This window comes from Larus michahellis, chromosome 2 (genome assembly GCF_964199755.1).
Source record: "Larus michahellis chromosome 2, bLarMic1.1, whole genome shotgun sequence".
NCBI lineage: Eukaryota > Metazoa > Chordata > Aves > Charadriiformes > Laridae > Larus > Larus michahellis.
In genome coordinates, this window is record NC_133897.1 from 70911171 (window position 1) to 71199528 (window position 288358).

The following is a 288358-nucleotide window of genomic DNA, read 5'->3' on the forward strand; positions in this document are numbered from 1 at the left end:
AATATTGCGGGGGCTTAATTGCATCCTCGGTTTTTAAGCAGAGCTCCCCATTTATTGCAATAGGGACTTTTATGGGTGGCACCATGCAGCCCATGGAAATTAATCTTGTATTCTTTTAAGTTTCCTGGACTACAAGGGGAGGACAGAGTGTCACCTCTCCTGGCTGTTCGTGACACATGATTGTGTCCCTCACACAGGCAGCTGGCAGGTTGCACAGTACCGAAGGCAGGGAAACCTAGCAGCATCTGCATAGCTCACTGCTTATCAGGAATATACACTGGCAGCCATACTGTAGGGCAGCAGCAGAAAAACAAAGCAACAATCAAGGGAGCCCTTTGTGATGGATTAAAAGGGTTTAGAAATGTCTGAGCCATGCAGTTTTCAAGCACTGACACTGCCAATGACTTCTTGACTGAAAACTAGAAAATGTGCTTACTGAGTGCACAGCCCGAGTTTTGCTTGTTTTCCCAAAGCCTGCCTTTTGTTAACGGCCTTTTATCTGCACAAAGTTTAGACACAGTCGCTTCATAAAGTGACCCTTTCCTTGAAATAAATCAGGTTAATAATATTAGAGCACTGCAGCCTGTGAACCGAGCGAAAGGCCTGCGTGTTTCTCTATTATTGGGGCATAATTTTCTTTTACAATCCACACTGCAGCTCTCTTATCCTCTGTGCGGATCTCCTTTGCATGCCCTGCACCGACTCTGCAGGCTTCGCTCCCTGGCATGGGAGCGTGATGGGGCAGACATGGGTCCCGGAGCGGGGACAGTCACCCAGGGGGACACCCCTTCCCCACCACTTCCCTTGATTGGCTGAAAAATTCATGCATGTGGCCACTTTTGAAGGCTTAAGACCATCCTCATCATCATCCTAAAATTTTATTCATCCTGAGCTAACATCGCTGAGGTATCTTTAGCATCTTATGAGGGAAAGATAATCTGAGCAGGGTGACTCACTGCCGATACCATACGGTTCTCCCCTCTCCTTCCCTGAGGGGGACGTCAATCAAGATGTTCTTCCCACCGTCTCTCATAAATGGTGACTGACACAGCAGGGAAAAGCAGGGCCAAGGGCAAGTGTTTAGGGCTTGGACCTCAAAGAAACAACTCTTGGTGGCTGTCACATGGGGGAATCCTCACATGAGCCACCTCATTGTCAAAGGGATTGATGATCGGAGGGCTGGAGCACCTCTGCTATGAGGACAGGCTGAGAGAGTTGGGGCTGTTCAGCCTGGAGAAGAGAAGGCTCCGGGGAGACCTTAGAGCGGCCTTCCAGTACCTAAAGGGGGCCTACAGGAGAGATGGGGAGGGACTCTTTATCAGGGAGCATTGCGATAGGATGAGGGGTAAAGGTTTTGAACTGAAAGAGGGTAGATTTAGATTGGATATGAGGAAGAAATTCTTTACCGTGAGGGTGGTGAGACACTGGAACAGGTTGCCCAGGGAAGCTGTGGATGCCCCATCCCTGGAAGTGTTCAAGGCCAGGCTGGATGGGGCTTTGAGCAGCCTGGTCTAGTGGGAGGTGTCCCTGCCCATGGCAGGGGGGCTAGAACTAGGTGATCTTTAAGGTCCCTTCCAACCTGAACCATTCTGTGATTCTGTGATTCTGTGAATCCAGCTAGTGATGGCATCCCTGCAAAGAGAGAGGTCCCGAGTCCCAGGCCACCAAAGACACTTAACAAGATAAAGGACCATATTCAGAAGCCCTCTACGGTGTCTCTATGCATTCAGATTTTGCAGCCACTGTGGTATTTAGTTTCAAGAGAGCTATGGGTGACCCAGGGTATCTGTTGCCCGGGGTTTCCTGCAAAATCAAGGGACAGAAATGGTTGCGGCACTCGTGATGAATGGTCTGAATATGGTCTGTGCCCTTAAACTTGACTCAGCATTTAGTCAGGAGCTAGAGGAATGAATAGAGAAACAGGCGGTTTGTGCTTGCAGTGACCCGTGCTGCTGAGCTGGTCAGCTGCTGCGCTACAGACGTATTTTTGGCTTTTCCAGGGAAGCTCTTTTGTTATCACATCAAACTCTTCACTCAGCTGGCAGAAGGCATTCGAGCAGCTGTGAGTCTGGAAGAATCCAGCATGCGAGACATGACTACGAAGTTTGTTGCTTTTCCGTATTTTCTTCCCATTCCTGAAAGATTTGTACATAGATTTGTTTTGGTTATTTTTTAAAGCGTATGTTTAATATGTGTTTCTAAAATAAGTCAATTAGATAGCATTAATAATAATACCGGCTATAAACTGACAACATGATTAATTCTCCCAGCAGAGATTATAATTCACATAGCAGAAATTCTTCAAAGAGAGAGACATTTCATTGGGGCAAGGAAAAAAAAAGAAAAATAATATCTGGGACTCCAGGTGACATACTGGAAAGCAAAAATAGGTAAAGCAAATCTTCTCCTTTTACTGCAAGCTGTGTAAAATGGAGCTTGCATTCAGAACAAGCTCGTTAGGCAGGTTGTATTCCAGTTGGTTAGGCAGGCAAAGTGCAGTCCATATAAACAGATTGCCTAGATTATTTTCAATTTCTATTTCTATCAGAATTGCTATGGTTTTCTTGGATAATGTGGACAAAATAACGGCCCATTTTCTTTGGGGCCTAAAGCACCAAGAATGAAGAAGACATGACTTCAATTACCTCTGAGATGGGCAGAGCCGGCTTTTTTAACTTACTACCTTGGGAGCAATAGTGAGCTGGAATAGAAAGAAATGGGTCTGTCACTGGAAATTAATGGAGGGGTGATAAGTTCATATTAATCCCTATATGTTTTCTTCCAGGGTTTGACCCAGAACAGTTTCAAAATAAAAAAGAATCCTTCAATTATACTTGTGTAAATCTTCCATAACACCACCTAAATCAGTGGGGATTGGGCTGCAGCAATGCTCGTGCACCTCAAACCAGATGCCAGACGTCAGTGAAAGCCACCTTGCATATCTTGAGGGCACACGGTAATAAGTTAGACTTACGTAACCCTTTATCCCCTCTTTCCAAAATCCTTAAGCCTTCTGACCTGGAGTTTGAAACGCTGGCAGAGAAAACAAATGGCTGTGCCCCTGCTTTAAATGAATCAGTTCTTCCAAGGACAAGCTATAAACTGAGAGTTCAATGCGGGAATTAATGATTCTCAATACCTTGCATCCGAGTCCCACCGAATGGCTAGGGAACATCGGTGTCTAAACAGAGGCATGGTCTGGAAGATGCAGAGATATGCACAATGAGGCCTTTAGTCTATACACTTGCCCCACGCACCTTTGTCCACCATGTGAGCACAGGTTCCTAGACAGTTTTATACCATGTGTATTATCCAAAATTATCTGATGGGAGGATATATACAGCAGAGCAAACGGAGATAAGAATGTAAGGTAACGCTGTATTTTAATACAAATGTTTCTTGACATATTTGGGATTGTAAGAGGACCATCTATTGGCATTTTCACATTATTATTCCAACATCCATGCTCTAGGGTCTAGAACAAGGTTGTTCCCCTGTGTCTGGAAAAGGAACATTATTCCACAAACCTGTACCTCTCCCCAGCACAAGTTGCCTTGCTTAACTCTAAAACACGAAGGTGCAACGGGTCCAACGTTGGTTACTGGACTTAAAAGCTTTTCCAGATTCCTAAGGGGAATAAAAGGAATTTCCTGTTCTCCATCTTACAGTCAATAGGCAATGAGGTAGAGTGGATTCTGGATGTGGAGATACTGTCTGTGAATTTGGCAGGTCTCAGGGTATTCCTGAAGTCTGGACTTGAGGTCTGGCCCTCTGGTGTGTTGCAACTGAGAAGCTGCCTGTACAGATCCCATTCAAGGCAGCTGGGATAGCAGCAGATGCCTTCAACTTGTCCTGCTGAAGGGAGTGAAAGATGATGCTTCAGCAGGGTAAAGCTGATGGAGGCCTTAGGAGCAACCACAGATCACTACCTGGGGGACGTGGCTTGTGGTCTCTTACATAGGGGTGGCACCAAGGCGGTGGAGGCCATCTGTGCTGGAGGGGCAGGTGGGCAGAGCATTGGGTGCCAGGGCTGCAAGCCAGGCTGGGGAGCTGATGACAGTGATGGGGACCCTGTGCTCCTGCTGCCCTGAGGCTTCCTTTCCGCTGGAAGCAGGCATCACCAGCAGGAGACAATGTCTTGTTCCCAGACAGGGGATCTGGGAAATGCTCCCGGATCCCAGACCGCTATGGGATTTAGCTGGCTCCTGGCTGTGAGGAACCAAATTCAATGACCCAGGTGATGCCTTCTGCTCCTGTGCCCGTTCGTGTACCTCAGCTGCTTTGATCTTTTGTCAAAGGGATTCCTGCTGTTTTATCTGGATTGAGGCTTACCCAGGTTTCTTGCAGCCAAATCTTTCCCCCAGCTGGGTATATCTAGGTGAAAAATTGTTTTGTAAGACTTAAAATGTAGACTTTTGTGGCAAAAGGTATAGTGAATTGCAACTCACCCACACAGCAGCAAAAGCGTGGTCTCACTACTAGTGAGACTGAGACCCAACAGTAGCGTGCCCTCATTGTCACACTCAGTTAACACAACTTCTTGTGATCTTTTTAGTTTAAAAAATGGTCCTACCCCACCCGTGGAAAAAAAAAAAAAAAGACTGCTATGGAAAAAGAAGATGATTTTGATTCCACGTGTAGATGAAGGAAAGGTGCATTCATGCGCATCTGTTTATGGAAACATATTATCTTCTTACTGCCATGCATGTGAATCTGCAGCAGCTTGCCCAGAGATGGTTTTGAAACCAAACTAGTCTCACGGTTAAGGACAGCAATCAGCAACAAATCAGTGTGTAATGTGAGATTCAAGCAAGTCAAATCCCCTCATGTAGGTTCCTTGGCTTTACTATTAAGTACCTGTTTCTGATACCACTGAACCCAACATCTTCTAGGATCCCAGGGTATTACCATACATGTTCTTGCATGAATGAACAAATCACTGCACATTTACACAAAAGCTTTCTATATGCCTATCTCTTCTATGCGTTGTTGAATAATGAGGGAGAAGGCATCCACTGCTCTTGGGCTTTAAAAATTGGGTTTAGGAGTTTAAACACATGACGAGCACCTGAAAGTTTGCTTTTAGTGGTTAGATGATTCCAATGTTTCCAATCTCTGTTCCAACCCTTGCCCCGGACCTAAACTCTTGCCCCTGTCCAAGGAGATCTGGAGAATATCAGCCCAAAAGACGAACGCAGGAACAATGTAGAAGCAGCTGAAAGTACCCCGCTTATTGCAATAAGTGCATGTACAAGAACCTGGGAAGAAAAAAAAGTACGTATGATTGTTCTTTAAGCCAGATCAGATCTTAGGTGTGCAAGAGTAACGTCTGTAACTGCTGTCGACTTTTGGGAAATCTCCCTAGGAATCAGTTGCTGGGGGAAAATTCCTGAAAGGTTTTCCTGCGGTATTTATTCCTGTTCATTTCCACAGTTTCAAAACTCTCAGTATACTTATGTGGATGACATTAAGCGAGACATTTAAGGAAGTTTCCCTTCTTAGTGTCTGTGGGACTCACAAAAAAGTGTATAGACTCAGGGACCTGCAACATTTCCAAGTGGTGGGGATATATTTCAGATGCTGACACCATCTTTGTGCACGTGTCTTTTTTTTTTAATAGCCCCACAAAGCGCAATTCCTTTGGCAATATTCCCCACAGGGCCTTCAAAACAAGGTTCCCACCTGCTCTTCATGCTGTGACTGGTTTGTACGTGTTTCCAGATAATGCAGCTTCTGCATTTTTGTTATATGATCCAGAAAAAAAATCTGCATTACTGAATGCCAAGATAAGGACTCATACTGTAGGTTCCTTTTTCTGTCCCATACCTGAGCACGCACCCTGGAGCACTTGAGTGACCCCTACACAACCTAAGGGGAGGGAACAGCGGGGTCCAAGGAATTCAGCTCCTGTGTGATGAGTCAAGTGGCTTTACAGAGACTGTAAAAATGAGTTCACCTTCTTTCTATTTCTATCTTCTCTTTATCACGCATCCACACAAATAAAGAAAGGACATAGATGCACACAAATACCCAAGCACACTGTTGGCAGAGAGATCACTTTAACGAATGCTTCTCACAACACACACCTTTGCAGATCAGTCCTGCTTCCACTGACATCTCCTATAATGCCTTTATCAACCTAAATGTACAGAAATGCATGAAATTACCTGCAGCAACTAGCTAAAATAGAAAATTTTGAAATCTCCGCATTCATTCAGGGGCTCTTGGATGTAAAGTCTGGCAAGGGAGTAGAGTAGAAGCCCACAGCCATTTTTCCTCCCTGACGTGCGCTCGCTGGCTTCAGCGTAAGTGAGAGCTTTTTAAATGTATTGATTCAGGTAGCAAGTCATCCCTGGGCCCCCAGAAGATGTATGCTCCCCTCGGGTCCTACAGAAGCTTCTGCGAGGGCTATGACTTTTGCTGGACATCACCACACGAGTGAACGTTACTTTTCCAGAGGAAGAAAGCAAACCAGCCCCTTTTGAAGAGCAGACCCACGTTGCCCTGGGGAAGGAACGCTTCTGCTAACACAACCTACTCTGAATGCAGCGGTCCCCATTTAACGTGCTCGCATTAACCCCCCCACCTCCCCCCGCGCACGCACGCAGCTACTGTCGATGCCTCCGAAAGCACCTGTGCTGCTTTCCTTTACTTCACACAGGGGCCGAGGGTAATCTAAGCCCAGATTACGGATGTGACGAGCTAATTTTGCCGCCTCTCTCTGGTTTATGTCACCACGGGGCAGCTGCAGGAGTCAGGGCGGGTGTCTGAAGCGCGGCGGTGCTCAGTGTCAGTTCTCACTCCAATCTGGATTCGCAATCAGCGCCGAGAGCCCTGCTCAGTAATCTGCTTGTAAAGGCTGCCTCTCCACCTTCCCATCCCCAATCTAGGAGCCTATTAAATTAATGAGACAGAAGTCAGCGCAACAGCAGTCAACATGTTATTGGTGTACAGCACTGGTGCTGTTACAATGTGCCTGTTTTTTCTCATGGGACGTTTAATTTCCGCTTCTCAAATGAGCTGCAAAGCTGTGAAGCCTGGCAGTGTTCTTTCTAGACACTCTGTGATGCAGATAATGAGGGTACTGATAGGTGCCTAGGAGACTGTGATGGCTCTAAGCACAGCTATGGTCTGATAATGCTTTATGCCAGTAGTGTCACAGCGGAACCACTATCATCCCTCAAGGAATGGTTCATCTTTATGTGTAATACAGCAGCTGTCACCTAAATGGCTAATGGGGAAGAAAAGTAGAACCTTAGTGCTAGTAATCTTTGTCACTTAATAATTTTAAAGGTATCAGACTTCAGTAGCTCCTGCAAGTTCGAATAAAAAGTGCGTCTGCCATTTATTTTTTTTTATTTTGTTTGCCGTGGATTAAATGTAAATTGAGAAATCCGTGATGCAGCTCCGTGCAGATCTAATTTAGTATAATTTGAATAGCCAAGTAATTAAAATGTATTATAGGTATAAGATGCTGGGATGGTGGAGTGTCTGCATTTAAGAGGAAGATTTATTGGGCTCACTGCATCCACAGTGAACCTTCTACAACCGCATTAGCCAACATCTGTCGGAAAACGTCGAGACACAGGGCATAAGACATATCCTCGCGGAGTGTATGCTCGCATGTATTTGAACAACAGGCAAAGAATATAGAGCAACATTTGCAAAATAATCTGCTCAGGAAAAAAGGTGCGTACCTCTTGTGTGCCACGTTTGGCTAAATCAGTAGGTTGCACAGAGTGTATACGTGTGCATACAAAATACACGCGTGCGTACATACAGGTGTGCAAGGTAGCGTAGGTGAACAGACACATGTGCATGCAGGGAGAGAGGGGAAACGTACACATACGCAAATGCGTTTCTGTAGGCTTTTTCCCAATTATTGCTGGTTTCCCCCAGTGCTAGAACCGCAGTTGCATTCAATGTATGAAGGCAGGTAATGATAATAATTAATAGGGCAGTTGACACACATGATGTGGGTATTGACATTGCGCTATTAGTGTTTCCTGGAAGATTATTTTGTTTGGTTTTGCTTAAGTGCTCAAGATTAGAGCCGGTGATTTAGTAGGCTAGGGCACTGGCTTCTCGAGAGGAGCCAAGCTCATTTCAATCACACCTTCAGACAGCCTGATAATCTTTGGGGAGTTAACACACTTAGGCTGGTGAAGGTTAAGAGGAGAGTGGTGCTGGGATGTGTGTGTCCAGTAATTGTCCAGGGGATGAGTTACAGATCCAGACAGCCCACAATTCATTCTGTCCCCGGCACTACAAAAGCTGAAAGGATAAATCAAAGGGCATTTCTCTGGATTCAAGGAAGGGAAGAGAGGCTACAGATCCATTTTCTAAGCGCCGGTGAAGTAGCAGGATTGCTACAGCAACGTCAGGAAAAGCGAGCGATAGGAGAGGGATCATTACAACACAGATTACCATGACCTACGCTGAATATTTAAGGGAATGTACCGAGTGGAAAATATCAGCAATTTGGAGTGCCATGGCAAGCGGTGAGCTGAATTTCCTGCCTGCTAGGCTGCTCGCCTGCATTTGTTATTATCCTTTTGTCTGCTGTGGAGGGCCCGCGGGTCAGGTGTGGGGAGCCACGAGCCTGCTCCGAGCTGGCCCACGTGGGCCAGCGCTGCTGGCAAAGGAAGTGCCCAGTCCTTCCATGTGGCCTGGGCGCAAGGGGACACTGGCCACGTAGATATGGCCGAGGAATACAAGTGTGCAGGGCAGGGGTTGTCTTCTTGCTGTGTATTCATACAGCGTTGACAGCGAGGAGGACCTTGGGCCACAGCTGGTCTCTTAGGCACGATCTAGAATCCGCAGCCAGACAGCACAGGGGTGATGGAGAAAGTAGCAAGTGAGAAATTACTGGCTGCCATCTAGGCTAGGGAGATAGCGGGAAATTTCAGAGGAGTCAAGGCGAACAGATAGGCCAGTGGCACACAAAATCCAGTTTTAAAAAATACAAAGCAATACACTTTAAAAGAAATACTTGAACTACTCGAGTGAGTTGCTGGGTTCTAAATTAGCCTTGATAAGCAAGGAAAAAGGTCTGACTGCTGTTTTGGAGAGAGTCTGAGGAATGGGGGCAGGGCAAATCTGTGCTCAAGCTATAGAGTACAAAGGACAGAAAGAAACAATAATGCAGACCTTACAATATAACTGCAATTTTTTGGACTCCCCTGGATGCTGTCACACTTCCTCCAGACTAGGAGATGGGTAAAAATGCAATTTTATATTTTAAAATTATTGAAAATATGTAATTAAAATGTGTAACAAAATATTTAATTAAAATATTTAATTAAAAATAAAAAGTGCACCTAGAGTTATCCAGAGGAAGATGATCGCCATGGTTATGATGGTTACCTTATAGAGAAAATGAGCACAAGAGGAGGGCACGTTCAAAGAACAACAAAGCAGCTGAAAAACAAGTGCTGCTGTTAACAATTCTCCCCAAATTACAAACGTGAGTATGCTTGGGTTTGTAAAAATACCCTATGATTACAAAGGACAGAGATAAGGCCTTTTCTTTTCCCACGACGTAACAAGTTGTTGGAGTTCCCCTCCCCAGGACCTCTCTGAAGGAAGGATGTACGAGACCTGACTGAGGTCTGGTCCCGTGGGCGGAAATCAAGAACATCCACGGGGGTCCCGCCTTAGGTGGAAGGATATTCCTGAAGGACATCTACGCTTGTGCATTGAGGGACAGTGCTTCATCAGTGCCCAGAAGGAGCAGTAGATCCTGCAGCTGTCCATTACAGTGCTTCACACAGCTTCCAGTAGAACTGCAGGTCCTATTGGAAAGGAAACCTGGCCTGGAGATGCCCACAGCCTTATTCAGTATAATGATGATTTTTCTTCTCTTTTGTCACAGCCATGAAGGACCTCACCAAGCCTCCTCACCTCTCAGTCAGTGAGCTTCAAAGCCCTCCTTGCAGCTCAGGAGATGTGCCTTTTGACAGTGGTGTTGGGATGCCTCTTCACACCTCTCTAGACAGAGTTAGACATGTTGGCAAACAAAGAAACTTGGAGGACAACAGTGTGCCAGGGAGAGGTGACCTCTAGGCAGGGCTTGCTAAAAATAGGGGGGACACCTTGACACCAGTATCATTAACAGGTCACATCCTGCTCAGATGAGAAAATCTCCCATCTAGTTTCTAAATCTAGCTGCAGACCACCTTATGGTATCCCCCACAGCTGGACCACATGATCCATATGCTGCAAAGGGCCACTGGCCACGCACCACATCTCCATATGCTGGGGCTGGGCGGTTTGGGGATTTTTGTGCCATATCCATTCTCCCAGGACTGCTATTCCCCTCCGTTATTCCTTCTTTCTCAAAAAGAGTGAGTTTGCAGCCTCTGGGGAGTCAACAGCTCTATTTCCCGCACTTGGCAGATAGGAGGAGGCTTAAATCGGATACCACAGTGTGCGCTTGTATTTCCTATTACATTGGAGGTATGAATTTATATTTCCAAAACCACAGGGTAACTATGTGCCTGGGGCACATCTTCAGAAACGTGAATCATTGCGGTCTCCTCTCTTGGATGTTTTTGTCTTCACGTAGCAGGCAGCAGAGCAGGCAGAGGAAGGAAGCTGGGCTTCTCTCACCCGGGCAGCCAGCACGCCTGGGTTTCAGCCCAGCCCAACCCTGTTTCTCTTTTTCAGGATCTTTGAAGCAGAGATGATAACACTTTCTGCCCATCTAAAATATGTGTATAAAGAGAGATTTGAAAGGGAAGAGAGTGTTTTTCATTAGATTGACTGATTTAACCGGGAAAAAAAGTTTCAGGCACAGATCCTTTCTTCGGGCCTGACATGGAAAGCCATTTGCAGCCTTTGCTTCAAGCCTGAGAAAAAGATATTGTGCCCAAAAGCTTGTCTATTTTTTCCAGCTGCATCTGCAGCTCTAATGAGAGATACAGCCCCTCCCAACGAACCTTGCCTCACTTAAATCCTTCATCTATCGTAGCTACACCAGCACTTCTGCAACTGGAATTAGTGGAGGTCTATCGGAGTTAAGTGCTATGGACGAGACGGTGGAGAATTGCACATGTAAAGCTCACAATTAAGACCAAGGGAAAAACATTTCTAAGGAATGCGTTTACCCTTCCCCCTGTTTTTCCACGTGAAAATCCCGGCTGCTCACGGGAACATCATTAATCACGCTGAATTGTTGGGTATGCATACATATGTAAAGCATAAACTCCTGACGAGTTCTCCTGCAATTTAGCATTAATTAATGTCCACTTAGTATAAAATGTGACATCATATTTTAGGTCAGCACTTCATTGTTAATGTAAACTGCAAATATAGTGCACAGGAAAAAAATGGAGGATATGATTTTCCTGCAGTATCTCTTTGACATGTTTACATAAAATATAAAGCTAATATATCACTGGGCATCAGATTTTTTTTCAGCTGTGTCTTCCGTGCAACACACACAGCTCTGTCATCCTTGCAGGGCATCTCTTTCCACAGCAGAGTAAACTTTGTGAGAAATTGCTACCTGCAATTCAATAAAGTATATTTAAAATGTTTTCATTGCACCAAATATCAGCTGCTACACCTCTTATTAGTATAAATGGCATAGATTAGTGTCAGGCATTTTCAACAGTGAAGAAATTACAGAAGCCTGCATGGCTCATTAGGCTCTTGTTGCATGTTAAAGAGGGCCAGACCTTATTAATAAGAGGAAAAGAGGGGAAAAAAGAGAGTATAATGGGAAAAGTATAAAACAGATTTTTAGAAAAAGAAAGCGCTCTGGTTTGGAGAAAAATAAAAGCATCAATTAACCTCTTCCAGGCTCTGAACACTTTCTAAAGTCATCTTAGCTTTGTTTCTACAGGATATATAGATTACACGTGAAGATTTCAAGCAGAGAAAAACCACTCACCATAACACTGCACCACCAGGAAGGATTTTTGATGATTAAATGTGTTACGTTGTTTATGTGGGTCACAGTTTACATCCTGCTTCAGGAAAGCATCACTCTTTAAGTTAGGACATACACCCGCATTTGAGTTGAAGCTCTTGCTTATATCCCACTGAGGAGAATATAATTTAAGCATTTATTCCCAATTAAGTACATAGTGTAAGCACATTCTGAGGGGAAGAAGGACAGATTTAAAATACATTTGAGAGCTTATCATAATTTGGGACTCAATCCTACGGGTCCCGAACTTGCCGAGACTGACACCTTGGCACTTTGCATGCAGTCGGTTTTATCAGCTTCTTGTGGGCTGCGTGCGAGGAGCATCCAGGTGTGTGCAGAAACGCAACTTTGTGAGACGGAGGCCGCAGTGCTTGCTGCTTCCCCTGCCGGCAGTGGGCAAGGGGCAGCTCTCATTCACGCCTATGCTTTCTTTGCCTGCGATTTGCTCGGGTGCCAAAGATGGTCTTGCTGCTGGGTGTTGTTGCTTAGGAAGGGGTGAAGGGGCTGTGGAAGAGCTCCTCACAGAAACGGTAGTCAAAAGCCTGCTCTCCTTGGGGCAGCGAAGGAGACCTTGCCTCCTCTTTGAAGCAACAAAACTCAGTCTTGCTCTTGATGCTGAGAGACCTTGAGCCTGTCGTACTGCTTCTTAAGCGCTCAGCAGTTGGCGTTGCAGAAGCAACGTGGCAGTGTCCAGTCACCTGCTGGTGTTGCACGAGTTGCAGAGAGTGATTTTCTGCTTCTTTAGTTGTTTTTATTTATTTATTTATTTCTGGGTTTGATTTGTTTCTCCGAGCCAGCTTGCTATTTATTGTCACGGCTGCCAGAACACACACATGTGTATGTCAGGCTTGTCCTAAGGAGGGAGTATGTGGCAGCCACCATTTTGGCAGAAAAGAGATAAATATAAATGAATCCAAAACCCATACTTATAGGCAAATTAAGTTAAATATGCAATTTTTCTAGTCTTTCTTCTCTGGGACTCACGTGGCCCATGATGTGAGCACAAATGGGAACGTGTTGTACACCTTGGCCACAGAGGTCCAGGTTTTCAGCCACCGCATTAGTGGGGTGGAGCCGCTTCCAATTTGAAGCTTAAATCAGAGCTAAGTTAGTGAGTGACTTCCAATGCCAAGCACCACAGATCAGCATATTGAGTTTTTTACAATTTTTTCCCTGTGTGATTAGCATTTTACTTGAGTCTGAGACATTAATCAATAAAAGCAATACCCTGTAAACAGAGTAAAATGAAAAAGCAAGTGCTGCATTTTAATAATATAAATAGAAGACTGTGTGGCATGAGGGGCCAAGGCAGAGCCTGCAATCTGAATACCATCAAAGGTAAAAGAATTGAAGGCAAAGGAAATTTTCAAGGCTGATTGCACACAGATGAAAAAAAGAAAGTAAAGGAAGATAAAATATTGAACACTGGTTAGTGTGGGGGATGTGTCTGAAATATTTTATTTCACTGTTTTTTAAAAATTTTGTCCTTGCTGCCGTCAATTTTAAGGGCAGAGAAGAAAAGAGAGGGGAGGGGGAACCCAGCCCTCAGACTCAATAAATTAAGTAGAACAACATAGAAAAATATTTCAAACATCGCCGCTAAAGCAGAGCCAAGTTCTTAATAGCAACTCCTTCACGGTTTTTGTTCTTTAAAGAACACTGTCGCAGTGGTTACTTAAAAAAAATAATTTAAAATTTATCTCATTGTATGTGGTACAAAATATGCTGGAAGCCTGAAAATAATAGCCAGCTGCTGTTCAGTGCTCTTCATCTACAGAGCTCAAGCGCTCTGGGAAGATGGCGAGTATTGGCTTTCGGGCAGAAAGCGCCAAGGCCGTACCCTGGTGCTGGTAAGGCTGGGGAGGAGGCCACCGTCTCCTTTCATGCTGCATTCAACAGGTCACACTGCCACCAAGCAAAACCATTTGATCTGTTTCCCAAAAGAGACCCCAAAAACCAGTGGCAGACTGTCAGTGCAGCATGGCCAGGCAGTTTAGCCACCAGGCCCAGAGCTGGAGGGCCATGGAGGAGGCTGGGCTGTCCCTCCGGCCAGCTCATGGCTCCACAGCTGACCGAGCTTCTAGTGAGCTGTCATCTGCCCCAGGGTAGCCTAGCCCATTGGGGTGGCACCCGAAACGTTTAAAACCATGATACCATGTAGTAGCATGATTGCATTGCCCATAGCTAAGCCATATGGCTTCACCAAGAACTTTTTTAAAAATTTTTTTTCTCAGTGGCTGCTTACTTTACGCACTGCATTTCTTAGTGAGCCGAAGTTAACACTAACCTCATGTTTACTTCCTTATTTTTGCCCTCTTGCCTTCCCTTCCTCCCTCTCCCCATCCCTTGTATTCTCAGTGGTGTTACCACAACTTGGGGAACAGCTTTTATTCATGAACTGCTTTATTAATTAGCTTCTTCGAGAGCTGCAGCAATTAGCAGGGTGAGCTCTCAACATTTGTCTTCTGTAGGCCCCACACAAAGACTTGCTAGTTGGTTATGCTTTTTCTTTGCAGCGAAGGACTGGTTTTCGATTTAAGAAGAGATTTAGAATAAAAAAGGCAAGGAGAGAAAATCCTGAGCTGCATAAAGCCCCTAGGAGTCCCCTCTTAAAAGCAAAGGGTCAGCATGTCTGAATCACCTTCTGCTGCAGCCTCCAGAAGATGCTGCCCCAACGGTCGGTTGCTATCTGCCTTGCTCCTCCTCTCCTCACATGGAGTCTGGGACCATAATGCTTTCCTTCACAGCTGTAGCGGTGGCTTTTTTCCATAGGAGATAACCTAAATGGTTTTTAACTGTTTCTAATTTGTAGACTCCTAAAAATTTTCCAGTGGAGAAAGAGCGTCTTCTACAGCAACCCGAAGTTCCCAGACAGCAAGCTTTGTCTCCTTTAGTGAACTTTTTAGGAGCAACAAGTGGTCCCCAAGAAGTCTGCAGAAGACGATGTTAAAAGCCACCAAGCTAGAGAGGTAGCTTTGAAAAAGGCTCTTAGCCTGGGTAGCTCTACCGTTTACTAAATGGAAAAGTGTATTGATTCCTCTCTTGGAAACAGAAGGAAGCAACCATGGGTCTTAGGGTGACTTGCTGATGGACTTCCTTCCCCCTCCTCTGCTTGCTCCAAGTTTTCCCTGTTCTTTAGAAAATGTTCGTGCTGCTCATTACTTACGCGTGATCAAAATGTTTGCCACTACACAAAAATACTAATAAAAGGACACTGTAGACAATGCCTTGCCTACAAAAAGTGACACGCTATTAGTTTGATCCTACAACACGGGTGCGAGGATGCAGCTGCAATGTTCAGACTGTAGGACTGAGGTAAAAAATAATAGCGGAGCAGATGTGTTTCCCTGCACAGCATGGAATAAAAAGAAACATCTGGCCCTTGGCCCCTAAAGGATATTTCTCGCAGAGAAGAGCAAATTAAGGGTGCATTGAAGATGCAGGGACGCAGCTAAAGGGAAGTGCTGCCTTAGTAACCACCTCTAACCCAGCTTCCAGCTTCTGATACATAATGCCATTTAAAATATAGGGCAAAAAACCCTGTCGTAAGAGACGTGCAACCGAGCACAGACACCAAAGTATCCACATAATATATGCTGCTATTTTGTCCAAACAAATCAGTAAACAAACAAAGGAAATATTTTTAAACACTAGACATACACCAGTTATATTGCTGCAGGATAAAACATGGGCTTTTTTTAAAATCTATTGAGTCATAAATCTCTGTATTTTCCTTTGTGTTTGATCTCATATATTACTTGGAGTTTCTACAATGATAACAAGGCATGCATTAAAAATATTTCTCTTATTGTTACATTTCAAGCACGTTTTCTGTTAGCTGCTTAGCTTCATCATGTATCATAGTCTGAATCTACAAATCAAGTATAATTAGACTTAGAGAACTGATTGGATTTCTAATTAAGCTACATTGGAAACAACAATGCACAATCAGTAAATATTCTGACTAGGTACATTTTAAAGAGCAACTCTTGGGCTTTTTGCTGATGACTAGACACCAGTGTCATTAAATTTGTTGGTGGCAAGCAAATTTTAAAGCTAAAATAGAGGCAATTAGTAAAGATCTTGAAATATTTAATCACGTTTGTCCAATTAGTGTGCAATTAGGCAATGGTGTGGCGTGGGACAAACATTCTGCTTCAGTGTTTGGTAGAGAAGGATCCCTTTGAAATTTTGCTATTTAGTTTATTGATATATAAAAAGGAAGTTATGGTTGTAATTTCCAATTTAAAAAAATACTGTGCAGATGGTCTGACTATATATTTAACAATGTTAAACAAAACTAAACAAGGGAAGCATGTTACCTGAAATTACACAGCTGTGATCAGTGAATAAGCTCCAGATCACATTAGATTACAGCTGTGGGCATCTTGATCACAGAAAGTGCCAGGTAGTTACGCTGGTAAAATCAAAGCTATGTAAGTTGGCCTGTCACGTCTCAAGATGACATGATTATTTTGTCCTTGACCGAAAATACACTTTTTTTCTCTGAGCTTCGCCTGGTTGTTTTGCATTCCTTCCATGAAGCCTTACGTTGGCAAGTTCATTGTGGAAAGTCAAGTGGTAGCTTTTCATGAATAAGCCACTTAAGTATTATCTTGACTTCGCTTCGACTTGGGGATCTGACTCCCTTTTTGGCAGATTTTAGGCTCTCTTTTCAAAATGATCGCAACCCTTACAAGTTGATTTGCAAAACTTCAGTATAACACTTTGGCCGGCACGTTGAAAGTGTTTGCTGTCGTGCATTTCAATGTGCAGCGCTGCACTGAAAGGGCATTCATGTTGGTATTTTATCGAATCGGTTCGCTCTGTGTGGCCACGTGCAGACAGTCAAGGAAACAGCGCCAGGGAACGTCCCCAGGTGCTGGAGCTCAATTTTCCAGATTGTTAAATTGTTAGAGCGGTCCCTGCCATGGTTTTGGCTTGGGTCAAGTACATCCCTGGACACAGCTCAGGTGTTAACGTAGCCAGGGACCATTCCCAACAGGCATTTTGGGAGGAAAAGAGGATTAGGAGAATGGATGTGGGCCATCTTGTGCCAGCTGGCCTCGACGTCAAAGCACATTTAACCTTCTACCGTCAATAGTCCCTGTGGGTTCACAAGGAGTGAATCCGAGGGAAGGTGTCTGACAGGACTCACTAGGGATGATGTGGACACCAGCCTGGACCCCTGACTTCTCCACTGCAGAGGCCATCTCATTTCCACCTCATATTCAATATGGACTAAGAAACAAGAAAAGACTTCCCCCAATAATCATAAAAGAAATTTGGCTTAGCTGTTGTTTGGATTTGATTGCCAGATATTTTATTATTTTTTTTCAGAGAAAAGAAGACTAGGTGATCAAATCTCAAAATGTCTTTCTATGCATTTCTGATAAATGCTATCATTTCTGCAATGCTGCTCAGCCATTGCAGGTTTAAACATTGTCAACTTTACTTTAATGTCCGAGAAATTTTTGTTCGATTTCAGTATTGAAAAAAATGCTGAAATAAAGCAAATAATGCCTCCTAGCAATGCTATGCTTTTCTTTTTCTGTGATAGATACAGACCTAGAAATTCAAAGTAGACAGTTTTGTCTTGCAATGAGGTTGGTGCGTGCAAGAATTTTATGAACGCGGTTGTGTTCATTTCTTGAGCAACATTAAATCAAACCAAAATATTTTTGAACTGAAAAGAGAAATGATGCTAAGAGAACTATTGTATGGGAGAGACATGAAATGGGTAAAAAAGCAGATAATTAAACAAACATTCATTTATTCCTTGCCCGTAGGCAAAAATTCACCTGGATTGAAGACTAGATTTTGACCCTTTGATATTCAAAGGTTAAAAGCAGCGTTTTTTGGGTTCACTACTTCCCACGTATTCAGAAGAGTTCGCATCAGGTTTTCCTGGGTGCTTTCTCTCGAGCAGAAGAAAGGCCAGCTCTCTCCTGCGGGGCCAGGACTCCATCAGCCCTGCCATGCAACACGGGCGTTGCTTTGAACCCCCTGCAAACCTGGCTGCGGGGGAGAGATCTGGAGTCCTGTTGTGAAGGGAACCTTGCCGTACATGAACCACTCAAGCTTTTAATTATGACTAAGTTGCAAATAAGAATAACTGATAATAATAATAACATTTGTTGCTGTTGTATTTACAGACACATACATGATGTCCTTAATCATACTTTTTGGTTACGCTTATGTTTACAGGTATGCCCCGATTCACAGAAGAGTCAAGTTTCTATGGCTGTGACAAATAAGAGCTGCAGGTCTTCAATACAGTGTCAAACTGGCTGCCAAATCCTATACAGAAACAAGATGTGAAAGTAGTATTTCGTGGCCTCTGCCTCACCACATCTTTGTTCAAGTTAGAGATCGGGAAACCAAATCAATAGGCTGAATGCCAGAAGACTGAATAGCCCGCTGCAGAGACAGCGTGAGACAAGGTGTACCTCTTACAGTTAATGCCTTGTGAAAATCACACAGGCCCCCCCGTAGGGGTTAATCAAACATTTACTGCTCTGACTTCCGATGTTCTTTAGTCCCCAGAAGAAAACAGTACCTTCCACAGCTTTTCACATCTAGGAAAAAAGAATGAAACTGAATCTCTAGTTGTAGAAAGTTAGTAAGTTTAGCTTTAATCTGCACTTCAGTGTGAGTACTCATGTGTTTGTATGCAGGATTGTGTGCTGAACCGTCACAAACTGGGAGCTCAACCCTCAGGCATATGTGGTCATATATATATTTGTACACACGCACATGACTATCCATATATGTGTATACATACACTGTACATGTATAGGAATTGTGAGCTTCAAAAAGGAAAAGCATGTTTGGAAAATTCAGAAAAGGAAACCCCTGTTTACTTGATAATGGAAACAAAACCCGCACTTGAATAGCGATTCATACGCTGCTGTCAAAGCAAGCTCTGGGTGGATGCGCAGACCCGCAGGTTCTCTGTAGTCGCTGAATTCCTCCCAGTGTTGTCTTTATCAAAGAGGTAAACGTAGATTTGAAAAAATTGCTTTGATGTGCGAGACATCACAGAACAGCAGCTCCATTCATTGCAGACAGAGTCCATTATTTAAGTCTCTCAGGCAACTGTACAGATTCCCCACAAAGGGAAAAATAATGGGACTGTGGAAATACAACCTCCAACAATGTGTATTCTGATGTCTTCTGGAGTCTTTCCCTCCAGTTTTTATGTCTTGATTCTGTGAAATGCTATTCGGCTTGGGCTCATGCACCGACAGCCTCGGATGGGCAGTCACTCCTGACCGAAGCACTACGCGTGTTCCTGCCGGAATCCTCTGTCCCCAGCCACGAGGGTAAAGGGAGAGGCACAGAAGGCTCGTCACCTGCCTTTTGTCCTTGAGACTTCCGCTTGGTTCACCTTAGCTTTTGCTCCAGTGCTTGCCACACATCTGGGGGCCGGTGGACTGGGACACACGCCCGCTGCATCCTGCAGGGATGGGGCAGCTCTGGCATGATGCTACCGGGGTGCTGCGGGCTGAGCTGGGCTCATCCCCGGGTCATCATCCCCCATGGAGGTGTTCATGTACGGGAATGGGAAAGGCAGGCGACAGCTGGGGGCAGAAGGGAAGGGGAAATGGAGCCACATCACCCCTAGAGCGGCAGGACTGCCTGCAGACCAGCTAGGTGACACGCCATCCAAGCACTTTCCTATGACAGTAGGGGGGACATAGTTTCCCCACCTCCCCTCTGTACTGTCGTAAACCATGCGGATGTGTAGAAAGGGTCTATGAAATTAATTATACTGTGAGTGCTTGGTAACCAAATGAATTGTAAATTGTACATTATTAAAACAGCATCAGAGCACTGACTGATCTATTATTCTTTAGGGAAATGTAGGAAGATAAGAGCTTTATATGCTTTAGGGGTCTTTCCAGCCACCACAGCCAGCTTTGTAAGAAAAAATGTGGCAATATTTTGTTACTGTCTGAGTTGCAACTGACACAATACTGTATTGTTTATTTTTATTACATTGTCTCATATTTAATATATATGAGACAGTATACACTACCGGTGACATATACATGCCCAGTCCCCTTCTGCTTAGCCTGTTTCAGATGATATTTGGGATTAATCACCCTCTTCTCTGTGTCAAAAAAATCTGTAGGTGCAGAAAATGAGATAAATTTTAAGAAGCGTGCCTTTTTGCACAAATCATGTAACTAGCAAGATGCACAGCTTTTGTTCGCCTGATCATTTTGCCTGCACATTGCTCCTTGCTGCCTACCTGTCTTTTAGCTTCTGAGAACTGTAAGAGGGCTTGCTGGGGAGCTGTATGTTCAGAAAAATCCTGTTAAATAATAACAGAGAAGAAAAAGACCATGGGTTTGCGTGTGCATGCATGTTTTTCTCCCTTTCTTCTACAATGCAGGCCCCCTTTCACATTCCTCCCATGCAGTATATCTGATATCCAGGAGACCTGGTTTTCGTGTGTCGCACTGGAATACTACAGACCAAAAACCACGTGCCCTTCCTCTTAGGGATGCTAGTTTTCTGTATGACTCCTTATACGCAGTTCTCCCCCCGCTACATGATGTAATGGTCCTTTTCACCCCTTGCCTCCGGCAGAAAGATGTGTTAAGCAGGGGTGTGTATGGAGAAAGGGAGAGCGGGTTTGTTTTTTTTCAATGCCCCTATTGAAGAAATGGAGGCGGTAGCTACTTCAGCATAGCTTTTCCCACAAGGTCTCCTTTATATTCCCTCCTTGAAGAAAGACGCATAAGAGCATGCCCTATCTGTGCAGCTGCTTGCCAGTGAAGACGAGAAACAGCTGGAGAAACATCCTCCTCCCTCCGGCTGGAGACACATCTCCCAACAAAGCTGCTCAAGGCAGAGACGCGTTGGTTTCTACAGCCACCACATCAGTGGTCCCATACCAATGGGCAAGCTTTGGGAGTTATTATACACTAGAGTAACCCTGAGTGTTTGTTTTCTGGTGCAGAGGACAAGCGGCAGCCAGTCGCATCCTCTTTCCTTCAGAGGCAGTTTATCAGAAAAAAAAAGTTTTCCTCCGACTGCAAGTCCTAGATGGGCATTCAGCACAACTCACAATTCAAATAGTCAAAGAAATTATTGCAATTTGAGTGAAGATTCACTTGAAGTAGTCCAGAGAATTTCAGGACTCGGTCTCCCCTCTATTCAGGCACTAGAGACAATGACATTTCCCTGTCTATGATATTTCCACAATGAAGCAGAGCATCTTGTCTTGTTTTCAAATTTTTCAAGATAAAGAGGAGAATTTCTATTTTAGAGAATTTGCCTTCTTCGGAACAACTGTCCTGACTCTATTTAACGGCACAAAACGTGGGGCTGCCTTTCTCGTCATCCATCGGCCCCGCAGGAGTCACCGGCGTCTTTTGTGCTGCGGTGCCTCCCGCTCCCCGGGCAGCCCTCTGCCAGGAGGTGCACTGCCTCCTGAAATTCAAAAGAGGGCAGCATTTTACTTAGGCTGCCGGAAAGGAAGGGGAAGACTCCCAAGCGTGTGGAAGAGAGCGTCAGCAAGTGAAAATTCACCAGTTAAAAAATACACACCTCATATTCTGAGAGGTTACGTTTGATGGAAGAAATGCGATGTTCCTTGGACTTTATATTTAAAAAAAAAAACAAACAAAACCAGCTCTTAATTGATTGGCGTATTAATGAATGCACCCCATCTATGTTCAAGGAATTCTTTGCATAGTCTGTCGTGCCACTGTAACGGTCTCCTCAGAACGCCACGATGACTTTGCCACCAACTTTTGACTGCAATAGCCAACTAATAATAGGCTGATGCCTCATGGATAAATACCCTATGTGAATGAAGTGTTAAACAGTGTCTGAGGTAATTAAAGAATCCGCTTCTCTCTCGTTAAAGTCCTCATCCAATGAAATTCTTCAAACTAAGCCTAAAATGCTACTAGGCTGGTTTTTTTGATTACTTAAGTGTCTGCCTTAAAAACTGGCAAAGCCCATCCAAAGCAAAGAGTGAGAGCTTTGTGGAGTAACCCTAAAATATTTGTCATCTAGTGTGAAATAATCAAGCATGCCAAGAAAGATCAAAATGCTCATTTTAATCCAGAAGCTTGTGCTCAAGAGTATGCTCCTTTCAGCTGACCGTGACTTACCTTCTGTTTGTGAAGAGTCCATCCAACGTTTGCTTTTCTCGAACAGCAGCATAGCATTGACTTTTACAAGGCAATTCTAAGGAACAAGAAGTATGTAAAGAACACGCTGGATAGTAAAAAAAAATTAGAGGGCACCCAAGCATAATACAACACTTTTTAGTTTACCCCCGACTCAACATTTGGTGCAATGTTACCCTCCTGAAATAACCGTACTGTCAGCACCGTCTCTGCCGCCTTCAGCCAGGTTGCCTGAATCACTGACGAGCCCAGGACAGGGCAAATACCCATTTTCCTTCTCTGTTTGCATCTAACAAATAACAGATGTTGCAGTATTGAAGACGCACACCTGATGTGACTAACACAGGATTTCTAAAATATTTGCCCTAAGATGACAGCCACCCCGCTATTAAGCATTTACTTAATGAAACCTGTACATGGGGAAATGTTGAGGTTGCGGCAATTCTGCTCGGGAAGGAGCAAGCTGCTTGAAATAAAGGTTTCTTCTGCGATCTCGAGCTAAAACTGCTTTACCAGAAGGATGCAGCCCCAAGCTTGAGGACACTTGCTTCCTACCCACCTTAAATACCCGCTAAAGGTTCCCTGAAGCAGCCTGTTGAACCCGGGACTCGGCGCCACTCTCCCCACAGTCGCTCGCCCTGTTTTTCCCTTGGGTAGCAGCCCCTGCCGTGTGGCTGTCCACGCGGTCCCCGAGATGTGCCAGCCGAACCCTTTCGCGTCGGCCGGAGGGAGTCTGGCACGGCATCTCCAAGTGAACCTGCCAGGAAGCAGGGTCAGCCCTTTGCAAATAAACCCTGCCTGATCTGAGTAACACAAATGGACGCCCGGAAGATTAATTCATGCCCTGTAATAATACAACTACTGTTTGCACAAACCAGTGGCATGCAGTAGTTTCTTATTAAAATGCTCAGGATACGCATTAAGATCTCACTGAACAGAGTAGGGCTTAAGGACGGGAGAGAATGCAAAATTTCCTTGCTTACAATTTGCTACTCTTTCATCAGATTTGATATAAAGCCACGAGCAGTGTTGTAAATGGACCAATGAGTTGTCTAATTGTCTAGAACACCCTCACGTAATTTATACCGTCTCTTAATTTCTGTTTTGTAACCTCCATAGCTGTCTTCAGTGAATCATAGCATATATCTCTACTCTGAGAGCATACCAGGGTATGATTTTTCCCTTTGTTTCCCACTTTCTCATAATGGAAACGTGCAAATTTCAGCAAGGTATGTACCTACTGCATTAATCCTTTCTAATGTGATTCCAGTCGGCCCTTCAAAAGTAGAAACCAAAAGATTATTTTTACTGTTTCCATTCTCTATAGTGGCAGACAGTTTTCCTGCTGGAAGGATATCCACCTAACGCTGTACACACATAGATGAATATACGTTCGAACCATAGATACATATCAATACAACACACATCACAGACTGGAAATACGTTGCTGAAATTAACTGCGTTACAGAGAATAGACGTGTAGACAAAACTGCTGAGGTGCTCGACTCTCTCTATTCCAAGGTGCCTTAACGCTCCCCGCAAAGCTGCCATCCCTTTGTAATGCAGTCCTGAGGTACTTAATCTGCCTTCTCTGTTCCACCGATGTAAATCAGCAGCAGAGCTGGCTGTGGAGGAGTGGAGGAGCCGGGGGGATAACTGGCCTGGTGGGTCACTTCTCTGTAGCCGCGTGTGCAGTGGGTCTGCTCACCGAATCTTTAGCACCCATATTTTCTCGGGCTCTTTTCCAGCGGGGAGTTAGAAAGCGAGAAACAACAGAACTGGTTTAAAGCACCAGGTAAATCAGACCAGCTCATTGTGAAACCTATCACCGCACATGATTGTTATGATAATAAACGCGGGTGAGCTCTGGTTATTACATGCACAGCCCTGTACTAACTGCTCCCTACCGCTCACCCGTCCTCTCACTTTAGCAACACCCCACACACCTGTTCAAATAATATTACTATTACCTTGTGTTGACACCACATCCACCCTTTCCTTTCATATAATAAGAGCTCCTGGTGAACTGTAAATGGAAAGCTTGCGGTAGCAGAAGCCGATTGTTTACCTGTCTCCAGTTTGTTGCCACAGATACTTGGTCGGGAGAAGGGAACAAAGATCAGTTTGACATCCTTGTTAAGCAGGATTTGCCCCCCACCTTACCCACAAAAGGTTACGAGTTGCTATTCAAGCCTGAGCTCCGCAGGTGTGCCATCACACCTGTCTGAAAGAAAACAAAATACAGTTTGTTTCAATATGGCTATTGCCCCAGCAAAATAAAGAAGACCTTGCCCTGCACCACAGGCACAAAGCATTTGCTTTAATATTTCAATGAATCCAAGCAAACACAGACTGATATGTCTGTTTATATTTAGCGTTCAAGCTGAACATGAACATGAAGCGATTGATGGCAGTGAGCATCCGACCCTGCCGTTCCCACTAAACTCTTGGCCAAACTCGCCTCAAAACCCATCTTGAGACAGGAAAGAGGATTTTATAACTCCCAAACCCTCTGAGATGAACAGGAGACCGAGTCCAAAGCCAAGCTGGGGACAGGTTTGGCCTCACGTTTTATTTCCTTCACTGTTTAGCCCTGCCGGGGCTGCTGCTATTGAGTCGCATGTAACTCTTCACATAGAGAGTTGTCGTGGTTTGGGAATAAGGGAAAGTTAAAAGCTGCCAGCCCTGGTGCCGATCTGCTTGGTCGAAGGCTGCGCCCAACTTCTCACGCCAGTGACAAGAGTGTCGGTCCGGAGTAAATAGCTAAAAAATGGTAAAACCTAGCTCCCAACTGAGGCATTGGTAAGGCATAACGGGATTTTGTCCGGGCAGAGCAGTGCACTACAGAGCCCTAAATGTACCCATTCATTTATGTGAATTTGCCATTTGACATCTGCTGAAGGTGATGGAAAGACTTCGGTGGGCATTTGATCAAGAGCTGAGTCACTGGAGTTTCCAACTCTCTAGGTAGAAGCATTTTTCACCAAAAAGCGCCAACAAGAACGATTTGCCCATTTTCCAGCTAAAGCAGTGCTCTATTTCTATTGCTTTATATTCTTATTAAAAGCCTTATCTATGGCTGCTTCCATTATGGTTTAAACAGCATTGTCAGCTGTAAGAAGGTGTCCCTGCATTTAGAATAGGAAGCGTGGTAGATGCTTAGCACCAGCTGGTTGGGAAAGAGTTTGTATACTGGGCTGCAACTTATGTAGAGAAACGTCCTTGAGGCAGGGAGCATATTTTATTTATTGTTTTATTTATTGCATATGTCAGGTAAATGGAATCCCAAATTATGAAGATGCAAAACACAGTGTGGGTATTTATCAGCACTGAATGTTTTTATGTGCTCCAAAACAACTTGGGGTTTCCCAGCTGACTGCGAGCAGCTTGCTGGTTTTGAAGATCTAGCACCTTTGGAACTGAAGGGACATGCTGAATTTTAAGCACTTGGAAAGAGAATTAATTGCACGGACAGCAACATTTTACCTTTTTTTTTTGTATGCTCATCAATAGCAAATGATGAAGCCTCTGGGGGATATTAACACAAGTAAACTAAACACAGGAGTGGGACTGTTTAAACAAGGTGAGACAAAAGCCTTCATACTACAAGCAAATGACTTTGATAGCAATTTTTTTACGTTTCCACCTCTATTGTTGCAGATGTCTCCATTTAAATAGGAACTTTACCTTTCTCGGCCCAGGTTCTCCTCCTCCATTAGCCTGCACCGAGGTTGCGGGCCCTCTTATCTCGTGGGCTACTCCGCAAGGGCCTAGGAGCTCGCTGGGTTCCCCTTGCAGCTTCCTACTGAGGTGGGGATATAACTTCTTACCGGCTCCCCCACCTTCTAGGAATAGAAAAGGATTTTCCCTGGCTAATAGCTGCAGAGACGGAAAGTCATCTGTGTGCGTGCCCTCGCTTCCACGTGCCCCGCACCTTCCCACCTGCCCCTGGCTGCGCTCGCTACAGGGCATGGAGCGCCCATAGATGCACCCCATAAAAAGCCCAAACCACCAAAAAACCCCCTGCTGGCGCTTGAAGCCCTGGGGCAGCTCACAAGCTCCTGGTATATTAGCTCCTACTTACCTGGAGAGCCTGTCCTGCACACAGACCAAGGCACGGCTTCCTCATTAAAGCCGGAGAAGGCAATGCCTTTTCCACCACTGCTCCCCCAGCGCTGCGATGCTCCTGCCAGGATCCCCCGGCCCCTGGACAGACACAGCAGAAGGCAAAGGGAAACGCTTGGCCCATGGCACCCTGTTCTCCTGCCCCTCTGAGGCCAGGCGCTGCTGCCCTCCCAAGCCCTCCCGAGGATTTATTATGTGCACCGCAGCCCACATAACACACCCCGTTTCTGTCCCTGCGTGTTTCCAGGGCTGGTGGAGAAGGTAGAGGGGAGCAGAGGAAGCAGTCTTAAAACCTGATCCAAAATGGATGCACATTACAGTCTCGTTCATTTGAACTGTTCTTTCCCATTCCCACATTTTCATGGGGATTCTTCTAAACTGCTGAAAAGGCTAAGCAATGTTAATTTTGAAATACTCTAAATAAGATATAGATGCCAGACTGCTATAAATATTGACACCGGCATCTCTGAATTAAGAGATAGCCTGTTGAATAAATAATACATATTTAAAAATGTCTGAATAGGAACTTACAGGATAAACTGTAACAGCTTCAAAGGAGCCATTGATCTATGGAGTACATAATATGCATGTTAAAAATTGTTGGAACATTTATTTACATGACACACGGCTCACAGGAAGCCATTATGGTCCTTAAGTAAATTATACATGTTGTGAAAATTGTCAAAGTGCTTCTTTTACCAGAAACGAGTGTACGCTGTCAGTTGATAAACACATTATCTTTGGGAAAAAAAAATAAATAAAAGGCAAGCAAACCCAAGGCTAAAAGAAGGTTAAAACAGAAAAAAAAAAAAAAGAGTAATAAAAAGGAATAAAATAAAAACCAACCCTCAAAGTACCATGTCAAAGCGTGTTCCATGCCCATCAAAGGAAGAAAAGCCCAAGCTGCCCTGCCCCGTATCCCACTCAGTGCTGCTGTCGCACTTCGCACAGGGAGGGCTGCGTGCCCAGGGCTCTTGCGGAGGGGCTGCTCCTGCCTCTGCCTGACAAAGTCCTGGGCGCCAGCGCTTACTCCCTACGGGCCAAGAAGTGACAAACGGGGACTAATTCGTTCCAGCCACCACTCAGTCCTCTACTTTGAAACCAGCTGCCAGAGGAGCGCTCTGCCTCCCCGGCCCGTGGCCCTCTGAGCGTGGTGGGGGACAGCGTGGGTACCGTGTCCCACCGGCACTGTCTTCAGCTGGGGGCACGGGGAGGTGCTTTTTATGGCTGTTCTCACGGGTCCTCAACTGCGTCAGCACAGCTGAGCGCGGGCTGCAAACGGTCTTGCCTCCCCTCGCGTATACCTTCAAGGGGGGCAAAACAGGAGGGCGAACATTACCTTGCAGTACTCAGCGCACCCGGCAGCCGGGCCCACCGCTCACCAGCATCTTTCTGATGACTTCAGCTTTGTGTTTGTGCCCGAGCGCAGCACTCGGCAGGGCTCACACCGCTCCTTCCCCAGTGCTCAATGGGCGACACGGCTCTTTCCCGGCAGATGTTTTGCCAAGGAGGAAGGATGCCAACTTAGAAAATCCCCACTCCTGTCCATGCTGCCGTGATCACAGCCACAAGCAGTCTGTGCCATAGCTTGGCCCCTGAGAATTTTTTTTCTTTTTCCAGGCCGTGAAGAGGGAAAAGGGTTTTTCTCCAGGAGGCATGGCCAGGACGTGGTGCGGGAGAGACGGGCTCTGGCCCGTGCGGTGCTGGGGCTCAGCTGGCAGCTGCCCACAGCCCAGCTCCCCCCAGTGCTGCGCAGCCCTGGGGCGCCTGGTCCCCAGCTCGGCTCAGATGCTCTTCGAGGGCCGGTCTGGGTGTTTGGGAAAGCAGGCTCTCCCAGTCGGCACCGCACACACGTTTTCTCCTACATGGGAATTAAGAGGAAAGGACAGATTTTCTAATGCAAGAGAGCAAGCAGTTGTACGGGGGGGAATATATTTAGCCTGTGTTTTCAGATCACATGTTCTGGGACTGGAGAGCAAAGCGTTTTCAATGCTGTTTTGGAAGCACGCTATTTAGCGTTGCAAGCCCTACTATTGGAGAAGCCAGTAAATTGCGTCGCATCTATAACAATTACTTGAATTGCTTGCACCGTGGTTTCTTCTTTCCAACTGCAAAGGTTTTACAAAAACGTGACTTTGACAGCTACAAAAGCATTGAAAATACAAATAGTAGTAAAGTGCTGTTCTGCATTTGCATAAACCTGTTTATCCTATACATGGTTTATTCATTAACTCTCAGAACAACCTGCAGGACAGCTATGGCATTCCTTATGACCGCTTCGCTCGTGGCTGAAAACACAACTGCTTAAAAGCAACGCTATATGGTTTAGAAAGTGAAAATAAATGCCATTCCTGTGTGAAACAGCGGGGCAAAAGGTAGCTATCAGCGCAAGAGCTAGAATTTGGCTTTTAGGGGGAATGAACATCTCCCGTCATTTGGAAATTCCAGAAGGGAGTCTCAGCATCTGCGAAGACTGGGACCTCCACACCGCAGCTCACCAAAGCACGCACACAGCGTTAGCAGGGTCTACCGCTGTGCTCTGCAGACAGCATACTGGTTGGGGACAGAAAAGACCTAGATCCCTCATCTGCTCCTCCTCGAGACCATTTTCTAGTCCTTTACAACCTCAGCGTCCCAAGCAAGAGTCCTCGCAGGCTCTACTAGCAATGTGCTCCCCCATCGGCTCCTCCTTAGGAAGGCTTTCCTGCTAATCACCCCATCTTTCCCTACGCTTCCTTTCTTACCCAAAACATAATCCCCGTAACAAAGATGAAGTAAAAAACGTGAATGCATTTCGCCTGCTTCATCTCCCTGCTTCTACAGGGATGAGTACATGCTCCCACTGGTAGATTACAAATGGAAAACTGGAAGTTTGTTTGACAGCCGGTGACTTGCTCAAGGTCACAAAAGAGCCTCAGTAGCAGAGCTGGGAACAGAATTTAGTATCCTAATTCCTAATCTGGCAGCCTCACCACAACTCTCATCACGCAATCAAAAAGTTCCTTTTAAGGAATGCTTTTGTGACTAAGAGAAAATCCAAGGCAGTAGAAGAAAGAGTCCTTTTAATTTGCCTTTGTTCAAACATTTACGCCTTTTGCTATACGGAAAACATGATTTAAACAAGATATAGGATTAAAATATGATGAAAGACTCTAAAATCTTTGAAAAACAAAAATAAGTACAGCTGTATTTAGGACTGTACTGATTCCAGCCATTAGGAAGCGAGCGATTAGATATTCCTTGCTTACAGTTTTGTACATAGTGTCAGCAATAAATCAAGACCAGCATCTACTATGCCCTGATATGAGCTTTTTGAGTGTTAAATGCAGGCTTTCACATTTGTCAAGAACACTGTATAACAGGAAAAATTTTCACAGCTCTTTAGTAAGACTTAGTTTTCTAAAGGTTCTGACTTTCTTTTAAAAAGCAAAACCAAATCCTGAAGCCGTTAAACTCGATGAGAGATCGCCCTGACCTGAAACAATCCAGGGTTTGGTGCGCTCTCCCTTGAAAAGTAGTTCAGTGATTTACCAGCTCTCCCAGGATATTCCAGCTTTGATACGTAGAAACTCTACAAGGGAGTTTCATATTTTAAGACAGCACCTTTTGCTTGCTTCCTCTTCTGTAACAGAATACCGTAATTTGGCAACAGCGGGTAGAAACAAAACGAGGGTATTGAGAACTAATGTTACTGAAAAGCTGTATACAAAATAATCTGAGCTATACAAGCTAAAGTAAGTGGAGGACTACAAATATTAATAGGATAAACAGAGAAAAAGAACATAAATTTAAACCATTCCTCTGGAAAAAACGTTGCTTTTTTTTTCAAGCACAGTAAGAATTCCCAAACTGCAGTAAAAAAAAAACCCTATTGATAGCATTCTTACTGTCATTGAATTAGCTGGAGACGCAGGATGAGAGGTTCATGACTTGATTTTATGAGAACATGTATTTTGCTCCTTAAACTACTATTATTATAACATCCAAGCTGGGGGAAAAGCAGCCAGGGACCCGCTCCCCATCCCTTGAGTCAGGGCTCAGCCTGTGAAATGCCCCTGCCTTTAACGCATTTGCAGTGACAGGAGGCCTTATGTTTGCAGATGTGTTAGCCACTTTTTGATTTGATCTTTATGCAATTATTTTGATTAAGAGAATGTTCATCTTGTTGACATTATCACTGTAGTCAATAGCTAATGACCCCAGTAGTTAATTTCCTTATAAATATTTAACTTAATAGAAGTCATCCCTTGGGTTATAGTACTTTTGACACTTGTATAATCTGAAACAAATCCTCTCTTTTTTCGTCAAACAGAGCATGTTACACACACAGTTGGCTAGCTATTTACAAAGCACCCAATTAAATCCTACTTAATTCTCCCACTCTGAAAATCCCGTTTCACTAGTGTGCAGGCTACTGATCACACAAAATGAGCATCTTTCACTCAGCCTGGACATGAGTTTACAGTCTGTAAGACTTGATTGTACAAAAGCCTGCTGTAAAATGAATTCACCCATCAAATGGTACATACAAAAAAAAAGTGAAGACAATGTGCAAATTCAGAGGATTGAAGAAATAAGCTGAAGAATCACAGTTAAAGACAGGTAAATCTAGTTTAATGTTCACATGTAGTAGTTACACATCACAGAGATTAAACAGGATTTTTAACTGTAACATAGCTGCAGTGAAATGAAAGTCATTTTGTACTAGAAAAATAATCTTGACGCAGTTATCTGATTTTTGGTCTACTTAAATTCATTTTAAGATGAATTTACATCACCGATCATGACGACTTTACCCATGTGCCCTTCTGCAGTTCAGTATTAATACTCTTTGGACGAAGGAAACAGCAACTGTTTTTGTTAATGATTTGCCCTTTGGTTGCAAGCAGAGAACTGTTTTCACTTTTTAAGCAATTAATAGGCTGTAGGAACGCAAGTTTGCAATAAAGCCTTTTGCTGCTAAATGAAGTTCCAGAACAAATTTCTTGATCTGATGCAACAGCAGATTTTAAGAAAAAAAGCTGATTATAAAGATCTAAAGCATCGCCCCCATAATGCAAAAACTAGATAGAATTTTGCTTTTCTATTCTTGGTAAAAAACCACTACATCTTACTGCTACTTTAATAGAATGCACTAAAAACCCCTGTGCCTACATGACAAAAGTGTAGTCTCAAAATGTATAATACACTTACAAACATTTTAAGTCTAGATTGAGGAAAACACATTTGTATGGACTCCAAACAAGTTTATTTGCAATTAGACATCTCATGCAATCATGCAGGACCACTAGCTATAGCTTTAACTTCCGCATCTAAAGGACATTTGGGGACAAAAAAAGAGCCCTAAACATTCAAGATATTTCCATATTAGCAGCTCCGTACTTGAGCTGTGGTATTCTAGAGATATTCCCACAGATTTAAAAAACACATACACACCTTTATAATATTTACAAAAAAATATTTAATTAAAAATATTTTATAATTACAGTAGTCTATTAAAGCATATACTTTTCTCACACTTATAGAACATCTCTATATATACACAGTATGAAATGTCACTCATTTATCTATACAATATGTAACATTCCTGCAGGGAGAAGAAAGTTCCCTGGGCCCCAATAAAATCCATCTATTTTAAACAATAGATGTCAAATATATCTACAAATGCTCTGGTAGATTAGTAAAGCTTCAAGGTTCAGCTGCTCGGTCCCCTTTATAAGAGTTATAACGCTTCTAAAAAGTCTGGTTTAGGCTCGGGGTCCTCTATCCCGGGGGAAGGGGCGGGGGGGGGGGGGGGGGGAGAGAGAGAGTCGCAACTTTTCCTGCTCCGAGTCCGACAACCTCCTGCCACCGCGGGACACACCGCTCACATCTGGTCGGAAGAGAAGAGAAGAGCCGGGGAGGAGGACGGAGGGGGGGAAAACAGGGAAAGGGAAAAGGCGGGGGGGACCGCTACGGACGTGCAAAACGGTGAAAAGGCTGGCTCTGCCGGGATGAAGCATGGGAACCGCTCGGGGGCGGGAGGTGGAGGTGGTGGGGGGGTGGTGGTGTTGGATGGCTCCTTCCTCCGGTGCGGCGGGGCCGGGCTGGGTGTCCCCGTCCCCCCCCCTCCCCGCCGCCTTCCCCGCCCCGCCGCCCCCCGCGGTGCCTCTGCGCGGCGCGGCGCCGCCGCACACCTGTGGGAAGAGGAATGAATAGAGGGGGTGTGTGAACCGCTCCGCTCCAGACCGACTGGCGCCACCAACAAAACACAAGACATGCTTGATCAACAACCCAAAACAAACCAGGTCAAACAACAACCGCAGCTCCCAGGGCTGGGGCAAGGCGGAGGGATGCGCAGCTGCACGCCGCAGCCAGAAGCGCTTCGGGGAGGGAGAAGAGGTGGGGGGGGGGGGGGGAAGTGTTCAACAAAAAGGGAAAAAAACACCACCCACCCGGTAATTAAAGAAAATAAAATAACCACACGGTAATTAAAAATAAAACCCCAAAGCCGCCTGCAAATATTTCTCGCCGGGCTCAGGTCGTCCCCCGTCTCCACCCCCCCCCGACTTCGGCAGGTTTTCCCGGCGGGAGGCGGTGCGGCGCCGCCGAGCCCGGGGCTACGCTTCCCCGCCCTCCCCCCCGCCCCGAACCTCCAGCCCCCGGCCCCGGACGCCCGGCACTCACCTGGGGAGCGGCGGTCAGCGGCAGAGGATGCTGTCCCCCGGCTTGTTAACAGAGCCAGCCTGCGCAGCAACCAAGACACGGCAAGTTAGAGATGGAAGGAGAAAAAAGGGCATGGGAGATGTCCCCCCCCCCCAGTTTCCCACATCTCCCCCACCCTCCGCGCACCGGGCACTGCCACAGCCCTGCCGGGGAGCGCTGACGGGAGCCCCCGGCTGCCGGGGGTGATCGGAGGAGAGGGGGCCGCAGCAGCGGTCCCGGCAGGCTGGCGCCCGGACCGGCACCCCCGGGTGCGAGCAGGGGGGCGCCCCGGGGGCACGACGCTCCCCGCGCCTCGGCTGCAAGCGCCGCCGGGCTGCCACCGGAGGTCCCACGGTGGGGAGACGCTCCCCGTTCAACACGCCCCCCCCCAAAAAAAAATCAGGCTGCGTTGAAGGCGTTAGACATGGAGAGCCGCCAAACCCGCTCATACTCGCTCCGCAGAGGGCTGGGAAGCGGAGGAGCGGCGCGTCTGCTCCCGTGTGTGCAAACACGCTGATTACAGCTACTCCCTCGAGAGGCTGTAATTACACGGTAAACACCGCGCGGGTGCCCGCCCGCACCGAGGGGATGCCGGCACCCACCGCGCACCGCCAGGGGCCTTTCTCCGCCCGCCCGCCCCGTCCCCCTCCGGTGGGCTGCGGCCCCTCGGCAGAGCCACGGGGCCGGCGGCGGCGAGGCATCACCGGGATGATGACCGCCGGTCCCCGCCTCCCCGTTCCGGTGCCCAAAGCGCGGGCTGGCGAGGCACGCACCTCTTACCGGGTCAGTGTTGAGGGCTGTCAGCGGGGTCCTGGGGGTGCCCGCCGGACAGCTGCCTGGGTGCAGGGCGGGCGGCGGCGGCTGCTGCTGCCGGAGCAGCGCCGGGTGCGTCTCCAGAGCCAGCTGCAGGTCGAGAATGTAGTCGATGACATGCTGCAGGATCTCCACTTTGCTGACCCTCTTGTTGGGCGGGATGGTGGGCACCAGCTTCCTCAGCCGGCTGTAACAGTCATTCATATCGCACTGCAGGCACAGCGCCGCCGGCTCCTCGCCCGACGGCGGGCCCCCCTTGCAGCCGCTGTGCTCGGCCAGGCACCGCAGGGCTGGGTGTCCCCCCCCGCCGCCGCCGCCCGCCACGCCGGGCTGTGCCTTGCGGCTGGGGTGCCGGACGGGACTCACGGCTTTCATGCTGCTGCCGCAAGGAGGGAGCAGACCTCCCTTCTCTACCAGCGCTGCTGCTGCTGCCGCCTCCCGCGACCTCGGGCAGCCGCGCACGCACCGCCCGCAACGGGAGCGGGGCACGGCCGCAGCCTCGCTGGCGTTTACCGGCGGCCCCCGCGACAACAGTAGCGCGGCGGCACCGCCAACCCAACCTCTCCCTCCCCAACTGCTCGGCAACGACCGCGCTCGCCTCTACAGCCGCCGCTGTCCGCGCCGCCCCCTTTATACGGCGGGGCGCGGGCGGGGCGCGGCGGGCGGCGCCGGAGGGGGCGGGGGCGCCGCGGCGGCGGCAGCGGCGGCGGGGCAAGGCGAGCGCGGTGCGAGGCGGGGAGCGGGTGGGGGCGCCGCCGCGCCGCGCCGCAGCCAATCAGGGAGCCGCGTCCCCCCTCTCGGAACGCGGCGCCGGCCAATGACGGCGGGGCTGTGAAGGGGGGGTGGGGGGTGGCGCTGGTGGAGGGGGCGGGCGGCTGGCGCTGACCCCCGCGGGGGAGAAGGAGGAGGAGGAGGAAGGCGGTCCCGGGGAGGAAGGACTGCGGGAATGCGGGCGGGATCGGCCGCCCAGCGGCTCCTGAGGCCGCCCCCCCGGTCCGGCGTGCTGCTCCGCGGGGGCGAGCGCAGCCCTGCGCGACCGGCGCCGCTCCCCGCCGCCCGCCCGGGAGGAAGGCGGCCTACCCTCTCGGTCCCCCCACCCACCCGGAGGAGGGTTGGCGTCTACCCGGGTCGTGAAACGCGTTTTTATCCTCTCGGTGTCGGAGCCCCAGCCCGGCTTTACACATTTTTCGAGGGACTTCGGGACGCCTGTTTAAAGGCAGGGAAAATCCCAAGCAAAACTGGAGTGGGGGCGGGGGGAGAGGGGGAAGGAGGAGGGTTTAGGGACTTCACGCAAAGCAATGCCTGGGAACATTAAATTAGAGCACATAACTATTAAAAATGCATGGAGATGGAGTATTTAAAATTCCTCCATGACATATAATATTAATCCGTTTTATGTAAAATTCATACCTGTAACTTAATTTGGTCCATTAATGCACCAGATCACGTATTAGTAGATGTACCATGTTTTAAATATGATGCTGGAAATGTCCAGAGTTCTGTACTTTGAGACAGAGCATTAAAATTAACAGACACATACTCCCGAGTCCTGCTTAAGTCATCTTGTGGCAGATTGTAACCTTTTAATTTAATAATGCGCTGTTCAAACTTTCCTTTAATTCCCTCTAAGGATTAAGAGCCATTGCATATTTGAACGGGACACGGGTGTAAGAAATTCGGCGCCTGATCCCGCGGGTGCTGCAGCGCTTGGGGCTCTGTCTGTGTGAGTGAAGTAGGGCTGATTGCTTGGGACTGCAGGAAGGAGTAAAGGCGGCAGGATCTGCCCCTGAGCTTGTAAGTCAAACCCAACAGAAGGGAAGAAATCCATAATGGTGATTAATGGTTGCATGTCCCCTCGATGCTTAGTCACAACGGGTGATATATAAAGGATACAGTGGGAAGCTGTCAAACCCAGAACGTGAATGAGCGGTGAGACTGGGTCACCCGACGGCTTTCAGGAAGCACACTTTCATTCTCTCTCCCCCTTTAAAAACATATGTTTTGAGGCTCTGTTTACAAATACTCACACTCCTGTTTTCCTTATTTTTGTCCTACATTGCCAGTGCCATCCATGGCAGTTGGACTGCTGTCGGTACAAAATCTAAGTACACGGTATAAATCTTTGTCTGACTGAGGTCTAGATTCATGTGCCACCTCATGACGATGTGATGGGAAGGTGTATTTCCATTAGCTGTGGGCTGGATGATCCCAATTCTGCCGCAGTCATTGCTTTTACTATGTGAAACTCCACTCCTTGCAGTCTCGGAGTCTCACGAGGTGGAAATATATATGGGCCTTAAAGCGTACATTATGGTATGGTACAAAACCACTGTCTGTTTTCCAGAGTCCTGGTAATGTGGACAGAGCTGATGTGCTGTCTAAAATAAAATGATTTGTAAAGTCTGATGAGCATGCAGACTCAAATCTTGCTGGTCCCATTCAATTAAAATCTGCGTGAAACTAGATACACTGTAATATTGGGTTGCTGTGTTCGTACCAAATCCCTCCCCGGAGCTCGCCTGATCTCACTGTAAACCTCTGGGAAACCCCAGTATGTAGCTGGTTCCCCTTTAGCTCTCTCAAAGCTGATTTGGACAGATGATTTCTCTACACGCAGACAAACATGCAGAGGCACACACACACACACACACTGTAGCAGCACTATAGCAAAGCCACCGACACCACATTGGCTCCTGAAGATGACTCAGTATTTCTGGAAACCCACGAGGAACCGCTATTATGCCGCAGACCTCTTTTCCCGTTGGGCTGCTTCCACCACAGAGAGCATCAAGGGAGAGCCAAGGGTCTGTAAGCATTGTTGGAGTTGCGAGACGACTGTGTGCGTTCACGTAGCTGAGATAACCACAGTGGAGATATGTGGGAGAGGGAAAACCAGCCCTCCCCTCCGACTATCGCATAAATATTCAGGGGATTTCCTCTAGTCACTCCCTTTGATACTCATGATGTTGATGCATGCTAGTTCGACATGCTCGGCTGAACAATAGCCACCAATTCCCTGTTAACAACTGGTCCGCTTTTGCTCTCCTTGAAGTCAATGGGAGTTTTGTCATTGGCTTTAAGTGGGAGCAGGTTGGGTCGGCTGCTTTTTCAAAATTTAGATTGGATGTGCAGCAGATGCTAAGTAGATTGCTCTAGAAATGGGTCGGAAACACCAGAGTCTTAGCGTTGGAGGTAGGCAGAGTGAAAATCTTCATCCTTGAAGATGTGTGCAAGGGAGAGGGACAGTGGCTACTCTTCATGCTTTTGTCCTATTAATAGCAGTATTTTTCATGACACGAGCATATAGGGATTAACGCTCCTGTTTTTCACCAGACCAAGTCTGGATTTTTAAAATAAATTCCGTGCATCTTTAAGCATGTGGTCCCTTCCTGGCTGGCTGGAGGAGTTCATCTGTCTTGGCTGGGTTTTTCAGTGCTCTCTTCCCACATCCAGAGTCAAGATTAATTTCCATTGTAACCAATTCTTGCCATATTATCATAGAATCGTGGAATGGTTTGGGGTTGGAAGGGACCTTAAAGATCATCTTGTTCCAACCCCCCTGCCATGGGCAGGGACACCTCCCGCTATTATCACAAGATCCTTGATAATGCTTGAATGGACCAATTTGGTCCATTAAAAGAGATCGCATCATAGGTGTGCTCTCTAGAGCTTAAAAAAGTTGCTTTTGATTCAAAACCAAAGTAAAGCAAGTTTAAAATGAAAATGTAATGACTGGCCTTGTATCCCTTTTGTCGTGGGGATGATCCCATTGAACGTAATGAGAATGAGTAATGTAGGCTGCATTTGTCAGCACAGGTCTGAGTATATGAATATGCCATTGACTCCAGCTGAAAAAATAAACCTGAGACATTGAGGCTGTCTCTGGGTTGGTGGCACCAGGGAAGGGGGACAGTTCTTCCAAGCGCAGAAGACGGGACATTTCCTCTGACAGCACTCTGGGTCCACAGATGTTTGTGCATGATACACTGCCACTGAACCAACTGGTGCATTGGATAGTACTGCATTAGTTAAAATAGTCTCAGGACAGATAAAATTTGAAGGGAACACGTTTAGGTATGCAGAGGGAAGCGAGCAATCCACGTGGTTTCTTACACAAGGTTACTTGCTATACCTACCTTAAGAGGGCATGAAATGCACACAAATGCACAATGCATTTTTATCCTTAAGCAGGTTATGAAACAGTGGTGGAGTCAAGTGTCCCTGTTTTGGGGCTTGGGGCACACTGTATCAGAGCAGTGCGGTGGAATCCCAAGCTTTCCTTTGCTTGAGGCTGCTAACGGCTGTGACAAGTTTCATCCTGGTGGGCACAAAGATATGTGATACTGAGATCCCCTTGCCCCCCATTCCTGTTGACTTCAGCAGGCAGCCAGAAGACTCAGGATCTCGGAGGAGCTGCTCAACACCTAGAAGGGCTGATCATTAAAAAAGCATTATAAATCTCTGAATGGTTTATGGTTTATGAGGGAAATAGCAATTGATTCCTCAACGGGGCCATTACTCTCCACTATTGCTATCATTCAAATGGCAATAATGTTGGTTATTTACCTTCAATTAAAATATCTACTTAGTTGTGATGTCATTTAAAATAGCACTATAATGTGTTTAGTGCTCCCTTATCAAACACCATAGATAAACTACTCTTGGCAACAGGGGATAGTGATATGAAATGAAAAATTGGGTGAGGGAGTGAGACGGAGGAAAGAATATGCAAGTCTTTTACTGGATTATTATTCCTACAGGCCTACGTCCTCTTGGACGCCAGGCTGGAGGTGAGACTGTGGGCTCCTTTGCAGCGACACCCCATGGGTCCTCAGAATGGGTCAGGGAAGATCCATCGGGCACCCAGGGAGCACAGAGAAGTCACCTCACTCTGCAGACTACCAACTGACCGAAATCCATCGGTCTTCTGGTACCACTCCTCACCAGGGATGGTTCTTCATCAGACCTCTTCCAGACTCTTTTTAACCCAAACTGTTTCCCCAAATAGCAGGAGTCATCTTCAGTACTATTCTCCCTATTTTCCTCAAATCCGAAATCTGAAGATAACTCGCTTCACTTAACGTGGTGGGTTTTTTTCTCATTCTCTGGTTCTTATTCTGGTTGTGACCGCTCTCTGTGGTCATAACAGAATTTTCTGTTTTATGAACAAACCGAAGAGATTCTCAAGACCCTCACCTCCCCGTTGCCCCCTGTGCATGAAGTTAAAAAAACTTTAAAAAAACATTAAAAAAACCACCTTCTCCATGGCTTGATGCTTACGTAGGCTCTTTTTTACACAAACGTGGAAATAAACGCATAAAGAACCTCAATTAGTGGAGAGAATAATTAAAAAAAAATATAATGGGTTTAGTATCTACAAGGGCTTTCCTTGCTGTGCTGCCTCCAGCATGGCTATGTTGTAGAAATTTGTCCCTTTGGGAGGCTGCGGCAGCAGACAACGTTGGTATGTCACTGACAGACACCCTGGCATTTTGCTGGTGGTTGTACGTTGGCTGAAGGCTAATGCCATTTAAGAAGGTTGCTTTGTTAGGTGACCAGAAACACTTCGGTAATGTCAGATTTCTGCATTGACTAAAGCAAGCTTGTGGCAAGAAAGGTAACTCATGTTGACAACCTTCTGCGGCGTGGTCCAAATAGAAGCAATCAAGACGCTTATTCTGGGGAAGGGGAAAATAATTTAGGAGTATTTGGAGCAGCTTCCTGAGGAACACTACATTAAACTGAGTTACATAGTAACAGATTGAATTTGGAGTCTTAACTTTAACTTTAATTTTATTTTGTGTAGATTTAGATCAGATTTATGTGCAATGTCATGCCCTTTGTTTGCAGAGAGAAATCCTCAGCTAATCTGCCCAAAAACTGATGGTATGATACCGCCTCATATTATTTTCATGTTTGTTATGAGTTTGCATTATGAGCTCTATAATCACACAAATAATACAGCCTACAGGGACAATGAGCAAATCGACCTAAATTAAATAAGTATCTGGATGTGTACATGCTCATCTGCATATGTTATCATTACACCAATGATACTGGTATTTATTTTCAGGGGACCTGAAGAGCTTCATCAGCAAAAGCAGTCTAAGTTCACGCCACAAAAAAAAAAAACAACCCGTCAGAAACAACAGCAATACTTTGCACTAAACCAACATTTTACATTTTGAAAGCTAATATTAATGTGTTTGTTATTTTTTCTCCAGGAGTGCTTTAAGGAATTCTTCAAAGTCTTTGGGGTTTATCTTTTTTTTATTTTTTTTTTTTAATTAGAAGAAGAAATCACCTCTCTCTCCCTGCCTCTGAAGACAGCCTTTCCCACAGCAGAGGGACATCCAAGGGAGGCGGAGAGACCGTTGCTTCCTCTGCGTTACTGCAAATGCACCGATGTTTTCTGTGACTGCAGTCACTTGGTTCTCAAGGTACTTTTAGGGATCAGTGTCACTTTCAGGTATCGCTTGCTTGCCAAATATGAATTTACAATTCTGCATTTTGCTTCATGCTGGTGACAGCCCGACCAGTATTTAAAGAGCTACAGAAAATGCTGTTTGTTGATTTGGTTCCCATCACGTTGGTGTCGTCGCTGGGAACAGAAGTTAGAAAGAACTAGAAATTCAGGTCTGGTGGTTGTGTGTGTTGAAGGAGAAGCTTCTCAATGTATCTCCAAATCCCCTGACCACAGTTGTTCATGGGCCATGCCGTGCGCTTCCAGTGCGTGCTGAATTCCGTGCAACCCTATTATTATCTATTTACCTGCTATAGAGTTCCTGTTGCCATAACATGTGAGGCTCTACCAAGCGCTTAGTAACAGAAACAAAAGGCTCTTCCTCTTTCTTCCCTTCCATCCTGCAGAGGAAATAGTAGAATAGTAGGAGATTATTTAGAGGATCATAGCTCTGTTTTAATTTACTTAAGTACTCGAGCGTGTTTGAAAAAGCGGTCTGCTAAAAAGATGAGGTTTTGTATTAATTTGTGGTAAGATGCTTTCTGTGATCATTCTTTACAGCCCGCATGGCTTCTGAGAAAGCTGTCACTTAAGAAAACAACAGCACTCAGGTTTTCTTGTCAGAAAACACCTCTTGCAGGGTGTCATGTTTAGAGAGCAAGAAAAAAAGTCAAAGACAAGTAATGGAGCTTTAGGCAGAGAGGGTCACACTCACAGGTTTTAATTCCAGCAATAGTATGTACTAAAATGACCTTATATATATAGATTGGGACGACAGGATTGTCTACTGAAAACCACTGTGTAGCACAGTGAATTTCAATGAAGATATGCATTGCAGAGTGCAAATGGCTGGAGATGCAGAAAAAAGAAAGATGGATGTAAGGTGAATATTGGACAATGATCCATGAACTGCAATTCTTCACAGCCAAGTATATTCTGTGACTTACTGATTTTCCCTTATAAGAAATTGGAATGAATGTTATTTTCCATTTTAGAGTAATTGTGTAGCAATTCTTCATGGTTTTGCTTCTCGGGCAGGGGGCAAACTATGCAAAAGTATTTTAAAGACATATTCAAAATTGCTGTTAAAAATGCTTCAACGTGCAAATTTCCTTACAGTTTAGACTTTGTTTTCTTAAACTTAAATGATGTGCATATATCAGAATATTTTGGGTAATCGCGCAGCTTATGCTAAGTAACTATTTCAAGTTGTCTTCAATACCACTATGTTTCCACATACTTACCTTGAAGTGTTAATGACATTTATTCTGGTAATTTTTACTCCACTAACATGCTCTTTCGGCACTTTAAAGCACTGACACATTTTACTCAATAAAATGTCTTAATTTACCTCAATGGAGAAATTGACTTGAAAAGCAGCACAAATCCTTGCTTACATAGAAAGTTTGTCTTGAAGTTAATGAGCTTATTTGCCTACGTAAGGATGTGGGCATAAGGACTGCTCAAGTGAGCACAAGTTTCACAACTGGATGCAAAGTCATTTTAGCTTATTTCAAACCAACCTCTTGAAATAGCTCGAGCTCCTGAGAACTGATTCTCAAAACAGTATTTTTGAAAAGATGAAAACATAAACGGAAAAGAGCAAGAGAATTTGAAATTTTAAACACAAAAGTTTAATTAAAAGACATTGAGTTTACTGGTGATGGTTATTCAAAGCAAATTTTTGGTCCCCACTGGGTTGTATCCAGTGTCCATTCCAGTCTTTTTCCACTGGGAGTAAGAGACTCTTTATGGACATAAAGAGCTTTCTCTTGCCTCCAGGAACATCTCAACACACACACAATGCATCAGTCTTCCTTGCAGCATAGTATGAATTATTATTAGAAACACATCAATAGAATATTATGTATTTGTAATCTTGGCATGAGGTATGATTTATTTACAACCTTGCATCTCGGCTTCTCCTTTTTTATTCCCTTTCCTCTCTGTATCTTCTTTCTTCTGAATGATCTTACACTTGCTGCTTCAGGATTCTCCACGGCGTTTAATGTTTTAGTAAGGTGGCAGTCTCTCCTTTCCCTCTTCATGGTACCATTTCATCCTGATGTGCTGAGAGATGCATGCTTTTACCTCTGCATCTGACAAAAGGTGCTCCATGAAGCGTGTGAGCAAGCAAGTGAAGATATCTCTGTGTGTGTGTGCGTGTGTCCCCTCCTTCCTCCGATGCTGGAAGACCTGGTTGCTTCAGACAGGAACTAGAGTAGTTACAGTCCATTAAAAACTATGCCAGATGAAACTTAAACTGGCATTGCATAAACAGGACACACAATGGGCAGGCACTGGATAAAACATTTATTTTCAGTTGTTATTGATGACCTTTCAGAAGTTGCTCGTGGCTCTACTTTGGCCTGTCACTTGTGAGCTAAAGGGTCATCAATAACTTATGGAAATAAATGTCTTATTGATAGTCTGGCTACTGCAAGTCCAGTATATTTTCTCACATACAGACACACAGGCACAGAAAATACAAATCACAGAGAAACCACTTTTGATATTAGCCTCTGTCATTTTATCTTTAGAAAAATGTGGCTTTCTAGGTTTTCTGGCTTTCCGTCTTTTTTCTGTTTCCTTCTTTCTTCCTTTTCTTTCCCTTTCCTTCCTTCCTTTCTTTCTCCTGTTTCTTTTCTTTCTTTCTTTCTTTTTCTTTCTTTCTTTCTTTCTTTCTTTCTTTCTTTCTTTCTTTCTTTCTTTCTTTCTTTCTTTCTTTCTTTCTTTCTTTCTTTCTTTCTTTCTTTCTTTCTTTCTTTCTTTCTTTCTTTCTTTCTTTTCTTTCTTTCTTTCTTTCTTTTTCTTTCTTTCTTTTTCTTTCTCTCTCTTTCGTTCTCTCTCTCTTTCTTTCTCTCTTTCTCTCTCTCTTTTTCTCTTTCTTTTCCTTTCTTTCTTTTCCTTTCTCTCTCTCTCTCCCCTTCTTTCATCTTCTGTTTCTTTCTAGTATTTCGTAAAGATATTCCCCTAATTTATTTATAAGGGTAAGTCTCCAGAACAAGGTAGCATTACTGAGCTGGCTTACCAGTTCCTCTATACACGAGTACATTCATAATTGATGAAATGGTCTATAGTGTTGTGGCTAGAATAAACTTAAGGTCAAATCTCTGGGAGAGCAAATCTTGCCATTATTCCTGATGAGAAATAAATACGTGCAGGAACTAAAAAGTGCGGAGCTGAAAGGGAATAAAACTGAATGTATAAGGGCATTTTGAACAATTCATTCCAAAGTGAAAGTGCTTTTTCTTAAGTTTTTCTTCATTGCCTTGATCTTCCTAAAACTGTTGTTGGGGCAGGTTAATGACTGACCTTTGAGGGAACCACATACCAGTCTTTGTTCCCTAGCAGTCAGGATCTTGCAGAGGCTTGAAACCTTTGAGAGAGAGAATAGGATTAAACTGCTGTATGAAGTCCAGCGCAGGTGATGATCAATGGGAGCAGAGGAGGAGTTTCTCAGGACGCTCTCTCCCTTCCCCCACCAGCTGGAATTTATTTCGTTTACTGCAAATATACCTAATGGAGACGGCTGACTGTCAATGATTGTTCTCAGATTAATTTCCCTTAAGCAGCCGTCAAAAGCACGCGGTGTTAAAATCCCAATAAGATTTTAAAGGTTACAGGTCACTTAGATTTAAACATCATCTTGAGCTGTTAAAATCAGAAAGATTTAACTCGAGCCTCACACTAAAATCATATTTACATAAACTCAGCTTACTTGCCAGCCTCCAATTTCCAGAGTGTCCTGCAAACTAGAAAAAGATGAGTGTTTGATCCTGCAACATGCGTGTGTCCTGGCTGACCTCAGATAAATCAATGTTTGCACTGATCCGCGCATGCCTGTCCTAATGCATAGCTGTGCACCCATGAATGATGCCATCGCTCCTAATATGTTACACCGACTGCAAAGTCCCTTCGCAGGCAGACTTTTGCAGGGGGGTTTAGCTTTCACCTCACCCGCAGACAGAATCTGCACCGCTTGCATTGATTTAAAAATCCATCCTCGGCGTTAGGGCTGGGATGCACGGGTCCCCTCCCCATCCTCCCTCCTCCCCAGACCCCGGGTCGGTGGCTGGCCCTGGGCAACCTGCACCCTGTCCTCGAAGGGCCCTTTGCCCACCCCAGCCCTGCAGCGAGGGGCTGCTGCTCCCCAGGCACCTCCTCTCACGCCGCTGCTCCTTTGGGTGGCCGAGCCGTTGCTGCGACGAGGGTCTGCAAGAGATGGGTGACATTTCAGCAACAGCTTCTGCTGCCTTTGAAGGCTTCTGTGTGACTGCAAGCGGTTGTAATTATTCCTAAAGGTTTGGGCTCAGCCTCTTTTTCTTCCCTGAGAACTTACGCACCAAACCAATTTATTAACAGGATCATTAAAATAAGCAGAATTACAATGAAAACCATCGCGAGCGTCCCACCTGCCTGGCCACAAACAGCTACTCCGCACAATGCCAAGCGAAGTAAAACAGAAAACTGTGTAATTGATTTAAGTTGCTCTAAGATTTTACTGATCGAGGAACCGTAATGTCACGTCTCCTCCTCCTCCTCCTCAGCCTGGAAGGGCTCCCATGCATGCAGGCTCTGAGGCCCGCAGCTAGAGGTGCTGTGCGATGATGATAAAATCCAGAGGAGCTGTAGTTTCTGACTGACGGACGGGGGGCCAGTTCATTCGCTGCTAAAAACCCTGCGCCCTGCAACAATTTAATGTCTTCACTGGGAGAAATTTCTGTTTAAACCCAACCTGCGTCTCCTGATGGGTCACAAAGCAGCTACACTGGCTTTTGCGGACTGGTCTTTGTGCTGAACCCACTGAAACGAATGTAAAGAGCAGATCCATGTAAATAACAGCATGTAAATAACAACCGACATTAAGGAACAATCTCATTTTCTCATTCTGAGCCTAAGTCCCTCAGTGAGGACTGCAGCCGCCCATGAAGAACCGCAGTAAGGAAGTAACGAAGAATTTCTATTTCATTGAAAATTTCAATGTTTACTACATCGCAATGAAGCAACCCGCTCATTGCAGGCTTGAGGAGGATATTTTACGGAAACCGGCTAAATTACAACTATAACCGTGTATTCTGCAGTGTGGGAATCTCGCTGCTGAAAAGCAGTGGGAAACTTCGGGGCTGAATGGCGGGGGGGGGGGGGGGGGGGAGTTTAGGCGGGCTGGCAGGGGTTCTAAACCTTGCCTGGAGCGCAGTGAAAAAGCCCCTCGATTCCTTCAGGAAAGAACCTTTTTTTTCTTTTTTTTTTTTTTTTTGGCCTAAAAGCGGCTGTAAAAGCGCCCGGGGACGCACTTTGAGGGTGGGGGGGGTGGGGGGGCGACACCTCCATTCACACCACGGCGAGCTGGCACGGTCCGGGCAAGAACCTTTAGAGCGGGGGCCAAGGGGATGCCAGTCGCCCCCCCCGGCGTAGCTGCGGGGATGGGGGGGGGGTGGAGGGGGGGGAGGGCACGGCGGGAGGAGGGGGGGGACGAGCGGGACACCGCCCCCCCCCCCCCCCCAGCTGATGGCTCGGGCCCGGGCGGCCCAGACTGGCCGGCGCCGGGCGCGTGACATCACCCATTCACACTGCGGCCCGGCTGGCGCCGCCCGGGCGGTCGCCATGGCAACGCCGACGCCAATCTCCCGGGCAATGACTTCCAGCTGCCCGCCCGCCCGCGGGAACGCGCGCGCGCGCGGGCGCGCCCTCGCAGCCCCCACCCCCCCCCCGTCTCCCTTCTCCTCCCGCCCCGCCCCCCCCCAGCACCCCCACTCGTGGGGACCGTGGGCTTGGAACCCAAGGGGGTGGTTTTCGCTGGGGAGGGGTCCGCTGTGAGGCGGCGGGGACGACGACGACGACGACGACGATGAGGGGGGTGTGCAGGCGGGCGCTGGGTCGTGTGGGTGCGTAACCTGCGCCCCTCTTGGCTGGGGGGCTGCCCGGGGAAAGTGGGAGAGGAGCTCGGCGTGGCCCCTCCCCCTGGCCCAGCATCCGTGGGGTCAGCCCGGTAAAGGTCTCTCCGGCTCGCAAGGCGGCGGGGGCTGGGTTTAATGGAGGCCTGTGGGCCTTTCTGTGCGAGGGCTTGGGTTCTCTTTTGTGTTGTGGCGTCCGTGGCAATGAGTTCCACCGTTTTGTTGGGTGTTACGTGGGCAAAAAATTCAGTTCAGTTGCTCGAAAAATCTGTCAGCCGATAATTATAACTGGCACCTCCTAATTCTTGTGCTATTAGAGAGTAGCTTCCGTGTTCACCTTTTTGACACTTGCTGATTTTGCTGATCTCTACCACATTCTGCCTAGTTGCTCTTTTGTGTGTGTGTGCTGAAGAAAGTATCTTCCTTTAATCTCTCCCATGTGGAATCACAGAATGGTTCGGGTGGAAGGGACCTTAAAGATTATCTAGTTCCAACCCCCTGCCATGGGCAGGGACACCTCCCACTAGACCATTCTCCCAGTAGAATCCATTCTGACTCTGATCCTTCTGGTGCTCTTCTCTTCACCAGAGAAGCATCTGGTGCATCTTCTCTGTGATACACTTTTGGAGACAGTGGGAGAGGGATTGCATGGAAACGGGGTACCAGGCTTCTTTGGACTGAGTACTCTTGAAAACTGTTTTTCTCTTTAGCTGCCCAAGCGTGAACCATTTTTTCCCTAGTAGTGCAGTCGAGTACACAAATGTACACTGAATGTTAGAAAGCCTACAGCTTTTAAGCTTTCAAAAACTCATCTGAGAGACTTAAAATGTTCAATGTCTCCGTGAAAGACCTAAGGCTGATGTCAAACTTTGTGAGTATCCCTTTTTATTGATCAAATAGATGTGTTTCCATATTTAGTATCCATAATGAAAACTTTTGAAGTGTGAGTTGACCGAAACTTGAAGTAGAAGCATCAGGAGATAAATAAAATGAACCTACAGTATAACATTAAATGATCTTGTGACTTTTGAAGCCAATCCTGTGATTTTTTTTTTTTTTTTTTTGGTATGTGATTCAGAAACTTCTCATGCTTCAGTGTGGTATTGCTGCAGTTTGGCCCCGTGTGGCTTCTCAAAGCCCCAAAGGGGCACTGAGTCAAATGGGGGATTGGAAGCGAGAGAGCTTCCTGGTTTTCTCTACAGCCCTCTGGCAGGTAGCTCCCAACGCTGCCTTTGGGAATGAGTAGTTACTACCTATTGCCTTGCAGTTTGTTGATTCACAGTTCCTACATGAAACCATCTGTAAATATTAGCCTGTGTAATTTGTATTGATATTAAACAAAGTGATGAGAATCCTCCTTAAGAAAAAAATTGATAGCTTTCCATATGGTTCCAAAAAGCTTTACACTGATACTAGTTAGCACAGTGTAGAAACAGCACAGTTCTGACTCAATTTATCCGTAAAAATGAAGACTTAGTGAAACATTCATTTTCCAAAATTACAGAATGTTTTAATGTGATTGTAATTGCCCCTTTGTGCTTTTAATTTATTAACATTGTTATAGCAAATTATAACTCATTCTAACCAAATGCTTTAGATATGAAAGGACCAGGCTGGTATTATGGCATCTTGATATAAAGATGGTCTGTGTATAATGCAATCACAGCATATCAGTCCTGATATACTTGGAGTAACCGTTGCTAATTTGGGAGTTTCTTTTGCATCGGTATTGTGATGCTTTTGTGTCTCAGGCGCAGTCTTTTATGTCTTCACATCTTACCTTTCTATAATGCGTTTTCTCAGGGAGCTGCACCTAGACTCAGGAGAGCTGGGAGAGCCGGATCTTGTACGAAGGAGGCCCAGCAAAGTAGTGTAAGGGATGCTGGGGAGGGGAGCCCTGTGGAAACTCTGATGTGAGCTAAAGAGTATGTTGCAATGGTGTCTGATTAGTTCATCAGGAGCTAGTGGGAGTCCGGAACATCTAGCACCGAATATGAGCCTGGATGCATTCCAGCTGCTTTCTTACCCTATAGAACCAAAGTGAAGCGTTAAGTCCTGCTGAACCAGATCTGTGCCTGTTTGGGTGTGTGCACACTGTGTTCCTGAGGAACCCAGCGCAGCCAGTGTCCACACAGAGGCCTGACCCTGCATAGAATCATAAAATCATTTTAGATGTCTTTTACATCCCTCCAGGGATGGCAACTCAACCACTTCCCTGGGCAGCCTGTTCCAACGCTTGATAGCCCTTTCAGTGAAGAAATTTTTCCTAATATCCCATCTAAAGCTCCCCTGGCACAACTTGAGGCCATTTCCTCTTGTCCTGTCACCTGTTACTTGGGAGACGAGACCGACCCCCACCTCACTACACCCTTCTTTCGGGTAGTTGTAGAGAGCGATGAGGTCTCCCCTCAGCCTCCTTTTCTCCAGGCTAAACAACCCCACTTCCCTCAGCTGCTCCTCATAAGACTTGTGCTCTTATGAGCATCTTGAGCTCTGCTCTGAACACGCTCCAGCACCTCAGCGTGGTTGGTGCTGAGCTGGAGGTACCGATTCAGCCTGAATCCAGCGGCACCATCATCAGCCTGCGTGCTGTGCTCCACCGTCCACAGAGTTGAGCACAGCTACAGCCCTGGGTCCAGGCTGGATTTGTGCTGTGCCCAACCAAGGGCTCAGACTGAGTTCAATCTGGCGCTAATAGCACCAACCCCATCCCAGAGCCTCTCAAATCCATCTGGACTTTGCTGCCTAGCTCTCCTGGGAGCACAGCGTAGGGATAAACTGGGCAAGCTCTACGAGACGCATTCATATTCCATGCTGCATGAAAGTACTTGTATGGCTGTGAATCTGCAGTGGTCTGGGATGCAGCCGGAGCTAATGAACTCAATCAGAGCTGAATTGGCTCTGCGTGGAGCTCACGCTGGTGCCTCTGTTGCTTCAGCATTCTTGATCTGCAGCTCATCACCTGTGGTGTATCTGCAGATTGGCTTTATCTGGTGGTGTATGTGTAGATGCACAAGCTAAAATGTGATTGAGCAGAAAATGTCGGTAAAAGCACTAAGAGGAAAGTTTACGGAGAGAGACTCTGTAGCACAAGGGGATTGTGTTTAAGACTAGGTCCATACCCTGACACTTTGCCGTTAATTTTTCTTATGGGTAAGGGAGCAGATCCATGGGAACATAGGATTTACTATAGGAAAAACTGACTGTAGTACTAAACTTTAACTGTGCTTGCGTGTTCCCCCTTTCAGTGTTTGTAATACTCAGATATTTGTGTTCTCTTCCATTGCATGCTACAGTTCTGATCTAGCAGAGCGTTTAAATTATGTTCTTTAGAGCTTTACTGGATCAGGGCCATTGTCAGTACTTCCAAAAAGTAAATTCTCTGAAATCTTTGGCTAGAGATTGTGTAGCGTTATTCCTTACCCATAAGGATCTTATCTGGACCCTCCCGTAGGAACTGAAATAGCAAATGTCATGTATGCAGCCTTGGCAGTCAGTTTTGAACTTGGAGGACTTCTTTTGGTGAAGTAGTGTGGGCCAACATGCCTATGAGACATGTTCAAAGCTTTTTGTGCTTTTCTCATCCATTTGAAATACAAACAAACAATTCCCATTTTCCAAAACAGGACTAGCCGTATATTGTGATGATGGCAGCATCTCGATAAAGAAATATAGGAAGCATAGACTTCAGTTGCCTCTACAGAATATGCTTTATCCAAGGAGGAAAGAATCCCTTAGTGTAAAAATAAAACAAATCATTATATTGAAAGCTTTTCATGTGCTAGAAACCGTTTATTGATTTGTAAACAGTCTTTGATATACTTTCTTTGTCAGTAGTGCAAAATGCTTACCTGTGTGCATCCGTGACAGCTAAGTTAGACTCAGAAATTTCTTTTCACCTTTGGAGTTTGTTTGCATTACTGGGTTTCATGCTTCATGGCTCATCCTTCTGATAACCGGAATATATTCAAACATGCTGTCTTATTCTGAACCAGTTTTTCCTCTCCTTTTTTGCTTAAAGGCCAAGGGATGCTGGGTACCAGTAAGTCAAAAGTTCTTACCTGTTTTGTGGGGTTAGATTGACATGAGCCCTCTATGCCCATTCCAGAAGGTAGAGGGCTAAAGGATGTATTTTCAGGCAGCCTATGCTACAAGCTATAGTATGGAGGAAGACGCTCCAGTAGAGTGTTCACAGAGAAAACATAACTCTGTCCACGAGATGCATGAGTTGAAGACGTGGCTGTGCTTCCCAGTGGCAGGCCTACTGACAAACTGACTATTTCCGTCTCTGTCTGAGACCCGTGTCACCTATAGGGTAGCGCAGGACCTGCCTTTTTCACGGAAGACACAATAGTGCCAGTTAAGAGTCTCTTACCAGCGGTTACTCAAAATATATTTGCTTCAGATTTTTCAGGATGCAGAAGAAATTTCCTTGTCAGATATGCAGGTAGTAATTTGGGATGGTTGTACGTAGGGCACCAAGCACAGAGCTTTCGTGTTTGGCTCCACATAGTCTATGTTAACACTGTTTTGTGAAGGTGGTCTTGGAGAGAAGGTAGTGAGAGAATCTATGAAATGGGCAGGATTTTACATCTCTCTTTATTGTTGATTGTGAGTAAGGAGATTAAAGGAGGCCCAGGGCTGAGAGTTGTATTCCAGGCTTTAAACTGGGATAAGAAATGAAAAATAGCACATTTTTATTAGGTCTCATTGCATCCCTAGAGTTACCCAATGCCTGGGCTTGGTCATGAGAGGGTTCGTATTAAGTCTATGAACTGTGTTATCTGTGTGAAAAAATGGGTTTTGTGTGTTGTGTGCATGTATAGATACATAAAATATCCAGCTCCCCAAATCTGATTACTAATAATGTAACTAAAATGAATTTGTGGGAAAATCCCATTATTAAATAATGCACATTTTCCTGGAATGAACAGCAACAGGAAACTAAGCATTCTAATCTTGAAATTCCACTCTATTTATTGAACACACATAATTTTCATGTTCCTTTTAGGTAAGGTGGCCTGTCCACCTAACTAAAGCTGGTCTGTTAATGTCAGCGGGTTGAGATAACACATCATGGTTATAGAGTCCCCTTTTCATGTCCTACCTATTGTCCTTCCTACAAGGTTTGCACAGGCTTCCTTTTACCCAGGTCATGAACAACCCTGCAGATATCGTTTATATATAGTCAAAGCTAGTAATAGTCCACGTGGCTCGCAAATTATGGAAAATGGCTATCAATATTAATAGGGCTCTTTAGAGGGAGAGCCAAGCTGCTTTCTTCTGCTGAGTCTTTGGATGTTCCAGCACTCCTGACATTCTTCCTATCCAGTTACCATACCATGGGCACGTTGTATATCTGCCTGGGACATTCACCTCTGGAGCACAACCAGCTGGAGGTTCCCCCAGCAACAGAATCCCATCCAGGATGTTCACAATTGGAACACAACCAGCTGAAGGTTCCCTCTGGTGATGGATTCCTGTCCAGGACTGTCAACAACTGGAGCACTACTCTCTGGAAGTTCCTACCTTGGTGGCTGATGTAGGAGTCAATGACAATATGAAAGTACTGGCCAAAGTTGAGGAGAGAGGAGATTGTTCCCTGTAACCTGGCCAGTCAGTCAGTCCCGGAGGAAGCTTGACACTGTTCAGTTCAAGGCATTCTGAGTCCTGCAAGATCCATTTCCTCTTCCTCTGGTCTATCATGGCATATGGTACCCTCAAACATTGCATTGCAGCGCAAGTCAATAGAACCCATCAGTGTCGTACATAAAGCAGGGGCAGACAAAAGCCAGGCAAGCTGTTCTCCAGGCAGCTGCCTGACTCTGCCCAACAGTACCTGGGGGCACAGGCTCTGAGCACTGATCCGTATGACAGACTGCCAAAATTTCATTTCACCTAAGGGAAAACGAGTTGTCGGTGAAGCCAGCTGATAGGGAGCAACTCCATATAACACTGGGGCAGAGGCTTACTTGGTTACCCCAAAGGGCATCCTGTGCGACCATAAGGAAGTGTAGCCTCTGCAGCAGAGCCCAGCCAGTAACTACGGTCCTGTCTTAAGAGAGTCATGGCTGCTTCTGCCGATGGGGCCCTTCAATGCTGATATCGTTAGCAGTGCTGCTATTTGAGACAGGAAGGTGAAGAGATAAATTTTTCACACTACAGCTATATTTTATTCAGTAGGGCTTTTCTGGTTTGTTTGTTTGGGTTTTTATAAACATTTCTGTTCTCCCTTTAGGGGATAAAAGATATTTTCATTTAAGCCCTCAGGGATCTAATAACGTATGTACAGACTTTCTTTTTGTTGTTTGGCCAACCCATTTTTTCTTGTGAACCACCATTTCCAGTGCAGATTTAAAATACTAAAGTGAAAACTATGTATCAGGTTACCTTACTGTATGATAAATGGTGTGCTGGATTTCACGTCTTTTCTAATGTATTCTTTTCCCTGCACTCCCCCCCCCCATTTCTCTTTTCCTATGGGGGACACATTCATAAGGGTGGTTAGGGAAGACGGTTTGAGATTAATAGCCATTGAGAAAGTAGGCCTATGCATAGTGCTTAATTTTAAATTGATTTATCCTTAGATATGACCTTGCGCACAAGTCAACTTGTGAGATCAGAGCCTTCTTTTGGAACTTGCTCTGGATTTTCATGAAGTTTTTAACTGTTAAGTTAAACTGGTAAGTTTTATTTTTCCAGCTATTAGACTAAAAACTGTATGTAACATTTTAAAGAAGTTTGTTTGATTTGGCCACAGTTTCTATAGAAAATCAGCAGTATTACCCTTCTCTATCTTCCTTTTGCATGTGGCAGCTGTGAGTCCAGGTTGACTGACAATACAGAGGGTCATCTGATCAGAACTGTAAACTCTCAGAAAAAGATAAGATTAAGCATGGTGTGTACCAAGAGGCATCTCAACTTTTACTCTAGCTTTTGTGCAGGCTTCTCCAAGCTAGTTAGTTCTTAAGACTCGAGCAAGAACAGAGGATTATTCTCTTTCCTAGGAGTTGTGATTAATCTCGATCTGTTAAAGACTTTCTGTTGGCCAGGCTCCCCTCTTCAGATATCTTACTTGATAAGGGAGACATCGTTCTTTGCTGCAATGACTTTGTATTTCCTAAGAACTTGACAGAATTCTTCAGTTGATGGTAAAATTCTGGTTGAGGTCGTTTGGATAAGACAAGCTTAGAACTATGCTTTTGTCTAGAAACTGTTGCTCTCGTAGCCCAGTTGTCTTAGGAGCAAATTAACTGCAGTCTGAAACTGCAAAGAAGTTGGAATTAGCGTGTGTCTGCACATGCAGAAGTGTACTTCCGAAGGACACCACTTTATGCTACTTGTCTCTAGTTTCCCCCAAAATGTTTTACCTGTTTGGTTATGCAGTATTGTCTCTGTTCCACAGAACAGATTTCACAGTGCTCATCCGTGGATTTTAGATCAGTTAACCTTTCTTATAATTACGAATGTTTTGAATAGGAGTTCCTATTCAGTATCATTATGATTTATTAGATCTTAATCTATAGTTATAAATTTGTAATCTTTAATGACTCCTTTTCTCTCTAAAGCTTGTGGGGGAAAATAGCTGCACTTAAGTACTTACAGAAAGTAATTCAGAAATTAGATGTACTCTTAAGATGGTATTTACAGATTAATTGGCCATGAGCTCTTGGCGCAAGTTTAGTGGAAAACTGAGAACCTGTAAGTTGGGGTCAATTAGGGGTGATTTTAAAAATAGCTCATGTAGTTGTTGTGGTGAGCTACAGCTCATGTAGCTTATGGTTGTTATTCGACGTAGAGCTCTAAAGTCTGTCCTAATAGCAAACCATCCATTGTCTTCAACAGTGGAAGGACTGGTGAAGGTATCAGAAATCAAGCATGCATTTAGTACTCTATTTGCATTCTTTCAGGCTGCAGAAGCCACACATAAGTGGAGTGTATTTGTATGACTTACATGTATGCGTACTTACACTGCACATGTGGATATATTGTATAGTAAAAATGCAGTCAAATACTGAAAGTATTTATCAGGTATCTTTGATCCTTCTTAGCATCGGCTGGCTTTTGTCCACTTGTCCAACAAGACGAAACCACTTGATATAAATTCTTAATAACTTCAAGCAGAATTTGGATGTCTGCTAAGTAAGTGATATTTCAATAAGTACAAAGAATGAAGTCCTTTTTTCTTGGGGGTTGGGGGGGGAGGGGAGAGGTGTTGGAAACATCTGCCTGAAGTTTTTCCACTGTCCTTCAGTATCACAGCTTTTTACTGAGTGAAAAATGATGTAATGATAGGACACGGGGGTAACGGCCTCAAACTGAAAGAGGGTAGATTTAGATTGGATATCAGGAAGAAATTCTTCACTGTGAGAGCTGTGAGGCACTGGAACAGGTTGCCCAGGGAAGCTGTGGATGCCCCATCCCTGGAAGTGTTCAAGGCCAGGCTGGATGGGGCTCTGAGCAGCCTGGTCTAGTGAGAGGTGTCCCTGCCCATGGCAGGGGGTTAGAACTAGATGATCTTTAAGGTCCCTTCCAACCCGAACCATTCTGTGATTCTGTGACCATTCCTAAAGTATTCATTTCAATATCACGAAGTAAAGCACGTCCCCCTCTCCTACCTTCAGTTTTCATATATCCACGTCTTATTTCTGCTTCTTCCTCTTTTTCTGTCTTCCTTTCTCACAACTTCTGTCTGTACAAGTTTAACCTGTCAATGACCATGGCCTAAGGTCTGTGATGGACAGCCTAACGATTTGCAGTTTTAATGGTCATTTTCTTTGATCTCTAAGGAGACAAAAGGAGGATTATGAAATGCTATAAATATGGAAGGGGAGATTGTAAATCAGCCCTAATCCTGTTGCTGAACGGAAAACGACTGTACCAGTAAACGTGAAATGTGTGGCTTTATTGCGTGAGACATACTACTTCATGTCAGGATTTGCACAATTTCTGTGTGTTGGGTTTAATTTCTTTTACTCTGAGAATTGAAAACTTGAACAGATAGGAAAAATAGCATTTAGCTTCAGAAGTGGTGAGATACGAGAAGCACTCCTGATCCAAAGTAGAGAAACTCTGGAAGTTTTAGAGCTGTTTTACCCCTGTGACGATTATGTTACAAAAGCAGTACGTGATGGCACGGTGTTCTTCAGGCGCTTGCTTGGGACAAACTGCATGGCTTATCCATATTTTTTTCTTCTCTGAATAAATACCCATTTTGAACTCATTAACCTCCCTCCCCAACCATTCTAGGCCACAATATTACAGATTGAGGTGCATATATAGATGTCTACATGTAAATAAGTTTAAGCTCTATTTGTACATATGTGCTCACGTGAGAAAAAAGCGGGAGTGTTGTCAAGAATACAGGCACGATTTAGTGTCATGTGTGTATGAATAGGCAAACTCTAAGTACTGTATTGATGACCTTTAAATAAAAGGAGAATTCATTATGGTTAGCAACGGTGATTTTCAGAAAAAAGTCATAGTGTTGCTGATAAGATTATTAACTGCTTTAGAGATTTTTCAGTGTGAATAAACCAAAAAAACTCTTGTCAGTTGGCATATTAGCAAATGCCAGTGACTGTAGTTTCTTAGCACAAGCTAAAGAAGATAACCCCAAATCTTATGATACCCTTGCATACCTCTTTATTATGTTCTGTGAGGACAGAGCAGTTTTCTTTAGGTCTTTGCATGTAAGACTGTAAATTCAGAAGAAGGATTTGTATAATAAATACCAGATTTAAATACTTAGAACCAAACGTAATACTTTCAGTAATACATGGATCAAGCTCCTGACAGGCTGCATAGCTCTTGCTTGCTCTACCCGGTGCAGGTCTTAATTGTCTCAGCGCAGTAATCAGTAATAGCAATATGGGCAGCACCTACCAGCCTGAAATCGGCAATGATTTTCCATTGGAAAAATCATCTCAGCATTTTGTGGTGGTTATAAATCTACTACGTGTATATGTATATGTGATGCTATAGCTTCTGATTTGGATACAGATCTGTTACTGATGTTAGACTCTTAAGTTTTTTTTGTATCACTCACTCCAGGGAATTGTTGCTTATATATCTGTACCTGTGGAAGGGAAGCAGTCAGGTGCTCAACAGTTACGAGGATAGAGTCTAAAATGAGTCATACTGGAATTTGACTATTTCTTATACTAACTTGTCAAAACACTGGATTTTAATACAAAGCCTGCAGGAATACTTTCTACACATGTAGAATGTACTTTCCCTTTTGTTAATTTTCAAAAGAAGTGGAAGAAAAAAAGATGGACACAGTCATCCTATTTTTTTCTCTAGATCAGAAAATGTAATATTTTGTTCAAACATTTTGATAGAACAATTATTCTTTTGTTTTTAAATATAATTTTCAAGTGAATTAACTGCTTGTGACAGGTGCTTTTTCAACAGTTGTGCAGAATTAAGTACTTTTTTACCAAATCATATAACAGTGTCACTCAAAGATTCTTTAGCTGTTGTCTTTAGGCATCACAGCTTTCTTTTGGAGTGACCATTCCTAAAAGTAAAAGGGAAGGAGTAGTTCCAGAACACCTTTATTTTTTTCCTGAAGTCAGTTACTGTCTGCTAAGATGATTGATGCTTCTTCCCTTTGAACTAAGCTGAGATTGCTGGCTCATTTCTTGCCCCTGAAGAGCATGAAGGTAAGAACTTTTGACCTGGATTAGCTCTTGAGTCAGTGATCTTGAAGTGGAGGACCAATACTGAGATGCCATTCCACTGTGGGTTTTTTTACTGCAACTGGAGTCTAAAATATTAAATAAACAGTATTCTCCATTTTTTTCCCTCCCGTGCCTGTCATTAACGGTGTACAAAGGTTTAGTGCAATCTTGTTTAATAACAGGAATAGAAAAAAGAAGAAATAGCTGCACACTCATTAGAAACAAAATCAATTATTACTTTTAAAAACTACCTGCTTTCAATTAAGCAGGAAATTATCTAACCGGTTACTTAATTTGCTCTGGCTGGCAGTCTCTCAACTGCTTTATGCTGAGTGGAGCATGAAATTAAATATGTAACAACTATCCTAATGGTTATGTTTTTAGAAAGCCAGCATTTAGAAATGGTATTTTGCATAGTATCAAAAGAAATAATGACATAAAAATAAATTACTGCTGCTTCAATGCATTTGATATTTAAAAGAAAGAAATTACTTCATTTTTGATTCTCTTATTCTGATTAATGACAAAACAATCTTTGGTTTGACTGATGCAGGTCTATACTTGGGAACTGGGTTATTTGTTCAGGTGGTTGTTTCCCTCCCCCCGCTCCCTGTCATATTGTGTATAACGGATGAAAGTGTTGGTGTTAATCTCTTGCTGCTGCTTCGTGTGTTAAGCTGCACCCCATGAACGTCTATTTTGCGTACAGTATGCCTTTTGGTAAAATTATTGTAGAGATTCGATACTTCAAGATACTTCAAGAGATTTTGAAGTTTTCTGTGTGATGCTATTTGCTGGATCCACTTTCTGTACCCCAGCTGGAGCCCATGCTTTTCTTACTGCTTAAGAGAGATTTTCAGAGTCACATGTGGCAGGTCGTTGCCTGATTGTCAGAGGCATCCCACTGGAGTTCGGTACTTCCTCACACGTATGCCTTTAAACAAATTGGGAACCTGGTGCAGAATGCTTCTGATTGTGCATTAGGAGAGAGGTCAAACCAATGGTCCAAAGTTGGGTTTGTAAAAGTGCTTGAATCATCCAGTTCTTTGTGTGTATTAGTGTCAACCCACCAGCCCTCTCTCCTGCCCCAAAAGTTCACAAGCATTTACAATTGCAGAATGAGCCACAAATTTGCACTATGTAAACTTGGCTATGCAGCCATCCAGGAAAATATTTTTCAATTTGAATGTAACACCTTTGATTTTATTAACTTGGTGACACAAATCCATAGACTTCACTGTATTTATGACTGTATAGACTTCACTGTATTTATCACTTTAAGTTTTAGTTAGATTTAACAGCAGCAAAATAATTTATACTATGATGCTGAGTTAGAATGCATCTTTTTCTAAATCCACAAGTATATCAAACAGCTATATGGATAACAAATGTTTTCCTTTTTTGACAACAGTTAATAAAAAAATTTCTAGTGCCATAATTATGATTTGAGATACAGTAACTCACCACATCCCCCAACACCCAGATACAAACTATTTTGTTCCTCAGTTGGGTTTTAATGCTATCTGGCTTCCAAAGAAAATAAGTGTCATTTTGTGGATTCTTTAATCTGTTCTCTACAGACTTGTGAGTTTGAGCCGCCAAAGCAGTAAAATTGTTGGTCTTTGCTTTGAGTCTTGACTCGGACATTCATTATCTGCCACAACTTTTGAAAACGCTTTGAAATTTGGTAGAAAGAGTTGGTTCTTCCACAAAGTAATGCCACCTTTCTATTGCAGAAGTAATGGTTCTGGTAGCAGCTTTCTGCATCTTACGAAAATTACTTGGTATTGTTAGTTGGCCATTAGTCTTCTAGGCCATTCTGTTTTGCTTCTTGAATGGAGGACACTGTTAATTGTCCCAAATAACAAAAATAATAAAAATAAGCTCCAATGGATCAGAACTGAAGAAGAATGTCTGACTTTACATTTATGTCTGGATGCCTTTACCCCCCTCTGGCATGTAATTTAGAAGCTATCTCCAAATCTTCAGGAATATAAAATGACTTCTATGTTCCAGTGACATGAAGAAAGTGGCAAAAAGAAAACAAGTCGAGGAAATGAGCTCAGACGTTCAAAGTACTTAGTACAGCATCCCTATATGTCACCCTGATTTTCTCAAACTTCTCCAGTCACAGTCTTGAGGAAAAGCCACCTTTCCTTATTCCTGCCATTGGCATCAATTTTCTTTCACCGTAGCCTGCAATCAGAGTCACTGAGCTGAAAAACCGCCTGCTCTCTCTCAGTGATGCCTTCCATGGAGGCTGATGGTGTCCTGTCAGCAGCTTAGCCAGACAGAACCACCGGCGCCATCTTCATTAGGGTAAAAGCTAATATAAACAAATAACGGCGTTAGTGTAGATAGCAGAGTGAGAGTATCCCTGAAAAACGTTTTGCACAGTCAGTTGCTATGCCTTTAGTTTTAAAAATATATAAATGTTATATGAATCTCAAATCCGCCTTTATTTACATAAAATATTTATACATCAAGCAAGACAATTTCACAACTTTAAAATGTATTTTCCTGTTAGATTAATCTTTTCATATGCTAACCACATTACAAGTAAACATTTTCATAGTCTCCACTACATGAATGTGGCTAAAAGCTTCCTTGTTATTTTATAGTTACAGCATTTCGAATGTATCCCTTTTTGACGTGGTTAGGCAGCCTGCCAGTTTTACCACTGAATTATAGCAGAGAAAAACACTCAGTAGAATTTGATTAGATTCCTTCCTTCTCCCCGTGAGTACGGCGAAGCAAATTTATGTTCAAAATGCAAGCTGAGTTCTAAAGAATTGAATATAGATCCATATTTGTAGTGTGAAAAATGCAAGCGAGTTTTGTAGTTGAAAATACATCTTGTTTATAGTGCTGCTTTGTATTAGTGTTGTGTTCTCTTTTGCTTTGTCACAATCATCTGCAGAATGATAGAAAAGCGTCAGACTATACCAAAGTTAGGGTTTGTATTTCAGAGAATTAGCGATGAATATGTCTTAATCTTTGCTGTTAATAAGCAACTATATTAACAAAGTAGCTATTAAGACTGAATTCATCCCAACAAGTTGCAAGCATTTACCTACGGGATCTAATTTAGAAGTGTGTTACCTAGAGGCTGTACTTTTAAGGAGAAAGGCTGCATCTAACCCACCTCTGAGTATATGATGTGGCACGTGTCCAAGCCGTAAGATTGATTTGTCTGAATTAGGGACCTAGTTGGAGCATATTGTTGTGTCTCTCTGGCCAAGAAGGTCAGGTTCCCTTCTTGTAACCAGGGCAGAATGGGAGAAGAGATCGTGCGTGCCTGATTTCGACCCAATACAGAGTTGGAACATGGGATAAGAAAGGTCTGAAATTGGGAGTTAGAAACCATTCCCAAGCATACGGACCGTTGTCCAAAGATCTTCAGTGGGCTGAACTGCCCCTATGTATATCTTTTCCCATGAACTACAAGCAGACTTATCTTCTAGAACTTTCTCTCAGCGGCTGACTTGAATTACTAGGTTGGCTGGTTTGTGAATTATGAATGCTGGTGACCAAACCCCCCTCAAGAGAGGTTTCTGAAAGACCATACGCAGAGGTTTGTGATCACCATTATTATATATTTGATAGATGTCTGCATGAACAATTCGCTCATGAGTGCGTATGGGCATTATAGTGACATGAAAACAAACTTGTTATTCAGTAGCACTGTTTTCATAATATGTTTATATCCTTTAAGGACAGGAGAGGTCATTGTGAACCACTATTAAATAACAAAAACCAAAAAATTTTAGTCATCAGTCTCTGCAGAAGCCCATTCTGATGATCAGTTGAGTTGAAGTATGTATTTTACAAAAATAATGTAGTGCAAAAGCTAAGGTGGATATAACTGCTTATTTAATCCCCATTCTAAGAGGCAAGCACAATAGCTGGGCAGGAGTCTCTTATATTCTGTAAATCTTTTATAGGAACAGAAGGGTTCAGAATCTGACGTTATAAGTCCAGCACATTTCACAAGTGATCCTTAAAAACGTACATTTGTAGCTGCTTGCAATGTGTGCTTTTAGTGTTAAAGTGAACTGAAACATGTATTCATAGTTCCATCTCCTACTGCCAAGCAAAGGAATTAAATGAGTAACTTTAATGAATATAATGATTTAATTGTCTACTATATATAGATATGACATTAAACAAATCTTTAAAATCTTATGTGTGAGAATGTACCTAATAATTAACAAAACTTAATAAATGTGACTATGATGTATATGATTCAATTAATTAGGGAAAAAACATTCTGTAAAACATAAGCAGTTGATGTAAAGATGTTTCATCAGGATTAGCTTGGCTGTTAGGTTAAAAGAAGCTAGTGTAGGAGGAAGAGAGGTCCCACCGTATCTACTTTTTTTTTAAATAAATGCCATGAAAATCTTTGGATTTTCAAATTTAAAAACATTTTTAAATTTGTTTTAAAATGTTCACCAAGACATCAAGTGGCTGTGCAAATGGTAGAAACAGTGACTCAGTAAGCCACACTAGCCTAATTATTTGGAGTAGTGAGGTAGCATATATAGCACAGTGTGGATTACTTATTCGTTCTTTGTAAACAGCTTTCATAATAATGGACGAATTCAAAGCCCGTTGGCATCAGTCTGCACTCCTACTATTATCATCAACTGCCGTTCCAACTCAAAGCCTGATCCAAAGCCTATTGAAGTTGATGAAAATGTTGTTGCAGCTGAGGTGGTGTAAGGACCTAAACAAGCTGTTCTGAAATTAAATATACACCTCTTTTTACAACCTTTATCCTGACCCTTCTAATAATTTTGACAGCACCCAGCTCTTGCGAGAACTTTTCATTGAGTAAATGTTGATTTTCAGATCTGACTTTCTAAATGGAGGTTATTCTGCTGAATGTTCAAAATTTGTCCTGCCTGTAACTGAGAAAAATATGACATTGTCATAAGAAGGAGCACAAGAAGTGTTGTGTGTGTTTATAGATAATTACATTTAAGTAGGGCAGCAGAACATTCATTTAACTTATGATTTGTATACAAATAAAAGATGTAATTGATTTAATTTATATCACCATGGATCATTGGTAAATGTGACCTGAAAGGATCTATATTTTGGTCTGAAGCTCAATGTGATCTTATTCCCTTTAAAGAGAATAATAGTGATCAATGTCTTGTAACCGTTGTGGATTGAGGTACTGCCTGTCCCCTAAAGACTGGAATTTTTCAAGCATTTATTGACACTGATGTTCCCATTGAAATAAATGGGATCGTTCATGGGATGGAAGTTAGGATTTTTTTTACCTTTAAGAGTTTTCACAAAGACATAAGGACATAATTTATTGATCCATTTAAAAAATGTCAGTGCCCCACAAGCCTTACGACATGGGCAGTCCGAATATACTGGAAAGGGAAAGAAAGAAATGGAAAAGTAATCCCTTCTTTGCTGTTTCTGTGAGACTGATATAAAATGACACTGCAAGAGCATGTAGGGTTACTCACTGAAGATGCAGTCAAGACAGATGATCTTCAGATCGGTTGTTAGTGTATTTGTATGTCATCTTTCTCAGTGGGTGAACTCAATAGGTATGAATTAAAGTATATTACTTAGATACGTCCTGATCAATAGTCATGTTCTCAGAAATTTTGATTCCAGAATGGAGATGATACTCGTGGAAGATTTAATATTTTTTTTGACTGTAGGATGCTGTATCATACAAATGCCTCTTCCCTTCTTCAGCCAAATGAATTTCCAGTACAGTCTTTCTCTGCAACAAAATTAAAACATAAAGATTGCGTTCTTACTCTTACACTAACTCCATGCACAAAGTCTCTGCTCATCCTCTGCTAATGGTGCTAATGCTAATGCTCAAACCCATACAGGCTTGAGACTGGACCAAACCAGCTGTTTCACTGGCTGGGGAAAATCAGGGGTAGGGGTGGACCGACTCTCCTTTGAGCTCCGCTCTTTCCAAGGGGAAAACACCAGGGTTCCGGCCTTTTGATTCTGTGCTTCTACATGCCTCTTTGGTGCAGTGTCTTAGATTGACCATGGTGCTTTTAATTCTCAGGCTGTATGTTATAACACCTGCTTGGTACTTTCTTGCTTGAAAACTAGCAGTAATAAGAACACTAGCCCCATTATATGCCCTAGAACTGCAAAGGAAAGAGCCCCCAGTAGTCTAATGGCAGTGGGATTGCAAACAGATTTGTATAATTCCACAAAGTATACAAGCTATAAATATTATGTTTATTCCAAAGAAGAGATATGAAATGCAGTCACCAGACAAAATGCTTATTTTCTCTCTGTTCACATGTGGTTCTTCATCCTTTTGTGACCTCAATGTGGTAATATCCAAATAGTTTCTTCTACAGCATAAGACATGCTGTGTGAAGAGGCAGGAACAGGAGCATTCACACCATGCTAGGATCTTGACTGGTTGATCATCTCTTGCTGGTTATGATTAAGCAATAAAGAGAGAGGTACAGGGTATTTCCTGGGGATTAATAACTGATAGGGAGGAGTTAATGGCCTGAGGTGCAGATGAGGGCCATTAACCCCAGCTGGTCATCAATCCTCATTAAAAACCTCTGCAACTCAGTTCACCAAACACAGTGAAGGGCAAGCCAATGTTTTAAGCACCTTTGTGATTCCCCTCTCTGTTGTCTCCTTAAATTAGTTGTATTTTAATTTCTGTTACTTCCTGGGATAGATTATGTGGTTTTTTTTACTGCAGTAGAAGTTCTCTTTGGTTAAGGGTTTATCTGAACGGTAGTTTGTGTAAACACTGTGGAGTTTGGACAAATGTACAAAGGGGAGTTCTCAGTACTACAGCAGCAGAAAAGCAGGCATTTTAGATATTCCAGCATTTAATTACATGAAAAAGGTGGTAAGTAATAATCTTTATTAAATACTGTTTTGCAAAACCCGAATTTGTTTTTTTAGTCACGTAGCACAATCTTTTCTGTTGCAACAGAGACAACTTTTAAGGGAAGGGTCCCTGCTTCTTCCAGTTTTGAAGCTGTTAAACTTACTTTTAATTGTGTTTCTAAAAATTATTCCTTTATGTTTGGCAGTATTTGATATATAAACCACCTCTTAATTCTGTAATCCATATACATAGACTTAAAAAGCAAAGTACTGCAAATATTTGTTTCATATTAGCTGATAAGCATTGAAATATCTGTCTTTTATAACTGATTTGTGGTTTAATTAGGTTTTGAAATGTGTATGATTTTGTGTTATGCCAGGTGTTTCTAGGAAGTTGATCTTCTTGTGAGGGAGACACTATGTCAGCATGATATTTAGCATATAGTAATTTTGTAGATGCCATTACTTCTGGTTATTTCAAATTCAGATTATGGTAGTACAATGTGAAGGTGTGACAATATTTCTGAAAGTATTTTTGGAAACTGATCAAATGTTAAAGTCTCTTTTGCAGGTCCTAGCCCTGCTTCTGGTGGTAGCAATACAGTACCTCAGTAACATCAGAGAACTCAGTTGTCTGAATTTAAGGATAGCTGATTGTGTTCATTGCAAACGTCTATCTGAAAATCAGCAGAAAAGCCTCTGCAGCCCTTACAACTTTGCAGAGATGCTATCAAATGTTATTGGCAGAGTTCTGGGTACAGGAGGCAGATAATAGAATGGAAGGGCATAATCTGGCAGCAGAACAGTGAAATCAATGAAGAGTTTTTTTCTCTGGCTCTAGTGAGAGCAGAATTAGCGTTTAGGCCGTCATTTAAAAAATGTATGGTTTCGCCCTACACCCACTGATGAACTCTGGACCCTGTGCATGGGCTAATAAAATCAGAAAACCCCCCTTTTCTGGGGATACACAAATACCTGAGAGATGAGTGACCCGAATGTTTGAAGCAGGGAGAGCAGAGGGCACTCCAGCTGAAGATATGCTGTTTGTGTTAAACCCTTTCCTGATGCTGTAAGGAAAAAAAAAAAAAGAGCCTCCTTGTAGAGGAGAATGAATATCTGGTGAAGAATGCTGCTGTGATCCACCACCTTGAAAAGCTCACCCGAGTCTGCTGTGTGGAAAGGGGACAGTGCTGTTCCCGTGCATCACGAGGACATCGCTGTGCAAGGAACTTAGATATGCAAGTAGTGGGAACTGTACAGGAGAGACTTGGATCAAAGCAGCAGCCCTTTGAATGTAGTTATAAAAGGTATGTCTTTTAGTCAGAAGACTCAAGGCAAATAAATATGGTGACTGTAGCAAGTCTATTTCCCCTGCGTGGTTTAAAAAGACATACCTTAACGCGTTGTAGGACTTCACTGTAACTATTCCTGTGAGTGAAGGTACTCATTCATGGGCTTATTTGCAGAATCATCCCACCGAAATAGATAGAGACCGATCAAGACTTATGTTCCATGAAAAGGCCAAAATTATTACTTGGGCCTTTATATGGTGCATTAAAACAGCTGAAGAGAAAGTCTCCTATATTAACTCTCTGCATTTGGGACTTGAGCAGGATTCTTAACCAGTCCAAGAGTATTTTGAAAGGAATGCCAGAAGGAAAAGATATTTTGTAAAAGAAGTTTAAAGAGAAGCTCTCTTCTTGTACAGTCAAAGTAATTCACTGTCTACAGTTTTGCTTACAGGAGGCTTCTGAATGCTATTTTGCTATACTGCGTGACTTGGACTCCCTTACTAATCTTTGAGGTTGCATATTAAACACCTTTGCCAGAACGCCAGTCCCCTTCCCTATACTCTGTTCTTACGGCTGTAAGTCTTACGGTGGCTTGTATTTTCAATTCCAGGTATCAACAGTAGAATCCTATTTACAGGGTCCACCAATTACTGAAACCAGCAAACTTGTTTTAGACGTATGTTTTGAGACTAACTCATGCTGTAGTTCTTTTTGCGCAAACCTATGTGCCGTGCGAGGCAGAATACCTGCATTTCTGTGACTTCTGCATACCTTATATAATCTGCTACTCTCTGTGTTTCGGATGCCTTTAAATACCCTTATGTTTCTGTTTTAAGGGACGATTAATGACGCTTCATAAATATAGTTTTTAGGGCATGCATTGATGGTCCAGCCCTCTATACGTATTTTATATAAAGAGCATCTTTGCTTGTTCTCTAGGTGCTACAGAGAAGACACGCTCTCTGTTGAAGGGGGAGCAAAGCGTGGCCCTTTATCGCGCTGGGAGCCTGGATTGCTCTGTTGTGGCATTGCTTCCTGCAAATCTGTAGCGGGGAATCAAGCACAGTGCAGTAGAAGCTGCACATGAATGTGGTAAGTGAAGAGCTGTGCTTGTGCTTAGGAAATAGCTGAGGAACATGGAAAACAGCAGTGTCCTTTTGAGCACGACTACCGAGTGTGGATATACCAGTTAACTTAAATTTCTCTGAGAACCCAGCTGACAGATGTCAGTGTGGGTTAAGGTAAATAATACAAATTGGAGATGTGAGGTTTCAAGAAAAAAGCAAACAAGGAGACATTGGAGTTGTCCAATAATATTGGTCAGCAAACAATGGAATCCTTTTTCTTTCCTTTAAGTCCTTTGGCATCCCTGTCCAAGTCTGCAAATAACGTGAAAGATTCCCGCTCGTGCCTCCATAGCCTTTGCGTCACTTATTGATCCATATTCTAGGAAACTCATTTTCCTTGTTTTGATGTAACTAGACTATAGCGTTCAGACTTTCTCATATCCTTCAAAAAGGCCTTGACCTTGATGTCTCAGCAATTTATTTATGACCCTTCAGTGTCAAATGTTGTTGTTTGGGTTTTTTTTCCCTTTTGCTGAATGCCAGTAACTGTGCTGTAAAGCTGCCTTTTTAAGGCCAAGATATCTTAACGTTTTGTGTTACTGTTCGCTTTTTACAATGGCTAGACACCAAGTTATATTTTCTTTTTCCCCTTCCCCCTGAATTTCTGGCATGAAGGAGAAGGTGTTTTACTTGGCTTATGGCTTAACAGCTTCTGTGTTTTTCTGATCAACTGACCTTCTATGTTTATTTTAAGTATGAAGTTTCAGTGTGTTTTATATTCATCCTGTTTTAGACTGTTCATGGGTTTGCTGCAAAGCCTTCTGTAAAAGCAGAAATATTTATTCTTTCTTTGCCTTGGCCCCCGAGTATGAAATGGATGTTCCGAGTTGGCTTATGTGCTTATCAGAAGCTTATGGCTTCTTCTGTCATGTTGATCTCTTCCTTTATGGTGACTGTAAGTATGTTTTTTTTTTTTTACCTTTATGTCTTCAGGCTGAGTCATTCTTGCCCTTCATAGTCTGATTATAAAATGTTGACACCATTATGAATTTCTACTGTGCGATTAGGGTTTTTTTATTTTTCAACTTGTGAAAGTTGGAGAATGTTTGTAAGGTAGTGGTACTCTTGTGCGCTCTTGGCACTGCTAAGCAGAAACTCTGACTTCAGTGGAAATACTCTAGATTTACGATTATAGTAACAAGAAACGAAATGTAACCAATGTCTTTCTCTAGCTAAAGGTTTAAATATATTTCAGTGGCCTAGACAATATGACTACTTGTAATAGTATGAACATTTCAGGTTTCTTGGAGTAATATGGTTCTGCTATACTTCCTTTTCATGCTTGTGAAGCTATTTTTTTATCCCATGGAGTCAAAGGACTCTTCAGAGATTAGAATGCTTCCCTCCGCTTCCAGCTTCCACAATAACGCGTTGCATTGACTATCTTGGATTCGCTATCAATTAGTTTAATGCATGACATACATTGGACTTATTGTAATCCCCCAAATAACATTTGAATGTTGTTCTTCTTGTTACTTGTCTCCCAGCTGTGTGTAATAATCACTCCTATACTTCATAGCTTTGACTGGAACTGAGTTGAATAGAGCGTTACGTAGCTCAGCTAATTTGTGATTATTTGTTAGGAAACTTTTCCAAGTTTGCAAAGGTTTCCCTCTCTATTCATCAGAGGATCAATGTGCAGAAAATGACACACTGAGACAAGATGCTGCTGAGTATGGATGAATATTTAGCAATAAACAGATGAAACTGGATGTGGTCAGAAGAACGTCACCTTGTTAAGCCTGGAATGTTTTCTTTGCAACATTTTTAGGTCAGCGGGATTTCAGTTCAGCAGATCTGAGATAGGGTTGACGTGAAGTCTTGTGGTGTTAAGGTCAGAATTGTCCACCTCTTAGTTCTGCTTTTAAGCTGAGGATCTTGAAAGCCTTGCATCATCGGTCTTGTGGCACCCTGCTTGTTAGGACTCCAGATTTTGTTGCTGTGCAGCAAACCTGCCAAGCAGACTTCTTTAGGGATGGCAAACCTTTGCAAAGATATCAGATTGGATAGCTCAACTAGAATTTCCACACTTTCTGCTCCCATGCCAGGAACCAAATGAGATTGGTTCTCACATAGGCTTGGCCTCGTCTCTGTAGAAGGGAGCTTGGAGTTCTTGGGGTCTCAGAGGCAGGATTCGAAGATTGGCAAACTTGGGAAGTATTCCCAAGGTCAGTGATTCTGGGACAGTATGCCTAATGGGCCTGATTGAAAACTGTAGATATTGGGAGCCGATGTAGCTGATCATAAAAACTGAGAATGATATGTAATGTAACAGCAGATATTTAAGGAGGAGAAGGAAAATTAACAAGGCGTCGTTTCACTGTGGCTCTGCAGAGTACAGGAAGTCTTCACTCACTGGCCAATATGACTGATGTTTTTTCTTTAATTTCTGGTTTGTAGAGAGGTTAAAACTTACAGATTTTAGTCTTGCTCATGCTGAAGTCTCCCATGAATGAGAAACCCTGCTTTTCAGTTACTCTGGATGCAGCCCAATGTCTGAGTGTGTTGCACGTGAGACATTTTTTTTTTTTTCCCCCAAGTTTCTGTGGGGATGTGGACTTTGTATGAGTTCTTCCTTGTTACTTTTATGGAACTTTAGATATAGTTTTACTGTATCTTTGACATGTAAACAGAGAAGGCACCTGATGTATATGGCAGAAAACTTCTGTAGGTACCTATGGGATAAGGTTACTGTGATGCATTTTAAATAACTGGAGGCAGGGACTTCCGCTGAGAGAAATGGAGAAACTTCTTGGTAGGATTCAATAGTAGATGTAATAAAATATGTCTATTGTTTTTTTTTCAAATCAAACTTACAGAAGAGAGCCAGGATTGCTGTATGTATTGCAACATCTGACTTCAAAAAGCAAAAGAAGTAGTCTCATTCCTTTTTTGTTTCTAGGGGGCTAAGGAAGTAAATGACTTGCAGCTTTAGCTAGGCGGGAGGATTGCAATTTGTTAATGATGGTATCCAATAAAACCCAAAACAATCAAACCGCAAACTTCTCTGTTTTTGAGAATGCCTTGTAGTATGCAAATAGTCTGACACTAGTATGTACCTTAAAAACATATTTGAGCCCCATAATGCCTCACACAAAATTAGAGGCCCTATTCTAACCTACCCCAGCCAGAAGTCTGTACAAAGATGGGAGTTACTGTCATATGAAACTAGCATGAGATCAAAATTGGCTTCAAAATATTGTAAATGTTAGAAGACACTAATGTATATTGTTGATTATAATTCCAGTCACTGGTTATAAACCTCATGAAATGAATCGCCTCATTTATAATGCATACCATGGGACAATATTTAATTTGGTGACAAGCATGGAGTCTAGCAAAGATTCAATAGAAATACTTGCTTAAGTGACTATGTTGTCATCTAATTACATACATTTTCTAAAGCTTTGTTATTTAATATACCTGTTATTATTAAATTGAATTTCACGCCTTCAAAACAGACTGGTAAATAAATGCCCTTTTCTCTGTGAGATGCAAGGTTAGTTTTTACTTTTAAATTGTGACTGGTTTTCTGAGAAGGATAAAAAAATCAACATATGCTGCTACCACTCCTCACTTTTGAAACAACAAGGTGAGGGCTATCCTTGGAAAGTAATTGATATTCCTGTACAGGTTGAAACTGATATACAAACAGATAAGCAGAATGCTTTTAGTCTGTGCTCTAGCCGCAAAAAGCCACGCCAATGATTGTCTTTATATGGCCTTCAGTTTCAGACCAGATATTTCACCTTTTAGAGCATTCTGCTCCTGCACTCTGACCATTTCAGATGCCTTGGACCTATGTAATTTTTAGCCGCATAAGTAGAATATAAAACTATTAAAGTGATGCTATCTGTGTTAACATTGTCTACTAAATGATTGTTAGAATAGATGTATAAATAAGGCCTCAATTGCATGTAATTATTTTGCACTAAAAATGTCATCTATACCTTGGATAACATGCAGCCAAGAAGTGTACTAAAATTGCATTGCTCGTTTAGCTGAGCCTGATAACAGTTGTACAGTCCGATGGAGGGACTTCTAATGAAATCTGGTCTTCACGGATCACTATGGCTAGTCAGAAAGTGTAAGGAAGACTGCAATATCATTACTAGGAAATATAGGGGTGGTTATTCTTTGAAGTAAAGGCCGTAAATATATAGCTCTGTTAAAAGTTTCATTCCTAGATTTTTGGAAATTAGGTCTATAACGTGACCAGATCTGGTATAAAATTCCAACATCTGTGGTCTCGTATAAAATGGCATATTTTTAATCATTTGTTTCTGTGTAGCTTTGGTCATGGTTAATGGTGGTGGCGGCAATGTGAGGTATCCACTGCTGTTCTGGCCGTAGCTTCAGTACTTAACGTGACTGCGGTGGAGCGAGCTGTGGGGTTCAGTCCCCGTTTCTGTCAGCGGAGTGTTTGCTCTGTCACAGTCTCTCTTACCCATGGAAATTTATTACAGGCAAAATGATTATGCTGGTGTTAGCCGGCACATATTTTGAAGATAATGGGGCTTCTGAGGTGTAACAAACCAATTGTTTATGACTTGTTGCCAGATGGGGAGAATGCTTTTCCTAAATGGGTCTACAAAGCTTGGAACTCAAATGGTGATTGCTAAAACTTGTTCAGATGGGGGAATTTTCTATTCTTGCCAAATCACGCATTGGGTGAGATTTGTGCATGCTCTTGGAAGCTGCAAATGTTTTGTCTTCTAATTGAGTAAATACTTTTATCCTTTGAGCTCCTTATACACAAATATCAAGTTTGGGTTGGTTTTTTTTTAAACAAAAACTGTATTAAGGGAAAGTTCTTCATTTAGTTCATTCCTTGCTCTCCCAAAGCCCTGACATTTTGCACCTACAGCATGCTTATGCTGCAGTTACAGAACAGGATACAGTGCCCTGGAAAATAGAGGAGGAAGGTGACCTCCCTTCAGGGGAGGTGGCTGAGACAGCTGAGCTTCAAATACCTTTCTGCACAAAAGGAAAAAGAGGGTCATAGCTGTTGGAGAAATCTTTCGTGTGTGGAATGGAGGCACCCATCCTCTTAGGGGGTTTGCTGCTTGCCAGGTGCTTAGACCCGGGATGTTGTGGAAAGTCTGCTGAGGCTACTGTCACCTGCTGCTGCTCATCCACCTGAGCAGCAATGATACTCCCAGGGAGACGCTGAGAATACCAAGAATGGCCACAAGGCTCTGGGGCAAGGGTGGAGTGTGTGGGGCTCCATATGTTTGTTTTTTTTTTTTGCCTGTGAAAGACTTGAGGAGTTGATGGACCCTGTGAGTCAACATCGAGATGTGCAGCTGGGGTCTTTGAGAGGGTTTTGGCTTTTGCAGTCATGGAAACCTCTGAGAGTTGAAGACTTCTGGGAAAGGATGAGATCCACTCAGCTAAGTAGGGCAAGAGTGTCTCTGCCAACAGGCTGGAAAATCTGGTGAAGAGAGTTGTAAACGGTGAGGTGTACAGGGCTGAGAAGCAAATGATGCAGATTGACAGTTACATGAGTGATCTTGGGAATGGTTATGCAGGATGAAAAGAGGAACTAGAACTCCGTGCGTGGTCACGCGCTACAACACTCTTGGAATAACTTCACTCTGGGACAGCTTGCATGAGGAGTGCTGCAGTGAACGGATACAGGTTCTTCAGAAAAGGTGGGAAGACGAGGATGGAGGGAGTTTCCCTCTAAGCGAAGGATCAGTTTGAATATATGAAACTCTTTGCGGGACAGAGGACAGGCAAGTCAAGATCTTGTGAGCCATGATAAGGGGATAGGACAGTACAGGGCACATCATGATGGGAGATCATCATCATCTGATGAGGAAGCATACAAGGTCTTTAGACAACTTGAGGAAGTCTCTGCCGCACAGGCTGAACCTCTCTGAAATCTGCTGAAAGTGTCATGGTTTAACTCCAGCTGGCAACTAAGCACCACACATCTGCTCACTCACTTAGTAGGAAAAGGCTGAACAAGGAAATTGTGGGCTTGTTGCTGAGTGGCGTGGGTGAATTAGTGGCAAGGGGCACACGTAAGCCTGAGGTACTTGTGCCTCCTGTGTCTCAGTCTTTACTAATGAGGCCTCACAGGCCTCAGTGCTTAATGAAAGTGTTCAAGAAGGACAAGGAGTCCCGTCAGGAGATGAGACAGAGTCAGGGATTTCTTGAGAGAACTTGACCCATGCAAGTCAATGGGACAAAATGGGCTGCATCCAAGGCTGCTGAGAGAGGTGGTTTGTGTCTATACAAGGCTGCGTTCTGTCATCTTTGAATGGTCATGGAGATTGGGGAAGAGCAGTGTCTGGAGAAAGGCAAATGTTGTACCAATCTTCAGAAAAGGTTAGAAGTGCAATACAGGGAACTGCAGGTTCATCAGCCTCTCTTTGCTCTCTGGGAGAAGCATGGAGGGAGTCCTCTTGGAGCACATCTCTGCGCAGATGTATAAGGATGTGACTAGGAACCATCATCATGGACTGGCTCTGGGGAAAATCTTTTTCCCTGTGAGAACAGTCAGGAAGCGGAACAGGTTGCTTGGAAAGGATGTGGAGCCTCCATCCCTGGAGGTTTTCAAGACTCGACTGGATAAAACCCTCAGTAAGCTGGTCTGACCTTTTGAGCCGGTGGTTGGACTAGAGGCTTCCTGAGACCCCTTCCCACCTGAATGAGTCTGTGATTCAATGATTCTGTAATGCACAAGATGGTGAAGGTGGGCAGATTAATCCTGTTGTGCCGTTTGTATGTATGGTATGGCAGAGTGAATAAACAGAGCAGAGGCATTACCTTAATTACATGAAGATGTAAGCCTGATGGTCTGCATCCATACTGCTGTTGCAGTTGGGGACTCACTCAAGTGCTGTTAGGAAAAGAAAACCGCAGGTGATGAGAAGCTGAGGAACACAAGTCTTGCTGCGGGGGTCTCTTATCTAATATTTTTCCCTGTGTGATTTACTCCCCCCGCTCCCCCCCCGCTTCAGTGCTTGAATTTTGTTATTTAAAGGCCATGGCCCATAGTGTGTTAGGGATATAATTGCAAACAGAAAGACAGCGGATAAATCTATATGGGATTTTTAAATGGAGCGAATGGTATTAATGAACATATGACATGTCCATTTGTCAGAGTTGGGAAGAAGGAAGACAAATCACAGATTTGTAACTTATAAATTAATGCAGTCATGCAAAACTTCTGTTATTTGGACTCCAAGGATCTATCTACAGTTGAATTTTTATACTGTGATTGTCATTACACAGATGGGAAAAGGGGATCATATGATGAGAAAAGTGTCAGGGCATGAAAGCACAGAAAAGTGTGCTAGTGGGTTTTCTGGTTTTGTGCTTTTCACAAATGATGCTATTCATAGGTCATCTGCATGGAGGATTTACTTGACATTGCAGAAAATGTTTTCTGCATTCACTGTAGGAACATTCTCCGTAGATCTATTCTAGCTGATAGCAGATTTGGACATAACGCAGTGTTGATAACTTAATTGTTTACCTAATATGAATCCTGCATGAGAAACTCGAGTGAAGACAGCTTGAACTGAAAATAGTGTCACTCTAGTCTCTTAGATGAGAGAGATGCTTTTAAAGAAGTACAAATGTGGGGGCTACAAAGCAGCTTTCAGTTTGCACTCCTCAGTGAAGATTCTGAAAAGGCTATTCATGTTAGCCTAGTACCCTGCAAAAAAAAAAGATTCCTTTTAAATTAGGATTTATAAATAATCTGGAGTTCAGTCCGTGCACTGACTCTGTGGAATGAAGCTGTTTGCCAAGCTACTTGAGGAGAGTGCCTTTTTCTTTTTTTTTTTTTTTTTTTTTCCCCTCCTCTCCTGAAAAGATGTGTGCAGTGCAGTTAGGCTCTGCGTGTGGGAACCTAAATACGTGATGCAGCAGGGAGCCATGTGAATTTGGAATGCTTCAGAGCCATTGCGTTCCTCTGTCGTCCTCGATACTGTCAGAGCAGTCTGTTTTCAAAGAACCCGCTCTCGTGCGGAAGTCTATGACTCCAAAAGTCCTTTCAGATTGTAAAGAGCAGTTAATCACCTCTCATTGCTTAAGAGGAACAAATATGCTACCCTTGGACCATTTAATTGATCTGTTTTCTTAACGGCAATATATAGCAGGCTTATGTGGTTGTGCTATGGGATGGAAGGAAGAGGCTTATGTACTGTGGGATTTGATGGCTGCAGCTCTGAGGGAACTTGCCCATTATCTCTCCAAGTGCAAACACCTTTTGTGGAGTGGTGTCAGTGGGATAGCTGGATGAGGTCCTAGAGTTGCCTAAAAAGGGAGCTTTCTGAAAGAAGGCATGTGTTTACAGGCAGAGAGAACTTTCTGGAATAACAAATTGGTTCCAGATTTTTTCAAGGAATGGGTAAAGAAAGTTCATACAAGTCCTTATTTTGACTTTGTATCATCAGCACATTAGTGTTGAGTTTCTTGGTAGCTCTAATTATTGTTACTCCTGAGGATCGTTAAGGTCTGTAGACCAAAGAAAGTACACTAAGTTAACCTGTGTTATGCTTTTTAGAGAGGTAGAGTAGGGGTTATAGAAGTGACTAATTCATGGTAGCGTGATGTCTGTGGTCAAAAAGGAAAACAAATTCTGACTCCTAGTTGCTATCTGAACTGTCATTTTTCTCTGAGAGAAAAATCTTTAGTCTTATCCTTCTTGCTTAATACTCTGTAGGCAGAAACATTCTTTTGTAGCCATATAGATATTTTTCTGATGTTAAATTAGACTCGGTGACATTGTATGTTTGGATGCGTCAGTAGATTCCTCCATCAGGCCTGAGCTGCACTGAAACGTTTTCCATATTGGAACACGAACATGAAGTTAGTTGGGACAGAAGTGACATATTCCTGCCATGGTCCAAGGCTGCATCATCAGCACTTCAAGTGTCTTATGATAATGGTCACAAGGTCCCAAGAGTGGCCTCATTAACACAAGACCAATAGCACGTGCCTTTATGTTGTCTTTAAGTTACGATATCAAAAGCTTTTATTGTTGCATGCCATTTAATTATTACATAGGTATTAACTTAGCAGTGGGGGTGTTAAGTGCTGATAGCATCTGAATAAATAACACTTAGCTTTCTGCTTGTGGTGTTTGGAAGAATGTTCTTCTTAGCCTGGGGAATTCTTTGTTTCTCACTCCCTGGGTCTTGCATCTACTGGTTTAGAGGAAGAAAGAGGGGGCAAAAAAAAAAAAATCCCCAACAAAAAACCCCCAAAGGTAGTTATCTCCGCTAATAGTCTGTCTGCTTGTGCTTGATTGAAATGCAGCCTGGATCTCCTGTATCACTGATTTATTCCCAAAGAGAAGTTCCAGTTGCCTACAAAGCGAACACCTTTGGACAGGCACCATCTGGCCAACTGCTTATTAACTCCCATGGTCCTGCCTCATTCTACCAGTAAAGAGGCCAGTTTCAGAGAAAGCAAACTAGAGGGATGCTGCCAGGGGCCCCAGGATGTGTCTTCCCTAAAGAAAAATGAATTCTATGCAGCCTCCCTAGCGGGTGCCATGTAAAAATAATTAAAAGGGTACTGAGGAAAACCAGCTAATTAAAAAGACTAAACACAGAGTCCTCTGATTCTTTAGGCTGGCCAGGCTTTTCCTTTGGGGAGGCCAGAAGTCATTTGTGTCTTTATGCTGTCATTCCAGTTGCCCTGTTTTGAACCTGTGTGAAGGCTCCTTTGAATCCAAGTACAAGTCAGGGCAGCCCTGGTTCCCGATGCACCCTCGCGGCCATGGGATTTGCTGTCTGTCTGTGCTGGCTTGACACTCCCTGGTGGCTTTATTCTCCTTCTACAGCAGTAGAGGTGGACTCGGTCGAACAGAGTCCTTAACAGATTAACTTTTTACTGCAAAGATCCTATGAGGACAAACTAGGTTATCCACGGCGTGCAGGTTTGAAATCTGTTGTCCCATTGATGCCGTGTGTCCGAATGGAAACATAAAAACAAGCAAACAAAAACCTTTAAGGAAGATAATACACTTCAAGGTAATCTAAAATTGTTGCTGGCTGGAAGAAGTATGTTCATTGGTGGGGTATTTCATGGGAGACCTATACACAGAGAGCTTTAATTTCTATAGGAAATTCTTTTGTATGAAATAAAGGAAGAATCAGTTGTATTGTTGTATGCTATACCTGTCACTGTAGGGATCTTACTGCATTTTTAAATTGAAGGAATGTGATTGGCTTTGGGAAGGCAGTAGAGGGTACTTGTAAACTCACAAATGACAGTATAATATATCTGAAAATTTTATTTCCACAAAATCCTCTGAAAATTTGGGCTCTTAACAAAATAGAAGAAATTACAGACTGTTTTTACAGAAAGATCTTGACAATTAATATGCAAAGTAGCATAAGTAACTGTTACATGATCACTGTCTTACTTTGATTTTAAAAAAGAAGATATTTTTTCTGTTATCTGTCACTAGGTAGTTTTATTGCTAGGCACTGTGGTCCAAAAACGTTTTCTGTTTGAAATTCTGTGGCAAATTTAAAATGAATCTTCAGATCTTTCCAAAACTATAAGTCTGATAGAAAAACATGTGTTCTTTGATTTCTACTCCAACGTTCAAGTATTTTGAAGTTTGGGGGTGGGGGGAAATAAACTTAACTAGAAATGTTGTCTGTCAGCTAGTTGTAGTTATGGCATAACACGGTGTATGGCCACAGTTAAATCCTACTGTTGTTCTGCCTTCATGTTAGGACTGTACAGGACTTGTTCTTACCTGCTAGCACTTGGAAATTTGTTCTGAACAAGGACAAAAAAAAGTAACAGGCTCAGGTACCTTCTTTTCTTTCTGCTTTCCTTCCATTTTCTCTTTCCAGAGGGACTCTACTTTTTGCCAAGCAAAACACATAGCAGAATTTCTGGCACTGTTTCTCCTGCTGGGGAATGAGTGGTACAACTCCATAATCACTTACATTGTGCACAGATGCTCAGAGAGATGATAGCAATGGAAAACTGACCATAAAGCAGCTGCATTTTGGTGTGATTCCCCTAATGCAGGGTGCTCAGAAGTTTTCTATTCTCAGTAATTAAACCAGGGAATAGTACAAGGAGACGGCAATGGCTGAAATGACTATGAGTAAGTTGTCCTCAAAAAGGTGTGAGTGTGTAAAATATTTTAGTCTGCAGGTTTGATTATTCTTTCCGTCTCTTATCCGTGGAACTACTTTTATCTTTTGCAAAAAAAAAATTTACCAAATGAAGATTGACAGAATTGTCTTCGTCTTTAGCCTATGCCCTTCGCAACTTTATTTTTACCGTGTTTACAGTAGTGCTCAAGCAGAGGCATTGTCCAGAAATGTGCAATTGAGGCAAACTTCTATTTGAAGTCACTAGGAGTTTAGTCTGTGTGAGATCATATGGGATCAAAAAACATACTGGAATAATCTCAGTTGATGTTTGGTGTTAAGCAGTTCCAATATATAGTGCATACTAGGAACTTTCTTAGGAAATCTGCACTGACAGGCAAACCACAATTAGTCAGCACAGCCAGAAGATGTAATATCAAACTAATCTTCCCATTCAAGTAAACAGAAAGTACACTTGCCCACTTTGTTTTTTCTTGCAAGAGCCTATGCCAATATATTGTCATATAATCCCCAGCGTATTGCTGGAGCATCATCGTGTGTCATGGGGACCAAAACATTGAACAGGTGTGCTGTGGAGAATGTGGTGAACAGGTTTTCTTTAAAGGATGATTTCATGAAGGGAAAAATGAGAATATCAACTTGGGTAAGAACATTACATGCTTGCTTATTTTAACATTTGAGGCAATAATTAGGACCTGGAAATCTTACTCTAGAAGTCAAGGCTTATTAAAAGAGTGTGTGTGTGCATGCCTATACACAAACTTCATTTTTATATATAGACACAAATATATCCTGCTGTCTCTGTTAGCAAGGTTAACAGTATTCACCTGTGCAGTATTGTCTTGGAGGAGTCTATAACTGAATAGCTAATGAGCACTAGGGGGAAAAAAAAAGGCAACTGCTTGTTTGTTTGCTTTTAAATGACTGCACTTATGTTTTGTCCACGAAACTTTTCAGATCCACTCTTTTTTTCAACTTCAAATCTGGAATAGCATCTCAGAAAGACAGTATTTCAAGGAAGAGTAAGTGCAGCATTTTTACTTCTCCTTTCCTTTGAAGGCACTTTTCAAACCATCCTTGACAGAGTAGTTGCTCTATACACTAGTGCACGCCTAGATAAGCTACTGTTTGCTCCTACAGAAATATTAGAGCGAGCAACTGTGTAACTAGAACCAGGCCTGGCAAGGCCTATTAGATGTAATTCTGTGGAAGGTCTTTTTCATTGATTTTGGCAGATTGAGGGTGGTTGACTCTTCTATTCTTTAAATTCTTGCCTGATGCTTGCCAATATTAAGGGCTGATCTTGAAAAATCTGAGCATTCAGGCATACTGATGTCTCATAGGTGAGATTTTTAAGGTCCTCACTCTGTGTTCATTCCTCCGTTCGTACTAGAGATCGGAATATTTATTGATGGATGACCTTGAAAATTTAGCTAGGTCAGAGTCTCTCACTAATATGTAAAGCTTGAAACTTCTTAGTTAATTCACTTAATTGCTGTATTGCTAATAGACTTTGGGACCTCGGTGGCTACCTGTGTCCATTCCTTAATCCCATGTTTTCTGAGATGTTTGAACGCACCCAACATCCTGCTCTTCTTCTTTCTGACCAGTGAATCATAAGCATCGTGTGGCCAGCTCTTGAAGCCCAGTCCCCAATGTTCCCAGCAGTGTACTTGAGTCTGCATTAGTTCTGTTCGAGGGTTAAACTGCAAGATAAGACCTAAAATGCAACTTTCATCTAGTTTCGTAGACAAAGAAAACATTCTGTTAACTCCAACCAAGCCAAACACAAACGCTCTTAACTCTGGCCAGTTTTTATAATCTCAGTTTCAGTGTCAGGGACAGCTTTCCAGTGGCTGATCCAAAAAGATAAATGAAACACACATGAGATGTCTTCGGCCAACAGGTGTTGCAGCTGCTTTTATAACACAAGCTGAAGAAAACAAAATGTCTTAGACAATTGTATATGAACCAATTGTTCTGACATGAAACTCTGTTTCCAGTCTTCAAATAGGCTGCTTTGGAAGACATCACAAAGCATTGCAGAACATCTTTGAGTGACAATTATTTAGAGAAGTTACTGCCCTCATAATGTAATTTTCCAGTGTCAGTATATAATTAGGCAGGATGAAAAAAGAAGAGTCCCCATTGTGAAATACTGAGAAGCTGCTGTGCCCCTCCCAGTCCAATGCTGCTGAATAAATCAAATTTAACTTCTAGTTGTGCAACTTCTGGCTTTCTGAGCTTTGAAGCCTGTACTGAGCGTGCTGCACAACTGGTCCATCTGACTCTTGCCTTTGATCTTCAAGGATCCCTTGGAAACATTATCTACATGTTTAAAAATTGATTATTTTTTTTTGTTTCATTTCCCATATTTTGTTAAATGTGATCACTGTGCTCGTGAAACATCTCGCCTTCAGGGAGGTGAAAGACAAAGTTTTCAGCAATAGCAGCAGCACAAGCTGCTGAGAGTTTCATTTTTCACCACTGATGTGTCTCAAAACCAACATCCCCCTCCTTGAGGGATGTCAGCGTCTTTGTTGCATCAAGTCCTCTTAGATGATGGAGATTCTTGGCATTTAGATTGTTTTTAAGAGGCTGAACTGTCAAGCAGCTATCAGATGCTATTGTAAAAGACTAATTCTACAGTGTGGAATCAGCACGCTTCTGTAGGTGAAAATGAAAGCTTCAGTTTGGCAATGCCTTCCAGTTGCTATTGAGCTGTGGCCAATTTTGAACTGCGACCTGTGGTGTAAAGCTTTACATTCCCTTGCTTTTCTTCTGAGACGTCAAGTTTACCCAATGCTCATGGATTTATGTTGAAGTCCTTCAGAACACTCCTTCTGTTCGCTGTCTGTATTTGTGACAGTTTGTGTAACTGGTCCCTCAGTAGATGCAGGCATTTGCTACTTACGGATCTCAGCAGTGGTTTTAGTAATAGGGTTTCAGGATGGGAAGGTGATATTTGGAGATAATCTCTCTTTTGCTAAATGGGTAAGCATGTGTCGTGGTTTAGCCTCAGATGGCAACAAAGAACCACGTGCCGCTCGCACGTGCCTTCCTAATACAGGAAGGATCGTAAGAAAAGGCAAGACTCTTGGGTTGGGACAAAGGCAGTTTAACAGGACAGTAAAGGGAACAGGCAAACAACAACAACAACACGGATAGGGGAATATACAAACGCGATTACGGAACCGCCGCTCCCTGCCGCTCGCCGACCGGCCGGACCGGGACGCCCCAGCCCGCTTTTAAGCAGCAACTTCCTGCCCCCTCCCCCGGCAGCTCAGGGTGGGCGTGGCTCACATGGCATGGAATACCAGGAAAAGTTAACCCTATCCCCACCGGAACCAGGACAGCATGTCAAATACTACTTTGTGGGAGACAAAAATGTTCCCATAATCGCTTTCTGTGACAGGAAATAAACTTACTGTTCTTTATTATGAAATGTGTTCATTGGAGGAAAAATGGTCGGTTCAGGCTACAGGTTACTGAATGCAGAGTGGAAAAGGAACCTACCAGAAGAGCACACCCTTAAACAGGAGGTCCCTTTGCAACTGGATGGTTGGACGATGCCTGAGAGCGCTGCTCTGGCAGTTGCAGGTTCTCAATGTCTCTGAAGACCAGCCCCCAGGTGGCAGATGAGAAGTAAGTTTGTCAGTCAGCAGTGGTCCATTGTATTCACGATCTTCTGCAGAGCGAAAGCCAAATAATTGAATAACTACGGAACTCTGCTGCTTTACAAAGCTCCGTGAACAAAGTTTTGTAACCTCTGTGTTAGACATGGTAGTGACAATGGTGGCCTGGGCAAGTCATGAACTATCTTACAAAGAAGGATCAATCTAGCTATTGGTAGAGCGCTGCAGGGACTGACAGTATGAGCACTTGGGACTGGTTTTATAGTGCCCGTGTGTGGTGGACTGTTGTTGTCAGCCCCTCAGCTAGCTGGTTTTAAGCTTACTTGGATGTAAACATCTTGCGCTGTGATGTAGACCCACCTGGGGATGTGGCAATCCTGTGACTTCAGCTGTTTAAAAGTTTATGAATGCTCATCAGGAAGGCCCCTTTTCTGGTCAGGGGGGAGTGATCATACTCTCCAGGTACCTGTGCAGGTCCCCCTCCCCCTAACTGAAGTATTATATTTAGGGTGAGATGAATCACTGTCTGGAGATGCTTCTCTCTCTGTTGAGGCAGCCTAGATGTCTAGTTTAGATTAGATGCCTGACTTTTAGACAGCTAAAGATACCGAGATGAATGAAATTCTCTGGACTATTTCCTCTTTGTGTTTGGAGAGTATACTCACATGCCACAGGGGATCTTGTTCCTGCAGGATTGTGATAAATAAGAAATGAGGGACTGATCTTTCTCTTTTGGATAAAACCCAGAATCAAGGTGGAAAAAGAAAAAAATATCCTGTATATATAACCCTTTCTTCTAGAGCATGCTTCCATTTTTAGTTTGCAAATCTTTGCCTTTGTGGTCAAATCTTTGCCTTTGGGAAGGGATCACGTGCTTGCAGCTGCATAGTTAGAGATACTGCAAATAGATTGCATGGTATCCTATGTGTAGCATGCCTGGTTGAATTAGTCTTTTGAGGTAAAGTCTCCACAATCTGTCTAATACTTCGAGTTTTTTTCCTAAATGTTTCAAAAAAATTATACACCATATTAAGATTTAGAAGCCTCTTTACACTTAGAACCAGTAGGGATATACCCCAGAGAGTAACGGCCTTGTATAAGCAGAGCAACATTGTAATCTACAAATAGGCACAACGTATTTAAATTCCGATCCTACAATTAAGTTTACTGAGTTTAAGTAACTCGCATCGGAAGGATATATGCCCTAGTTGATGTGCAAGAACTCTTGTGCTCTCCATCTGTCCTGTTTGCTGGGATACTCTTGGAAAAACAAGCACTTGCTACAGTCTCAAGCATAACTTTGAGTTCTACTTGATCTTTTGTAAATGGTAGGATTTGCCTTATGGTTAATCAGACGTGATAAAAGATTAAATTTAAAGGACTGCATTGATTCCTTGGGGGAGGAGCACGATTAGAGCCGAACTTAACTCAGCTTAGTGGTTTGAAAACAAATTATCTATCTAGAATACCATAGCTAAAAAATAAATTGTACACTGATCAAACATCAACAAATTTGAGAAGCCCTGCAAATGCAGTCCACAACGTTGCTTTTGCCAAGTGCAGCATGAAGCTCTCTTTTTCTGTACAGAAACGCCCATCTACAGTCTTCCATTTGTATATATAATAGTGTGTGAGCACTACAAGACTTGAGTATGTTTTGGTATGTTTGCTATTTGTCTGTCTTCAGTCAACTGTCCTGATTCAAAGCAATGTGTTATATTTAATGTTCTAGAGTAAAAGGTGACTGTGATGTCAGGGAGACCTGTTAAACTGTGTCTTACACTTTTAATAACTCAAGTAGAATCAGACCCCCTAGAATTAATCATGTAATGCACAGACATACATATTAAAATACATGCATATATATGCTTCTATATGAAATATTTGCATACCTTAATGTTTTGTCCCACCAGCCTCAGATGAGGTAGTTTGAGAAATGAGAATGTAATATTTTGTTTCATAGGCTTCTAATTCATGAGTGGACTCCAGAATGTACTTACAGTAACAACTGCCTTAGCAAAAGTGTTGGAATTTCTCTAGGGCTTGTTTCTCCAGTTTAAAAAAAACCCAACCAAACAAAAAAAAAAAGGCACAAAAACCCCAAAACAAACAAAAAAACCCCACCAAAACCCCAAACAAACAAAAACCAACCAAAACCCCAAACAAACAAAAACCAACCAAAACCCCCTAAAACTAAACACCCAAGCCAAAAGAAGAGTACTTCTTGATGGTATTACAACTGGAGAAAGGAGGATCTGGAAAAGAAGAGGATTTCCAAGACAAGAGGAATGACCCAATGGTCTTCTGGCTGTGATACTGTTCACTGAAGTCCTGGTTTGCCATCATGGGGAGGAGGGTGGTAGAACTCTGTGGCTGGGGAAAGTGGAAGTTCCACTTTTGTGAGAAACATTGAAATCCTCAGGGTTAGGTATTTTACCTTACAGAGTCAAGAAGGGAAATACCGGGTCTGCTCCACTCTTCGTGACTTTTCAGAACACGGAGATTGGACTTGCTTTTCTTGGAGAATCTGGAAGGTGTTTGCATGTGTGAAAGAGAAAGTAGCTGTCTGGAGGACTGAGTTCTGGTGGGAAGTTTCACAATGGGGAACAACCCCCATGTTGTTTTTGCAGATCTCCTCGTGCCTCACGGGACCACCCCACATGTTTTTTAGGATGCATGATAGAGCAGCGCATATCTTCTCCCTGTCAGATTCTTTAGGGGTTGTTAAAGGTGTCTTGAGTGTCAAATTAAGAGCTGCAGGGTCTAAAGCAAACTGCAACTACAATTCTGAATATGTTTTGTGAGGAACCACTGGGTATTCCTGCTGAACTCCTTAGGATTTATGTGCAGGTGGCAATGCTAATCAATGAAAGGGTTTCGTTGGTTTTTGGGGCTTTGTTTTGGGTTTTTTTGTGTGTTTTGATGTTGGTTTTTTTGTTCGTGGTTTGTGGGTTTGTTGGTTTGTGTGTTGTTTTGTTTTTTTAATTCTCCTTTTCCTGTAGGCCTCTGTGGTTTGAATAAAACTTTCTGCTCTGCCCACAACTGAACTAGATGCTTTTGAGGAATTTACTGGTGTTTTAAGTTTGCCAGAAGGGATGATTTCTAGCAGAATTTAACGTTTAAGGCCTTTGAAACGAGACGCTGAGTACCAGCGCTTGTGATGATGATGTGCGCTAAACATGGGCTGTGAATTCTTTGGAACTTGGGAACCTGAATCTTCTTGTGCAGCAACAGTGCCTGTGGGCCACCTGCTGAAAGGAAGTGTGTGTATGACAGTGCTAAAAACTTCATTGCCATGGATTTTTGTTGTATGTCAGCCCAGGATAACGTGATGTTGCGTAAAGATCCGAGCTAACTTCGGAAAAGAGAGCTTGAGCATTGCAAGCAATGGAGCTGCATTAATACAGTGTTGTGCTCGAGCTAATTAGCCGAGCTAAGAACAGGCTGCTCATAATGTCACCATTGTGCCGGTTCCTCGGTGGTACTTCAAGCCACCTGTTGGGAGAGGGGACTGTGGCTGTCAAGGGATGTCAAGCTGGAAGGCTGCACCAGAGCAGAAGGCACAGGAGTTCTTTAAGCCTGAAACACGACTAGGTGATGGGTCTTGAGCTGTGGAGTAGCTCTGCAGCCTTTATCCTTCTTTCAAACCTGATGTGCCAAAAGCAGCTGGATCAAAGATCTCTTTGATCATCCAGCTGCGCACTTGGGAGATGAGATCAACAGCACTACAACTTGTTGCATATTTCTCAATGCTGAGCCCATGAGCTGGAAGCCCACTGGGTGAATCTTTCTCTACGGACTCAACTGTGAGAATCTGCCTTGGTGGCAAAGTGAGCAAAACAATGGCAGATACCCTGGCACCATATGCCTACAAAAACGTTGGCTTCAAGGCCAGCAGGAGGCAGTGAAAACCTGTAGAACATCTCTTCGTTGTTCTTAATTTTTATTTTTTTTAATTATTTTTTCCCTCTCCTCAGTGGTAAGATGTCTGTAAATCTTGTCCTTTTAATCAGCTTTTCACAATTGTGTATTTCAGAATCTTAGTAAAATGCAGTACAGGAAGAACTGTGAAGTTCAGTATAAAAAACCCCCTAGATTCCAAAGACACTTAAGCACCTTTTTTGACTGAAGGTCTGTGCTTTTGGAATAAAACAGCCCACACACCTGCTTTCACCATCAGATTGGGTGCCCAAGCATGGAAGGCTTATCAATGTTTATGCGGACCCCGTACATCATGTATTGAGGGAGTCTCTTGATTTAATGAAAAGTTCATCATGTTCTAAAGTGGGGAAAAAACGAACTTCAGTTCGTTTCAGTTGGCTTCAGTTGAGGTAGTGTCAGTAAGAGCAATGCTACAATTGTAGATATGCTGCGGAAGGAAGAGGATTGGCTGCCAGTAAACACGGAGGGCTAACAACTGTCCTCAAGATTATTCATGGCAGGGTTAGACCAATGGATAAAAGGCACAAATTCTTTCTTAAGAAATGTAAATAATTTGTAGGGGGTTAATAAATTTCTGATGTGCTAGTGTATTTGAAGAAGGGTAAGGCTATTCTCGCATAAATTGCATAGATTTTAAAGCCGGAAGAGATCATTAGAATCCTGTCGCTATCATGGAGACTATAGTTTCTACAGGTGTTTCTACAGTAGCCTTCAGTATCTTTGGAAGAAGCTAAGCATATGGTTTTGGAGATCTAGTCTTGATTTAGACGTCTATTAACAGAGAATCCTCTACATCCTTCCCTAAGTGATGTGTTACACTGATTAATTTAGCAGATTAGTGCTATAGTTCCTTGATCTGTTTTATCTGGCATAATTTAATGTGACTGCTGAAAAGGGCATTCCCGCTGTCATCTAGTTGCTTATTTCTGCCTCTCCCTTGTGCCAGCCCTGTTTTTTGTGCTTCCTGGGTAAAAATGAGGTAGTGTGTTGCAAGATGTACTTCCTAACCTGCAGAAACCAAAAAATTATTTGGTTTTCTGCTTGCTCAGTTCTTTGGTTTGGTTCCTCACACAAACAATAGTACTGATGCAATGGAGACAGTGCGAATGAACGGCCATAATATGGAGGAGGAAGATGGGACTGGCTCCTTTAATCAGCAGCACTGAGCAATGACAGATTAAATGGATGATGGAATTATGGGATGAAACATAACAAGCAACTAGCTAACAGCTGACACTACACAAATTCAGATGTGCAAAAGGTACTTCTGTGGCCAATGAAGATAAAGAATCCTTTGCTATCTGACATTTTCATTTGGAAAATTTTATTTCAGAGGTAGAGAATTTTGTGACCATTACAGAGCACGGGGTATGTCTTTTCCAAATTCAGTGCAAACTGTCAGAAATCAGAAGGACTACCAATATTCCTACAGATAGGTTGGGTGCTTAGAAATTCAAGGATAATATACAGAGAGGGAGAAAAGAAAAAAAAGACAGCAGGGTCTTGAATCCTCACTGATGCTGTGAAAAATCATACTCTACAGAGGACCAGACTATTGTGCCAGCAGTTCAGATTCATGTGTCTCTTAACTCAGTCAAGAACCATTTCTCCAGGCTCACACCTAACTCTCTTGCATCCTTACTTTGAACTTTATCCATGTGACAAAAGAAGACTGTCTTGTGGGATTCTTAGCAGGCTGGTTCAATGCAGGCTGGGTTGAAATTATGGGAACAGAGAGATGTTTCTCTGCAATGTTTTCTTTTGCTATAATAGGAAACAAGGTGCATGAGGTGCTGATAATTAGGAGAGGTCAGACGTAATCTCCCTTCTTTATTCTAACCATCTACTTTGGTAGAAGGTTATTCTAACCATCTACAATTCTACTTCTACTTTGCTGAAGTAGAATTGGATGAGACTGACTTCCTTCTGAAGAACAGTTGGCAGATGATCAACACTTTATCGAAGAGCTCTGATGAAGACTACTTTCATCAAACTCATTGTTTTCCATCAGGGTCAAACTCCTAGTAATATCAAAGCTATTAGATGAATCCTCATGTAATTATACAGTTTATGCCTTTTATACTGCACCTGTATCAGGCTTGAGGCATGAAAGTAGTGTGATAATGGGCAGATTCTGTTCCAAGGACTTGTTAGTTATGTATCTGTGACTTTAAATGCCCTGCATTCTTTTGGGAACTGTATGCTGTAGTTTTCCTTAAAAATCTACCCATATCTTAAGGGTGAAATTTTGGAAGTTGCTGTTAAAACATCTGTTGGTTCAAGTGAGGCTATGATTTCTCCAAGACTATCAAATGACAAAAGTTGCAACAGGCTCAGGTAATTAGAGCCTTGTTTTAAACTTTTGCTGTGATTTAACTTCTGTAAGAGCATACCTCTTATGATTACTACTTGCTTGGCATCTTTTCATGCAAGTCAGGGAAGGCGCTACCAAGCAACTCTAAACTTTTATTGTCTTTCAAGGATGACAGATAATGCCCTGATGAAACCTGGGCACTGATCTCACAGGGCACTCTGCCAGCGTAGCATAGCTATTTTTGTAGCTATCTGTGTTTCTAACATGACTCAGTATCTTCAATGGCAACTCTAGATTAGAAAGACGTGCAGATGCATGTTTTCAGTGTTGGCACTTCTTTTTTTTTTTTTTTTTTTGAGGTTCCTGAAGTCAGTTTAAACTTCAAATACATTTTGATCACTAATGCTCTCATTGGGCCTAACAGGAACCTTAATGAGTCTCTATGAGAAATGTGCTCGTATATTTTTGAATCTTAGTCAACAGGGTAGCTTTCCAATTTATTTTTTTTTAAAGAATTGGTACCTTCAAACATTAAACGCACAGAGAGGCAGCATCGAAGAGACTGGAGAATAAGAGCCCCACAACATATATGCACAGTGTCACATGATAAAAATGTAATTAACATCTTGAAGTGCCTTGAAAGCAAGTAATGAAGAAAGCATGTTCAGGTGCACTGCTTGCAGGGTGCTGCTTCTGTGAGAAAGGTAAGACAAAGTTTGCCTGCTGTTTGCCATCCTCGCAGGACAGGCTTGGAGAGAAAAAAATGTTTTGGAATTGTGACTGCTACTCTGTTGGATGGGCCCATGGCGGCAGGTTGCAGCATGCTGTGATTTGGCTTTTGGTTTCCTTTTCTCCCTGTCTACCTGTGATTTGTTATTTTTGTGTTGAAGGAGCTATTCCAGTAGCATAAGAAACCCCATCTGCTTTGCAGGGAAACTTTCTGGAAGTCGGAAATAGCCGGTTAAATTACTCGTACGTGGTTTAAAAAAAACTGCTAGGATTGAGTGGATAACTACTGAGACTCTTGGCCTAAAAACATGTTTACAGGTCAATGCACATGCTGAAGGAAGTGACCAAACTGGTTTTGCAAAATGGGTTGCTAACCAACCTGTGAATCCACACTACTGATAGAATGGTTGGAAGTTTATCAGCCAGGTAAAACAGGTCCAGTGATGGAGTCCTGAAGCCCTGTTTCCTTGGGAAAGTTATGGGACAAAGAGAATCTGAATCCAGAAAACATAACTGTCTGGAGATTGGAGTGTAGTGAGACACAGGGGAAACCTACAAATTACCTGCATTTTTGTGTGGAAGCATTTTGTGTTTAGGGAAGTCAACCAGGTCTGATATTCATGCCAATAAGAGAAGCTAATTTTAAGGGGTCGGGTTTGTCAGTATCCTCACCAAGCAAACTTTTAGAATTAAAAAAAAAACCACCAAAACAACAAACCCACCAAAACCAAACCTTCCTCTCTCCCCAGAAGACCCACCCCTTAGTCTCACTTAAATGTGCGTGGTTTGGCTTTTGCTTGTGTTTTTTTGGAGAACATCATTATTTGGAGGCTTTTGCTCTGGCACACACACCTCTGGGCCTCTTGAACAGTAAATCAATGCTTAAGTTTTCAGAGCCCTTTTAGCATTGGCAGTGCTTTTTAGTCAATATGTAAGCAGAGAGAATTTGCTAAGGTTTTCCAAAGTGAATCTTAGCTGTGTAGCTCTGATATAAAAGGCTGCCCTTCCACTTTCACCTCTGTATTTGACCGATGAGATTAAACAAAAATTCTGTCTCAAAAGTCCAACTCTGGAATGGTCATACTAAGAATACCTGTACAAATATTCTTGAACACTGGATGTCCCAGATTTTAGTTTCATCTTTCCTATAGTTTATGACCTGCGTGTTTCAGCTGATTCTGGAGAAGAAATTAAACTGCAAACACCCACATTGTGTTTAGTGCTTGAGGAATTTGATTTGTGCTTATACCTAGTATTTCTGTGCCTCCTCATCTCCTGCAGACTGCTTCCAGTCAAACAGAACTGCTGAGAACTGGCTGTCGTTAGTATCTATAGACAAGATATTTACATGCTGTTAAAAATGAACAAAGACTTAGAACGCTTGCAAGTACTTAATGTGTGTGGTATGCAGGCAATAGATCATTCTGTTGCCAAAGATTTTGGTGCTGAATGCTGTCATGACTTGATTTATATGTGACTGTTCAAGTTGAACAGCATCGCTTGGTATGGTCTGGTTAGACTAGCTATCCAATCCTGCAAGCTTTTTTTTATTATTATTTTTAAAGCAAGTAATATAAATTTGAAGCATGACTTCACTCTCCTATTTATTTTCCATTTGAAATTATTGGTGGAAGCAGTAATGCAGTATTGTCCTGGAAGGACTTATGCGTAATCTGAAGTCAGTTACTCTAACCAAACAGCAGATAGAGAATGGAGTCCTTGCAGCAAAACTCAATCTGCGTTTTGTCTATAGCGTCCAGTGCTTCTAAAAAACATTAAATTGTGAGGGGGCATATTGGTAAGTGGTTCTGTGTCAGTTTTTGGTGCTGTGGCGTAGCATTGTGCCCTACTAGAGCTTAGCTCTTGGCAATGGAGGTGGTTTGTCTCTGGAATCAAGTGCTCAGACATCCTGGAGCTTGCTGAAGTGACTCCTCATCTGCACAGCTGCAGCTGCCAGAATGTTCTCTGCTTTCAGATTCAAACTGATTTTTTCCCCCCCCCCCCCCCCCATTATTAAAAGTAATTCGTATTTCTAATTGTATGTCAGGTCTGTGCCCATGTAACAGAAAAGCGCTATTACAGACATGATAATTAAAAAAAGCCTACGTATTAATAGGGAACAGAAACTGTCTATTAAGGAAGGTAATTAAAACTCTTTGGAAATTATTAATATACATATTTATTTTTAAGAGATCCAAGATATACTTTTTTGCTTCACTAAAAATAAATAAATACATAAAAAAGACTCTTAAATCATGAAATTATTTTTAGTATGAGGAATGTGTGGGCAAGAACTTCCTACCTTAAGGGTGGCCTGGAGGTCAGCGGTGATTATATGGGGAGCTCCTACATACATGTTAATTTTGGAAAGCTGTCCATGTAGGTAAGTACTGAACTGTAAGCCACCAGCAGTTGGAAAAAAAACCTCAAACCCTAAAAATCAGATCCAAAGCCATCACTGAAGGTAGAGGCATGCAGGTTCTGTGGGCATATGCCCAGTGGGGTTCTCCTACTCAGCCTCTGCTCGAGTGTTCTGCTTGTGCTGGCAAACCAGCCCAGTGAGTGTGTAGGATTGCTAGGGATATTCTCCATTAACTAAAACTTAGAAGCCTCTGAAATATGATTTATCTAGACTAAATGCATTCAGCTGTGCCAAGACAGGCAGAGTCACTTCAGCTCGCTAGGGGAGGACTAATGATTTCAGCTGACTTGGTTGCAAAATACAATTATAACCTTTGTCAGGAGCAAAATGAGTAGATTTTATTACCTGCTTTTTTGGAGAGAGAGAGAGAGAAAGGAAGTCAGTAGATTCTCATTCTAGAATGAGTAATTGTTGTATTGCTCCCAGGTTTCTTTATCCCATAGAAAAATTGTGGAATTTGGAGTCTCCTGATGGAAAGGAGATGAGCCAAGGTGGCCTGGATCTCAGCCCCTCCTTTTAATCCCTGTCCCTGAACTATGGAAGGATGCTCTGCAGAGCAGGTGTGGGTGGAAGCACTGGAGCACCGTGACCAGGAGAACAGAGTAAAGAGTCAATCACACATTTTAAGTTCCCAGGTAGTAGATGACATGAGATTTCCCAGGTCTTATGTGGACCAGGAACAACCTATGGGGTTTGTAGATTGTTCCCAAAAGGAAGAAACTCCTTCCCATGGAGAACATAGGAATGTAGGAAACGTCCATCGGTCATATCAATGGTCTGTTGAATCCAGTGTTCTGTGTCTGACAGCAGCAGAAAGCAGTGCTGTTTAGGGAGAACATATGAACCTGGCCGCTTTCTGATGCCCATTTCTCTTGCAATCCATCAACATCTGTAACTGTCGCATTAGGCTGCGTCCCTCTCTCTCCTTTAAGTATTTGTTTACAGACTTGTTGACCAGAATATTTTTTTGTAAATTCATTTTTTATTGAAAAAAAAAAATAAAAATTTGGAAATACATGGGGGAATTGAGAATAGGCTTTGAAGGATATTTATTCCATGACTTGCCTGATTTCAAGAATATAGCAATACATTTTGCAAAATCCTTATTAGAACACATCAGTTTGGAGTGCAGTTCTTCAACTGCATTGCAAAAATAAATGTTGTTCTTGAATTTGCATAATTCATCATTTGATGATGTGCTTTCTGAATTGATCCCAATGAAAGGAGGAGGCTTTCTGATTTGCTTTCATTTTAGAAGTGGTGCATCAAGTCAAGAGATTAAGCGCTTTTTGTTAATGTGCTCTTCTCCAAACAAAAAAAAAACAAACCCAACCCAAAACCATTTATGGGAAAGGTTGTATGTTCTCCTTCAGGGCAAAAGCAAATGATCCCCTTGGAGTCATTCTAATACAACTAATAATTAAAAAAGATATGGCCAAAATTGTATCCAAAACATCAGTGTGGTGGCTACTGAGGAAGAAACTGGCATGTGTATCTCTGAGGTGGTCAGCTAGTGATACAAATTCCTTCTCCCTACTCCCAGAGCTACTGCGTGCCACTCTCGCTCTATACAAAGACAATTTGCTTTTCATGTAGTAATGAAGAACAATGTTTTAACAGACAAAGGCACTTCTAGTGTATTATTGTGCTGTCTTTTGAGTAGCGCTAGATGCTGGGAAAAATGGTAATTCACAGTGTGAATGCCTCTCGCCAGCAATGTGGGTTAGAACTGCGCACATACAATCTATGTTGCATAAGGTACAATGGTGAACATTGTGAGAGGGAGAAAAGCCCAAATTATAGCTCTTGCTGATGGCCAAGAAATGAGCCTTTTGTACTTTTTTTTTTTAAGGCAAAGACAGCCCAAACAAAATCCAAAATATTGTCCTTCAAAGTGTGTGTGCGGCTGAATTTAGTAACAATATGTTCATTTTTAGTGTTTGCAAATTCATATAAAAATACATAGCTATATTGCTGAAACACCTGTGTTCCTCTGTTTTTTTTCTTGTAAACTGATCTAAGGCACAGGTGGCTTCTCATTAACTTATTTCATACCAATATAAATACGAGTCACATTTTCTCTTGCTGTAACTATATAATCCAAGAAACATGATTGCTACTGATTTAATGTAATCAGTGTTGTGAGGGGAACATTCTGAGCCCTTTGTGAATGGCTCTATTCTGAGGGGATTTACACCCCATGTAAATCTGATTTAAATGGGAGAGTGGTGGAATGTGGCTTTCCTATTTAACCTATGCAAAAATCTATATTCTCCCACCTAGGTTTCTCACTGTGTGACGGGATACTCAGCTGGTACGTGGTGGGGGAAGGGAAGAACGCTAAGTCCAATAAGGACAGAGAAAGTAGGGAAGGGACTATCTCAAACAGGCAAGTTTATACGTTTTGATTCAATATTCTGATATTCTTATCAAGGCTTTCCAGAATGTGACACTGACTCCAACCGCAAACAATAAGGAGAAAACAGCAAACATGTATCAATGTCTTCAGCGTTCTGCAATGATTTCTATTTTTTTAAAGGACCGATGTTACCGCAGAAATAAAAATCTAGAAGAAAAACAGTGAACCATCTTAACGTGTAAAAGCAAATGTGGTTTTAAAAATTATTTTAGTAGTTTAAAGATATCTTTCTGTTTAAATTTATTGAACTATAGCCAGATTTATTCAATTAAGATAATACACTTCAAGGTTAACTACCATTTGCTGTTCACTTAGGCAAGCTATTGTACAGTTATGTAAATTTCACGAACAGAGACATGACTTGAGTGTCTTAATTACAAGCAAAAAGTGTCATTTAAATATGAATAAGTGAATAGTTGCCTGTATTTCCTGTTCACATTCTGCTGTCATCTTTAAGACCAAGAGCTAACTAGCCATCTATATTGTGCTTTCGCTTTTTCCTTCTGCCCTAAAAGAGAGGGGAAAAAAAACCACCGCAAAACCCCCAAAAAACCCCCACAAAACAAAGCCTGTCATATAAATGCATGTAAAGCAGATGATGCGGGAATGTCCTACTCTTACAGTTGTTATTAGCACAGTGAATTTTAATTTACCCAGATCACAATGAATAGCAGTAAATATGCAGTATTCTTCTGTGGTTTTCTCTGCATTTCAATATGATATCTATATTTAAATTGTACCATCTATAATTTCTGTGTAAGATCCTTTGATCGTAACTTTCTGACAAGTCTGCTAAGGGCTTATTTTGTATGCTTCTATTTTCAGTGCTAAGAGCTATTATGAATTCCTCTCATTTATTTATGTACACATAGTTGCGTTCAAAATAGTCTGTTTCCTTATTAATTTATAGTCAGTCTAAATTAAATTTTATGTAACAAAAAGTTTGGTAGCAATATTCCCTTGTCATCTTTAGGACCAAATTCCCTGTGTTCCTATCGTGTTGATGGTTTGGGATTTTTTTCCCATTGTTTTGAATTGTTTGTCTCTCCAAAAATGACCTAGAAAGAAATCTGTTGTTAATCAGATATCAACGAGGGAGGGATGATTAGTTAATAAAAACCATGCCTTGTTTCTGTGGACCAAATGGCCTAACTCTGGTTCTCAGTACGTACAGAGTCTCTTGAAAGACTGTTCCCATCCTTCAGAGATGTAGCTGCAGCTCTCCCCGAGGAATGAGAAGTTCACTATTCACTCTGTGCTTGCATCACCCTTTCCAACATGTTCCCACTGATACATTAAAGGAATTAATTGCTCATAATGATCTCACCATCTGTTAACAGAGGTTCATACCTACAGGCTGGTGGCATGTGGTGGTCCTATTCAGAAATCAATAGGCAATGCTGGGGGAACGCTTTCCCACATTGCCTTCCATTGCACTCTGAAAAGGGGAGGAGAGCTCAGTGTTGGCCATCTGCTCCTTGTCTTTCTGTGCGAGAGACCTTGATGCAGTCCAGCCCGGCTCTGATCTGACTCCAGTCTGATTGGAATGTGGCTGATCTGAGAGCCTCTCAAAGCTGTGAAAGTGAGTCAAAAGGAGATCCCCATTGTCCGGCGGGGCTGAAAGAAAATGATCACTTTAAAATTCATAACTCCCAGGTGCCCGCCATCTATTCATGGGAAAAACTCTCTGAACTTCTCTTCATTAAAAAGAGAGGGAGTCCAGCTAAAAAGAGAGAAAAGGAAGTAGTTTGTGGGAAATGTGCAAGGGATTTCAGGCTAAACAAATGAGGAATTTGGAATTTTTACTCGTATTAAAGGAACCGTGTAAGGAAAGGGAAGCATTTGTAAAAGCAGGGCCTCTGCATCAGGGGCCCTTCCCTGGGGTCCTTTAGCAAAATAAAAAGGCGCTTTTTTTTTTCTCTCTCTCAGGAGTTTTTCCTCCCTCTTCCTCTTTCTTACCTGTGTGAATGAGGGTAGGAATAGTCCATGAATTAGGCTGTCTCTGCTTTATGTGATAAATTAGAATGCATTCGATCTGCCCTCCTCCCCCTCTCCTGCGTGTATTTTATTGTTTAGGCTGCGTATAAAGCTGACCTGATAACAAATGTAAACTGAAGCTGAGTATCCTTGTGGGGAATTAGACTTTTGAGCGGGTGGAAGGGCTGTTCTCTCAGCTTGCTGCCTAAACTCTTCCCTGCCCCCATGTCTAGTAATCTGAGGGTTTGCCGTATCACAGGAAGGATTTTGGTTTTCTTCCCCTCCCCCACTTGCTCCATCTTTTGCCTCCTCCGAATCATAGAATCATTTAGGTTGGAAAAGACCCTTGGGATCATCGAGTCCAACCATCAACTCCACTCTACAAAGTTCTCCCCTACACTATATCCCCTAACACCACATCTAAACGACTCGTAAACACGTTCAGGGATGGTGACTCCACCACCTCCCTGGGCAGCCTATTCCAATGTCTGACCACTCTTTCTGCGAAGAATTTTTTCCTAATGTCCAGCCTAAACCTACCCTGCTGCAGCTTGAAGCCATTCTCTCTTGTTCTATCGCTAATTACCTGTGAGAAGAGACCAGCACCAAGCTCTCTACAATGTCCTTTCAAGCAGTTGCAGAGAGTGATGAGGTCTCCCCTCAGCCTCCTCTTCCTCAAACTAAATGGTCCCAGCTCCTTCAATCGCTCCTTATAAGATTTATTCTCCAGGCCCTTCACCAGCTTCATTGCCCTCCTCTGCACTCGCTCCAGCACCTTGATATCTCTCTCATATTGAGGTGCCCAGAACTGGACACAATACTCAAGGTGTGTCAAATCCTTCCTTATTCCTCAAGTGCATTCCATGTGCTTCCCAATTCTGTGCTTTTTTGCAGGGCCTCACAATATCTTGAGTGGGTTTGTGCTTGTTCCTGCAAGGAGAATGCTGTTTTTCCTCTGATACTGTTTACGTGGCCAGAGATGAGGAGGACCACAGGGAATCATAGGTAGTAGACTTTTAGGCAAGAATGGACTATTTTGATCACTTCGTCCAACTACTGCTGCAATAAAGGTGTTGAATCGCTCCTGGTAATTCCAGTTCAGAGCCTATAATTGTAGGCCAACTACTTAATATCTTTCAGAAACATCTGATTTCAATTCAATGGTTTCCAGGTAATTCATCCATTGGTAAACTGCATAGATACTTATCTGTGACCTATTTCCAGTCTAGGGTACCCATTTCAAGTGTTATCCTGCCCTTTGTCACTACTGGGGTTAAATGTAGTTGACGCCTGATAGCATGAAGTAAGCCGCCACACAGTGTGTCTGATTGCATGTGTGTTTGCTGTCAGGATGCAGTCACTTATCTCCCACCAAAAGCGTTCGTGTACTTTTTGAGGTGATACTGACCTGCCTTCCCTATTCCAAGAGTCTTTTACCTTATAATGCGCCAGTCTCCCTCATTTTTCCCTCTTATATCATTTGGTAAGAAGAGTAGTGGCATACAGCATCTTTTTTTTTTGTTTTGATTCAAAGTGGTTATGAGCCTTCCCGCTGGGATGTTGTTCTGTCCACCCCAACTTTTCATTCAGATATCTTTTGAGATAGAGCCAGCTGCCTCTCATCACTATTTCTTTTTTGTTTGTTCAACATTGGTAAGCATTGTTCAGGCTCTCTTCCCCAGAAATTGCTGAGGAAGTAGGCAGCCATCACCAAACAACGGAGACACAATGTCCCAGCAGACAAGAACGTTCGTCTTGTAATTTCATGGTAACATACTGCATCTCGGTTCTCTACTTCTAATCTCTGCTCCAGCTCTTCCTCAGTATCGTCATCAGTTTCAATGATATTGTTTGTCTCTGCTCTCAACATCTTCAGTGTCATTGTATGTATGTTCAGCAGGTGAAGCACTCTTGTCACCATAACCAGAGTCAGCATTTGCATAGTAACTTCTGCAGACAACTGAGGTGCACCTGACCCTGGCTTACCTTCTGGTGTGGGGAGGTCACGTTGCCATTCACACTTAACAGTCCGCTTTAAAAAGCAAATTAACAAACAAACAAAAAAACCAACCCCAACACAGACATCCAGATTTTGCTTGCTAAGTTAGCATACTTAGCCTGAATTGTACCTGCTATTTTAGATCTGGTACTACATTCTTTAACTTTGTGACCACCTCCTGTTCTTGAATGGCTGTTTTCTTTCTAGAAACTTTAGATGTATTTATTTAATATCTTGTAAAATTTAATTCTCCTTTTTTTTTTAAAGTCTTTTGTAGTTTGTGCTGCAATATGTGGTGATTTATATAGCTATCTGTCATGGTTTCGGCTGGGATGGGGTTGACTTTCTTGCTAGCAGCTACTGTAGTGCAATGCTTTGGATTTGGGATGAGAATAGCGTTGGTAGTGAACTAATGCTTTGGGTTGTTGCTAAGCAATCAAAGCCTTTTCTGCTGCTCATACCACTCTGCCAGCAAGTAGGCTGGAGGTGCACAAAAAGTTGGGAAGGGACACAGCCAGGACAGCTGACCCCAACTGACCAAAGGGATATTCCATGCGATTGATGTCATGTTCAGCATATGAAGCTGGGGGAAGAAAAAGGGAGGGTGGGATGTTCAGAGTGATGGCATTTGTCTTCCCAAGTAACCGTTACATATGATGGAGTCCTGCTTTCCTGGAGATGGCTGGACACTTACCTGCCAATGGGAAGCAGTGAATTAATTCCTTGTTTTGCTTTGGTTGTATGTGTGGCTTTTGCTTTACCTATTAAACTATCTTTATCTCAACCCATAAGTTTTTTTTCTCACTTTTACTCTTCCAATTCTCTCACGCACCCCAGCTGCGGGGAGTGAGTGAGCAGCTGTGTGGTCGTAGTTGCTGGCTGGGGTTAAACCATGACACTGTCACAATGATAACCTTATCTTTTTTTCAGAGGTACCTTTTTTTGGTCTGCATCATAGAATAATTTGGATTGGAAGGGACCCTTAAAGGTCATCTAGTCTAACCCCTCTGCAATGAGCAGGGACATCTTCAATGAGATCAGGTTGCTCAGAGCCCCGTACAACCTGACCTTGAATGTTTCCAGGGATGGGGCATCTACCACCTCCCTGGGCAACCTGTTCCAGTGTTTCACCACCCTCATCATACCAATTTTATTCCTTATATCTAGTATAAGTCTACCCTCTTTTAGTTTAAAGCCATTACCCCTTGTCCTGTTGCAACAGGCCCTGCGAAAAAGTTTGTCCCCATCTTTATTATAAGCTCCCTTTAAGTACTGGAAGACCATTATAAGGTCTCCCTGGAGCCTTCTTTTCTCCAGGCTGAACAACCCAAACTGTCTCAGCCCTTCTTCATAGGAGAGGTGCTCCAGCCCTCTGATCTGGACCTGCTTCAACAGTGTTTCATGTGCTGAGGGTTCCAGATGTGGACACAGTTTGTCTGCGTTGAACTCTTTGTCTCCAACTGGTTTCTCCAACCAGAAATTCATGAGTGGAGTGCTTAGTATCAGAGCTAGCTGAGCAGAAAAATTCTGTGATCTAAAGAAACCAGAAGATTATCATTGCAAATAGCTGGAAATGTTGTGAAATTGAGCATATTGTTGATTCTTATTATTTCTTTACCTTTGAGACAATCGAGAACAGGGAGCTTTATACCATGTATGAACACTGTGTCTAAATGGTGCCTGCCCAATAGAGTTTATAGTCCAAATCAACAAGGCAGGTGATACCTCTGGGAGAGGTATGATGACACTTAGGGAGAGAGTTCAAACTGATCTCAGGCAACATATGCCAAATCCCCCCAAAAAAGGAAGTTGTTACTTAACTTCTCTGTTGTTGGGTACTCCAACTGAGTTAGTGTAAAGCTGCATATGAATTAACGTTTGAAAAGTGATATATTAAAGAGCTATATGAGAACTAGCATGGTCAAACACCAGTTTTAAAGCCAGGAGAGGGTACCACAGCTCCTATAGGGAGGAGTGTGGCGGGAAGAGTGTGTGATGATCATAGATGGAGAGGAGAAAGCAAGGGGCTCATAATATCAAGGCTATGGTTCTGTGTTAATGGTTTTGTTTTCTTTTTTTTCAGGAGCAGATACAGTGTAGAGATTACACAATGTACTACTGCTCAGCTGTATTCACTAGATTCCAGAAGTTACTTTCTCTCTGTTGCACAATTCAAATGTTTGCACTGTGATACTTTAAGGAAGATCTGTTAAGATAATATATATTTTTTTTTAAACTTTACAAAGTTATTTGTGGTTAGTTTTGTTTGGGTTTTTTTTTACATTACTTGTTAAATTTTTGTGTGTGTGTGGTTTTTTTTTTTTTTTTAAATAATATTAACACAATCCTACCAAGGATACAGCTGGGTAAAGACTTGAGTCAGCACAATTGAAGGATAGTAGCTGCCAAGAGGAGCACAAACCTCAAAAGTAAAGGATATACAAACTTAAACCAGACCTATCATTGGTGGAATAGTAACGTGCAGTCACAGCTAAAGATCATGAGTCTGTTCTGGAAGGTAGGGACACATGCTATTAGTTCTGGTAACTTAGGTTTCAGCTTATATGTTTAATTTTTTTTTTTTTAAGCCAATGCATCAGTAACAGATTTGAGGAGGCTTTTGGTTGACGTAGATTTTCTTTAGGGCATATTATGTCATCCTTTATTTAAGAGGCAGAATAATCCTGTGATCATGAAGTAGAATTTCAGAAGTGAATGTGCTATGCCAGTATTTTAACATGAAATCTTATGTATGAAGTTTTCTAATACCGTTTAAAGGCGAAGGCATGGGGAGAACTCCCAGGAATGTCATTCCCAGAATCTGAGACACCTACCACTTTGAGAAAATGACGTGTGGTGATGCTTTATTGTCAGTAAAAGCTGTACAGGTTGCCTTGGAGAATCTGCTTGCTGTCTTCTCTACAGTGCCTGTGAGGTGCTTCTCTCTCTCTCTCTTGTTTATAGAATCTATACAAGGCACTCAGGCATGCTTCTCAAGTGTGGAAAGACACATAAGGATAAGCACTTATGGGGATTTTTCAAGGACACTGAAGTAGTTTAAGTGTTGTTGAATTCCCTTTGACTTCAGACTAGCTTGTAAAGCCAGCAAGACTGCTATCTGCAACTTTAGGTCTCCACCTCACTGCTCTGAATATGCTGACCTTTTGTATCAAATTCTTTCCACTGGGTAGGACGGAGAGGGCACAATACCATAGAAGAGTCCGTGGTCAGGATACTGGCTTAAGATGTACCACTTGTTGTTTCCCTGGGGTTATGGAAGGCACCAAACATGACCAAGCCTATGACTTTTTTCCCTTTTTGTGGTACATTGCTTGTTACTAGTACAAAGTGTAACAGCTCCAACAAGAGCACTTGAAAGGGGAGACGCTTGGTGGTTAGGTCTTCTCATGGCTGTGAAACAGCTAGGCAGGGGACTTGAATTTGGATATCTCCATCCCAGGTGAGTTTCCTAATCACTAGGCTCTCATGAGATTGGGGTGGGAGGGAAGATCCCTGACTAGGAATGGCATCTGGACATGTGATACCTTCCAAGTTTACTCTGCGTTTTGTTGAATGAAAAATGTGAGCTCAGTAAGAAAATTTCACGCAAGCTCTGTTCCAAGTCAGTTCACAGTAAAACTCTGTGTACATAGCATGCAACTTAAAGCGTGAATGGCAGTCAGGCTTGAGTTCCTTTCCATTCTTCTCTTCTTCCTTAGCTATGCACTTTGAACAGCAGAGAGGGGGAAAATTGTGAAAAGGTGCTGCTCAAGTATTTGATATTTCAAAGGCTGTTAACTTACTCAAAACAAATTTCTTTTGAAGCATACAAAGGCTATTCCGTTTCAGCTTTAAATCTCTGCCATGTTCAGTGTTGTTGGTTTTCTGGTTTTCATTTTATTTTGATTTTTATGTTGTATCTGCGACCAATTGATACGTTTCCTCTCCTTCCCCTGCTCTGAAAGTGTTATCAAAGGTGTGACAGAGCCCAAGCTTTTTGCTTTAAAATAAAAAGGAAAATTTTAAATACTAATGTTAAAGTTTTAAATATGGGAAAACTTGTAGTAATTCAAATATTTCATTAATTTAAAAACCCTGGAATTCTTTATGTTAATTTCCACGGATTTTGATGTCTGAGGGTGGTTTTTTGCATATGTTCTTCATTCTGAAATACTGCACTTCATTGGTAGGTGTCAGTTAACTTTGTGAAAAGATTGAGGTGTTTATCATGACTTGATGATCATAACAGTTTGTCAGGTTAGTTCAACATTAGAATTACTGTTTAGGAAAAGAGAGGCTGTAGCCGAATTGTTCTGTAAGAGAATTCTTATAGTAACTAAACAAGGTTGCAAAATGTTTGGGATTTTTTTTTTCTCAAACCAAATCTGTGGTAGGGAATGACTTTATACACTTGCGTATAAAATTATTGTGGAAGTGAAGTGTAAAACATGTACATACGTAAATAAAATGTGTAACTTTGCACTTATTTTATATAGATATATTTATTTCAAGAATGGTCTTAAAGAAATGTTCTTTTAAAAAAATCTGTTTTCTTCACGCTCAAAATGGCTCACCTGGTTTTACTTGCAGTTGAGGGAAAACTTTTTCTCTAGCTTACCATCTGTATTGAATCCACCTAAATTTAGCTTGAAGGGTCAAAGTTTTAGTAAGATTCTTGACAAATGGAAAAAATCACCTCCCTCATGACCTCTCCTGGAAATGAAGCTGTTGACTGTATTCATCCATTAGAACAATCACGACCATGATCTAACCTCAGAACTGTGTCTCGGATGGTGCCCTCAAAATTCCCTTGGCATTTTGGAGAACTTGCTTAATTGCTCTGTGTCTCAGCTCCCCACTTGTAAAACCAGGTTAATTGCATTTCTTTAACTTGCATGAGTATGGAAAGTTTGGATGTTGTCGTGCTGGCAGCTCTATAAGCATTCAAGAGTGGTGGCTTCTCTGTTGCAGAGTTCTGACATGAGTGGCTGAACATCCACCTTGCGCATTGCTTGGTCTCCAGCAGCGACCAGCGGAGCAGTATGGGAACAGGGCATGCACACAGTGATACCTTCCCAGACTACTCCCTTAGCCTTCAGTGATTTCATGCTCTGGATAGTCTTGGGTTAGGGCTGATATCTTTCTGTTTAATAGGCCTTGCTGAAGTTTTCTTCCAGAGGCAACGTGAAGTCATGCACTGCTGTTGATCTTCTTACTTTTGTGGAAAAGTACAATAAAGTGAGTCATTCCAGATGGCAAAAATATGGAAGATTATTAGGCCTCAATAGGTATGTGCGTGCGGAGTTTATTGGTGGGGTGGCTGTGTTTGGTTATAATTCAAGGTAATTTTTATTTGATGCCCGTGTTTATATGCAGTTGCTATTGTGATAGTTCTTGAGATCATTGAAACATATAGTTAGATTTATGGCCTGTTTATGCCACAGGATGCCCTAATCCCATTGAGTGATACCTTTCAATTTGTGTTCCTGTCTGAGTGGTAGAGCATGTGGGAGAGCAGCTTTTGCTGGGCTGCTGCTGCTCTCCTCTTGTGGACAGGCAAGAAATGCTGACTTTCGACAATTCACTGTTACTTGATGTTTGATGTAGTGCAGCGTAGAAGGTAATTCGTGCCAAGCGTGAAGGTGAAATGCATCTGTCTTCTACTTCCCTTCAAATTCTAGTGTATAGATAAAAATATATGAATCCTAGGTTTCCATTCTCGTCAGGCCATGGCCAGCTGAGGTATAAACATACAGAAAGTTGCAAGCAGAAGCTCAAAGGTTCTGGAGTCTTTGGGACACAGTCAATTCCGAACAGTTATTTGCCAGGGTCTGCCTTGTTCTCCAAAAGGAAAGGTAATAGGAGCTCTGTAAACTTACCATCAGCAGGTTTTGACCATGGTGGTGCAGGAACCAGCTCTTTCTGGGAAGGCTTAGCATTGGATAGAGAATATGTTGCCCAACTGGGGTACTTTGCCCTGCAGAGAGTAGCAGTAGGTCCCATTCCTTGTTTTCAGAAGTGGGTACTATTATGAAGAGGTAACTAGTGTAAAGCAGGCATATATAAAGATGCTTGTGAAGTGTTTAGAAAGGGATGAACTGGACTTCATGCGGCTCCCTTGGTTGAATTGGTTAAGGAAGTTGAACAGTCTTGTACGGAGAGGACTGCATTCTGAATGAAGGGGCAGTTTCGAAGGAAGCGAGAAAATAATTATGGAAGCAATGGACAAGAAGGATGTAGTTGGTGTGACACAGCTAAAATACAGGAGTAGGTATGTTTCGGGTACATTAAATACCAAACTCACACATTACAGTGAAGAATTTAGGCTAAGCGTACAAGGGAAAATTTTCAGCTGCTGTTTTGAGATGATCAGAATTGGGATTAAATGCTTGGGAGGTGTTATCTCCTGATTGCCTGCAGATCCTTCCTCCATTGGGGTCATATGGCAACCCCCCCTGGTTGGGGTTGACCAAAGGCAAGTAAAAGTACCCTTATACTATAAACTTTCAGATATGCTTCCTTGTGTGGGCCATTTTCTGATGGGTTACATTAGTATGATTGTATCCGGTGATTTGGGGGATATAAACACTGACAGAATGCGGTTATACTTCATTTTATTGGGAAACTAACAAAACCTTTTAGTAAAGGTTCTGCCTGGCAGAAAGGTAACTTCTCTCAGCTGTGTGGAATACACTTGGCAAATCAGAAAGGTAAGTATGCTATGGTCTGTGAGCAAAATGATCAGAAATTAGTCTATAATAATTCCCTTTCTAAACGAGCAGGATTTGTAATACTAAAAGAAAAACAATAATAACTTGGCTTGATGTTTCTGGGAGAAAGGTGTAAGAGAGAAAGCCCTTACTTTACCCTGTCACAATGAATGCTTTACTTATGATTGTTATGCTAAAATATCATACTAGAAATAAAAATGAGGACTGTAATATTCTTTCTTGAATGCACACTCTGTTTTCTTAGAAATGCAAGATTAATTTTGTATTTTAGTGGTATGCCCCTTCTTGCATATGGACTTCCTAAAGATGCTAAATACGCCATATTCCACTTGTTTATACTATATGTTTGTGCAATATGGTGTAGAAATAAAAAAAAAAAATAAAATAAAAACAACCGAAAAACCAAACCAACTGAAAAACCCCAGTTATTTTCATTGTTGGAGGCTTTTCAGTATTGCTTTTCAGAGATAAAAGTGAGGAACCAAAGTGCAATGCAGCAAAGTATTTTCACTCCAATAATAGGTGTATTGAAGCTTCAATGTTATGTTTAAGACACTGGGGATTCTATTTAGGCAGTTCTTCAGAATCTCATTCTGTCTCTGATTATGAAGCCTTAATGATCATGGCAACAGCCAGCTAGATCCGCAGCAAAGAGTACAGTAGTGTCCTACTTTTAGACTTGTACCTTCACCAGAAAGAAGAGCTGATTTTTATGGCATATTCTGGGGTTCAGTAAGTTTAGGTTATTTTGATCCGGTAGGAGGAACAAATTCCTATGTCAGGGAATATCCTCTTACAAGTTTCCTTTCTAATGATCTCTATTACTCAGTGTGTGTGCCTTTGTGCTAATTAGCTGGCGAGACTAAAATGCATTGGAATACCTGAGTTTGCTCTATAAAACATAGTTTATAAGTGGGCCACTTTGGAGGGAGATTTGAGAGGGTACTAGGAGGAAAACAAGATTTCTGCTGGTTGCTAAATGTATTTCAGTTTTGAGTTTAACTTGTGGATATGTTGTTCTTTAGTGATTTAGAATTTCCTTAAATCATATGTATTGCTGCTGCAAATGAAAAAACAACGCACCCCTCCCCACAGATAGTCAGAGGTAAACTTGACCTTCCAGACTTATTGCTCTCTTTGCTTGAGAAACCATATTTTAAAAGTGTTTCTCCAAGAAATGTTATTTGCCTTTGTAAGAATTTATATATATTTGCTAGTTGTGTCCTTACTGGCATGTGCTTAGTGCTGTGTTTCTCTACTGAGCAGTGACTGTATTTTAATATCAAAAACTTTTAGCTTGTTTTCAAGGCTTGTTTTCAATAGGCTTTTTTTGAGTCATTGTTCTTCCTTTATATCATACGTAGAAGGTAAGGAATTAGTAAGGAACCTGTTTCAAATGTGTATTTTTAATTTAAAGGCAGTCTGGAATTGTTTGTATTTTCAAAGAAGGCAAGGAAATAATCATCAATGCCTTAGCTGGGATGTGAGTTAACATTTGCACCGGCCGTAGATTTTTTTATTTTTTTTTTCAATTAGCACTCCCTTAGAAAACCCGTTCCCCCAGCTTTTGTCAATGTGCTGTAGGAGAAGAGGAGCAAATAGATTGGAAATGCTCTGCAGCTCAGGCTCCTGGGAAAATGTAACAGGTGTTACAGCTCAGCTGGGTATGAGCTTTATGAAAAAGAGCCTCTCAGACTTTACCCATAGAATTCCCTTTCCTAGCCAGAGCTTCAAGTAGGAAGAAACTAATGACTTCATTACCATCTCAATTCTGGGAAATGCTTGGTCCAGACCTGAATCATTAAAGGAAAGGTATAGCACTCTGCGTGACCTTACAAGATCAAAATGTTATTTAGAGCAATTCCATTAGTCAAGGCTATAAACCTGAAAGAACACACCCTTTTGCGTTGGCTTTTAGGCCATAAAATGTGTGTGCGTGTCACGAGGAGGGGGGCAGGAGGTGGAGGCTTGGAGGGGGGAGAAAAAACATATTCTGCACTCATTGTGCAGCACAATTTCCTATGCTTTCTTTGAAAAGCCTCCACTTCCAGCACTTCTTCCCGTCACCCCGTGTTGTGACACATTTAATGGCTCTTGTCATTCTTACTCTTCTAGGGGTTTCTAATTGGGGATGATACTGAAGCCAAGAATGATGTCAAAATTTCAAACCATACAAAATTAAATATATTTCTTTAATGCTGTAGTAATTAAAAGCAACTTTTTATTTATTTATTGCATCTTTTGTTAGCTTAAGAAAAGAAGAGTGAGAGAACGGCATGACATACAGAAGACTGGCTTTGGGGTTATTTAGCTTTTTTCCACTACTGCTTTTGCAGTTGTAAAGAAAAGAAACCTCACTTGGTGAAACTATGTCCTTGCTAGCTGTCTGGAATTTCTTTACATAATGATAATGCTGAATTCGAAACCCTGGCCCCAGAATCTTTCAGTAGTAGAACAAAATGTTCACCTTTTGGAAAATTTTAATGGACCTGGTCAATAAGGAAAAACCTAAATGTGTGTTCCCACACAAGCTGCCGTGAAGTCTCTTCCTGCACAAACAAACCTCCACAGATAAAGGTGGGCATAAGCTAACGTGAAGAAATGTGTTATGCCTGCTCTAGGAAGAGATTTGCCAAGAGGGAATAGAGGCATGGTGCAGCGTGCTGTAGAAGGTTGGAAGCCTCTGTGATACGTAGGTATTGCAATGCCTGAATCTCGTGCCCAGAGGGAAACTGTGTGCACCTTGTACACTGAGCCAGTAAGTCTGGTACTGACAGGCTTGTTTTAGGGGACATGCGTCTGTGTTGGTATTTCTTGAAAGTGAAGTCTTTAAAAGGCAAGACTTGTCCATGCAGTGCAGGACAGTTCACTGGTGGTCTCATAGCTGAACTTCATCCAGATGCATCTCTTTGAGGTTGTTGCGGTGGTTACCGATGCATTCTGGCCTCTCGCCCAAAGCAGTCTCGCCTTGTAGCGATCCATTTCTGCAGTGAAATTTTTAGAACCCATTATCGCAGTTGTTTTTATTTTAGCTCTCCTTTCTCGAACAGGTAAATTTGGAGATTGGAAGCTGAAGGTTGAGATTAGCATTTGAGATGAGGTCTCACTGATTTTTTTTATTTTATTTTTTTTCATTAATACACCCTAGGATTTCCTTTCCTTCTTGCTGCCCTGTGGTACGGGTTGCTCACTTTCATCCACTGATCGGCTGGCTTTCCCAGTTTCTCTTCCTTGTCCTTTTCTAGTGATAAACCCGTAGGCTCAAGAATGGCATTAGCCATTAAATGTATGACCTTGCATTTCATACTGTCGAGTTTCACTTCTATTTGATCATTTTAATCCTCAGTGGATCCCATTTAGTCCACCCCAATGATCACATGAGCAAATGCAATGGACACCTCTTATTTCCCATGAGGGCACTATGTGTGGCACTTTTGTTGCCTCAGATTTATGCGTTCTTTAGGCCACGGTTCCTAGGCAGTTAAGTTGGCAAACGCTGTGCACTTACTAATGACAGTTTCAATATACAGAAAGGGGTCTTTGAGCCTGGGCCACCTACAGCAGGTCTGAGCAGTACTGTGTTACGTAGGCTGGGTTAACCCGGGTATAGGAAATGTATAGCTGTGCTAGCAGGACGTTATTTTCTGAGCTATCACCTGCTATGACGCTGCATTTTGATGCCCAGCTATATCCTTAGCGTGTATGTCTTATTAATTTGGCTTTACTTACAAGCCCCTCTCATTCTGTAAGTATGATTCTGTGTTTTATCTCTCGGGTTACTGTGGTGGGTGGGAGGCTCTTGTATTGAGTTCTGAGAGAAGGATGAGAAGGCGTATGAACTACCATCTATCATCTCCCTGAAATATGTTGATGTGACAGCTTCTTGGACTGAAAATGCACGCTTCTGGTAGAAGTCTTCTGACAGGAAAAGCAAGCAGTTTGGTTACCTAAAACTAGCACAAAACAAAACCCCTGCTGAATATTGATCTGTGATATTAACTTGTCTTATGAAGAAAGTAGGTGGCTTATTGTGCATAAATGCTAAATGGACTGTGTGCTGTCACCTGCAACCCAGAACAAAAATTCTCTTGCTTAGTTTAGCCTCTAAAACCCAGAAGTACCCTTAGAAAACCCACACTGCAAAGATTTGCTGTTTAGAGTACTGCTGAAACAGGATATTCAAGGTGGAAGAGAATGAGAAAATTGCCAAGTACCCATTAAGAAGAAAATACTGGTAGAGCCTTAATTATGGAACATCTATTGGCACTTCTGTGCTAGTTTGTGCTTCACAGTGCCCTTTATCCTGGCACCTGGGAGGACTCCTCTAACGGGAATTACTTAACCCTCTCGGTTGCCTCTCTGTGGCAGAAGAGTTCTCCAGATAGTTAAAGCTCAGATGTTCTCATCCAGGCGTTTTCCAGTCAATCGGTTTTGTGCACCTAAATAAAATTACCTTGCTCCTGTGGAGCTTTGTCATAGTTGTACGTTTTTAATGTATCCATTTTGTGCAGCTTTGTCGTGTTGAGTCCATTTTGCAGATGATGTGCCTTCCAGGTGAAGGTGAAAATTTTAATTTTTGTGGTGTTTGTGTGAATTTTGCCATGATGACAGTAGGCCTAATATGAGCAGAAAAGAAGACTGGCATCAATAGTTTTACTGGATGGGTGATAGCTGAGGGTGATTTTAAAAAAAAAAAAAAAAAAAAAAAAAAAAAAGAAACAAACACAAAACAAACAAGCAAAACCAACAAAAAAAAACCCAACAAACTTCAGTAACTCTGACCTGTATCCTAGAAGGTGGTTTCCTTTGTGAGAACCTTATCAAAATTGCATCCTCTAATTAAACAGCATGATATAATATCTCAGACATGATTGGGACGTTCAACACCCTGTCTTTATAAACTATTTCTGAAACTATTTTGTGACTCCCATATGGAGTCCACTCCCTGACCCATGTATAGTACTTAGAGGCTGCATGCTTACCTGTCCTTGCAAGGCATGGCAAACTGGAGCTATTTAGTAACTCAGTGACAAGTGTGCTTTGCACAGAAATAATTAACAAGATAGGCTGTTCGTTAATTGCCATCCTGGATTTGATTATGCCTATTGAAAGAATTTTTTTTTTTCTGATATGGATAAACGTGTTGCTAATTCTCTTGCTCTGCTTGTTTGCAGCTCGCACGTTCTTCATGTGGTTTCTCACAAATTAGGTGAAAGCACCGTTCTCTTGTTCTAGGTGTTGCTTCTTAAAAATATTGGTACAGCATGTCTCAGACCATATCACTGCTTGGAAGGTCTAGAATGTCCGCATAAAAGGCTTGTGTTAGAGTGCTTTAAAGATTTGTCTTGCATTCTGGTATTGGTCTGAAGTCAGGACTTGCCTAATAGCTGCTTTTTTCACTTATGAAAAGATGACAACGGCCTTTTCTTTAGCAGTATGTTGTGATGTGTATCTAAAATAAAAAAAAAAAGTTAAAAACTAACAACCCCAGTTAGGAGAATCTACGTATTGACAGGCTTTTTTTTTTTTTTAATAATCAGGTGAAATTTATGTATCTGAGTGTAGGATCGTTAAAGTAGCCATTTTCCCTTCACCTGATGGTGCTTGCAGTTTGTATTTCCTGACACCAGAAGTTCATTGTATTTAATAAGCAACTTCCTATTGCATTAGCAAATTTCCATCTGGTTGGAAAGGTACCTGATTCTATTACTATATTTGTCTTCACGGCTATGATGCAAAACATAATTTGCTTATAGCTTCATAAATATGGCTAATGCAATGATATGTACATCATATTACCCACAAAAAGGTTTTGCTTTGTGCAGGGTGCTTCTGAATTTGTGAATGAACAGAGAACATGAACAGAGAGGGGAGATAGCTGCTGCTTTTATAAGCCTGATGATGTCCTGAAAATTTACAGAGGCATTAGAAGGAAAATTAGAGGAAAAGATAAAAAGAAGAAATAAAACTACTGTCTGAAAATGTCAATGCTCTTTGTTTTTGTGTGTGAGAGGGAGAGGGGTGGTACCTACATTTTTACATGTGAATAGGATTTTGGAGAGGTATCTGCCCTTTGGAAAATCAGAGAATACATGGGATGATACCTTACTAAAATCTTACTCTGTTACAGCTTGGCAACACAGTCTAAAAAGTAGAAACCTATAAGTTAGTGACATCATAAAAAAAATCTGATTTGAAGCTTTAGAAAGGGATGGGGAGGAACTATTGAGTGAAATGTTAATAAGAATGGGATTTTATCACCTGAGTTTTATCAGTCTCCGAGAAGCTTCAGCAAACAAGTAATCTTTGTCAATTCTGTTACCGAGACAGAGTGCATAGTGTCACTCTGTGTCCATTTTAGAAGTGTTCAGAGGAGGTGTGGGTGGCTTTACTGATTTGCCTACTGTCACATAAGGAGTCTGCAGCGGACAGGGAAATTAAGCCAGGAGTTCAGAGCTGGATCCCTGAGACACTTACAGCATAATCCCTTGTGGGAAGTGTCATATAGAAACATTCCTGCTCCAAAGAACATACAGACTAGATGTGAGGAGAAGGGGGTGAAATGCCTTCCCTAAAGCAAAAGGAAAGCCAGTGTCGTGGTTTTGGCCAAATCGGCCAATGGCCGGTGACAGATGCTCCCCCCCAGCCTCTCGTGCATGGAGAGGAGGAGGAGGAGAGATAAAGAAACTTAGAAGAGATAAAGAAATTTTAGAAGTTTAGAAGAAACTAAACTACTTTAATGAAATATTCATAATCAGATAAAAAGGAAATAATGAAATAGATACAGTATACACAAAACTGTATTAAGCTCCCAGGATGATGTCACAGGCATCTGGGGATGTCTGGGGAAGTCCCAGAGTGGACTCAGCGATGGGTGGGAACCGGGTTCCAGAGTTGGAGTCAGGAACACACCGATGGGGATCAAAGGCAAATGAACAGCCAGGGTCCTCCTTGGACGTTGGCGATTGAAGGAAGAGAGCTGACCCTTTGATCCCTCAGCTTTTATACTGAGCAGGGGGCAGATGGGATGAATACCCCTGTTGGTCAGTTTTGGGTCACCTGTCCTGTCCACTCCTCCCTGCAGGTGGGACCCCTCTATGCCCCTCCACTTTCAACCATCCAACGGGGCAAATAACAAAATTAGCTGACCTTGGTTGTTATAGCAATAAGTATAAGCAAGAGCCTCTCTGCATACCACTCCTGGGCACAAACTGTCTTATCACTCTGAACAAACCATTTTAGACACAACATGCTGTTAATTTCAGAGAGTTAGAAGAGGCCTAGCTAAGAAATAAAATTACTGAACAGAAAGTTGATTCTGTTTTACCTTAAACCAGGACAACCAGTAGCAGAGTTTGGGGATCTATTCCTTAAAGAAACAAATAAAAAACCCAAACAACCAAAAAAGAAAAAGAGTACTTGCATATACATCAGTACCTAGTCTTGTGGTGGTAAATACATGATAGCACAGGGTTTTGCAATAGGGTAGTCTTAGCAGTAGGATGGTGGGGAGGGTAAGAGACCTTCCTTGGGAAAGCCATCCCACTGCATTCTGCTTCTTTCAGCTCTTCCTGTAGCTGACCTTGCTGTCACTGCAGAGCTGAGGGTTACCCAATACTGACAGCAACCGGACCACTCCGTGGGACTCAAGCATATTGATTTCCAAATGGCACCTCCCAGTTTCACATAGCCGGGAGATGTGTGTATCTCTTGCCACCTTACCTACAGTTTTGAATGTCACTCAGGTAGCACCGCATTACAAGGTAGTTGTCATATCACTTATGCTGATATATCTTTCTATTTCAAGGGGGTATATGGATGTTTTAAAATGTGATATGCAGGAAACAAAGCAGACCAAGCTATATGAAATCACGTTGGCCCTTGCTATTAACAGATAACGCAGGGACAGCTTGTGGCTTCCCCAGTGCATGGAAAGACCACAGAAATGCTGATAAATGATTTGCTATGTGTTTTGCCACCACAAATTAGTGCATTGATGAGGCATTCAGCAAAAGCAGTATTTGTCTTTCTGAAGATGTGCAAGTATATTTACCAGTGAGTACTAATGAAGTGTGCTTGTGAAGGAAATGAAGCCTTCATGTGTGTGTAATTATGTCCCCTTCCTTCTATGATAGCTGCCAAGAGCTTGATAACGAGAGTCCATCACCTATAATAGCAGCAGGGATTTTGTCTGTTATCTGCCATTTGCTCTGTATGTTAAGAACCCTGTAGGAACCCTCTCTGTAAAATATGATGGATGTTGGGCTTAAATTCAGAAGTGCATCCATGTTGTTTTCAGAAATGTGTGAGTTTAAAGATATTAAGTCCTATTGCATGTGTCATACCACACTGAGCATCTGGCATCAAGCATGTCTAATAATTTCAGCTGAAAGCTCTAAATACATTCCAAAGTCTGTTGTTAACTTCATTCTTATTTAGTATTTATAAAAGACTATCATACTCTGGTTGCTTAAAACTGGGACTGCTACAGAAGTGTATGATAGAGTCACTTATCCTCTTCTGAAATTGAATGTCTGGTTTAGGTGTCAAGATAAAGAGCTTTGAGCCTAACTTGAGGCAGTAATGTTTGAAAGATTTGACTGGAGTTTCCTTGTTTCATCAAATGTTTCACAGAATGGCCTAACTCTAAACACTAATGAAATCCTCTAACATGTCAGGTTGCAACTGTACAACATACTGAGAAAGAAAATAAAGAGCTACATGGGAAAGCATGGGATGCTAGATTTCAGAATTTGTCTAACTAGCTACATGTGTTGGCTGCATAATGGATGCTCTGAAAAGAAATCAGTCCCAGAAATGGACTGATTCCAATGGACTGGAGACTGTTCTTTGATTCTTTGTTAGCAAATAGATGTTACATCAAGGGTATAGCCAAGCAGTAAGAATCAATGATCTCTATGAAAGAACTATGCAGATAATCTTTCTTTCCTGATGAGGACAGGTTTCTTCCCGCCCCCCCCCTCCCGAGGGAGATGACCCTTCTCTTGCTATTGGGAGAAAGAGGGTGGGACGGTTTTGAAAATCAGTCAACGTTAAGCCTGTTACAGATTCAGGTTTCAACCATACATATCCCTGTGTGCTCAGCATCAGTGTTTATCTAAGTGTGATTGCGTTCAACTATCTTGTAAAAAAAAAAAAAAAAAAATTAATGCTTTGGTGTTTATATGTTAACTGCCACTAATTATATCTTTTGTGTTAAAACCAGTCAAACTGAGCATCTGTTATGTTTGCGAGCAGCTGGCTAGAGCATCAGGGAAAAACTGTCCCTGGGTGTGGAGATAGGTGGAGGATGAAATAGTTAACTGCCTGAGGAGAAGACCTCACGGCCATGGGGGAGACTGGTCTCTGTCCAAAGCTGTACGGTAGAGGGTCTGGTAAGAAGCCTGGTGGGCACAAAGAGGACAGTACGAAGTGACTACCATGCTGACTGCCAGAGCTACTGCAGAAGCATCTGTTTTTGAAGCCAATGGCCTTGCTTTTTGGCCAGTGACCATAGTTTCTGTATACATGTAGCTGTGGGTTCATTATGGTACATCCAGTGAAATAGTACTCTGCTGTATTTGGTGCAGGAACTAAAGAATTTCCATTTTGCCTAGAATTGGACACCAACAAATGCAACAAAGGCTTTAATAATGACCAGGTGGTCAGTGAACTGCCAGCACCTCGATCTGGAACTGGCAAGAACCGTCAGAAACAGAATCGGGAAGAAATGGGAATTGAGAACAAATGATAAGTGAGTTATTAGCTTCCTCCTTCTTGGGCTTCTGATGGTCTAACTGTTTCGGAACCAAAAACTCAATCATTCAGCTGATAAATATTGAATTAATTATGACTGGTTGCTAGGGTATTGTAAAAAATTGATAATACTTGTTTACTGTTTTGGAGGCATTGCTAGGATTTGTGTCAGTCTGAGAGAAAGGGACCTTTCACGTAGAAAAGAAAGCTCATGACATCCCTATAAACTCGGGTGTTTCAGAATTAGGTATTGGTGTATGGTAGATCCCAACTGTTACGATATGCATTTCTTGCCTCCCTCCTTCCCCTGGCAGTGCGTTGGTGAAGCATGAATGAGACAGAGCTGACTTTACACCCCTGCCCTATCCGGGAAAATGGAGAGTCTGCAGCTGATAGGGAGTAGAATAGGAAAAACGGTAGCGTGACTGCATTTATACTGCTTAGTACAAGCAACACTTAATCTATATAAATACAAACTATGTTTCCATATTCTGATATTACTCTCAGAATAAAATAGGTACTGAAAATCAGGTTTTGAGCATAATTTATTATGAATTGTAAATTTTGCTGATACAGTCTAATGCACGCAGTAAAAATTGTTAAAAGTATTCTACTCTACCCCACAGCAAAAAGAGTTTGGAGCTTGTTATGCACCCTCTTCAACATGTTGGTAGGGAAAACATATATGGCAATTAAATCAGTGTCACTTTTTCCATTTTTCTATTGGGAGGGAGGCAAGGAAATAGTTTACTTTTTTGTGAAGAAAGAGGATAACTTGTCCCAGGGCCCAGTGAATATGTCTACACTTCTGTTTAGGTTATACGATTCTTGGTTTTCCTCACATCTGTCCACCCTCCTGCTGAGTGAAGTTTTGTGGGAGACTTCAAGTACACAAACTGTACTTGTGCAGATGAAGGCAAGGCTTGGACTTACCCACTTTATGTGTCTTGTTTGATCTCTCTAATTAGAAGTGAAGTGAGTTTGGCCTTAATGGGATGAATTTCACTTTGTGTACTTGAGCACAAAGATGATGATTATGAATGCAGGGCTACCGTTTTAGCGATTCTTGATTTCCTCTTGGGCTTAACTCATATTTATAAGGATTCCTGGTAGTTTCAGGAAATTTCTGTGGAGTCCTCCTGGTAGTTAGATCTCTTGCTTGGCACTGTGCAGCCCAGGAATGAAACATGGCAATTACTTTACCCCAGAGTAAAATGGGCAAACAGTATTTCATAATTGTCCTCCCTCTAGAAACTGGAATCTTTACTCAAATGCAATCCAGAATGTTTATATGAAATGGAAAATATCAAGGGAATTCAGTCTATTTCTCATGTTACATATGACCAAGATGCAGCGAATCTCGCTTGCTGGTTCAACCATCAGTTTGCTCCTGATACTACCAGAAAATGCAATGAGAATGTTGATCCATTGCTCTGCAAGGCAATGGATGGAAAATAGATAGAAACCAGTAACGCAGCTAACACAAACTCTGTTCTGGCTGGTGATAATCTGGTAATCCTTGCTCGGTTTCCTTTCAGTATAATTAATTATTTTTGTTTGTTTTTGTTATGAGAAAGTGTGTTGTGATAACTTCTTTAGCAGCTTAAAATGTAACACCAAACTCCCTGCTGGCATGACTTCAAGAACAGAGTAGTGCCAGCAGATAATTTGGCTTAGATTATTTTTAAGAAGGTTGTCAGTCTTGTTTTCTCTATTACGTGCTTACTGTGGTAATAACAAATATTTATTCTACTGATTACAGCTTTAACTCTAAACAGACTCAGTGGAGTTATCTCTCGACCTGTGCAGTGACAGAGACAGCCCCCCTCATATAGCTGTTTGAAATTGAGAGTGATTGCTCTTGTGAAAACCTTTATTTAAACCATATTACTGGAAATCTCAAAACTGTGGGTTTTTCGTGCAAATATTGTCCTTTTTGCCCTTGCTGAAATACTGGATGAAACTCCCTCATCACAAACCTGGGGCTGAAATACATGACTCTTCTCTTTTTTTCCTTTTTTTTCCCCCACTTTTTTTTTTTCTTTTGCTTGCTCACCTGTATGTATATGCACATCTGAGTATGCATGGGCACACACATGCAGTCAAATACTCCTCTTAGCTTCAGAAGAGTGAAAGATGAAACATTACCATCCCATTAGCTGCAGGGTTCACATGTGGGGTCTGTAAAGAAATCTGGCTTTGGGTTCCAGAACATGTTGAGAGAAAAACATAATAAAACATAGGTGCTTCTTACATCACTCACTAGCTCGCTGATGTATTTGTGTCCCTGTTCCCTCCCCCCTGCCTACAACCTCTTACATCTCCTTGGAACACAGACTCCCCTCCCCTATAGGAAGTCTCATTCATTCATGTTTTGAAGGAATTTCTTAATTCTCTTTCAGCAAGATTACCGCCATCCGTGCCCCTTTTCCTTCTCTCTGCCTTTGCCAGAGAGAGAGAGAGGAGCAGGGCCTGCCCAGATGGTTGAGGACCAAAAAGAAGGAACATTTTCTCATGCTTTTAAAAAGACCACTTTCTTTCCTGCCTAATATTTAGCTCCTTCAAATGCAAATGGAGAGGTTTCACTCCAAGGTTAGCATAACAATTATGGGAAAGCTTTAAATCTGAAGCATTTGTTTACACGATGAAAGGAGTCCACAGTCCAAAAGCTCTGAGGCCAGGGCTTTTCAGTAGCTATTTTCTGACTAAGTAGTGAACTGCAAGTCAATTTTAGACCACAAAGAAAACCAATTTATATCAGTGTGTAAGCTAATTTTGGAGGGAGTTCTACATTATAAACGATGGTGGTTTTTTTTTTTTTTTTTTTTAAAAGTGACTGTTACAGAAATAAACTCCCGATTTCTCCCTCCCCCAACCCTTTGCATCTTGCTCTTTAAGGAGCCCCCAGATGTCTTGGATGCTAATGACTCTTCCCCAATGCCCTCAGAAGATGGGACATACAGGATCTGGGGAATCAGTTTCATTAATACCTATGTGGGTGGTTGTCCAAAAACTTTTACTGATGCTCAGGAGTGAATTCCAGTTGGGCAGAACTCTTGTCAAATATGTATTTTCCCATCTTGGTTTCTGTTTAACTTGCTTCCCTGGTTGCTCATTCTCTAAGTGCAAACTCAGCTTAGTGAACTCTTCATTGGTGAAATGCTCTGGAGTGACAACGCATGGGATACAGTCATTCCATGGAAGCTGTAAGACACTTCTGTTGTGGGCAGATTCATTGCTATTCTTCTAGTTTCCCACAATCCTGAAACAATATTAATGCTGTATAAAACTACTTGACAACTAGATGTTTCCATTTCTTTTGTTGTTTAGAACCTTCCCCCAAAAGTCTCTCTTGTCACTGTTCACATTGACTTTTAGTAGCATCAAAGTACCTGTAAATCCCTCGGGCTCTCTGATGAAGTTCTCCTTTATAAGGTTGGTATAGCAGCAACGTAACCCTGTTGCTTCTCATCCCAGACAAGATTGCAGTCAGATTGTGCGCATCAGAGGTAACTTTGGCCAGTGATAGTAAGGGAGGAGTATATTCTTGCTAAGGTACCAAGGCAATATAATTGGCTAAAACCAAACAAGACCTCATTTTTTAGAGATACATTGCCTGCTGCAAACTCCATCCTGGGTTCATTCATATGAATGGGCAAGGGGCTTCCACTGGTCCCAAGTATTTGGAGGCTTTAGCCTCTTCACTTTGGGAGAAGTTTTCTTTGTGGAAAGCCTCAGAAAAGGTTTTCAGAATGCAGTTGTTTCCCGAGCAAGGTGTCTGCTTTCTCTCACAAGAAGCTCCGTACAAACGCCACAAAATCCTGCAGTGCTGTTCTTAGTGACATAAAATATATTATGAGAAGTGAACACTTGTTGGTTTATTCTCCCTAAGCTTTCAAGAGGATAGAAAACAGAAAACCCTAGAAAGAGTAGCCCAAGGGGCCCTCAAAAAGCTATCCAGTCCATCTCCCTATCCTCCAGCAAGATCACCTGTAGCAATGTGTTTCCTGACAAATGCTTGTCGAACCTGTCACCTGAACCCATAAAATAAAATACCTTACAACTGTAGAATCTGGCTCCTAAATGATCACCTGACTTGTCCGCTCCTGTGGAAACAGAGCACATAAAATAAGTGGTTCTCTTGATTGTTAACTAGAATTAATCCAACTGTACGTGTCTTGAATTTGTTGAGCTCATGAATTGCTTTGAAAGCATGTTTTGAAACTGCAGCAAATACAGCAAGACTGATCAGTCGGAACAAAGTGAAAGAAACCAGCGCAAAGCAGCAAAAGGGCTTGAGTGAACCTCAGCGGAACCTCCCATTGAGAAAAACCTGCAAAGTATGGAAATAGTACTAGGGTGTGAGAACCCTTGTTTCTTGTGAGGCCATTTCTGCATGGTTTGGTCTCTGTACTTAGTCTAATGAATCTGTTGATTCACTAAGCAGGTTTGTTGCTTAGCCAAGGGAGTGTGTATTTGGCTTCCAATACCGCTTATTGGTTGACTGAAAAACAGTGATGATGTATTTTAGTGTTGGTGATGGCTGAAACTTGGTATTAGAATAACTGTTACTGGATTAACCAGATTGTTGTCCAGAAAATTGTCTAATACTATTTCTTAGATAGCTGTAACTGGTATCATCTGCTGTTCGTCCTTTGGAGTTGGTTTACTTCTGGGTGAAAGGGCTTTCTATTCTGATTTTGATTATCATAAGATCATATTAGTATGTGTCAAGGAATGCCTTGACTCTACAACAGTGAAGACTCAGCTCTATAGGTAAAGCAACGTAATCCAACTATATCTCTGTTTGGTTGTTTTAGCAGCAGAACTGATGCATAATACCTAAGCATATCTAGCGTTTGCTCACAGCAAGGCGTGATTGATGTAGTATCGCATATGACACTGTTCGATCTGTTCTCTTTTTTTGAGTGAATTGTTTTAGTTGGTCCTGTAGAGCAAAGAATGGGACAAGCTCAGCTGCTGACCCCAAAGTTTATATCTCTGACAAGCATTCCTTGTTTCTTGCACCTAGAAGGCCCCTGAAGTTCACTCTGCCCGCTGTGTGAGCTGGCCATATGTGAGTGAACTAGAATTTGGAAAAAATAAATTTTCATTAATGCAGTACCACACTGAAGCTTTTTTAAAGGATTTTTTTTTTAATGTGATTTAAGTCCAATTGAAAAAAAAAAAGTAAACTTTGAAAAAAAATATTCAACCTTATGATATTATGAGACTCAAAGAACTTATTTTATATCATCATTGTATAATGCACTGCATTTAACTTGCACTCTCAAGGAATGATTGGATTAACCAAACAATCTCTCATGCAGCTAAAAACATCTAATAACTGCCTCATTTGTAGAATAGTCACTGTCTTTTCCCTTGCTTTTCATCCCTTGATGCATTTATTGGACATCTAAGCTCCTGATAACAGATGAGTTAATGCATAACTTCACCATGGAGATGTTCGCTACTTTGGTTTGTGATCGAGGTGCTTGGGGTACATTTATGATGTAAATGGCAAAAGAAGTTCTGCAAGAAGTGTACTAAGATGTTGAACTCTTAAACTCTCTTAAGACTGCTTATCCCACTTGTTGCTGTAGGTATGATCCTCTTTCCTTTTAATGTATTCAGTAGTTCTTTCCTGGATCTTCTCCAAGGTTCACAGATTGTAATGACCCTATAGGAGTCATTGAAACTTGTGTTTCTGGCAATTTCTACGGTGAAGAGTTAGTATACCTGTGCTAGCCTGTTGTAGACGTGGAGGTTATAGAAAATTTTTGTAAGTTTTATTTTGGTCTGCCCAATGACGGCTTCAAAAAAACTCCCAACGAAAAAACAACAACCAAACAAAGCCAAAACCCCCCACCCTCAAAGCCAGGGGTTGCTGGCCCACTGAGTGTATTTTAAAGAAATGGTTACAAAAGCAAAGATAGCCTTCGTGTCATTGTAATTCTCAAAGCTTGGTCTTTTAGACCTTTCTCTGTAGCAATGGATAGGTTATGCAGCTATTTTTTAACCTCTTAACCTTTTAACCTTCTGAGTTGGAAAGTAAGACTGCTGTGAAAGCTTTAGCTATGAAAGTGGCTTTAAGTAAGCCCATTTGTACTGCTTTAATGCCGGTTCTGTATGTTAATTCTCTAGTAATGTAATCAAGAAAGTGCTGGCGTTCAGAACCAGCAAGTACCTAGTACTCACTTCACCCTCTGACCATAATGATTGTAAAATGCTGGTAGTAATAGGCTGAAATGAAAAACTCCTTCATCTTGGCATGCAAGAGACTTGCAATCACATTTTGATTCTCAGAGTGCTGCTTGATTGGGGATTAACGCGTGGGCAGATTGACCTCTCTTGCAGGAGCGGTTGTTTTTGTACTAACTGTGTGAAAAACAAATTTCAAATAGATGGCTTGTTGCACTTTTCTTGCGATTCGTATTATCACCCCTTTGGTTTCTCAACAGTAATATCTGCTCTGAACTCTTCAGGGTTTTTCCTTCTTTTCACGTCTTGCAGGGAGGAGACTGAATTTTATTATCAATAGAAAGATCAGCTTCCTTTTGTTACCTTTATTGTCATCAAATGTGACACTCCCTGATTGACTTGGTTAATTACAAAATTGATAATTTGTGCTTTTCAAAGCAAAATGAAGCTGTATTTGGTGTATTTTCTAACTAAGCTATTTCTACTTGAGAAATGTGCTGTATGTATTGTATGCAAAAAATGGCAAACCCACTTTTGCTGAGATTAGATTTATATCCATTTATCTTTTTTTGACACATCAACTATGTTTAGTTTCTGGTAGTAGTTTTATAGTGAGAATATTGCTCGGGCTGTATTTTCCAGGATTGTCTAAACAATAGTAATGGGAGCTTGTATACCGAAATGTTTACCTGAGAGATGAGAATATGAGCCAAATTCTTATCTCTTCTTGGTTTATTAAATAAAATTTAAAAAAAGGTGAATGTGCTTGGCCTCCTCAGGTGCTTCTTTTGTCTTCATGCTCATGACTATGTAACAAAAGAAAAAAAGTTGGGGGGAGGGGAGGAACAAGCTCAGGCTTATGTTTTGGCTGCATTTAGAAATTCCATGGCAGACTTTTGAATTTGCAGTTCTACAATATTTGGGAAAGTATAAATATGTTCCAGGAGACAGAAATCCCAGCTTATTTTTCACCAGTTGAGGATTACAAATGAGCTGGAAAACTTATTGTCCTTTCTCGTCACCTTACATCATTCCTATCAGCTTTGTGGATACTGAGTAGGTGATGCTAACTACTATACTAACTGTGCCATGTTTTATGTCCTTCTTTTATTTTGTCTTGATTTTAGAGTGATTAGTTTTGGAAAATTGTGTAGGTAAAGAGGTGAGCATGTTATACTTTGAAAACCAGATCATGTGTATATTTAAGGTTCTAAGTGGTGATTCTTGTTTTAGAGTTACTTTCTGCAGTGCAAAACGATTTTAATGTGCTTAAGAATATGGGTCATAAACTGTAAACTGGGAGAGGGAAGAGGAGCTTTCAGCGTCCAACTTGTCTCGCAATGGGTGCGTTTTATCAAACTGATCCTTAAGATTTTTTCATAATGTAGGTAAACACTTCCCAGAAAACTGCTATTGCTGAGAAATCCTATCTGAAGTCATGAAAAACTGAGGTTTGATTTGTGATAGTAGAAATGACAAACATAATCAGCAATTTCTTTTATGTCTTTAGCTGTGTCAAAATAGTGGGAAATGGCGCTGTACTCTGTAATGGATGGATGAAAACGATATAGACCTCTCTGGCACACTGTAGTGTTTGGATCACATTTTCTCCCACACCAGCAAATACTGTTGTGATACAATGTTAGCCACTGCCTATCTTGTTAGCAGGTCAGTACTGTTTCAGGAGCGTTTAGTTGTTGTCTGTATTGAAGGGTCTCCAAAACTCCATTTGTTCTGCCTATGGTTGTGGACTGTTGGGTCGCACATAGTAACGTTTGACCTTTCTTGGTCTTTAATGTATTCCTGTAGTTATCTGGGATTCCTTTAATTATAGACACTTGATATTTCTTTTAATTTAGGATGTCTAGTGTTAAGATGCCTCACACCAATGGCCTACAAGTCCTTTCTGTATCAGCTCTGGTGTAGTCATTAAAAACTGTGTTCTGCAGTATGCCAGGTCTCCTGGCACAGAGTGATCAGAAGGCTGCTGGATCCGAGCCCCCAAGTGGCTTTACACGTTTGTCTTAGTAAGGATAGTGTAAAAAAAACTGTGTCTGGAGCACTGTGGTTGTACCAGTCCTTCTGCCTGCTCTACTGCTCCATGCCAGAAGCTGTTCCCAGACTGGAAATGAAGGAATGACGGTGCTTGTTTTTGAGACTTCTGTGAAGTGCAGCTAGATGTGAAACGAGGTCTCTGAATCCCGTGCCAAGAAGAGCTAGGGTCTGACTTGAAAACTGGCTCCTATAATCTTGTCCGTTTCCTATTACAGGAAGTACCGAGAGCAAATTTTCAATTTATGATGTCTAACCTACTGCTATCAGTATGAAACAGGGTAGTCACTTTGCTCAGTAGCCTTAAAGGCTTTAAGACGTGCCTGTTGCAATTTTGGTAGGTAAATATCAGTGCTATTCTATGGTAAAGTTTTGTTTCTTTGTGTATTTCCAAAGTAATGTGTTTTCAGAGTGTCATGAATGGTGACTCCACACAACCCCTCCACGTCCTGCCAGTTAGGTAATGCTACAGAAAATATTTATCCCTCATCAGCTCCCACCTCTTATCATGCGGAAAGGTAGCCCGTTTCCCCCAAATCCTACTGCTGTTAGGACGAGAAAACTTTATTCTATTCACTCAAATAGCAAAATATATTCCATGAGTAGCAGACAAAGTGAATTCCAGTTGGGGAAGATTTGGGTGACAAATTCCTTGTTAAATGTTCTTCAAGGATATGGGAAATGCTAGCACACAGAATACCAGCGTGACTGATGTTAGTGTGTTTAAAAAAAAAAATTTAAAATAATCAAAGTGTGAAATGCATCAAAGGGGAAACATCTACCACTGAAGAGGATTTCTCTTCACTTACAGTAACCTTTTATTGCTGATCTGGCCAAATCTATGGTAATGTGAAAATTGCCATATTTGAGGCATTTGAGATACCCACTTAACAAAATATAGGAATGAGATAACAAGCATTAATCTTGGTGCAGTAAATACACCTCCTTGCTTCAAATCTTGATGTTTTATAGCAGACAATAAAAAGAAAGCAACGAAGACGCATAAGCCTCCAAAAGTGAATTGCCAACTTGCTGACTAGCGCTTAAAATTGTAAATCTACAGTGTCAGTGCTTTTTGCACTGTGTCCCTTGTTATTGGGCCTTTATGTATGAAGTGGGCGAGTACTGTCATTACTGTGATCTGTAGTGCTGTTTGCGTGGTCAGAGTTGCATCGCTGTCATTCAAAAGATATCTTTTTTTGGCCAGTTTTGTGATGAAAAGTTGCTTCTTATTCTGGATGATGCATAGATCAGCTAAGGAAAAGCCCCGTTGTAGTGAAGAACAAATATTTGGTTCTCCCTCTGCAGTGTAGATCTCTCGTTACTAAACTCCGGGAAGGAAGGAGATAATCTACTGTGGTGTAGCTTTGTACAGATTTAACTCCTTGCCTCGTACGTAGTCAACTTGATAATGTGTCTGTGGACACCCAGGACAATGCATTGCCTTGACTGAAGAGATGAGTCTATGCAGACTAGCTTCCTGTATTTGCCTAAAGAGAGGCAATATAAGTATTCATCCTCCATATTGAAGTCCACTAATAAGTGATCTTTCATAAACTTGTTGAACGTTTATGTTCTAGAGGAGTCAACGTAGCTAGTTCATGAGTGAGTTGCGATAGTGGAATGAAGTGTTTATGTGCTCCTAAATATTTTTGATAACTTGTGAAAATGGACAATGACATAATCTTCTTTAAGGACTTCTGCACACAAAATACACATGGTAACACCAGGGAACCGGACACTGCAGCTGTTAGATTGTCCACGTGTTGAGATCTGTTCTGTGAGAATTCCCACTTTTGATCTTGAAGTCCTGAGTTTATCTGTGAGATTTGTTTTATCTTCTAAAAAAAACACTTTCTGAGTGAATGAATCCTCATGGCAGGTTTCTAATATTCTTGGACGACATGCTACCATCTATTGTGACTTACTTGAAGTTGGTAGGGTATGGTGCTAGTGCTAAATTGACATCTGCTCAGAATGATTGTATAAAAAATAGATCAGGGAAGAACAAGTGAAGTAGAGTTAACTTAAGAAGTTAATTTTTGCATACCAAGCAAACTATCCAGGATCACTTTCCTCACGTCAGTTCTTAATATCTTCAGGTCATACATTCAAACATCTATTTGTCAAGCACTAGGTTGTATTGTTAATCCTCTTCTCTGCTCTAATATTCAGTTGCTTATCTTAGGTATGATTGTTCCTACTTGTTTTTATTTTTTTTAATCTTTTCAGTGTCTTGCAGACTAATTTCCTCTTTGCAGCATCTTATATTCTGAGGAATTTCAGTATTCTCGCCTCATTTTATGTCTGCAGGTGAAAGGTAAGAGATTGAGGGCCCGAGGGTGACTGAGTTGTCATCAGAGGAGGAATTTGTCTTCAAGGCTAAGATTTCAAACAGGAGAGTGGAGTGAAATTTTTCTTGGTGCTCTGAGTATAATTTAGCAATATACTAAGCATTATCTACTCCAGTGGGAGAGGTGAATTTCATTATCTTGGGGTACGATGGTTTTATTTTTCTATTTTAGCCTTTTGTGAAGATTCCTGAATATGTATGTGTTTGGCAAAAAAAAAAAAAAAAAAGCCTATCATCCTATTTCTTGAAGTTAGGCATATTTGGGCTGTACTAAATATACGGATAAGGAAAGAAAGGAGAGCAATCCCAGCATTTGTGCAATGTGGATTCCCACGGTGGTATTCAAAGCAGTGTAAGGATCTTCCCCTGTTCTCATTTGGTACTGTTATTGTTTTTTAAAGGTGAATCTGGCAGGTTGTCTGCATTCCAAGTGAAAGACAGCCCCTGGAGACAAGTGGCTTGTTTTGAGAATGGAACTCCATGAAAGAGCTAGTTCCTTTCATAGCACTGCAACTTGCCTACAGCTTACTTCTCTAAATAGGAACTTCTGTATTTAAAACAAAACAAAACATACACACACACAAACAAAAAAAAAAACACCAAGAAAACAAAAATGCTGCTACGGCAGGGTGGGAATTTTGTTCCCTGGTTCCCTCCTGGAGAGATGTTTTGATGCCTATCTCCTTGCCTCTGCCCTCTTTGCTTCCCCCACTATTTTTGAAAGCAACCTTTTACTTTCTGCTTGCATAGCAACATCTCTGATTCTTGGCCTTCCTCACTGAATTGGGACTTTGGTTTCACCCTGTCAGCAGGTAAATGGCCTTAAACCCTTCATGGTTTTGTCAGGGTAAAGTGGAGCTGAAAAGCATTACATATGTTCCAAGTTGAGAGGCAGCTTTTTTGCCATGTTCAAGTGGGTCTTTCCCCTCCCCCCTTCTCCTTCTGTTAAAGGGCTCAGCCACAATGAAGCTTTAATCAGCTTCATTGATTTAAAGCTAATTTGCACTTGGCTTCAAGGCTAAGGTCTGTAGCACAAGCTGAAGACCTTTAAATCAGAAGTCGGAATGAAAAGCCTTAGGTATATCATATTGTCCGCTGTGCAAAAGAATAGCAGCTTCTGAAGACTGCAAATTAACTATAAGAAAAAAGCACAAAGCGGTGTTTTCTTCTGTGTTAATGTAACCTCAGCTTGCTGAGTTACACAAGCTTTGCTATCGACATTTCTGCTTCATCATGTAAATTAATAGAGTTGGCTGAATATGTTTTAGCTCTGTGATGTTTTCAGCACTCTAATTCTGGTTGGTTTCAGCTGGATTTAACCTAATTGCCAAACTGATTCCCATCAGTAATAACTTTTAACATTTATTTTTCCCAAAGGGAAAAAATTGTCTTGTCTGTATTCTGCAATTAAGAAGGTGATGAAATATTCAGTGTATGCCTCCACTCTGACTTAAATTCTTTTGTTAACTTTATCAGATAAACTATAAAATATTAACCAGCCTACTGTCTGAGCATGTGCAAGCTGTATACTGTTTATCAGATATTTTAAGGTACTTATAATTTTTAACATTGACTACATCACGGGAGAGACTGCATTATCCTCCATTTACAGAATCCGTGCTTTTGATGGGGCTTGGTGTACCAGAATGTGTGCTTCCAGTTTCTTTACAGCATGATCAGAATACACAGGGAAGTGTCATTATAAAAGCCTTTATTAACATTTAAACAGGTGGAGCAGAAATAATGTCTCTCCTTAATTTGTCCTTTCACTGTATTTTCTGATCACGCCAGGATATAGTTTACAGTGTTGCTTACTGGAATTTGGTAGCCAGTTGCAAGGCTGGGACAGTCTAGGTTATATGTGGATGTTGCAGGCACCTAGTGTATGTAGATAGGTGCAGACTCGGCAACTAGATTAAAACATGGCTGTGTAGATTCTTGTTTGGGAGTAATGTCTGAAAATAGCTTATTTTTCACATCTACATGTCAACTTTTTGCAAGCCTGATGTATATGCAAAAATGTGAGGAGGAGAAACTTGGGTTCGTGGCTGCTTGCAGTTGCTGTGTTTTGTTACATCTGTTAAGAAAGAGAACGCAATTTTCTGAAAGGTTCTGGCCACTTCTGCGTGCACGGTTTTGAAGCAATTCATGAGCTCATGGCAGTGATGGAAGAATTTCAGTGCGTTTGTTAAAAAAGTGACTCTGCTTTCTTCTCAGGTCTGTGAAGTGAGTGCAAGCCTGAGCCGCGACAATAAAGTCAAAGCAGTATTTAACTTGTTAACTTCTCCGTAGAAATTAATTCATGTGTTCAGTTGCTCTTATCATTTTTTTTTTTTTTAGCTTTTAAAAAAACCAAACCCAAACCCAAAAGTTTTGCAGCCAGAATCTGTGCGTTGATATTGATAGCAGAGTAAATTAGCAGCATTTAAAAGCCGGTGGGCACAGATATAGTAAGAGGAAAAATCGGAACGTGTGGAACGCTGCGGGAGTGTTTCGCACTGCCTGTTTAAGTATCTGCAGCAGGGAGGCGTAGCATTCCTCACCTACCGTGCACATTTGCAGCTGGCTGATGGAGCCATAGACAGGCCTCTCAGGATTTTTCTAACCTGACATGCGAAGCTCACATGTATGCTCGCTCCCGTGACTATAAGAGGTCTTTTTTTGTCCCGTCCTTTTCTCCCTGTTCTCCTGCACCTGGATGATGTGACGTGAAGGGGCTGCAGCTGGGAAGAGTCTGCCTTTCGTCAAGGCTCCCTGCACGTGGAGGGTGCTGTTAGGAGGCTTGTGTTCCCTGGTACGGTGTCTGACTCTCACTGGAAAACCCCCGTACCAGACACTGCTGCTCTGTGAGCCACGCAGCTGCATCCAGCTGCCTGATGCCGGAGCGCGGCATTGTGTCTGATGGCCCATGAGCTGGCGGAGGAAAAGCAGCGAGGTGTGTGATGGAGACGATAAGAGTCTCGCACGTAAGGCGTGAAACTAGATAGGTCTGTGTCTAGAACATGCGATGCCGTGGGTATTTAAGCAGCTTTTCATTGCCAGAGATTCGAGATGACAATTGCACGGGGAATAACAGGGGTCTGAGTGACAAGCGCTTCTTTCCAGGCAAGGATTAATAGACACTCCATCCCAGATCGCATTTGTTTAAAATATCGATAGCTGTTAGATTTGGTGAGGTATTCTGCAAGTGAAGGGCAGACCATATGCTTTTGTGTTTCGGTCTGGCACATGCGACCTTTTGGCCCCACGTTCTATGATAAAAATTAATTTTCTTAACCAAAAATGGCTGGTTTCACATTTAACTATGCATTGCTTTGTGAACTGGCTTATTGGATAGCCTTTTCAAACTGAACATTTTTGAGTATGTGTGAGGGGAAGGTTTTGAACTGTCATATTGATGTTTCCATAACAGAAAGTTCCAGGGTTATTTATAGAAACATAATCTCAGCAGAGGTTGAAAAAGTTAAAATGGTCAAAAAACAAAAGAAAACTTATTGATTATTAGTCAGTGGTTTTTCTTCATGACTCTGACTTTTTTGATTTTTAACTTTTATCTTTACTGAAGTAAGTCAGGAGCATTTATTCATTCTCAAATTTTCCTAGCATGGGTTATTTTCTGTGACTCGCTTGCTAGAGATATAATAAAGGTCAAAGCAGTTAGAATTACACTGAAAATTTGTATAGAGTTTATTCTTTTTTCAGAGCAAATTGCAAAGTTATGCAAGACAACAGAAAATAATAGTAAGGGATAAACTCAATTGAGGTAAGACTGCTTCAGAAGAATAAAGATGACCACCAAGAAGGTCAGACCCCTTGAACGGGCTTTGCCAATTTTATCCCAGGTGTCCTTGTCTGAAGTTCTCATGCAAATATCCTGGTTAAGATACTTTTTTGCTTATTTCGTGGGTTTGTGTTTGTTTTTTTCTTTTTTTCACTCCTCAAGTTATCTTTTCATGGGAATAGCTGCTGTTTGGTAGAATGCTGTAAGCTCGTGGTTTGTTTTTTTTTTAAAAGAATATGCTACAAAGCCAGTTGTTCCGTTTGCAAGATAATTAATATGATATGGACTTATTAAACTCTCTATTGATTACTACAAGGCAATGAACATATTAATGCAAAGGCATTGGAACAGCGGTTTAAAAATGTGAATTCATTCAGGAGTTCTCTAGCATGGTCCAGTGCCAATACATTACCAGAAAACTCTTTTTGCTCTTGAACTTAGAGATAAAGGACCAAATTCTGCAAACAAATGCATATTTAATTAGGATCAATGTCTCCTCTAGTATGTCCTCTGGGAGCAGAGTAACTCACGTGTGATAAGTGGCTGCACTTAAACCTAATGTGTGCTAGACTTCTGTGGAAATCTGCTGTAAAATTACATTTGATACAAATTCAGTGATCTGTCTCCTTCATAAAATACCCAAAACACTTCTCAAAAAGTCTAACACACTTCTTGATATCATTAAAAAAGATAATTAAGGAGAAGGAATAAGCAGTCCCAAGAGATTTGGTTTTAGTTAGCTGATTAGTAGCAAGGGGTTTAGCAGAAGTAGTAGGGGTACTGTTGACTTGGTTTGTGATTTTCAAGAATGTGTATGTGCCCCTTTGTGTATGAATTTTACCCCAGCTGTAATGACATCACAACATAAAAGTTGAGAGGCAGGCAGACTGACTGACTTCTAAATTTGATGTTAAAGCCCTTCCTCAGAAGGTGATGTCAACTTTTGGTTATGTTTGTCTGCCACGGCCTATGAACTTCTAGGGAAGGCTACAGAAAATGTCTTGCTCTGTGGAAAAAGGAAGCTAACATTATTTGGAAAGGTCTTGTATAATTTGGGGGTGTCTGTAACTTGTTATGGCTTTTGATTGCAATGAACAGTGCTCATGTTTAGGGCCAGGAGTATTTATAACCTATGTCATTTAGCAACTGCGCCATACTTTTCCACTAGGATGAAGGAGCTGCAACCAACAAAGGACAGATTTTAGGACACTCTCATTCTCTTTTCATTACAGTCTTTATTTTAACATGTACCAAATGCAAATGAGAAAATCAGATGCTTTGAGGCTATTCTCAATGCTTAACCTTAGCCTAGAGAAGCTTGTTTTCTTCTGTAGTCAATGAACAAATTTACAGGTTACATTAGGACACCTGAGTTAACCATAGAAGCACGGAATATCTCGAGTTCAAAGGGACCCATAAGGATCATCAAGTCCAACTCCCTGCTCCTCACAGGACTACCTAAAACTAAAACATACGACTAAGAGCGTTGTCCAGATGCTCCTTGAACTCTGACATGCTTGGTGCCATGACCACTTCCCTGGGAAGCCTGTTCCAGTGATGGACTTCCCTCAGTAAGGAACCTTCTCCTAACATCCAATTTGAACTTCCCCTGATGCAGCTTCATTGCATTTCCTCGTGTCCCGTTGCTGGTCACCAAAGTGAAATGCCACATTATGCTCAGCATTTCTCTCTAGAGCTTGAAGGGAAGGTACCTCTCCCTCCTCCACTCACTGTAGCTGCACTGCAAGGAAAATACCATCCAAGGGCTGGTGGCGGTGTTTGTGAGAATCTCAGTGTGGCCTTGCAGGCTGTGGAAGACCTTTAAATGAAAGCACTGCAAGGCTGAATCCCTTACTACAATACTACGTGCAAGACCAGAGTTAAGTGAAAATTAGGACACCGTACTTGGTTATGTAAAATATTGAAACGGGTGCTGGTCTAGACTTAACCTCATTTTAAGCATTATTGAGTTTGTGACTGAAGTACAAAGTAATTATTGAATGTCACTGTCATTGCTCCTTTAGGGCCAATTCTAAGATCAAATCACGTGTGCATGGGAGTTTCTACGGAAAATCTTGTGGTGGCTTCCTGGATTAGTAAAAAAATATTGTTTCTTGTTGCTGGTGTAAAATGAGTGAGTGAGCAAGCTACCACACTGCTAACGCATCATTGCTCTTACCATTTAGCCAGATCACAGTGACTGAAGTGACGTGTATCTTAACTGAAGATAGAATAAGTCCTCTCATCATTAGGGACTTGAAACAAAGACCCTGAAATTAATGAGAGAAATTCCCGTTTGCTACAGTGTTTGTTGGCAAAGGCGTGGAATCCTTAGCTCTGCTTTGCAAGCTCCCCCATCTAACATCGGAATTTGCCTGTTAACAAACTGTTTTTTAATAAGTCATCCATTTTGCAAGGAGTGGATGTTTTTGGCACTGATGTAGGACGTTGAGGAGAAGACCGGTGCAACAGCATGGCATTCCTTGGCTGTGAGTGCAACAGAACTTGTTCTGTATTAGTCACACATAGGCAGCCCAGTGTACTTCATGCTTATTGATTCACCTTGTTGATAATTGCAGCACGCTGCTAATAAATGAACCTGCTGAAAACTAATCCACCTATATTGTGTCTGCATAGTTATACTCATTGGTGTCAATTAAGTTCAAAGGGCAAAGAAAGGCAATTTGAATTTCCTTGAAAGTTTATGATCTTGAATACGTGCAAAAGGATGGTAATTGTCTAAAAACTTCAGCTATCTTGTAAGATTTACCTTCTTCACTAAATATTCCCATCTTCCTTGTTTTTTACCTTGTACAAGAGAATTATATAGTAATAGGAAGGAGAGAGGGAAAAGAACATGAGACTTAATTTTATTAATATCCCTTTTACCAGACTGTTCTGATTCATGCAGAATGCTGTTGATGGTCACAGTGTTCTTTTTCCCTGGAAATACCATGTTAATGCTTTCATGCTATTTGCTGCAATCACGCTCTGACAAGTTTTCTTTGGTTTCATAATTTGCTATTTCATTTGGAAAAATGCTCTGCACGTTTTGTAAAGAACCAGGGGCCAGACTTTCTCAGGTATGCTTAAAGCTTAAGTAACTTGAAGAGGAGATTCAGACTTGCGGCATTCCAGCCACAGCTGCTCAGTCCCACCCCCAAACCACAGACCCTTGCCCTGTCAGTTGTGCTGATACAACTATTTGTAGAGCCGTGCACTGTTAATCGGTTCAGTGAGCTGGTTTAAGTAGTCCTCTGAAAGTGAGTGTTTATTTTTAACCCTGAGCAGCACATGTCTACAAATCATTTGTCAGCACAATGGGTGGCCAATAACCACTACTTCAGGGGTCCTGAGACTTCCAGAGTGAGGAACACAGAGTGGTTGAGTGTCTAAATACTTTTGAAAGATCTGCACCTTGATCTCTGTCTGCCTGCCTTTGTATTATGAAAGAGCGAGGATAGGTACAAGAGATCTTGGTTACCAGAGCCAAGGCCTACTGAAAATAAGATCTGAAGGAAATAATGGCACTAATGTTTCCCTGGGTTTTTTTCTGCTTCAAAGGACTTAAGTGAGGCTTAAATAATGACTTAAAATGTGGTGTTAAAGAAATGCTACTTCACTTACTAGAAGGGAATCTGTAGGGTCTCTCTCATGTTGCCTAACCATGAATGGTGAGTGCCATTTTAGATGTCCAAGGCTATTGAGCCGTCTGCATGGGTCTGTGAAATACAACACTTGGATGTATGGGATAGGTGTGCTGACTGGGAGAGGAAGGTAAAAGCCATGTAAGATACTGTATGACACCTAAAAATAGCACTTTGTATGATGTCTAAAATAGCACTAGACACCTGTGCTTAGGTAGTTGAACGACACCCTGTTGTAACTTGTGCTTAGAATATGAGAGACCTCTAAATCCCATTAGGCACCAAAGTGATTTCTGTCAGGTTCGTACTTTGTTCATACTGCTGATTTGTGCCAGAAGAAGGCTCAGAAAATGCACAGATGAGCCATAGCTCCTTGGTCTGCATACCAGGAACCCAAACAAACAGGTATTTCCTGCTTTGTCAAGCTCATCGTGAAATAGAAAGGCCAGAAGAGAAGTGAGTGGAAAAGATATAAAGGTGGTCAAACAGTGAGTGGACAATTAAACCAGGGCAGAACTTAAGTCTCTGCAATTTGAATCTGCTGCTCCAGCTATAAGACTGGAAGTTCCTAACCTTTCTTACTGAACCCTAAAAAAATTATGCTGCCTGGTATGTCAGTGATGCATCTAGATCAGAAGCTGCACAGGTGTCTGTAGCGCATGTGCTACGCATGTTACGCCCTGAATGTGTCAGATTTCTTGGGCATGTGAAACACTTGAACAGTTGGTCCACTCGTGAGGTTTGTTGTACAGGTACCGTGCAGTTGAAAGGTGAATGCGTAGCGGTAGTCTGTCAGAGTCATCTGGTCAGCTAGGTGTAAAAGATGTGTCTAGGGGTAACTGGGCGGTTCAGTAACCTTAGTAAAATGAGGATAATTCGATTGTCCTTCTCGATTGACCTTCTCTGTAAAGCATTTGCTCTTTTATTCCTAAAATGCTGAAAGACTCTTTCAGGCCTCAGTTTTCCTTCTTTGTAAAATTGGACATATTTCTTAGTCTTATTGCCATGGAGAAAGGCTTCATTAGCCAGTGTTTATAGAGAGGGTTGTGTTCTCAAAGGAAAGGAATAAAGTATTCATGATACTACAACATTGCCAAACACGGTCTTCCGTGAAGTTCTATAGACCAAATTCAATTCTAGGGTGACTGTCTTCATTCCCACTGAATTACTGCAAGCTATGAATTATTACAGAGATGGTCTGTATGTTATCAACCCCATTGAGTCTTCTTTTCATAGCACGCATTACATTTGTCAGTCAGAAGCACAAAACATTTTAAAACTATGAAAAATAGCAACTGCTCTTCTGGGATCAAGGTATGCCTGCATGTGAAAGCAACTATGCATGCTGAGAAAACACACAAAAGCTATAAAGGCAGTATGTATACCACTGAACACTTGTGTTTTACCAAATTCTGTATGAATGTTTCCAGTACCGCGATATAATGAGATGAGGTGGTTTTTTTTCTGACCAAACTCTTTTACCTGATTATCAGGTCGGCTACTGAGCAGCTTTGATAACTCCCACTGCGAGTCACCACTAGATTGTTCCATGCTGCTTCCAATTCTTTCATTGTTTTAGTCTTGTATAGTATGTCATTAAATAGTCATAGTATAGTATGTTATTAAAGGAATAATACCAGGAATTTCTTTGAAGTCTGTATGCCTTATACTGAGAAGATGGGAAGGAGAGGTTATTTGTGCATAGTCGTTATTGTTACTACTAACTAGTGAGATTAATGTCTCCTGCTGTGGCTGCTGTCTCAGACCTTGCAAAAGGGGAATGGGAGGAAAGCATGGAATTTGATGAGGAGCGCTAGTTTCTGTACTTTGATGGGGGCTGATCTAGCTCATTATTGGGAACTGCGCTGCTGATTACTTGCTCGTGCGCTCTCTTTTTCTCAGCAGACACCACGGAATCACGTGCAATTTGTGATAGTAAATTAGAGGTGATAAATAGAAATGCTTTGCATCCAGTGCTCTCAGAATTTGGGGAAATGAAGTCAAATTCAATAGAACAGTAATTCCATCCCCTAAACCCTGACATCACATTTCGATTTTGTTTATTTGTTCTGTGGCTTATGTCCTTACCCCGTGGTTAGTTTTCCTGACTGGTAGATTGAAAATTTGCTAATGATAGGACAGGTCACTCACACAGTGCTACAAAAGTACTTTTGTATCAGATGCGACTACTAATACGATTTCAAATATGATATAGTTTTACTTTTTTATCTAAATAAAATGAATGGGTAAATAACTGATCCTATTTATTACATGGTCTGTCTACATGGTTGTGGTCCAAAGAAGAACACAGACAGCTCAAGAAAGGCAGCTTTCCTACAAGAGAGCATTTGGCTATTCTTAGTTGAGGAATTCCTGCTGGTTTTGGTATGTCAGCATCTGTTTTGATAACAGTCATCTTGTGCAGCAGAAGCATTGCTGTTTTGTAGGAACCTAAGGCATGCCAGGCCCATAACTGTAGTTTAATGGATATTGCAAACTGCTGGAAACCTGAAGGGTTCAAATTCAGTCTGAGGGAAATGTTCTAATGATGGTAAATTGCTCACCCTTAATTTGCTTCAAGCATGTCAGCTGTAAAACCGGGAAGAAAAGACGACCACTCTGAAAAAGAGTTTCTGTATCTGAGAGTGAGAGTTATCTTGCTTAAACATTTTCTATAGAACCGCTTAGTGGTTGGGGTTTTTTTGTTGTTGTTGTTTTAAGCTTGTTAGAAGCATTTCCCAGGTGCAGGATGAAAATGACAAGATGTGGCTTTAGAAATAGAGAAAGTAGTAAAAGAAAGAATAAAAAGAAGGGCTAGCTCATGCTGCAAAAACTGGTGACCAAAATTTGCCTTGGCTATGGAGTGGAGAGGATAAAAAGGAAAGGACAAAGTCATAGCGTGGCATGTGCCCATGTGCTGCTATCTGCACACATACCCTTTGTTGCTTACATGGAAGTTTAAGGGGACCAGTGTGGCTCCATCAGCACTCTTAACACTGGGGGATTGGTTACTGCCGAGCAGAATGCCTCAAACTCATTGCAGGGCTATTCATTAAAATAGCTTTAAAAGCTGAGCTACTGTTGCATGTATTTTATTGGATGAAAACCATTACGTTGAAACATAGAGGCTCCATATGCCACCTAAGGAATTTCTAAACCCATAAGTAAATCCACCTGGATTTCTGGAATGGAAAAATCTCTAGAAAAGGTCTCTTTTTTCCTGATGCCTTTGGAAAAGCTGTGGAATTTGTTGCTGGTGGAGCCCGTGAGAGCTGGAAATTAACTGAGGTCATCTGCATCTTCTGCAGTTGTGTTAGACATCAGATTGACAGCCTTATTTTTGACCCGTACTTGCAAAGGGGGAAAACCAGGGTAATCCGTGTTTTTTGCCCTGTTCATTTCAACTCCCGATTTTACCATTAATTCAGAAAGGCTAAATGAGTTTTAGTATGAATGTATGATAACTGGTTCAGTAAAATGTCTCAAATGCTTCAAAATATATGTTCATTTGGGGGGGATGTGATAAAACAAACCCCAAAAGGGCTGTAGTATAAATCAACCCATTTCTAGACTCCATGAGGTGCTTTGAAACATCCTACTAGTTGTTTTGATAGTATCTTGGACACCTGCTATTCCTGACAGCAACTCATAAGATGAATTAGTTTTGTTTTACTGAACATATTTGAGATAGTTGGCCTGACTTAGCCAGGTGGTAGGCTAAGGTCACACACTGTTGAGTGCCATGGGCTGAAAATGACTGGAGAGATGATGCTGCTACCATCATATTACATACTAAATCTCTCTATTAAATATACTATGTATTGTTGTGTCAGCAACACAGGTTTAACAAAGCCCGTAAGTGTCTCTTAGAATATTGCCAATATGGTAAAAGACTGGGATTGATTTCTCTGATTTGGTACATACAGTGGACTTAAAATATTCATAGTCTCGAGCCTGCTGTATGGTAACTTAATAACACACTATTTTGAAGAGGGAGAGATGCTGTGAATCTTGTGGCACTGCTAATGGATTTGAAGAGGATGCTAATGCATTGTACCAGAAAGTGAATTGAGCTCTCGTGTGTAAAGGGGGATTAGAAAATATAATTATGAAAAAGCAACAGTCACAGGCTTGAAGAAGTTTCGTTGATGTGTGGCTGCTACAAACAACATTTTGTTGATGAGAAAGATGACTTTGATGGGTGTATGCTGCAATAGTAATCTTCTCTACGAAGTAACATGGAAGGAATTATAAAAATAGCCATTTTGTGAATTATGAAGGAAAAATTAAATATAAAGTCTTATATTGACAAAAACTCATGCAGCTTTTAATTTGAAATAACAGTTGTCTACAGAAAGCTAAGCTTTCACATCAAGAACTGCATGAAGGCTTTGGGATAGAAAAATACAGCGTGATATAACTGTCAAACCAAACGAAAACTAGGTCCCCCTGCTACACACACAAAGGCAACCAAGAAATTAAATAATTCATGGTCTCCAGCTGAGTATAGGAGAAGGATCTGAGCTTTTTTGAATATCATTCTCTAGTTCAGAAGAACGAATGGCGTGTTGTTATGAGTTCTGAATATATTGATTTGGATGTTACAAATCAGCCGTCTTGTGTGTGAATGTTGCTGCTGAGTGCTGATGACCCTAAATATTAGCTGTAATCACACTTTCTTGTTCAGGTATCTGTTTTGTTATTCACATTTGGTGTGCTCATTCCTGTGCGTGTTAGTTCCAGTTTTGGCCTTCCACAAACAAGCATTAAGGCATCTTCATCTGAACAGATTTATTGTGTTGTGACTAAGGCATCTTGGCATGAGAAGTTTATAAACAACTGAACTTCCAGACTCCTTGGGAGACCCCAGAATACCCAAGTCCTCTCAGTTTTTAACATGGATTTGACTGTGTTATTTCTATATGTTTGATATCAGAAGCCATTGGGATGTTGGACATGCCCATGGCCCTTTTCAGAGGCTTGCATCAGAAAATGATGGATGATACTCCTTGGATGGTACCTTCCATTTCTCCTGTGAGAGGAACTAATGCCCGTACCAGTGCAAGGTCCTGTGTGTGGAGAAGCATTTCTGACTTGGCACTGGCTATGTTTAGCAATGTAGACAGAAATGCCATGGTTCACAGGCCACAGCATACGTCCAGTTTTGAAACTTCTTTTTACTGTTGGGAGTCGCTGTAGTATCACTTAGTCCCTTTCTGTGGCAAGGACATTTGGCTTCCAAAATTGGTACCTTAGGTGATGTATGGCCCCAAATACTTCCTCAAGGGGCGGGAGCATTTGGCCATCTAAATACTAAACTTCTTTAGCAATAGGACAGAACCCGCTTGTAGAAAAGAAATATGCTTAAACAGGGGCAGAACTGAGCAAGATAAAATTAGCTTACTGTCCTTACCCTTTCTTTTTTCAACGTATACCAGCAGATGTGAATTTCACTAAAATTTTTGTACAAAGAAGTGCATTTCCATATGAAAATATAATTCTTAGCTCTTTTACTGTTGATATAAACCAGTTTGTCTCTTGTAGAGTGTCCAATGAAAGTAGCGTAAAAGACAGTATGATCCTACTGTTTATTTTAGAAAGCCTGGTATAACCATGCACACCAGGGAAAGAGTCAGCAGCAATACTGACTGTTTTGACCATGATATTACTCCATTTCCCATCTGATACAAGTACCTGGAGACAGTCAGATTCAGAAGCAAAGAAAAACACTGTAAATGAGATCTCTGCGAAGTTTGGGTAGGCTGTTCTTCATTCAGAATGTTTTGGACTTGCACAGATATTTGAACAACTGAGCGGGTTTTTTTGTTCACTGTTCCAAAATGTAGGGAGGGAAAATTATTTTAGACTGGATTGAACAGGTTTTATGTTTGTCAGTTTAACTTTAAAATGGATGAACCCGTCATGTTTTGAACATGGTTCTTTGACTCACTGGAAATAAAACCTTCTATTTAGTTTTCAAGAAATTTTATGTGTTAATAAAAGACTAAAACTGATGAAAAATAATTTAGTTTATTGTTTTTAGCTTTTACGGCATTTTTTTAGATTTAAAAAACAAAAACATCCTGTTGAAATTTGAACAAGCTTGTAAAATTTCTTGCTGTTCCCCAGTTTGGAGTGCTTTTACTGAAAATACTGATAGTCACTTGTGTGTAATCCCACTAGTAAAGTATAAAAGCGCGAAAGTTGTTCCAACTTGCACCAAAATGTGCTGGAGAAACTTTCCTGTTACAGTAGCCCTAACTTGCTCGCTGCATTATTCAGTCTTCCTATACTATTGCCTCACATGTTCCTTCCTTTAGACACCCAAACTGTGTTTACAGGCAGCAGTGTAGTGTGACAGCATAATAGTGACCATTACATGTGGAGCAGTGCAATTATCTAAAATACGCAAAGCCTGTTATGTGGTGCAGTGCCTCTTGTTTAAAAACTAAAGTAAGATACGTTTATTTGGGCATTTTGATTTTAAATGACTTAAAAGTGTGATCCGAGGTTAGTTATGGGAAGTGACCCACAATTACTGCTGGTTATAATAGGACTCATTGGTTTCAGAAGGTTGAATTGTTAATATCAGAATTCAGATATGGTTGCTTGACCAAGCTATTGACTGAAACTTTTAAAGTTCCATATATTGTATCATGAAAAGCAAGAATGAAGGACCTTATTCATGAAAGAAATTTGAGCTACTTCTGCTCATTCCTCTTGTTGCTTAAACAAAGAAAAATTGAGGCATGGATTTCCAAGAGGAATTCTTAAAGTACATTTATTCCTGTGGAGATGGGAAAACTTTTGCTATAATATGCAAATAGGTGAAGATTTGCGGGGGGATGTTGAAAGCAGAAACATCTGTCCTCCTTCACATTTCTGTCAGACATGGAGAATGTTCATAGAAAAGCACACATTTACAAAAACTAGATTGTCGATTCTTTTCGTAATGGAGGGAGCATAAATACATGCAGCTATGTGCTTTCTTCTTCCAAAGTACTTGCTTAATTAAAACTCTATGATTCAATAATTATAAGGTAATCATAAATTTAGCATATAGACAACAAAATGTAATATGCAAGAAAATATAATCTGAAAAACAATCCACTTACTTACACTCACCCATAATGTTGATATAAAAGTCACTTTGCTACCCTGCGTTTTTATCCAAATCATTCCTTTCTCTGTATCTTTCCTCTGTCTCTCCTTTTCCTATTTTATCACATGTAAGCTATTTGTCTTCATTTCCAAGGCATTTTGGGCTTCTGCCAGTTTTTTTACCCATCTCTTATTCACTGCTGAAATACAACTTTTGCTTTTCTATAGCACACAATGTCAGCTTCTGCATTCTTGATATTAAAGATTCAATAAATGCCTGTGTTTCCGTCCACACTGGGCTACTTGGGAAGAGTTCTTCATAAACATATCCACTGTTTGTCTTCATACTTTCCTTTTTCCTGATGTTCAATAAAAAAAAAATAAATTAAAATTTAGCAAGCCAGCTTGTCAGCTGATAGTCTGCTAGTGTCCTAACCTTTCTTTTCCTCTTTTCTTATATTTACTAGAGTTATCTGCTGGTTCCTCTATTTCTTTGTCACTCAGGTTTTGTTTCTTTCGTTTATTTAGAATGAAAGTTCTTTGGGCCAAACCCCATCTTTTTTCCAGTATGTTTGTATAGTCCCCCAGTTGAACAAAGCTCTTCCTAGAACTAAGACTCTGAAAGGCTTAGGAATTCCATGTAATAGCTTCTATATAATTATTACCTTTGCAGTTTGATATCTAAAATAATCACTGAGCTTTGTTAGCCAGGCCATTTGTCCTGGTGTTCATTTAGTTTTAAGAAATGACCATTGATGATTGCAGCTGTCTGACTGCCTGATATAGCTAAAGAGCCTGTGCATATGCTGTTACGGGTTGTCATAAGCAGATAATGGCAGGTGACTTTGGGTTGCAAGGAGAACTAAAAGAGAAGGCAGGATCATCCAGTGAGGTGTATTTTAGTATTACTACTACTATTCACGCATCTATGCTGCCAGGAATCAATTTTGCTCTTGCTTCCCATTTAGCTGGGTGCTTGAGGATTCTGTGACTTTTTTTTTTTTTTTTTTTTTAAGTGTAAAACAGGTCTGTTACTCTATGACTTTTACTTCTCCGAAGATTGGGCTGGAGCACCTCTCCTATGAGGACAGGCTGAGAGAGTTGGGGTTGTTCAGCCTGGAGAAGACAAAGCCCTGGGAAGACCTTATAGCAGCCTTCCAGTACTTAAAGGGGGCTTATAAGAAAGATGGGGAAAAACTTCTTACCAAGACTTGTCGTGACGGGACAAGGACCAATGTTTTTAAACTGAAAGAGGGTGGTGAGATACTGGAACAGGTTCCCCAGAGAAATTGTAGATTCCCTGTTAGTGGAATTTTTTAAGGTCAGGTTGGATGGGGCTTCGAGCAACTTGATCTAGTGAAAGATGTCCCTGACCATAGCAGGGGGTTTGGACTAGATGATCTTTAAAGTTCCTTTCCAACCCAAACCATTCTGTGATTGTTCTCTTGAATTTCATTGAGAGTTGTGTCCGGTAGGCCGTTCTTCAAATACACTGTTTGTCTGATTCTACATGGCAAAAGTAGTTTACCTTGAAGCCTGTGGGTTCTTTGTGGAATAGAAAAGTGCATAGGGTCCTCTGACATGTATCACACGGTGAACGTAGTGTGTGGATGTAAAGGTGCTCACTATCCCCCCAATTTGGTGCTATTTGTATGTATGTAGTTTTATTTCTGTGCAGAAAAGTGCTGTGCATGAGTACATAGGATTTTCATTCTTTGGCATGCATCCTGTTTTGTTCAGGGCTCTGGAGGTCATACAGTCTTTTGGCAGAATAAGGAGAATGGAGTCAAACATTGAGAAACTTGGCATCTTTTTTAATGGACTGCAAAGGGTTGGACAAGGAAATAAAAAAAGCAACGTGGGTTTTATACTTCGCTCCCATTTCTCAAGGCTGTCAAAACAATTTCAAGAGTTGATTCCTACATCCTTTTCTTTTCAGTGGAAACTGAGTAGTACTTGGTGTTCACCTCAAAGGCTACCTCACTAGCTTAAAAAGATTTTAAATTTTGAATTTGCAAATGGGAAATAAGGTTATTGTTTCTCTCTGTGATGTGAGTTCTTCTCCCTAAACCTTTTTCTTCCTACCTTCATCCCCCTTTTCTTTTTTCCCTTCCTCACAGAACAGCTAGGCTAGGACATGGACATAATCATTCAGGCCTTGTTACAGTGATAGAAATGGAAGTATTGTTCTGTCTATGCAATGTTTTCCCTTTGCATTACATTATCAAGCATTTGGTTCATTTTGGGTTTTGATATTCTAGTGTTAATAAGCGCATTATGGTGATAGCTGAGCAAAACCATTACAGGTAATGGGGTTCTGCTTGAATTCCTGAGACAGATTATTCCACAATGATTGGATCTCATTGTCAGGACTTTTGTTGTTTATTTGGTCTGATTGTACTCTGCTCCCTCTCAATTTCACACCTTTTCTTCTAGCCATGCTTTTCAAAATGGTTCATGTTTCCTACCCTTCTTTTCTTTCTCCTTTCTTTTGCACGTTCCAAAATTTGCGATGGTTTTCCTCTTGTTGCTGAGGAGAGAAATATCTATATTCTGAATAGTCTCCAGCCATTCCATTCCAAACATTTATTTGTCTCAGGCTGGTTTGCTAACTTTTGCTGGTCTTTAGCACTAGTAACAATACTAGTCCATTGTTTTGTTCTTTTGGGATTTTATAATGACTATTTCTGGAATAAATCTTTTCATAATGTAGAGAATGTGTCTATTATACGTACTAACTTCTTTCTCTTCTAGAAGGAGGTTTTGCTTGGGTACAGTCCACAGGAGGTAAAGTCTGGCTGGGACCCCTGCCGTGGCATTTTCAAGGTGTTCTTATGACACTAACTGATACTGTGACAGACAGGAACTCATTAGCTTAGGCGTGAGTCAGTGCCTTGAATGAACCATAAATACAGAGCGTCTCTGGAAGCAGTCAACTGCAACCCTGTTGAGAAAGGGGAATCACCTCAAAGTTGTATTGGAAGGAAAAAGATCCTTGTCTGCAGTATTAACCTTGACTTGGGAGTCCTAGCTGAGGAGAACCCTTAAATTACATGGGACCATCCTTCAGCAAAGGACAGGTTAAGGTTCAATATTTCATTTCTGTCTGCCTCCAGATTTTGTGATTGATTTCCATGTTCTGGTTCTCAGTGGAAGAGATTGTTTTACTTTAGAGTTTGTCTCTTATGGTTTCCAAGGGGCTGGCAGATGTCGAGTATTCCTTTCCTACAGCGGTGGGGCTCTTGAAACTGTGGTATGGATTTGTTCTTGAAGTTTCCACAACCACGATGCTTATGAACAGGGCTTGTGCACCCTGAGCTGCAAGACCATGTTTGGAAGCTTAAAAGGTAGAAGTGAGAGAAAGGAGTCTGTGGGTAAAGTGCTAGCCAGAGCATCTCTGTCAAGCAGGATGATGAGGGGAGTGTCTCTGAAATGTAGGAACCCCCTCTCAGCCCACTCCTACCCCAGTACATATCAAACCTCTCTGAACATGCTAAGTGAACCTCTCTGTCTTGGTGAATCTTGGCTACGCTTTTGCTAAGTGTGGGAACTCATCTGTAATGTGCAGCTTCATAAATGATTCTGAAAGCATCATTTATCTGGAAAATTTTCTTGAAATTCTCCCTCTTTGGTTCCTTTTCCTTCTGATCTTGGATTTCGACAATGTGGGGAAAGAAGAGTCCCGTGAATATCAGAGCCTCAAACTCTGCTGCTGAGGCTGCAGGCCTTTCTTGGCTTTCTAGAAGAGAGATCTTGTGCTGATGAGGACTGACAGGAGCTTGCTTATACCAGATGTGTCACTTATTACTGCGATGGGGCTGGGAGGTTGAGAGGGAGCCTAGGTGAGAGCTAGAAAAGTTGGTTGTCTGCATTGGATCTGCAAGAGAGCTTGTAGATTAAAGCTCTCTGCAGAATTGCTTGTAGAGCAAAGGCAGTGACGGTGCTTCTGATGTTTGGGCGGTAAGATGTATGAATTGGGGTTTTTCTGGATCACTAGTATAGACTCAACTTGGACATCTCTTGGTTTTCGTGATTTGTCTTTTAGGAAATGTACTTGGTCAGCCTTTATTGAAGACTTTTTTCCTTTCCTTAGTGATGAAAGAAAGGCTTGATGAGAGATGAGGGAGGGAGGGAGATAATAGGACTGAGGATTAGAATTGTAGTTATTTTTTAAAAATTCTTTTATTAAAAATGTGTTATGGTACTGCCCTACAATCCAAGCTTATTTACAAAGTGTTTGAAAGTGACGCAGTGCCTAAAACTCTTTGCATCCCAAATTGTCACACATAATAATAATAATATGAATGACCAGCAAAACATGTTAATGGGCATGTGGAACAGGAATGGGAAAGGAAGCCACATCATTCTATTAATATTTTACAATGGATTCTTCCAGTGATCGAAAACATAAGTCATGATTCTCCTTCATTTATAGCTATGAGCTCTCTGTACATACCTATGTGCTGAAAAGCATTGATGCGCTATTGAAAGAGCACCACACTGCTCATTTAATCAGCGTTGGCTGTGTATTTTACATAGAGCAGATCAAATCTGACTGATTTATCACAGACTTTGAGGTAAATTTTCCTGTCCATGCAGGCATATTGCCCATTAATGAGAAAGGGGGTTAGACATGTCAGGCAAGAGCCTTCTGTTACCTGCTTACTGTGGTGCTTCTCCAGATGTGGTCCCGCCTATAAAGTCAGGCTATAGGTAGGGGTTTTGTTTTGGAGGATTAAACTGGTGTAGAGCTCTACAGAAGTAATAGGTGCAAATGAAACTCTATGCATAGGTCAGAAGGGAAGACTTCTACGTGCATTTCAATGTGAATTTATAAATAATTGCTGTAACAGTTTGTCTTCACTGTGCCGTTTCTTTCAGAAAAACTTACTGATTCTTTAAGATGTAGGGAAAGAGTATCAAAGTTATTTTTCTCCATTTAGTTTTCATAAAAATGCACAAGCTTGTTTATGCCGCAATGGCGCTAAGTACTCTGTCATTTATCATCACTTTGCCACTGTGTGCAACATGGTCACTCTGCATTGCCTAAAATATAAGATATACACATGATTAAAAACTGAAAGATGTTGGATACTCAGCGTGTAATTTACTTAAAATGTTTTAAGTGAATGGTTTTAAGTGAGTCAGTCTGGGGCCAGACTCTTTTCAGCGGTGCCCAGTGACAGGACAAGGGGCAACAAGCACAAACTGGAACACAGGAAACTCCATCTCAACATGAGGAGGAACTTCTTTACTTTGAGGGTGGCAGAGCACTGGAACAGGCTGCCCAGGGAGGTGGTGGAGTCCCCCTCCTTGGAGGTATTCAAAACCCACCTGGATGTGTTCCTCTCTAGCCTGCTCTAGGTGACCCTGCTTTGGCAGGGGGAGTTGAACTAGATGATCTCTGAAGGTCCCTTCCAACCCCTGCCATTCGGTTGTTCTGTGGTAGTGGTGTGCTTATGTACTCAATAAAGTCCACTTTGTCCTCTTGTGAATATTTGCAATTTAACATAGTCACTAACACTTAAAGCTGTATATGGGGTGAGGTTTTTTGTTGTATGTTCAGTTAAGTCCGTCATCTAAGGAATGAGATTTGCTTAGTCAGAGCAAATGTCTTCTGTTTTGTGCCTACAATAAAGTAGATACAAGCTGATCTTTGATAAATTGAGCCCCATAAGTCTGGCTGTGAGTATTTGGGAAATTACGTGGTTATTAAGTGATGGCCCAAAAAGAGATTTCTTCTGAATTTTGTCTACACTTGATGAAGAGAAGTTGCCATCACTTAAAGATTTCAATGTATTTGCGTGGCTTGTGTTACAATGGAGTACAGTGCAAGACGTATGTTTAGTGTGTGTCTGAATACCCTAAGCCAAGGATGAAGACGAGTATGTGTCTGACTTCACTTGAACACAGGTAGGGACAGGATTTAAAAATGTTATATTGAATTAAAAAACCTTCCTCATCGCATACTTTCTAATCAGGGCTATCTGTGGTGTATCAGGCTATTTGAAGTACTTCTGTGAGAAACTTTGGGTTCTGTTTGGGGCTTTGTCATTGGCCTGTGAACAGCTTTAAATCAGTAATTTCACTGGGTTGTGCCTCAGTTTCTCTGTCTGTAAAACTAAGATAATGTCTGTGACTAGCTTCATAAAAGATGCTGTGATGAACTTACTAAAACAACAGTAAATGAGAATGGTCTGGGTGGTAAAGATGTTAATTTATTTTTTCCAGCTCTGCTTTAGTGCAGGTTATGTCTCAAGTTAGGATGGACTTCCTTTTAAACGATGTTTGCATGAATCCCTTATTGCTTCCAGAACTCCCCATAAAATAAGTAATAATATCAGACTTTGGGTAGGTGACTTGCAAGGGAAATCTCAGAGCTATAAGTACAGTGGAGTCAGTGGAATACTGCTCTAAATCCAGGCCAGTGCTGAATTCATGCTTTAAAAGGCTAATGGTTAGTCTTTAGTAGGAAAGACTCTAATGAAAACCAAGGCATCATTAACAGTCATGTAAAAGCAGAGCAGTTAGTCCTGGTATCCTCTTGCGTTCCCTCCTGGGAGACTAAATTGCACCACTGTACACTTTTTGTATGAATTAATTGGCTAAAGCATAGATCTTCACTTTCTACTCTGAATGCCAATGAAATCAGATCACTCCTTAGTCCATAAAATATTTTAGAACTATTCTGGGTGAAAGGTGTCAGGAAAGTGTAAGATGACGTTTTCCATTTATAACATTTCCATTACTTAACACAAACATACCCTAGTTTTAACTGCCATTGGTATGCAAATTCGGTGTCCCGTGTGTTGAGAATTACCAGAATTATTTACTCTCACTAGACGGTAAAGCAATCAGAACTAGGGGCCTGTTAACAGCTCTTAGCCAAGGTGCATCTATGCTTCTTGAAGTGGATTATACCCATTCCCTGGAACATCCTCTTCTTAGATGCAATTACTTTTACGGTCTTGAGCAGGGGTGTACCTAGGGATGCAATCGTGACAGCATCCCAGGGCTCTTACAGGTTGTCTTCACTCCCCGGGAAAGGGACAGACGCAGAATCGGGACACTGCCCAACACCTGTCCAACACCAGGTGCAATGCAGGAGCCCTGCAGTGAGCATCACAACTCTGATACTCTGACGTTATGGCACTCTGGGATTCCAGCGGAAACACGTTTTCTCTGATTCCTTTTACCAGAGGAGACGAAATAAGTCTATTTCTGGATACCTGAAGGAAACAGGACCCTGTAGGCGCCAGGCTGTCTTTGGAGAGCATTTCTGTGGTCAGTGCTTCAGTCGTGTTGCGTAATGACAGAAAGAGTGGAAAGAGTACATTTAGGTTTATAGGTCTTGGTAGAAATTTGTATTGTCTGCCAAAATGTTTTGTAGACTTTTAGTGTCAAAAGCTGAGTAATGTTGCCGTGTAAAGTTCACTAGTGAAATATCTCTGGTTGTAGGAAGCCCAGGTGAACAAGTGTTATTCTCTTGCTATTATTTTTTTCTGGTTTATGAAAAAACAAGATGTAGTTCCCTTAGCAAAATCTGTGGATATTCTAAAGTATCTTTGCCCTTTTTCTTACAAAAAGGTTTGGGGTTTTTTTGTTTTTTGTTTTTTTTTTTTAAAGTGCTTTTGGACTTGCTTGTCAGTAACATTCACTGAGCTGTACTAATTTTGAAAAATTCAGAATAGAGTTTTGCCACTTTAGAGATAATCCATGAAAGCTCTCTTCCTGCAGACTGCAATAAATCATCCCCTCCACTAAAAGCCTGGATGTCATTTGAAATTTATTGCATGGAACTGGTAGTGGACTTAAAAGCCATTTCACATGTCTTATTACTCCAGTCATCTAATTTATGGGTTTCAGCCACAATTGTAGTTGGAAAAGTATTTTCCTTCAACTGATTAATATGATTTCTGTTTTGCATATATTTCCCTTTTTATAATTTTCTATAATCATTGCAAGAGACTTTGGCATCCAGCGTTTAGATATGAAACTGAAAGAAAGGTGCCAAGACAGACTGATGCAGATTGACTAAGCTTTACTGGCTCTTAGCTGCACTTGTCAAAAGGTATCTCAGTTATTGTTAGTTGAGCAATCTTGCCCTAGGAAAGAGAAAGCTGTCAGGAGCTTCCTTGTTTAACTTGAGAATCTGTAGCTCTATGGAGGGAGTATGAAGGCAACCTATTAAACGCAGATGAGGTAAGCATAAGTAACACAGCACAAAGAATAATAAGATATTGTCGTGCTTTTCTTTCCATTTGTTAGTGCGAAGACTAGTTTGCATTTACTCTACTAGGTAAGAGTGCCTTTTGATTCTCATTAGGCTGATCACCACAAGGAAAGATAGTATGAAGGACATATGTAAACCAAATAAAGAGAAGTACAGGTATTAACCTCAAGATGCACCATGTTACCCCTTCTACGAGTTTAGTTTTATGCTCAATTCTGTTGATATGAGTGCTACGTGAATTGGTAATTCTGCAATACGCATTACTGGTGTATGTGGTCTGCATGTATGCTTGCATGAATAATTTATAATGTGTATTATGAAAGTATCAAAAATTCTACAGGCACCTTCCAGAAGAAGAAATACCGCATAATTCTTGCCCTGACTAGCTTATGCTATTCTTAAATATGGCCCAGCTTATATTTGTACCATGGTAATGGATAGCTGGTGAGGAACAGCATCAGTGATACCACAGCTACTTCCCCAGCATCAGAGCATGGCTTGAGGCATTAAATGCTCTCACTGTATTTACCTCGTATATAAGTCAGTGCAATGGTGACGGGTCAGGCACAGACCCACCCAGAACTGCTTAAAGACAGTCCGTGAGGCGTTGGGTGAAGTTTGTCTGCAGCACAGTCTTTCCCTTGTCTGGTGACCGTGGCCTGGATGCCCAAAGATTAGGTGTCTGAGGGCAGAGCCAAGCTGTGTGTGATGCTGCTTCGTCAGCTGGGCAAAACTATGATTACTGGCCAGAGTGGTGACTTTACTGTGGATGTTGATATGCTACAGACAGATGTTTGAAACCAATATATGCTTCACTACATGTTTATATAAATATAGAGTCTAATGCGGCGGCGGAGGAGGAAGTCATACAGCTCTGACTCCCCAATACCCATTGTCTCTTGTTTCCTGAGAATTTGAAAAGATTAAAAACAAGAATGGTGTAAAGAGAAATCCTACTGTGGTTTCTACAATGCATGTTTTCTGCTAATAACACCTTGGAGGCGGTGCGAAGTAACAGCTGAGGTGCTTAAGGGCACCTCTAGTGCCATCTACCTCCTGTGCACATCTGTGGATTTGGGCACGCATCCAAAAGGAGGCTGAGAAGAAAACCAGGCAAGGCTGAGACCATTGCAACAGGAGGAGGAGATAGTCCTCTGCTGCCGAATATGTAAGTTTCTGGGTGTAACCTGGGCACTCCAAGGTTCAGGATGTTTGCCAAGTGTTTGAGTAAGAGCAGACCTCAGAACACCAGTTTGATGCAAGGGCACTGAAATTGCTCCTTGTGCTGCCAGGAGGAAACACTGCACCTGGGGTGCCTCCTGCTCCCCCTGAAACAAGCGGCCACCGGCAGACAGATTCTGCAAGTATGGTAGAAATACTGCCTGCCTCCCGCCCCCGTCTCTGCTGGGTGATGGTGCGTGAGGAGCCTCAGTGTCCAGGTTCAGTACAAGTGGATCTGGCAAGTCTAAATGGCAGTTTTGTAGGGAATTTGCTCTCGGATACCACCGCTGAATAGAAAGCTGACGCTGTAACAGAGAATACAACGCTGGAAGTCCCAAGATGATGAAAGATTAATGAGTAAGGGTTAGGCTCGCAACAGCTGTTTCTTTCTTTCCTGCACATAGACAGTAATGTTATGCAAAGATAAACATATTAGCCAAATATTAACTCTTTTTAAAACACAACAAAAAGCAGCGTGTGACAGGTTCCTATATCTAAAATGGAATAATGCAGGTTGCCAGTTTCAAGCTGAGCTCAATTGAGCTGCTACTGGAATTTCAAAAGAAGATTGTTTTGTATAGCACCATCGGTTTGCATTAGGATTTAATAATGAAACAAAGACTTGTTTTCCATGCAGAGAAGTTTATCTAGGAACCAGATCTTGAGCAATTAATGCAGCTACTACAGCCATAAGACCTAAGGTGATTTACCCAATTTGAGGCTTGCAAAGTAAGCGCTGCATATTTTCTGTTGTTAATTTTTCACAGTTCATACTTCAGCATAATGATCTGTCTGTAGTTGGACAATATTTTTGGGAATGTTCAATGTGAAAATTAATTTGCTTCATCTGTAGTGACGTCTTCTTTGTGTTTGCTTCCTGCGAATGTTCCTGCTGTCAAGTTTTGCTGGCACAAATATGTAAAGGCACCATTTATTTATTTATTTATTTATTTAAACTACATGCACAATTATTTGTGCTGGAAGTGCATGTACTCTCTTTTAGTCAGGAAACAAAAAAAAATATGTGTAAATACTCTCAATTATCTGATAGAGTTTGAAAATAAAATATTGAACTGTGTGTGCGCTTGCAGAGAGTTGAAACAGAGATTTGCCCTGAACTCAATTGGATACTTTCAAGTGAATTTTAAACTACTGTGGGGAGAAGCCGAATTAATCTAACAAATTCCTTATAGTGAATTATTTGTTCAACTGTTTAATAAGTATTTCAGCCTATTGTATCTTAATTATTTACTTCTTGCATTTGGTTTTTGTTTTTAAAGCAACACGTTTGGTTTTTTTTTATGAAATAAATGGGTTTCGTTATCTGGTCCCTTTATTTTTTTCACTCTGAGGTGGTAGGTATCAAAGGCAAACGTACAATCATTGTGCTGTTTCTTCACCTTGCCACACTTGGAGTCTTCTATCCATTGTTTTCTGTGAGACGGAGACAAAAAAAGACTAACTGGGAAGTGAGGCCCCAGAGCAGTGCAGCTCAGCAGACAGCAGATTGCTAATGGCACCTGTATTTCAGTTTACAGTAGTGTCTGCTAACAACACACACAGTGCGCTCTGCTTGATATTTTTTTGTTTTTTTGTTGTTTTTTTTTTTAGCCCCCCCCCTGCTCTTTTCCCCCACTCCCACACGCTTAATTAGAAAATCTGATGCAGCCAGAGACGTTATCTGCCATACAGTGTGTGTTAGTGAGGAATGCATTCTTTGATGTTGCTGATAAGCTTTTCTGTGTTGTGGGTAGTTAATTGGTAGTGGAAAGGAAATGTCTGGACTAGTGTAAAAGGAAGCTTCCTAACTGTCTCTCCTGCAGCTGGTCTCACTGGTTGATGAGCCAAGGTGTGGTATTGATGTAGCAGTGGTGAGGAGGTCCTGCCAATATTGCCCACCCCCCAGCAGAACTGTGCGGAGCACCTGCACCTTTGGAACCAGTTCTGAATTCTTCTCGTCTTTCATCTTTGTAAGGGAACAAAAAATAGGAATAAAACACAGTTCTTCCCAAAACCTGGAGGGCCAAATTTCCTGCTGGTATAAATCAGCATGTGCACTGTAATCTCTCCTCAGGTCATGCTAGTCCATCAGCCCTTTGAGAGCAGGGAATGTGGATGGTGAAGCATTTGTAAAACAGTGAACTAGCCAACGGGTTAGATCCTTGCAAAGGTCAAAATAAGAACCTCGGGTTTATTTGAGTTTTTCTGCAGCTTTCAAGCCTCATTTTGTTTCTCAATCTTATTTTGCTTTTGCTAAATAGAAGAACTTAGCTACTGAATTCTAGCTCCCTGTTTACAGTCTTAGAAACTGTAGTCAAATCTGGCTTTATTCTTTTATTGTAAATAGACAGTGGAAGGATCATGATCTTTCTCTGCAGGACAAGGCATATTTGGGGATTTTGTTTTTGGTTTGTTCAGCAGTATTAGATCATCTGGCTTTTTCTTAGATTTCTGCCTTTTTGCTATTATTGCTCACAAGACAACTTTCTTCATCCAGTAATAGATTACTGTCATTGTGAAAGGTCCTTCTGTTCCTAACGAACTCCTAGTTCTTTGGCGCTGTTGGTTTATTATGTCTTTTTCCTTCCCTGCTCCATTTTCTACAATGTCTAGTTTCTGTTTTATACTTACTATTTTCACCATTCTCTTTCTTGCATTTGTTATATGCATTTCAAAAAATTATAGATGCTTTCATTTCCATTGTAAGCCTGGCTGCATTTCTGTAATTTCTGTAACCAGTGTGGTTTAGTTTGCCTTTTTTTTTTTTTTTTTTTTTGCATAATTACAATGTGGCTTTTCAGATATCTAATAAACTATTCTTAAGCTCTTGCCAATCATCGTCATCTTTCCATCATGTATTTTTTTTTTCTGCTGGCTGAATTTGGCCCTGATTATATTCACCGTTTGGAAACTGAGCCTTGAAGAGCACCAAGTGGAAAGGTAACTGGTTTGAACTTTGTGCTGTGCGAATGTAACAGTTGTACTGGAGCCATGCTCACTTCTGCGTAAGCAACACTAGTTTTTAATTCTGATTCTATCCCTTCTCATCTGCTAAAATAATATGTAGTGTAGGATGAAGGTCCTCCCTCGGTGAGACCCAGACACCACCCACCTCCTTTTTTTTTTTTTTTCACTAAATTACTATGATTGACTTTCGTTGTTTTCCTACCCACCCCCGTGTGGAACTGACAGAATTAGCTAATAATCGACGCTTGTCTTGCTGGGAGTTCCACAGTGGCTTGGGTTAGTTGAAGGGCTCTGGCAGAGCTGTCAGGCCCAGTACTGACCCTGCTTGCCGTCTGCTGTGTGCTGGTAGCACATGTGGTATGCAGAACTGCTTCTTTCTCGGCTACCCTGGTGTGGTTGAATGGATGGCAATTACACGAAGGTCCAGTTATTTAAAAGAGATCCAGAGCCGCTCAGAACAGATTTTCTGTGTTAAACAATTAGCTGAGTACCAAGATATTAACCAGATGTGCTACCCTTTGGGCCAATTTTTGCAGTCTGGTTCACAAATGTGCGGTAGGAGAGGAGATTCAACCTGTTTTCCCCCCTCATGCAACGTCAAGGGAAAACCATGATACTGAGAATGCCAATGAGGAGAGCCAGATGGTTAGCTATTCTTGGTCATGCGCCTTTCACAGTGTTGTGCTGCCCTTCTTGCTTTGTTCCCATCTGTATCTGCAGTGCTACGTTCCATGTTGAAGGGGAGCATCTAGAAAGCGTGAGAACACAACAGAGGAGGAAAAACTCAATGTTGCCCAAAATAACCAGATTTGGAATTAAGGCTTGAAGAGGATTTAACTTCAGTGATATCTGGGAGGTTATAATATCTGGGTGAGTTAGTGAAGTGTGAAGCCTGATTTCCCTTACCACTGGCGGTATAGTCCCCCCAAGAGAGATCACCAAACTCCCAGGGTCTGCCAAAGGGTAACGGAATCTGTGAGAAAAGGCCTCATCCAAATTAATTTGTCTGAGAAGAGAGGCCGAGGAAAAGCTTTGCAGGGGAAGGTCTTGGAAATGACGAAAGAGAAGATAACTTAGGTAGCATCATATTCTTTCCAATTCATCTGTTTGGTCCTCTAGCTTCAGGTAGAAGGATGCTAAAGTACTGATGCGCATGAATGTCTGATTCCACTTTCACTCCTTAATCTCTGTGAAATCAGGAACTAGGCAGCTCTGTTAGCAAGCTGCGAGGGAAGCATATTACAGCCTCACTTGTGATCAACCTCAAACTTTCCTGTCGTGACAGTGTCTTAGATCAGTGACTGCACACATAGTATGACAGGCCACGCCACTTGCAGGGTGTATGGTATGTGTATGGGATGATGACTTCTACTAGTCTGTTCAATGCACAACTTTTCAATTTGAAATACAAATTGCAAAGTTGTGCCTTGCACAAACTATTAATAATTTTTATTTCAGGTGTCTAAGTAAATACAGCTAGTAACACACATACACCACGGATTAGTAACTCTTGTTGGTGTTTGAAAAAATCACAATCCTCTTACAGGTTTTGCACTGACTTGAAAGGACATTTGAAGGCTGCAGTGGTGTGACACAATCTCTGCTAGGGCTGACAGGGCATGAGGAGGATTTTTGTATTTTATCTCTTTTCTTTCCTGCTGCTACTGACTCATCCACTCTTTTTGCTGTCTGTTTACGCTCATTTATATGCACTTACTCAGCTGACTGGTTAAGTTCCACCACCCACTTACAACTGCAATGAATAATGGCTTAGGCCCAGTGTCTCACAAGTGCAGGCCCCTCACACATCAATGTCATTACTGGAATTGCTTTTACTGATAGCAGCCACGTGGCAGATGTGCAGAGAGCAGCCTGCAGAACCAGAAGCATGAAGAGCGTCATTCATCAGGTTTGCTTACAAGAAGTCATTTTGTCTGTTGTGGTCCCCTTCCTCCTCCATCCTCTTCCTTCCACTGCCCGCGATTGCAACATGTGCTTTTCTCATTGTCTTGGTTTTTCACGTCATGGTTTTAAGTCAGGACTCTAGATGGGACTAGGTTGTGTGTTGCTGTTGCATAGAACCTTTGAAAAAGGTTCAAGAAATCTCTTTTGCTTTTGGAGGAAGCTTCATTACTGCCACATGCACCAGATGAGTCTGATTCATCTCTAGTCAAAGATGGTACCTGTCTGCATACTTCAAGCCAGTTGCTTAACTTAAGCCATTGCTTTTTGCCTGAGCTGGAACCTCACAAGGCCCTTATAGGCACAGACAGCAATAGGTGCATAGTTCCATCCCTGCAATGCGACTCATTGGAGGATAAAGTCTGCTCCTTAAAAGGACAGGGCAGCAGTAGCTTTGCTCTGGTAGAATTCCATCTCAAGTGTATCATTCATGTGTTTCCGAGGAAGGAGCCTTTACCACATGTGCTACTGTGCCCAGAGACTTGATGGGGATGCGACTGATTGGACCCAGTCTGCGCTTGCTTATTTTGTATGACTGTAAGTACCTTCTGGGTATTGATGATTTATTTGGACTTTTGTTTTATTGTATTTTAACGAAGTGCCTCTGCTTGCTTGGAACAATCGCCGCAATGAATCCAGTAAGCTTTCGTGACCTTAAAAACTGAGCACTGGCATTAGATTTAAAAGGGGGGGTTGTGGTGGTTGTTCTTAATTGAATCTGAAAGACAAAAAAGACTTTAAAGATCTCAGTTGGCATATGAAAGAATGCCCTCTTCTTGTTCTAGGTTGTATTGTCTCATTAAAATGCCCTCTTTCCTGTAATCACTATTTCACAGTTCAGCCATCTCCAGATACTGTGAAACAGCTGTGCAAAGGTCAAGTACAAGAGGGCAATGGGAAAAGAAAATGACACCACAGCTCCCAGGGTTTCCAACCACCCTGTTAACAAATTTACTGACACAGGGCATAATTTTTACTGACGCTGCCCATTTTTTACTGACACTGACTCTTAAGACTCCGTAGGGAGCAGATGCTGACATCTCCCTTGACTTTGAAAAGCTTATTGCTGAAACAAAATGGTTTTATGCAAAGATTTACATACAGTGTCTAAACATTAAGCAGGGGATCAATAGTTCTTCAAGTCTGAGTAATGATCCCATGTGGCAAAGCTACATTTTAATTAATAAGAATGCATCCATACTTCATCTTTGTACTTCTTTTTTTCCTTATCTTGGAGGGAACCAGCGCATCCAGAGTTTGTTGAAGCACACCCCTGTTTTTTTTCACATACTAGTCCAAGTCTTTTTGGGCTTTGATTCTGCTTTGAGACTTGCGCAGACGTACCTGACACCTGTATGACTTTTTAGTGAGGTCGGTGGAGCTTGGCGCAAGTATCTGTGTATCCTTGCAGATCTTACTGTAAGATCAAGCCCTTGGTTAAGAGGTAAACGTGGCTGGTAGATCTCAAAAGAGCTTGTCACCTCCTGGACAGATTTAATTTAAAATAGACCCCGTTGTTCAGAAATAAGAGTTGTCTGTTTTAGCACCATGCTTAGCTTTTGTCTCCTTGGTCCCTCCAGTTGTTTGCTGTTGACTTTTCAGTCCTACATAAACATGGTTTTGTCTGGTTCATCTCTTAAACCCGACCCCTAAACTGTGCTCTATGTGGTGCACTTGAAATTTTTTCCCCTTTTGCTGCTTGTGTTCCCTCTCAGTTGTTGACTGTGACTGGAAAATAGGCATACAAAGCATTTTGCATTCTCTGAATGTACCACACAGTAATTCTGCTGTCTGAAAACTCTGTAATGTCAATAATTGATGCACTTGAGAAGTGGTAATTAAATTAGTTAATTATGCTGGTAAAATTACATGCAATTATGTGACTGCAGGGTATGTTTAGTAAATTAGGCTTTCCCATACTCACTACATATTGTGGTGCCAATTTTGTTCCTTGATGATTAGGTAGCTTTTGATACTTCTTAATTGATTTAATACCTGGATCTTCATTAGCCCTCGATTGCTATGCAATGTATGTCTGACTTTTTTCTCTCTGATATTTCACAGAGTATCATTCATCAAAAAAAATCAATCTGTACGTATATACATATTCCTGTCAGATGTTAAAGCATCAAGACTTCAGGGAAAATGCTCTCTTCTACAAGTGTCTTGCGGTGACTTGCCCACTCCTGCGAGATGCCAATCAACTAACTGTCCCTGGGAACCCTCTAATATAGAATGACTGATTTCATTTATATTTCTCTTGAAAGATCCAAATAAATAGGTGTCTCAGGGAAGACTGGCACGGTGACACTGTTTTAATGACACCTGTTATCCTTGCAGAGAGCAGTGAAAGGTTATTAAAAGGTAACGTTAATTCAAATACAAATTTCAAGGGGGTCAGATTGATTGTGTCTGGTGCATGGGTGGGGTTTGCTGTTCTTCATTCATGCTCGCTCAATATTTTACGTGTCAGAATCGCCTCGCAGCAGATGGTTACCTTCATGCTGGCTGTGTTTACTATCACAAACCTTTCCCAGATCTGCTTTTCTCCACACCCCATATTTCCCCCCATCAGCACATACTCTATTGCTGTCAAAAATGATGCTTCTGAGTGTGATCCCTGTTTAGGTAAATTAGTGACAAACTGTACGAAAAAGCAAGATCACGTAGATTGAGCTGCACTCTTTTGTTTCTGTTCATAGGGCAGAATAGTTGTGGGAGAAAGGAAAGGGTAGGGTGGATCAATTGCTTGTTCTGTGGCTTTGGAGTCACGAAGCAAATAACATTCTCTCTACCTGAGAGCAGTCCAGCAATGTGCCAGTATCAAAAGCGGTGGGATCTGAATGACAGAGCAGTTAAGTAAAGGGACTGAACTGACCTGAGAAGAAAAGGTCCCGCTACTGTGACGACTTTAGAAAATGATGGATGACTGTATCCTGTTGATGTAGTGTGTCTGGGAGCTTGATACGAATACAGGCAGGCAGGACCCTTGGTGTGTCAGTCAACTCTTTTGAGAGGTGCACACCTTTTTTTGTCCCTGTCCCTCATGGTGCTGTTTGCCAGGCTGCTGGGGAACGTGGAGCCAGCTCTTGTGACAGAACGTGAAAGGTGTCCCCGCTAATGACATGCTTATCAGTGAACTAAACATGCACTTCTCGGGGAAATTACTCCTGAGGGAAGGCTTTTGGAGGCATGCAGGTAGCCTTCTCTGAGTTTTGCTTCTTAAAGGAAAACCAACCTTCCTGTATTTATCTGTGGCTGCTGTGGCAGCTTTATCATGGCTTTAATGTTAACCCGGGGTGAGTCAGCACATGCTGCTTCTGTTTGCTTTGTTTAGGCCTTCACTGTCTTTCCCATTTTCCTATTTCCTCTTGACAATGCTTATTGCATAACTTCCCCCCCCTCAACCGTACTTTTGGCAGACTCTTTATATGGCAACTGCACAGCTTAGGCTTAAAAGTTTACGGGAGAGAATTTCCAGTATTTCCAGAGTGCTCAGTAATGTATAGAACTGGCAAGCTGGCTGACTTCTTAAACACTACATATCGTGACTCTTCAGACTTGTTCGTCTCGGGGACTGAGGCTGTGCAGTTTACGAGCACAGGGAAACTTCTGAAAAGAGGGAGTCTGCGTTTTTCCAGGCTTCTAAATTAGCGCTTATAGGGAAGTTCCTGCCTTTATGAATACAATAACATGACAGATTCTTGAGCTGGTTCCGTAATTTTCAAACTCAGGGTAAAATTGAAGTTAACTGGGTACTACTGGATATGGAGGGTTTCCTATATACTTGCTCCAGCAGCACGAACTGTTGTTCTGTTTAAGATGCTAATAGGTATTTTGAAAAACTATAATTTTGCTCTATGAGAAGAGCTGTTCTTAAAATATGAAGGAGTAGAGATGATCAGAAGGAAAACAGTGAAGAAATGTGCAGATTTAGATGGGACAGCTCTCTCCTAAGGTTGTTAGCAGGATGTATATATATAGAGAGATAGGACCTCCTGCAGGCATGTAATGGTCTTACCAGTGAGTCTGTTAAAATACCACCTGCTTTGCCTGGCAATCTCTCATATTCAACAACTTTGTTCAGATTTCCATGTTTGGGAAGGTGCTTGAATATTGAAAATGAAGGGGAGATCAAACCTAAAATAACTGTAGGAGAGCTGGGGATATGCAGAAGTCTCTTGCTTTTTGTCTTTCATGGGGGCAATTTCTACCTGGCTCTTGCAGTCTTCTGAAAGCTGTGCATTCAAAACAACCTATCTTTATTTGGCACATTTGTGCTAGTGAAGCTGGCGTGCTACCTTGTTAGCTGGCGTAATGCCATCCCAACAGATGGACAGGAGTATAGACAGCCAGGAGACCATGTACAAGCATCAGTATGTGTGTTGAGGGCAAGATCCCCTAGCCAGAAGTGTTGAAATGCTTGTCTGTCCTGTGTTTCTGTGCTTGTGGCTAAGACGATGTACCAGCCCTGAGTGGAATTAGCTGCCCATGTAATAAGCTAATCCTTCACCTCCAAGGCAGGAGTTGCTCTGGCCACAGAGAATTTGGGTTACTATTCCACCAGGTATTCCTGTGGGAACTCCAGGGATTCCTGAAAAACACTAATGCTTTCTACATAGCAAATAGTTTGAAGTGTGGTGGGGCCAACTTTTTAAGTCGTATGTGCAATAGGTCATACTCATAACAGTCTTGAAGAACAAACAGAGCTCCATCAATGGTGGCGCAATCAGAGATATAAAAGACTGAGTCCGGTTCTGCACAACTCGTTGCACCAAGATTTCTGCTCAGCTTGGAAAGTGGGCAGAGCCTTTCTGTAGGTTACCACAGAAGTTCATTGTTAGACTTATTGGGACATCTTTCATGTTGTTTGTCTTTGCCTGAAGAGACACCATTTTCCCAGTGTGACACACAAAACCACATCTGTTAACATTAGGTGCTTTTGTAAATTCAAGTGGTTACTTGACTGCATTTATGGAATCAAAGAAGAAGAAGAAGAGATTCATCTAATGTGTAGTCTAAGGGGTGGAAGGAAAGCCATGCCTCCATAAGATGATGATACTTGTTGAACTCTAATCAGCTTTAAATTTGTGATTCAGGTAGTGGATGTTTAGTTTCGGAATGGCCACTTTTGTTTTTGTTCAAATCTGCTTCAGGGTGCTATAGGGTAAACTGAAAAAAACCCCGCTCATAACTGAAATGAGCACTTATTTGTAAATGTCTTGCTAACTAAATTGGTTTAAATTTACCAGAGTTAAACTGTAATCAAGCTCTAAATATACACTCTTTCCAGACTCCTGCTTGAATTTACTTCATTTAAAGAGCTGGCAACAATTTCAGAAGAGTTGTATGGTATTTTTAAAACCGTACAGAAGACACCGATAGAATGCTGTGAGGCAGCCTGCAAGGGATTGAGACCTGCAGTTCAGAGGCCTCCACAATTGTGAGTAAAGGCATACAGTGGTATTAGCAATAGCTTTATGAAGCCAGTGCTGTAGTATTTCATATTTGGAAAATTATCTTTGCAACCGTAAAGACTGTGTGCTTAGATTTTTCTCTTCTACCAAAAAGGTCCTGTCTTCAGCTTTTAGCTGAAATATTTTCACGTGGAAAAGTCTGTCTTGCCATAGGTGACTAGACGAGCATTTTTGTCCCGGGCTCAAGGTCTGCTTTGGTTACATACTCATCATGTGGTATCTCTTCTTTACTGTCTCCTAACAGATATTTTACGATAACTTTGCATGAAAGACCTGTAATTATATTCTGCTAACTTTAGCAAGTAGAACTAGTGTTGAAATGGCAATGTTCACGTTTGCACATAAGCAATCCAACAAATGAATTTGTTCCCTTTAAACATGTTTAAACATAACACCCAATATCTCCTGTATTAAATAGCCATTGGCAGTCTGAATTGCAAAGGTCCCTGCAGATTAGCCAGTGAAGTCACTGATCTGGGTCACGATCGTGTTTGTTGGATGAAATATTAAATTAATTGGTCCTAGTTCACTTCCAAATAGGTATATGCGGATAGGTAGTGGAAATGGCTGTTGGCCTACGCCCAACCTTACTTTTCTTGGAAGAAAGATTGTTGAGGCATCTGTTAGACTGCAGAAGAGAAGGCTCAGGAGGGATCACATCAATGTATATAAATAAATACCTGAAGCGTAGGTGCAAAGAGAATGGAGCCAGGCTCTTTTCAGTGATGCCCAGTGACAGGACAAGAGGCAATGGGCACAAACTGAATTCCCTCTGAACATCAGGAAACACTTTTTTACCACAAGGATGATTGACCATTGGCACAGATTGCCCAGGGAGGTTGTGGAGTCTCTGTCCTTAGACATATTCGGAAGCTGTCTGGACATGATCCTGGGCAACCTGCTCTAGGTAACCCTGCTTGAGCAGGGAGCTTGGACAAGATGACCTCCAGAGGTTCCTTCCAACCTCAGGCATTCTCTAACATGAAGCTAATTGCTGTTGAGATTGAATTCAGGTCATATGTGCCAGACCTCTCAGACAAAGGGAATTTAGTTCTCTCTTCCCCTGCCCCCCCCATGTCTCTCAGCTATCTGCAGAGCATAGTGAGCAGTAATGGCATTCATCTTATCATTCCTCCTTTTTTCTCTAGGAAGTGCTTGGGAGCAAAGCACTGGAGAGCAGTTGAAATGTACTCAGCAGGTCCTTGGTTCTCTATTAGTGCTGTTAGGGATTTTTTTTGTAAAGCAGGTCCTTATGTGAAGGCACAGGAGAAAGCTGTACCTGTGATCTCTCTGATGACTCTTCCCAAGTGTCACAGCTCCCAGTATGGAGCTATTTCAGTGTATCCCTGCGAGAGGTTTGTATCTTCATGTGATAATCACCTCCGTTCCAGTCTCTCACCATGGAGAGAAGAGTGCCTTGCTCCCTGCTCCGCAGTCTGCTAATGTGCTCATATCCATGCAGATTTCTCTGCTTTCAGTCTTTGGGTGCAGCTTCACATTCTCCATCTCACAGGTTAATCAGTCTCCTTCCCTCATCCCAGTACCATTCACAACTGAGTTACAGAGATAGACTTAATTATACTTGAGACCTGCTAGAACCTTTCCTTGGGAGCCTGACACGTGTCCCTGATTAGGTTTATAAGGACATGGTAGTAATCATACTGGCTTAAAGCAAAGGCCCACCTATCTCAGTAGACTCTCCCCTGTTGCGGCTGCAGGTGGGCTGTGTAACGAAGAGTAAGAAGAGTGCAGGGATGTGTGTGTGATCCTTCATCATAATATTCCGCAACGTCTGGCTCTCCCTTAGCTGGAAGCGTTTCCTATGGCCTTACTGTCCCTCACTGGATTTATCTTCCAGAAACTTACCAAGTCTTCCCACCAGCTTTTAGTATCTGCAGAATCCTTTGGCAAGGAGTTGTGTGTGTTTCCTCTCCATGGTGTGGAGAATCGCATCTTCATGTGGGGAACATAACTTTTATTAACTTTATTTTTTTTTCCCACCCATCTTTTTCTGAAGAGAGAAAGAATGGGAGAGAAAGAAGACATTAGTGATTCCTGTCCCTTCTGTAGTGCTTGTGATCTTACAGGCCTACATTATCTTACCCTCCCTCAGTTTGGGTTTTTTTTCTAGATTGAATTACTTTCAGTTGTGCTTTTCAAATGGAACTATCATCTATTTGTCAAGGTTCTTATCAAAAATGGGCAGAAAAAGGTTGAAAATGGAGAAAAGTGTAATATACCCAGGAATCAGGCATATCTGAATTGTTAGTCATCTGCCTGATGCAAACACTCTTTTTGTTCCTCTCTTTTCTCCCCTGACCCCTTACTCGTCTTCAGGAGATCTTTTTATGATGCCTTGTATAACCTTTCTGTGTGTAAGTTCTGACTGAGTCTTGGGAAGACCATCTTCCCAATTAATGACACGGCCACTATTACTCAATTGCTTTTGTGTTGTTAATCTGGAAATGTCTTATCCTTGGCTGCATTTTAATTTCCCACTGAGCCTTTTCAACAGGGAGAGTTTGATTTTGCTTTATCTGGCCAGACAGAGATTCAATGCCATGCAGATAAATTTGAGGTGTAAATAGTAATGCACCCCACTTTTTACAGCCTTGTCCTTTTCTGGGTACATGATTTGGCATGCTGATGAACCGGGCAAGAATACTCTTTGCCTACAGTATACTCTAGCCATTACTTGCAGTCATAATTTGATCACTTTTATATCCTTAAACCAAAGAGAGAAACCACTTAATTAAGTCTAATCTTCTGTACAGACCTGTGGGGTACCAATTTGATTTCACAGACTCATCCCAAGTCCACTTAGATTCATAAAGCTCCACATACAGTGCAACCAAATATGCAGTAGGGTACTAGTGCATATTAGTTTGCATTAATATGTGTGTATTAGATATTAAATCTTAATAGTGGGCTTAACAGTAGGCTTTCTACCAATATATTCTTGTCCTTTGCATTTCATATTTTCAATTGTGATTAGTAGCAACAGGTGCAGACTAGATTCTCCCTGGAGAAAAATAAAATGCAATTGGATAGCTAGCAAGGAAAAGGAATGCAGATACTGGAATGGTACATGGAGCAGCTACAGTACAGTTGTACGCTGGATTGCGTGTGGCTCTCCTGAGCCATCACAGCTTGTCCGTTATTTGTATTGAGTTCAAAGATGGTTCCATTAGAAAGATGGAGTGCAAATCCTCCACAAAAGAACCGAAGATGTTTGTTTACTCTTACGGCTCTCTGTTCATCTCTGTTACTTAATGATTCTTAGCTTTTCCCTCTTTGCCATCTTCACTGTCGTGTTAATGCAGCTGATAGTAAATGCTGTTCTAATTTTAATCCCAGTCATTTTAGGTTTGGGTTATTAAGGACCCAAATCACAGTGACTCCAGGACCAGACATCTAACTGTTTAATAGCAGCGTGGGTGCATTGCAGTAGCTTTGATGCACTGGCTGGCGGTTCCATCATTTAGATAACCTTTCCTCTGCTTGCTACTGCTCTAATGTATGTTTAGGCTGTTGGACACTTGTAAATATGCTTTACTACACTTTATTTTTTTTGTCGTCTGAGATTTGGTACAACCGGTTTTCTGTCACATAGATTCCTTACATGAGTCCTGTCTACTTTATTGATTTCTGATGGGAGATATAGCAGGGAAGTCGAGGCAGCGGGTTTAGAGCTGATCAAACTTATACAGTTCAGAGTAACTATAATGTCTCAGTTTGCCACTGTAGTGGAACAAACAGCAGAACTGTTAGCATGAAATTATGGCATCTAAGGCAACTATATATTTTAGGCTTAATCTAGTGCTATCCCAGAGGCTCTGGACACTGGAATTTGGATGCTGCTACTGTGCTAATACATGATAGTGATACCTGTGTAAATTGGTGGCTCAGCTTACAAGCACCTTGGATTCTTTTGGCTTTGACAGGGAGAGAGGAGAGAGGGAAATCTTGCAGGGTGAGGTCTCTAGGTAGAGTCATTGGGCTGGTTTTTAATGTCTTGTCTGGGTTCTGTTGCCACCAGCCCCAGACGTTTAAAAGGTCTTAAGTTAATTCTCCAAAAGGTTGATGTTGAGAGATGCAGAAAACGAAAGCAAATTATTAAGTGGTGAGGGGGTTTTATGTTCTCTTTTAAAGTCTCTTCTGGTTTTTGAGTTTCAAGGTGCCAGTTGGGTCATGATTTTAAGTGGTGGGGTTTGGTTTGTTGCTTTTTTTTCTTTTATAGCACTGTTAGTTTTAAAGAGAAGTTTTGGGTCTCACATAAGTTATAACTTTTGGGAGCTGGAACTTTAAGCAAAGCATCAAATATTATAATACTTATGACTGAAATCTTCAGAGCTGGCAAGACTGGGCTTTCTGATTGCCAGTTTATTTTATAGGCATGATTGACTGTAGTAGGTCATCTAAAATGCTGTAAAAACTAAAATTAAATGATATGTTCCTTCAATCTGTTATAAAGTAATTGAGAACATGCTGTCAATCAGCTATACCTATCGAACGTGTCCGGCCAAACCCCAAATGTGTTGCATCTGCACTTGCAAAGGGAGCATATACATATATATATATACAGAGTATTAGAGTGTAAGCTCCTTATGCATATTTGAAGAGGAAATATTTTTGTTTCTTTGCATAAGGAATACTTTTATTTTACAGTGCATCAAAAGTAACCCTAACTAAGCCATATAAAGGCATATCACATCCTTCGACTTTGACTCACTTATTTCCTGATTATACGCCAAACACAAATTCCAGTTCCTTGTGTTTTACTTACAATAACATTAGTGTTTAATTCTCAGACTCAATCAAAGCTACACTTAATATAAAGAAAACAAATTCTCTATTTTATAGCTGCATTAAATACTTTCCCCCGAAATAGTTTAGGGGATGGTTTTTTTATTTATGGATTTTTTTCACAAAGCTAGAGACTTTGTTTTGGTTTTAGTACTCTGTATTTATAGTTGTGGAATGATCATTTTCTGGTTGATTTCACATTGAGCTCTCTCAAAACTAGTTGTAATAGTTCCATGCTCTTTAAATCTTTTTCTTTCTATCACTGCTGTTACAATATATTATACTTTATATTCTTAAGCTATTAACTCTGAGCTCAGTTAATGATTTGTTGGTGGTTTAAGGGAGAGTATCTGGCTTGTTTTTATTGGTATTAGCTTTTATTTTTTTAGGAATGGCAAATAAAATAGATAATTCCAATAGTGGAAAGAAATAGCAAGGGGTTTGTTTCATGGGGCTTACATAAGATGAGCCAACACGTTATGTAGCGGTCTTAACCTATTATTGGTTTTGTTTTCTAACTTTTTTTTTTTTTTGGCCAAATTCTTGCATAGTGTTTGGTAGTTAATGATTATTTGCTTTTTCTTGGAGAGATGCAAAGGATAAATGGGATTTTTTTGTTTGTTTTTGGTTTTTTTTTTTCCCCCTAGATACCTGGTCTCCAGCGTTTAAGGAAGTTTGCAAGTTACTTGTGGGCTGTTTTCATTGCACCCAATTCAATCTAAAGGTGCAAAATCAGAGACTCTGAACATCTCTGCAAGTTGAGGAAGTAGGATCTACTTCCCAGCAGGCACTGCAGTATCTTAAGTCCCTGCTCAGCACAGGAACAACTCAGCAAGCCAGGCATCCCACTGCAGAAGCAGAGTGCTTTTGGGTCCATGGGCATGACAAATAGGAGGAAGAAACCTGTCTCCTCTCAGTAACTGAAATCCTACTCTGGATTTTCTACCAGGCTTTGAAGCGGGGTGGTGTGGTGGTCAGAAGTCACCGTTTTCCTTTGCCCTTCCTTTACCTAACACATACACACACGTGCACGCTGGCTTATAGGAACAGAGAACAGACAGAAGCAACATTGCCATGGCCTCTCTGGGAGCACGGGCATGGTTATACTAGAGTGCCATCTGGGTTTGGTCTGTGGGGTGATCTCTAAGCAGATGACGTTGAGGAAGTAAAATAAAGCAGGGGGGGGAAGATAGGGAATGGAAAGAGGGCTGCTTCCCCATCCTCATATTGTGCATGTTCATGAAGCTTCACTTTTTAAGAAACAATCTCTTTGCTGTTCCTAGACTCCCAAAATAACATGCTCATGTATGACAATGTTACACCTGAAATGGAGCAGGTCCTCTACGCATCCTCAATTAATCATTGAGTCCTAGGTTGGAACAGTACTGAGATGCATGTGACGTGACTCTGTATAGTAGCTAGTGCCTCATATGATGTTCCATTGTTAAATATGGACCTGAAGGCACCCCTGTGTCCAGTACCTCATTTACCTGGTGCTCATTAATTTTTCCTCTTAGCTCCACTTTTGCCACAGGACAAAATGCCATCTTTCTTTTCTTGCTCTGGGACTGACTGCTACTTTATTGCCTTAACTAAGTGTTGGTCTTCCTTGTTTGTTGGCAGGGCTCCTGTTTTCTAAGGTCTAGTTTCTTCTTTCTCTTTAGCAATGGTATCTGCACAGAGCAGTGCCACAACTTTGGGATGAAGAAATTTTGGATAGACTAAACTGAGGGCAGAGCCGTACTGAGCCACACGCCTGTCTTTGCTTTCTGCTTGAGGAGTTGGAAGCGGAGGGTCTTGTTCAGGCTTGTGATAATTGGTACTTGCTGGATATGTGCTTCCATGCAACAAAATAACCCAAATAGTTACATTTATTGAGTATTTCTACTTTATTATACTTACACTGGACTGGTCTGCGTGTGAAAGTCATATAAGAGCACAGGTGATCAAATCAAAGGTTTCATCTCAGACTCCTTGTTGCTGAGGGTATTCTTCTGAGGAGCGTGGTCTGAAGGACAGAACCCCTGAGCTGTGTCACAGACTGGCAATTCTACAGTGAAAGGTCAGAAGAGCACACCACAAAAAGGTGAAGGCAGAGGAGAGAATGGGCTATTGAAAGGTCTGATTTTTGACTGATGTATTTACAAGCAAGCAGAGCAAATGAGCAAAACCTCATAGAGCAAGAGAAAGAAGACAGTGTCCTTTACTGCAGCCTGTGTTTTGGCACTCATCACCAGAAGAATAATTCCGTGAAATGCAGGTTTTCGGATGAATTCCTCCAGGATCTGGATCTAAGTACATGTGGGTAGGATTCTTACCATCGCCTACCATACCCTGCTTCTTTTGAAGAAAGATGCTCTTCCTCTCTATGTGCTGCAAGTATCCCATGTGTGATGAACATGCACCTGGAGTGTGTACATGGACTTGCTGTCTGTTGGCTTCCCACTGCAAGCAACCCAAGAAAATGTTACAGCTTTTCACCTATATGGGGTTTTTTCCATCCTCCAGGTGGCTACAGAGGCGATGTCGGTGCAGGTCTTCCTTTGAGTCAAAATCTGTCAACTCAAATATTTGTATTTTTAAACCCATAGTGCTGTCATGAAATAACCTTTGCAATGAAATGTTTCGCATTGTGAAAAACCTTGAGATATCTGGCCCCATCTTCCAAAGTCACTAAAGTTTATAAGTTATTTTCATGTTAGATATGTGTAGATATGGATCTAGTGCTTATTGTGCTCTTCCAGGGCTTTGTTAAACTGTTAAACATAAGTGTGCTCAGGGAGGATTTAAAATCTAGTTCTGTTTCCAAAGAAGAGCCACCAAGGGTTTACTACTGCCGTACAAAATGTTGCTGTAGGTGATGTTTTGTCAATGGGAAAAGATATTACAATGCTGTTTCCTAGAAGCACCAAATCTATCTATTTTATAACTATACTTTCCCCACATTAGCAGTCTCTAGTCTTGGCATCGTGTGTCTTTTTTTTTTTTTTTTTTTTTTTTTTAAATCCTGTTATTAGAACCAGATGATACCTTTTATTTTGTAAAGCATCTCTCGCATAGTATAGTCTGGTGTAGATGTAGAGGTAACTACACTGAGTAGGTAACAGAAAGCGGAGTGGAAGTGGAGCACTCTGTGCTTTCCTGTCTGAGAAGCCTTTGGCAATCAGGACATCAGCAGAGGTACCAAGGCAAATACCAAAGAATAGTAGAAGGTGGGAGAGAAACCGTGGGGAAAATAAGGTGGAGAAAAGAGATTTTGTGGGAGTAGGAGTTAGAGGCGAGAATGTGTGAAAGGACAGAAAGCAAGCCAGTACTTCTTGAATATAGGGGCCACAGTTCACAGGCTGGCAAGAGTAAGCCCATGAAGGGTTTTTAAAAAAAGGAAGTCAGTTTTGATCTGAATCCCATAATGAAGTGAAAGCCAGTGGAATTGTATAGCACTGCCAAATCCAAGTATTCAAAGCTCATGAGTTTTCTCTCCCTGTTCTACTACAATATCTTGAAATTGGCCTAAGCATCACAAAAATTTAAAAAATAATCTTGAGTTATTTTTATTTCTTTTTTTTTTCTTAAACTTTATTCTTTTAACCTAGATTTGTCAAGTTTCAGCTTTCTTTGAGACCTTGCAGAGCACCAAAGCTAGCAGAAATACTTATGCTCATGTAGTCTGCAGTGTTTTAATTCAGTTTGGCAGATTCAGCTCAGATATTGCACTGATGACTTTCTAAATAAGTCATGTCACAAATTATTTGCCAAAAGTGTTACTTTTCCTACTCTCCAATTTATACAGAATTCTTCATCCTCCTAGATGAAGGCAGGTATGATTATTTTTTTTTTAAATATATTGAGAGAATCATGTAAGATTGCTGTAAGATTCGTGTAAGAGACCTGGGAGTCCTGGTGGACAACAGGATGACCATGAGCCAGCAATGTGCCCTTGTGGCCAAGAAGGAAAAATGGCATGCTGGGGTGCATCAAGAAAAGTGTGGCCAGCAGGTCGAGGGAGGTCATCCTCCCCCTCTACTCTGCCTTGGTGAGACTGCATCTGGAGTCGTATGTCCAGTTCTGGGCTCCCCGGTTCAAGAAGGACACAGGGAACTGCTGGAGAGGGTGCAGCAAAGGGCTACAAAGATGATGAGGGGACTGGGACACCTCTCTTATGAAGAAAGGCTGAAGGATTTGGGTCTCTTCAGTCTGGAAAAAAGATGACTGAGGGGGTATCTTATCAACACTTATAAATACTTAAAGGGTGGGTGTCAGGAGGATGGGGCCAGGCTCTTTTCAGTGGTGCCCGGTGACAGGACAAGAGGTAATGGGCACAAACTTGGACATAGGAAGTTCCACCTAAACATGAGGAGGAACTTCTTTACTTTGAGGGTGGCAGAGCCCTGGAACAGGCTGCCCAGGGAGGTGGTGGAGTCTCTGGAGACATTCAAAACCCGCCTGGATGTGTTCCTGTGCAGCCTGCTCTAGGTGACCCTGCTCTGGCAGGGGGGTTGGTCTAGATGATCTCCAGAGGTCCCTTCCAACCCCAACCATTCTGCAATTCTGTGTACAGCACAAATTTGTTCATGGTCTATTTTTAATAGTCAGCCTCTGTAGATTGAGTGAGACTATGGAAGTGTGCAATGGCCTGGTTGTTCCTAAGCTATCATCAATAATGTTGATCTATGTTTGGTGGTTGTTTGGTTATTTTTTTTACAACATTAATGCAGGCAGCATGCTGACAGAATATAGACCCTTTCGCAAGCTGTCCAGGTAGTATATTTTTTTGTAAATGGGACTGGCCTGTGGTTATAGAGTTCTGTAGTGGCAAATCTGAGAACTCAGATTTGGAGAAGGGCGACTCAAATGAAAAGAAATTCAGACTTTTTTTTTTTTCAGCAAATATGTCTCTATGCAGTGCATCAGACTCTGCAGCAAGTTTTTAACTAGCACATCAAAGTCAACTTACTGTTTTTAATTGTCGTTGAGACAGTAGTGATAACAAGTCACGATGAGGATAAACCTTTTCCTTTGTGCGTGCCACATCACATAGCATCTGTTGTCCCTAGTTTCCCATTTTGACCTGTATTTTCACAGAAAGCCTCCTAAAATCCATGTACAAAAACCTGGCTGTAGTTGGGTTTCTGTGGGCAAGCTGTGTGCACCTTTCACTGGTCCTGTACTGACGACAGGAATGACTGTGTGAATTCCAAATGTACATTTGGCACAGGTGTAAAACTTTTGATTGTGAAAAGAAGTTAAAACCTTTACTCCATTTAAAAGATAGGGGAAAAAAAAGAAAAGAGAGAAAAAGAATGTGACATTTTCCGTGGCAACCTGAAAATTAAGTACTTTGCTCTTGGTCTGTTCTGATTTCACTTTGAAATAAAGCCTTAGAGCCCAAGCTGTAAGTCTCCTGGTTCAGCAGCAGCTCTATTTCTCAACTACAGGCTGCTTGCCAGCCTTGCGAACTAAAGAGGATTTGGGAACCCAGAAGTCCTGGATCATCCGTGCCAGTTGTGAGCTGTAGTAGAGCTTTAGGTTCTACTGTAGCACCAAGAATGGGGACGGAATTATAGTGTTGTGCTGGGCAGGCAGCAAAAATGGCTCAGACTGAGTTAATTTGGGGGCTAGAAGCCAATCTCTGCCTTGGTTTTTGCACCTTGCTTCCCAGCAAGGCTGGTGAGACAGCATCGCTTTTGGTACATCGTTGTGCCCTGTAGGCAGAGAGTCCCAGCCACTGCTGAGCCTCCTCAGGCCCGCAGAGCTGCTCTGTGACCAGCTCCGAGGCAGCAAGCCTGCGAGCGCTGAAGTCCCTGACTATGGATGTGATTTGGCTGTGAAAACGGTTGCCTCAAGGCATTGCTGAGGCCGGGGGATTTAGCAGGATTAAACATGGGATTGAACGCTTTTGTACAAATAACTAGAATATCCAGAATTATCGTTGTTAATGCTAACAAACATTTTAGGTGGATATAAAAACCTCAAGCTTTAGGGTTTAACTTTTAGGGATCGCAACAAAAACGCTTCTAAGGGGTGACATATGCCAAATCTTACCTGTAACAGGTTTTCTGGTTTCTTTTTCTAAGACACTTGGTACATGGCTCAGGCCAGAGGCAGAATGTTAGAATGGACAGGTAAGATTCTGTGTGTCGGTGTTTATCTGTCTCCAATGGCTTCCTCTGCTCTTACTCACCATGAAGACTAAGAAGTCATTTTGGTATGTTTATTTACTTGCAAAGCATTATCCAGCATTACTAAGGAGACGTGCATGTGAGTAAAGTGTACGTTGGCATGAGCCCCACTCGTTAGTTGGACACCAACAGCGGATGCTCACTGGCTGTACTTGTTGTTCCAGTAATCGGGCATCTTCACAGAAACATGTCAAAGGGTGGCAAGGAAAAGAAAAATCTCACCTTTCATTAAGTTTGCTTCTGTGGGCTGAAGTTATGACTCAGCTTTCAGGCATGAAAAACACCCATAGTACCACACCTCCCTGGCAAAGCCAGGTGCATGAGCGCTCCAGAGGCTTATTCTTGAGGGAAACACTGGAAAGGCAGTCGTTCTCTGTGCCTGAATAGCATCTAGTGTTGTTACCTCGGGCATTTTTCTGTCCAGCCCTGTTAGTAAAAGGGTGTCACACAGAACTGTTGCTTTGCTTGCAATAGCATCGCAGCACGTAAAATAAAGGTCAGTAGCTGTGACCTAATGAGCTTAACAAGGGAATGCACGGATTTTGAAAGCAAATGGGCTTTAGCCAGTGGTGCCAAGTTCATATCTCTTTGGTGCAACTGAAAAGTTTCCATCATCCCTTTCCCAGGTTATGGGTGGGAAACTGGACACACGCAGGGAAAGGAAATGCCAGAGACCCCTGTGTAGTCCAGAAGTGGAGTTGGTAGTAGTACTATGCCTGTTATAGTCTGCTGCCCTTAAAAGAAAACAGCAATGTTCTTCAGGATTTCATACCTGCAGATGGGCTCCCAGTTCCTATTTCTTCATGTTTTGTTTGTTTCTGATGATATTCTTTTGAACTAGGGTTCATTGTGGAAGTACTAGAAGTATCACAAAAACACGTACTTTATAAGATTGCCAGATAGGTTTTGTGCTTTTAATCAGTTAAAGTAAACATCTGGCTCTTTGAGAGATGGTTCTCTTAGCTCCTGTGAATGTGGGCCAAATGTCCTGAAACTAGGTGGAAAAAGACTCATAAAAGGCAGAATTAATGAGATCCTGTAGTCTGAGCAAGGCTCATTGACTTGCCAGATCTTACATAACTAATGATTTAAGCAGCATGAATTAGAGGCACTATCAGTGCAAGTTGCAACTTTATTATGCTGGTATAAGTTGCTGCGTTTCTTCATTCTTCGTTTAATGAAGGATGCTTTGAGGTTAGAAAGTACTCTGGAAAGTGCTAAGCAAGTGAAATGCTGTGACTCCTGCTAGAATTCTGACTTCAGACAAAGCTTTTTCTGTGTAATGCAGAAGAATGGGTCCAGGCATATTTTTTTCTTCCTCTTCTGCTCTTGTGAATGAGAAAGCAAGGATATTGCAATGTTTAATATATATGCAAGAGTTCTACCTGCCTGCAAGAGCAGGGGGATGACTTGCACTGCTGCTCATTCTGCTACTCCCCAACTGCAAATGTCACGCTCCTTTCATTGTCTTTTGCCCACTGAGATCTGTGGTTAGGTGTCCATGAGAGTCACGTAGTTAAGCAACACTCAGATAAAAAGCTCCAAAGCAAAATCTTCTCTTTATTGTAATTCCTTTAGCTGTCCATGCTCACAGCAAAGGCTTGGGGAAATTTAGCAAGACCTTTTTTTTTTATTTTTTTTTTATTTTGCTACAGTGCATGCTACTATACATTACAGTATATCTGCAGTGCTAAAAGGGACATCCATTGAGATCCAAGCGTATTTCCTTTAAAGTGGCTCTTTGTAAGCATACTTACTTATTTCTGTCATCTTTATCTGCTCCCTCTGCATGAGGAGGGAATGCAGACTTTCCTCCTTTTACAGCTCAGGAATTTCAAACCCTGTGGGACACCACATAAATGCACTCTCTGGGATAGTTAATGACTTTGTTCTGTTCCTCACGTGAAAAGTTATTTTGCCTTGATTTCAGCCTTTTTTCTAGGAGATGCTCATTCTAGTAAAACTGGTAAATAATGGAAACGTTTTTCTTTTATGCAGATTCATTAATGGGCCCAGGCCTCCCAGTTAACTGCATTGCTGGAAGTAAGGGGAGTATTCCATTTGCAGAACGATGCTGGGATTAGAAGTTGAAAGATAACTCTTAGATGGGCAGTTTCTTCTGTCCAGTTGAACTACTTCTGAAGTAGAAAATCAAGCATTGATTTTATTTCATATGCAAACATGGCTAGGAGGATTCTAGCTAAAGGACATTCTGTGCACATTTTCTAATTGTCCATGTAGTTGATGGAGTGGTGTTAGCCAATAAAAGGGGACAAATAGTTTCATAATTGCATCAAAGTCGTCTTTTGTTGCTGTTGCTAATGTCCAATGCTGTTCCCAGTTTCATGTTCATTTCATATTTCATAGGCTGTAGCTTTCTGAAAACCTCTTTCTTCCTCTTGTCCAGAAACGCCTGCAAGAGCTCTGCCAAGGGCTTGATTTGCTGGATCCAGGTCACACTGATGTGACGTGTCTTTTTCCTACGTGAACTGGCCTGTCTAGTGCAGGTGTGTGGTTCAGTGTGACCTGGCTGTTACAATTCCAGTTACAAAACTCACCTACCTGCAAGGATCTCTGTCCCAGTCTTTCCTGCGCAGTGTGGATGTACCCTAAGCCAAAAGGCCAGCAGCTCTTTTATTATAGAACACGATACTAAGTCCATTGTCTAGTTTTATGCTTGTACAACCATTCGTTATAGTATGTAATAAGTAATAAACTTTCCCTCTGTTGAATACTTAAGCAGGTATGTTCTCTTGTAGTTTACGATGCTAGCCGATTTTCGTGAGCCTTGCGTACAATATCAGAGTTCTCTGGGTAACCCATCCCGGAGTTCACTTAGAACAGTGTGCACTGGTACGTATGGTATTTCAAGGTGCACCAACTGGTATCAAGTGTTCTCTGCTTCTGAAAGTACATGCACAGCTATGATATCTTTGACCATTATTGCTAAGTGAGGCAGAATGAGGCTCCCTCACACACTTGTGCAGGCTAACACCAGTGACAGAACTGGAACTCTGAGAGCTAGACTCTTGGTTGTTGTGGTGTATTCCAATTCAAAGTATCTTGGTTAAATTAGGAGGAGACTAAGACAGACATATCAAAACTGAATTAAGCCTTTGAAGGATTAGAAGTAGTAATTATAATCAGACAAACATTTAATTGTATGCAACTTAAAACAACGCCTGCGTTCTTCTTTAGCTTGTGATATAGTAAGCCTTCTGGTATGTTATGCCAGTTCAGAACAGATTATTTTTTTTTTTTGTTCAAGGCTTCAAATTCAGAATTAAAGGCCTCCAAAACCCTTATTTTTGTGAACCGTTCTGTGAAGTTTATGATGACAAATAGCAATTCATAATTGATTCTTTTTACATTAGTAAACACTAGTAAGCAGATCCATCTGAGCATGACCAGGGAAGCTGGGAACTTGCTGCTGTCAAACTTCCTTGAGAGCCTGCTTGGAGGCATAATGTGCTTTCCAATATCTCTGTGTTACCATGATCTCTAATCTAGAGGGCGAAAAAGGAATGAAAGGAAGGATGTGTTTAGTCAGAAGGTCCTCAGAACTGATTGCTGGAAGTGGTTAAGAAAGCTGACAACATAATTGCTGTGGGGACTTCTCTTCCAAGCTTCTTGGCCAAGACAGCATTCGTTGGCTGGGCTGAGGGTAGTACTCCATGTCAAGTAGGTACAGAGAAAAAGGATAAAAACTTGCCTGTTGGGTGGGTTTAATGGGTAACAGACAGTGTAGAGTGGGGGCAGATTTAGCATGCTAGGAAGCAGAGATGAAGTTTGAGAAACGTATAGCCATGGAGAGAACAACCTTGCCATCATGAGTTCCAACAGAACTGCAGTCTTCGTCCACAGCGACTGCTGCCTTGTGCTCCCAATGTTAAAGGAAGGGAATGAAAGGGAAGAGCATAGCTGTCACCTTCCATTTGTTGGTGTGCCAAAAGGTGGTAGAGGTGAGTGCCTGGAGGCTGGACAGCTGGGGATTCAAGAAGAGACAATCTTGGTTTTGCTGCCGCCCTTGGGGCACGTCTGATTGTGCATGTCCGTGCCTCACTGGTCTGCCAAGAGCTTTTTGCTTTATCTGCCTTACAGAATTCTGCAATGGAGGCACGCCACTTTCTAGCATGTCTTACACGATAGCTTGGTGGACCTAGAGAAATGTTTGAGGCTGAAAATTTGGGCTTTCTTTTGGGGCTCTATACACTAAGTAATACCTTGTTTTCTTGGCTCTAGCTCATATTTGCCATAGATACTCCTTTTGAAAATTCGTCTTCATTTCTCCTGATCATGATCCAGATGCGGCCCTGAAACACTGCTCTCCAGGTATAGTGCATTTCTTCACCTTGCTGCCTTACTCATGACTTTTTAGCTCCTGAGGACACATCTAAGTGGGGATTTACCTCTATTCCCTTCTATTTATAAAATAAAGAGCGAGCTTTCAGGTGCTTACGATTACCCTGCTTGTAGCAGATTCTCACAGGTCAGCAACTTATCTGATATGATGGAGGAGGCTGTACAGAATGTGATGTATAATCTCTTCATCTGTCCATTGAGTTTAGACCCTATCTTTTACAGTGGCAAGTGAAAACCACTCATCCATTAATCATGATGCTGATAAAGATGGGGAGCTTTGCAGAAATGGTGGGCTTAAGTACTAAGGGCCTGCACTAAATTATTTGTCCTGATAATTATTTGCCCTGTTTTCCCATCGGACATTAGCATTTAACCCAAGACTGACACGGAATGGGAGATGTGGTAAACATGGAAGTGTTGGGGTAGGAGGTAAATGTGCATATTGGAACATTTTTTTTTTTATATTGACTGTGTTTCTAATGCTCAGATTTTTCAAGTCTTTTACCAAATTTCATTAATATTTTAATGTTACTACTACCATCAAAAGTAGTTTCTAAATATAGTACATTTGATGCTTGTAGCTTCATTTCCCTGTGTTTAAATGATCTCTGAACAGTGTAGGGTTTTCATTAATTTATTCATAATTTGAAATTGTCTTGATGCGTAGATCGTTTTCAAGTAGCTTGTTATAACTACACAGGATACAAAATTTGAGCTGTGTTGGTTACTTTGATTGGATTAAACTAGTGCTTGGAATCGGGATTTGGGTGCAGATACTTATGATTTCAAGTCCCAAATTTGATTTCCACAAACATTTCCCAACATTCATATTGTTCCTGCCAAGGGGTTTTCTTGCTCAACTCCCCCCAGAAGCAGCTGAAAACATATGCTAGTTGTTACTACTGTAGTTATTTTGGAGATATTACACTATTTCAGTTAATCACAGTCCTATTTTTACACGAATAATTAGAAAAAGAAAAACAGACACTATACCTGGTCTGTTGTCTGTGAAGCACATTGAGAACCTTCTTCTAGAAAAAGGAAAAATAAACAGCCAGTGGAAGATAGCACTGCTTTAGTGACATTGCAGTAAACACGCTCATTCATACAAGTAGGGATTTCTAGAAAAAATCATCTTATACATAAGGTGATTAAGACAAGTAAACCCAGCATTGCGTCTTTGTTGTTAAACAAAGATGTTATTCTCGCACTTGTAAGATTTAGTAAGACATTAAGCATGTGTGCATGATGTCAAGATATTGGCTCTAGCATGTGTTCTTTCAGCCTTTATAGTTTGTGATGACATAATTAGGTACATTCTGTGAAAGTAACTTAAAATGTTACTGTCTGTTCCAATGAATTGAATGTGTTTGGTCCAGGATATCTTGCTGGAACATTTGCACAGCCTTTTGTCTGGAGGCTCGGGGAGTTCAGAAGTGAAACCGTCTTTCTTTTGTTCAGTGCACTCACGTGTCTGCAGGTTTCCATATGTTTCCAGCATCCAGAGATGCTGTCACCGCTAAGTACCTAATAAAAACCCAAGATCCCTGGCTACAATCGTCCTTTGGATTTCCTGGCCCGATGAACAGCTGTACCTCATTGCAGTTTGCAGTCAAACTGGTGCTCAGCCTGGAACTGAAACTGCTGGCATAGATATTTGGAGGTACAGAACACCAGGCGTTACTTAGCTTGCTAAGCCCAAGCTCTCTTTTTGGTTTTCCCTGCTTGTCCTCTCTTACAAATGTCTGTGAAACTCTTGTAATTAGTTTACCCTTCTGTTGCTGGCTCCTAGTTATTAAATGCTTTACACTTGGTACATTGCCATTCTTCTCAGGATCTCAAAATACTTGGAGACCTTAATTCACAGCACCTTCTGAAACAGATACTTTGGGCATCTATTTTAGAAGTAGCTCAGCTGGAGGGTAATAGGCTAGCTCACCCAAGGTAAGACAAGCATGTCTGTACACAGCCAAGAATAGGCTGCAAGTGTCTAGGGTCCAACTTCTGCTATTGTATTATTATTATTTGGTTTTGTAATAATATATACAAAAAATGTACTGTAACTTAAAACAAAACAAAAAAAAACAAGAGGGGCTCGGGGGTGGGGGGGGCGGGGGGGAAGCATACAGTCAATGAGCTGTTGTTGAATTCCTAGTGTTCGCTGTCCAGTGCCACCAGGAAAAAAAGGTGAGTTGGGTTTTGGTTTGAAATCCGGGCTGAGTTTGTGTATTTATATTAAATCATGCTGAGAATATATGTAAGAACAAGACACCCTGCCCCACAAAAGCTGTCTCTACAAGAGCTACATTTCTGGAAACCAGCAGTTTTAAAGACAGAATGCACAAAACAGTAGTAATTTGCAGCTGAGGTCCTTCATCAGTCTGGAATTATTCTAGCTGTATCAACTCCTTTGTTGCTATAAATCAATTCTTCTTACTCCTGCTCTGTGGTTGTACTCAAAAAGAGTTCTTTTTTTAAACTTTCAGACTTGGAACTCAGCAGGATCTTGACACCGCCCTATTTATAAAAGAGTAATTGTGGTTAGATCTCATAATATAAGAGCTTGCTTTGGGCGGGGAACCAAAGTGAGGTATGTGTGTGTGGTGCTCCCTGGATCCCACAATAACGACTGGTTCAAGCTGCTTTTTCAAATATGTTGCCACTCAGCTGAGAATGGAAAAAAACCTCGGAACCTGCTCCAGTCTAGACTTGGCCATAGTGGTTTTTTCTCTCTCTCAGGAACTCATCTGGCCTTGCACATGTCTTCAGGGTGGAGACTTACAGCTTTTTCTGGGCTCTCCAAAGAGCTGCAGCGAGGTTGCGTTTGTGGGTTTTTAAAAGCCGTGGTCGTCGTACCAAAACAGCTGGGCCCCGCGCACAGAAGTTTCCATCTGAAGTTCTGAGCAGATCTGTTCAGAGGTCTGCAGATGAATCACACTCTGCCTGCCTGGGTAGGGAAGGGACTCACAGTACTGAACTTGAGTCATCCAAGATGGGTGATCGCGCTTGGAGGATGGTCTCGCTCTGTGGGCTGTGGTGAGAGGCACTGAGTCAAGCTCTGGTGTCAAATCACCTGCTGGAGGAACTGCCTGCTCTTTCTCTCAATCTCTCCAGTGAACTTAAGGCATATTTAATCACCTGGGTTAGGGACCTCTGACACAACTCATGTGGACCTCCCCCCTAGAGCTACTTTGGAAATTGGCAGGGTTCAGTGTAGATGCCCAGTTTTCATGTGCGTGAAGCCAGATGGAGTGATCGGAGTCAAAGTTTGACCATGGCCCTCCAACCTAGGATAATAAACAGATGTGCAAAGAGGAACACAGTTGTGGGGGAAGTGAGAAGAAGGGGTGAGTAATATCACGTGGCTGCTCTGAGAGGCAGACACACACCCTGCCAGTGTGCTGGTGTTTAATTCTCTTTCAGTTAACAGTAGTAATGCACCTGGTAAAAGGCAGAGGGGCAAATAACAGCTCCTGGAGGGGCATGCCCCAAACTCTGCCTGGCCGCCAGTCAGCCCTTCTTCATCTTCTGAAACCTGTTGTGCCGTATTCAAAACAGTTTTGTTGCTCTGCTGACTACAGTGCAGTTACTGGCTGAGGACCTTGTCTTGGATCCAGAGGGAGCTTCAGAGATGCTTGCATCTAATGTCTGTGGCTTGGGGTCATCTCTAATTATAACTAGTGACTCTTCTTTCTGGTCCTCAGCTGCAATAGCAAACCAATTTAAACTAAGTTACAGCAGAAAATAATTTCTAAGCTACCTCTTTTTTCTCTGCTACTTACATAGAGGTCAGCACGTGCCTGACTGCTTGACAAGTGTGTGGCTTTCTCCTTTCCTTGACTCCTAACATAGCAATAAAACACAGTTTGGGTTCTTTGCCTTCCCCAAGCCACACAGGCAAGGAGAACAGATCAGAGAAGGACCTATGGGCCAGCGTAACTAACCAGAGGATAAGGAGGGAGATTTCCACATCCTTTGAGAATATCTGGCATGGAGTTCACTCCTCCTGGCAGTTCCCTGTGACAGGACTAGGCAACATAGTCCTGAATGCAGGCCTGTGCCTTAACAACCTGGCTGAGCCCACGGTGGTTTGTTTTGAGAATGGTTGTCCCATCTGCTCCATGTTTACTTGAATGTGGAATGGTGTTTGCACAGGAGGGAAAGTTGTTGATGTTTTAAAATAGCGTGGCATCAAATTCTGGTTTTATGAAAGATAGGTAGAGAGAAGAGGGAGGGGTAGCTGTGGCAACTTAGAAGCAATGACTTGGATGCAGCTGGTGTGTTTATATTTGTGCAAGGAGCTATTCCCTGAGGTGCCTGCCTTGTCTGACTGTATGTCTAATGTAATTCCCTTAAGGCTGACCTCTGCTTTCAGCACAGAACGCCACGGGATTACTGCTGTAGCTGAAATATTCCATGCATCCAAGTGTCCCACTCGCAGAGAAATTTGCTAAGCGTGTTCTCACTGTGGGAACGTTCCCAGCTCTTTCAATTGTTAAAAAGATATATTGCTTCCCTCATCCTTAGATCATCCTTTGGCCCATGTAGGACTGCTATTACTTGACTTTCTAAATTTAGCAGTGTTAGACACCTCAAATTATGAGTTTAGTGCCCAACAAAACTGCCACTCAGAAGGAGGAAAAAAAAAATTCTCTCCTTCATAACAGATTCTGTTCAAAGTGCTTTCATTTGATGAAAAATGTTTTCTTTAAACCATTAAAAAAGAATGGAGAAGTATGCCAGACAGCCTCACTAAGACATGTTGGCATGGAATAGGACATGAGGAGGGGAAAAAAAACATGTGGAGCATTACTACTACTGGGTTGAGAAACAGTACCACTTCACACCGAGAAACTAACTGGACCTTGACCAAGGACACAGAAAATTGGCAGCATTTTAGGTCTTAATACAGAGTTAGTGCTTTAATGATGTCTGAGTGAAACCTGAGCATTGATGTAGAGATGATGTATGAACTGGACCTTTTTGGGCCTACTTTTACTTTTAAAATAATATAGTTTTAAATCTAAAACCAAGTATGAAACACACAATAGGACCATAGGCATTTAAGCTACCGTCTTTCTCCTTTGTAACTAGCAGATGGTGTGACAAGCAAGACTTTTTAATTTGCGTATATGTAAACAAACTTCATGTCTTTCTGGCTAACAAAATACTGCACTTGATAGATGCAATGGCATTACTTCATGGTTCTTACCTCCTTTGGTTTATGCATTTATAGCACAATACCCTCTAGAAATATGATAAATGTGAGGGGTTTCGTGTACTTTGGTACCCACCTCTACTGTGTCTGCTAGGCTCTTGGAATGCCCTGGAAACCTTCTGCTATGCAAAATGTAGTGGGATAAACATGAATCACTTGCTCTGTACTGGTTTCCTGATACTTTGTTCTCAGTCCCCAGACACTGGTCGTGAGATCTTCCTGGTAGACGTTGTTATTTCTGAATTAGTTTGAGTCTGGCTGTAATTCCTGGAAGACTGCTCCAGAATTTTCTTAATCCACTGGTTATCCCCACTGTGTATGAGTCGGTAGGTGCCAGGGTCCCAATTTGAAGTGTGTGTTCTGTTCCTTCCATGGGAAATCCTGGGCATTGAGCATGGAGACCTGCATGTCCTGGCTGTGCTATTCCCTGCACTCTGGGTGACTAATGCATGCCGGCAGGTCTGTCCACTGTATAACGTGGATGTGACAGGGTCATGCCCTCAGCCCGGGGAACTGATGTGCATTGTGAGCGTGTCCCTGTGCCAGAAAATCCTTCTTTCCTGGAAAGGTAACCCCTTTTTCTGACCATGTATTTTTTTCCCCCTAGTTACTCCTCAGGTCTTTCAACAATACTGCTAGAAGCCTTTCCTTGCCTTTGGACCTGCACTTAGTAGGGAGGCAATTTAAACCATCCAGGCATGAGAAGCAGTGTAATCAGCATCTGCTCTCTCCCATTTTGCCACCTGCAGTAGCCCAAGGGGCTGTGTTCACACAGCCCCGCTGCAGAAAGGGAACACCAGTTCTCCTCTGAGTGGTTGTCCACATGCGTCTCCCATGTTCTTGTCCCAGTGGCAATGTTCCAGTGTGACCTCTGGCTACCCTCTTCCCACCTAGCTCCTGGGAATTAATTCAGCTTCTTTACCTAGTGTTTCCAGTCATGGAGTTGAGTCTTCAAATCATGGCACTTCAGTTTGCCGTGTGGCCTGGATTTTTCTCCCACATGTGCTTACTAGGGCTTTGCATTTAACTTGAAAATTATACATGACTTCTACAGTGCTTTCCATCTTTTAGAGTCCAAACATGTTAGGAAAGAAGATAATGCTTACGTAGCACGCCAAGCATGTGAAGTGGCAGGAATTGCTATTCAAATAGGGCTATAATGCCTAGCTATGGCTAAATAACTAGTTACAGATGATCACTCAAAAGATTCCAGTTATGAATGCAGGAGTTTAGGAGGTGCCCTGAGATGGTGGAGTTTACAAGTGGCTCTTAGATTTCTCTGCAGGCATGCAAATGGTTAATTCCTAATTGCCAGTAGATGGCTCCCAAGAGCATTGTCTATAGGATATTATTCCAACATGCAGAGTTTTGGCTCACTGATAACCTACAGTGCTCCATGACGTACCAACTGAAGTTTGCACAGCGTCAGAGTGTCTGTCGCCAGGCTCATGGCATTGCCCTGTGGTCACGAGGCAATACAGATGTATGGTAAGAAGTCTGGTCTCTGGGTTGAAATGGTGATGGTGGCATGGAAGAGCCATGCTAACGCAAGCAAGCAAGGCAAGAGGTACAGATCCTGAAGCAGCAGCTGTGTTGTGGAATGACTCATCTGGTCGTACATCAGCAATGCTGACTGGGTGGAGGTGATAAGAGCGGGTGCAAACCCTTCAGAGTGTTTCTGTGCCGGCAAGCGGAACCTGACTGCTCGTTACGTTTGTTGAATGCCTCCAAGAATGAGGCCCCTGATTTCTCTTCCAGAAATAGAGATGATAAATAATTGTTATAACTGCCTCCTTTTTATAATTACCTCCAAATGGATTTCTTTTTTTTTTTCTAGAGATTCTAACTAAGTTTTACATTAATTATAAGTGTGCGGCATCCTTTTACCAGCAGAAGAGCCTTCTGGGAATTTCTGCTGTGTTGCAGCTTTAAAGGCCCGGTTTTAGTCCATTTCCTGAGGTCTGTACTCCTTGGGGCTACTGTTCTGTGTGACTCCCTCATTAAATATCCTGAGAACTCTTTCTTTCTCCAGGATTTGAAATCCTTAATGAGATTTGTATTTTCTAAGGCAAATGCTGTTCCCTGGGAAAGCTGGGGAGATATTCTCTTTTGGCATTAGGGGAATTCTCCGTCAACTGAAGTCAATCAGGAATACTGGCAGAAGAGGTTTTATTTGTGCATGGGAAATCTGTTATTATTAAGAGAGCAGAGATAGGCTGAGATTCACTTACTGGAGAAGAGTTTTCTCAAGGGTGGCTCTCTGTCTGGCTCCTGTGTCCAAGACTGCCAAAGAGATGCCAGCTCAGAGCATAGGACTACTTGATCAGAATGAACAGAGAGGACAAGGGAAGAAACTGAGTCTGAAGCACAGACAGTTCATGGCAAGAGTGCTGTGGCTGCCAGATCGGTAGAGGAGGATTTTTCTATTTGTTCTGAAAATGGTGAGCAGATTGGCATGGACAAACTGCTTGGGCCAGTTTTAGTTCCGGGACTGCACAGTGCTTGGAGCAGTAGGGTCCTTCTCTTTACCTGCATTTCCTAAAGAGAATCGTAATATGATGCAAATCAGAAAATAGTATGGAGAAGAAGAGGGGGCCCAGAAATGAGCTGTTCTTGGAGGGGAGAACCTTATTACTACAGTTCTCCCTCAGAAGGTGTCATAGCTGTGCTGATGTGCCCATACTGCTGCTTTTTTTCTGTGGCATCATCCTCATGGCTGATGATGCGTTACCAGCAGGAGCATCATAAAGCCATTCCACACTGCACTCAAGTCTTTACTATGGTGTCATAAGACCCACACATCTCTCTGGGGCTTAGGTAATGCTCTATTAGGTGAGCAAACTTCTGGAATGTGTTGGTGATGTACAGGTGTGTATGCACAGCGGCACTTTAAAGTTAAGGATACAGTGCATGTAGGTGAAGATCAGTGTCCTGTTTTATGGAGGCTGTCAGGTTAGAAACTCTCAGATGCCCCTCTGGCCTTCTAAGTGAGGAATTTCTCCACTCTTGATGTGTACTTGGGGGGGCATATTTACATCATCATGTTCTTCTGTGTGCATTTGTACATACATATATCTTAGGTGTTTAAGAATACAGACAGTGCAGTGCGTGTGGAGACGCATTATTTCCTGTTTCAATGCAAGTAGTTGGGTGAATAAAAGGTATTATTTACCTTTTGTTCAGTTGTAAGTAATGGCTGGAAATCTCTGACAGGTTTATGTAATGGTTTAATGACTTTGTGTGTAATGCATTAGCCTTCAGTAGAAGGTTGGCTGCTGCTGACTTACAGGACTGCAGTCCAATGTATGTTTTAGGTACATTATTTCTGAAATAAACCAGCCACCTGAGGGCTGTTCTCTTATGTGCAGTGTTTTTTTTATATAATGGCATTTTAAGCACAATACGGGCAGTGAAAATAGGAGTTAAACAGAAATAATAAGCACTAGGTAAACTAGCACCTATGTAGTCTTCCTCAAATAGGTTTACTCGCTTTTCAGTATGAATAGCCTCCTGGTAGTTGTAGCCCTTCCCTTTGGCAAGTTGCCTGGTCCCAAGGAGTGAAGCAGTCCCAAGATTTCCTGCCAACTTTTGTCACTGCCAAGTGTTGTGGGGTAGAGACCATAAATGCTGCTGTTCTGAGAACCATAGGAAGGCTGAGATGCAGGTCCAGCGATTCAACTCTCTCTAACTGTTCTGATGCATCTTCCTTCAGCAAGTATAGGATCAAGAGAGCTTGCTGGAGTGGTGGAAGTGGTGGGGGCACGACTGAAGTTCTTACTGTAATCCTCAGATACCTCCACTAGAGCATGGTGCATGAAAACTCAGCCTGTTCTATACCGAAACACCTGCCTGTTTGGTGGCAGTGTCATGCAGTAGTTGAGAATGTTTCCATAATTGACCAAAACTGTTTGGAAGAAAACAAATAAGTTTTTTGTTTGTTTATTTGGTTGGGGTTTTTTGGGTTTTGTTTGTGTTTTTTTCATAGAAATACAACAGTGATACCTCTGCCCATTTAAATAAATAACCTCACCATATGTTATGCTCATTGGATATCAAATTATTAATTAAGCATCTCATCTGAAAAATCTGATGTCCAATGGTAGGGTTTTACAGTAACAAATAAGTTCTGTGGCCTTCTTGGGAGACAGGTGCATAAGTTAGTGTAGTTTGTGGTCATTATGGTTCATGGGTTTAGTAAGCACAGTGTTTGCATCCATGTTTTGTTCAGCTCTTTTGGCTTTGGTGTAAGTTGCTTTTAAAATTCTTCTTTACAGGTATGGAGATGGCACATAATAAATTAATATTTCAATTATTTATCTGCCATGAAGACAAGCTGTGAAAGTTACTTATTTCTGACTTGCCATATCTGAAATCGACTCTAAACAAAAATAGACCGAGTCTAGATCTTTGAGAAACTGTTTTGATGAATAGCTCAAGATACAATCATAAAACCATCAGACTTGATGTACTGCTCAATGTTACATAAATCATCTAGTTGCTATAGTGAAAAGGTTACGGTTGATTGCTAGCTCTTGCAGATCACTGAATTAATAACTTGCATCCAAGTCTACCTTACAAGCTGAGATCTTAGACTATAAAAATATGTATTCGTTGCCATACACATGAATTTTATGCATTAATGAGAGATCAAGCTTTAAAGTAGAGGTCAGTGACAATGTTGCTCAGGTGAGGGCTACTGACCTAGTGGTGGTGTTCTCTGATAAGCTAAAGAATAAATGCCTAACTTCTAAATCTTTTTATTAGATTGAACTGTTTTGATTAAAGCATTTGTTTGAACTCTTGCATAGGAATAGATATGTAGGTATAAACGAAACTCTTGACTTAATGTGGGTCTCAAAAGGATAATTCCTGTTGTCTTGTGGTTCTGCAAGTCTGGGATTTGTTGCTGGAGGAAATTCTTGCAGGGAAGGGCAGCACTTAGTGCAGGGCTGGGCTAAGGATAGATGTGGAGAGCAGGCAGTGAGCTGCAATAAGTTACCCTTCATTTGGGATGCAGGGATTTCTGGGAATGACCCTGACTGGGGAAGAGTAACCTGTCAGTCTAAGCACGTGTGTGCAACTCCCAGAGGAAAGGGTAGCAGTGACGGAAGACCTTGTTAGAGGAAAATCAGCATAAGCCTTCTCCACACAGCCCTGCTGCAAGTTATCAGTGGCATATTAATGAATAAGCACTCTGAACTTGGTTACAGTCGTTATTTTTATAGAGCTGTTATTTTCGCTCGTGTTCAGATGGGTATCCCCATTAGGTGAAGAGAGGAACTAAACAGTAGAGAAAAAGTATTTTACAAAACTCACAGTTCTGATGCTACGTTTTTTGTAATTTGTGAAATTCGGTAATCTCTGAAGATTACTAGAAGAGAACTGAAACAACTGGGAGAGGGCTGAGCTATGGCTGATAAGCATTTTTAAATTTGTGGGCCTTCATTGTTTTAGCAGAAATGATCTCTGTAATGCAGGAATAAAAAGCTAAGTGATCATAATTACCCTGATTGACCTTATGATGAAAGACTCTTCCTAAATCTGATTCTCATTCATTAATACCAAGTCGCCAAGTAGCACAAATATGATCTGGATCAAGTGTCAAATTAAGCAGAACAGTGTGGAATTTATGCTGGGTTTGTGCCAGCTGCGGGAGGACAGACAATACCTAATCCAGCATAAAGTATGCTAGAAATGAGATACCCCTTCAATTATTTTTTTCTTCTTCAACACATTTGTGTGCAAGTGAGTTTGCCATAGTTCAGTACTTTGCTGATGGGTTTGATCCAGCACAGATTGCTTTAAACCCAGATTTTCTGCTGTATGGAAGAGTGGCCTCAGTCAGAAGCTCTGACCTAGTCTTGTTATCCATCGAAATTAAAGTTTGTGGGAAAAGCTGTGCTCTCTTCAGTTTTCAAAGGGGTTTTCTGCTTCTCTTGCCCAGTTGTGGGAGTGCAGGAAGTCAGGGGGTTTGTAAGCAGGGTTGTACCACTGATGTTCTTTAAACTGGGTTTCTTGCAGTTAGCTATGGCTGGTTTCGCTCCCTGCGTTAAGGGTGTTGGGAAGGCATTGCCTATGGATTATTTTGCTTGTCTGTGGTTTTGCAGGCACATCTAAGTGCTTGCAGGGGCCATGTATACGGTTTGATTGTCCCTCCCTCAAACATGATTTTTACACTGAGAGTACGTGGCTAAACTTAACAAACGGAATTCAATGCCAGCCTTGCAAACTTGGAATTGGAGATCAGGGAGTACTGGGAAAGTGCTGAATGATTTTACAAGTCCTTGGCACCATCGTGTGCTCCGAGCTTCTGTGTGGACATAAAACTGAAAGCCGTTGATCTATACTGCTGGCCTTATCCTCACGAGTTGTGCCGCTGAAGTAGATCCTGGATTACTGCTGCTGCTTGAACAGCAAGTGCAGAGTCGTGTTGCCAGGCCTGCCTCTCGCTCCGCAGTTGCAAGCTTGCAGCTCAGAGACAAAAGACCTCTCAAATCCATCATCTCTTGAAAATGCACCCTTATGAACCTGTACTGTGCTTGCCATGCCCTGTTTCCTGAAGCCTTCCCTGCCATTATAGAAAAAGGTGTTACTTTTGGTACGGCAAAGGCATGGTTCAACTTTCCAAGACAAAAGCACTACAGAAGCAAGCTGCTCTCACTTTACTGCGAGGTAAATTTACAAGCAACAGCTTCAGGCAGGTATGAGAAGTTAAATTTGCTTCATTTGAGGGTGAAAATAAAAGCACCTTTTTGCCGGGTTTTTATCTGAGGGATAGCTTCCGCATCCTAATCTCTGCAAGGTTAAAATTACTGCCGTTCTTAGCTGTGAAGGGAAACTGTACATCTGATGATAGAGGGCACTTTATGTTGCTTTTGTTTCTCAAAAAGCTTGTCCTTTTCCAAACTGCAGGAATGCGCACATTGCTGAAGTTCAGTTTCCAAAATAGGCTCTTGTCTTACATTTGGAGAGATGAAGTTTGGCTGGGAGCGGGGAGAAACAGCAACTATATGCTGTTTCTATGGGAAGTATTTATAGCTGTTTATGAATGCAACTGCATTCCAATAGTTTAAAAAAGGCATACTGAACAGGATATACAATGTATCTCCTTATTTGAACTAGCTTTGAAAAAACTACCGCCATACTCCTTTTTTTAGCTTGATTTCCTGAGGAAACTTGGCTTAAAAGATCACGCTCTGAGCGTGTGTGCACACATGCCTCCTTTTGCGCTTAAATTCTGAGTGCTTTCACCGGTTTTAATCAAATTTTGACAGAAGTTCGAAGTATAATTAGTTCCTACAGAGCTTACAAAACTGCATGACTCATGGAAGTAAGTAGAGGAGAATATATTGTTGATGCCCATGTTGCCATAAAGGCAGCAACATAAATATATTACTGGACAGTGGAGATCAGCAGAGGATAGTGTTGTTATGAATGTCCTAAATGTGGAGGAAAATCTGTGCCTCAGGCATGGACAGTATTAGACACAGAGAGTCGAGTTGTGGAAACCCGATTGATAGGAAACCAAGCAATTTTCATTAGTTTTGCTTCTCAAGGAACTTTTGTACTGCCGAGAGTTAGTAGTAAAAATATGCCAACAGATCCCATAACCTTCTATTCAGCAAATTAATGTTTTTATGTCTGCATAGCTCTGGAAAAATTAGCATTGTATTTAAAATACATTAATATTTTTTTAGCCCGTGTTTTCTGATGAAGTCTCATGTGTTTGTCCTCAAAAAAGAGCTGTATAGCTCCCCATGTGAAAACACAATATATATGACTTTCCAGAAAAATTGCACACTAAATAAAGTCAGTTTAGCTAAGAAAGCAGACAACTTTTATGAAAAATATAATTTATTTTTCTACTGGAAAAGCCATATAATGTAAAAAATCTGAATTGGCTTTAATCTGCTCAGTACAATTCAGAATAGAATCCAATGTAGATTCAATAGAGAGATACATCCGGACCTTGGTAGTAGGTTTCCATGACCCAGTGTTTATTTGCAGTAGGTTGCTGCTTCTCTTCCCAGGGAAGAGTCATCTGCAACTCTTCAAAGAAACCCAAGTGCCACATGTAAGCAGTAGATCCAAAGAGCTAGGCTTTTAAATAAGCACTGGATACCCTGGGACCAGGGATAAGACTGCAAGAACTGGAGAGGCTGTATGGCAGACAACCCAGTTTCTAGTTTCCTCCTGTGATTTGGCATAGCCAGCACAGAGACATAAGAAGATGAATTGTTCTCCCAGTCGTCTTTTCAGTGCTGTAATTGAAATTATACAGTTACCTACTTCTAATTTGGGCAACGTGGAGTTTAATCACTTCTCGCTGCCTGACCAAGAAATCTGGAAAGCTGCATTTTACTCCCTTTTAAGACTTACTAGGACACCAATGAGGTTCTCATGGTTTTTAATTTCATAACCAAAAAGGTAAAAACTTGGTCCAGAAATAGAAATCTGACAGTGTGCAAATCCCACTGAACTCCCCAGCCTTTCCTGTTGGCATTTCCTTAAATTCATAGAATCATAGAATGGTTCGGGTTGGAAGGGACCTTAAAGATAATCTAGTTCCAACCCCCTGCCATGGGCAGGGACACCTCCCACTAGACCAGGCTGCTCAAAGGCCCATCCAGCCTGGCCTTGAACACTTCCAGGGATGGGGCTTCCACCACCTCTCTGGGCATATTAAAATTCCTTTAATATGAAAGTGTTTGCCTTCTTTGCACACACAATGGCATCCCATTTTCATCTTGCTGGGTGCTGACACTGCATTCCTGTCTGTCTGCTGAGTTATTGTCTGGATTAATATTCATTAATTATGTTGGTTCAATGAGGCTATGCTTGGTAAACAGCTTCTTGAGGACGTTACACGTTTTCCTGTGAGTGGTGTTTAGCATCCAGAAGATTAAATTGTAAGACTATGGGTGTAATCCAAATCCAACAAATGCTAGCCTTTCTTAGGGTGTTTTAGAGGAGAGAGGATGGATAAGGGGAAGGGAAGTGGAAGAAGAGAGGAAGAAACTGTAGAACTGCTCTCCTATCGATAGCAGGGGCTGCCCTGCTGTTGTGTTGAGTGGCCAGTGCTGACAAGCCCATGGTATCTGGTATTGCTCAGCTACGGATGAAGGGAAGCGTACCGAACCAACCTTCTCCCGCTACAACTTGGAACTCTAAGATATGTTTCTTAATGCTATTCATCTTAATTTGCATAATCAGTTTTTCTGAAAATGATTCAGGCATTAAGATGCATCTGAACAGGCCTCTTTCCTGCCTGCAAAGGTAAATCCCTCTGGTGAGCTGAGCATTATAAATTTAAATCCAGGATGTGGGCTTGGTTGACGTACTGTACTTAGCAAGACAGGTACAAATGATTGTGAAGAAAAACTTGCTCTGAATCTCTCTGTGTTCCTATACCCAAAGGGTTTTGCTTTAAAGAAGATTACTAATGTTTTAAGATTATCTTAAGGTAATATGTAAGTAATTAAGGAACCATGAGCAGAGCAAAGTTTTTTTTTTGAGCACAAACATTGCTTGACAGTAATTTTTAAAGAGAACAAAGGGCCCTGAGGATGGTGAAAGTTCGAGCTGAACTTCCCTTCTCAAACAGAAGATAATTCAGTAGCCAGCACTTGGTATGACTTCTTGCATGACAGTAAAAGTTAACTTTGCAGCAGCTGGAATCCAGAGATTACTATGTCTACAGATATTCGGATGGCTGTTAGAGGTATGTTATTTACATTGTTTATGGAGAATGAATCGTGCCTACATCTTGCCTGGTTAAATTGACTTTGCCCACTCAGCAAACAGAGCTTTTTTTTTTTTTCTTTTTTTAACATGCAAATGGTATTTCTATATTTGCTTGCAAACAGTCCGAGTTCTAAGCTCAGTTGTTCTTTTAAGATTGTTGTCTTTTTCAAGTGCATCTCTTTTTAAAGGCAGTTACTGCGAGGGGGGTTGCAGCTCACACTCTTACAAAAGTTAGTACCTTACTCCATGTTTGAAAGTGTTGGTTTATTGCTTGATCCTGTGCCAGTTAGCCACCTTCCACTCTTCAAGTGTTCTAAAAGCATGACTACGTCTGCTACAAGCCCTTTGTCATTAGCTGGCCTGGGGAAATGGGTTACTGGAAGACAAAGGATCTTCTGAACAGGCCACCTCACCATTCTTTCATGCACAAGCTCTGAGTAAGAAAGGTTATGTATCACGAAAGCTCTCTGCTTCCTCTGCAGAAGAAAGGACAAAAGCTAACTACTGACAATCTTCCTTTACATACAGTATATACCTACAATGTTATTTATATACAGTATGTGTATGCAGCAACATCATTTTGGGGCTTTGTTCTGGGGGGTGGTGCATGTTGTATTGTGTAGCCTTGCTTGGTGTTCTGATTTACAGAAAAAATAGCAACCTCTTTCACCTAAACCATGAAAGAGGTGCTCAGCAGAACGCAGGTTAGCCTGACTTAACAGCTAGTGTGTTCACATTAATTATGATTTAAGGAAACAAGATAAAACAAGAAATGTCCAAAAGTAGGGTGAGTGTTTCTGCTGGTCAGTAGGTCTTGCGCTCGAGAGGCAGCTTCTGGGGGATGAGAGCATTCATTCCAAACAGCTGGCACTGGGGAAAGCCTGCTTTGGGGAATTTTTTAAAAGGAAGTGATCTTGTTGTTCCATAGCTTTAGACATCCATCATGCAGCTTAACTGAGAAAGTGGGATCTTATGTGTTGTCATTTAGTTTTCTCTAAACAATTTTTGTTTACTTCAGTTCAAAAATCCTTTCTTCCATATTTCCAGCATCTCTTGGGAACTTGGTGAATGAGGAAAAGTATATGGAAAAAATAACCAGAAAGTTTTGCATTTGTGGTGTGTTTTTTGTTTTGTGTTTTGTGTTTTGTTGTTGTTGGTTTTTTGGTGTTTTTTTTTTTGTTTTTTTAACTTGAAAGTGAGTTAACATTAGTGAGTTAACAAGTTAGTTACTTGAAAAGGGACTTACTCAATGCACCCACTTAAGAGACCAAAGGATTTTACCTGTAGAACCCTGGCATGGTTATTGATGTTGACGTCAAGAGTACACTTCATAAATGTTACAAGGCCTTGCATAAATGTCCAATCTAAGTTTTCCTTAAAGAAATGGTAAACTTGATGTTCATTTTATATTAACAATGAAATCCCTCAGGAAACTGAGCTTGGTTAGTGATACATTTTTATCCTTTTATTATTTTATCCTTTTTATTAGTAACCAAAGACTGAGCTTTAAAAAAAAAATTTATTTGTTTTCATTAATTTCTTTATATATTTCAGTTTGATCAATAAAGTAAAAAACATATCAAGAGAGTTACGATGGATTACTGTTCTGAGAAGCCTGGCGCCAGTGGGGAAACAGCAGCAGGAACCTAAGCTACGGTTTTGCTGAAACTAATGTTCTGGTGCGTGATTTTTTTCTTTTTTTTTTTAAACTCCGTTTATGAGCTCATCATGACCGGAACTTGTTATCCATGTGTTAATCTTCTGAAGAAGTAGTGTTTACATAGCTAAGATGCTTCATAGTTTAGGCAAATCATGCTAAGGAGCCTTTTGCAGCTATAATTTGGGATATAACAACTCTTCACAGTTTGTGTTTGAAGTGGCTAAAGCTATTTAGCTTTTGTGGGCAGATCCATTAACCCACACACAGTTCTGCCCAAGTAACAACTATAGTAACTAAAGCTTTCCTCTGACAATAAAATTCTTTTCTCTAGTGCAAGCAAAACAAACCCATTTATAAATAAACTGAATGTAACCAAAGTCTTGAATACTTTGTAGAGTCGTCCATACACTTGATAATAAACCCTAGAGAAAATTAGCAAACGTCATCATGCTACTGATGCTGTTGCGTAGTTGCAAATAATATTCTGCTTGTAACCCACTTTACTGATATTCCGAAAGCCAGATCTCAGTTCAGTTAGACTGTCAGGATAAGAGTCTATCTCTCTGATCTCATCTTCTCAAAATAATTCAGAGGAGAAACTTAAGTAATGGTGAGGGTGGGGGCATGCATCCATTGGGATTCTTTTGAGAACAAAACACTCATTGCTTTTTGCCTTTGAATAGAGTTTCAGTAATGAACACTAATCTTCAGTAATAGTGTGGAGTGCCTGCATAGAGTAAGCATCAGAAGATAACCGAGTCCGTGGCTGAAGCAGATGGAAACTTTTATAACACCAGCCGAGAAAATGTGGGAGCTGAGGGTAACGCCGCTTTCTCAGGCCCAGAAAGGAGGAAAGCACTCTTCTTTTGCTTCTGGAGAAGAGGGAGTATTGTGTTCCCTACCATGTCCCTGTCAGTCTCCACTTGAACTCCCCAAAGGACTGTTTGGCAGTGCAGAAGCTTTGGTTTATTTAATACAGAAGGACCTTTCTTTTTCTTCACCAATAATGTTTTGATCTTAGCTGGGCTTGAGAAGTGCTTCATTCATTACGGCTGCTTGGCAGTGACATAAAGGCATCCAGTGTTTAGCAGGTCTTCTGAATGTACGTTGCGTGGAAAGAAAGCTGACCTTCTTCATGCACAAACATCTGTCTTAGTCCCATAATGCCTGGACAGCTGGAGAACATGCAGTGCATTTTGAGTGTGCTCAAAGCTTCATCCCTTAATGTATCTCTTCACAAAACTCAAATCCGTTCCACTTCTTGACAGTGGAATTGCTTTTCTTTGACCATGACACTCGAAGGCCTCTGCTGTGTGTGTTCCACAAGCCTGGATCTTGTACTAAGTTTTGGTCTGTTGTTTCTGTTCATGATGGTCTCAGGTGTTGCAAACAGCACTGAGAATGGTGAGGAACATGTCTCCCGTGGTTCCTAGCTTTAGGGCTGAGCTCAGTGGAGCAGGCTACTTTCGGTGAGGTCCATAATCTAATCGATTTGGGCCACACTCTAAAGTAGATCGGCTTATGGTCTGAGCAGAAAAATAAAAAACATGAAGAAACGTGTATGTTGTTTCCACGTGTAAAGAGACATGTCTATACAGTAGTACTATTTGGTTTTGTGAGTCCAGGCAGTAGCATGTTTGTGGATGTTACTCTGTGCGTTATTATTGGGGTCCATTTGCAGTCATTTGTAGAAACAGGTATCAAATAGTCCCAGTAATACATCATCTCAGCAAGGGACGTTAAGTAGCTGTGTCACCTCATGAGAGGCTGCAGTTATTCCTTGCTGCCGAGCGATGCATCCTGTCAACACATGTTGCCCCTTTCTTCCTCTGCTACTCGTACCTGCGGCTCTCAAATGTCCTGAACATCAGCGACTTCCTTTGAGCCTAGCACCTTGAAGGGATTAGAAAAGAGAGGGTGTTGCGAATGCCCTCCCTGCACTTACGAGCCCATATGTATCCAACTAGCCATTTGTGATTTGTAAATGAGTGAAAATACTTAATTTGTCACGCTTCCTCCCAGGCTGCATTTAACGTGAATGGCATTGCAGATCCGACCCAAGAGAGTGAATATGACATGGCTATCTTTTCCAAGAGAATTACATGGAATTATCTGGAGGTTACCTATACAAACACCTGCATGAAGCACTGCTGTCTGCTTCCTGGCAAGGGCACGCACTTTTGAGGTGTGGTGCTCCACTCTGCAAGGTGCCTTATCCTGTGGATGCATCGGTGAAATTTTAGCACACCTGCTGGTCTGGACTTCTCAAACCACTGGGATTTAATTCCTAGACCACACTGGGCAGTTGTGAGCACGTGAGGCAGAGGATACTGGCAGCCTGGGTGACTTTTGGCAGTGAGGTATTCGATCAGCTCATGCAGCAGGCGAGCGGTGGTTCACGGAGCAGTGCTTGATTGCGGGTGCCTAAAAACAGACGCGGGTATTATGGGTGCCTGAAGTCTGCTGACTTCGTTTGGAATTTTGGCTAAATCTTCTCTGCTGTTTTCCAGCTTCTTAAGCCGTACTAACACCCACTTTGTAGAATACGCCAAGGTTTTTCCTCTTCCTGCCTCGCATCCTTGGTGTGACACTTTATTTTGGAAAAATTGGGGATTAAGTGAAATTTCCTTGAATTTGCAAGTTCTAAAATAGTAGGTATTTCCGTTGAAGGAACGATGTTAGGATGTCTGACAGAAATTGGTAAATCTAATGACCTTTGATTAAAGCCTGCAGCTGTACGCTAATATAGGCAAAGACAACTTTGAAGACAGATTCAGAAGCCAGGAATTTAGAAACCATTTTCAACATTTCAGCCTACACAGATTACTAAATAAAGGATTTCAACAACTGAGGCAATGTTTTTGTTTGTAAAAGTGGGCGCTTAATACAGTTGGATGATGAATTAAGGACAGCCGGAATATATCAGAATATACTTTCCCACACATGCAATACGATTGAGCATTAATACGTTTTCATCCCTTTGTAATTATTTTCTCTTTGCAGCCTTTTCCAGATTGTTACCATCTGTAATTGTGACACTTTTACAAGGAAATTGATTTAGTCAATTCAGTTTCTGTGATTTTTATTATTGTTATTGTTTCAAATCCAGAACCTTCTAACTTGGCTTGAATTCTTCAAACCTCTTTTATATTGTGCAACCAATAACCAGCTTATTTTTTGTCAGAAACCTGCCTTTTTTTGTTTGTTTGCTCTTATAACTTTAGATAGAGTTAGAGACTCTCTAACAGACAACGGTCAACTGCGCTGGTGACATTCTAGTAAAGAGAGATTGTGGACCAAGGAGGCAGACGTTTAATAGCTGTTTTTGAAAGTTGTGCACTGGACAATGGGAGAAATAGCTTTATCATAAACATTTATTGTATGAATGAGACAGGCTTCAGGGCTGACTAAATTGGATTCTTTCAGGACAAAAGGTAGTTTGAGAAACTGTGTCCTTTGAAAACGCAGTCACGTGGTGCCAGTTACCTCCTGTGAGATGCTGAAGTGTGTTGCTCCCACTGAAGTCAAGAGAATTGAAGTCCATTAGCACATTCAGGAACTTGTGATGGAAATTATCACATGTTTGATGAGACAATCAGAAAATATGGGAAAGATATTTTTTTTGTGTGTGCGTGTGTTTGAAACAGCCCAAAACATACCATTTGAAATGGATCCATTTTCAATCAATTTTTCTATGCTGTGTTTCACTGAAAACTAGGCTAAAAACAATTTTTGAATAATTTTCAAAATAACTTTTGGAAATGCCAATTCACAGAAAACAACAGGGGTTACATTCTTGTTTAGTGAAGGTTAGGAAAAGATTGCTTCTGGTGAAATAAAAATGTCAGTGATTTTGAAAATTGCTTCAAAGTGATGTGAACATTTAAAATAAAATAATGGGGAAGCATTTCTTCTGAAAGATGAAAAAAGAATTAGTGACAATTTTCCAGTAATGCTGTTTCAGTGACAAAAATGTTGTGGGGACTATTTTAATGATAAACATGTATTGCGTATGTGGGGAGGGAAAAGCTTCTCTGTGACACAGAGCTGGGTTGTGTGATTGATTTGCTTGTTGATGCCTGTAGCATAATACCTTTAAAGAAATATGCTTGCATGTCTGAGTCATGTGGATCTAGCTGCCTGTTCTGCAGTTGTTTTCCAAGTCTGTCTAAGCCACTATCCTGAATAAGCATCTCATGTCCAAGCTCTGGGTTGTAGTGAACCCCAGACTCTTGTGAACTTCTAGATTTGGCCTGGACCAAGACGCTTGTGGATTTGCATTTGCCCACAAGAGCTTTCCTGTACAAGCAGGTGTCTGTTGGAGGAGGTAATGGTCGATTGACCCTTATTCTAGCAGTAAGGTATGAGCACCAGATTTTCAGACTCTGAAATCCACAGTCTGTCGGATAAAGCAAAACAAGATGTTCTCTTACATAAATATATGACATAGCAGATGTCACCTGCTATGAGGTGATATATTTTATGTATTGCCTATGATGTACTATCCTTCTACTAAGTAGGCTTCCTGGTGGAAGTGTGGTGGTTTTACTCTGTCACAGTATTCAAAGTAGTGATTTTAGTGGCAGATGAACATTAAACGTGTATGTTCAGATTAGATCTTGTACTTGTGGTGGCTGCACAAGTGAAAGTCAAGCATAAGAGCAAATACTGAAGTGATTTACAGAAAAAAAATCACATCATCAGCTTCAGTGATGAAGCAATTGCTGTAGGTTAAAACAGTGTCTAAAAAGACGAGTGTACAGATGTCATGATGAAAAAACAAAGTAGAAAGAAGAGGCCTAGGAGGTAGTTTATTTGGAAGTGGATGAAGGATGAGGGGATAGCTTTTCAGTTGCCATGAAGTGGCATATATCTGGCAAAACAGTAGGGTTCCTGTAAAAGTTAGTGGAAGTTGTTGTCTTGTTGACTTCAGTAGGAAGGAAGATCAGCCCCAAGATCAGGCAATTAACATTGGCACTAAAAATGGTTTGAATGATGAGCCTTCCTGTAAGTGATGAATGTAGAATGGCTTGCTAATGATTAATGCATATTTGGTATTAATAAATCATATTAATTGTTCTCTTCCTCTTTCCCTTTGCATTTTATTTCTCTCTGTGTATAAAAAGCACACTATAGGGGTCCAAAACCAAAAAGATGTCTAAGAAGAGACGATTATGCTTGGGTCCAGACAACATTAAAGGAGACTTAGACCAAAATCTTATATTCCTTGTAAAACTACCAATCTGAATTAGGAAGATGTTTGAGAATATTGCCATGTTTTCCTAAAAGCTGGTTGTCTCCAAGTACAGTTTTCTAACATGTGGTTTTGCATCTTTATATTGTTACATGACATTGCATTATTTACAGACATTAATTGCTATGGATATGACTCATATATCCCAATGGGACATAGCATGGAGGTAAATATGCAAAAATGAACTTTAAATAAAAAAAAAAAGTGTAGGAGACAAGCACGTTTTCCAGATTTTTTCTGGAACTGTAAAAAGATACAAGCTAACAGAAGAAGCTAGGACAAAAGTAGAAGAGGTACTTAAGAGCTGATAATGTCAAATATAATGTACATAATGTGATTTAAGTCCATGAGTATTTCGGAGTCAGAGCAAAGTAAGAAGAGCAAATGACGATTTGTTTATTCATCCAAGCCCTGGATCAGGGAAAGCTTTAGCATGTCCTTGTCCCCTAACTTTTCAGGTTTACATGTGAGCAATAAGCCTTTGACATAAACCTTGATTTTGGAAGTTAAGCATCTGATGAGTACTCTTCTGAAACTCATAAAGGCACAAGGGACACCCCTTGGAGAAAGAGGAGGGTAAGGTAATTGCAGTGTTAGCCTGCAGTGACCTCAGGTTTGTTTCTCTGTTTGTCCTTAACATCTGAGGGAAGTTATGCAAAGTGATTACACTCTGTCTTCCTTGTACGTAAGAATGGGTGAATAGCCCTGCCCTGGTCCCTCGAGTATTTTGAGGATGATTGTTGGGCACCAGGCACTTACTTGCCATTTCTTGAAAATTATCCTCCTTTATTAACTACAGAGAAAATAACCAAAATACAATTTCCACACCTGATTTTCATCAGAAAACATTCCGGACTACTGCAAAATATGCACAGAGTCTTGCAAGCTGTTCCTCATGTGAAATTAAGATACATTATTAAGGAGTGCTTACCTGAAAAGGATATTGCAGGACTAAGTCTTCAGTCCACTCCTAACATTTTCAGCTGCTTTTTTTTTTTTTTTTTTAGTTTGGTACATCTCCATTTAATGGTCATCCCCAACCACCCCTGAGTTTCAGACACAAAGTTTAACAATTTTTTGAACTCAGATCCCAAGAGAAACAGAGAGAAGCAGATTAGAATGGTCTGATTTGGAACATATTTCCCCTGTAGTTTTTTACTCCTTTTACTGAGGTTGGACACGATGATCTGAAAGGTTCCTTCCAACCTAGAAAATTCTATGATTCTTAAAGTGTTTTAGTGGAACCTAAAGTCCAGGCCATATTGTAGGCTTTAAGGTGGTGGTGGGTTTGCCATCTCCAGCAACCCTGTTAATTCCAATTCTAAAAAAAATTAAGAAAACTTTTTAAGGAGGTACTTAATGGTAAAACAGATGAAAATAAGCAAACTGTGGCCATTTTCTAGACAGCTGGATCATTAAGGGAAGACCCAAATCTGGAAGCTCAAGCAGAAAAATTTCAAAGGGTGACAAGAATTCCATGGAGAAAATGTCTGAATCATTTGCCCCATGTCCTTTAAACTCTTCTTTCTCATGAGGAGTCTCCCATTCAAGAACTGATGACACCTAATTCTAATTAATCTTTGGCATTTGAGGAGATTACAGCTGGGGGTGGCAAAAGTACATCCTTAAAAGAGTAAAGCCCTATATTTACTGATAGTGCTGAAACATTGTTGGATGCGGCAATTTAGATTTTTCATTACTGTCTTTTTCCCCGACACCATCTCTCTTGATAACACATTAACTACTGAAATTACCTTACTGAACATAGTATTCAGGATGGTCTTGTGCTTATAGCAAAGTGCCTGATGATGTCTTGAGGCTGATGGAGAGTAGTGGTTTTTTTTTTTCATCAGCAATGATAAGTATATTCTCAGCAAATTTATGAGTTTATTGACACTGTGTTGACTATCACTTCTCTATCAGCTGGAAGAAGGAGCAATATAGAATCTATGAATAGAGTTTTTGTTAATTTTTGTTAAGCTCTTGAAGTAAACAGTTGAGTTCAGAGTCTTGAGTTCTTTGAGTTGTTATGAAATATATCTAATTAAATTGTGTGTTTAACTTTTTTATGGTTTTGCTACTATCAAAACAGCCATTATTTTAAACATGTTCTAGGAAAGAGATCAGCACCCTGAATTATTTTTTGCAACCAAATTATAAAATAAACAACCTACTTCCTATTGTTTGTAAACCAAGCCTGTTATCTCTCACTGGGTTGGTTTTAAGCATTAGGTGCATCTTTTTTGGTCTATGGATTATTCATGACAGGTTCATTTCAGCTAGACATTGCTTGTGATATATAATGGATTATCCAGCTCGTATGTTTGGGTTGGGTTTTTCTTTCCTGTTTCCTCATTGGGTGACTGAAGCTTGTTTTGAAGAAAGGAATAACGGTTAAAATTTGTGAAATTGCCATGAGCCAAAAGTATTTTGCAAATGACCTTTGCATACAATGACTAATGGAACTCAGTGGATAATATCAGAGCTAACTCATTTAATAATTCTGAATTAGTTCACTGTTTGATCAGCTCTACTTATTTTATCCAACTTGTATGGAATACAGGCTGATTCTCTTTTCTTCCTCACTGTGGCTCTATGTTGGTCTGACTCCACTGACGTTGACAGAGTTCTAATTCCCATGCAGAGATGTAAATGATGAGAGAGGCATGCTCTCTGCATGCAACTGTCAAACAAATGTGATCAGACTCCGTACTGGGTATTGTGTTTATGCTACTCCAGTGCAGTAATGACAGTTGAGACTGGCTCAAATCTTGCCCTAATATCACAATGGTATCCCAGAGCTCAATTAGGTAGAATGGTTTACATGCGATGTTAATTTAAAAGAACATGAACAAATATCCCAAATGTTTTTGGTCTGTTACGTACTACTTCTTATTGACTGGAGTGGTGACGTGGCACATGAGTGTCCCCCTAGATTCTATTTGACCCACCAGTTAACACTTGAGATTTGGAAGAATTTGAAGTTGTCTATTTTCTTGGCAATTACCCCACAAGACTGAGATTTGAGAAAGCTTCTTGACAAGAAAAACGTAAGCAATGGTTATATGAGAAGTGCCTGTCACAAAAAATCTTAAAGATTTTGGCTCGGTGGTCAGAAAACAAACCCATTTCCTGTGAGTTTAGCAACTCTGTCATGAATTATCTCAGTTTGTTTAACACAGTTTTCAAAGGTGTGTTTTTTGTTAAGACTGTGTATGGTAAGTGCTACAATTTTCCTGACAGCTTGGATAAGAAGTGATGAACACAGTGAATAAGCTTCATCAAATAGGGCCAGGAATTATAACTGTTCTAGTAATGTCAGCTCATCTTAATACTGCATTACTTGGCATTATACCTTTATCACATTTTAGAGCTTGCTTTCTCTCTCCAACCCCCCCTCACCCCCCCCCCCAAAAAAAAAAAAAAAAAAAGTCACATTCTCTTCTGACGCTTACACTTCTGTCACATTTCTATATTCTTCTTGGTAGAATCCAAAGGAATTGCAAGACTCTTGAGGTATGAAATAGATGATCAAGTTGGTGTTTTTTGAATTTGTTCCTTGACAAAGCTTCATCTTTTGGAGGCTTGCAACAGATCTGCTTTTCCTTTTTCTTTTTTTTTTTTTTTTAAATTCATCATTTCTTGGCAAGTTACTTGTTTTCCAGTGAAAGCTGTTGCCTTTACTGTAAATGACCATTCAGAACTTTGAGCACAGCAAGAATAATGTGTCTGTTTGGCTAGAAGATGTGAGCTTAGGGATAATCTTCTACCTCTTCTCGTACAAAGAGATCTGTTAACGAGCCAGAGCATTACTCAGATGCTGGCAGCAGAGAGCCTGTGTTTTAGAATGAGATCTAACTTTAAAAATATCCATCAATATTGATAATATGTCAGGTAACTGTACCTTATTGCAAATAAAAGTCCAATTTGCTAGGTCCTGAAGACTTAGTTCTTTTAACGTAGATTGTTCTGAAGTTTCAATAGCCATACTTTTTTTTTCTTAAACACAAAGTAAAATCTGTTGCAGGTTCCCTGTGTTACTGGTAAAAATACTATTGGTAGGAAGGAAAAACTCAGTTTTAATCCACCTTTCATGAACTAAAATAGAATTTTTTTATCTCCCAAATGGACAAAGTCTGGAGGTCAGGATATTAGCAGTATCAAGTATGGTCTCAGCCCAGCTAGACTGCTTATTTTCTTGTGTGTGTGTGTGGCAGCGGATGTCACATAAAACTGAAGAAACTTTCCACTCTTTATATGAATACCCCCAGCTCTGAGCTAATTTAATTTTCTAGTTTTCATGCACTGATGCTGAGCTGTTTTGAGGTCCCTGTTAGTGCAGGGAGATATTTAAACAAGTGCATCTGCTTGTTTAGGCAAATCAGAGAGCAGTAGTAGCTTGTACAGTTTAGTATATATTTCAGAAGTAGCCTCTTCATTTGATTCATATCCACGCTTGCACATGAACTTCTCTGTGTGGCTGTCTCTTGACGACTGGGAGAAGGATGGCAGAGAAATCGGCAGGAATTATAGTGGTTGTCTTTTGGAATTTGGGGAAAATTTGTACTAATTTAAGTAAGCTGTCTCCATTTTTGCTGCTTTTAATAATACCGTATTCCACATACATTCCCTGGCTCAGTTGCAGGTGCATTCCATGTATAGAAGGCAAAGAGCATCTTCCTTTTGTCAGAAGTCACATTAGGGGCAGAAGAGTTGTGAAGGGACCCTTGTGGAAGGGGATGGTCTTTAGCCATCATTCATCTGCTCCCATTCTGAGTATGGCCGTGCATAGGGGTGTAGGTGTGCAGGTGATTTACTGAAAATGACTCGGGTAAATTTTCAGTTTCAGATCAGGTCCTGAATGAGATGGTACTCTCATTAAGGTGCTAATGGAGATGGTGATCCAGGCAAGGCTGAGAGAAGCAGTCCCCAGAAAACACGAAGTCACTTTGCTGTTAATGGCATGTTGTACGGCTTTTCCTCCAGAATGTGCCCAATCACTTTCTGTTAGGAAGATAAAGCCAGAAGTGCTTCTGTAACTGAAAATAAAGTTCCTCTTCCCCTACCTCTGTGTTGTAGATAGCACAACCATGTAGCAGAGGTTCTGCCACCACAGAAAGAGATTCAACATTCGTATTAGCTGCTGGAGAGAGTCCAGACTTCCACTGACAATTCAAACGGATCTTCTGGTTGGAGAACCTCCCAGTACAGCTGAAACAGTCTTCTTTTGTCTGAGCTGAAGTCCTGTTCTCTTTGAATAGGACTGTTCTCTGATTGCTACAAAGTCATTGCTGTTTTGGCATTTTTCCTGATGTTTTTATGATACTCATTTTAATGTGCTGCACATTTTTCATATTGGGACAGTGCTCAAAAATTTGCCCATAAATGCCACTTCAGCTGGGTGAATGCTGCTGCTTTTTATCACTGCATTGCTAAAGGCATTTCTGTTGTTTTCCCAGACCACTGCTTTGGTTCATTGATGTTGAAACCAATTTCAGCAGAGGCACAACGGGTTAACGTGTTCTCCTGCTTGTTTGTGTAACGATTGCCACTCTGAGACCAACCTGTAACGTGCAACAGAATACAGGCATTTTATAAGAGATACACATAAAGACCTACACATATTTTTGAGAGGGAAATTTTAGGGACAGAGGGAGGAACGATGGGAAGGAGGAAAAACTATGGATATTGTCTGATGAAACACAGCGCGACAGGAGAAATGTTAATTTTCCCATTTCATGCCCTATGCTATTTTTCACTGCGCAGCTTCTTGTTATGTGGGAAAGGCCTCTTTGTTTCACGGTGCCTCGATAAGGAGTACACAACTTTCAATGGACTTGGCTGCGATATGCAGCTCAGGAACCTTGAGGTGACAGGAAGGGAGGCAGCACATACTCATACTGTCCCATGAACAGAGTAGCACTGAACCATCACATGGCCCATTGCTATTTCTGCTTTGCCAAATGGAAATTAAATGCCAACAGCCTCCTCTTTGGTCCCTTTAATTCCATCTCCTTTCTGGATTGTCTGTTCTGAACAGTGGGGGAATGGAGACAACGTTGTCTCCTCTGGCCCACCTCCGTTAGAGGCTTATGTGAGTAGCACAGGAGAATCAATCCCCTTGCTTCCCTGTGGGATCCTGTCAGTGAGATTAGTCCAGTGAGATTAGGAACAGCAAGACTGGTCCCTGACAGCTTTAGTCCATGTTGAGGTTGTCTTCAGCCCCAGGGGCTGCTGAGATTTTCTTTATGAGCTTCTGTATAAAAAAAACCCAAAACACCTCACCACAAAAATCCCTCTTTGTTTTTTAAGCTAGTTTGAGCAGATATTTTAATTAAAAACTACCAGTGGCAGTACATAGCAGGGCACTGGAAACCCTTTCTCTGTGGCAGTTTCTCAGCACAAATGCTTCTGTGTGGTTGTGGTCACATGTTTGATTGACTTGGTTCCCAAGCTGATGTTCACAGTACTGTATTCATCTTGTTCAGATGACTGTGACATGCTGCCTGAATGCGCTGATGCTGACAGTGAATGTGAGGAGAACCAGACAGTTGACAGCATCTCCATTTTTCAGAGCTGATGTAGGATGATCTGTCACATGATGCTAGGCCGCAGCCTGTCATTTATACAGCTACAGCTGTAATGTGGGTAAAATAAGCAGAAATGAGAGAGAAGTGACAAGAAGGAAAAAAAAAAAGGGAGGGGGAGGGCAGACTGTGTATTTCCACCTCCTCCCACAAAATTGCACAAGCTTTTTTTTTTTTTTATATATATATGTTTGAATGAATGCTCTATTGTTCCCATATCTCAGATCTACCTGCTATTTCTACAGGTTGGAACAGCATTGGCTGTTCAGAGTAGTGTGTCTACCCAGGGCAGGCGCCAGAGATCTTTTGGGATGATCCTGTGCCCCATCCATTATGGCTGTTAGGGAAGCCTTTATCATTGTTGCTTGGAGTGCACAAGCAACAGCAGCCAGAAACTTATGACATTAAAAAAAATTACGTTACCCTGAGCTAAATAGCCATACTCTCAATCCGTGAGCTGTAACAGCCTTGTATATTTTGCAAGAGGTGCAGAGGAAGGAGACCCTTAAGGATGTATTCAGTGCTGCCATTCAGCACCTAAAATGGATTAAGGGACCCATTCTGGCAGGAGATTAATAGGTGATTCAAGCCACCCTTCTAGGCTCTGTATAGAGCCTGTGGTCTCTATACTGTTACTGGGGAGACAAGTATGTGGGGAACAAGTAACTCTGCGTACGCAGTTCTTTACCTGGGTTTTCCCCATGCGTCAACTAATGCTGTTCCTTGTTTGGCTGGTCTTCCCTGTAATTTGGGAATAACAATTCTTGTAGCACTGGCCTGTTCGGAGCTGTGTAAAGGAAATGCAGCTATATCATAAGGGACAGTATTCAGAAATGCATCTTCCAAGTGCTGTCTGCCTGTTTCCCCACCTGTTCCCATATGACCCCAAAACAGGAGGCTGAACACAGCAGTAGAAGGTGAGGCATGAGCTGCTCCAGGACTTGTGAGTCTGGGTGACGTCTTGTGAGTTCCGGTTGCCTCGCTACTTCACTTTTTCTCTAGGATGTGTGTGATAAATTGCTGGTGACCTAAATGTGCAGGGAACACAATGTACACTGGCTACCACGCCGGGGGCATAGGAGAGAAATGGAACAAGGCTCTTGTCCATTCTTCTTATTCTCTGTTCACCTTCTGAGAAGCAAATGGAAAGTCTGTGCCACTCAGCTTAGTCCTCTCTGGTTATATGAGGGTCAGTGAGCTTGCATGGGAGTGTGTGTGTAAGGAAGGTTGTTCTTGTGCATCCTTAAAGTCTTGCTTGACTCTGTAAAACGTATTCTTGTGCCAAACTTGGGTTAAAAAGAAAGCCCCATGATGTATGTCATACTTCTGTGACAAATGTTACATTTTTCTTAGTATCATATACTGCTGTTGAGATGACTGGGGCACCACACTTGACAATGATGAATTATTTACAGGAGACCGACAGCCATTTATCCTGTGGTACCATCTGCCATAAAGATCACATTTTGTCTTAGCAGTTCCCTCCCTTTGTTATGCTTTGAAACAATATTTGAAGATGTGGAAGCAGTGAGGAATGGATAGCCACCTCTGGGCCATGGTTTCGGTGGTATGTTCCTGGACAACAGTGTTAAAGGTTAAACGCTCTTGGCATTTGATGGGAAAAACTCTAACAAAGGTGAAGTGAATGATGCAAGCCTAGCATGAGCTTTAACTGTTTAGAATGTTTCCCATGTGCATCCTTTGCTGGTCTCCTTGGTATAAGGGTCATGTTGTGGGCAAGGAGGAGGTGTGACTGGAGCAGAACTGGCAGATGGTCCCTTGAAGGTCGTTTCTTGTTGCTATCTCCTGTAGTGATGCCATATGCTGTGCAGGGGGATGTTTCCTTCCTCTTCATGGAGTGTAAACTCATCAAAACAGTAAGTGCGGCATGCCATCAACTCTCAGCTCTTGAAGTTTCTGATTAGGTCTGTGGCTTTAAGACATTTTTTAGTCTGTTGTCAAAGAGTGTATAGAATAAGTATGTTTGAAAAGAAACTAAAAAACATCTGTCCATGATGTCTCCTTCAGGTGGAGGTTTTCTCTTTAGTGATTTAACTTTTGTCTCCTGAAATTCTCTTTCTGCCTATAAGATTTTTTTATTTTTATTTTTATTTTTATCCCCCCCCCCCCACCTTCCCCACCCAAGATCTTTCTTTGTAACTTGTGAACATCCAGAGCATGGACAGTGCCACATAAGAGATGTCAGGGGATTGAATATGCCACCTCTGCTTCTAGAATCATAGCTGCTCCACTTAGCTGTTGGTAATGGCAGGTATTTCCAACAGAAAATACCTGAAGAAAATGCCCACAGCAATTAGGGGGTAAGCAGCGTATCAAACAGAAGTTGGCTGGGTCTTGAATGCAGTTAGTGTTTCTGAGCTGCTTGTGCAAATTTTACTCTGTCTCACAGGGGAGTCCTTCTAAAACTATTGTTGCTCTATATGATACGTTGTTTTTAGAAAGATTATTTTTTCCCTTTTTTTTTTTTTGTTTAATTGTGATTAATAACATCAAGAGAAGATTTTTATCCTGAAAGAATAAAAGAGGCATAAATGAGTTTATAGAGATATAAATCCTGGCATGCTTTTTCAAGCAAATTTGTTATCAAAGTAAAAGGGAACAACGTCTGGGTAGGACAGTAGAGCAGGATGTGTTTGCCCATTCGATGGACCCGAGCCCTTTTAGACAGGGCTCAATTGTCTTAGCATTATACTGCTTTATGCCATGGCATTGGTGTTAATATCATTCCCTCATCAGTGTTGGCTATGACCTGGTTGGCCCAGACAATAACTATAACCCTGAACTTTACAACTCTTTAGAGGGAGGAAAAGTTTTTGTGAAGTGATTCAATCCACTTTCCCAGGGTTAAAGTAAAGATCCAAGAGTTTCTGTTAGCCAGGCCACCAAGACTCAATGTTTTTTGTTTTGCTCTTGCTCTTTAGGTTTCATTGACATATCTCTGTCAACCTTTTTACAATTTGCTGTTAAAGCTGTTCTTTGAACACAGTATTTCACGGGCTCTATAGCCAATAGGTGGGTTTAGGATTACAAGGACTGCACATGAAGTTAACAAATCAGCTATTAAAACACTGATATTTGGTACTACTATTTCAAGTTGTAATATTTACCTGTGGGTCGTAATTGAATACTGACAGTGTGTACAGTTATACAACTTTCCTGAAAGGGTTGTCAAGCATTGGAACAGGCTGCCCAGGGAAGTGGTGGAATCATCATCCCTGGAGGTATTTAAAAGATGGGTAGATGTAATGCTTAGCAACATGGTTTAGTGACGGCTTTTTGTCAGTGCTACGTTGATGGTTGGACTCGATGATCTGAAAAGACCCTTCCAACCTAGACAATTCTGTGATTCTATGATTAGATATTTACAATTAACTTATTCTTTGTCCAGTGATAGATGTCATCTCATTTTACCTAATTATTAACAAATACCTTGTTAAATATCTAAGTTTTTGTGGTAGAGGGTGGTGATGGTGTATTTAACAAACTAGATAGCTTATGTTGCTGAATTAACCCTTTCCCTATCAGCCTTTCCTTCTTTTTATTCTAAAAAGCATATCCAATATTCATGCAGCTTCCTTGGTCACTTCTGCCTCTGTAGCAGGGCAATACTTTCACACCTTGATAAAATCAGACATGTAGAAACTGCAAAGATTAAAGGAAAAAAATGGTCAAATTGAATTCTGCTTTTTTTATTTAACCTTGAAAGATGATTATCAAGCAGATACAATGGACAAAACCAAAGATCGTGTGGAAATTTAGAAATCGTAGTCTGACTTACGTTTATTTCATTTTCCTACTCTAGAATGGCAGTTTGAAGCACTGATATGCTGGCATTCCTGACCACTGGAAGTACTATTTTAGCTATTACATGAGTGAAGAATAGGAGAGTAGTAGAGCCAACATGGCTCACCATCGCCTGGTCATTGGCTTTCTTGGGCTCCAACACTGCTTCCGTAGACAGAGACTTTTCAGTTTTGGAAAGGAAGCAGTTCTGAAAGAGGGGGGAAAAAAAAGGTAATCAGGACATTTTTGCAGGAAGCAAGATGAGATGGTAAGTTGATGCTGTCATCGTAATGGTTAGCTTTCAGGAAGCAAAGTAGCTAGCCTATACCTGCAGCAGATTAAGCACTGTAGTGCTGGACTCCTGTAGCGTGTCCTATGAGACGTTTCATTTAGTACTGGCAAAAAGCCACAAGCCACACCTTAAAAATACCCTTTTCCAGTTTCTGATAACCCGGGTGAGCTGTGTTCTTGTCTGCTGTGAAGGTGGACAGCAAATGGTTTGTATATTTAGCTGCCTGTGTTAGGTGTGTTCTCAATTCAGTTTAATTACTATTTTGTATGGGCTGATGCAGAGCTCTATTACTTTGTTGCACTGATTTTCAAGTGATACTGGATATAGAAGTCAGAGGAAGAATCAGCAAGATTGTGTCTAAATAACAGCATGATTAGTCTCCTATGATATAGTACCTTTGTCTCATCCCACAGGACGCACAAAGGATTTAAAGAATTGGTGTAAGAGTTCACAAAGAGAGTTCACACGTGTGATGGGTGCTTCTAGGATAAAGTGTGGCAAATGTGTAATATCGTATGTCACTAGTGAATGATAGTAAAAAATAATTTATTTGGCAGAATCAGCAGCAAGATTTTTTTTTATTATTATTTTCACTCAAGTCGCAGAATAGAGCTACCTGGATTGGCATTTGGCTAGTACACTGGAGTTGATGTGTAAATTCTGGAGCAAAAATTACTATTTGTTTTTCTGATTCTATAGGTCAGACCTTTGATAACTCATCTAAAAAGTGAGGTCTTTGTCAGTACAGCATTTACTGCTGACACGGCTTACTTTGGAGTGGGTTTGCTGAGGGAAAAAGTGATCTCCTTCCTATGAAGGAAATATGATATGGCTTGGCTTTCCTCTCTGTAGCAAACAGTTTAAGATACGTTGCTGAGCTTTCCTTAGATTTCAGAAATTTTGTTATTTGTTGTAAGCAACTCCTGTGTTTAATTTGGCTGGGAATGTTGTAAGTAGTAGAATTGGCATGGGATAGGGTGGTGGTGGAGGATGTTAGAAAGATGCGGAACAGCCAGGTACAAAGCCCTGTGCAGAAGACAGGTGCTGGAAGCCGGGGAGATGTATGTCATCTTCAGTAGAAACACTTGCTTCCCTGGCTGAGCGTGTTGGTGGAGCATCACAATGAGAAAGGGCCACCTGTAGCACCTGCGCCCTATGCCCATCTTCCAGAGCAGCCAGTTTCTTCATAAAGCGAAGGTCTTTGTGTTAATGAGAGTGCATGACAATGTAATGTGACTTTTGGAAGGGTTACAGCAAGTTCTGAATGATACATGAAATGAAAAATTCTTTCCTGGTGCAGAGAAAGCATGAACAACGCTGGATGATACACTGCCAACAGTTCTAACAAGGGGCTCCTTCACAGATTTTTCCACCTCAATCAGCAAAGCAGTTGAGATCCCCTAAGCAAAATCTCTCCTCTACTTTTTTTTTTTCTCTGTACGAGCAAAGAAAAATTCTTCAGCTTTATAGCTTACCCGCTGCCTAAAATACTCATTCAATAAGCTTTCTCTGCTTACAGTTGTGCCAGTCTCTATAGGTGAGCATCCTCTTCCCATAATTCATTCAGGCTCTTTCAGGTAGTTTTGCTGTAAATTTCTTCTCCATACACTGGGAAGGTGGGGCAGACATATTGTGATCAGTGATCTAGTTACTGATGTAAAACACTTGCTGGTCAAGTCCAATGCAAAAATCAATGAGGAAGTAAACAATAAGGCCAGGTAAAAAGAGTGATCACCTAGTTTAATGTTTATGTTCCAACAAAAAAGCGCTTTCTAAGACAGTCAAGCTCTAGCTAGTGTATATTGGAATGGAGAATGGAGTAAAACACATTTTAGAAAGCAGTGGCTTGCAGAAGAACTTAGGTGACATCATAGATAATTTCTTTAACTTGAATTCTTGCTGCTGTGCTGTGGCAAAACACAGCTGATGTGATCCATGAAAAAGTAATATTTAGTACTGTTTGTAAACTTCATCCTACGATGATGTGTCCTGTTCTGCCTAAGCTGGGCTATAAAATGAGTTGAAGATTGGAAAACAAGCATCGGGATGAAGGGCTTAAAGAATTCAGAGTATTCAGCTAATTTAAGAGCAGGCTGAGAGGCCACTCTGAAGAAGATACCTGATAGCAGGGGCTTTTCCACCTGGCTGACAGATGCTGGATTTCAGCTAATTCAGTCTTGAAATAAGATGCTGCTTTCTGGTTGCGAGGTCTGTTGAACATGAAAGTGTCCCTCTGGGGAAGAGACAGAGAGCGAACTGTGGTCACTTCAAGCCTCTCGATAAGCCTGCGCTGGACGGCTGTGTCTCTGTGCCGCTAGCCTCCCTCCTCGTCCCTTTCCTTTAGGGGAAAGCATTGCACTCCAAAGCTTATAGCCAGCAACTCCGCATTAAGACAATTAACAGACCTGAATTGCGTGGCTCAGATTTCCAGTAGGCTGTCTGAAGATGTTCAAGGCAGATTTCTTTTCATCTCCTCCCTTGCGCAATGAACAAAGATTTCTGTACGCTGCTGCTTTTCATTGTTATTAATTGCTTTCCCTTGCAGCATTAGAGATTGGCCACAGCAGGAGATCTCTCTGTAGGTGGTATAGAGAGTGATTACGGATTGCCTTAGTTGGTTTGGGAGGGAATTTTCCCTGGGTCAGGTTGGCAGGCTCTGTGAATCTTTCACCTCATATAGCATGAGGTGTGGTTCGTCTGCTAGGATCATTTGTGTACATCTCACATGATTAATTCCTTGCCATTGCAGGGCTTCCTCAGGTCTTGCCAACCCCATGTCCGTGGCAGATAGTTTTCTAAGCACAGAAGTGCTTTTCCGTCGCTAAAGTCTTCGGCTATCAACTAGGATGTTTTGGTTGAAGTTAATGGTCTGTGAATACACAGTAGGTGCATCTGGTATCCTTTTTGGCCTTAACTTTTAAGGAATGATATCTATATTCTGTATGATTGGTTAAGGCTGGGGTAGTTATTTAGGAAAGCATGCTCTTCCATTCTGAAAAACGGCTTGACTTCCGAAGAGGGTTTGTCGTGGCAGCTTGAGGAAAACTTAATCTATATTGAGGAAAAGTCCAGCTTCCTTTAGTTTAGTTGCAGGGACCAGTCAACAAATACAGTTCCGATTGTGTGTTCCCATGTGTAGAAACATGCAGTTCTATAGACTGATCTCAACTAGGTATCTGTACTGTCTGAAAGGATATCCCCTTCGATTAGCTTTCTGGCTCTGTACAGAAACGACCAGTGTGAAAGAAAAGATAACTCACTCAGAGTGTTCTTCTTGTAGTTCAAGTAGCTCGATAGCCAATGAATTCCTGTCTTGCTGTGTGCTGGTACTATAGGAGTATCATTTCTACAATGACTTTTCAATGGCAGTGAAGTGAATGAGGTATTCCTGAGTTTGAATCTTTTTTCAAAAAAGCATATAATTTAGACCTTAAGTCTGTCTACTTCAGCAAAATAACAAAGACTGCCTTCAAAATATAGGCTTTTCAGCCACAGGGGCCCCATGATAAACGTGACACAGAACCTGACCTGCTCTATATGCAGGCAAGTATTTTTGAATGTTTTGAGTGTATTATATTATGGTATCATAGGCATTTTAAGAAAACCTCTATTTCACTAGCGCTAGAATTTCACCATACAGATATATGCAGGTGTGCAAAGACGATGTGTGCGTGAAATGCTAAGTTGAAGTTCTGCTCTTTATAGAACGTGTAGTAGCGCAATAGAAACATACATCGTATAAGCAGCAGTGTTTGACAGTTGTCTTTCACTTCCTGATCAAAGAGAGAGAGATTTGTATTCTTCATGAAATAGCCTTTGCAGGAATGCCGTATGCAATCAAGGGTCACCCTGTGCATATCAGGAGAAACCGTGCTGCTTGCACATGTCTGGCTTCATCCCGTAAAGTAGAAGAAAACAGCAGCAACTGTGTGACTTCATTCAAATGCTATCTGTTGTTGCACATCTTTCTTCTTTGCACCCCAAACTAAAAACTTTAAAATGAAAATAACTGAAAAACAGAATACTGTATTTCTAAGCTGAGTTGTCCTTAAAAATTCAAATGAGCCGTTTAGATAATATTCACAATGCCAGCAGCTCCAGGGCACTTTAGAGAATACGTTTCAGCACACAGACATTTGAAACAAAATTGTAATGTTCTAAATGGAATTAGATGAGCAAAACCATGTCATACGGAGATGAAATATAAATAAGTGCTTTAGGCCCACTCTATGAAAAATGTATGCATTTTTTTAAAGCGTTTTTCTTCTGCAATGGTTTCATTTCTGTGAAACCAGTGGTTGTTTGTGGGTTGTTTTTTTGGTTTTGTTTTTTTTTCCCCTCCTAGTGCATTCTACTAGAATGTGCTTTTGCCACTCAATAAACCCTTCTTTCCACTAACTGTCTGTCTCTGTATTAAGCCCCCAAGGAACTATACAAGCCAAAGGCAGATGGAAACAATAGGCATTCCATGTTCAAATGTACAACCTACAGAAAGTTCATTTGTCAAAAGTCTGAGGAACATTTCCAAGGAGGCTGCTTCATAAACAACATCCACATGGGGCAGATCTGACTTGTGCTACTGCTTTTCATGCACATATTCCATAAGAATTTAATAGGCTGTTTACTCTTCAATTAATAGTTAACACAACATTTACAGAAGCTTGTTCCAAATTCCAGTCTCAGTTCTTCTCTCCTTCCCCTCCCACCCTACTTCTTAAATCTCTTCATCTCTTACGTGCCCTAACTACTTTCATTCTTTTTGCAGAAGCTTTATCCTAGCCCCTCTATAAAGACCAAACCACTCTCAGACTTTTTTGAACTCTTTATTTTTCTCAGACTTTTTTGAACTCTGTTTTTGTACCCATTGGAGTTGTGCTTCTTCATTGGTAAGCATGCAAATTCCACCATAGTACCAGTCTTTGAGATATCAGTCATTAATGCCAGTATAGTAGCATTGAGTGTTCATCTAACCTTCTGACTCATGCCTGGAAGACAAAAGTCACTCTGGTCGGTACTGTCTAGCAGACAGCATACTTGCTTTTTAAAGCTCTAATTACTTAAGGTAAATGTTTGCCTTCATTCCTTGGCTTTGTGTTAATGAAATATGTTTAATGTGATTAAGATGCTGATTCTGTAAAGTTGTGAAATCACTTTGGCTCCCATGGACTTCAACACCTTCCCTGCTCAGACCCCAGATTAGTGGCAAGGAAAACAGGGAAGACTTTGTCAATACCTGGATGCTGCAGGCATGGTTCTGAGCTTGTTCTCATGTAATCCAGAGCTGAGACCAGCAGAGCTGAAGAGCCACCAGCCACCTGCTCATAGCTCATACATATGCGTGTAGGACATATGTTCTTATACCAGGCCACGTCTGTGCACATTCTACCCAAACCCCTTCTGAATATATGGACTGTCAAAATAGAGAGCTGATTCAGAGTGCTATTATTATATAAATGGAACTGACTAGCTTCTGGGTTAGGCCAAATTGAATTTACCTAGGACACCCAGATCCTGTGTCTGGTGCTTAAAATCCCACGTAGTAGTTTCTGGTGCCTGTGGAAGATATTAAATGGTGTCACTAGAAAATTAGTCGCCCACAAATCCAAGATTCAGTTTTAATCTGTAGTTAATCAATGACCAGGTATTGCTCTTCACACCTATAAAATGTTGGAAGGTCACTTGAAACCAGAGTTATATTATACACATTTCTATGCATAATCTCCTAGCACTAAAAAAATGTATAACCATTTCTTAGCCTCTGACCGGATTTCAAAAGCGGCATTTGGAAATAATCAACGCAGAAGAGTGAAAACCATCCCAGATGAGTGAAAACTATTCAATGACAATGTGCCATCATGTGCCAAAGAGGATCATAATTTCCTCCCAAGTGACATCAAATTCATCTGACCGGGTGTCGTGGGCTCAGGCAGAAGTTGGACTCCCCCTTGCCTGAGCTGCATGGAGGTGCAGGGGTGCGAATGAGCGTGAGGCCGATGGCACGTTGACAGCTTTGGGTAAGGTATCTCCAGTGGAAGTACTTGCCTCAGACTTTAAGATCACTGGTAAATTTTTGTCTGTTCCAACTCTGGAAGCTCCTTGCTTTGCAAGGCTTGACCAGTACAAGAAGAGAAGCTGCAGCCTGACCCTCTTGTAATGTGCGGGAGCACAGACCGGATCTGGTCTTAAAATGGATCCGAGTCTCCTCACAGCAGCTGCTAATTGTGTTTATGGCTAACACAGGGGCTTTTCACCTGCCAGACTTGGGGCCAAAAGGCTCCTTCTCCAAGATGCTGATACAGGCAATGTGTTCCATTGCCCTCTGGTGGCGTGTCCACTCGAGTATAAGGCTATTGCTGCTACCACTTGCATGAGTACGTGCTGCTTGTGTGAAAGAAGCAGGTACTGCGGGAAGAAGAGAAAAATCGGGCAAATATCGGTCGGGGCCTTATTTTGTAAGAACTGCTGTCTGCTGTTGCATTAGTTTATTATGAAAACTGTAAAACAAAAACAACGGTCCAATGGCTGCTATCAGTTATCTCCGTGCAAATCTAAAGACTTCTGCCGGAGCTGGACTCATCACTCTGGATTTACACCTGTGCAAAGAGAGTTGGAAAGTGGCAGCACATGACAGCCTCTTAGAGCAGGAAGAAGAAAAAAAAATTCTCAGTGAAAATCCAAGTGTGTTCAGTGCTGTGCAGTCACTTCAGCCAAAATTCAAGTGAGCTGAAGCTAGAACCCTCTCCTTTACTAGTCACCACCTGCTCTCTGAGGTTGAGTACCTCACCTCCCAGGTGCTGTAGCCTTAAATCACTTACAGCCCTTGGCATGTTACATTGAATTTTAGCAGATGAGCTCAGCTGCTTCTTTCAGTTGTGCTCGTACTAGTAGAGTAAACCTGTATTTACACCCATGGGTCTGCTTTCTGAGATGTGGAAGAATATGAATGTTTTAGCATAAGCTACCTACTGTAAACCATTATTTTTCATTCTTGCTAGAAATAGTTCCCAGGAGAAAGATACTGTGAAAGGGAGTGACAACCTTGGAATCAGATGCTTTCATTTGTGTTTATGTTAGTTTCTTCACTTCAGCAGCTGTCTACATATACATTAATGATCATTTGCATGTCTGTGGTATTTTTATAGGTGGGGAAGAAGTCAAATCTATTTAACAGTGTGGTTCCAGGAATAGGTCTTTACAAGTCATGGCAAAAGCATGGTAGGAAGTGAGCCAGAGAAGCAACGCTTTTTCCATTTATGCTGGAAGAGTTTTGGCTCCACAAGGTTATCTGTTCTCATAAAGAAGTCCAGATTGGGAGAGCCAATGGAGAATTTTCTTTGTGGATTGTTTGCATCCCAGCTACTTTTGCTTGCATTTGTCACAGAATATATTAAAATAGTCATATTCCACAGTCCACACAGCATGTCAGCTTTGAGACAAGTACTCTGAAATGTGCTCACAGATGATAAATTGCACACTATGTCAACTACATCTTTGTCATGAGATTCTATTTTCTATTTATAGTTGAAATGAAACACTTGAGAAAAATTCTAAACCAAAGCAATTTTGCAAAAATCTCATAAATTTTTCCTTATGTGTATATCAGTGAAAAGACCCTCCTGTGCTATCTTTTTGCTCTGTGGGGCTCCAACAATCAACTTCTGAGATCAAAGTAGTATGCTCTCAAGATTGTGAAACTTATAATGTGTCCATGTAATCTAGCTAGTGTGCCTTTGGAGTATGTTCCCTTTCAAACGTTAAGGGGAAATAACACTTAACCATAACACAGTGCAAATACATACAAAATTTGATACAGTTTTTGGGAATCAAAACCCATTATCTCCATAACAGAAGAGATTATTTAGTTACTACTGTGGCTTGTCATACTAGTCTTGCTTGCAGCTGTCAGTGATGTCTGTGATGTACTTTGCCTTTTTTTTTTTCCCCCTGCTAAAACAACTTCCTTTTCACTTATGCATTTTAAATACGTAATTTAAAAAAAAAAAAAAACAAAACTGGAAAAAGATACATGTTTGGAGATAGCCCTAGGTATGCTTTGAAGCTAGAAATGCAGCTGTATTGGTTTGTTTTGTTTTTTCTTCTCTGATTACAGCTGCCTACTTTAGGAAAAGCGTGTCTGGATAGCAGTAATGATGCACTCTGACTCGATGTCTCCCGGCCTAGACGTGACAGGATGTTCTGCAACGTGCTGTACGATTATTTAAGGTGAGTAGGCCTTGTGATGGCATCCTCCTGCTTTGGGCACCCAGGTCTTCATGGGACACACAAGGAAAGTTTCTTGCCTCAGAGAGGATTGTCTAAGCAAGGATCTAAGATTAGCGATGGATGAAGTTCATGCAGGAGAGAGGCATTGCTGTCTGGTCAGCATCTTCTGTATGGGATTCAAACAAGAGCTTGCTTGAGAAAGGACTTGTGGCTGTCTACGTGGTGAGCAGGGCATTCATCTAGGAGTGTTCAGATCTCTGGAACACACATTCTGAGGAAGCCGGCAGCAAGAGCAAGCTACAGTTTTCTTGTAGTTGTGGAAGTGGCTTTTTATGTGATACCACTAAAGGTGTTTTATTTTCTGTGGCCTTTGTGGATTTCCTCCACTACTTATGGGCTTCTCAAAGTGTACTTTCTACCCAGCTCTTCCTTCTTGAATCTAAGGGGAGATTTGTTGGTTTAGTCCAGATTTACATAGATACAACTATGACATTAAAGGTAACTCTTACTTGAACACTAGAATAGCTGGCCTCTCAACCTGAAGGTATACATGCTTCTTCAAAATGACGTGTTCCTGTTGACTCTGACTCTGCTCTAAATCTGCAGTGGAAGTGGGGTGGTCCTAGATTTAAATTACTCTGTAACCTTAGCCATCCATTGATCTGAGTGCCATGACCTAGCTTAGAAGTGTATTTGCAGGGCAATAACTGCAGAAGAAACCATTGCAATATCAGTGTACTGCTGCATTGGAAAGGTTGAGATGGTTACTAAAACTCAATTAGACTGGAAAGGTAATTGATTATATTTAGCAGCAGTTTTACAAATAGTGAGCTAATAACTTGTGCCCAGTCTTGCAAAATAACTGCATCAACCACTTTCTTTTGAAAATTCTTTTATGGAGGAAGGGATCTTTAAAAGCTACACGTTAAAAAAAAAAATAAAATCCTAATATTCTTTATGTTAATAAGGCCACCAAAAAGAACGTGAAATAAACTCTCCGTGTTTGGAGACAGCACCATAAAAAGTTTCTTTTTTTTTTTTTTTCTTTCTTTCTCTCTTCAGTCATCTCCAGCTCTTTCCTTATATTCCTATTCAATGTGCTCGTTCTACGTACTCTGTTACCAAATTTTGGATGACCTTAGAAAGTCAGCCTCCCTTTGCTGAAAGTTCGGTCTGCTCATACTGCCAGCTTTCTGCCAGTACTGTGTTTAATCAGGCAGCTTCCTCCTCTGCAACTTGTCCGTCCAGTTTAACTAAATCTTTTTACTCAGAGCAGCAATAGTGTTTTGCTTAACTGGTGTGCTGGCAGAGTTTACTAAAGATATCTCTCTGGATGCTAATGTGATATGCACTTGGGTCAGGTTTCTTTCACTTTTACTACATTGCTTTGTTGTTTGAATATTTGTTTAAAATGCTTGGCTGTTGTATTTGCAGTGATGAAAAATAAACTAGCTAGCATCCGGCTGGTGAGGGAGGGCTGCCCACTTGAAAACAAGCAAGAAGTCTTACAAATATTTGGGCTGATTAATTCACCAGCTTTTCTTTACAGAGCTCTTTTGTGGTATAAAGCCATTCATTGACCAAGAGAGCACATTGTCCATTTAGTTACTGTTTTGTATCTTGTGTCAAACAAAAGCCACTGCCGCCTACAACAGTAACAGCTGAATATTTTCACTGCTCATGCAGTTTCTTTTCCTAGCTGCTGGATCATCAAAAATTCTAATCAACTCTGATCTAACGCAAAGTACAACGTGGCATTCATCATCTGTTTTAGCCTTTAATGCACCATGCAGGTTTTAATCAAAGGTATGCAACCATTAGCAAAAAAGAAAGACAAGAATTATGACAGTGTCCTAAGCAGAGCTCTTAAGCCGACATCACAGGCAGCAGGCCAGTTCACCTCCCCCTGCCAAGTACAAATACAGGAGAATGAGGTGGACCTTGTTTGAAATAATTGCAGGAGAGCACCACTGAGGTTTCGGGGCCATGGCTTCTGTTGTTTTGGTTTAGTACTAAGTACTAAGGCTTGTTTGCTTGACTTTCCTGAATATTGCAAACAAATGTTGGCACTGTTGCCTTGGTGTGTGGGGCTGTTGGATCATCTGCTGGGTTTGGTGTACGCCTGTATCTCCCACTGTTGTCCGTGAGAGCTAAGGGGGATTGGCAGTGATTGGCAAAACTGAGCCAAGCACCTTCCTTGCAGCAGCTGGGCCTTTTGGTCTCTCGCCTCCTGCTACATGAACTCCACTCACTTCTTTTTCTTAAGTGCAGGACTAGCTAGGTCACCGCTGGCATGTCGGTAGAATTAGATCCATGTGCCCTGCTTTCCATGCAAGCAGAAAACTTACCCTGTTTCTCTTGGATTTGGCCTCTCTTCCAGCACCTGTTGCTTCCCTGCCTATTTCAGCAGAGACATCCATCCCTAACAGGATGGCAAGCAGTCACCTTTCCACGACTCACTGCTCACAAAGCACACGGGTTTCATGTGACTGTAAGGATGCACATTTTATACCAGCTTAAGAAGTTTCTCCTCTTGCCTTCCCTCCCTGGGTCCCCCCAGCCCAGTAAATCAAAGCCAAGCAGCCATAAGCTTCTAGCATGGTATCAGGCTTCAAATCCAGTTTGGCGTGGGGAAGAGGCACTGGTCTGTGCTGTAGAATTGTTTTAATTCTGCCTACTTGAAGGAAGGACAAAAGTACTCTTTTTAGGGAGGGGAGCAGGCTGTGGACGCAGTAGAGCGATCTTTGTCCTGCCACGTCAACCCATGAGTATGCCGTGCTGGAAGTGGCTGTTGTGAGGGTGAAAGACCTCACACTCCCTCATGTGTCCTGGGCAAAGCTACCTGTCATTGGGTTTGCTGCCTCTGAGACGACTGCCGTTGTTTGCTCAGCCTTCCCCCTTTCCCTTTCCTTTCTTCTCCTCCGTTCTGGTGTTAGCAGAGCTGTTTCAGGTCCTGGCTTAAAAATAAGTGGTTGTGACCTGTGCCAGCTTGTAGCATTGCCTTGAAGCCGTGATAGCAACGGGAAATGAAGCCATGTATCGTGCTCTGGCTGTCCCCCACACAGCTGGTGTGGGGCAGGGAGCTGACAGTCACCCAGGGGGCCCAAAGTGAGCAGGGGATTCACTATTTAAATGAGTGATCTGGAGGCCTTTGGGCTTGTGAAGCCACGCAAATGGTGCGTGGGTGGAATTCCTCCTCAGGCCTGCTGACACAGAGTATGAACTTGGTGAATGATGTTGATTTTTGGGGTACGCAGCAGAATTTCCCCATGTCATGGCAAATGCAGAGGACAGTGCTGGGGGCTCAATTCCCCCTTATAAATCATTACCATTAGCGGGAGCTGGCCCTGGACAAAATTGGTCCTTCTATAAGTGTCGTCTTCGGGCTGGGGCCTGATTTTGCTCCTGCGCTTTGTTCAGGGCATGGCCACCAGCAGTGGGGGATGGTGTTCCATAGGGCTGTGTGTACCTGCCTGCATCCAGCTCCCCTGTCCAGGCTCCTGCTGGACTGGGGTCCAAGGCACGCCTGGGCTCTCCCACCCCACTCTGCTGCTCTTGTAGCAGAAACCCTATGTAAATTGCTGTCTCTCATTTTGACGTGGTCTTTAATGTGCAACATGGGGGGTCTTTTAATGACCACCTCTGGCAAAAGCTTAATTTGGTTGCGGGGAGGTGAATGGATGCTTTAAATCTACCTGCGCTTCCTACGCCTGGCCTGTGCTCAGCTGCACATGGAAGCCAGAGGTTTTCCACAGCACCTAGGGCCCAAGCAGTGGCATTATATTTTCAATTTCCTATTTAACGAGACTAAAAAATAAACAGGTTCCTGTCGTTTTACCCCAGGTAGGTCATTTGCTTTACCCCAATTTGTAGGTATGGGTTCATCATTGCGGTGTATTCTTGTAGGTTCCAGAGGTGGATAATCAGCTGTACGCTGTTGCAAAGATTTAGTTCCAGGTCACAGACAAGTAATGAAAAAACAGCAGTGACTGAGGATTTGATTTACACACTGCAATGACTATGTGATAGCCCCTTTTGTGAGAGGGAAAGTCTCCCTCTGGAGACCACATTCTAACCAGTAGCAAACATTCAAGCTCCCTGGTGCTTCAGATGTCAATTATACCAAAGCCTCTTATTGTATAATGCAGGTCTGTTACAATAATACTGTCTGGAACAGCAATAATAATGTGAATGAATTTCCAAACAGTGGAGATGGGAGGGGGAGATTGATCAATACGGGACTAATGATGGCCTTGTCTTTCACTGAAATAATTGTGATAGGGTTTATAGCACTTCCTTCCTACACCATGCTGTGCAGCAGTGTTGGTTTACTACCTGCTGTTATTGCTTTTGTATAAAAAGGTGTTAAAAAGAAACGTCTGTCAAGTTTTAAGGCTGTGAGTCTTTTTTAATGCAGTGGGGTTGTTCTAGTCAAGATGGTCTGAGGATATGAGAGATGCAAGGTTCTCAGGGAGAAGTGAAATCTTTTATTAGACACGCTGACAGAGTCAGGAAAAAAATAAGCTTTTGGGCTAAGAAACCAGTAGTAATGTCCCCATTTTTACAGGGAATTACTCATACTTTATCATAAACATGCCATGGGAAGGCCAGACGTCTTTCCAAGTGGACTCATTCTGCTTCCTTGGACATACAAAGGTCTGTCCTTTGAGAGTGTGAGCACGTGCACACGTAAGGGTTCAAAAGAAAAGCTCTCTGGTACGCTAAGCATGTTTTCTATTTACACGACCTTATTTCTTGTCTGATAATTATGTGGGGTTTTCTCTGTTATTCCACCACATGTATAACATGCATACTGAGACCCATTGGAAGAAATATCTATTGAATCTTCCGATTAAAAAAAGAGACGATTTCTTTAAGAGAGTAAAAGTTTTGCGTCAACATTTGTATTCATGCAATGGGAAGCCATATCCTCATAATGTGTTCCTGAACGTTGGTGGAGAAAGCAGGGAAAACCCTGTTAAAGGAGGGAGATAACAGCATATTGGAAGTTATTTGTTTGTTATATATTAAGTCCTAACATTTTCTGTAGTATCTCAGAGTTACTTTATTTCTCAATATGCTGGAATGATGGATTCCATACATTTTGTTTTGTGAAGTGAGAGAAATTGAAAGAAAACATAGCCCGAGTCTAATGATAAAAATCCCCTCTGTTGAAGCTCTTCATTACAGTACTTTTCAGAACAGAAAAGACGAACTGCTTTTGCAGTGGCACAGGTCCAATCTCAAACTAGAATCAATTGCTTTGCCAACGCTGAACACAAAGGATGTTCATTGTTTGCAAACTGATTTTTTCTTAGTGCGTGCAAAACCAATGATCAGATTTTTTTTTTTTTTTCTTTAGAGAAACCCCTGCAGGGAAAAAACTGCAGCTGATTCTGTGCTTCCCATCCTGGTTTGCAGGAAGGCTTCTTGCTTCACAGTGTGATTTCTTCATAATAGCTGCATGACAACAGCATGCCAATGTTTTGAAAAAGCAATGGCCAATGTTATAACGCAGTTGCTTATGTTAGCTACTTACTGCTGGTTTGGGTTTTTTGCCTTGAGAAAATAAATTTGCCTTTGTGATCTTACTTTCCTGAGGCTCACCTTGCTGTATATAACAAACCTGTATCTCTGTCTGTATATAAGTTTTGGCAGGAGAAGAGGGACCTTCCCAGGCCTGTCCCCTCTTGTCACAAATAATTGCATTGTATCATGCTTGATATCAACTGATGAAATTCCATGTTAAAAATGAGGAAGGCTTTTTTCCCGTGTTATTTTTATACAAAATCTGCCCCAGAATCACTTTTTTTTCCTGACGCTGATGACCTTTTTTCAAATATTTAAACATACTTCTGGCTGACTTCTCCCTATTGCTGTGCCAACATTGTCTTTACACTCTTCTTTCTTCTCCTCGTATACTTCCTCCTTGGTATATTTGCAGAGAGCAATCACATCCCTTTCCACGTCTTCAGCTGCGAGCCACCATCTGACAATATAAGGTCGTTATGGGATGGCAAAAACTCACCTGGACATTCACATTTAATCCCTGGGACACAGTGGACATGACATCTACCTGGAGTCATCCTGACTGTGACTGCAGTATTTTTCTACTTTGAGGGGTGGATTCTGAGTAGAGGCTGGTGATGCTAATTTTGCGAAGTAGTATTTATTTATTGGCCATACTCCCCTGCAGAGCGTTACATAGGGTACAGAAAGGTGGTCCGTGCCAGAGCACATGCTGTACGTGTTCCATGGAAAACAGTCCCACTTGCCAACAGGCGAGTGAAAATAATCTAGATGCTGCATTAGCTGTGTATGTATTAAAGCTGAATCAATTGCTTATTTGAATCTTGCCGACGTGTCTCTCTACGCAACATCACCCACTTGGCTGCAGTTTCCTCAAAAGTCTTCGCAGCTGAATGACGTGTTGTAAATTACTCTGTGGTTTGTGGAGGTGTTCAATATGGGTAATTCAAGCCATGCTGCCTGTTTGCTATTGGTCACATGGCACAGCTTTTCCTTCCCCGACTGAATGAGCTTAGCGGATCAAAATTCTCTATCGAATCCTCACGGGAAGTTATTTGAAAACTTTCTGCAGAATATGCAGGGTTAAAGATTTGCTTGCTCTTGCATATTTGCAGTGGTTTAACGTGACCATAGAAATGCTGGTAGGAAACTTAACAGGGGGTTGTATGTGTAGTAGCACTGATCTGTTTTAGGGGGTCCTGCAGAAACTTGTTTGCAGTATTCCTGAGCAACATGTCCATATATCGGCATAAAAACTCCCTAATTTGCCATTTACTGATATGTATCTCAAACTGACACAGATCTCTTCTAAGAATCTTTGCTAGTTATTTAACAAAGTGCTGTAATGAGATTTTCTTTCCGATATGTTATATTCTTACGTATTTTCCAATATCTAGTATTACAGGATGTTCACTGGTTCTCTTGGTAAGATGCGATACAGTATCAGTTATGACACGTATCAAATAAAAGAAATGCCATACGTTTTGTGAAGCACTCTGCTTTGCTTCTATTTGCAGGGTGGTTTTTTTTTCCTACTTGTTCACTAATTGGCAGCACTGAGTAATTTGTAATCTGTCTTCCCACTGAACCAGTGAGTGTTCTGTGTGCGTATGCATATGTTTATAAAGTCTTAGGATTAGTCTATGTGGTAACTAGAACCAAAGGAAATAACGGCATTCTAATTCATAATATTTTGATTAAGGTCTATTTGTAGACCCTGGTTTTGATGTAATTTAAGCTGATAAAAGAAATCACACTAAGCTATACTGAAATGGCTCTGAAATCTGTGTCTCATACTAACTACCACTGAAATGCTAAGGGTGTGATTTATAACTGATTTAATTGGATTGGTTCCATTTACCATCTAAACAAGCCCTTAAATGTTGGAGTGTTTACCACCTGTTGTGACTCTTACCTTACAGAGATCTTTGTTCACAGGCAGGAGGGTGTGCACTATAATGAGAGGAAAAGGAGGGCTATAAATGTGCATCTCAGCTTATGCATGCTATTAAGCTTGCCCCTAGAAAAATGTGAAGTTTTTTTCTAAAACTTACAATAAATTTCTTCAGTATATTGATGGTAATTTCTGCCTAGCTTCTGACAAGTACTGCATTTCCTTCTCATCAGCTGGGATAATTAATGTGGAAAAAGGTTTCTTTTGTTGTAGCTGGCATATCATGCTACTTCTCTTATGCTGCTGTTGTACACATCTAGGTCCTGTAACAGTTTGTGAGCAACTCTGTTAAACAATCCTGAAAAATATGAGAGCTTTTTTAAAATTTAGTTGGGATGTTGCTTTTTGGAGCTGAGTCTTCGCCGTAGTCAGTGGGAAAGATTGGGAAAGATATATTTAAGACAGAATTGTGTATACACAAAAATACAATATTTTTTTTCAATTAGTATTATTTTTATAACACCAACACAAAACTTAAGTGTTCTGAGAATGAGGAGGGCATGAAAAGGTTATTTTTCAGTAGAATAAATAATCTATTTATAAGTTGAATTGGTTTGTTGCTTATGGTTCCTGGACCAGCAAGAAACTGTGAAACTGCTGAGTGATGCTACTAATGGTTTGGCAGGCTCTGTGTATAAGAGGGATATGTTCTTGTACAGAGAATCAGCTTGCTTATTTGACAGGCACAAATTGGGCATCCAATTAAGAACTTCCCTTGCCATCTTAAAATCTGTGTCTGGCTTTCTGAAATTCTGAGGGTCAGTTCTGGAGGAAAAAAACCAAATCGTAAGGCATCTTAAAGAAGCTACCAAATATAAACTATACAGTATGATGAAAAAAAAAATATATTTAAAATTGTAAATGAAAATATATGACATACACATCCGGGGTTAGAAAGAATGGAAAAGGAGAAGAGGGATAGACTGGGAGAACAGAGAATGTGTCCAAGGTAGGTAGATATGATCTAGGTTACTCTTCACCTCATAGATGCATCAGTACATTTCTGAGTAGAGAAAGATGACAAACAATAGCCTTAATGAGACAGAGCACATGAAGGTCAAAAACCACATGGGTTTTAGAGACTCATTTACTGATTTAATCCAGCATTTTGAATTTGCTAAAGCTTGAAAACAAGGATGCTGGGAGCCATTAAAGAAGAGTGCTGTGAAAACCAATGTATGAAGCAACTTGAGATGTTCACTAATGACAGCATATGAGCAACAGAGACCTCCACCCAAATAATATGTTCCATTTTTGCATCATTAGGCTGGATGGAACGAGGAGGTGGCTAGAAGCTGAACACTAATGATCTCAGTAATCTGTAGGCAGAAAGATCCATAATTCTGATGAAATCTGGGAAATTATAAAGAAAGGGGCTATTAGATTATGGCATCCTAGAGATCACAGGGAATTTGGGGATACATAGTGGAGAAAATGGAAGGAGCAAAGAAAGAAGTGAAAGTCTGAATGAGTAAGATGACAGAATTTGGTGCCTAAAGGCATCTGATTTCTCAGTATCTCAGGAAAGCAATAAGGTTGTGAGCAAATCCTATTGAAACCTTGATTATTGCTTTTGCCACTGAGCTCATGTCCCAGTAGGGCATTCTGCTTGAATCAGACTCTAATGTGAGACATTTTAATTGTGATTGCTGGGCCAGCAGGAAATGGTGAGCTTAATGGGCTGGTAATACTTAAGTCAAGTCATCGAAGAGAGAGAACATGCAGAGCAGTGTGGAACAATGAAGACAAAAAGGAATGACAAGGTAATGAGTTACCTGGGGTCAAAGAGGAAGGAAGTTGCTGGTAGAAGCAGGGGTAAACATGCCTTGGAGGCAAGGAGGGTGACTTCCTGCTTTTGGGTTGTTGGCGTTTTTAAAATATGTTTCCACAAACTGTTGGTGTTGCTGTGACCTGAGCTATGTCAGTTTAAGTTAGTAATGATTTTTTGGTTTCAGTTTAGTTTTCTTATAGAAGCATATATCTAGCAGAATCCACAATCAAATTTACCTTAAGTAGAGAATAGTGCAAAAATTAGTGATTCACAGAATCGCTGAGATGCAAAGGGACCTCTGGAGATGGTCTAATACAACATCTCTGCTCAAAGCAGGGGCAACTAGAGCAGGTTGGTCCAGTAAGGTTTTGAGTAACTCCAAGGACGGAGGCTCCTCAAACTCTTTGGGCAACTTGTTCCAGTATTTGACCACCTGTACAGCAAAAAAAGTTTTATTTTATGTTTAAACAGAATTTCCTGCATTTCAGTTTGTGCCCATTACTTCTTGTCCTTTCATTGGGTGCTGTTGGGGAGTGTCTTGCTCTGTCTTCTTTACCCCTGCCTCATCAGTTATTTATATACATTAAAAAGACCTGCCCTGAGTCCTCTCTTGTCTAGGGTGAGCAGTCCCAGCTCTCTCAGTCTCTTTTCATATGTCAGATGCTCTACTACTTTAATCATCTTCATGGTCCCTTGCTGGACGCACTCCAGTATGTCCATTTAGTAGCAGCTAGGATTTCTGCTTCTACAAGTTATACCATGGGGACCATACCCACTGACTGAATTTATGATAAATCCGTATCTCCTCTTCTTTAGATTAGGTTTTGCTACAGTAAGTCATGCAGTTAAAAGTTATGGGGAGAATCACGTCGCCTCAAAGACACGGATGGAGCATGCAAGTATTAGGGCACTGGAGGTAAAACCCTAAGAGCAAACAAATCTTAATGATAAAGCTCACTGAAACAAAGCATAAAGTTTTCTTAGACTTACACAAGACTTTGCATCAGGCTGCTGGTAGCAATTAGATTTTGCACACCTATCACTTTATTGTGCTCTAGTCCATATCTTTTTTCTTATGAATGGAAGGTGTAGTGTATAGAATTGAAATCAAATACTACAAATCTCAGTGAGACTGAAGACCCTGGAGACAGAAGAGCACAGTCGTGGCGTAGCATGGCATGGCATATGTAGTTCAGTATACTTGTTGTTTCTACAGGCTTCTTTCTGAGATCCCGCTTGGCTTTTAGTTCTCTACAGGCAGCTTGTAAACATTTCAGCGGAGATTATGTTGCAGTGAATCTCTTGCAAATTAAGTCTGATTTGTCCAAGTTCATTTTCCAGTACTGTTTTAGATTTAGGGCAATTAATTGCAGTAATGATAAAATCAAGGGAAGTTGCATGCGGAATGGAGATACTACAGCAAAGAAATGAACATTATGGCAAATATTGCAGGAAATCATTGCCTGGCATATGTAGTGAGAACTCTCCTGTACTAGGATCTATCCTGAGCAATGTGCTTAAGTTCCTTAAAACTTTGTTAAATCAACAAGTTTTGAAATTGCAGGAGGATTTGATTGTTCATGTCATCTTTGTAGCCAAGTGATTGTAACCGACTTCCCTCTGGAAAAAACATATTGTATCTGTCTATAAGCTTCTCGCTTCCTCAGGACACTTGTAATTCTATTGTTGTTAAAGTTATTTAATCACTTTTGCAAAATCATCATGGAAAAATGAACAAGGTCTGTGAATGGAAAGATGACTTAGCGGGAACTGATCTATAGAGAATGCTTTCGCAAGAAGTATTATTTGTCTCCCGCCTTTTGTTCTCTGCTAAAAAAAATACTTATTTAAAATTTGGTTCAAAAGCTGAATAGAAAAAAGAGAACAAAACCAACCAGTGCTGTCTGGCATGTTTCTGTTTGTCTGTCTCATATTCATAGCGTCATTATCTGTATTTTAGTAAACATCTGCCCAGTGCTGAAATTATCTTAAATGCACAGACAGCACACAAATCTGTGTACAGGGAAAATGGCATTATCCAAGGTATATCTATACCTTGTGGGTCTAAACATAAGGTTAAAGGCAATAAGCAAAACATTGCCTATGAGCATATGCCTCTTCAGATGTCAATACGGTTGCTGATGAATCTTCCCTTGGTATCATCCCTAAAAGCTATTGCTGCACTGCCAAATCACACAGAAACAAGTGTACATGAAATCCTACGCATGAGATGCAAAGTATCTAAGTATCTTTTTTCTTTTTCTTTTTTTTTTTTTTCCTTCTGCAGGGTGTCTTCTGCTAAATCACTATGGTTGTTTCTCTGGGTTGGTGGTGTTGAGAACCTCTGAAAAATCATTCCCATGATTCTACTTCTTCCCTTTGTTCCTTCTACCTTCAAATCCAACAAAGTGACTCATGCCTCTGTCTGGTGAGAGGAATTTATGGTTAAACAGTCTCTCGGGCTGGAATTTGGCCCATCAGACTCCCCTCCACTTGTATATGGATGAGAATAATGAACTGCCTTTAATACAAGGTGGTCTTTGGACTTTCAAAGGTCTGCAAAACAAACCCAAATTGCTTGTTGATTCCAGTGAAATTGTGGATGGTAAGGCTCTGTGTATTTTTACTGTTTCTCTTAGTGGGGGTGGTTGTGATGAGGTAAAGAAATACTGCTCCTTCAGAAACACTTTTAAATGACCTGCTCCTCTTTAGAAGCTGCCAATTGTCTTGCACTCCATGTACATCTAAATGCGTCATTGACTTGTGCCAAGAGATGGAAACTGGCCTGCGTGTTTTAATACATTCCTGATGATTTTGATTGAAAATCTAAATGTTTAAAGAACACAATATCCTGCCCACTTGCAGCCAAAAGGATAAAATTTCACATTTGTTACTCTGGGGAATCAGGAAAAAAAAACCAACCACCAAACAATAAGAGCAAGCTCTTGAAGTCAGAAAGAAACCAAGGAGGAAAAGCTGTGGTTAAGCTGAGAGTCAACTATCAGAGCAGACTCTCCCATCTTATACAATCACAGAACAGCCCAGGTTGGAAGGGATCTCAAAAGGTCATCTGGTCCAACCTTTTGTGAGAGAGGAAGCCTAGATGAGATTATCTAGCACACTGTCCAGTCTTCTCACACAGCAAAGCATTCAGGTTCCCTATGCGCTGTAAGGGGAGAGCTGAGTAGTATTTCCTAGCCTGTCTCATCAGATTGCTGTGTTGGTGGCTTTCGATCTGATTGTTAATTATTCTTTTTTATTGCATGTTTTTGTATTAGACACTTAGCTCTTCTTTGTAATTAGACATAGAAATTATACTATCTTTTTATATTACATTGGAGTCTTCCTTTAATGCAGACATCAAATAAAACAAAACACATAAAATACCAAAAAAAAAAGGATTGCAACAGTAATGCTTGGTCTGAAGGAGTGAAGAAGCGGGAGAAAGCAAGTTGCAGTTATTGGTTTTGGCTCCAGCAATACAGTTCTTTTTTTTTCTTTCTTTTTTTTTTATTCTTCTTCAAATTATGTTTATCCATTTATTACAAGTCACTGAATGAATTAAATATAAAACCAATCCAGATTTTTAAAGACAGACATTATGTGCTGTATCTAAATGCAACTTTTTTGTTGTTGTTCAGTTACTGGGAAACATTTTTCTTCTTAATGTAAATGTTTCCTGAGGAAAGGGTTATGCGGGGTAAGGAGAGAACGCTTGGGAAAGAAGAAGTAGTAGTAGAGTATCTAACATCACAGAGCAAATTCGTGCTGTTCCTTCATGTCAGCATCCACCCAGTGATCAACAGTCTAATGGCTTGCCTTTATCTAAGGAACAACACGTGTATTCCAGGAGTAATGTTCCACATGGCCCCATCTGGGAGTTTGTTTCAGAACAGGATTACCTTCCGCACAATAAGAATCTTTGCTTGAGGAATTATTTTGGAAAAAGGACATCTGTTTGGGAAAAAAAAATAATTAAAAAAAAGCATGATTCAGAGAATAAAGCTTTGATTACTGCTCTGTTAGGAGGATGGATGAGGAAGCAAGGGTCCAAAGAGCTGTCCCTGGAACATGTTTTAGAACAAGCTGTTGGGATTGACTGTAATGTCATGCAGAGGCTTGTTGTGTGAGATGTACCAGTCAGTTGGCTCCCAGTGAATGAAGCAGGTTTCCTTCACCAGCCTCAGCTCTGAGTGTTCCTGAACAGTGCACAAGTAGCGAGGAAGGAGATTCCTTCCTGGTATAAGCATCGTCAGCACTCGGTGCTATTTAGCTAGACTGGCATGATGGAGTAGGGTAGAACTGCTCTGAGAAGGCAGCTGGAGAAAGGTTTAAAGGGAAAATATCATTAGGTGTTTGCTGAACCTAAGACAGTTGAAACTAAGATGGTTTTACAGTAGTTCAGCAGCTTGTTCTTCAGTGCCTCAACAGAGACACTAGAGGAGAGATGACATCTTACCATTCAGGTATTAGTCATACCTTCTACAAAGTCCCTGATCCTGTTCAACATAGAGTTCCACGTACTGTAAGATTTCAGTTCAAGAAACGCTAAAGTTTGAGTGAACTCTACTTTTTACGTGATTTTTAAAACTGCTCTGATTCCCCCAGTTGCTTATACAAGTATAGATCAGAAATGACTTTTGGAGTGACTGCCTTGCAGAGGAAGGTCCGCAAATGAAATACATCCTCCACTTTTGTTGGAGTCCTGGGTGGAGGAGGACGACCATGCTTTGTAAGAGCTGTGTTTGAAAGTGCACAGAAGATAAGATACACCAGCTGTGTTAAAACAAGCCATTTTCATCTCACGCATACACCCTGCAATTCTACTTTTTAATTCCTAGGCAATCACACTGCTGGAATCTTATTCAGCCATTGAGTAAAATATATGTTTGTCTTGTAATTATGTAAATAAGGTAAGTGGTTAAGATTTAGACCTGGAATAGTAATGTTAACACCATTGTCCCTTCAATAAACAGCAAGCTTTGGATGTAACATTGGCTTTGCTATATACGTTCCATGCCACAGAAAAACAGGCTGACACAGAGATGATGTGGTATTCTTATTGTATTTAAAACAATTTTAGGCAGGGTAACTCCTACTGCCATTTACATGTGTTTGAAAGAAAACCCTGTTTCATCAATGAGAATGTGTCAGAATTTTGTAATAAAGCATGCTGTGTAATATATTTAAACACAGTCCAAATTAATTAAAGTGTAGTGGACGTGAAAGATACATACTCAATGTGACATTTCAAATAGGGAGAAAATATGATAATGAGCTATTTCCATGTGTTGCCATCCTTCTGGTTAAATAATACTTCTGTTTTCAATGAAGCCACTGAGCAATAACATTCATTTTTGGAGTTCCACAGTGGTTAGAGCTGATTGTATACAGGCTGTAATCATTATTCTAATTCTGCCCAGGAAACCCTCTCTCCCCACCATGGAGAAATTTGGAATAAAAAGTCTCGTTCCAGGAAAAAGAATTTCCAAATAATCCTGGGCACCAGATCAAAATATGAGCTCCAAATCCGTTCCTTTTTCTTAATAAGAATCAGCACTTTGAAAAATGCTGCTTCGCAAGGAAATAATTACATTAGTCAGCCTCTTGGCACTGGTGTAGGCTAGAGTCTTCTCTTAAAATGAGGCCCAGCCTCGCCCTTCAGTGCATCCAAATCCCCCAAAGATGCAAATAGCCCCAAGACCCTTCATTAACAGGGCTGATTGTTCACTGCCGGAATTCCCATAGCTCTGGTGTGGCAAATGGCTGTGTTCTCACAGACAGAAAACTAAAACATGGGACAACAGGACAGAAAGGCATCTGGAGTCATAGCCTGTCTGTACTGATACTTGAGGCAACCTCGGATAAGAAAAACATCATCTTGTATGCTGAAGAGTAGAGGCCAAAGAAGGAGTTAGAAATAAGAGGTGTCTATTTTCATGCTGCCCTCTTCTTGCAAAGGATCTGATCACACAGATGTCAAATTTAACTCTCTTAGATGTAGGGCCTTTGGGTAACTGTATAGCTCAAAGGGTTGGTGATACATGATTATGTATTTGCCTCTTGCTAGGTCTGTTCTTTGGATTGTAGTGCTTACAGTCAAGACAACTCCAGTGTTCAGGACCTGGCAAGCACTAGCAAGATTCTGCAAGACTGCTTTGATTGCTCCAGACTGCGTTTAGTCTGGAGAGTAAACCTATGTGCCTTTCACTTGAGTGAGTTTTAGAACTAAGCCAAAATATTCCTTTTTCTTAAGCCTCCAATTATCTGTTTTTCAGTAGTGAAAATGTTCCACATCATTGGTGAAGTACGAAAAGCAAGCAGTGCACAATATTGGATATCAAAATGCAATGCTGGAGCCTCGATCTACAGGAATAGAAACAAGTCTTGCCTAGCATCAAGACCCTAAACCCTCCAAGGAACCATCCACGCTGCCCAACACCACTGGCGTCAGTAGAAGGCAGGTGTTGAAGTATTTTTCGCATGCTTATGGCTTACGTTGTCCTTATGTTGTTCCAACTTGTTCATTTGAGCCCCCCATCCCATCACCAACAGAACTATTTCTTTGACAGCTGCCCTTCAATTAGGCAAATAATTAGTACCAGTTTTAAATAATGTGGTAGAGCCTGTATTGGCAACTAATAAGATTGGCGTGGAACAGAATGGACCACTTGTCTCTTTTGTTCAAAGACTACTAGGAAAGGGATCTATTTCCTGAAGTGCTGGGGGAATAATTTATTTTTAAGATAGTTGTATGCACAACTTTGCATGCTAGCTATGCTGAGTTCTACTGTATGCATGGGAACTGAGTCCATCAGTGAGGTCAATGAAAAGGATGGGCAGTCAGGTGCCCACCCCATCCCTGCTGATTGTCACTTTGTTGGGAGTATGTTTCAGGAGCTCTATATTCCTCCCTATTTGGGCTACTATTGTACCAATTGTTGTTTGCCTCCTATCTGGCAAAATAACCAGTAGCAAGTGCTCCTCTCTTGGCTGCCATTGACCTGATGGGAAAACACTATACAGCTAGAGAAGAAAGCATTGTTAACATCTTAGGGTTAAAACTAAACATAGGAATGCACATGTGTCAGCAGGGAAAGCGTGTACCCCACCTTGACAGAATCCTCAGCACCTGGTAAAGTGATGGATGGAGCCGGACTCTGTGTGCAAGATACAGCTTTAGGTGGAGTTGGACTCTGTGTGGTAGATACGGCTTTACCCCTGTGTTGCAGAAAGAGTGCTGGGGCACGGGAGAGGAGGAGACTTCCACAGGTGCCAATGCAAATTAGTTACAACACTTTTACAGGCTTTTGCGCATCTGGGGCAGGGGGATGGACTGCTACCAGATAGTTCACTTTGTGCCCTTGCCAAGGTACTACAAAAATGACTTGTCAAAGACAACAGAGGAATCCAGACTGTGCGCTCTGTGCTTTAATCACTAGGCCGTGCTGGTTTTTCTGCGTTTAGATTTAGCTCTTCTGTCTCTGGAGTATTCTAGCATTGCAGTCTCAGGGTACCACAAGGTGTCTGAACAAAGAGAAAGACTCTGCCTTGGAGCTGGTTGTCTAAAAAAGAAACACAATGGATAAAGTCTAAACTTAGGGGATCTAAGCTAGACTTACTGGTCTGCCTGCACTGCTGCTTTGTCAGACTGGCAGTGCCCAGCAACCCCACCAAGGGGTAGGGGTGCTGCTGAGCAAGGGGGTGTCACGTTATGTCCTGTCCTGAAGAAGAGGGTGTTATTCTCAGACAAAATACAGGGGGTGTGCGTTTTGGAGGAAAGAGTGGGAGAATGAACCAGTAACAAAGCTTGTGTCTTCTACCACCAAAGAAAGGGTAAGTCAGGAAGAATCTGGAAGGGAGCAGTGGCATTACAGCTGTCAGTGTGGGATGTTTATGGCATAGAAGGAGATAAGAGATTAGTACTGGTTGGAAGTTTTCCAGAAAAATGTTTTTTCTTAGAGGAAGATTACTCATTAGTTTTAAAAGGCTGGGTTTTGTGTCAGACAGACTCTCATCCAGGGTGTGTTGAGTGTGAGAAGGGTATGCGTGTACCTGTCCATCCCACTCTTCTCCTGCTTTCTAGTACCTGATGCGTAAGTCTGAGATTTAAGTGCTGCACACTCAAGCCTTCCCCTTTGCCTGTTCCAGATCAGACATTGATAATTCAGTCCAGCACCTGCTGGATGATTGTCATAGTGAACAGGAGCTTTGCTGTCTCAGTCTGAGTAAGGACTGTTGTCCCTGTGGATTTCGTGGTTCAGAGATCTCTGTTCTTTACCAAATGAAAAATAAGGAAAAACTGCAAAATCTGTTACGGAGTACAGGGAAAACCAGACTTGCTTGTGATCAATGTAGTTATCCCTGGCAGAGGGATGGTGGGAGTTGATTGTCTGAACAGCAAGAAGAGAAGATAGTGGGATGGAAGGCAAAAACAAGAAAGCTGTTTGATGTAGCGAAGGAGGAAGAGCTGGTAGAATGATGCACGGAGGGAACAGTGTGCAAGAGTGGAAATACCACGTCGGGCAGCAATATCTATTTGAGGGAAGAACAGAAGTGCCAGCTCTACAGATCAATAACTCAGAAAAATTAGAGAAACTAGTCCAGGACACGTTTAGACAGAAGCAACCAAGTTCTGTTGCATTATGCTCCCAGACCATGCAAGAATGGCACTGAATTGAGTATGGCTTGTGGGAGCCCAGAGGGCAGCTGTTGATAAAAACCTGTGCAAGAAAGAGAGATGAGGACCAGGGTGGGACTGCTGGGTTTGGAAAAGGGAGGGTTGAAGAGGAGTGCAAGGGTATCACTTAATGTGAAGCATTCTGCACATGGGGTAAGATACAGAGACTGTTGTGAGGGTGTAAAACGGTTAAGGAAATTAATCTAGTTGGGAAGGGAATGGGAATGAAATAGCACGTGACCTCTGGTAAGTAAGGGAGTGAGAGGACGTGATATCTACAGAGCAGGCAGAAAGGAGACAGGAGGGGGATTGCCTTTCTAATTATGGGTATCTGTAACTTTCCTTAGATATAATGGGCAGAGGATGACTAACAAATGGCTGAGTCACAGAAACCGTGTGACTGAGAGTCTAAATTCAGCTGCTGAGGGGCTTGAATATTCACATGAAACTTGGAAATTTTCCTTTAATACTATTCTGGTGCAGGTGATCCTAAATCTCCTAGAGCAAAAACACTTTCCAGCTGCTGTTTGGAAATATCTAGCTCAGTAAATAGGTCAATATTCATGTCAGCAGGCAAGTTTATTACCTGATTCACCCATTCCGAGTGGACAAAGCCACTTTTTGGGCAACTAAACAATTATTTGTCCATTTTCTACCCATAGAACCATTTGCAGGAAACTTTAATGAAATGTTGTTTGAGTCTTCACCACAGCAATTTGGTGAATGATGCTGCTTACAGTCGGAACAAAGCTCTGCCAGTCGTCTTAAGCCAATTTATTACCATTAACCATCTACTGCTTGTATAACTTTCAAATACTTGATGCTTTAGGAAGTAAGGAGAACATGTGTCCTCTGTTTCAAGGTGCTGACCACTGAAAGCCTTTGTTTCATGCATCATTAATGCTGGCATAAATTGGTAGCTCCACCAAAAGAAGTGACCTGTGCCTTCCACTCACCCTCCTCCTCTCCTGTGACCTAGATTGGGGAACTGATATAGGTTAAAATTATCTATTGTCCTGGTCAACAGCTGATTAATCAGGTACAATCATGGTGGTCTGAAGTATTTCAGACAGTATCTTTAATGAAAGGACATAAATGTGAAATACCCCCCCTACCCCTCAAGAATGGGATAATTTGTTTTCTTGATGGCAATTACTGAAGGAATGCAGGCTGATAGAAACTGGGATTAATGTCCCTCCCCAGCTGAGGTGAAGTCTCTGTGTGCGCAGTAGGGAGATTAAGGCAGCAGTGGGCTTTTGTGGGTAGTGTAGATTAATAGAATTTACCTTCTTCTGACTTGGCAATCTGTAGTTTACTTGAGACAAGTGAGTTGACCCACTTCTTCCTTACCTTTTTGTCATGGGGGAAGGGCAATAAAACAAGCAAGCTGGCTACTGAGGACAAATCTAAAGTAAGCAAGCTTTTAGCCTTAGGTCTCAGCTGTTAGTCACATGCAAATCAGTGATAAATCAGTGCCACCTGTCTCATGAAGCTGCCTAGGAAATCACCAACTGAAAACATGATTTTTAACGTACACAATTAATCCTCGACGTAAAGAAACAGGCCTGACCTCCCTATTCAACAGCATTTTTCAGAGCAGGAGCTGGACTTTTTCACAAGGTTTCCCTGGAACTTGCGCATGGGTCGAAAGGAATCAAGGAATTACGTGACTCCTAACCCTTCCTTAGCGCTCTTGCATCCCTTCTTCATAATAGCCAGAGGGTCTCAGCAGCTGATGCTTTTATGAAACAGCGGAGAGGAGGTGTCTCCGATTTTGTTTCTTTGTAAGAAGTTTCACTGTCACAATTCCCTGGATGGTACACAGTGCTCTGGGCTTCTGCCTGCACAATAGCTAGTTTTAAACATTCTGTTTAATCAAGAGTGAAGTAAATGTCAGAGATTCAATGTTCTAGATCAGCAGTTTCCAACATTGATACATCTTAATCAAGCAATTAGGTGCCTTTTTTGTTATTGTTTGGTGTTTTCCACATTGGAGAAGGGAACAGATTTGCTGCTTTGCTCTGATGACTGCTAGCAGCAGTGTTTGTTGTTAACAGAGACATTTACACCTAACCACCAGTTGGCAGGTGTTAACACTTTGTTACTTGCTATTCCCACATGCTGAGGATTGTGGGAAAGCTGTCAAGCTCTCTGTCTTGTGTAACGCTTGGCTTTTACAATAACAACAACAACAAGAAGCTCTGAAAAAATGCAGAAGCTCTGTAGGAATGCAGCATGAGCAAGGGGAACAATACGACGTATTCTCAGGCCTCTCTGCTTCTATGGGAGGTAATATGAGGCTTTGCAGAAAGTTTGAGATATTTCCTTATCTTAGTTTGGAAGCGTGTAGATGGAGGTTGAGTGATTTTTTTATTTAATATATACTTATTTATTTTTTTTATTGGTGATATGGTCTGATCTTTAGAGTAAACCAAGAACGTACTGTATGCACCCCAACATTTCTGATCTGCCTCTGACATTTGTACTCATTTGTATTCAGGAAAAAAGGTATGAATACAGCATACAATCTGAGAAAATAGCATGGAAAGAGGATGGGAATGCTTTGATTTGCTGGGGGGTGACGGGCAAGGAAGAAATGAGAATTTCTATTGGTGCAGCCCTTCTGGAGAGCTCAGACGTGGCCAGGACAAAAAAGACCCTCTGTGAACTATAGCAAATACATATATAAAAATACTTATTTCTCTCTTTTGCTTGCTGTCATCCATGTGCTCACGTGTACTCTGCCTTTGCAGCCACAAGGTCATTGTATTACAGTCGAGTGATCTAAGTGATTGATTTATTACTGATGAAGTGAGGTTTGATTGATTTTTGATTTACATGAAGACAGTAAAGAAGGAGGAGTGGGAGGTGCAAGGCAGCTGCAGAGTTGAGTACAAAGTAGAAACTTGCTAGAGCAAATGCGCCAAACACGGCGATGACTTACATCACTGATCAGTTTATACGGCTGATTTTAATAGGGCTGGAGTGCATAATTGCACCCCTTCCCCTGAAACGGCGTTATACTGATAATTTCTTTAACCTGCAGAATTATGCCCTCTGTGAGGAAGGATTTCATGCATTTGCTTTTTGATGGGTGGGGTTCAGATGGAGGGAACGTGACAAAAGCAGTGATGGTGGATTTTCTTGCATGTGGACTGTGGCTGGGCTACCTTTTGACTATGGTTCCAAGTTCAGACTCATTCTCCAGTTCATCTTGTGTCCAAACTGAACACTAACTTCAGATCAGCTTTACGATGTGGTAGAAAAGAAACTTATCCTTGCACTATGGATAGGCTGGGCTCAGGATAGGGCATTTCTTGAGATGCACCCATGCTGACTTGAATCTGCCAACGCCCAACCTGTCAAACCTGAGGAAATGTCCCTGGGTAGGTAGGTTGATCAAGTTCTTTCCTGGAAAGGTTCTTACTGCATGAAAAGAAGTCCTGTGGGATTTGGAGGTGGCTGAGCAGCAGGTTGCTAACAATACAGTTGCACAGTCATGCTTTAATGGCCTGCCCTCAGATCTGTGTTACACAAAACAGTGTTGACATAGCCTTGAAGTCTCTGAATTTAAGTTGATTTTAATTCTGGAAGAGAGGTTTGAGATTAGTCAAAATTTAGGGGTTTAATGAAGGAATCGCTGGATGAAATCCCCTGGGCTGTGTTTTGCATTAGGTGGGATCCCACTGGTCTCTTCTGACTTCATTGGTCTGTGAGCCACTGCAGTAAGCAGGCTTTTTTAATGAGTTAGCATTATTTTCTTGACATGAAAATCATCCCTGTACCTGTGCATTGCTTCAAAAAGCCTTCATGTTTGCAGAGCCACCTCCTGCAAGCTAGTTTTGAAAGATCTGCCTGCTAAACTTGGGTGTGTGGGAGAGGTACTGGCTTGCATACATCCACAGACTTCTCTTAAAAAATTATTTGCTCGTGCTTGGCCACAGGAAGGAAGTCAGGGGAGTCACTAATATTGGTAAAATCAATACGCGGAATGAATATTCATAAACACATATCACATGTAGGCATGGTCCTGAATTTGTTCTTGTGCGTATTAAGTGATATTTATGCCTATTGAAAACCCTAGGTGGAAAAATCTTGTAGCTTAGGGAAGCCGCAGTGAAAGTAAGAGGAGGGAAGACCAGTCGCTTCATGAATAGTACTCTGAAAATGGGTTTGGCTTATGCCACACACCCTCTGTTGACGTAATTTCTTTGTGCACTGCTTGTTTTTTTGTGAGTGGGGACATGTAGTGTGATGTGTAGATTTTGTAGGGCTTGAAAAGCACGTGCTGATTTTTTTTTTTGAGGTGCTTAGGTGAAAAATAGGTAATTTAATGCAATGAAACTGTAGATTTGATTTGAGGGCAGGGCTACAGGCTGAAAAAAGACCAAGTTAACAGGCAATAAGAAGGACCTTTCCTGAGACTGGAAGTCCATCCTCCCACCTGAAGGCCAGGCATAGCTGTGAGGCCAGTCTCATCCACTGCAGTACTGGGCAAAGTGGGTCATCCCATTTACATGATGGTTAATGCCATTTCACTTTGCAGTGCACCCGGTTGGGAAAGATGCTAACAATCCTCTGTGTGTTCTTTCGTTGGGGGCTGAGATCTCCCTGAAACATGGCAGCGGTTTTGCTATGATCATACGATCTCATCTGCAGTTGCTATTTTCTACTTGTATTGTGGAGGTGCCTAGAGGGTCTACAGTGAGGGTTTGCATATAGCTGGTTTGGGCAATATACATACACGAGACTCAACTCCTCTTTAAGGGACTGTCTGTCTGGAGTGCTGGTCCTGCAGACACGAGACCTATCACTTAAGCGACTTGTTTATATGAATATCTGAAGGACTGGAGCTGAGCTTTGTGGCTTCTCAGCACCTTAGTTGCCCTAGTCTGAGTAGAGTCATCAGCATTTTGCACGGGGATTCGTGTTTAATTTGGATTATTTGATCTCCAAAAGCGAAACAAGGAAGGAAAGATTTCCTGAATTCCTGGCAGGATTTCTGTCCTTTTTTCCCCTTCTTTATAAACTTCATTTGTTTCTTTTTTTTCCCTTCTTTCTTTTTCCCACCCCACCCAGGCTTAAACAGTGCCGGGAAATTCTGTACTTACCCAGCTGTACTGTGTGAGGAAAGCCAAGTTCGTTTTTTTTCCATGCATCAAAATCAGACTAGTTTGAAATGACTTATTAACTCACTGAGTTTCCCAGAGAGAAGACATCAGATGCTTAACTGATATGCCCCTTGTACTTAGCCAAAAGGCCAAATAAAGGTTAGGGCAAGTGGATACACACGACTTCTTGATCCAAGTCCTTGAGGATTTGCCATTAGCTAAGTCAGAGCAACAATAATTAACATAGATCAAGTAAAATAGGTTAATTTATTTTCATTGCAGCCCTCCTCCTGGTGCAAACTCTGCAGTCTGTGGACAAAGAAGCTATAGTTGGTTACTCAAATCGCTGTTTTGCCTGAAAAAATAGAGTGATCACCTCAAATAGCTCACCCCAAATTGGGTCATTGCTTAAGAATGCATATTATGAAATAGTTTTAAACAAAGTTGATTTGTGCGTTAGCAAATAGATCAAATAAACACTTCCTTGTATATAACCACTACTTCTGTGTTGATGACAAAATTGTGTTATGCATGTTTCTCTGTCACTTCACAGCACTGTGACTTTTTTCTTCCTACTATTAAATGAAGTCCTAAAACACTGCAGTTCTGTGGGTTAGTGGTGTCTTGCTCTGCTGGCAATGGAAAAATGTTTGTTTGGACTGGCAAGAAACACTGTTATTTTATTTACTGTGCTTTTTGGTGGGCACATTATACGTTCTGGGCCATGGCAAGTGATTACACAGTGTATAATCCTACAAGGTTCACAAGCATTTGCACCCAAATCAGGATGGTGAAACCTGTATCAGTAAAAAAAATGTGACCTAGAACTGTTATCTGTGTCTGGAGTTCCCAAAATGCCCAGGGTATGCTCATGCAACAAGAAGTGGTGCACCAAAATAGAACCCTGCATGAGAAAGCCTCCAGGCTGCAATAATATTTCCTCAGCCACACTCACTGTTAGGCCCTTCCTGGCAGAGCTGGACCATGTCCACAGGTCATGTTGACTTTGTCTAGATTGATGGGGTTTCAGCAGCTGTCCCTTGCTGCTTTCAGGAAGGCAGGTTGGGAGCTGTTAGGCGAAACGGCCCCGTAAGATCAGGAGCGGGTGCCGGTGCCTGGCTGTGAGCGGTGGTATGATTTGTGTCCAAAAGAATAGCGTCCAGCAATCAGCACTGTGCCCACACCCATGTCTGGGTGTGTCAGAGGACTCCACAGGAAGAAACGTGGAATCTGGGGACAAGTTTGGGGCAAATAGGTCTCTAGTTCCCTTGCTCTTCTGACCCCATAGAGAGCTCCAGCTGACGTAGTACGTAATTCCTGCGTTATTGTCCAGCTGTTGCCTTGTGACTGTGTGAGTCCCTTGCTGGGATGAGATCTACATCCACCCTTGCCAACTCTGTTAGCACAAAAGCTGCCCTCTTCCCTAAACCACCGTTCGGTGTGTTGCAGGTTTTGGGAAGGTATTAGAGAAGAAGAAATGGAAAAGGGCACTGGGTGTCCCCAGAATAGGCAAATTAGTGAAACCTGCTGAACCTACAATAATGCGTAAGAAATCTCTCCCTTTTCCCTGGGTTTGTTTACATCTTACCTGCACTTCACTGCCGGACTGGTGGGGCCAGGAGCTGATAAGAGGCTTCTGATGGGAAACATTTTTTTCAAGCAGTAAGTCTGAGCTGTAGGACTTGGGGAGTCAAGGAATGGTCTTCTCTCATCAAAAGGTCACTCCTGGAGTACAGATGTTTTGCAGACCTTTGGTTTGATACTAATTGATTATGTAGATTTTCAAATAGTTGGATCCTAGGTGGCAAATAGTTGGATCCAGGTGGTAACTGGTACAGATAGCAGAAAGTGAACAGCAACTTTGACGCTTTTTTTTTTTTTTTTCCTTGGAAACTTAAAAATTCCAATCTTGCTGCATTAAACTAAGTCATGCAGAAAAGCTCCAGCTGTTCTTTGCATTGTGGAAGCCAAATTCAGCATTTGGATGGGTTTTTTTCCTTTGTTTTTGAGAGACCAGTTGTGAAACTATTTGATGTGTTAGGTAACAAAATCTTACCTGTATTCTCCTTACAGTTATTTGAATTTTCCTAGCTATCTTATTTAAGGTGAATTCCTTCAGTTCATCATGCAAAATACTAAGTTCACTGGGAGGTAAACTAGCGCCTTTGTGAACTGTGATGTCTAGTGGCACTGGTGGACTATTAGCCTTTTAGGTTCCCTTTTCTCCTTCACTGTATGCTCTGATGGCAGCTGAACTCACAGGAATTTTGGTTTAAAAAAAAGGGTAGAACACATGAAGATATAATTTCTGTTTTATGTTTTCTGTTTTAAAAAGAGCTTTATTTGCTGTGATGTGTGGTGAACTGTTCTTAGCTCCCTCCGTTTTCAGGAAGAGGCAATCCTTCTTTAACACTCTAAGGGAGAAGCCATTGAAGTATTATTATTTTTTTTTTACTTTTTTTTTTTTAAATACGATTTGTGTCCTATTTTTCCTAGCAATTTTCAAGTGTGACCTCTCTCTCTGAAATGTAGACAATCTTCATCATGGTGTTTTAATGAAGGCCTATGTCTCTTAGGCTTAACAGTGACTTGCCTGCCCTCGCTTCACACTAGTGTGTGAAGGAACAGGAACGCTGGGTTTGGTAACACACACCCCATGGCATTAATCCCTAGAGCAATGGGACTCATGTCCATTTTGGGATGCTGACGACGTATTTCATTTCAGAGTCCTGCTTGTGACCTTCTGCTTCTGCTGTGTTTTCTGGATGCACGATCAGGAGAACAGTACATGCTGCGTGGAGCAGTTTGTGCCTGAGCAGCTCCAAGGATTGGTCTGGACACTGGGTAACCCTCATGCTTAAAGACAACATGGGATATTCCCCCATCTCTCAAGTAAGCATGGACTTTCAGTTCCTTCTGGTTTAATGGGGAAGAAAATAACCGGTGCCCATTATCAAATCATGCCGAGTCTTTTCCACGGGACTTGTAATTTCAAAGTTGTTCCTCTTGTTGTTTTCAGTGAAGCTGAGGATTTCCAGTGTAACTAATATTTTTAATCTAAGCCTCTTAAAAGGTAGGCAGCTCTCATAAGGCTAGAGCTAGGTGACTGGTGTAAAGGTCACAGCAGAGTGACAGGTGATATGTTAACTAGCCTGTTATCAGTGATTGCAGCAGGTACAGTACTGTACCTGACCATATGACAGCACAGTAGCCTCTTTTGATCTTAACTTTCTCCCTTTGATTGGGTGGCCTTTCTTGTGTCTCTCCATGCCTGTAGTCTTGTTAACTTGTGAGCACGGAATGGACTGGCCAGGGTATCAAAAGACGGGGTACTTAAAAGGAACAAAACCATATAGCAGTTTATACCAAATCAAAGAATACGAAAGCATTTGCACTTCTGATGCCATCTCCTTTTGTGTGCCAAAGTTTGTAATGAGTACAAAAAACTTACAAGGTTCAGGGGGGAAAAAAAGGCTTTTTGTGGAAAAAAAAAAAAACATTAAAGAAAAGGGCAACAGAAGTTGTCTTGGGTTGTGAGTGAAGCAGAAACATTTGTCATGAACTGAGTGAATGAGGTGTATCTAATTACTGTGTAAAAAGGAAAAAAAAAAAAAAGGAAGATGGTTTTGCAGCCATTTAAATTTCAGATACTTAGGGGTACTGCAGTGCTACAGATTTGACAGCTGTAGGTAAATGTGGAAAATGTCAGTCCAGTCCTTTTTCTGGGGCTTGCTGGGATCACAGAGGTACTTATATATAAATCCATCAAATGCTATTACCTCCATATTGTGTTAATAATATTCTTAATCTTCATTGTATTTTCTCTTGGGCCTATATGCTGCAGGAATATTTCTTGGCATGCCTACAGATCTCTAATTGTTTGTGTATTTGGCTTGCCTCAGGCCAACTTTAAATGAATGTGTACAGGAATCTTTGCTGTGTATGGGATTATTTAAGTACCATTACCATACCTGTGCGGTATTGTTGATCATGTGTCATCCCATTCAAAAAAAAAAACCCCAAAGAAAATGGAGAAGGAGAATCCTGATGAGTTTTTGATCTAAGTGATATATTTGGGAATCTGGTCAGTGATACTCAAAGGTGTTAGGGCTACCTCTGCACATTTCAAACTTCTGTTGGTAGAAGTAACTGTTTATACTTTTTTCAGGGTAGCCTAAAGGGGATAAGTCTGTGCTTGCAACTCATCAGGAAATGCCTGAAGGAGCTCTATGTGCTACCTTGTCTGATAGCACAGAGTTCAGTGGGGGCAGAAGTCTTGTCTCTGACGCTTGATAATTACACAGGGGACATTTCCTCCAGGGTGAGCTTGCTTCTTAGTCTGAACCAGAACTGAGCAACTGAGCTGGTTGGTTTTTTTTTTTTTTCTTTTTGTCTCCCTCAGCAGCCCTTCCTTTGGATCCCAGCATTAAGCATGCTGCATGAAGCCCTCTGTTTTATGTGCTCCGGAGTGACCTAGTTGCCTCTGGGAATGGGCAGCCAGCGACTTGAATACACCTCCGGCAGTGGAGACTGTGAGTTTCTGAGTCAATGCCAGTGAATGAGGAGGCAGAGGCAGACGTAGATCAAGAAGTTGGGCCCACAAGATAGCAAAAGAATTTATGAAATACAGTGCTATAAAAATTTTTCTGTGGGGTCCTCAAACCATTGGCACGTCTCTGTTGTGGTTTATGACATTTCTGGCATGACAAAGAATGACAGCCCTGTCTTTCAGCGTTCAGGGTTATTTATTGTTTGTCGTTGCCTTTGAGCTGGCTGTTCCAGACAGGTAGTCTCACGTCCTTTCCCTATTCCTACACTGTTGCTCTGCTTTGCTGTTTCTGTGTGGTGTTACCTACCACTTGAGGGAAAAAAAGACAGGGCGAGAAGACTGTGCTGGTGTATTTTCTTGAATGGCACACTGTAGGGGCCAGATTTCTCAAAGAACTTTTGTGCTTGTGTGGCACCAACACTTGAAGCAGGGCAGTTAGGTGTGCAGAAGCGAGTGTGCAAATGCCTGCAGAAATCTGTCTGATCATGGCCAACACACTCTGATGCAGACAGCAGTGCAGATTATTAGGCTCAGTGCTGCACCGGTGGCACACTCGGAAGCGTTTGGCAACGGTCCTGACAGCGTCAGGGTTGAGGCTGTGCCAAAAAAAGTACTGAGCTGCATGGTTTTGCCCCATAAACCATACATGGCCCTTGGGCCACCAGCTGATCCACCTGAATGAAATCATACCACGGTTAGAATCCCTGAGTTCCTATTGTGTATTCTCTCTGGCGGTTCAATTTGGACAGATTTCCAATCTGCTCTGAGTGGTTTGAGTGCTGTGATGCGGTGAGTGGCCTGGTCTCAGTCATGCTGAAGGGCTTTCCCGGTTCAGTCCTTCTGCAAATAGGATCTCCAGCCCTAAAGCGATGAGCAGACGTCCCCAAAGGCAGGGAGGCAAGCTAGAAGAGCGGTAGCTCACAGTTTCTCCTTGGCTCATTCAGGTTAAAAAAAAATCATCTTTGCATGTGGCGAAAGAGCGGAGGCCTCCGTTGGCTGCCTTTCAAGAGACTGGCACCATCCTTTTCCTCACTTCTGCAGCAGGGACTTGTGATTCCTTTTCCCTTTCACACACCTTTACCCCATCACAGACCTACCTTGTCTCTAAAGCTATCACAAGAAGTTGTCACCTCTCTCTCTGCCCTGACCCCAGCATCTTAACCCCCCCTCCCTCTGCTCCTTCACTTTTTGTTTTCCTCATCTCTCTCTCCCCTTCACCTCCTGTTAGGCAAAATCTCCTCCGCAAAGCTGGAAGAGAGGCTGCATGTGGGCTGAGAGAGAAGGGATTTAGGCACCTCCAAGCATAATATGACTTCTTGACAAATAGCCTGGTTGTTCTGGGTGAAGGAAGAGAAACAGATCTGATTGTTAGCCCATCACCAACGAAGCCTCTGCTGCTGCTGCACTCCAGGCAACGCTCAGTTTCCCGTAAGAGGAGCAGGTTGATGGGAAGGTTTCTGCAGCCGAGCTCCAAAACGCTCCCCAAGAGTCTCTGGGAGTGTCAGTCGATTTCTAATCGAGCCAAGAGAAAGGGCCTCAGCGCATCGCCTGACTAGCTGACAGCACCTCTGAACTATGCGTAGGATTGGCTGTTGTCACACGCGCAGCCTTCCTGTAAACTCAGGGTGTTTGGCTCCGTCCACTCCCTCGGTGCATGGCAAAGGACAGGAGGGCTGCGGAGGCGTTTGATCTGCAGGAGGTTGGTGCAACACAGTGGTTATCGCGGCATCTCCGGGCAGGGAAAGAGAAGGGGTGAAGCTGTGAGAGCGCCTTTTTGATTTCACTACTTTCTTCCCGCACCCTCTATCCTGCTGTCGGAGAGCACTTAGCAGATTCGCAGACCTGGAATGCCGTGTGAGTTGAAAAAAAGGAAAAAGTGAGGGAGAGTGAGACAAAACCAAGGGAATCCATTAAAAATTGCCTCTGCTACCTCATTAATCTTTTGCAGCAAATAATACATGCAAAACTTGGGCTAGCGAAGTCTCCAAAGAATAACATTTTTTTTGGTGAGGTTTTAACAAATTAAAGAAATAAATTAAGTCACTTGCACAGCAGGAAAGTGCTTGAGGCCTCCAGGATTTGTATGTTTTACCATTGTTCTAAAAATAAACTGGGAAAAAAAAAAATTTAAAGTCTTTCAGTTGAAAAATAATATTTGCTTTAAGTGGCCGTGCTTGGGTTTTGCTCCCGCACAGCGCTTCACCACCTTCCCCAGCCCTGCGGCTGACTTTTGGAAACAGGAGGCGGAAAATGGTAGGAGTGGAGGTAGCAAAGCCGCGCAGTAAAGGGCGAGGCATGCTGGGCGTTAGCAGGAAGGATGTAAAGCAGAAATTAAAATCCCTGTGCCTCACCCTGCTGCAACTGCTGAGACCGCGCATGTGTTAGAGATTAGCAATTGGCTTTCTGGCCCACCCCTCTGCTCAAAGGCCCAAACCAGTGGGAAAACTTCTGGCAGCTTTGGTGAGTTTTGGAAGAGCAGGGTGGCTGGTGCCCCAAATAAATGGCCAGGCTGGTCCCTTCCTCTCGCGCCGTACTGGTCATTTTTTTAATGAGCTTCCCAGGTTGCCAGAAATCAGAGGAACAAGGGCTGCCTCCTGATTTTCCCTTTTCCATGCTCCTCTTTGTAATTTGCAGTAAAGTGCCTAGAGAGAACAGCATTACTTCTTTATTTTCTCTTCTCCCTTAAAGCTGACCGCTTCCCCTCTCATCCCAGCTGCTGCCTCAGTACTTCCTGCCCCTGCCTCTCCTGCCTGGGCTACCTCCACTTCCCATTCAGAGCCTCCTGTCGGTTCCAGCTCCACCCAGGCCTTGCTTTGAGGAAGAATAACTACGCTCACTCTCTCTCTTAGCCTGTCCCAGAAGTTGGAACAACTGTTTTTTGTCAAAGCCAGCTGAGCTGCGTGATCTGCAGGCAAACAGCATTCCGGAGGAGGCTTTTTTTAAAGGTATAAATGATGGGTAGGTGTCTAGCCTCCCACTAAAGATTATCACTAGAAGTTACGTATCATGAATTTCTCCTCATCCAGCCATTGCTCACACTGAAGCTGAATGCATACACATTAAAAGAGAAATTAGTTAAAGGATGCCTTCAGAGTTGCAAAGGCAAGGCTGCCTTTCTTTTGGCAGGTAATCTGCAACGTGACTGTAATTGCCCCCTTACTCACCTAAATTCTGCGGTAGTGGGAATTATTTATGTGCATGAGCAGTGTAAGGAAACATTTACTCTGACATTCTGCATAACTTCTTGCTGCTGGAGCTCTGACACTTGTTCCTCCAACCTCAGTCCCCTTCTCTGTAGAAGCCTCTCAAGGGACACGGCCGCTGATTTTGTGTGGATTACCTGTGCTTGGGTAACCAAATGCGCACAGCATGCATACACACACGCACCTGTCCACACGTGTGCATGACACTTCCAAGTCGGCGAATGCCAGAACTCTGGTTACCCCCGGTATCTTCAGTTAGTCCCCTTGTGAATGTTTTTCTGCTGTAGCCTTTAATTAAATATGCGTCTGTTATTTTCCCCCCTCTTTTGTCCCTGCCTTATTTCGTGCACGGAATGGGCTGTGCTCAATTACTGAGCTGCAACTTAATATTTAATTTTCTCCTTACCGCTCAGTGTGTGGCCCCTAGCCTTATTTACTGCACAATATTCAAGCCCTGCTCTGGTGACAAAATGGTTGATTTCCTTATAGGCTTTTCTGTGTCCTCATCATTGTATGTGTATCTGTGGCTACACAAGTGATTTACGGTGAAACTTGTTCCGGTACTTGTCCCCAGTCTCCTGATGGTGCCCACTTCCTGCTTTCATTCTTGGGATGGTTTTAGAATGGAAAAATATGCCAGGGAACGCTGTGTAATTTGCTGTGAAGGGAGGTAGCTACTTTATTTTGTTTGTTTGCTTGCAGCTAGTGTATGTTCTGTTTTGTTATAAAAGCTGTGGGCGAGCAGCAAAGAGGAAGGCTGTTTTATTCTGCCCGCTTCAGTTTTGAAGAGAGGGGAAAACCGCCCCTTCTCAGAAGGCTATGGGGAGGGCAGAAGACCTTTTACTGAGGACAGCATGGGGTATCCCATTCTCCCCAACACACCCCCCCCAAACATGGAGAAGAGCTCATGGGAAACTCCTCAGCATGGCACTGGGCCATGACGTCCCCATGTGGCCCTCGTAGAAGGTCTCCTGGGAGCCAGCCGGAACAGTGCAGGGCTTGGAGCTGAGCAGCACGCACTGAGAACTGTTGGACCGAGAGAAGGACTGGGAGCTCCCTACCATGTGAACACACAGCAGCCAGGAAGGTGCAGTGGGGAAGGAGTGGAGGGGACTATTCTAAGATCTGTATTCTCTCTGTTTTGAGTAGCCTGGATTCACATCTGTGGAGATCCTCACCCCTTTGGCGTGCTTGGGCTGCTAACATTAAGGAAAAGGTGTGAGAAGACCACCTCAAAGTGCTAGCCAGCTTGAGACCCACTTGCACCCAAAACGCAACCAGCTTGGCAGCAGTTCGATTTGTTTGGCCACATCTGTCTGTGTTGTACACCGTTAAATCCTAGCAGCAGTCCTGGCTCTGGGACTCTGTAGAAAGCTTCTGGCTCTTGCTGATTGCCGTGCTAACCCTTGAGTGATTTGGGAAGGTAGGCTTCTTGTGGTGCTGGCATTTTCCCCTGAGGAGAAAGGGAATACGTTTGGTTCCTGTAGGGCTGCAACGGCCACCGCTGCCTATAAGGAAGACCTGAAACATTGTATGGTGTTGGACTCATTTGACTAGCAAGGATCGTGTTTGCTGGGCTGAAGATGACAAGGAATAATCCCCCTTTCCTTGTCGTTAGCAGGTCAGCAAGGGGTTTAAAGGTATTGATGGTTGGATGGGACTGAAGCTATATCAGTATTTATCATAAGCCTCCATCAGGCTGAGGAGAAGGTCCCTGAGACAGCAATGGACTGTTACACGTGTGGGGCTTATGAGTGAGGATGGATGAAACCAGTGAGGAGGCTGCCAGGTGCTAATTGAAGGAGGACAATAAATGTCTTTCCATCTATCATATTTTATTGAGGTTTACCTTTACATAGCCTTAGGAGAACATTGTTTTGTTTAGCCAGCAGAGGTATCCGAACCAAGAAATTGCTGGAGGTACTTGAGCTGATCAGAGTTTTCCAGAGCAGGTGACTAGACAAAAAGGCTCTCTCAGTTTCCTGAAGTGTGGGGGACATCCTTTAACAGACATCATTTAAAACACGGGGAAACATATCTACATGAATGATGTCTCAATTCCACCACTGTGGGAAAAAATAAGACCTTACTCACTGTCCCAGTCACAGTCGTGTGAGGCCCAGGCTTGGCAGGAACCATGGTTCAGTCTCCTCTGAATTGCCAGCTCTCTAAACAAACTGTATGTTATTGAAACGGAAGAATCTGTTTTCCACTGGGACTTAAAGTAATTTGTATTGAGCCCTGGGAGTTTCCAAGCTACCGGATTTTGAAATTGTCTTTGTTAAAACAGGAAAAAGGGATCCTAGAGCATGGAGATTTTGAGTCAGTGGCCTGGATCTGCCCATCATGGGAGTGAAGGGGAGATCTGCAACTAGTTTCAATATCTGGACAGCAATGTTTGTCAAGGTAGGGACAGAGGTGCCAATACCCTGCCCTTTAGCACTCACAATGTGAGCAGAGGGCAGCTGTGTTGCTGTGTGCCCCCCTCATCATTGCGATGCTTGACTCCAGCCTTGAGTACCAAAAGCGCGTAGCAACAGGTTTTTGGCCTTGCAGGGAGAAAGGGGAGGAGATGGGCTTGCAAGAGACTTACAAGGTCACACTAGGAAAGTAGTGTTTGCTTTTGTTTCCTGAACAGCACGTACTAACTCCAGGAAGCAGAAAGTATGGAGCAATAGGACAGGTTCTCTTGAAGTGACTGTGGGATGGCCTGCAGGGAGCCAGGCTAAATTGAAGCTAAGGAATGCTTTATGGACAGCTAGTTTAGAAAGAGATTTAATTTTATTTTTTTTTTAAAAGAGGGCAGCTTGGAAGCTGTGGCTAGTTCTGAACCAGGGCTTAAGCAATGTAATGGGCAGGCTTGGCGTTAAAAGAGGCTGGCCCAGGTGGAGGATATTCCACATTCTAGCCTTGGATTTGACTCCGATTTCTGTGATAAGAACCATCTTTAATGTAAAGCTGAAAAGATAGTATGGAGATGAAACAGTTGGAAATAAAAGAAGTCTGGCCAAAATTTTCGTTTACGTGGGCTATGTAAACCTCTCTCTCAAGCTGTAGCTACTCATCTATTTTTACTTTCTTTGTTTCCCAGAGGCGAAAGTAATAACTCCATGCCAAAAAGGTCAATTTTCCCACTGTTTACCAAAACCAGCACGAATTCCTCAATGGCCAATGTCACAGAAGTTACTTGTCTACAAATTTAGAGAGTTTTATAAGCATTGACGTTGTGGACAGAAAGGGGGCAACTAAACCTCAGGCCCTAGGTAAGATTGGATCTTTATCCACACTTGATATCTCATTATTGTGATCCAGGTTCCTCTCTGCTTGATGTCTTTCCAAGATTCCCCTGTATTCGTTTTATCCTTGACAGGCTAGTGAACATCTACCGGCACTTGTATCAAAAGGTTTGGAAAGGGAACAGCTGAACATAATAAATGCAGCATGCCATGACCACAGATAAATGATCTCTCCCATGAACAGAGAAGTGATGCCTGTAGCTTTGAAAAGCTTCGATTTAGATTTCTCCCTAGAGAATAGTGAAGATTTTGTTATCACAGCTGCAATCCTGTAGTGTGGTGAGCTGGGCTGCGGAAACTCTCAGGTATACACCTGCAGCTTGGCTACCCAGAGGATTTTGTGGCTTGGGCCAGGAATGCCCTGTCGGGTGGTAGCTGCTAGGGCTTAGTGGTATGAGCCTTCTCCAAATTAGCCAAAAGAGAAGAAATGAACTGCATATTCCACCCCTGATGCAGTAGAAGTATACAAACAAATATATCCATGTCTGCTGGGCCACATTCATGTGCACGTGGTGGTTCCTCAGTGCCAGATCCTGCTATGAACTCTAGTTCTGCATGCTGTTAGAAATGGCAGAAAGAGATAGATATCTGTATCTCTATGCACGCACATACATTCTTTTTGACCTGCAGCATATGGCGATGTCTGCTTAATCCATGGGAAACTCACATGCCCATGCATGATGTGATGTGTATTTTCTCCAAAAAATGCAAACCATAGTTTTATGCTGGGCTGTATTTGTTACTGGATCCTCAAGTCCATTTCTGCTGCATAGCTAGGCAGGTATGTTTGGTATTTCTGTTGTTTTTTTTTTCTTTCTGTTCCAGTTTAAAAAAAAAAAAGCCAAACAAAAAAAAAACCACACCCCACCAGAAAAGACATAAATAATTCAGAACACATGCTTTATGTCAACTGTTTGACTATTTTATCTCTATAAACAGGGCAGAGGCAAACCCCATCCAAACAAGGAAGGGAAGGAAGATGCATTGCAAAATTATGGCTGGGTCACGTGAGTCAAGAATACAGGCACGGATACATTTTTGACTGGCAGGCCCAGCTCAGAAATGTGATGCCTGCATTTTAGTGCTTCTGCATTGTGAGTTGCTGAGCACACATACAACACAAGTTGTGTGCGCTCCTGCTGCATCTAACTTGTTGCCCGTGTGCTGTCGGTATTTATCCATGACTTTGAGCGTCCAGGCTTCCAGACGTTCAGAAATCCCACTCAAATGTGCTGTAACAAGAGACTCCATTGGAGGGTGCTCAACTTCTTGGCATTCCCTAGGAATTCAGCCCCTTACAAAATACGAAGTTTGGGTCACTTTTTGTAAGGGGGAAGGTAAGGCCAAGCTCCTGAAGTCAGATGGAAGTGCTGTGTGGAATTAAAAAACGGAGCTGGGCTGGACCCGTAACAGATCTCATCTTCCATGCAGATGTGGCGGTTTCATTTGCTTTTTCATCTTGTGTGTTCTTGACTGATTGGCTGCTGAAAGAATACCTGAAAGTCGCCTGAATTTTCAGCACACCTTATATACCACCTATAGTCCATGCCAAAGCCCTAGTCTCTTTATACAGAGATGTTCCCTCACACTCCACTTACTGTGGTTCAACGTTGTTGAGAGAGTCTGTCCCTGGTCCTTTGCAGCTGCTTGATTTGTTTTAATAACTTTGAGGTACGTTATTTTGTTTATCTTCTGACACACTAGAATTAGACCCATCCCTATTTTACTGTGGTGATAATAAATGTCACCGTTACTTGTCTGTCACTCCAGTTCTGATATGTGCTGCAAAGCTGAAGATAAAGCAGCAAACTAGGTAATAATATCCTAGGCTATGTCCACAGTGTAGAACACAACAGGCCAGTTCAGTCTTTCAAAAGACCAATTCCTGAGAACTATTTATCAGCCCTTTTTAAAAAACATATATGAAGGACATGCCACAGCATTGCTGTGAATATCCTGTCGCAGTACCTCATTTCTCTGCAGTTAAAAGATTTCCCTGATGTCCAACATAGTTGAATTTGATGAAAATCTTGTTCCCTGCTCAGTGGTCACAGAAGCAATCAGTAACCATCTTTTATGTACCAGATAGATAAGTACATAACATCTATACATAGATGCTTCTGCTGCGGTTATGAGGAACCAGAATTCTGGGAGTCTTTCTCTGCTGCATATTTCCCATCTAACCTCAGACAAGTCTGTTAATCTCTGTATTTTGCTGCCTCAAAGGGCTGCTATGAGGGTAAGTTCACTGGTGTTTCCAGGGGTGTTCAGATACTGCACTGACACGGGCTACGTAGGTGAACAGAGAGAGAGAGCAGACGTACATTTATTAGTCTGGTAAAGGACTGATATTTAACTCAACAATGTCAACTCCCAAACAAATGTCAAAGACTATATTATCAGCATGTCTGTTATCTCTGGAATTTTGTTTTGTGGTGTGTTACTTTACTTGTTGGTTTGTGGTTTGTTTTGAAGCTTCATGGAAAAAAAGAACTTTAAAAACATGAACAGAAAACGCCTGGTAAACGTTGTAACCAGCTCTGACTGCCTGTGGTATGACAGCCAACAAATATCACCTGCTGATGATTTACAGATTCCTGGGAGATGTGGTGTTGAGTCTCAAAGAACTGGAACAGGAACAACTCACCCAATATGCTTCTCGGGAAACAGTGTAATGTATCCACCCGCTTCATGCTCTCCTAATTTAGGACATGTGTAGTGTGTAATGATGAACTGGTCCAGTGGTTATGTTGCTGTGAATCGCATTCCCCACCTTACAAAACACCCTTGATTGACCTCTTCTTTCATGAAAGCTCAGCCCAGTGTTTCCAGTCCACCTCTTGGGAGGGAGACAGATCACACTAATCACGAACGCACTTCTCCAGAAAGAAAAATGCAATGTGTTCTTGTTTTTATTTCACTGGGCAGCCTTTTCAAGTTCTGTGACCCACATTTGCTTCCCTTTAAACTGTGACCAGGATTTTATTTATCCTTTTTTAAACACAATAATTTAATTAAGAATCTAATCAGCAGTGTTGAAATGATCTTTGAACTACACCCCTTTCAGTGTAGGAAATTTATGAATGCATTATACAAGAAAGATTCTATTATCTAAAAAGCTTTCTACTAAAAGGATTTGGCATCCGAAAAGTTAGACTTGAAATTCTGCATTAAATTTATAATGTAGAGATGTGAACATTATTTGTAGAGTCTGAAAGGTATTACAACTGAATCTGACTTTTTTGTCTGTATTGTTTATTAAAAATAAAACTGTTTCCAGTTCAAAGTATTTCAGAATTGAGTTGGATATTTAGGAGTCTGAAGGACAGATTGTAAAGGTACTTGTGTAACTGATAGAGGCTTAATGGTCTAGGCTGCCTCTTCAGTCAGTAGAAAGAGATTATCGTGTTCCAGATACGTTCCATTTTCTTAGGCACGTATCTTTGGATGGGAATTTATGGGCTGATCATCTCAGCAGGGCATTAACAGGGCATCTGTAGTTAATCATTATCATCATCTGCCAATTCCAGTTCCCTGAGCTTCAGATCAAGAGAACATTTCTGAAAGCTACACGGGATGTAGGCATCCAGGGCAGAAAGTGAGCAGATCCAAAAAAGAGAGTCCCACCTGTGCAGTTTCACTCAACCTTAGGAACTGAGCTGTTGCTGGTTGTGTAACAGGATAGATTCAACAGGACTACCTCCTCTCCACCAGCCATGTGTTAAGTGAACATCAGCACTAGAGGACCTAGTTCATAAGTCCCAAATGTCTTCTGGGGTATGAAGGCTCCAAGGCACTTGGCCCACCCTAGTCGAGACAGGTATTTTTCTAGATGTGCTCAGCAGAAGAATTAAAGATGCCTCAGTAAGTGCTCTAGTGGAGGGCCCAGTGGTTAGGGAAGGGACAGAAGGTCAGTTACTTGCCGTCAGGCCTCTCCACTCCATCTGAGTGGCACTGTGGGCACCTAACTGCAGGCTTACATCTAGTCCTTTGTCCTTCATGGACTTGAACTGACAGGTGGAGATAACCAATTAGCTCTATCCAAAGAAAGGTCTGGAATTGGGGTCCAATATCTGGAATTAATGAGTGGCCTGGATTTCTATGGCTTTGGATCTTGGGACTGAATTGTCCTGTGTCTAAGAAGGTATGGGGTCTGTTCCAAGGTGTGGCTGTGGTTGGGAAATTCCTCAAAGTGCTTGCCTCTGGGGATTCTCTGGTGACAAATACGTACAATAAAAGAGCTCTTCTTAGCATTCTGTAAATTACTGAAAAGAAAATTGGTTTTGTTTTACCTCAAACCAAGACATTTTTGTTAAGAGCACTACATTTTTTTCCTATACTGCTTTCTTACTTTCTCAATATTTGTGGAATTTCATCCTTTATCTCTTAGTGCTCTAGTAGGTTGACTTGAAATATGCCAACAGGTTCAAAAAGGCTTTAGTGTGAGGAGAGAAGATAGACAGATAGATGGATACAGGCTGACATGTAGTGCTTTCCTGAGAAAAGCAAAATAAAAAGGGCGTAGTGTCTGTCCTATGAAGCTTACTGTATGTCTAAAGATACACAGCGAAACACAAGTGTATGGGTTGCAGGGAGTATAGTATATTAAGGACTCATGTCAGAAAGACCAGGGAATTCTTTTAGCAACTTGATGAGATCCCTAGTTAAGTTTGCCACTATCTATACTGTTGGGGTCTACTGACATGAGCTTGCCCGGAGTATTATGCAGGAATTAATATCCTTGTACTTTCCATTGCCTCACTTGCTTAGTTATATGTTATACACTCCACATGGGTTCTGTAGGGAAAAGAGAAATAAAGATGAGAATAAAGATGAAAAGAGAGGACTGCCATTTTTTCCATGGAGAGCAGATTGCAAGAGTGTGGCATTTTTCCCACACATCTTGAATAGTTTTGGACTTGATCTTTTTGAGGAGTTTTTAATTAATTTATTGTTTAAGTAACTGTAATGAGAAGAGCCCCTGCCACACTGATTCTAATGAGGATTGCATGGGCTCTGTGTCTTTCTCATTGTGGCCTGTATCATTTAAATATCTTAACCAACATGTGCCGTGGCAGATTTCACCTATATCTGCTTAAATTAAGGCTTGTCAGTTTAGGAGCTAAGAAGCATGCAAATATTTGAGAGAGATTTGACATTCACTGCTGAAATCATTGCACTAAATATCTGGCATCAATGACATTACTTGAGAAGGGTTAGAAATTATTGCTGTGTTGTACAGGCTGGACATTCCAGACTTAAAGAAGAAAAATGTCCTTCACCTTCTGTGTTCATAATTAAGGTCTCCACCAAAATTTCAGCTTGTTTTTCTTCTGTATTTTCTCTGAGCAATATGTGACTGTTCAAGTTCCTCAAAGTTGCTGCTAGGAGAACAAACAGTACCAATATCTCAGAAGTAGTTGGAGTAATAGCACGATTTAGCTGTAAAAGGAATGGCATTTCCTTATGTTCTCATCCCCGAGAAATGCGAGGGAAGATGGCGCTGAGCTGGAAGAGTCTGATGGAACCTTGGATGTTTGAACAGCTCCAGCCACGGGAGATGAAGCTTAATTTCCCCTGTGCATGTATTCTTTCTTCTTATGGGATGCTATAGCAAAATGCCGTACTGTATGTAGTATGTACGGCAGTGTACAGCATGCAGACCTTTCTGTGCTTGGAAATTACTTGCTTGTTGACACCCTGAAGTCAAACTTGGGTATTAATACAGAGGTATTACACATCTAAGTTTAATCTAAATTGTAATGTAATTGTAGTGGTACTTAATTGGCCATTACAAAAGAGACCAGAACATAAATATTCCAACACTAAGAGAGAGTCCTTGCTACCGAATGCAGAGCAAGGGCATTTGAGAAAGCAAACGTGCTTTCTTTTCTCATACGGGGTCAGTGAATATGCAGTAGGCAAACAATTTCAGTGCAGGCAGGATCGTGGGATAATTCCGGTTGGAAAACACCTCAGGAGGTCTCTGGTCCAACTTCCTGCTCTAAGCAGGATCAGACATGAGATGAGACCAGGTTGCTCAGGGCTTTATCCAGGTCAGCCTTGAAAACCTCCAAAGAGGCTGCACAACCTCTGTGCAACCCTGAATTGTCCTCAGGGGAAAAAAAAGAAATATCCTTATAGACAGTCTGAACTTCTCTTGTTTCAATTTATGCCTTGTCTTCCCACCATGCGCCACTGTGAAGAGTTTGGCTCTGTCTTCTTGATGACCTCCTCGCTCAGAACGGGGTGCTCTGCTGACCACCAGCTTCTGGTGACAGATGCAGGCCCAGATGGTGTTCTGACATCTTAGATGGTATAAAGGCAAGTAATGGATGTTAAATACCGTGTTTCCTCTTCCAAAGTCTGCGTATTGGCCTATCCCCTCAGTTGCATTGCTCCTTTCAAAGCATTTTTTTTTGTTCGACCTCAGACTGCTGCGTTTCCTACTGTTCAAAGACTGTGAAAGTTGTGGGGAGGGAATATTTTGTTTGATCTGTATTGGTTTATCTTGTTTGCAATTGGGCATAGGAAAAAACACCACTTCTGCCAGAGGCTTTCAGTGTCCCAGTTTCCACAGTCTGTCCCCCATTTCCTTTTGGATCTGACTTCTAGCCTTAATCACCTGTAGCTATAACTTGGCTGTTTCAGGCTGTATTCCTTTAATATTTCTTATTTATTGTCAAACTTTGTGTAAGCGGTGGTACAAGCCCTGAGCACATCTTGCTCTGTGTAGTCTCATCAGAGCCATGGGAGGAGAGTCGGGAACTCAGGTCCTGCCTCTGCTAGCTGTTCACTCTCAGTTGTGTCGGCTCCAATTATTGTCCCTTGCAACTGACCTACAGCCCACTGTCATGCCCAGGTAACTAGCTTTGAAGGAGCAGAAACCCGCCCCTTCACGAACTAGGCTCAACCGAGGTGAAGGTCAGATCTGTCATGCAGACCTGTTTATAATTTGAGCGAAGCTGCAAAGTAAGTGGTGGGGTAGCTGGAGTTGACAGAGCTCAGCCAATTTTGTAGCACTTGAGCTTTCTTGTAAGGGAATTTTGCTTTCTGTATGAATTCAGGACAGGTCCAAGTGGAGGTGTTCAATCCATCAGAAACCATATGGAGGAGTGGGTTCCTTCACCCTGAAACGTTGTGCAACTCTCCCTCTTTGACTGCACTTCTCCATGCTGTGGACTTACCCTTTGATCCTCTCGATCCTCTCCCTTTCCTCCAGCTTGCCCAGTTTCAAGCCTGGAATAATCCCTGTTGGCAGACTCCTGTAGCACCGGAGTGCTGAGTGTTTCAGGGTGACTGTTAAGTCTTCACTTTTTGGGCAAGAAACCTGATATATGGAAAGATTAAATGACATGGTAGCGCTCCCTGTGCTTTGCAGAACTGCTGTTTACTGTTGCCTGGGCCCCTGTTGATTGAAAGGGCTCAGGAACTTCACACACTCAGGGTTCCTTTGCATTTTGTTCTCACTGATTGTATTCAATTAATTCGTTTCCTCTGAAGAGCTGGACAGGCTTTCTCCGGCTTTGGTGGTGCACGTTAATACTTACGCATAACATGACTTAAAGAAAAGATGAATTGGTGAGTAGTCTGCAAACCTGAGGCATGTTGTCCTTTTGAGTAATGATTCTGCATATGGAAGAAGGAGGAAAATATTGCCATAGGGCCTCTTATGACCTGTTCATGGGTAAATGATTATTTAGAAAAGATTGACTTGGAGTGAAAACTCAGCTCAGAGGCCACGGGGTTAATCTGGGAAGGTTGTGAAGTCAGTCAAAAACCAAACTCATCCCTGAACAAAACTGCCCTGCTTAAGTTTTTATTTTGGAAAATAGAGAGAAAAACAAAGCAGTGTTGATTGCTGTAGGTGGACAAAAGGATCCTCCAGGCTTGCGACATTTTTAAGACACAAAATCTTGAACGTCAGATGGATCATACCCAAAGCTCTTTATATGCACATGAACAATATCCTTTTGAGTGATGAGTGTGTAAGCTTTGCTAGAATTTCCAACACATAAAAGACTTTAAAATGGACTTATGTAGGTTTTTATGGCATGCTGTATAAGCCAGCAAAGTGGTGTTGGAGAGTCAGGCAAGGCACCTGGGAAGGCAGCAGTCTCCCAGTAATCTTTATTATCTTGGATGTCTCCCTTTCTCAGCTCCTGTTTTCCAATTGGAAAATGAGGATAATGCCAGGGTCCGACGGACAGTGTCTGCTTTATTTGTCCTCAGTGTATAGGTTAGCTTTCTTTTTAAAAAGACATAATTGGCTCAACTGCAGCTCTTGTGAGAGGAAGATGGGTCCTCCTACCCTTTATATCTATGCAGTAGTGTCGAGGAGGAGGTGATTTCACAGAAAAGGCAGGGTATGGCAGACATGGAGAGTAAGTAAGAAAGAGAGGCCTCCAGCCCAGTGAGCAGGTTGTGAGATAGCAGAGATAAGCAAGAAGCAGACTTACAATCAAGTGTCTTTGGGATGGGAAGAAGCAGCTTCATAGGGACCAAAAGAGTCTATGGATGACTTGCTGTGGTCCTAAATATTGACTGAATTGAATGAAACCAGTCTAGAAGGCATCCTTGTAAGGACGCCGTGGGCAGGGAAAAATTGATTTATGTTATACCTTTTATGGTGATTGTGTTTGACCTAGTCAGTCCAGTTTGCACTGCTTTGAGAAGTTAAGGATTTTAACTTATATTTAGTAAAAGCCACTCATTTTATGTTCAAAAGTCTTCCTTATCTCTTTTGAGGGGCTCTGGATAAGGCAGGTTTACCTGCCAAATTGGGATCTTATAACACGAGGATGCTGTTACTTTGCTAGGTGATTTGGGGTTCTTGGAGTGCAAAGTACCACAGAAGAGTGAAATTACAGTTATCGAACTGCCGAATACTCACTTAGGTCTAGAAGCTCATTTCCTGCACTCATGTGCAGCTTCTCCCTGTTGATGAATTACGCAGAGATTGTAAGAACCTCGTCCGTGAAGGTATGCAATTCTCCTCTGCTGATACTGAACACAAGCAAAAGCGATGACGATTCTGCTTGTCTTGGCTGAAGTGGAAGCATCTTCAGTCAGTTAAACCATTAAAATTATCTTTTGCTCTTTGATCCCTTTTTGTTGTCATCTGTCCCATCTGTTTTGTTATATCCTTTCTGATGCTGAAGTGAAGGCTCTTTGGAGACTGGGACACCTCTGCTTCTGCATCTCTGGAGATGGGCAGATCACTGCTGAATATGGAATAGTTTCCATCAACTCCACGTCCCAGTGGGGTGTATAATTCTCCATCAATGGAGAGGTAACTTTCCAGGCTTTACCCAAAAGAAACACACAAAAGAAAATGTGTTATATATGGTTTTCTTTCTTTTGATCCCTTTTTCTGTAGATAGTGCATGTCAAATTTAACTTGAACAGTCCCAGTGAGATCCAGTTTATTAGCTCTAATAATTTAAATGTCTTACAGACATAAACCTCCATTTTTGCCCGTTGCTGCAGAAGTCACTATACTAAATTTACAAAATGCAGTCTGAGCCTACACAGACATCAAGATCCCAGTAACGAATACGTTGTTTAAGTCAGTGGGAATTCTGGAAGTCTTATCACCCAAAGTCACCTATTAATTGTAAGTAATAATATTCATTCTTATTAATTATGTCTGTAGAATTATGTTGGACTCTCTCCATTTTTTGATGTTTTAGGCAATGCGCCACGACACTTTGACCAACATTTAGAAAAATGGCCTGTATGTCTTTTTCTCAGAGCGAATAAATTAATTTTTATGGAATGGAAGTGGAGGGTAGGACTGGTAGAACTAGTTGCAATGGAAATAGTCTTTCAAAACATTGGAAAAGTTAGACACTTGCAATAGCATGTGGTCTAATTTCCTGAACCTGTGAGAAAGGACATGAATTATTATATAGCTTACTGCTGAACATATGCTTGCTTCCTCATGTATGTAGAAGGCAAGGGTGGAATACGTGCATGAGTCAGGTCCAGCATTTCTCATTCTGTCTCTTACAAGTTCAAAACCAAAGCAGACATTGTGAATGACAAAAAGGAACGCCAAGAAGCGAGCCAGACCAACTTAGAGTAGTCTGGATGTTTCTAAACTGCACTGGACAAGAAGAAAAGTAACTTTTGCTAACAGATACCTCTCTACTTTGTCAATAGCTTTTATTTTGTTTTAAAAAAAATCTTGTTAGAAGTTTTGGAGTTGTTTTTTTTTTTTCCAAAAAGGTCAATGTTGTAATTTTGTGTAAGAACCATACTCATCCACTTCTCTGGCGTGGCAGTCTTTCTGCAATATTCCTGCACTCTTTTCACAGCATTCCCAAATAAGTTCAATAAAGCTTGAAGTAGGGGTGGAGACAAAGAGGGTGCAGTGGGGTTTTTTGAAGTGTTGTTGGGTTTGGGGTGGGTTTTTTTGTTTCTTTGGGTTTGTTTGGGGTTTTTTATAAGAAAGGAACATATCCCTGAGTTTAAAACTCAGAAGGAACCTTGGCTTCTTTGAGGCAGCATCAAGGTAAGATACTGCAAACATAGGTTTGGTGGCCATCTAGGGATGTAGTGCATTCACAATTCATATTCAATTTACTGCTTTACGTGAAAGGATTCTGGATTTCAGAGCCTGATGGTGGGGTGACATTGAATACAAGATTGTGTAGCATTTTATAGAACTTTCCTTTTATTAGCAGGTCTATAATCACATTAAGTTAGACTGAAAATTTGAACTAATTCTTTCCCTTGAGGCCCAGGCTCTAATAATGGTAAAAATCTGTGAAATAGGATAAATACAATTCAATAATTATATTGATAAATAAAATGAAAATCAACTAATTGTGTCATTCAGTCAGTTGCCTGCCTCCGTTGTTGCTGCCTTTCTGCATCAGCGACTGCTAAACTTTTTCTGTCACACTTCAATAAATTTAATTGTGCAGAATAAATGAGCTAATTTTTGAAGTCACAGGCTCTGTTTGCAAGATAAGGATGGTGATTTATTGACCTCCTCTAACTCTGTAAGAGTGTCACCCTCCTTTTTACTGACAACCGTAAGAAGGGTTTTTGTCCCTCTTCACCCAGTGCCTTGCTAAATACTACTCCGTATATTTACCTTCCCATCTCATTTTCTTGAAGTCACATAATACACCACAATAGACCAAAGATCCCTGCTTCAGTTGGTGGCTATACAGACAATTCCAAGTGATTAGCAGAACTGTGGGGTTTTTATCTTTCTTTTTAATGCTGTTTTCCTCTGATGATCATTTCATTCTCTGGATTTTGGAAGGATGGCTGCTAAGGGGAAGTACTAGAAAAGGGGCATAGATTAATACCTGTTTTTTTCTGGAAGCTCTGGTCTAATCTCACTCATGAATTGTGAGCTCATCCACCTTACCAGGATGCACACTCATTTCAGTGCTCATTCACACTCATAGTTTGACCATGAACACAGGAAAAAGGCAGATATTAGGCTTTTGGGCATGCCTCATGAAAAAATTGCCTGCTTTTTAAACTTTTGTTTCTGTCTCTTGGTTTTTGTGTTTAGATGCTGAGAAGATGAGAAGATACTATCTTGACTGTTATATTACTGCTACAATTTTGACAGCAATGGGTTTGTTAAACTGACAGAAAATGGTAGGATTGAATAGGCTGCACCCTTTCTTTCCCACCTCTTTGATGTACTTCGATCGTGAGTCAGGTTTTTTTAGCAAAACATCTGTATGACAGCCACAACTACTCTTTTTCATAAGGCTGGATCTTTTGCTCTATTCTTTAAATTAGAGCCATAAACCAACCTATATGCATGCGAAAAGGGATTATCAGATATTGTGGTACAACTCTTCCTCTCTTATAGCAGACAAATACTGTGTCCAGCTTTGGAATCCTCAACAAAAGAAGGACATGGACCTGTTGGAACGGGTCCAGAGGAGGATGACTAAGATGATCGGAGTGCTGGAGCACCTCTCCTATGAAGACTATGAGAGAGTTGGGGTTGTTCAGCTCGGAAAAGAGAAGGCTCCAGGGAGACCTTATAACGGCCTAAAAGGGGCCTACAAGAGAGATGAGGGGGATTCTTTATGAGGGAATGTAGCGATAAGACAAGGGGTAATGGTTTTAAACTGAAAGAGGGTAGATTTAGATTAGATATTGGGAAGAAATCCTTTACTGTGAGGGTGGTGAGACACTGGAACAGGTTGCCCAGGGAAGCTGTGGATGCCCCATCCCTGGAAGTGTTCAAGGCCAGGCTGGATGGGGCTTTGAGCAGCCTGGTCTAGGGGGAGGTGTCCCTGCCCATGGTAGGGTGATTGGAACAAGATGACCTTTAAAGTCCCTTCCAACCTAAACCATTCTATGACAAATCAGTTGTCATGCTGTAGCAATATGATCTGTGAATCAAAAATATTGGTATTCTGTTGAGTCAATAAAACTCTTTAGAGAAAAATAAAATCAGCATCAACACATAAACTACGTCCAAAAATCGTCTCAAAGTTCTGCTTTTCTGTCTCTGGCAAATAAATCCAATAAATGAGAAGGATGGGGACACTTCTGTATTATTAAATGGCTGCCTGCTGAGGTGCACAGGGCTATGTAAACCAAACAGTTTTCCACCTCAGTGTACACTATGTTTGTTCTTCACAATGACATTGAATCTATTCTTCTTTGACTGTGTTGTTAGGCAACGTATATAGCTTTCAAATATATAGGAAAGCTAGCTAGGCTTTGACAAACTTGGCCTCCTAGAAGTGCACAGCAAAAGATTTTTTTATGAAGCCAGGATTTCAGCCGGGCACCTAGAACACAAACTGTGAGAAACCTTTTTCTCATGTTTTAGTTGTTGTATTGGACCTCTTTCTGCTGTAATTTTCTTCTAAAGAAGACTTATAACCTCCTAAATATTTCCTGTCAGGTGTTGGCTAGGTGAAATGCATCCTAGGGAATTGCAGCTGGAGGAATCACAATATCCCACATACAGAGCAGTCCAAATTTCTGCCAAGCTCTTCACCGTGTCTTTAACTCAAACCACTTGCACTCTTTGTGACTGATGCTTGAAGCAAAAGGCAGACCTAACCCAGGAAAGCCTTCTGCATCATGGCTCTGTCTTCTTTCAAACAAAAACTTAAGTCAAATTGAACAGCCTGCCCTGGGAGCTCCACACGAACCTAACGCAGTCAGCCTTTGCATGAGATGATAATTGCTGTTCCTCCCTGTTTTCCCGGTGTGGTTGGTGTTTGTGCCTTGGTTGCCGTGGGTCACTTAGTTTAGACTATCTAAGGAACCTGTCAACATGCACCCAAGCAATTACATTGATTTTGGGGGGAGTATGAAAGTAAACTAACCTGAAAAAAACTTACTCTTTGGTGAAAAAATCTTTGCCAACTTTAACAGGATAAATTCCGACAGCATGTAATGTTTTATTGGACTGTAGTGAAATACTTTGGAGAAAGATTTCCAGTTCATAAAACACTTCCAAAACGTCAGTTGTCCTTAGGCTTTGCGAGACGTTATTGTTTTTCTGTTTACAAACCAAGCTCCAATTGTTCTGCAGATTACTTGCACCACGAACAAGAAGATAAAGTTTGTACTGAAGAGCTGAACCTTGTGGGAAGTACAGAAGATTTCTGAAAATGACTCAGACCAACATTTCTAAAACTATGACTTCCACTGAAGGAGGACTGTGTACTTCCTCTAAAAGAAGAAGTCAGCAAACTCTTACAATAAAAGTAACGCTCAGTTTCCAGTTCAGATTTTTTTTTCCTGCTGTGACCTTTGCCAGATCTTAAATTGTAAGTAGAGGAGTAGAAAGTATTTTCTAATTAATCTGAATTGAACATGTTCATCACGCTCTGTAAATCATAACACAGTTCTGCCCTTCTCTATCCATTTTCATTGGTGCTCTGGTTATGTGGGTATGACTGAGAGTTGCTGGTCTGACCTGGAAGTGACTTGGCAAAATGCCACCAGCTCGTCACTCCAGGTCTGATTTACAGACCAGCTGAAGGGCACAAGCTTTGCTGAAATACACAGTCTGTAGATGAAACCAAAGTTAGGCAAATAAGGTCTCTTCATGAAAGAAAGCCTATTTTCTCTGTTGCTGAAGGTAGAAGCTGAACTGCCCAGGTGTGGAGATAAATCAGAACTGAGTACAGAGATGAGACTTCATACTGCCTGGTGGAATTTAGGTATCTTCCTAAAATACCAGGCTTTTGGTTGATTCTGCTGAAGAAATGGAAGTCAGGCCCATTACTGGGGCAATGCATGGCCAAGGCCAGGGTTCAGATTTGAGATCTGTGTTCTTTGATATTTGAAAACTAAGGTGGCAATAACAAAACCATCCAACTGTGTAAAAATGAGGAGCTTGAGGATGTTCTGAAGCCCAAGTGAAAACAAATGGAAAACAACGTTTGGAGACGGGAGCTGTTCTCTGTCCGTGGCTCGCTTGGGTCCCTGTATTTCCAGACTTCTTCCAGTCCACAGGACAGACCTAATATGATTAGACCAGAGCATCCCCTACTTCAGAAAACATGCTTACTGCAAGACACTTTTTTGCAGTTGGGATTTTTTTTATGTTGTAGTTTTGAGACTGCCTTGGAATATTTCATATAACATCCACCACTTTGCAGATTTGTGTATTGTACTGTAATTACTTAAATAGGGGATTTTGTATGCTACAGCCAGTGATTCATGAACTGCGGGGTATCTGCAAAAACAGACTTTCATTGGGATTATGGGATGTAAAATGCCTGAAGGTTTTTGCCTTTGATAGCAGACCTGCCATTGCATCCACACAGGGTTTGTCTAATAAATTGTATTAGTGCTTTCCAGCATCCTGATAACTTCCCTCCCCCTACTCCTTGCTATTCTGAAGTGTTTTGAAAGAAAACTGGTTTTCTGTGAATTATTGCTGTGGCAATCATTAAAGCTTATGTTCAGCATGCTTGTTGTTGACCGTGCAGTATAACAGAGAAAAAAGTTGAAAAGGTTCTTCAGGAAGGACGTAATATCGTGATATTTGCAATTACATGATTTATAACTAAAAATAAGGGAGTTGTGGAGGGTGTGGGGAAAAGACCACAGCTGGATGTTCTCGGTGTCTTCAAGGGGATGTAGTCAGTTTTCTTCCATCGGTTTAGGGTTATGTAGCTAAATCCCGTACCTGCTTTTGGAAATAGTCTCAGCCACTGAAGAAAATTGAGCCACTGTTTGATTTAAGGCATTGTCTAACTTGGCTTGTCAAACGATTTCAAGCCCACGAGAAGGAGGAGGACAATCTGATGGCAGCATGTTCATGCCTGTGTATCCAGCCAAGGTGTTGCACTACGCATCCTTGCAGACACAGGTAAGTCTAAAACTTTTTCCTTCTGTGAGATCCAGCAGGAATTGCACAAGAGGAATCATAAATATATGATAGTGGCTTGCTGCCTGATAAAAAAGCTTAATTCATCCAGGGAATAGCAGGTTTCTGGTTTCTGGAAATTTCCTTGCTGACTTTTCTGTCAGACCATTTCTAAATGTCTGCAGGTTTTGTGCCGTAAAGACACCAACATAGTTGTTCTGTAGTTGCTTGTGAGTTTTAATTATAGCAGGCTATTTCGGACAGGCTGATGCTTGTTTTTATGTTGGGATCCACATGGCTGCATTTTCTTTCCAGGGGTTGGGAAAGAACATTTTCGTACTCGTATTTCCCTCAGATCTAGAGCTGTGCAGATAAAAAGCAAAACCAAAATACCTTACTCCTACTAACTCCCTTCCTTCTGAAGTCATCACAGCTCAGGTAAGGAAGCTCAGTAGAGAGCAAGTGCGAGTCGGGGTAAGTAAAATTACAGTGCCCGTGAGATTCTTCGCTGACTTTTATTCCCATGCATAAGGGTCATGTCAGCCATCAGCAGCAAGAAAATCCAAGGCCTCCCAATCTCCACCCTCATTCACTTTTGGCCGTGCCTGTTTCAAGCTGCCTAGAGTGCAGCACGTTGCTTGCTATTTTAAAAGCTCACTAAAAATATGAGGGCAGCAAGCAGTGTATAGCTGTGTATATACTGTGTGTATCCGCACAGAGCTGTATGTTTTTGGCTGAAACCTTCTCTTCAGCAGAGGTTCTTTGGGGTTAAGCGCTTTGTAAAGCTTTGGGTTTGTTTTTAAAGCCCTGTGTACTTCCACTCTTGCCATTCGCAGCTCTGTTTTACAGTACTTGGCCGTGCAAAGCGATGCTCCCAAACAGGGCATCGGAGCAGACTCAGCCCAGCAAAGCTGCAGGTAGAGCAGAACTCGCTGTCACTGTTTTCCATATGTTCCTCCCTATGGGGGCCTGACTGCACCTCGACCTGAGGAGGAAGCAGAATGGAAAGTTAGTGGAGAAGCGAGTCCTGCCCCCAGGTATATGAAGCAGCCAAACTCTTTTGTTCTCATTCCCTCTGGTTTTAGCATGTTTCTGTCCTGGGGGGCGGGGTGTGTGTGTGTGTGTGTGTGTGTGTGTACTAGAGGCAAGCACGCTCAGCCCTCGCTCTGCCTAAATCCACAAAAATATCTCCTAGTGCTCAGCCTTAATTTGGAGTCCTTCAAAAGAACCTTCCCCTATTTACTCGTCGTCTTTCTTTTTTTTTTCTTTTTGTTTTAAGTTAGTTCACATTGATTAATCATTTTAGAAATGTTTAGGGCTGGGATTGTGAAACCTTTGCTGGCAAGAATTTTTCCCCTGGAGTCAAGGAGACTACTCATTAGCATGACTACTTGCCAGCGTGAGGGAGGGATTCACAATCTGGACGTTTGTAGTTTTAAAAATATGTCTCTATTTAGCCGATTTGAGCAGCTGAACAGGGCTGGTTATGGAAATCAGACTAACAGGCTGTCACACTCGAGTGTTTTACTTCAGAATGCATCTCTGGTGAAATAATACGTTTTTACGTAACACACGCATTTAAACAGTATTTCGGCTGTCCGATTGGTGTCTTCAGTCTTACTTACAAGCATTGTGGGATACCCTTTCAGCATAAACCAAACCAAACCCTTTGTTTTCAAATCCCCTCTTAGCTTACACACAGTGTAAAAATGGATGTGGGTCAGCATTGACAGGAAAGCCATTATGGGCCAATTACGCAGACCTCTCAGACGGGGCTAGTGCTTGCAGGAGACCTGGGTTTGAGCCCCCTGGGCGGAGGGGGTAAAGGCGAGGGGCTGGGTAAGGCCGTGTCCGCAGGACGTGAAGGTGGCACGGCTGCGCCTCTTGCTCCTGCGTGCAAGAAACAAAACTCCAAGGAAAGAAGTCTGGCGCCCCGACAGAAAACCCTGTGTTTTATATTACACCGGTTCCCTACAGTGAGTCAGTCACACCCCCCCATCCCCGCTTTTTTTTTTTGCCCTTTTTTTTTTTTTTTTTTTTTTTTTTTTCCTGAGGACAAGTGAAACAGTTCTGCCTCTGCTCTGCATGCCTCACAGCAGCAGCGACCTTCAGGCTTGCCACTTAAAACCGGGGTGGGATCATCCCAATGAAAATTCAAAACAACCGCTATCTTCCTCTTGCCACCCACACCCCCCGCCCCCGCCGCCACGCTCCTCCACCCGGCTCCGCTGGGTTTACGCCGCCCAGCGCCGGTGCTGGGCTGCCGGAGCGCGGGACTTCCCTCTTCTGTCCGTCTGCATCTCCCTCCACCTTGCACAAAGCTGACAGGGGGCTTTTTCACCTCCTCACTTTCCTTTTTTCCTCTTTGATTAACTTTGGACCAGATGGCCAGTCCCCAATCTCTCAGCATGCGTTTGACTGACAGGAGCCTTTGATAAACCTCATAAGAATGAAGTCATCTTCAGGTCACCTCCTCTGCCCGGCCTTTAGCATCCTGCACATACCACCATTATCTGCTGAATAGGAGACAAAGGAAATTAGCTCCAATTCCCTATCATCCCCATTATTTCCACACTGATTTAAACAATGAGGCAATGAGATGCCCTTCACTTTCCTTCGAAAGGTACAAATGTCAGCTGTTAAGAAATGCAAACAAGAGGGTTCCCATGTTAATGGATGGGCTTCTTTGTAAAGCCATGAAGTGCTAAAGTGGATTTATTCACCGCCTGCCTGGAAAATGCTTAACACACGTCTAAACAAATTCTTTAACCGCTTTTATTTTATACACAGTGCAGAGTGCTTGAGAAGCCTCATTGTTTTGGTCTGGATATATGTAATGAGGTGATATACCGCTCGGTTGTTTTTTTCCATATGCACTTATCGGAGCTTCATTTGAGACACTCCCGAACTGAAATCGTGGAATCCAAATTCCTTGCTATACAAAAAGGTTTAGCTGTGTATGGATCCAAGTACTGAGATGTAGGAAACCACCTCCAATTTCAAGTGAGGAAAGAAATTTGGATACTGTGGACAGAGGACACAAGAGCATGAATCGGAACAGAATCTCTCCAGAGATTTGTAAGTAGTTACCTCACATCCACTTGGCTATTAACCTTTTATCTGAGAAGAGAAATAACAATACACCATAAAAATTGTTGCCCCAGGGGTATTGTAAGACAGGCATGCTAGAAAATATCTCTAAAAATATTTATTTTTATGAAATTTCTTTTCTGAGATTGTGGTCTTCCACTCGAGTTGACTTGACTGGCAGTTAATTCTGGTTTTTTGGCAATTGAAAGTATCTGAATGTTTGGGCACTTGCATGAAACCATTCTCCAGATCACTGGCACACCCACATACATTGCAGGAGATTAAAACAGCAATGATCTCCACATTAACTCCTGGAAAAACTGGTCCATAAACTGCTTTACATGAAAATATAACTTTGCTTTTCTTCTTTGCTTACTAGTCTCTCCCTATTAAAGCAGGATCTTGCCTCCAAAACAGGACTCACTACGGAGTCATCTCCTGATGTACAGTTGAAAAGCACTGCACAAGAAAGTATCTATTTATTCCACTGAGCAAGGATCATGCTGAAAGCTAGAAACTGTGAGCTGTGTTCCCGTTGCCTGCTATGAAACATGGGAGCAATGACAGCATGTCAGGTCAAGAGACTGGTGAGCAATTCTGACCACCTGTTATGCCAAGTGGCCAGACCTTGGCTTCCTGTGCAGTCAGTGGGGGCAAAAAAAGTCATCTTGGTGCCCAAGTGAGGCATGTGGAGAAGTTCAAGTCCTGCCTACTTGATGCGTTGTGGCTGCTGCTCACAAAAGGTAGGAGTCTGAATCACTCCTTGCTTATTGACCTGAGATGCCATTGTAGCGGGGGTTTCTAAGTTAGGCTCTTACGCTGGGCAGCCTCAACATGGCACTGTAAGTGATGGTCTGTGAAGGTCTTTCTGTTGTTTTAGAGTCAGTCCTAGGTAGCATTTGCCACATGCCTTTAGCCACTGATAAAGGCTGATCATTTTCTTTACAGTGCTATCACAGGTACCTGTACTTCACCAGTGGCAGAGAGAATTCTGATGGTGACCTAGGCTGATTTATGCTTCTGGGCACACCTGCCTGGCCTCCACCATGAAATCTGTGTCTAGAGAGTGGTGGCAGAACTGGAGTGTAAGAGGACATCTAGGTTTTAAACAAAGACCCTCTCTACAGAATTCCAACATCCTCTTGCTCTGCTGGAGGAGGACATTAATATGGAAGTCATGTAGCACCTTTCTTTTTTTGCTTTGGGAGAGTCTTTTTTATGGCTTCCCTTACTAGTATAAGAAGATCCATATTGTGGCACTGCAGTAAAGGATTCCCATTCAAAGCTGGGCGTATCAACTCAACAGAAGTCCACTAGTTGAGAGAGGACTTGAGAAAAGTAAGTTAAGCCTAATTAATGAAAGTATTCATTCTTCAACCATTCCTGCAGAAATCAGAAGTGTTTTGCTTCTTTTGTCTTTCCAGCTGAAAAGCTTCCAGTGTGGCCTGCATCATTAAAGGACTCCAGCTATTTTGTAATTATACATTGTTCCTCTTTCCTCTATATTCCATCTTATAGTGGTGAATCTTAAATAACCACAATTTTGTTGGTGCTGACAATAAAAGGATGGTCTTCTGACAGCTCTGGTCATGTTACTTATTGAAGTATTTGACTAGCTATCACGCAAGACCAGATGCTTGCTTCCATTTATCAAATTTCCCCTTTTCCATGCTGGCGTTTCTATCTTGATAATGACTGACTTTGTCACCAAGCTGCCTTTTTTCTCACCCCTTGTCATCCAGCCACTCAACCGACTGAAGACGGGCCCTAGGCTTAGCTAGTTAGAACATGGCCTGGTCTTGGGATTTACAGGAACAGATGGCTTCTGCCCCTGTGATCAGCAGCCTTGGTAGTATTTTTAAGATATCTGAAGGCACCTTTGCACTGGGAAGCTCAACACATTTCCATGCATCCTGCTGCATGCTTTCTGATCGAAATCAGGAGGAGAATTGAGCTTCTGGCAGCGGTTATGAGTTTGGCATCCACAAAACTTCTTTCCTAGACCCTGCTGTGTCAGGGTGCAGATCAAGGTGCAAAAACATTCCTCTGAAGAGCTTATTTTCCACAGATAGGGAAGACTGAGTTGTATGGAGCTAAACTGTGTCAGGGATCGAAAGTTGTCTGCAGTACAAAGTATTGTTTTTAAGCACAATTCTCTCCCACAATTTGTTTTTCCCATACAGCCCGTCACTACTTGAGGTGTTTGGCTGTCCATCTCTGCAGATAAATGTACACACCAAAAAGATGGACAGATATACTGGCACCAACACAGTTTGACTTCGGTCACTTTACAGTAGATACTCAAGTCAGTCTGAAGAAGCAAGAACATGGCAAAAACTCTAATCTTAAGGTTTTGGGTTGTTGGGGTTTTTTTGTTTTGTTTTTTTTAAGCAGAAGTATCATCCATCTGCAATTCAAAGCGAGAGGTTGAGGGTGGGGAGCTTATGCTTCCCATTTTGCTTTTAAGAAGGTCACAGTGAAAGCTTGTGATTGAATATTTTGCATGGAACTGCCTATGACAAAGACAAAGACGAAGGGTTTGTCAGAGTACTATGAAAAGAGAGTCAGAGAAAGAGAGAGAAAGATCAGTGTTAGATTTTTAAGGTATATTTGAAAGAATGAAATAAAAAAAAATGCTTTCAAATCCTCAGGGACTTTCCAATTTATCAAGAAAGACACATTCTTCCTAATGAAAGGTTACTGACCTTCATGAATGTGACAGTTCAATTACAGCCCATTCATATGCAGAGCAGCCGTTGATAAAGGATTTAGTAAATGTGACTAGCATAGCAAAAAAAAAAAGGGGGGGGAAATGTCTAGAAAATTATTTTTTATTGAGGAGCAAGAAATATAAATAAGATTCAGTCAGGTAGTAGAACCTTTTCTTCTCTGGCCCAGCAACCCATTAGATTTGCTTCAGTGAATACATTGACTTTTCCCTCTTTTTTTTTTACTAATATTTCTGTCTTTTTAATCCTCTGAACTACTAAACCTAACAAATCATAAAGCCCTTGGGGTGCTGAGATGCAGGGTTTCAAACATTTTTTCCCTCTGACTGGCAGAGAAAGCTGGAATGTGTCCTAATGTTATTTTAAGTGCTTGCCTAGTATTTAAACTCTTAAATGGATGGAAAGTTAAAGCAGCAGCAAATGCACATGCACACACATGTAGCCCCCCCCCTTCCTTTTCCTTCCACCTTCTCCTCCCCCCCCCTTCCCCCCACACACTGAGCTTGGCCTCTCCAAGGCTGTTAATAGCCAAAGCAGATATTGGCTAGACTCTCTGGAGCCAGCCTTCAGCCAATGGAGGGTGACACCTGTGAGCTGATGTTTGTTGAACTCCTCCAGGTGTAGGAAAGATGCTTAAATTGACATAAGGCAGGAGCTGTAAAAACAGGCAAGTATGTCACTCATACATACAGCTCCCTGGAAGATCCCAAGGCCAAGTCGTTGTGAAACAACTAGAAAGAAAGAAAGAAGTTTCACTTGCTTTGAAATAATTCCAGATTATCTGTTTATCTATCCATATGCGCACACACACTCACGGATCTAGGCCTACGCGCTCTGTGCGCACGTGAAGTATGCATAGAAAATAACATGACGCGTATGTCCCTACATACACACGTACAAACTTACCTTGTATTTTAAGGTGATAGCAGGCTGAGCAGTTGTGGAGTTAGATGAGGACAATCCTTTGCTTAGTGTAAGCTCTCACAGGTGGTCCCAGATGGAGCAGCTGTGGTGGAAGTTTAGTGCTCACCTATATGTATGTTAAGTCATGATTATATGGAAGGCATTGTCTTCCACAGAGCAGCAGATTCTTGACTTTAAGCAAGTGCTCAAATCCAAGTGCAATTAGATGGGTGTGAAGAAGTGCTAAAACTGTCTGCAGAAGTCAGAGCCAGAAGACATTTCCTTGACCTCCACTCAGTATCTGTGAAATGGCATGCATGTTTCTGAGAAATGAGAAGCTCGGTTAATTGGCACTACCTCCGCTCAGATACGGGGCTGAAGTGTTCCACAGTGTTCACACTAGGAAGAACTGCAGGGACTGGGACTGTGAGATCTCTGTTCTTCCTAGTGGAACGATCGCGGGGAGAAGAGGCCAGTGCAGAATATTTTCTACTTCTGTTACGGCCGATTACGGTTTCTGGGAAACCAAAACCACACTCAGTACCTCAAGCTGCTGCACTAGATGTCTGTCTTCCCTGTCTAGTTACCTTCTCTGAGTAAATTTCAAGACCTAGGGGACATTTGGAACACCTTGCTTACTGGCTGCTGAAATTTGTATAGGTTCTCAGGAAAGTCCTGAGGGGCCTGTTCTCGAGGTCATGAGGTTTTTCATCAGTACTCCCCCATTGGTACTGACTGCTTTGCAGACTCTCAGCCTCTGTTGGTTCATTCGGGTTTAGGTGATCATTGTAGAGGAAAGAACACTTCCTTGCCCTTAGACTAATTTTAGATCAAGGGCTGGCATGGAATTGGCTTTGGCAGCATTGAGTGATAATGTCTCATAGCGATGTATACAAATGAAGTAATCAACCTGTCTTTATTGGTTCTGTCGGATGACAGGTATTGAATTATGGAAATCATGGTAGAAATTACTGGGAGCCCTTTGGAATGGTCACATTCTCGCTTCTCTCAAGCAAAAGTTCATCTGATCAAAGGGCTTTTTAAGGTAGAATGCTTTGTTCTTCCTTTTGTTCAGCACGTACCTGAGACTTTCAGGAGGGTGCCAGGAGGCCCCAAGAGAAATGAATCTGATATATTCCCACAAGATCTGTTTTGAGGAAATCTGTTGATGCAGTGTAGCAAGAAACCCAGTGTCTGTTTGGGACACCCTGAAATTTTTTATATGCTTCTTGCTTTTCCTGGTAATATGCTGCCCAGACTGCCTAGAAGCTCTGGGCAGGCTCTAACAAACAGATGACCATCTCCCCTGTCATAGCTTTTAGCTGTCTTATACCGTGACTAGATTAGATTCAAGGTCCTTTGAGCACTGGAGAGGAGCTTTCTAGTAGTATGGTCACAACTTGCTTTTAATGTTGAAAAGACAAACAAGATAAAGGGATTGAAAATGTTGACATTTTTAAGTCCAGAAAACCTCTTTGGAGTCTGTCTGTGCAGTTAGATTGATTGTAGGTAGGGTCCCAATCCAGCATTATTTTATCTGAACTGAGGACCGAATCAATTATAGTTAAAATGTAGAACGTACAAGAACCAATCCAAGTACATTCTATAAAATTCCCGATGTCATTCTTCAAATATTTTTTCTGCAAGCTGCTGTAGTCTATTTGGGCTATGATATGATATAAAGGGTTTACTGGAATTCATCTGGGATAACACTTCAGCAATGTTTTGTCTTTGCCTCTTGTAAATAACGCATGCCATCTAAGCTTTTTTTTTTTTTCCCCTTCTAAGATCCACAAAACAAGACTATAAAACATTTGGCACAGAAAATCTTTACTGTCTTTTGAAATTCGGCTTACTTTTCACTACTAGTAAAATGTATTTAATTTACTTCCAATGGCCAGTGGACAATTTGACCAACTCTAATTTTTAGATAGCTTCGTTTTTATGACAGATTTTAATATTCAAATTCAATCAAAAGCCATCTTTACTGAATGCAGAATAATAAGAATAATTATCGGTACGAGCCTCATGAGAACATTTCTGATCACACTTGCTTCGGTTAAAAATACAGGCTTTGTTTTCTGCTTGCATTCAATTGGCAGGGTTCCTTTAAAGTTTGGTCTTGGCCCTGAGACTTGAGAGTGCAGTCAGGCATGTGGCTGAGAGCAGTCCTAATAGGCAGGCTGTGTAACCCCACCAGCGAAAGCTCACGGGCTACGAGGGGGCTGTTCACCAGGGGGAAAAACACAGTCCACTGCTGCTCAAGCTAGCATGAACTTTACATACTGCATGCCTTGCTGACTGATTAAAAATGTAGTCATCCTTAAAGGCAAATCACCTAAGGATTTAGAATAAGTCACAAATACAAAGATGGTTTTATGTAGTGTGCTTTTACGTAACAGGCTCTTTCAAGATGAGGACTTTGTTTGCAGTCAGTGCAAGCTGGTCGGTGACTCCTGTTAGCTTGCTGGTTGAGGCAGGTTCTCCTGAATCAGTTCACGTGGAAACCAAACTGCACCTGAGCAAACATTGGAAGGTGGGGAAGGAATTGCTTTCAGTCCGCAGCCACAAAAGTTAGAGTGACTTATGCGTGTTCCAGTAGGGAAAACTTTCTCTCGTTGTTTGATAAGATATGGCAGGACTTCATTTTAGTGGGGCTAGAAAATATGAATTATCATATGGCCGTCCCCCTTCTAGCTGGATTTAGAGGTGTATCTGGAGGAAAAATATTAATTGGACTCTGTCTCTCAGTTGCTCTGATGCCCTGAGTCAACTGGTATGAGATAGCATACAGGAAAGCATTTGCTTACGTACTCTGTACATACCAAAAAGAGTAAGCAAAGAGATGTACATGACAGTCCACGTGCTTCTTATGGTAGGCTTAATGGTTTGCAGCCCCAGTTTCAGCTCAGCCTGGAGAGCATCAGGAAGAGAACAGGTCAGTGTGTAACAGCACATTGTGGCCAGCCCAGCCAAATGGCCTCTGAAAGAGTACTCATCCCATTGATAGTTGTTCACTGGCTCAAACTGTTCCCAGATTTCCTTGTGCAAAGTAAGGAAAAAAAAAATGTTCATTTTCCAAGCAGATGTGATGCACTACCAGTGTGTGCTAGCAGTCCTCTTTTCGCTTAGGCAGAAGATTTCAATATGGGCATAAATTCTTTCAGGTGCTGCTAATTAAAACTATGGAGAAGACAATAAAGGCACAGCAAGTTGTCATCTGTCTGGCCTAGCATACTCTCTACATGTTAGGGTAGGGACCACTCTGTCTAGTGTCTCACAACGTTTTGATAGTAAGAACTGGATCCAGACAGGCAATGTTGGCTCATATCCAGAAAACGTTACAACTGTATGTGTATATGTCAAACCTGAAGTATTTAAACAGACCCCAACTCTGGCGTATCAAAGTGTCTAGAAAACATGTTTCTTCAAAAGAGCCTTTTCTACTTTGAAAGAAGCAAGAAAAATAGTAACAGGCAAGATATATTACAAAATCTGGGCCTCAGTCCAGGAAAAGCACAAGTTTCCAAGATCCTCACATTTTTACATTATGGCCTATATTGAGGTCAAACCTTTTTAAGGTGCAGATTTTTCTTCTGGGTACTTGAAGAGGAAACAATGTGGGTTCGTTTCCGTTTTGTTTCTTATGGTGCGTAAAGGAATCCTGTGATATTTGTTTTTTAAAAGGTTGCGGCTTCTTTTTTATTGCTAGGTTCTATTCTTGTCTTGTCTTCTGTTTTGCAGTGAGTCTTGCTGGAGCTCTCAGGGCTGAGGATTGTGGATCCATCCTTGAAGAGGAAGGATACTGAAACTTTAACAGACTTTCTCCAACATGCTTTTTAGCAATCAGAGAAAGCCTATGAAAGCTTGAAACTTCTGAGTCTTTGTTCATTTAAAACAGGTTTTGCTTTCATTGTATCTCATAACCCTACCAGTTTTCTAGACCTCCAGAGTCTCACCATAGCAATGAGATAAATAAAGCATGAATTGCTATTGTCTGAAAAGAAGGCACTGGGAAAAATATCTCAAAAATAATATTGATAAAGGAAGAAAAGCTGAAAAAATATCCTATCCTTTCGTATATGATAGGGATGGCCCTTAAAGATTTTCGAAGGGTAAAGAAAAGTTCCATCAGTGGGTTCAGCAGTTCATCTCTTCTGATCACAGCAAGGGAGGGTGTAGCCCGGGGATCACCCTGCTCCAAGTACTATCCCCTTAGAGAGCAAACTGGCATCAGCACAGGTTGGTATCCAAGGCTGCTTTCCGGTCCCTCTCTTGGGTTACCTTGAGGGCAGCGCTGGGGTGACTCCAGATCAGGACTCCATTCAGCCTGCCAGGGCAGTTGTTCCTGCTCTACTGGTTTGTACCACGTAAGAGTTATAGCAGGTATATTATATATTACTGTCTGCCCTTGCTCTTGCTGTGTAGACACCGATGAAAATCCTTTCCACTCATCCCCCTGCCTGTCACAGTTAAACCTATGCACCCATTCTTCGTAACTCTGCGTGTGGATACATGCAAATGTCTTTACTAAGATGCCTTGTTTGGGTTTATCTTACTTTCTATTTGCCTTTGAATGTAAAGGAGCCCAAGGGATTTCATCCTGGGGCACGTACTGACCACTCAGTGGTGCTATCGAGAAAAGAGAGATATAATGGGGACGTATCTCTTTCTGGCCAGTCAGCTATGAAGTATAACACTGATGCTACGTTCATGTTTTTCGTGAATCGCTGACAAAGTCAGTATCAGTCTTATGAAAGAAGGTAAGAGTTTCAAGTGGCTGCTCTATTATACGTTAGTAATGTGTATGTCCATTGCACAGGCTTCATCTGCGCACACATAATGTTTGAACATTTGCATGTATTGACAGTCTGACAGATGGAGAACACATTAGACCTACCATGTATGTGCTGTGCAGATGCCCGTATATCCACCCTGAGCTCATCCAACCTGCTGTCTATGCGGGTTGGCCATTGGGTGGGTTGGCCTGACTTGGCGTGGGAAGTGCTGAGCTGTGCTCCTTGGTGTGTTCAGCGTAGCTGGACATCTGCAGCCTAGTGAGAAGCGTGTTACTTGCTTGGACCCATCTGTGGGGCAGCCAGCAAGCCTAGGCAAATGTCCCAATGCTTCTTTTCAGTCAGATTTCTGGACAGATAAAAGAGGATTTGTCTGGTGAAACTGGCCCCTAGAGTAGCCTTAGTAATCTGTCACTTCTTGGTCTCCTGTCTGCCAGTTTAATTCACTATTTAGGGAGTCTTCTGTACGGTTCTGGAGTGCCAGAGAAGTGGTCTGCCTTAGCTCCATGCATCTCCTCTCCTGCAAGGAAGGCCAACAGTAGGGGCAAAGCTAATAGAAAATGGGTTGTCTCATAATCCCTTGACTGGAGTAGCCCTGCAACCTTGCTAGAGACACCATAATTTATAGTGAGATCTGAGGTGGTGCAGAAGAGTCAGTCCTTAGGTTTCAGTCCTGGGCACTTTCCAGGGTGAACGGTGCATTTCCACAGAGATGTCGTCATTTCCATGTTGTTTTCTGGCCTGTTCTTGAATTAAGTGGAAGCCACTAATCTCAGTGTCTCATACTGAGAAACCTGGGAAGTCCATGCCTTCTGCTTCTGCCTCATGTAAAAATTCTTCATATACAATGAAAGATAAGGGCTTTATTTTTTTCTGCTAGAGAATGTGTGGGTAGGAAAACATCCAATCTGTCAAGCTCTTCATGACTAATAAATATTAACTGCTTCAAGTTTTCTAATTATCTCAATTTTTTGAAATCTGTAGCCAACTACTTAAATATTTAACCATCTGCCAAAAAGCGCTCTTGGAGGTTTACTCTACAACATACAGGCAATGTTGTTGAAAATGGAAACTTTTAATACAGTGTCTAGATGAATATGACATTGATTTTTTTCTTAAGGTGATAAAGATAGTGTGTTAAATTTTGTCAGGGTCTCCACATAATGATACCCCCAGTCTCCTCAAAACATTCCTCCATTTGAACGTGCCTGAAGATCAAATTAGCACAGAAAGGTTGAAAAACTCCCTGTCTTAGGATATTGAACAGTTAGTTAACCCATGTTGAACACAATGGGGCTAGCCACAGGATATGCCCATTGCCTCTTCTATGTGATGCAATAACTAAACACAGTAGGATGCGTGCAGAAGAAGAATAATGATACTCATTTTCAATTCAAGCTTAGCAAAGCAGATGTATACCAGCTGGGCTCCCAACTCATGGTCTTCTCACTTTCACTTTCTTTTGCATTCTTTGCTTCTCTTGATCTGGCAATGTCTGTAAGACTGATGCCTTGGGGGGGAAAAAGGGAGAGAGAGAGAGACTTTGAAATCCCAGGCAGCAAACAGGAACAATCCAGACAGCAGGTGATATTTCAAAGCTTCAGGTCAAGATGAGTCATCAAACCCTGAGGCCTTATATCCCTTTAGATCCTCAGAAGTCTTCTGAATTCCAGAAGCTTACCGACCTCTTTAAAGGTAATAATGAATAATCAATACTGTATTTGATCCTTGCATGAAGGTATTACAACAAATGACACTAGATCTTTTGAATGGAAGAATAACATTTTGATCTTACATTGTAAAATTGTCATGCTCAAGACTACCTCCTGGCTCATATGCTTAATTATGTAATGATATCCAGCTGGACTACAAAGGACTCTTGCAGAAAGCCAGGCTCCTCTGAGAATAAAGTGTCTGATAAGAAATGTTTAGACTCTGAGATCCTCTGACACAAAATGATGTTTCTGAGGAGGATCCTATGTCGTATCATTTTTATGGTGTTCTGTTTAGGACAGAGCAACCAAAACAAGACCCTTCTCAATACAAATGACACTGATTTTTTGGGGAGGCAGAGCAGACTCCAGGTCCAGTTTCACCAATAGATGAAGGAAATGCCATTCAGTGAGATCTTCCAAAAGGCTATAGAAGTGACCTATGTAAGGTCAAAATTACTTCCCTGCTTTACGCTTGTTCCTCCTTTCCAACCAATTACACTGTCCCTCCATTGTTATATTAGAACTGTCTTGTGAGCCACAAAAGGTGAGTGACAGCAGCTTGAGCTGTCCTCTCACTAGTCAGGGAAAGTAAAAATGTCTTTTGGCTATGGACTAAGCTGTGTTGTGTTACAGATGTGTGTGCACACATGGATTTACGAAACTGCATTTGCTATCCAACCAAGGCAAGGAGCCCTGCTGAATTCAGGAAGAAGTCCTGGAGAGGTGACTGCCTCCTTTCAAGATATTGGGGTAGTATTTAATTTCCTTTTTTTTTTTTTTTTTTTTTTGTGAAAGCTCCGAAATGATTTTTTTATAAGTTAGGATCCTGGGATGCCTGCCACATTGGCTAATGTTTCAATCTGAATTACATGTGGGACTTGCATGTCTTTCTTGTCTTCTGGGTTGGGATATGTACATCTTTATTGGTTTATATAACAGTTGTCTCTTGTACATAACGAAGTGCTAAGAGAAACAGTATGTACAGCCTTGAGTCTGGAGCCTGAGACTATATTTCCACTAACAGTGCACTAAGGACATACTACAACACAATGTCTCTACTATTGATCCTGACGTGGACCTCACAGCATCCCTGCCGGTAGCAAAGTCCATTAGTGGAGCTCTGACTCTGGTTGTGTGTTGTATTAATGACTGAAAGCTCTTCAGTCTGTGAAGAGGCAGAGCAGCTTTGCTTCCCGTCATTTTTGGCTGAGAACAAGGACTGAATGATGTTTCACAAGCCACGACTTCACAGGTTCTCCGGACGAAGGGTCTTGCTTTTATTATCTTTAATGTGAATAATGATTCTGTGCTCTGTTTATGAAGTACAGCAATTACTTGCAGGTGATTTTCTTTATTTTCTATTCATTGTGCTTGGCACTGACTAGCTGAAAACAAGAATGTATTGTTATGACTTCTGTAGACATTCCTAAATTCAAATCAACAGAGAAGAGCCTTTTAAGATGATCAGAGACCTACCATTTTCTTAAGCCCTAGGGATGGAAGAGCTGACACCAAATCTGATGGAGTCCTGTTAAATCAGGTTTCAAGCATGCTCTGTTCTCCCAGTCCTACCTTTGCATGAAATTTGCATCCATATTGCTATTAGAAGCAAATATGTATGGAGGGAGGTATTACATGATAAGAAACTATAGTACAGGAACAACTCCTAACGTTGGACCAAAGCTCCTTGGAGTTGGTGGGGATGTGTACAATGACTTCACTGAGTTGCCATTCTGGCACTGTTAGCTTGAGCCTATTTGTCCTTTTCGGCTCCTGTTCAAAGACAAAGGCTCCGTAGCTGTTACAGCTCTTCACTGACAGTGCTGTAATCTAAGCTTTACTTTAGCCTTGCTCTTCTCAGTCACTTGATTCCAAAGTTATTCTTTCCCTCTGTACAAACTAGTCAGATCATTTTCTGCGAGTATCCCAGTTCAGTGGGATCTTTCAAAAGGCTATCTTCCTGAAGGACAGGTATGCTAGAAAAAAACATCATAATTATAGAAACAGAATTAAGACCAAAGAAGAAGGAAATGTGAAAGATATCTAACATCCAATCTTCATAATCAAGTGTTAGTTTTCTCCTATTTCTGGATACACTAGTTTTTTCTTTCTTTTCAGTAAATTCTCCTATTCACTGTTGGGCTTTGTGTGTGTTTATATATATATATGTATGACTGTATTTGTGCGTGTGTCTATATATATATATATACGTGTGTGTATGTAGGTATATATAGAGAAAGATGTCACAGTTTGCTTTAAAGTAAATTTATAGTAGTTGTTGAGAGCTGAAGCAATAAAAGGAGGGAAATTAATATATAAAGGAACAGAGTTCTTAATGGTTCTATAAGGCAACAATAGAGGAGCTTGTATTGTCTTTCTATTTCATAGAAAAGTCCATGACTGTGCATCTAATAAACTCGTGAAAGTTGGGACACCAAAGTGGTGGAATGCATTGACAACGAATGCGTCCCTCTTTCAACTGGTGATGGATTTTCTGTAGATGGTATCAGTAGGTGCCACAGAAATGAGATGCAGTGTATTCCTTCCTCGGAAGACAGCTGCGGCTTCTGACTTCTGAGGAATTTTGGACTCTTTTTTGCTTGCTTTGCTAGTGTAGTGATGCTATCAACTTCATGAGAGCTTTTGTTTAGGGTTGTTTTTTTCCCCCCCTCCTCTCCATTTTCCCTCCCCCTCCCCAAGCTCCAGTGTTTCCTTTCATGCTTTGGCTGAATGTAAATGAAATTTTCTGACTGACAAGAGCAACCTATAAATAACCGTAACCAAAGCAAAACTTCATATAAAATGTTAAACAAAAATTCTGCTCTAACCCTAGCTCAGTCACGCCCTCTGGGGTTATCAGGTTAGTAGCAGTGTGCTAGTTTTCCCGCGTGCGGCAACTGCAGTGACAGCAGTCTGGTACAGAAACATTAAATCAGTTGAAATTCTGGTAGCAGCCAAGTTCTGGCGAGGCAGTACTCAGCACACGTTAATTAGCCGTACCTTTTCATGTAGGTTTGCCGAGCTCTGTGTTGGCACAACTGCTGTTGGTTCGCAGATAGTTTTTAAGTCTAGGTTGGGGTATGTACTGGCCTGAGCTACACAGCAGCCACCGCATGACTGCAGTTCGGACATGACTTCAAGTACTGTCAGCAGGCTTGTGCTGAAAGGGCCGTGCTGTTCTCCCATCTCCCAGGGGAGATCAGTGAAAAGGAGGCAAGGTCACAAAGTGGGAGCATCTTGGCCTGTGACCAGGGAGGATGTATACTGCAGTCCTCTTCCAGCAAGCTTGCTCGTAGAGCCTGTTTAAAACCTCTGCAAGTCCAGATTCAAGGACTCAGTTACGATTAAGGCCCTCATCTACTGTCTATTAGAGACTTCCACTGACTAAGTGGCCAGCTGGAAGAGTGAAAAGCCAGAGTCTGCAAGCAAATAGTACTTTCCCATGGATGATAGCTTTGATTTCAATATTTACATCCTAAATCACTATTCAATCATTGGAAGGCTCTGACCCAGATGGCTCTACCTGGCTTGAAGGACTCTTTCCCAAGAGATAGTCTTTCCCTTCTCTGTGATTAGCTGTCAAAAAATATATCAGGCTTTTCTTCCATGTTGCCTAGTCATCTCTCTAAAATCCTGTTTGGACTAAAAAAAAATTCGCAAACAGTAGACTGAAGACAAGATTTTCGGTAAACAAACATGCATTTTTTAAGAAAAGGGTTGAAAGAGTTAAAAAAGTAAAACAGAGTCCATTCCAAGCCTTTGCATTTTGAAAACATTGATTAAATTAGTTTTCCACTGTTTTACCAGCACTACTTTCATGCTTCCTTCCCACGCTGTTGTGCAAGTTACTTGCAGAGTACTCACGGATACAAATCTTCACCAAGCCTGACTCCTCGTTTCTCTGACAAATGCTCATGCTGTGAAAGAAGAGGCATTCAGCTGCCCTGGATTGAGCAGGCTGTCAGACATCCCCAGAGAAGTTACCATGAAAAGAAGCTTCTTCAAAACTTTGTTTAAAGTGAGGGCTGTTAATCAAGGCCTTGGTGCTCTCATTAGAGAGGGAAGGAACCATTTAAAGTCAGGAAGCTGCAGTATATGAAAGTCATGAAATTGAAATGAACGCATCTTTTGCCAGCTGGTTTCACACCCCCAGTTGGCAATCCACAAAGGTTTAGAGGGGGAATTAAATCCATTTTTCAGCAGAAACAACTATTTTTGTGATTATCATATAGATTCCATGAGCTACGCTTCGATCCTATCAAGACATGCAAGCAGCTGCATGAGAGGTGGAAAGAGAGAAAACGATTGAAATGAAATCACCACCAACAGCTCCTGCAGGCAGGAAGGCAGCGTTGGATCCCAGCCACAATACTTCTGCAACCTGGTTTGAATGGGCCTGATGGGATGCCATAATGTAACCTACACTGAACAAGGTACGTGGAAAGCTGTCTGACATGGGGCTCTATTTCAAAGGAAAAATACGGATTCTTTCCAGGCTTTAATTGCTTTTATTTTACTTGTTTTGCTCTTGGGGCTAAGATTGCCTTCAATAAAATGAGATTAAAAAAGTAGCATGAAATAACACTCTAAACCAGAGTCGAGTGAGAAGAGCTTGGTGAAGAAAGGTTTTTTTTCTCAGTCTTTAAACCAGCTGAAAGGCCTGAATGAAATGGGTGACTGAAGCGTCACTGTATGGGGTACAGTTCTGTTCTTATTTGTGGTTGTTTTTTTCTTCCAAAAATCACTGTCCGCCTAAGTCCATTGAGTGTTATTAGGGTGGAATTGATTTTGGTCAGGAGCTTGCTGCCTTACTTCGGAACTGATGATTCAGCTCCCACCTTTATCAGCTCTGGGCACAATCGTACCCTCCAAGCCCAAATGCTGCAACTGAGTTTCCAGCTTCGGAGCAAATCTGTTTTGTGTATCAAAGGTCAGGATCAAGTCCTCAGCTGTGAACTGCAGGGGTATAAATACTTTCTGGCAATTGGACTTTTTTGGTCTGGTGTATCTTCTAGCCAACAATTGCGGCGCCTGCTGTTTCTGATAGCAACTTCCCCGTCCCCTTTTGGATTACTGGAAATTCATCCCTATGCAAAGAGCACATGTATCTCTTGAAGTCCCAATTTATGTCCCGCTGCGATTATTTAAGAAGTGCCTGGGAGCCTTGTAGGGACTCAGCCCAGGGATGAACTAAAGATTAGGTTCTATTTACTGCAAAGTACCAGAAAGTGTCGTAGCCAAACATCCCTGGCAGGAAAGCAGAGAACAGCCCACTGTAGCGCCCCAGCTACCTCGACACTGGTGTGACTTGAGTGCTCAGATTGGCTCTGGCTGCACACACAGGTGGAAGGTCAGTATATTTCCCTTAAAACAGAGAAAAAGGAGGCTGGGAAGGAGAGGATTAAATAAGTGACCTTTTTGAGCTCTCTTAAAAACTGCACTAATTGAGACAGCAAAAAGTGAGGAGGACTATACATAAACTCTAGGCATTTGTTTAGCCGTTACTAAGTATTAGGGAGAAAAGTTGCTTTTTTGTCGAGAAGATGGCACGTCAGTTCTTGAAAGCTTACTAGCAAGACTCCCTTGTACCACCCCATTCCTCAAAAGATCCCACCTGTGAATATTTGTTCTGTTGCGAAATAGAGATAAAAATAGGCAGGTCATGGTTTTAGAGACTGGGTTTAGAGACTTTTTTTTTTTAACTTTGTCTGGAAGACTCCGCTAATTTCTCCAGCAAAAGTGAAGAGAAATATCCACAGTCTCTTGTTGTTGGTTCGCCAGTTATTGAATACGATACAAAAACTGCAGATCAGTAGTACACAACCTTTTCAGAACCCATGTGTCATTCTGACAACTTTCCAGGACCAAGGGGGGCAGACTTGATCTGCATACATATTAACATAAATTTACATAGGAATTGAATCAGAGATGAATGCGCGCAGTTGTTATTATTGTGTATTTACAATAAACTTCACTGTAAGTGTTGACAGCACTTCACAAAACAGAGAGGAAGACAAAACATTCTTTGAGAGTCAAAGAGTAAATGAAGCACCATTTTCCTGAAAATGGTTCCTCACGTCTTCCCAAAAATTTGATATGGCCACAGGCGTAGAGGAGTGCAGCTTTGAGGCTGTCAGATGGCTACTGCATTTGCATGAATGGCACAATAAATCTGATCTTCCACAGAGAGGAACGTGCCGTGGTCTGTGGTTGGAGGGGCTCTGATTATTCTCAAGGATGGAGATAAGGATTCTGGAATTTCTGCACCCTCCCTCCACCATTGTATCTCAACACCTACTTTTTTACTGATCTACCTGAGTTCCGCCTCTCTGAGATCTGTACAGTAAGAAGAAAAGTTTCACTTCTCTTGTGTTTCTGTCTGCTGGCTGATTAACTGTTTACGCACAGGAGCTGGCGTTGATGAGGCAGAGGTGAGTTCTGAGCCTGTGCTGGAAGAGGGGTTGCAACACTGCTGCAGATTCGAGGGCAAGACAAGGAAAATTTGCTATCCCCTGTTATGGGAAAGTCAGTGGTGCACAGTGGGGTTACAAATACAACTCTTTCATGCTATTTCATTCCAGAAGAAAGGACCCCCTCTGAAAAGACCTTTAAATAGATGCGCTTTTGACGTGGAACAGAAGGAAAAAAATATTCTAAGGCTGATTTTTTTTTTTTTTTTTTTTTCAAAAATTAATCAGCAATGGGCATTGACATTTAATAAAATGGCCTGTAGCATCCCTGGCCATAGAAGATCCTGGGAAAAACTCCAAACTGCCAACACAATTGCTGGATAAGCCAGCCTAAGGGACCCGGAGGGCACTGCCAGAAGAAATATCCCCTTTAAGTTTCAGCCGCGGTGATGCTGTGCATTCATTACCAAAGAGGTGGAAGAACAGCACGATGTGCTCTGAATAAATTGTTCAATATACTTGTTTAGATCTTGGAGTTAACTCTTATTTAGACCATTATATTCAATGCCTTTTCTCCTGACAAAGTGCAGAATAATAAGGAAAAGGATGTATGTGTCCAGCACGGGTGTCTTGGTACTGTGGGTTTGAGGGCCATGTTGTTCAGGATAGGGAAATTAATTAAATCTTAAAACCATACACCCGTCAGTTCAGATAAATCTGATTTAGACCTGGGGTTGAATGTGGCAGCTCAGGATCTAAGTGGATCCCAGCAATGGTTTGAGGGTCAGATGTGGTATAGATATAAATCAGAGTAAGCCCCTGCAACCTTTACAGGAAATGTACCGCTGTGGGAGCTCAGTGTTGTTCAGAAGACCTTTTAGCAGATCTGACCTCTCTTAGGACCTCGGAAGTTGGTGCTCACAGTCCCACGTGGTTTGCTATGGCAGCTTAACTAGTCACCCTGCATCAGCTGCTGCTTATATATGAGCTCTTAGCCTGTGGCGGATATGAAGTAATGCAATTTATCCTAATCTTTTTTGACTCCGAGTTATCTCTGTGAGCCTAGCTCTGAAGAGGAGAGAGGAACAATAGCCTTTTAAGATACTTCTCTGGTGGGCCCAACCTCAGGCTGTAACTGCACCTCCAAGAATAGGAGAGTGATTTGGTAGCACGTGTCTCTTCGTCAAGTTTTTCTGGGCAGTTTCGTTAAAAGCTCGTCTTTTATACTGTATGAGTCACTTTGCTATTGGCACACTAAAACAGGAGAATGGAACAATCACTCTGCAAATCTTGGGACAATTATTGGCCACCCTAAAACATGTTCATGCCTTATGTCTGAACAAAAAATCATAAATAATGTTATCCCTGTGAATCAGAGTAACACAACTCAGGGCTTTTGCTTACAAATCATCTCATAAATTATTCAGCCAGTTCCAATTTTGGGTGACTTGCTGAAGAGAATCTGGGTCATAAATTGATATATCCTAAATTGGGCCAGTGACAGGGTGGATTATATAAGGACTTTCACTGCAAAGCCCCAGGTCCTATCCCCTGTTGCAATAAAACTTATTTTTTTTTTTTTATGGAGCATGGGATAAATCCAAGAGACTGGGAAAGCTTTGGCTTAAAACATACTATAGCCTAGTGGTTAGAAGCTTTTCCTGGGAGAGACAGCCTTGGTCCTCTGGTCTAACTCAGGCAGAAGAGGAAGCTGAAACTAATCTCCAGCCTCCCAAGGGAAAGATCCAGCTGCCAATAGATGGGAAGGTGGTCATGTTCCCTCCAGGTGCTTTCTGTGAGGCACCCACCTGGGAAACAGGTTGTGGGAACGCAGAAGTCAGGCAGAGGAATGCTTAGTTTGTGAACATGCAGGTAAAAGCATCAAGCTCCTTAGAGCCAATGTAATGCATGTCTCCAGCAACTGAAATAGAAGGTAATTCCGTTGTGTAACGTTAAGCATCTGTAAACTTTGTTTACCAAATGGGAGGAGTCTTGGAGATCTGAATTTGAATTCAGGGGCCTAACATGTCAGCCTGTTACTTTATTCTATTTAGAAGTTTAGGATCATGTGCTTTTATGTTTACTATAATCTTTTCAGCTCTTTCCCCAGATTGCTATTTTAAGCTAACCTCAGTACCCACAGAGGGCTCCATGACCCATCCACCGACTGCTGAGTTTGCTATGAGACTAACTGCAACTCTGAGCCTGGTTTTCCCTCCCATCTGGCAGCAAAACTGAACTGCTGCTGACTGAATGACCACTGATTCTCTTGGAAGCAGAGCTATGCGAACAGCAACAGCCAACTCTGTCACCATTTGTGAGGATTTGTAGCTTGGGCCCTGAGACATCTGGCTGAGATATTTACGCAGTCCCGTATTGCACTCACTGAGGCTCTGCGTTCACATCTGGAGTCTAGACTGAGTGACTCTATGGGCTGGCCTTCAAGCCTCCGAACAGCTCATGTCCCCCTTGTTCTCTCACTTTGTCTTTTTATTGCTTTATTGGTTTATTTATTTGCTGTAGGTGCTTCTATCTCATTTCCTCAGACATTCCTGTCACGGCCATTTGAGAGCTTTGGTGAGGAATGGCAGTGACTGAAAGAGAGCGGGTAAAAGCAGACGGGATGGGAAGGGGAAAAAAGGTTGTGCTGTGGCGAGGCTTCGATCACGTGGTTATGGTAATGGGGGATGCCCAGCGCTTGATTACGCTGTGTCTTCTGAGTTCTACAGCTGTGATTCTGGGAAATGATGGTGCCCAGCTGCACACGGTTTGCATTCAACACATGTGAGAGGGAGCAGGGGTTTCTGTAAAGGGGTAGAGGTGGCCACATGGTTGAGCCAGGCAGGGAGCCGAAGCTGCCCTGGGTTGGATCCATCAGCGAGCTGCAGGTACAACCCGGGTCATCACAGAGCTGTTCTGTCTCAAGTTGGTTGGAGTTGGTCCCCGTTCATTGTCCTGCTTTGAGGATGAAGAGCAGGGGGGTCAAAGCCTAAAAGAGGACACGGTGGTTAGCGTTTAGTAGCCCAAACATAGAGATCTGAGGTATCGGAGACATTGGCATGGGGCTGTTAGGGGCATCACAGGTCCTGTGTGAGGGCATCTAAAAGAGATATCCAGGTTTAGGAAATTAAGCCCTTCAGTTAGTCATATGTTCTGTCTTTGTGCTTAGTTGTGAATTGTTTTGAACATGGGATACTAAGAGCTTTAGCCCCATGCTGGTGCTGTACTGTCGCGACGGGTGAACTCCTGCTTGATCTGACACTGTCCCTACTGGTATTGGCAGCTGCTGCTGCCGCCTGCACTGGGAGCAAATCTTCCCGAATGTTGCTGTCCTTGTTCCCAGCCTCTCTTCATTTCTTTCCTTTGGGCCTTTAGTCTGTTAGTTCCACTCGCTCCTCTGCCTGTGCCATATTCTCCTTGTAACCCTTTTTCCTTTGTTTTAGATTTCCTGGTTGCCTAACAGCCCTGTCTGCCACTGCTGAAGAAATACTGCTAGGGAGTCAAGGGCTAAGTATTGCTGACAACAGTGGGGTTATGACCTGGAAATGTAGTGGAGAAACTGAATGGACTAATAGTGAAAATGTATGTAGTGCTTGAAAAGACGGGTAGTATGGCTGTACTTGTTTGTGTAGGTAGGTCTGTATGTATTTGGATATAGATAATCCAGAATCTACATTAAGAGAATGTCACAAACTCTAGAAATTCAGGTACTGAAATACAGTTGAATTTGCCCTATAAAGATGGGTAAAAGGGGATTTCGCATATTCTCTGTGCCTAGATAGTCTCTGTCTCAAAGTAGCCCGCAACAGCATGATGGCAGTTCTAAGTAAAGGGCCTTAATCAGAGTATATAAAAAGACTGGAATGATGTTTGAACAACATGTCCAGCTCCCAAGCATTGTCTCTTTCCTGCTATCAGTGACACCCATTGTGCAATAACAGCATTTGCACAGAGATACGTCCTGTTTTGCACACGGAGAATATATTGAAGCAGCCATTGGGCTGCACTAGCCTTGACTAGAAAAGTCCCCAAGGGCCCGTCTGCCAGCTGCTGACTGATGTAGAGCTGCTGCTGCTGATAATAGGGTACATGTGCTGGCTTTGAGCTGAACTAGGCAATCTGGGGCACAGTCAGATGCGCTCAACGAGGATCAAGTTCAAACCTGTTTAAGAAGTTAGTTCCCGTCAGCGGTGATTTAAGCTAAGTAGTTTTGCTGCGTATTGGAAAGGACGAGGAGTGCTCACGCAGCCAGCTGCTTCATCTTGGCTGTCACAGTGGTGATTTCAACACAGCCAGGGGAGTCAGAAAGGCAACAAACAGCTGAAATCTGTGGCACCCTAAATCACGTAGACGCGAGCTGCTAAAGGTGTATTTCCATTAGATGTTTGCCTGCTTGTATGTAGCAGAATTATGCTGCATACTTCGTTCTCTCTTTCCAGGTAGCTGAAATCAAGAGGTGCCTAGACTTCTTTGAAGATGTAGATCATTGTTCCCCACTGGAGACGGCTGTTGTTGGTTGAACGTTGCTGATCCATTCAGGAGCTCAGTGCAGCAGGCAAAATGTCAGTATGGATGAGGCTAGAAAATGCAGATTTTTGCTGTAGAGACTGACATACCATCATTGGAGAGCAAATGTAAATTGGCCCACTCTACTAAATGCTCTCACAGGAGAGGAAATTAAAAAATGATCACCGCGAGACTGAAGAAACGTAAATACACCAATAATTAGGCAAAAGAGCATTGTACGTGACAGCTGTGTTAATGTCACCCGAATTTATCATCAGCCAAGCTCCTTCTAGGAATGTCCCACATGTGCTAAGCAGGATATACTTTTGTGTGAGTTTCGCACCATCCGGTATCACAGAGATCGGCTATATTGTTCTCCAGGCTTGGGAGCCAGAGTTGGCCTCGTATCAGAACAGGAACAGTCATATTGTGAAGTTGCTGAGCATAGCTCCTCTGTGTTTCACAAAATTATTAATTTCTTCATCAGAAGAGCGTGTGTTGCACAGCAGGAAATGCAACTAAAGATCTTCTTAGTGATTATTGCCTCCTGGAAGTATTAATGCCATAGTCATTCTGATGGAGAAACTGAGTTCTGGAGCAGCAGTCCA

The 288358-nt window shown here is 42.0% G+C and overlaps 1 protein-coding gene and 3 long non-coding RNA genes across 5 annotated transcripts; 2 read left to right on the top strand and 2 right to left on the bottom strand.

Moving 5' to 3' along the window:
- Positions 1-30805: 30805 nt before the first annotated feature.
- Positions 30806-34301, bottom strand: ID4 (inhibitor of DNA binding 4). 2 transcript variants are annotated; one of them, XM_074575824.1, is made up of 3 exons: positions 33676-34301; positions 32878-32936; positions 30806-32387 (listed from the first exon to the last, which is right to left on the bottom strand). In XM_074575824.1, exons 1-2 carry the CDS (start codon positions 34081-34083, stop codon positions 32892-32894), a joined length of 453 nt encoding a protein of 150 aa, XP_074431925.1. In that variant the 5' UTR covers positions 34084-34301; the 3' UTR covers positions 30806-32387; positions 32878-32891. The 2 variants fall into 2 exon arrangements, with proteins under 2 accessions (XP_074431925.1, XP_074431926.1); XM_074575825.1 differs by having other exon boundaries at positions 33669-34301.
- A 5445-nt stretch (positions 34302-39746) lies between these two features.
- LOC141738302 (uncharacterized) lies at positions 39747-44451 on the bottom strand. The gene is made up of 4 exons (XR_012585364.1): positions 44333-44451; positions 43487-43550; positions 42079-42387; positions 39747-40572 (listed from the first exon to the last, which is right to left on the bottom strand). It is a non-coding gene; the product is annotated as an uncharacterized LOC141738302 (long non-coding RNA).
- An 18960-nt stretch (positions 44452-63411) lies between these two features.
- Positions 63412-214177, top strand: LOC141739135 (uncharacterized). Its single transcript, XR_012585593.1, has 3 exons — positions 63412-63630; positions 65843-65995; positions 214071-214177. It is a non-coding gene; the product is annotated as an uncharacterized LOC141739135 (long non-coding RNA).
- Positions 214178-234300: 20123 nt separating this feature from the next.
- On the top strand, positions 234301-242062 carry LOC141739136 (uncharacterized). The gene is made up of 3 exons (XR_012585594.1): positions 234301-234406; positions 239954-240120; positions 241631-242062. It is a non-coding gene; the product is annotated as an uncharacterized LOC141739136 (long non-coding RNA).
- The last annotated feature ends 46296 nt before the right edge of the window (positions 242063-288358 follow it).

Coding starts and splice junctions, on each gene's coding strand:
- ID4 (XM_074575824.1), bottom strand. CDS start 34,083: ATGAAAGCCGTGAGTCCCGTCCGGCACCCCAGCCGCAAGGCACAGCCC. Junction 32,937..33,675: donor CAGCCCTCAACACTGACCCG/GTAAGAGGTGCG, acceptor GTTGCTGCGCAG/GCTGGCTCTGTTAACAAGCC.